We start from the raw sequence: 237168 nt of genomic DNA, 5'->3' as shown, positions 1-237168 counted from the left end.
TATTACAAATTGCTTTTCTATCTGACAACATATTTTATAGGTATCATGCTTTCTCCTCAAGTTATTTATGGGCATTCTGCAAACTGGGGGTGAAAATGCAATGCATGCCATCTAGCTGCTATGCTACTTGTAACACCAGGGTTGACAGTATCTGAATTTCAGTGAATTGGTTAGCATATTTCCTGTCATAGACAAAAAGTTATTTACAGGAAAGCAAGAACAAGACAGTAACAGTAATTACCCATATTGTTCATTGGCAGGAGAAACTTCAATGATAAATTACTGGAGCAAACTATTTGACTAGAAAAAAGAACTTTGCTAGCTTCTGAACTTTAAATATGAGTCCTGCACACCCACATGAGATTGTTGCACAAGTGGCCATGGGGAGCTGGACATGCACTTCATCAGCAATGAAAAATTGGATTGGGTATTGAGAATCATTTGGTGAACTGAATGGGCTTTGCTTTGTGAAAATTCCAGAATGAATATAGCTTTCTGGTTCTAAGTGTAGTCTAATTTTTATTTGCTTGTGTGATGGCACGTTGGGGTCCCCCGACCCTGCACCCCCATTCTCAGCAAGATGTGACCCCACCAGCCAGTAGAATATGGAGGGTTTATTGCTTCTCCAGGATATAGCACAGCATAGGCCCAATGTGGACATAGGAGTCAGGGCCAGGCAGCCTTAGACCCCTTGGGGCAGGGGTACACAGGCCCCTGAACCCCCAGTACTCCGCTTAGTCTGTTCTCTTCATGTTTGCCCAGCCAAGACTGCCTTTCTCAAAACCACAGAACACACATCCCTCCCCCAGGTAGCCACAACCCTTCCTTTGTTTAAACTCCTCCTGGCCAGGTGAGAAGTTGGTAGGCCATTGCTATGTGTTTGTCTGCAGGGACACCCCACTCCCGGCCCCGCTGGGCAGTGCTTACAGACAGAGGCCAGTAGGGGTCACCCACAGCCCACACAGCAACCAGTGAATGCCCAGAGTGAGCCCAGGGCTATAAGAGTAGACAGCTCCTCACTATGTCACAGCTTGTATTATGATTACTTCATGGTTCCAAGGGGCCTTTCATTCTAAAAATCTCAAAGTGATGGACTCATTGTGGCTCTCACTCAGTTACTGACCCTTACGGAACTTTTAGTATCATATACCTTATGGAATCACAACATATGGCTTTAGCTGCAGAATGTTGGGTATACACGTGTTCCGCAGATCATTATATTTTTCATGAATCTGGGATTAAATTTAACACTTTGGGAATAATAATAATAATGCAGGAGACAGAGACCATTTTTCCATACTTACACCTAAAACTTCCAGAAAAGAAAAACCAAAATTAGTCATTTCACCCAGATGTGATTTCTCCCCTCCCTGCAAAGTAAGTTATTCCTGATTATGGGTGTGTCTATACTGCAGGGCTTAACTCAAAATAAGCTACACAAATTGAACTACAAATTGAGCTACATCAATTGCATAGCTTATTTCGAAACTGGGAGCATCTACGCAGCACTTATTTTGAAACAGAGCACTGTTCCTCTGACTTCCCTTACTCCTTGTAACATGAGGATTACAGGGGTCAGAGTAAGAAGTCCTCCAGCTTGACAATATTTCAACAGTATTTCGAAATAACTGCCTGCTGAGTAGATGTGGAGTAAGTTATTTCGAAATAACACTAATTATTTTGAAATAATGTTGCTGTGTAGATGTATACTTTATGACCTGAAAAGCATCTGTTGAGACTGTGGCCAGGCAAAGCATTGATTCATCTGCTTTCAGCAACGGAGAAGGAAGAAAGACCATAAACCACGGCCACAAAAAGAATAAAGAGCCGCACAATAGTAAAAACAGGTCAACAAAAGAAATCCCTCTTGCACGGTCACAGAATGAAATATAAATAACATATCTTACACAGAAGGAGTTTGCTGAAAACCAGACACCAGCAGAAGAGGCAAAATAGAATTATTTCACGGTATCTGGAAACATTTTAAAGGTCTGTCTCTGCTAGGAAAATGACCTGTTGCTGATAGCCATTGTCAGCAGCAGACTTCCCCCCTTCCTCTATGCACTATTTTACTTTCAATTGGTGTTAAAAATGATATAGTTGCTCAGTGTTAGTGGGGAAAAAAATCATTTTCAACACCCTTAAAGAAAAGCTGCCTGGTACAAGAGATGTCCAGCATGCTTTCCAGAACAGTGCTAAAAATGTTTTAGCCCTTCTAACACTAGCTTTATAAATCTCTTCAACACCATTTGAGGGAGAACAAGGAGACCTGAGTCATTGCAAGGCCACTGACAGCAATTTAGGACCCCAGGGCTGAAAGCAATGAGACCTCTGCCCCCGCTCCCTCAACTGGGGCAACAGGACCCCTCACCCCATCCAGAAAAACCTCAAGCGCCCCTCACCCAGTCCTGTCTTTTCCAGATCCATCCTGCCTGTTCTGGGGAAAGCTGCATCAGCATCTCCTGACTGAAAGATGTTTTGATATGCCCCGGGAAGGCTCTGGAGTCAAGTATCCCCACCCTGGGGCATATCAAAACATCTTTCAATCAAGAGATGCTTTTGTCAGAATTACTGATGAAGTGACTGGGGTTCCTGAGCCCTTTTAAATGACCAGACCCCTGGGCAATTGTCCCCTTGTCTTCCCTCCTCCCATGGGCCTGCCCATTTCTGGCAACATCTGGTAGCAGCAAATAATTTTCATCAGTCAGATGGACTCTTGAGATTTGTCTACACTTTTGCTATCACGGGTTCAGCTCTGAGGGTCCTAGGAGACCATAGTGTAGACAGGTTCTTGGCTGCCACCAGCATTTGAAGCACCACCTCCTCCCACCCTGCAGAGCACAGGTCTAAACTGACAGTGGTTGAAACTGAGAGAAGGTAGCATGTCTGCTACAAACATCTCAGCTTTAGTACCACCCAGGGAGCTGCACATGTGTTAGCAACCATGGATATTTTTGGGGAAAAATTCCTTAATGTAGACAAGGCCCTGAGCTGCTGGGCAGCTGTGGCACTTAGAAGCTGTGTACACTAAGCTTACAAAGGTGAAAACACGTCCTGAAGCTGAAGATGATGCTGTCATTACATCCATCCTCTCACTGCTACGACACTCCTCCTGGCCCCTCTGGCAATTAGACTCTTTCCACTTCCGGTGCTCTCTTCTGCTGCTCATTGTGCACTGTACCACCTCTCTCTAGCTCTTTCTGACTCCAAGTGCTCCCCTTTCATGGCCTGGCCCTCTGGCCATGTGTCAGGGCTGTTCCCCACTCTGGCACTCTGAGCGCAGAAGGTGAGGCCCCGCAAGAGAGCTTCAAAACCTTGCCTCTATAGGCACTGGTTACAAAAGAACTTTCCCCGGGAATCATAATCCACAGATGTTGGGGAATCACTGCCACCCTCATGTGCTTTCTTGTCCCTAAAAACCAGGGGTGGACACTGGAAATCAGCCCCAGGGATACACCGAGGTCTTTTGCCCCAGAAGAATTTGTAAAAAGGAGAGAGAAAAACAAGCTGCAGTCCCTGGTTGCTGACCCCTCAGTCAGAGGCACACAGATACACACAGACAGACTTTCCAGGACACAAGAATCAAATCATTTTTAAAAAGGGATTTTATCATATATATAGTAGCCCAGTGTCTGAGTCTGTAACGCTGAAATGCTGGCTGTTTCCTCTGGGCAGTCCATGCTGCATGGGGAGTGTGGGGCCGAAATGGCTGCTTGCTCCACTTGATCCCCTGCGGTGGCCCAGCTGAGCAGCGCAGAAGTCAGCTGAGTGCCACGTTGGGAGGCAAAGGGGAGTGGGGCGGTGACGTGTGGCATGACAGCGGCTCCAGGCTCCGTCCCCTCGCTTTGAACGTCACCGCCCTGCCCCCTTTAGCCTCCCACTGTGGCGCTCGGCTGACTTCTGCACAGCTCAGCCAGGCTGCCGCGGGGGAGCAAGTGGCGCAAGTGACCGTTTGGGCTCCGCGCTCCCCATGCAGCACGGGGAGTGCGGAGCCCAAACAACTGTTTGGGCTCCGCAGTCCCCTGAGTGAGAGGCAGGAGGGGGAGCAGAAGAGAAAGAGAGAGGCAGGAGGTGGAGGAGAGCTGAGAGAGAGAGGGGGGGAGGCAATAGGAGAAGAAGAGAGAGAGAGATGGAGAGAGAGACGGGAGGCTCAGGAGAGAAGACCGACGTGGAGGAGAGACCTGAAAATCCCATCTTATGGCTAATTGGCTAATTACAAAATAAAAGATAAGCTTGAGAAAGCATATTTGATTGCTAGATGTGAGAGCAACTAAGGAAAACAAATTAAAAAGACAGAGAAAAAAGTCTCTGGGCATGATGCAAGGTAGTAAATGGGGAGCGGAAGCAGATTCACACAGAGCAGTTCAAACCAAATCACAAAGTAAAGAAAAATTACCCTGAATGTGACTGGATTCACTTTTCCCTTTTACTTACTTCTAATTTTCTCTTGTTCAGTTCACTCTGTACTCTGAATTGTTGGGGACATGGTAGTTCTACCTGGGTTTAAATCATTCTGTGTCTCCCAACTCCTGGTTTATCTCTCTCACACAAAGAAAGCAGGCAAGGAACCTATAACCATTTGAATTTCAACCCACTAGCTTGATTGGTTCCCCTGACCCCCTTGCCAACACCTTTGCTAGCTACCTGAGCTTAACCCCTTAGTCACCAGGTGCTGGTCAGCACTTCTTCTGCCCATTACACCAGGTCACCAGAGTCCTACCTTTTCAAGGTATCAAAGTCTTTCCATACAAACTGTTTCAGGCAGGGGCGGATATAGGGCAGGGCGAATGGGGCGGCCGCCCCGGGCCCCGCGCTTCAGAAAGCCCCACGCATGCGCCGTGGCAAAGGGGGGGCCCCGTGGAATTATGCTGCCCGGGGCCCCGCAAAACGGTCATCTGCCCCTGGTTTCAGGCAGCCTTCCCATTCACCACCCAGATAGTGCCATTTCCCCAGAGGCTGGTGGGGGAAGCCAGGCCTGCCCACTACTCTAGGTTCCAGTTCAGGGACCCTTTAATCAGCAGCCAAGTTCTCCACTATCTTAAACCTTGCTGTCCCTTCCTGCACACTCACTACTGGGTTGTTTGTTTCCCACCTAATATCCAGAGAGGAACTACAAATTCCTTCACTGTAGCTCCAGTCCTGGCTTTATACTAGCCCTACATATTCCGTCTCAGCAATCTAATTCCTCTGAGCTGTGGTTTATTATGTTAATTAGCCCCTGCTCAGCCTCCTTGTAGGTGGTGAATACTCCCTCAAAGGCCCTCACAAAAAAAATCCTCAATTCAGGGTCATGCAACCCCCCTTCATTATTACTGCTGTGTCCTCAGGGCTGCAGTGCTGTCAGCAGCTCCCTAGACACCCTTACATGTAGGATTAGGCAGAGTCCCCCTCTGTGGACTTCCTGGAGAGGCTAGTATGGAGCCCCACCTCTCTGCATGCAAAGGCTGCAGAAGCCATTTTATCCTCCCAAATTTCCTACTCAACAGAACCAAACTATGTGCCCTGCAGGCCATGAATTATATCCTGGGCAGACAATGATTAGACTGTTAATCAGAGAGGCTTTATTCTAGTTTCAAGACAAGTCACTCAAGTGGCTACATAAAAATGATTAGGAGAGCAACAACAGGGGAAGGGAAGGAATAAGGAAATGAAAATGGTTTCATTCATTAGATTTTTTTTCCTCCAATATAGGCCTGTATTCCCCGCTTAAGGGTCAGTGACTTGAATTTCACTCTTCTGGCTTTCAATTTCATTGAGCTCTGTTTATGGATTTATAACCCCTACAAGTAAATGCTAAGCACATATAGGTTGTGTCTACACTGCACCCTTACCTCAAAATAAGCACAAATTGTGTAGCTTATTTTGAGGTAATTTCACAGCGCCAAATTTTGAAATAAACCGCTATTGGACAAACTCCCTTAATCTTTGTGTAACGAGGGTTCCAGGGACACCGGAATAGCATGCCTGTTATATTTTGAAATAATGGGCTGGTTTCAAAGACGTGAAATAGCTATTTTGGGATACCAGAAGTATCTTGAAATAGTGCCACAGTGTAGATGTACCCATACAGAGCTTTGCCTCTTCAAAGCAGCATACAAAAACTAACTCAGTAACCATCTTGACACCCTTATGAGGTAGGAAAACAGCATTGACCCTGTTACGTTGATGGAGAAACATATGGAGGGCCATATTTTCAGGGCCAACTGTGCCTGGTATAGCTGTGCTGAGATCGTAAGGCTACTAGTTACTGGGTTTGGTCCCAAAGAACAACTCAGAGCAGCCCCAGGATTATTCTAAACTGTGCTAGCTTACATCAGCCTTTCTGGCTGAGGATTGCTGGAATGCAGCTGCATTCTGACCTTGCATTTTGTCCCTAGAGAAGGAAAAGTAGTATAAGGCCAACTTGAGAGCTGCTTTGAGTCATCAATGCAGCACAGAGCAGCCTTACCAAGGGCTAAGAAATATCCCAAGCACTTGGCAAACTAAAGGGAATTTAAATGTCCATTCAAGTAGCAGCTCAAGATTGCCCTCTCATAGAAGCCACATGCCACCCATCTTCCCACTCCCAGGAGTTCGGGCCAGAGCACAATGCAATTGTGAGATTTTTGCCCAGTGAAGCAGCTCCTAGGAAGATGCTATCTGCCTGCAAAAGTTGAAGCAATCTGAAACTAGGAGCCAACAGGTTCCACGGGCCTCCAGCAAGGCAGCTGGAGGGGGCAGCTCTGCACCTCAAGAGGGGCAGGTCCTCAGGTGGAAGGGGTGCTGCCCCCGCAGCAGCGCAGCACTCTGGCAGCAATTTAAAGGGCCTGAGACTACAGCAACCATCACTGCTACAGTAGCAGTGGTAGCAGGGGGACCTCTGGGCCCCTCTTAATCACTGAGCTCCATGGCAACTGCTCCCTTTGCCCCCTTTCTCCTCTTTGTAGCGGGCCCGCCTGAAACAGACAACCTGCATTGGGAGCACTCAGAAGCTGCCCCCTCACTGTGATTGGAAGCTGAAATGTAGCCACTTCTACACTTCCTCCAGGTGCACTCAGTGTTCCTCTGGCACACCTGGGAGCTCAGATTTATCATGACAATGTCAAAGGTCACACAGCAAGTCTGTCTAAGAACCAGGATGACACAGATCAGAGCCATGATTGCAGCTCAAAAGATTCTGATTCTCGTACCCATGTTCCAAGAACCAAGTCATGATACGTAGTCTGCAATGGCTATGAAATTGTTTCTGGAAAGATGCCTTTTGGTCACCTCCATACTCCTTATGTGATGTGAAGGCACAGCTTCTCCTTTTACAGTTAAATATGGCAGCCTTGTGTTCTTTCCACTAGATGGCATCTCAGCTCATCAAAACATGCCTCAATTCTACAGCATTTTCTTAATGCTGCTAGACTTACATTGCTCATACACCGTAATTCCATTGTTTCACAATTAAAGATGGGCAAATATTTTATTAACCCCTATCTACTTCTATTCCTGGATACTCAAAAAAGCCTGTTGAGGTGCAGCTTAACACTGTATTTCCTGTGAACTTCCCTACCAATCAGCAACAAAGCCAGAAATGACCTTCCAGTGGTATTGAATCAGTCTTTCCAGTAGTGGTTGATGAAGTCATTTCCAGGTGCACAGCCAGATTTTCAGCACTGACGAAGAGGGTGGTATATAAATCCATCAATTCTAGCAGTAGCAAAACAAAGATATGGTTACCGCAAAATTCCATCTATGTATTACACCACAGCATGTTCAAGCTATATTGCTTATGCTATGACTAGTAGCAAGAACATAATAAGTGTGCCACAAATTTCTTCTCTCATAAATGCCACGTCCCAATATCTTCTCAGCACTTGAAACTTTTGAATAGTTGCCCAGGTTGACTTGTGAATATAAAACTAAAGTGCCCCATTGGTACTGGATCTACAATCCAATTTCTGATTAAAATGTCTGCCTTTAATGAACATGATTTATTAATGTGCCTTCATGCCCACAAAGACAACTTGTCTGAATCACAGTGCCATGAAGATGCATAACGGAGATGGCATTTAATTTTGCTCTGGTCTGACACATAATGGAACCAATTCCCCACTTCACGTCACCACATTTGACTCAGTGAAATCAGTGATGTAGCACTGGGGAGAATCAGGCCTCAAAAACATCCAAGGAAACTTAACCTAACAGCTTCACTAAAGGAGGTAGATATGAAGGTCTGGATCAGCAGCAGCCCTATCAGAGATGCCTCTTGCAATAGTAATCCCTGTACTTGTAGAGAGAATGAACGCCTGATCGAATGCTCACTGAATTCAGAGGACAGATACTCATTACATGGAATAGATTTTGGGTTAGCCCTTAATGCTCAATCCTGCTCTTTCCCCCAGACATCCATGGGAGCAGGAAACCGAAAGGGGGAGCAGATAGAACTCTGAGCTGTTGTCTCATCAATTCACATTAGCCCATGGAGTGGGGCCAGCATGCCAGAGGGAACATTCAACACCAGCCTAATGGATGGTGCAAAATGTGAGCTAGTTCCATGAAAGGAAAAACATGGGGAGAGATTTGTACCTCAGGGGCCTGTACAATTTTTCTGTATCCTAGTCAGACTGCTTAATCACAGAGTCTGACTGCTTATAATGGCTTGAGAAATAATACTGCTGTGAATGCAGCATATGCTAATAGAGGAGGGAAATGAAGAACCTTTTCCTAGTCCATTTGCTCTGAGTAAGTTAAGGCTTTGTGACTCAGAGCATCCACTAGTCAACATGCGGAGTGTAAGGAATACTGCAAATGTCTTGGCAACATCAATCAAACAAAAAGTAAATCTATAAGATTTTCATGGTAACTACCATGTATACTACTTAATTACATGGATAGAAGTGCAAAAAAACCCCATAAAAACAAAGCAAAATCCAGGCTGGATGTTACTTATCACATTATTATCTTCCAGATGTTTGCAAACCGATTCTTTAATTATTTGATCCTTTATCTTTCCTGGTACAGTGACTGACCAGTAATTCCCTTGGTTGTCCTTATTTCCCTTTTTACAGATGAGAAATATGTGCCTTTTTCCAGTCTGCTGGAATCTTCCATGACTTTTCAAAGATAATAGTTGATGGCTCAGATATCTCCTCAGTCAGCCTCTTGAGTATTCTAGGATGCATTTCATCAGGCCCTGGTGACTTGAAGACACTTAACTTCTCTATGTAAGACATCTAATTTATCTAAGTATCGCCAACTATGTTAGTAAGCAATATAGCTGCAATGCAGCTAGAACTTTTTCCTTAAAAAAAAAACAAAAAACAAGAGCATTCTTTTACAAGAAGTTTCATTGTCATGACACTATTGACACAATTAAAAATATAACCACCTCTTCATTCATATGCATATTTCTTCTATAATAAAAGAGCCATTGAGAAATTTCAGGTTAAGTTCCCCTATGATAAAAGTCTACGCCCAAAACCCACTGTAATTGATGTGACTTTTTTTCCTGAGTATTTAATTCCTAGGAAACATTAGGAGTATAATGAAGGGAAATGTCACCATCTGGTCTCAAACTGGCTTGGAGAGTGAAATGAAAAAAAAAAGAATTTTATTACTAAATATAATTTATCATTTTGACACAAAGATAAAGAACTATTCATTAAAAGGAAACAAATATTATAACCATCAGTAAATCTTTATAATGTCTTGTAACCTTTTATCAGCACTTGTCTTTCATTTTTTAATTTGGTCATCTCTTCTGTGAAACTGAAAGTATTGCAGGTACAGTGAGAAACAGATGGCTTGAACAGTGGAGTAAATCAAGCTAGCATACAAAAATCTGGAACCCCTAAGACTACTTGCTGAATTACCTAGTGCTAGCTGATGCCTGGAACACCTGTCCTATAGAGCTATGGTTTTCACAGAGCCTTTTAGCTCTGTAAGGAATGATTTGTTGTGGACTGCTGCTAATAATCAAGTCATAAAACCAAGATTATATTTTGAAGCAAATCAGTGAACTGCATTAAAGGCAATAATTAAACTCTAGCATACTAGATAATATGACAGATCATTACATTCCCAGCCCTTTGTGGTGATTAACATTTTTAGTGTATCAATAGTCCTCTATAGAAGACCAGAGTGACAGGGTGTGGTCACAGAAGACCCCTTGGGGGTGCTTCCCAGGGTGCTGACAAAGCCACTGCCATTCACCTTCCTGATCTCTGTGGCTTCTCACTGCTCGGCCTGGTCTCCCCCAGCCAAGGCACGGAACTGAGATCACTTCCCTCCGCACCCCAAGTAGCAGTACAGACACTGAATCTCTTCAAGTCCAAGGAAAATGCAGTTTTGGGCCCAGCTTCCTGGGATACCATTCCCCAAATGGGATCTGAATACCAAATGAATTATTTAGGTAAGCCCCCTTTAACAATGAAAGGGGGAATGTACACACTGATTGCTCCCCCAGGTAACAATTATTTACACTGGGCTTGATAGTAAGTAAAAGTGATTTTATTAAGTACAAGCAGTAGGATTTAAGTGGTTATAAGTGAGAACAGGCAGAGCAAAGCAGATTACAAATTAAAAATAACAGAAAACGCTTACCTAATTCTAACACTGAAACCTCAGTATAAACTTATGAGAAACTCATTGCAAATTCTCCCTAAAACTGTTTTTTTTTTCCTGCTAACCCTTCTAACCAGGGAAGAATCCTTTTCCTTGGGGTCTTTGGTTCATTTCCTTGGGTGTGCCACGCCAGCCAGCCCAAAGATAAAGACATGCTAAGCTTCCCATAGTTTTAAGGATTCTGTTTTTGCATGGGACATTACCTGGACAGTCCCTACCAGTTACGGAGGTCATGTGACTTCCTAAAACCAACTGCTAAGACTCAAGGACAAAAGCTATTTACATATGATTGCCCAAACATCCCCTTGATGGCTTTCATTCACACATTTAAAACCACCATACTCCGTATGTCTAATTTTATACACAAGAATGATACATACACCAAAATAAGATCACTAGATCCATCGCATTAAGACATTAAGACTGATAGGTTACATGAGGCAATTTGTCCAAAGCATCTTTGAGTTATGCATATTTGTGTCCATAAGGCCATTTCATAAAGCATGAGGGTGGGTGTCCATCACAACCTGTCTTTATTTTCCAGCTGCACTTCCATGACAGGGATGAAAAACACTGAGGCTATGTCTAGATTGCAAGCCTCTTTCGAAAGAGGCTTTTTCAAAAGTATCTGGGGGTCAGATTGGCACAACTACCTCAGTCAAAAGTATCTTTCAAAAAAGCCTCTTTCGAAAAAGAGCGTCTAGACTGCAAGCAGTACTTTCAAAAAAGCAAGCCGCTTTTTCGAAAGAAAGCAGCGAGTGAGTCTGGATGCTCTCTTTCTAAAAAGCCCTGTTGGCATTCAAGAACGCCTTTTTTTGAAAGAGCACTTTCGAAAAAAGGCGTTCTTCCTCGTGAAATGAGGTTTACCGTCGTCGAAAGAAAAGCCGCGTTCTTTCGATTTAATTTCGAAAGAACGCAGCTGCAGTCTAGATGCAGGTGAAGTTTTTTCAAAAAAACCCCTGAGTCTGGACACAGCCTGTGTGAAATCCTGGCTGCACTGAAGTCAATGCGGTCAGGAGTCACATCGTGGGGATCAGTGAAACTTACTTCAGGGATCACTATTGCAGCTACAATGGTTATAGTCAAAGGACCGTTCTGTTTAAAAGCTTGCTCCCTAAGGATATTCCCCATTGCTGATGCAAGGATACAGCTGGAATTGATTATAGCCCCTAAAAGATGACTGCTTTTATTTCTTTTTTAAAAAGTGTGTATGTTACAAGTGGCCCTTTGGTGTTACCATCCCCTTAAACTCCAATGAGGCCAAAAAGACTGACAGCTCCTTGGAAGGGTTTGATCTTGTGGGTGTTTTCTCTTGAATTTCATCCCTCTGTTTATCCATATTCTGAAATATTCTTTTAAAATCAAAACTATATGAGTCTCATGATGATGAGAAAAAGTTAAGGTTTTTTAAATACCTAGCTCACATACAGCCCTTTTCAGCCATAAATTACAAAGCACTTTGACAAAGGAGACAAGCATCTTTCGCCCCATTTTACAGATAGAAAAACTAAGAAATGGAAGTGAAGTGACTTGCCCAAGATCACACTAACCTGTAGTGTAAACATAGCCTACTATGATGGAAGGGGTTTCCCAGCAGAGTAGAAAACACTCTGTCCCCAAGTGAGGGCAGCTAGGTCAACATAAGCATTCTGCCATCAACATAGCTGCCTCTAACTGGGGGGTCAGATTGGCACAACTACCTCAGTCAAGGAGATGGATTTTTTACACCCAGGACTGATGTAGCTACATCAACCTGGCTTTTAATGAGGACCAGGTCAGAGACTGCTGTCATCCTCCCAGAGCACTCTGCACTGGTCCTGCCCAGGAGCAATGACTTATAATTGCTGCCAAGGCAGTGACTAGGAGTTCTGGAATTTTCTATATACTTTTCCTGTTAAATGGCTAAAGTATTGGGGCTAGAGGAGAGCTTGGTATCAGAGAAAGACAGGGCAGAGGAAGACAATTTTTACAATCCCCTTAGTCTTGTCTCTAAGGAGGAGAAGTCTGCAGCTTGAGAGAAGAATCCAAAATAAGTATTGATTTTAATGTCAAAATTAGTTTAAAATGTTTGTGATTATGACTCAATTCTACTACTAGGGGAGGGAAAGAGGGCAGACATCTGGTCTTTTCTGTTACATTTCATGAGCCAACTCCTCACCTGGGGTAAATAGCACAGCTTTATTGACTTGTGTGTCAATTTGCATCAGCCATGGAGAATCTGGCTGACATTGGCATGCTGGGTATTAAAAGTGGTTTGTTGAGAAGAGGCTGTCACTGAAGGGGCAAACAAAAAACAGGATAATATTTTTTTAGCTCTGTTATTTTAAAAGTGCCTCTTCCTGAGCAGGGCCTCAAGGCAGAGTTGAAGCCTGAACAGATATATGTTAAAGCAACAGTAATTAAGCCTTCTGTGGATTTCAGCCGGGGAGGTGTAAAGAAACCTTGCTCACCAGGCAGGTTGTTTCAAGCATTCACAGTCATAACGCTGTTTGTTCATCAATATCCAACCTGCACATAGTACCCTCCCCCTCTTTCTAGTGCCTTTGAGAAAGCAGCCCTCTTCCACAGGGGCTCTATACATTCCAGGCAAGTTTGTTTAAACCTAGCAGTGCTGAAAGTTACCCTATTATTTCTCTGCTCTCCTGCAGCTGATCTATAACATCCTTCACAAAGCAGGTAGCAGTCTTCTTCTAAACTGAGAGTTCAGCTGCGCATCATCATTACAATTCATTTGACATTTTGTTGCCCAATCATTTAATTTTGTGAAATCTTTTTGAAGCTCTTCACAGTCTGCTTTGGTCTTAACTATCTTGAACAGTTTGGTATCATCTGCAAATTTTGCCACCTCACTGTTTACTCCTTTCTCTTGATCAATTATAAATAAGTTGAATAGGATGGGTCCCAAGACAGACCCTTAGGGGACCCCACTAGTTACCTCTCTCCATTTGGAAAATGTACCATTTATTCCTACCCTTTGTTCCTGTCTTTTAACCAGTAATCAGTCTATGAGAGGACCTTCTCTTTTATCCCATGACAACTTACTTTACTTAAGAGCCTTTGGTGAGGGACCATGTCAAAAACATTCTGGAAATCTAAATTCACAATATCCACTGGATTCCACTTGTCCATGTGTGTGTTGACCCCCTCAAAGAACTCTAGCAGATTAGAAAGGCGTGATTTCCCTTAACAGAAACCGTGTTGACTTTCCCCAAAAAAATTATATTCAACCATGTGTCTGAAATTTTACTCTTTTCTATAATTTCAACTAATTAGCCCAGTACTGATGTTAGACTTACTCCAGTCATCTGAAGAATGAGCTGTGCCCACGAAAGCTCGTGATACCATCTATATGTTTTATTAGTCTATAACGTGCAACCAGACCAGTTTTTGTTTTTTATGTTAATCCTGTATAGACTAACTCAGCTACCCCCTGAAGCTAGTTAGATTATATTAGATCCTGTAATTATCAGGATCACCTCTGGAGCCCTTTTTAAATATTGGTGTCATGTTAGCTATCTTCCAAACATTAGGTATGAAGTTGATTTAAAGGCTAGGTTAGAAACCACAGTTAATAGTTCCGCACTTTCCCATTTGAGTTCTTTCATAACTCTTGGATGAATGCTATCTGGTCCCGGTGACTTGTTACTTCCAATTAATTCCAAAATCTCCTTGAATAACATCTCAATCTGAGACAATTCCTCAGATTTGTCACCTAAAAAGGGTGGCTCAGGTTTGCGAATCTCCTCAATATCCTCAGCCATGAAGACTGAAGCAAAGAATTCATTTAGCTTCTTCGCTATGACTTTATCATCTTTGAGTGCTCCTTTAGCATCTCGATTGTCCAAGGGCCCCACTGGTTGTTTAGCCAGCTTCCTGCTTCTGATGTACTTAAAAAACATTTTACTGTTACTTTTTGAGTTTTTGGCTAGCTGTTCTAACTTCTTTTTGGCTTTTCTTATTATATTTTTACATTTAATTTGACAAAGTTTATGCACCTTTCTATTTTCCTCACTAGGATTAGTCTTCCACTTTTTAAAAGATATCTTTTTATCTGTCACTGCTTCTTTTACCTGGTTGTTAAGCCACGGTGGCACTTTTTTGGTTCTCATACTGTGTTTTTTAATTTGGGGTATACATTTAAGTTGGGCCTCTATTATGGTGTCTTTGAAAAGTTTCCATGCAGTTTGCAGAGATTTTACTTTTGTCATTGTACCTTTTAATTTCTGTTTAACTAACTTCCTCATTTTTTGTGTAGTTCCCCTTTTTGAAATTAAATGCCAGAGTGATGGACTACTGAGGTGTTCTTCCCACCACAGGAATGTTAAATGTTATTATGTTATGGTCACTATTTCTAAGCAGTCCAGTTATATTTACCTCTTGAACCAGATCCTTCACTCCACTTAGGACTAAATAAAGAATAGTCTTTCCCCTTGTGGGTTCCAGAACCAGCTGCTCCAAGAAGCACTCATTTAAGGTATCAAGGAATTTTATCTCTGCGTCCCATCTTGAGGTGATGTGTACCCAGTCAATACAGGGATAGTTGAAATCCCCCACTATTATCGAGTTTTTAAATTTGATAGTCTCTCTAATCTCTCTTAGCATTTCATAGTCACTATCACTATCCTGATCAGGGGGTTGATAATATATCCCTTCTGCTATATGCCTATTATTGGAGCATGGAATTACTATCCATAGAGATTCTATAGAACATTCTGGCTCATTTAAGATTTTTATTTCATTTGATTCTGCATTTTTTTTCACGTATAGTGCCACTCCCACACCAGCATGACCAGGGCCAGGCTGTGGACTCTTTGTATATCACCCACGCTGAAGCGGGACCTGGGCATCTGACTATTTGCTGAACTGGGCTGACCATTGGCCTGGGGCTCAGGATGAAAGGGGCTCCATGGACATTGGTGGAGTAGCCACCCACTGACCTGGAAGGGGATGAGCCCCTTTGTGAGCCTCAATGTGCTACAAGGGTGCAATCCATCTCATCATTAGATTATTAATGAAGATGCCCCTGACCCCGGGGCATTCTGGCTGCCAACTAGACATCAAGCTGTTGATCCCTAGCTGTTGAATCAGGCAATCTAGCCAGCTAGCTTTCTGTCCACCTTACAGTCCATTTACCCAATCCATACTTCTTTTGGCTGTCAAGAATACTATGGGAGATCATATCAAAAGCTTTGCTAATGTCAAGGTATATCGTGTTCACTGCTTTCCCCATATCCACAGAGCCAGTTACATCATTCTAGAAGGCAGTTAGGTTGGTCAGGAACAACTTGCCCTTGATTAATCAATCCTGATCACCTTCCTCTCCTCCAAGTATTTTAAAATGGATTCCTTGAGGATTGATCCATGATTTTTCCAGGGACTGAGGTGAAGCTGATCAGTCTGTAGTTCCCTGGATGATGTTGGCAGAAAAACAAATGGATATTCATTGGCCATGAACAAATTCAGATTGAAAATTAGAAAGGGATTACTAACCCTCAGAGGAGTGAGGTTGTGGAACAGCCTCCCAGTAGTAGATGCAGGGGTAAACTTAATTAGTTTAAGAGAGACTGGACTAAGTTGAGTGCCGTTGTGTGACAGAATGGTTTGTGAGGAGGGAGGAGGCAGGGATCAACAGCTCTGGGACTTACTTCTAGTTTGTCTTACATTGCTAAAGCTCATACTTACAGATTTCTGGCCACTGTCAGGAATCAGGAAGGGTCCCTCCCTCCAGTCTCCTTCCTCTGAAGCATCAGGGGTATCCTTGTCTGGACATGAGACACGGGACAACATTGGACTAGGGCTGTGAGGAGGTGCTGAACATTTTCTCTCTGGTACTTGGTTAGCTAGTTCTTGCTCACTTGCTCAGGGTCTAACTGATCACTGTATATGGAGTCAAGAAGGAATTTTCACCCACATTTATTTAGCAGTGATAGTGGGGATGCGGGGTTGTCCTCCTCTGCAGCATGTGCCACGATTATCTGGGTAGATTTAATTTCATCATTGCCCTGCCATTGCAAGGGCCTCAAGTACTGGTGCATCTCGGACCCTCTTATTCTCTTCCTGTGGCACTTAATAGTCTGGTCTCCTGTGAGCTATAATGCATTGTTCTAATTTCAGTTGGCAGGATTAGCATGCAGGTGCTGGGTGGGATTTGGTGGCCTGCAGTATACAGAAGGTCAGCCTAGATAATATAGTGGCCCCTGCTGGTCTTAAAATCTAAAACATTATGACTCAAATAAACCTGAGCATGAATTTCTTTGATAGGCTTCCAGGATGTACAAATATTTTCTAAAATAGTTTGTTTCTTCCAGGATTGCAGAAGATTGTGGAATGGAAACAAAAATTGAAAACAACCTCCAGAGGGGAATTCTTTGGTTGCACACACATGATTTTTCTGCAAGTGCAATTGATTTGCTCTGTTAAAAATCAGATTTGATCCTTCAGTGAATGCAATTAGAAAAACTCAACAAAACTTCACAGACACTGCTCCAGAGCAATGCAATTATAATGGGCTAAGAAGGGAAGAGGTGTGAGAGATTAATTTCCTTTACTGCTATGCTGATTATCAGAGCTTTGTCAAGTGGGGATTACAGACTGTGCATACTTTGGAGGGAAAAAAATCACAATACAGTAAATGGAAGAGGAAGAGAAGGTTAGTCCAGACTCAGTTTGCACAAGTATGTTGAAAAAAGAATTTAAAATAACCTGCTAAAAATACTTGTAAATACTGCTTTTTTCACATTGGAGGAGATCAGCTACAGTTGAGCAACTTCACAGTAAGCTCAGATAGATTTACTAGTCAGACAGTAACTCTGCCTTTATTGTCATATTTTCCTAGAGCACATAGACTTTGTAATCTCTGTATAAAGACCCCCTATCTCAGACTCAATCCCCAGTTCTGTTTGAAAGATATTACATTTTAGCTGTGATTCTCCTTACCTCTCTAGTCCTGCCCAATGCCAGACGGGTGCACAGTGCCCTCCCCCACAGAGATAAGAAATAAATAGGGCAGTTGAACACAGGCATGATTAAAAACAAACAAACCCACACTTCTTATAGCTTTTTTTCTGTTCAAGAAAGCCAACAATTTTTTTTTAAAACTTATAGGTCAGAGCCTCATTAAGATATGTGCATGAGGACAGGGATATTGCCAGTGATGCATATGGGGCTGGGAATCTCACTGGAAACCTGGCAACCATCAACTACACCAGCAGTCGTTGCCACTGGCATAGCAAATTCCCTAACAGCAGTCTGAAGAATGCAAGTGGGGCCAAACCAGAAGAAAAAGGAAAATGATTGATTTTCCAAGGAGTCAGCCTATTGCATAGTTGATCGAGTTCTCAGATTTTTTTTTAAGGAGACTATTTGATAATTTATCAGATTCATAACTTTTTATTTTGAGTAACAGGAAGATGAGGACGTTATTTTGTTTTAATTTCAATAAAGCATATGACTTTTCCACAACATTATTCGATGTTGGGTAGCTCTAAAACAATTCTTGCATCAAAATTCTGACATCAGACCAGAAGCCTGTCCATTTCAAACATTCCAAGACTATAGAAAGCTGGTTCCTTACACCACAACTATGGTCTCAAAAGACTCTGAAGTTGGTAGGGTTGTTTTGTTTGCATTACTGGGAAATTTCAAGAAATGGCAGAAACTGGATTTGTATAAAAAATAATAACTTCTGAATACTATTTAAAGAACTTCTGTTTAAGTGTCATTAGAGTCACTTGAAAAGCAACACAATTAAGTGGTAGAGTGGGCTTCCAAGGTTATCATTTCTCATGAGCTCTAGATCAAGTTTGCTGTGTATCTGAAAGTTAAATTGGGTTCCTTCCTTTTGGCACTGCCACTTTGTATAAAAGTAAAAATTTTGCAACTAGAACTAAGGCAGATGTTTTTGAAAGTGAGTACCCACTTAGGTACTGTGGTCACAGTAACCTATGGTCACAGTAAAATTAGCCTGATTTTCCACAGGCACTGAGCACTGACAGCACCCATTATTTTTTAAAATGGTGGGTGCCCAGACTTTCTAAGTAAAATCATCATCATCATCATCAGGCTGCTTAATTTAAACATTTTAGCCACAGTTAACCTTTTTTTTTCTATAACAGACAAGGTACTTCAAAATCCAACCCACTTCTGTATTGACTCTGCAGAGCAAAAGTTATTCAGATTTGCTTTTCTCTTTTTGTAGGCAAAATTCCCCAAGTTCAAATGTGTGTTGCCATTCTGTACAGAAAATACTTGAGGCCTTGCTTCTGTGTATTTTACAAACAGTGTTCTAGAATGGCAGATTTAATTCTATGCATAAGCCTATGGGTTTCACAGTGAATTACAATAGCATTCATAACCTATGTATTTTCAAATTCCTTGGCCTAAGCTCATCAGTCCTGGTTTTGATGGCAAACTAAACTTCCCAGTGCATTTGAAAATTAACTTGAAAATGTTTACACAACTCTTGCAATCTAACATCCAAGCCCCAATTCTTTGGTCAAGGCAATCTGCACATAGAAGACTTGGTGTTAAGGAGCAGGCAAAGGAGTCTTGAATCCACATTTATACTCCCAAATAATAGGTCTCACTGAGAGACTGAGCTGTTTTCCAAAACTGTAATGGCTCTATACCATACAAGAAGTCCCTTGACTAGGGGAAACAGTGCAGGATCTGGCTCAGAATTTCTAAAGGAAGTGGCCCCAAGAGGATAGAGCATTCCAGAGGCCCTGCTTCTGTGGATTCCTACATTTACATGACACAGGTTAAGTGTCCTCAAAGGAAGATGGGATGAAGAGCAGATGTACACTGCAAACTTATATTGACAACAGAGAAGTTTTTCCTGACAGCATAGCTACCACCTCTTGCAGAGGTGGATTTACTACTCTATGGGAGAAGCTCTTCCTGCAGCACAGTAGCATCTTCATGGCAGCACTATAGTGACATAGCTGCAACATTTCAAGTATAGGGCTGCCCTAAAACTCTCAAGTCTCAGCTTCTGTTAATAGGGTTTCTGTGAGACACAAACTACCTTTAAAACTATACATCATGAACTCAGAGTTGCTTTGCATCATGTCTTTTTCCCTTTTAGAATTAGAATCAAGGGAAGATATAATTAGAACGAGACAACAGCTTAAATGCATGCTGAAGATCACAGAGAAACTCCCCATTGATGTAGGATGTGTCAAGACACTAACGGTACGTCTACACAGCGCAGCTATTTTGGAATACTGAAAGTATCCCAAAATAGCTACCCTGCGTTTTAACGAGCTGCCCGTTATTTCAAAATATTTTTCAAAATAATGGGCATGCCATTCTGGCATCCCTGTAATTCTCGTTCCACAAGGGTTAAGGGATGTCTCAAAATAGCACGTTATTTTGAAATTTGGCACTGTGTAGACATGCTACATTTCAAAATAAGCTATTTCAAAATTAAATTGAAATAAGATACACAATTTGAGTAGCATAAATTGCGTATCTTATTTTGAGTTTAGGGTGCTGTGTAGATGCACCCTGAAGGAAGTGTACTCAAAATACAAATTTTACTGAATGGCTAAAACATTTTCTTTTGCAAACATAGTTTTACTTGTACATATAGATTAAATACAATTAATGGAAAATCACTTGATCCCAGCTCTAAATTGATTTTCTCCCACTCTCCCCATTATGTATATAACTACAGTATTAGCATTATGTATTTCTACAATGCAGAAAAAAGATTGGCTTGAGATTTAACAGCAGCCAACAGTGCTGCAATACATTTGTTAAGTTAGCACCACAATTTTCTCTATAAATCCTTATCTTCATTGGTTCAATACTCACTGATAAATTTACTCCACACTGAAACCTAGAATAAAGGTTTTTGACATGAAGCGATTCTAGAAAGACAAGGTAGATGAAGTTATATCTTTTAAATAGACCACGTTAGGGCCAAAAATTAAACAGTGTTTTTAGTTTGTCTTATGGGTCTTCACCTTACCTTGCTCACCCCCAATGCATGTGACAGTTACAATAGTGGCAACTGTCCTCAATTTATAGTACGGTAATTTTGCTGCCTACCTCTAGAGCTCTGACTGGAAGTCCCAAGTGACTCTGAGGTTAAATGACACCAACTTATACAAAGCGCTGTCTCTGTGTGCACAGCTTTCAGCTTCTCCTGAACCCCTCCCCCAAACCAATTAATGAATTCTGTCACCCACCTTCTTTCACTGACCCAGCCGTACAACAGTTATGTATCCTCCAATCTCACATCAATGCTGTGCTCCTTTACTGCATGTTAATTACTTCTGTGCCCTTCCCCCAGACCCAGATCTGTCTCTTGCTCCCCTGCACCTCTCTCTGACCCTTCCACAATGATAGAGATTCTTTCTCTGTCTCCTCCTCCTCCTCCTCCTTTTGGCAATTCCAAAGAGGATCCTCTACTTACTCTTCATAGCCTGCTACTGCAGGGTCAGAAGGGAAGACGCATCACGAGCTTTCAAACTTTCTACTCTCCCCCCTCCACGTGTGAAAATGACATCAGCTGCTAACCCTGATATGGTAAAATGTGTCAGCGCTTATAGGGAGAGGGAGCACTCCCTGCCAACCTCAGCAGCTCTGATTGGCTGTTCTTCCCCAAAATGTAGCTAATGACTGAGGCTGACAGCTAATCAGAGAAGAGATTTTTTATGAGGTCTGAAACATGACATGATGGCCAGGGCTTCTTTCAGCACATCTTTCCCTACAGCAGGGGTCAACATCTCATTTATTTCAACTTAAAAAAATCTTAAGAGTTAGCAGTGTTGCAGTCCTTTTCATCCTTTTGCGCCAGGAGCATGAACCTTGAGCTAATGCTTGACACTACACAGACAGAGATCGAACAGGATAAATACAGTGAATCAGCATCTCTCCCAGCTTGCTTCCTTGTTTTCCACAGTCTCTGCTTTCTATTTTTAAAAAGGTTTGATTGGTTGCAAAGAAAATACCTCTAATATATGTTAACCCCTGCAGCAACAGCAGCCTGAGTTTGCAGAGAGCCTGAAAGAATAAGTGTAAATTGTCCCATTTACTTCAGGTCAGGTTAACTCAGAGGATACTGATGACACTTTAAAATGTCCCCATTGTAAACTATTTCATGGCACAAACATGGAGGAGAGGATAACTGAAGAAGCTTGCAATGACCATTTGTTATGGTACTACCAATGGGTAAATTTGGGAGCTAACACCACTTATTTCCCATCCTAACTAAGAAGAAGCAAAGCTCAGCAGGGCATTTGAATCCCAGAGAGGGGAATCCAAGCCTGATAAAATCAGAATACTTGGAACATCTGCACAATCTACTGAGACTGGTGTCCCATCTGGGCATCTTAAGTGAGTGGCGCTTGGGTAGGCACAACTTGGAAAAGTACAACTGATTCTTTCCCCTTTCCAATTTGAGCTGTGAACAAGGGAAGCAAGAAAGAGAAGTCTTCTGGCACTCCATCCCTTTTCCTTTGTACCAATGCAAAGGGACAGACAGAATCAAGCATTCTGTGTTTTTACAGTATGAAAAGCTAGAGGAAAAGATGAAGTGGGATTTTTGCATTCTTACCACTGAAAAATGCTTATGGGTTTTGAAAGCTGTTTCTGTAGACAATATGGCCAAAACTGGCATTTAATAAATTAACGGAAATCAAGCAGGTACACACTCAATTTTCAAGTAGTTTAACACTGGAAATTGATGGGAGAACTGAACATCAAGAAATAGTTTAATGAAAGAAGCGTGAAATTCAGCCTTCGGCAGATGGTTAACACCCAATCTCTGCCACACTGAGACCATCAAAACAGGGAGTAAGTAGGACTTACACTCTACATAAGTCTCATGCTGTACGTCTGCACAGTGGTGAATTTTCCCCAGAGTGGTTTGGAAAGAGTAGAAGAAAGTGTCCTGGGTAAGGAAAAAATTCTAATTTTTGCTGGTGGTCAACATTCTTACATGTTTACAATTATGAATATTGGTGATCTTTAAAACCAGAATAGGAAATGTGTATTTCCTATACCGAGAGTCAGCTTGATATGACACTCCAATGTGGACTCCCTTAACTTACACATATATTCCACAGAGATTTCAACAACCTACACCCCACCATCACCCTCAGCCTGGACCATTCTACATGAGAGGTCCACTTCCTGGACACCAGAGTACAAATCAACAATGGAAAATTAGACACCACTCTCTACAGAAAACCCACTGACTCATACAGTTACCTACATGCTTCCAGCTCCTATCCAGAACACACCATACGATCCATCGTCTATAGCCAAGCCCTTCCATACAACTGTATCTGCTCTAATCCCACTGACAGAGACCAGAAGCTTCAGGATCTCTACCAAGCATTTATAAATCTCAACTACCCACCCGGAGAAATAAAAAAAGCAAACTGAAAGAGCCAGACAAATACCTAGAAGCCATCTACTTCAAGACAGACCCAAGAAAACCAACAATAGAACACCACTTGTCATCACCTACAACCCCCAACTTAAACCTGTCCAAAACATTATCAATAAACTACAGCCTATACTGGAACAGGATACCATACTCCAAGAGGCTCTGGGAGACAGATCCATAGTCTCCTATAGACAACCACCTAACCTCAAGATGATTCTTAACAACAACCACAGGACATACCACACTAATACCAACCCTGGTACCTTCCCTTGCAACAAACCCCGTTGCCAGCTTTGTCCACATATTCATTCTGCTGATACCATTATTGGACCTAACCAAGTGAGTTATAAGATCAAGAACACATATTCCTGCGCATCCAGAAATATAATTTATGCTATCATGTGCAGAAAGTGTCCGTCTGCTATGTACATTGGACAAACGTCTCAGACACTTTGCCAAAGGATTAATGCCCACAAAACAGATATCAGACAAGATCACAAAGAAAAAACAATTTTTGCCATTTCAACCAGAAAGGACACTGTCTCAATGACTTAACTACCTGCATTCTGCTACAAAGACCTTTTACATCTGCACTTGAAAGGGAATCCTCTGAATTCATGCTAAAATTCGACACTCTCTGGGGGGGATTGAACAAAGACCCCCAACTACCTTACCCATTACAAAGATAGCTTCCCCAATTATCACCTCTAATACCATTAGCTCACAGACATCTACCTTTCCCCACCTCTAATATTATTAACTCACAGACACTTACCTTCCTTCACCCCCCTCCCCTCCGCATCCCTTTTCTGTTCTGAAATGTGATTTGTCCTTTTCATATGTGTTCATTTTTTTAATTGTATCCTTTGGTATATATGGTTGTGACTATTTTCTTCCACTATTTGATCTGAGGAAGTGGGTCTGGCCCACGAAAGCTCATCATCTAATAAACCATCTTGTTAGTCTTTAAAGTGCTACATAGTTCTGCATTTTCCTTTAACTTACACACAGTTTCTGTACCACTTTCTATCAGTCTAGAAACAGTACAGGTTACAGTTGTTTAAAGTTGTACTATTGGCAATTATACAACAATAAGGGTACCAATACCTGTACAGCCTGTGAAATTAGCTGTAGTGATAGAACTGTGTCCACACCAGGTTTTACTAGTTTAGTATAAAAATAACACCCTCTACAGAAGATAGTTAAATGGTGCAAATAAATAAATACATAAATAAAGTGTTAGGCCAGGGCTAAGACATAGCTGGCTGAATTGTAAGTTGAGTACAAGCCTAAGGTACACATCTCTAGCTTTTATCCTCATTTCTTTCTCTCACATCTCTTCTCCTGCACTTCTTCTTGCCTATCATCTTTGCTTGTGGTTCTCTCTTCTTCCTTCTCTTATGCTCATCGTCCTAGAATGTCTTTCAATGAGCCCCCATTCTTTATGACTGGCACAGAACTACAGAAAGTCTTGCAAAGTGCTACATTGAATTGAGGCAGAGGAGTGGACTGGTTCCCTCTCAAATCCACAGCTAAACAATGGGGCTACATCTACACTGCAGGCTTCTTGCGTAAGAACTGTTTTGCACAAGAGTTCTTGCACAAAAATTCTTGCGTAAAAGTGCATCCACACTGCCATATGCTTGAGTGTCCATGGCAGTGTGGACGCTCTCTTGCATAAGAAAGCTCTGATGGCCATTTTAGCCATATGGGCTACTTGAGCAAGAAACCCCTGTTGCCCGTCCACACTGCCTTCTTCCTCAAGAGCTCTTGCGCAAGAGGGCTTATTCCTCATGGGGAGAGGAATAACTCTTGTGCAAAAAGCTCTCTGTTCAGATGCTTTACTGTAAATTTACTTGCGCAAGAACACGCGTGCAGTGTAGATGCTCTGCAAGTTTTCGCACAAGAATGGCCATTCTTGCACAAAAAGCCTGCAGTGTAGATGTAGCCTAGGTGAGAAACAAAGCCAGAAAAACAAAGCAGGGAGAACCCAGGAAGCCACCATCCTTATGGCAGCAGCAGCTTTTCCTCTGCACTGCTTGTAGCAGACGGGCTGATGTCACATACACCTTCAATTATAAAAACAGAGCTCTATTTTGATGTATGACTTTTACATAGTTTACTCTGGAAATGCTGTTCATCTAATGTAAATAATAACATGTTCCTGCCAGTTACTACAGTAGTAAAACCGGGCTTCCTCCTGCTTTTTACTGGTACTGTGACATTAAATGTGCACTTTATACCAAAGCATTTAATTTCCTGTATATGACACACATTTAACTACTTACGAATACCCCTCTAGCCTCCTTGGTCCACTGCTCCTTTCACAGAAGTGTTTAAACTCTTCCTGAATGCCTGTTGGTGTCCCTGAATGTTATAATAATGCAGCTTCATATTATACTGTGCTATGCCACACCGCCCTTTATTTCAAGGTAAATATTGCCATTGATGCTGCCATTTGGGGTATGTCTACACTACCCCGCTAGTTCGAACTAGCGGGGTAATGTAGGCATACCGCACTTGCAAACGAAGCCTGGGATTTGAATTTCCCGGGCTTCATTTGCATAAGCGGGGAGCCGCCATTTTTAAATGCCGGCTTGTTCGAACCCCGTGCCGTGCGGCTACACGCGGCACGGGCTAGATAGTTCGAACTAGCAAGCCATTCCGAACTATCTGTACACCTCGTTCCACGAGGCATACAGATAGTTCGGAATGGCTTGCTAGTTCGAACTATCTAGCCCGTGCCGCGTGTAGCCGCACGGCACGGGGTTCGAACAAGCCGGCATTTAAAAATGGCGCCGGCCGGCTTATGCAAATGAAGCCTGGGAAATTCAAATCCCGGGCTTCATTTGCAAGTGCGGTATGCCTACATTACCACCCTAGTTCGAACTAGGGTGGTAGTGTAGACATACCCTTGGATACCAACAACCCCTTCACAGTCACTCATTAAGTCAAGACCTGGCAGGAACATTAACATATGCAAGCAACTATATCTTTGGTGACACTACTGTTTCTAATATTCTGCTAGACTGGTGGGAACCAGATGGGTGGCTAGTGTTTCCTTTGAGGCTGCTTCAGTCGGGCAAATTGCCATATTATTGCGTGATTAAGAAGTACAGTCCTGAGAGTTATAAAATGTGCATCATTAAGACCAACAGTTCTGCAAGCCTTAACTGAAGTCAATGGAAACTTTGCTGGATAAAAGATGACAGAGTTTGGATCCCTGTTGGGCCCGGTAGAGGAAACTAGGTAGCTTCAAAAAATTAAGTGCTATGGAAAAGCCAAATATCGTTTGTTGAAAAAATAGACACCTCAGCTTCACAGTGTGCAAATTGTTAATATATTTTTCAATTTGAAAGCTACCTGAGTTTTAATTTCTGGTTTAACCCTATTAAATAAGGCACCAGGCGAAATACAATGCTGTATAACACAGTTATACCATGAGACAAAACACAATACTGTGGGGAAAACGGGGATCAGTGAGAGTTTTTCTATCTGCACAACACTAACACTCATATTCAAATTTCTGTTTCAGCCATTCACACAGTAGATGCTCCAAATAAAAGAGGTGCATAGCCTACAAAACCTCTAACAACTTTAAAATCTGGGAAGACATGTTCCCAGAGTAGACACTGCTTTATTCCTGAGGCAGTTCTATGCTGCACTTTTCATTATGGTTTCCAAACAACTAGCTAAGCAGAGGCCAAATGTCGCCTTGAGATTTATGGGAAGGAATGAAGGAGAAAGGTAGCCAACTATGCTTATAAGGAAGAGAAATATATAGCAGCTGTCCCATTCAATATGTGGCATCATACCAATGGCAATAGAGCCAGGAACAGGAAATCCACAACAGTGATCGAGGTACGATCAAAAGAGGAGGAGAGGAAAATAAATTCTTGAGAAACCTTTGGAATCACACCCTATCAAACTCAAAACCCTGTCCAAATGTTTGAATGAGCACAGCTCTAAGTTAAGGCAAATTCACTCCATGGAAACTCCTCAGAAGAAAGTGTGGTCCATCTCAGCACCAAATGAAAGCCATCATTATACCTCAGGCCAGGCACAGAATACATGCCAACACCAGTAAGGCACTTATGGTGGAAGGGATCACATCAGCAGAGACAGGTTACATAGGTCCCATTGTCCTTGCTGTGAGTAACAATTGTACTAGCTGCCACAGACTGAACTGGAGAACATAAATGGCACTGTTTCTACCATGGTGAATTCACATTCCAGATTTGCTCCTCTTCATAGCTACATCCTTTTGATATGGACAAATATAGCATCAATAATATGCTGATGGAGCCAGATGGTCAGCTTCATGAAGCATGTATGCTATTATACATCCATAAAAGCCACCACTGACCCCTACAGTCAAGAAAGGGGAAGAAACTGGCTTTGGGATACAGTACCAATCTCCTTAGCCAGCTCCTTCTCCATTGTCCAATTGTTTAAAGCCATACATTCTACAGCATCTGGGAAACTGAGCAACATGTAGTGAGTGACCACAATATTGTTACTGCTCAGCAGATGTCATCAGGCACAGACCTGGGACAAGTGCATAAGCATCAGTAGGAGGACAGATACTCTTGACACCACTGAAGCATGTCTATGCAGGAGGCACTGAAAACATCCATCACAAATTGCTTAGAGACTACGACATGTAAACACATACATTCACACAGGCTAAGATATTATAGAATCATAGAACACTAGAACTGTAAGGGACCATGAGGGGTCAGCAAGTCTAGTCCCCTGCGCTCCTGGCAGGACCAGGCACAGTCTAGATCATCCCTGATAGATGTCTATCCAACCTGCTCTTAAATATCTCCAGTGATGGAGATTCCACAGCCTACCTAGCCTATTTATTTCAGTGTTTAACCACCCTGACTGTTAGGAAGTTTTTTCTAATGTCCAACCTAAACCTTCCTTGCTGCAATTTAAGACCATTGCTTCTTGTCCTATCATCAGAGGCCAAGGAGAACAATTCTTCACCCTCCTTCTTATAACGCTCTTTTAGATACTTGAAAACTGCTATCATGTCGTCTCTCAGTCTTCTCTTTTCTAAACTAAACAAACCCAATTGTTTTAGCCTTCCCCCATAGCTCATGTTTTCTAGACTTTAATAATTTTTGTTGCTCTTCTCTGGACCTTCTCCAATTTCTCCACATCTTTCTTGAAGTCTGGTGCCCAGAACTGGATGCAAAACTCCAAATGAGGCCTAATCAACGCAGAATAGAGCAGAAGAATGACTTCTCGTGTCTTGCTCACAATACTCCTGTTAGGGAATCCCAAAATTATGGGTTTTTTTTGCAACAGTGTCACACAGTTGAATCATAATTATCTTGCAGTCCACTATGACCCTAAATCCATTTCAGTAGTACTCCTTCCTAGACAGTCACTTCCCATTCTGTAGGTGTGAAACTGATTGTTCCTTTCTAAGTGGAGTACTTTGCATTTGTCCTTATTAAACTTTATCCTATTTATCTCAGACCATTTCTCCAGTTTACCCAGATCATTTTGAATTATGACCTTACCCTCCAAAGTAATTGCAACCCCTCTCAGGTTGGTATCATCTGCAAACTTAATAACTGTACTCTCTGTGCCATCAAATAAATCATTGATGAAGATATCGAACAGAAGTGGTCCCAAACAGACCCCTACGGAACCCCACCTGTTATCCTCGTCTAGCATGACTGTGAACCATTAATAATTACTCTCTGAGAACTGGTATTCAGCCTGTTATGTACCCACCTTATAGTAGCCCGGTCTAGGTTGCATTTCCCTAATTTATTGATAAGTAGGTCATGAGAGACCGTATCAAATGCTTTACTAAAGTCTAGGTATAGCACATCCATTGATTCTCCCTTATCCACAAGACTCGTTATCCTAACAACAAAAGCTATCAGATTGGTTTGACATGATTTATTCTTTTACAAATCCATTCTGACTATCACCTTATTAGCTTCCAGATGTTTGCAGATGAGTTCCTTAATTACCTGCTCCATTATCTTTCCTGGCACAAAAGTTAAGTTGACTTGTCCTGGGTTGTTCTTATTTCCCTTTTTATAGATGGGCACTATATTTGTCCTTTTCCAATCTTCTGGAATCTCTCTGGACTTCCATGACTTTTCAAAGATGTTAGCTAAGGGCTAAGATATATCCTTTATCAGCTCCTTGAGTATTTTAGGGTGCATTTCATTAGGCCCTGGTGATTTGAAGAAATCTTATTTCTCCACGACCATCCAGCTCTAAGCCCTAGCCAGTTAGTACCATGGCCATCCAGCTCCATCCAGGGATTGTATGCCCCACACTTCTGGACCCTTCACACAGATGTCTGTTTGGAGATGCTAGAGCCATGCCGAATATTGACAATCATGATAAAAGTAATGTCTCTGGTTGTACCAGAACACACACTCTATTGAAATAGTATTTGCATGTAGCTTCAGATACTGATTAAGTATGTATAAAATAAACTCTTTTGCTTTTCCTTCTCCATGTTCTATGTGTAGACAGACTACTGGAAATTAGTTTAAAATACGCAAATACCTGTCAGTCAAAAATATTTAACAGCAAGTCAGAAATCAAAGATTATTTCTAGTTGAGGGCAAAATGCCCCCTAAATATTTGATGAAAGTGTGCACAGAATGGTGGATGGACAAAAGAGACATTTTGCAAACAGCATATCAAAATCCTGAAATTAAGCACCACAGGCAGGAAGACCTTTTTCAAGGCATATATGTCTATTTTCTAGTAATTTTTGTCAGGATATTTTGGAAAATAAGGGTTAGTAAAACAGTGCATTTCTCTTTCCTACAAATTAGCTTACTGAGCAATCAGCATCATAAATGCTTCGGGAGACCACACAAGTATTAGCTAACTATTAGACAAATTGTTTTAAAATAAAATTTATCCTTTTTTGTTTTAGTTTGTACGTTCTAGAGCAATAAAACTACAACAAAGGGAGAATCAGCATGAAAATAACTATGTTAACAGAGGATCAGCATGAAAAAATACAATGCTATAGCACAATATGTATCTCAATTTGATTAAAAAAGGAGAAACATATCAAAGAAAATATGGTCACATCAATTTAACTGCTTAATGGTTCATCCCCATACTTAATCCATACAGTATTAATTTTCTCTTCATTTATATATATAGTAATTGAGGAAAACCTGCCAATTTCTGAAAAGTGTCTTTAAAAAAAAGAAAGGGAAAAAACAGCACAGATAATAGCTTCTTTACTAAAAGATGGGCTGTAGTCTACTTCTGAAAATCCTAGACAGACCTAACCACTCCCAAATCATTAACAATTCTCATTATTTCTGAAGATATTAGTGTCAGGTATTCAAGCAGATAATTTAAGAATGAAATTGTATTCCTCAGCTCAGCTAGGTCTGTATTGTAATCAAGGGTAGCAGAACAGCATGAGCTATGCAAAATCTTTTTGCCGTTATTGAACACAACACCATCTTTAATAAAACAGGAAACACATTTTTCATGTTCAGGTTTTGTACTGAGGCCTCATTTTTCAACCTTGGGTGCCTAAATTTTCAAATCTGGCAGCCCACTCCTACCTGTACACTTATCCATATAATATCTTTGAAAAATCTTTTATTTGGGTGCCTAAATTTTGGCACACAGGGTTGAAAATTTTGCTTCTAGGTTTTAAACATAATTTGATTATTTTAGGAGAAAACATTAAAGTCCCATTGCGTTATACACCAGAAAACACCAGACACTTCTAAAAAGGACTAATACGTGAGTAGAGATTAATGCATTGACTACATGAAAAGGTCTTTTAGTTATAAAGACAATAGCTTTGAAAACATCACCATTTCTGTTCACCTCACACAAAATATTGATACATTTTTATATCTCAGGGTACTTTAATGCAATTTTTATTAAGCCAGTATAGCCTTAATGTTATTAACCTCATCATTTCCTTCTTTCTATTCAAACTACCTAGCTGACGGTTCAAACCCCTGTGTGTGGGAAAATGTATGAAATCTATAATAATCATGTCTACAAAGTGATACAATAAATAGCATGTTTATGGAGGAGTAAAAGAATAGTTTGAAGAGACATGCTTATGTAAAGAGTGGGGGTGGAGGATCAGGTTCAGATTCGATTCTTGTGAGGTTATAACTATGTATTTGTTTTTATTTTTAAAGAGCCAAGGATATTACTGCCGAGTAAACTGAATTAACTCCTGTAATCACTTTATTGATAGAAAATGTTGAACAAGTTTGCAGAAATGTTGATCACTGGAAGAGAACTAGCATCATAATGGGTCATCAGTCTGTCATTTAAAATTAACAAAGCAATTGAATGTCAATACTAAAGTGAAGCCAAAGCTTTTATCTCCTTTCCCATAGACTAGCTAATGCAGGGTCAGGCAATAATTTTTGCAAGGGGACCACTTCATGAATTTTGGTATATGGTCACAGGTTGGCTCCGGGCCCTTCTGGAAGGGGCAGGGTCTCAGACAGAAGGTATGAGGTTGGGGGTTACAGAGAGAGAGAGAGAGAGAGAGAGAGAGTAAGAGAGGTATTCTGTGTGTGAAAGACAGACTTTGTGGTACAGATTGAGTGTGTGTGTGGCACAGAGTGCATTTGCTGGCTGCTGCTGGATAAGTTTAAGACAGGGAAAGCTGTCCTGCTCTGTTGTCTGTTCCCTCCCTGCTCTGTGGAGAAGAAGTATGGGAGAGAAGTGAGTGTGAAATCTTAGAAACACTGCACTGCCTCTTAAGACAGGTACTCCTCTGAGTCTCTTACCATCCATGCTTCAGATTGGAGCAGCTCTGATGTGTGTGTCTCTCTCCCCAAGCTCTGCTCTACAGAGATGGGGTACAGGGGAAGGGGGACACCCTGACTTCAGTATTCCCCTCTTTTCTCCTTACTCTGAGCAGCTAGCAGGAGAATCCTGGGAGCAGTGTGACTGCAGAACAAAGCAAGGTGGAGTGAGGTGCAGCTGCACACACACTGCCAGCTGTAATGCATCTCTACTAATCAGCTGGGCAAGCCACGAGAAATACCCAGAGGGCCAGATCCAGCCCACAGCCCTGAGTTAGCCCACGTCTGAGCTAATGTCTACTCGCTAATATCTTAGGGTACGTCTACACTACAGCGCTAGTTCGAACTAACTTAGTTCGAATTAGTTAATTCGAACTAAGCTAGTTCGAACTAGCGCATCTAGAACTAAAAACTAGTTCGAACTAGCGTTTTGCTAGTTCGAACTAGCGCGTCCACACTGATTGGACGCAGGGGGGCATTTAAGGGCAGCTGAAACCGGTTCTGGCAGGGCATCAGGTCAGCAGTTGCTTTGTGTGGCTGCTGTCTGAGGCTATCTGAGGCTCGTGCTTAAAGGGACCCCCCCTGGACAGCCGGTTCTCAGCTTTTCCTGCTTGCTTGCCAACCTCGCCGAGGGACAGCAAAGCGTCGGTCTCTGTGCCCGTCTGTGTCGGTGCTTCCCTTCGGGGGGGCCGCCGCAGGTGGCAACATGGAGCCACGGCTCGCCCTGCACCTTCTGGTGCACGTTCTGGACTTGCTGCTGCAAGCCTGCCAGCAATGGCTCGAGGCTGCCTGGCACCACCTGGGGAACGTCAGCCCCCTGCCTCTCCGCCTGGCCGCCCTGGGGGCCGTGGAGGAGCCGCGGCGGCGCCCCGGCACCGGCGTGCCCCGCCGCATCTGGCGTCTGGACACCAGCAGCGACTGGTGGGACCGCATCGTCCTGGAGCGCTGGGACGACCGACAGTGGACCCAGAACTTTAGGATGAGGAGGGACACCTTCCTGGAGCTCTGCGAGTGGCTCGCCCCTGCCCTGCAAAGAAGGGACACTCGCATGAGGCCCGCCATCCCCCTCCAGAAGCGGGTGGCCATCGCCCTCTGGAAGCTCTCCACGCCGGACAGCTACCGATCCGTCGGGAACCAGTTCGGCGTGGGGAGATCCACTGTCGGAGCAGTGCTCATGCAGGTACGGCGCTCGTCGGCCACCGAGCCGGGGGGGAGGGGGGCTGCGAGGAGGGGATGGGCCGCCCCAGGGACAAAGGGGGGGGCGGGAGGAGGCGAAAGCGCCCCGCACCGGAGGGGTCGGGCTGTCCCGGCCGTACTACACGCCGCCAGGGGGGTTGCTTCCGGGAGTGGGGCGCGGGGCACTGCCAGGGCACGCACGCTCCCAGCCACCCGGGCGCCCCACTGATTGACGCTTTGCTGTGTCTCTCTCCGCAGGTGGTCAAGGCCATCAACCGGGTGCTGCTCCGCAGGGTGGTCCGCCTCGCCAACCCGGATGCCGTCATCCGGGGATTCGGCGCCCTCGGCTTCCCCAACTGCGGGGGGGCCATCGACGGGACGCACATCCCCATCCGTGCCCCGGAACACCAGGCGTCCCGGTACGTGAACCGCAAGGGGTACTTCTCCGTCATCCTGCAGGCCGTATGTGACCACCGGGGACAGTTGACGGACATAAATGTGGGCTGGTCCGGCAAAGCACACGACGCCCGGGTGTACCGGAACTCCTCCGTGTGCCAGCGGCTGCAGGACGGGACCTTCTTCCCCGACCGCCACATCAGGGTCGGGGACGTGGACATGCCCGTCTGCCTGGTGGGGGATGCCGCCTACCCACTGCAGCCCTGGCTCATGAAGCCCTACACGGGACACCTCAATCCCTCCCGCCAGGCCTTCAATAACAGGCTGAGCAGGGCCCGCATCGTGGTGGAGGGGGCCTTCGGGCGACTGAAAGCCCGCTTTCGATGCCTCCTCACCCGTCTGGACCTGGCCGAGCACAACATCCCTCCCGTGGTGGCGGCATGTTGTGTGCTCCACAATTTGTGTGAGCGGAAGGGGGAGGCTTTCTTGCCAGCCTGGATGGCTGAGGCTGACCGCATGGCTGGACACTACGGTCAGCCCCGCACCGCCGCCGTCCGGGAAGCCCAGCGGGGGGCCATCCGGATCCGGGAAGCCCTGCGGGAGAGCTTCCAGGTGGAGGAGGAGGAGGACTGACCTCTCCCTGCATGCCCCACCGGGGCCTTCTTCCACCCTACCCCCCCCTTCCCCTTTCCCCTCCCTACCTACTGTCAAATAAAGACACCTGTTTTTCCAACAAAAACGTCTGTTTATTTCAGAGAACTGGGGTGGGGGAGGGAGGAATGAAGGTGGGAGAAGGGAGGGGGAAACCTGGGACGAGGGAGCTGGAAGGGGAGGGGAGGGAAGGGAGGAAGGGAAAGGAAAGCTCAGGGGTGGGAGTCTGGGTGCCTCTCCCGTCTCGCCACACTGCGGGTCCGGGGGCGTCGGTGGGGAATGGTTGTGGAGGGGGGGGCAGAGAGGACAGGGGGTGTGGAGGAAGCAGGAGCGGAAGCAGGAGGAGCAGGAGGAGCAGGGGGAGCAAGAGGGGGAGCAAGAGGGGGAGCAGGGGGAGCAAGAGGGGGAGCAAGAGGGGGAGCAGGGGGAGGAGGAAATGGAAAGCGGTCTAGCAGGCTCTGGAGGTGGCCTCGCAGGGCACGGCCCTGCTCCTCCAGGGCCTCCAGACTCCTCTGGCGCAGCCTGAGGTCCTCCTGGACCCAGTGGTCCTGGAGACGGAGCTGTCGGTCCAGGAACCGGAGATGCCGCCTCTGGTAGTCCTCCTGGTTCCTGGCTGTCCTGCTTGCCCGGGCGCGGGCGGCTGCTGCAGGCGGGGTGGTGCGCCCTGCAGTCCCCGGTGCTGCAGCTGTGGTGCAAGAAGACCAGCGGTCAATTACCCCAGGGGCCCAGGTGTGTGAAACCCAGCTCCCCTCTGCAAGGCCAGGGCCCCTGCAGGATCCCCAGCTGCTGCTCCGTAGTGGGCAAGGCCCAGGCGCACGGTCCCGGGGCTCCCTCTCGCCCCAGCCCCCCGTACACATAAGGGGAACACGAGGGTACTCACAGGTGGATGCCTCCCCGGCCTCTGATGATGCAGGCGAGCGGCTCTGTGGGGTGCCTCGGGGGTCCCGGGTCCTGGGAAGGCTGGCAGCAGGCTCCTGGCTCTCAGAGCCCTCTTCCTCCTCCTCGGTGTCCAGGAGCGGTCCCTCTGCCCCGGGGTCAATCACGTCCCGGGGGGCAGGGACGGCATGAGGCCCCAGGATGCGGTCCAGGGCATGGAAGTGGGGGCAGGCCTCCGGGTCAGCCCCTGGCAGGCAGGCCCGGGAGTAGGACTGCCGCAAGTCTTTAATCTTGCAGCGCACCTGCTCCCGGCTGCGCTGGTGGCCCCTGGCGGCCAGGCTGGCAGCCATGCGGCCATAGACGGCCGCGTTCCGGTGGCTAGTGCGGAGATCGTGGACATTTGAGGCTTCCCCCCAAACCTCGATGAGGTCCACGATCTCCGCACTTGACCAGGCGGGCGCCCGCCTTTTGCGCCCCCGGGCAGGCTCCCGGGAGCCGCCAGGCTGGTCGTGGGGAGCAGTGGAGGGCTGGGAGCCCTCGGATGGCTGGCTCATAGTGTGGCAGGTGCAGGCTGTGCAGGCACGGGTGCTTGCAGCCTTGCAACTGGCACAAAGTGAGTAGCCAGCCCGTGGCCCTTTAAGGGCTCCGGGGCCGGGAGGGGGGCAATAGAGTTTCCCTGGTGTTGGCCAGAGTGGCCACCAGGGAAACCTGGGAAGCCTTAGCCTCCCACTAGTTCGAACTAAAGGGCTACACAGCCCTTAGTTCGAACTAGCTAGTTCGAACTAGGCGTTAGTCCTCGTAAAATGAGGTTTACCTAGTTCGAACTAAGCGCTCCGTTAGTTCGAATTAAGTTCGAACTAACGGAGCGCTAGTGTAGCGCATAGGAAAGTTAGTTCGAACTAACGTCCGTTAGTTCGAACTAACTTTCTAGTGTAGACATACCCTTAGTGAGATAAATTACAAATGTATTCCACTGCATATCTCAGCTACTCAGCAGATTGATCAAGGCACAAACATTTTTCCATGTGGCAATGTGATAAACAATAATCTGCCAAAAATTGTATAAAATATACAACTGTTTTGATATCTTATGGGAACTGAACCGAAATGGTCATTTTCTTTCAAAGCTCAGAAGAAGGCTGATTAAAAGCACAATCAAGTAAAATGGGATCCTGCTTTATAACAAAACCGCAACTTGGTTTATGCCAAAATACTGGACTATTGTGTATGAAAAGCATTCAGAATAAAAAGAAACCTTGACTACCTTCCATCTCTTAACCCCATCTCTGGTTAACACAATCTGGGGTGCCCATTTGAACAAGTTCTACAGTATTGGATGCATGTAATTATTTTCTAAAGCAGAGAAGTTCATCCCTATGACATTGCTAGAGCCACAGCATTCTCATACGTTAGAGAATCTATTAGTTGCATCCCATCTAATTATATGGGTCCCAAATGATTAGGATCCCAAACCTATTTTCTGATTATCAAGCAAAGTCCATTCAATATTTGCAGATGGGTATATTCTTAAAATGTAAGTAATCTATTGCTTTTTTCATTAAAATTCTTCCAAATCCTTCCAAATGCCTTGGTTCCAAATCTTTTCCCCCAGATAGCTCCCTTCCTTGAACATATCCTCTCATGCCTGATCAAGAGCAGCTTACAGGTTGAAACTCTCTAGTCCAGCACGCCTTGGTTTAGCAATGTCCATGGTCTGCCATGATTTTAGTTAGCAGTCTGTCCGCTAATCATGGGTGTGGCCAAGTTTCCTGCAGTCCCATAAGTTTCTTTACAGTCAACAGTACAGGCTCCCTGTGCTGTTGTTTAGCTCTAATTTACTCTTATATGTCTTCTAAGAGCCCAGTAAGCAGCAGAAGTGTTGGTAATGCTGTTAGATAATATTGGCTTCCCGTGGTTCAGCAAATTCTCTGGTTTGGCACTGGCCAGGTCCCAAGGGTGCCAGACTAGAGAGGTTCAACCTGTACAATTTTGCTAAGCTCTTTTTGCTACTTATTGTTTTCTCCTCTCCATCCTTCTCACTGCATCCTGTTACCCAGTTTTCTATTTTTTGTTCATTTTTGCACTTTTCCTGTGATATTTTCACTTTCCCCGCTCATTCTCTTCTTTGCCTGAAGGCTGCATGCTGCTTGAGGTGAGTCTAGGGATGGCTCCAAGGCCAGAACATGTGGTCTTGCATATAAGTGGAATATTTTTGAGACCATATGAGACACCAAGTCCAGACAGGCATGCAGCTTTGTTAACCATCTATATGTGAACTGCTTCTGTGGTCAGCTTTGTTGGGTACTGCAACAGGAGAAGGCGAGGAAGGAGATAGCCACCTTTTTACCCACATACCATATTTGCAGTAAGTAAGCAGAGCTGATCTGAAGAACTGGCCCAGAATGAGAAAAAAACACTAGTAATTATTTTCAAATAGTTGCAGTAATTTTAAAGAAGCTGACCAATAATTAGTTTCTGATTGTTTTCAACAGATTAGTTTAGCATTAGGCAAAGCATTCAAAACCCTACAAATCCTAAAGCAATTGCTCAGACACTTCACCCCATTGCAAACACTTTGGAGAACAGGAGTAGAATTCAAAAGGACCTTGATAAAGTACAGAATTCATCTGAACCCAATGAGATGAAATACGATAAAATGCAAAGTACTACACTTAGGAAGGAAAAATACAAAACATGAATGGGTAGGCAGTTAGTAATACTGCAGAAATTGACCTAATATTCTGGGGTGTATTAACAGGAGTATCGCATGTTAGATATGAGAGGTAAATGTCCTACTCTACTCTGCACTACTGAATCTCGGCTGGAGTACTGTGTCTAGTTTTGGGCACCATAAAAGATGTGAACAAACTAGAGAGTCCAGAAGAAAGAAACAAAAATGATAACAGGTTAAGAAAACATGTTTTATTAAGACATTTTTTAAAAAAAACTGGGCATATTTAGCCTAAAGAAAAGAAGACTAAAGGGGGATCAGAAAACAATTTTCAAGGCCATTATAAAGAGGTTGGTGGTCTCCATGTCCACCAAAGAACAAGATGTAATGGGCTTAATCTGCAGCAAGGCAGATTTAGGTTGTATATAGTTAAAAAGTTTTTCTTAACCAGGACAGTTACATATCGGAATTCTTTATCAAGGGAGGTCACAGAATCACCATCACTGAAGGTTTAAGAACTGGTTAGACAAACACCTGATATGAATAGTCTATACTTGGTCCTACTTTAGGGCAGAGGATGTATTCTAGATAATCTCTCTCAAGATGTCCATTCCAGCCCTAAATTACTGTGATTTCTACGCTGCAATGCTCTGTCTTGGCCAATCAAGGGTGGCTAAGGGCTTTTCAAAACATAAGCACTGATTTGGAGCTCTTCAGAAATGTTAATAACATCAAATGGACTAGTAACATTAGTTTAAGAAGTTAAATTCATAAATTCGATATTGATTAATAAAGGGACAGATTGCTGTACCCGTAGTCATGTTGAAAGTGCAAGTACTCAGTATTGCTTCAGTGGAGTAAGGTACTATTTAACATAATCTGTCCCTTAAACTTTTTGTCTAATTCAAACTACCACAGGAATGCATATAAAGAAAGTGCTGCTAGTGTCTTAAAAGGAATGCTTCTAACCCTGGGGCTTTCAATAGCAACACAGCTAAACTAGAAAGGAATCAAAGTGGGAGGTTCATGGTAAAAGAGGTTCCTTGTTGTTGTTTGTTAAAATGCAGATTGATCTGTTCCTGCCTCTCTTAGCTTTCAAAGAATGGCCAATTCACCAGTGGTCTCCAATCATCTTTGGTGACTCTCACCTAGAAGCATCAACTTGTTCTTTGTCTTTGAGGAAAAGATTTATTCCTCCCCAGATTTGTCTGGTAACCACATTTCAGTCATAATTTCAGCTCACGTTCATAACGTTATACCTAATATTAGCATATATATTTCATCATGATATTACTGACCAGCAGGTTATTAGTTTTTAAAAGGCACATCACAAGATATATTTTGTAAAAAGAATTGTGTTACAATGATGTGTAGGGTATGAATACTGGGATGTGTTCAGTCACAGAGATTATTTGTCCTTAGGACAAGGACATACACAGATAGTGTGCTTTTGAAATGTAAAAATTAAGTGGGCATAAAATAACTTTAAAATGGAGACCAAATGACACCTAAATTTCAGTTACTAGGAGATAAAGGCCATTGTACATTTAACGTCAGAGACTTAGAATAATGGCACAAGCAGTCTATTTTGTAGCACTGGTGGGGAAAACAACTCAACCGTAAAACAAATCTACATAGGGTGCCAATTTTTTATTTGATTGCAAAACAAACAAGTACAGATGAAGGCCTTGATCCTGAAACATTCAAGTGTGAGAGTAACTTTACAGATATGAGGAGATAACTGAACTCAGAGTTTTCTTGTGCATAAAGATGCTCACACACATGAATACATGCAATCTCAAGGCCATAACTTTTTGATTTTTAATCTCTTCCAGAACAAACTAACACCTATCTTTGGGGAAATTCAGTCAGAATGTCTCCCCATGACTACAAAAGGTAAGCCAGATTGTTGTCAGTTGTTGGCTGTGTATTTTCTCCGCATTCCGCACTGGCTCTGCCCAGCTAGCACATACTATAGAGTATATATCAAACTGTCCAAGAAAACCACTTACTAGGTTGAGTGGTGAAGGTGCTTTGCCAAGTTTATAGTTAGCAAAACACAGTCCTAGTACCTAGTAGATGAGTGGTGGGCAATAATTTTTGATGGGGGACCACTCCAAGAATTTGGTAAATGGTCAAGGGCTGCACTCTTGATGTTAATGGAGGAGATGCGGGGTCTGGGAGGAGGCTGGGTGCAGGAGGGAGTTCAGGTTAAGTTATTGGGGTGCAGGAAGGGGTGTGGCATCTGGGAGAGAGTTTGTGTGAAAAGGAGTCATGTGGATGGCAAAGAATCAGCATCGGCCAGTACTGGGGGAAAGTCCAGGTAGCCACTTACAATAGCTTCATTGTCCCTTTGAGCTACCAACCAATGTAGAGAGGCTGCAGAAGGATCCAGGATCTGGTTCAATTATTAGTATGAATAAACAATCTATTTTTAGGTCAAAGGAAGCACAGTTTGCATGATACTCCTATTTTTCTCGTTTCGGTCTTCTTGTTGGGGGAGTTGAGCAAGATGAGGACTGTGGTCAGGAAGTTTAAAAAAAATCAGTAGGTGGAAAGCTGATAAAATGATTCCTGATTCCAAATAACTGGTATGTATAGGTCAGGATGAAATAGTCATGTACCAATAATTTTGTAAGATTTTCATTTTCCACAAGTTAAGAATATTGGATGGAATCTTTACCTTATTCCATGTACATTTGAACAAGATTTCTGAAATGGGCCTCAAGAAAAAGCAAGGAAAAGTTAGCTACTGCACTACTGGAAATTTGTTTTTGTTAGTTTTTTGGTGTGGGGATTAAGGGGAGTGGGAAGGGTGCCACAGTTGGGATTTAAAAAAAAAATCTAAAAGTTTATTAGAAGAAATTGTGAGAAGATTATTTTCAGGTAGTTATAGTAGCCACCAACATCTTGGTTAAAAATAATATTTAAGATTTTGCATCTTATCAAGGCTTTTTAGGCACCCCACCAAAACAAACATTAAATAAATAGTAATCTGACAGTCTTGCTGCATCACTATGATTAAACTTATTTCAGCAGAGCCACTAACAACCTCAGTACAAGAAAAGGAGGAATCAATTTTGATATTTGTTTACAATTTTTTTTTTATTTTCTGTTACATCCATTCAACTTAAATGGCAAATCATTTTGGAGAAAGAAACCTTTTTTTAAAAAGAATATCATTTTCCCTCCTTCAAGTAAGATGTTAGGAACCCACAATAAACATCCCCCAGCCACCCCCAAAATGGTTCTCAAAAGAGGCAGGGAAAATCGTTGTTAACATTAATTACATTTCTAAGGATTAAAAAAAACCAACAACCCAGAAAAAAACTTTAAACCCATTCAGGACTTCTTTAACTATTATAAAGAAACAAAAATACACAATCCTCATTTTTCAAAAATCCATTCATTGCAGGTTACCCTTAATATTATTTTGCTCCTATGTAAGGATTCACAAGTGAGTAATATTCTCAGAGTGGTAATTAAGACTTTGTACATATAGGCTACCTATTTCTCAATTTCCAAGGTGAACAAACATTTGTGATACATCTAATTTTGCTCCTGGATAGTTTAATGGTTTTCATCTCTGGGACTGTTTCAGGTTAATCTGAGGGCCTGTACAAATTCAGATGAACATTGTGTATAAGGTGACTAGCTTCTTTGACAGCACTAGCATATGAAAAATGAACATGGCTGGTACATTGGTCATTAGAATCTAGTCCAAACTGGCCAGAAGATGAAACACGGAAATGGATTTTAACCTATAATGAAAGCTATACATTCCAAGTATTGACTGTCAAGTGTACTCAACAGCATGGCAACAGAACTGTTCACACAAGTGTACCATAACTAAGGTTCTGTTAGTACTTCCTTTATTAGCACAAATTTAATTTCAGTGATAAAAATTCATTTGGAGCATCAGCAGGCCATGAGAGCAACTTTTCAGATCAGTTCATGGAGATTAAGTCATATGATTTGAACTTTCCTTAAGTAGGTGCGCTGCTATAAGTTTCCTCCACCAGCACAGTGCCCCATACATCCTCTTTAGGGCCTTGTTTCTCTACTGACTCTGAAAAAAGTGACAGAATGGTGCCACCTAGTGACTCATTCATGCTGATTCCTGCAGTACCTGTGCTATTCCCTAGACCAGTGCTCACCAACTAGTAGATTGGGATCTACCAGTAGATCTTGGAGCCTCTGACAGGTGATCATGACTGGTTTGGCCGAGAAGCTATCAAGCACTGGCACTTCAGTTGCCCCTCCACCCACTCTCATGCTGCTCCTGCCTTCTGCCTTGGAGCTGCCCCTCCAGGAGCCACCTGCTTGCTGTGCAGGGTGTGGTAGAGAGAAGGGGGGGTTCTGATGTTACAGTGTCCCTCCATCTCCCCCTTCTGTACCCAATATCCACACAAAGAGAAGGGGATGGAGGAAGCTTGGCAATGCAAATCTCTGTGGGTATGTCTACACTACCACCCTAGTTCGAACTAGCGGGGTAATGTAGGCATACCGCACTTGCAAATGAAGCCCGGGATTTGAATTTCCCGGGCTTCATTTGCATAAGCCGGCCGGCGCCATTTTTAAATGCCAGCTTGTTCGAACCCCGTGCCGCGCGGCTACACGCGGCACGGGCTAGATAGTTCGGACTAGCAAGCCATTCCGCACTATCTGTACACCCCGCTACACGTGGCACGGGGTTCGAACAAGCCAGCATTTAAAAATGGCGCCGGCCGGCTTATGCAAATGAAGCCCAGGAAAGTCAAATCCCGGGCTTCATTTGCAAGTGCGTTATGCCTACATTACCCCGCTAGTTCGAACTAGCGGGGTAGTGTAGACATACCCTGTCACACACACACAGTGTGGTTTATTAGATGATGAGCTTTCGTGGGCCAGACCCACTTCCTCAGATCAAATAGTGGAAGAAAATAGTCACAAGCATATATACCTAAGGATACAATTTAAAAAAATGAACACATATGAAAAGGACAAATCACATTTCAGAACAGAACATCCCCCTTCTGTTCTGAAATGTGATTTGTCCTTTTCATATGTGTTCATTTTTTTTAATTGTATCCTTTGGTATATATGGCTGTGACTATTTTCTTCCACTATTTGATCTGAGGAAGTGGGTCTGGCCCACGAAAGCTCATCATCTAATAAACCATCTTGTTAGTCTTTAAAGTGCTACATAGTCCTGCATTTTGCTTCAGCTACACCAGACTAACACGGCTACATTTCTATTACTATCCTACACACAGTGTGTGTCTCTGTCCTTCTCACAAACACGCACTGTCCTTCACTCTCATCTCCCGAGACAACACACATGTGGGTTGTTGTTGTTACTTCTATTACGGCTTGCAAAGTGTGTTATTTCTGGTTTTTAACTGGTCTGTGCATTTCATAATTTGCATTTCTCTCTTATGCTTAAATTTAATTATTTGATTAGTGAGCTCTAAAATGCTTAAGCTGATATCAGACAGATCTCAAACAAGATCACAAAGAAAAAACAGTTTCTTGCCATTTTAACCAGAAAGGACACTCTCTCAATGACTTAACCACCTGCATTCTTCTACAAAGACCTTTTACATCTGCACTTGAAAGGGAATCCTCTGAACTGTCATTCATGTTAAAATTCGACACTCTCCGGGAAGGAATGAACAAACACTCAAACTATCTTACCCATTACCAAGATAGCTTCCCCAATTATCACCTCTAATACCATTAGCTCACAGACATCCCACTCTCCCCACCTCTAATATCATCAATTCACAGACACTTACCTTCCTTCCTTTCCACCCCTCCCCCACATCCCCCTCCTGTTCTGAAATGTGATTTGTCCTTTTCATATGTGTTCATTTTTTTTAATTGTATCCTTTGGTATATATGGTTGTGACTATTTTCTTCCACTATTTGATCTGAGCAAGTGGGTCTGGCCCACGAAAGCTCATCATCTAATAAACCATCTTGTTAGTCTTTAAAGTGCTACATTGTCCTGCATTTTGCTTAAGCTGGTGTGTCTGGAGTCATTAACCCTGTGGTAATTGCTGGAAGTGGCTGGCATGTTCCTGCAGCCTTGAGAAAGGCAGAGCAGGGACTCTCCACATGCTGTCCTTGCCTGCAGCCACCACTCCTGCAGCTCCCATTGATCAATAATGGGGAATTGTGGCCAGTAGAAGCTGTGGGTTTAGTGCCTGTAGATGAGGAGCAGCACATAGTGCCATAGAGCCATAGCTAATCATGCCAGCTGCTTTGAGGAGTGGTGCAGGGCCAGGGAAGGAGTAAGCCCAGAAGTAAATCTAAGGGGGGGAGGGATAGCTCTGTGGCTTGAGCATTGGCCTGCTAAAACCAGGGTTGTAAGTTCAAGCCTTGCAGAGGCTGCTTTTAGGGATTTGGGACAAAAATTTGTTAAGGATGGTGCTTGGTCCTGCTGTGAAGGCAGGGGACTGGACTCGATGACCTTTCAAGGTCCCTTCCAGTTCTTGGAGATAGGTAATCTCCATTAATACAAAAACAGCCTGCCTTAACCCCACTGCTCCACCACCCGAAAGCTGTCTCAGTTAAGCAGTGCCCAGTCAGAGCCTGCTTCCTGGCCCTGAACCTCCTCCTGCCCCTCATGTGAATCACCCTGAAACCCTTCCTAGACCCCAGTCCCTCACCCTGGGTTAAGCCCGGAGCCCCTCCCACACTCCAAACTCCTTGGCCTAAGACCAGATCCTGCACCCCAAGCCCCTATCCCAGTCTGGTGAAAGTGAGTGAGGAAGGGGAAGGAAGGGGGATAGAGTGAGCAGAGTGAGGCCTCGGAGAAGTTGTGGAGCAGGGGCAGAGCTTGTGGTTAAAAAATTTGGAAACTACTGCCCTAGAAGTCTCCTGGCAAGTATCATCCCATGCCACCCTCTTTTCAAAGGTCATAGTTGAAAGCTAACAGCTACGGCACAACAGCATTAAAATCGACTCACTAATCTCTTACTATGCAATTGAAATATGAGAGAAGAGAGAGGATGTGTCTAGACTACAGGGTTTTGTTGACAAAAGTGGACTTTTGTTGACAAAACTATACCTGCGTCTATACTACCGCCGAGTTCTGTCAACATAACATCGAGGAATAATGTACGAGGAATAATGCCTTTTGTCGACAGAGTTTGAATTTAGTCTAGATGCTCTTTGTCGACAGAAGCTTTGTTGACAGTATGGGTATGTCTAGACTGCATCCCTCTGTTGGCAGAGGGATGCAGATTAGGCAGGTCGACATTGTAAATGAGGCAGGAATTTAAATACCCCGTGCCTAATTTGCATAAAAATGGCCACCGCACTTTGCCGACTCAGCACTTTGTCGGCAAAAAGTGGCAGTCTAGAGGGGGATCTGTTGAGAAAGAAAGCCTTTTTTGACGGATCCCTTATGGCTCCTGCAAGGAGGTTTACAGGATCTGTCTAAAAAGGCTTTCTTTCTTGACAGATCCCCCTCTAGACTACCACTTTATGCTGACAAAGTACTGAGTTGGCAAAGTGCAATGGCCATTTTTATGCAAATTAGGTGCAGGATACTTAAACCTTGCCTCATTTGCAATGTTGACCTGCCTAATCTGCATCCTTCTGCAGTCTAGACATACCCTATTTGTCAACAAAACCTCTGTCGACAAAAGCCTGTAGTCTAGACGTACCCAGAGAGGCTCAGAAAAAGGAAAAAGAGAATGACAATTTCACATAGCATGTCTGTAAATAGGAATAAAGAAAGGTGAATGTAATAACTAAAAATGCTGGTATGTAACTTAGTAAATTCAATTTGCAAGGAAGAGGGAACAACACTGATTTTGGCTCTTTTTATGCTTCTGGCATGCCACAAAAATGTTTTCCAGCTGAAGACTTGCGTTGCTTATTGGAATGAGATTTAGCAGGAAAATAGCAAATGTAGCCTCAAAGCTGGAGTTGCATGAGAGTTTATATGTTTAATTTTTTTCCCAAATAAAAGTACTAAACCAGCTAAGACATTTTATCTAGCCCCTGATAATTAACTTAGAGCATCAATGACCCATTAAAAATCAGCAAGGCAAAAGTCAGCAAAAGACTTTTTAAGGTAACTCACAGTGTGCTCTTACGGTTGCCGTGACAACCAGCTGTCTTTGCTCTTTGGCAATTGCTGCGGGTGGAACAACTTTTAGATTCCTCATTATAATGTTGTTATTGTTACAAGACAAAAAAGCTGAAAGTAAAATCATGTCAAATATAGCTGGTGCACCCAGCCAAGGAACACTTAGCAAGTCTGATTTTTAAATAGGTGTAATGACGGGGGCACAGTCTAATCTCACAGCACTGTCAATCAATATGTATTGTCTGGAGGCACTCTGATTTTTATATGGTGGGAGCCCTACAAGTACGTAGGTAGATAGATTCGGTAAATGTAAATTCCCAGTTGTGCTGCTGAGTTTGGGCCTTATCTCTCCCACCAAAGCCAATGGACAAATTCCCATCACTCTTGGCAAACATGCCTACTTTGGATAGGATGAAATTCACTCCAATGTAGAGGGCCAGCACGAGTTCTATGTACCATTTAGATCCCACTTGTTTCAGGGTTAAACCCATAAGCTTCAGGTCAGAATACTTTGGACATATTGTTTGAAATTCTGTCCTTCTGTCCCTCTAATCAGCTACTCTAGTAAAAAAATATTAAACTTGTTCTTCATGTGCAAGCAGACTAGCACTGCACCATGAATCTAGGAGCAAAGTTTTTTAAAATCTGTCAGATTAGACTCAGAACTAAGCCCTCGCTTTATTCTAGGTATTAATGAATTTAAAGCCAATCCACCTCCCCGTGCCTTTTCCCGTTAATTTTGGAGTAGTGCCACTGTCATCTCCCAGGTGACGAGGAGAGTGGAGTTATTTTAAGGAAACATTCCATGTGGAAATATATTTAAAGATATTCATGTTAATCTAAATATAAACTGAGAACAGCCCGATGAAATGTTTGTATTTCTTTGACTGACACCCAACCCCCACTTGCATGTTGCTGTTAACTCCCCCATCCAAAGTAAAAGAGCGAGCCAATAATAGGGAAGCTTCTGGGACACATCATGCTCTCAGTTCCTCTTGTATAAATCTGGAGCTGATCCATTAGTTTCATGGGGCTTATTTTGTATTTACACCAAAGCAACAGAGCAGAGTTTGTGGTTACATCAGCTTGTATCTAAATATATTTGTGAGAATAGGCCCCATCATCAGTCTAGCACATTAGCAACTACAGATTTATAATCCGCACTACAGATTGCTGGCCAAAAAAAAAAAGATACAAATCATCTGACAGCCTGTCCTCAGCTGGCACTCTAAGCTCCACAGGCCATTATCAGGTCAATGTTTCACTGAGTTGCTGCCATTTATATCTTCGCAGCTTCAACATTAACGAGGCATTTGGTTTCAGAAAACTGAATTCTCCCCTTCGTACTCGATCTCCAAAATAACCCAGTTACTCACACAATCCGTGTTCATTAGCATGCAAGCAAATATACCATGCTGTCATTTTCCTAGCTCCTATTTATAGTCATTATATTATTAACAGTTGTACTGTTTATCAAATAGTGGCTGTCATGGATCATGAATTGAACAGACAGTTAAACTGATCTTTTAATTATAACTTTTAAGCTAAATTGTTACATACGTGATTTAGAACTTAACATGCTTATAAATAATCCACTCCAGAACAAACAAGCAAAACCAAAATCTTTTCATTTCAAAGAAAACCTAACAAAGACCACTCTTTGTACTATGTGTACCAACGTTTATTTATCAATCAAAACACTATAATATTAGAAGATTCTCAACCATCAAATGCAGCGGATGGTAAATGAACCTTCTGGCATGTTTTATTAATGCAGCAATTCTAACTGGCATTAGTAGGCTTAAAAGCTTAATGTGAAATTTACCCGTGTCTCCAAAAATTGGAGGAATCAGATTTTCTGAAGGGTTCTAAGAAGTGTTTGGGGGAAGGCATCCATACCCTCAATCCCAGGACAGGACTTTGGGCTGCAGTACAGTCCCTCCACAGTCATTGTACTGGTACATAGACTGAAACTGGCTACTCTTCAGGGCTGGCTTTAGCATGAGGCAAACTGAGGCAGCCGGCTCAGGTGCCAGACTGTGGGGGAGGGGCGCCGCTAGGACTCAGAATGTAGAGAATTGTGTCTGCTGCTGGTGCATGTGTATTCTCTCTGCACTACCATGAGAGGAGTAGAACAGGAAGAAGGCAAAATTGAGACCTTTCAAAATTTTGGCCCAAGCAAAGGGGCACGAGGGTGTCATTTGAGCTCCCCACCTCAGGTGCCAAAATTTTGTGGGCCAGCCCTGCTACTTTTATTCTGTCAGCCTTACGCAAGGGTTTTGTTCCCCGGAATCCACAGGGGCACAGGTCCCATGGTTGCACTCAAGCTTTTGGAATCTTCCCTCTCCCCTGGGGAGCCCATTGCAATAATATGACCTCAAAGTGACAAATGTGAGGAGGCTAGTAGCAAAAATTAGAACCAGAAAAAAACAGGCCCCACGTAATTGCCATCCACAGATGAAAAAGACCACTGCGCTCCCTGATGAGATGTGATTGTCTAACAGCAGCTATCAGTCCAACAATACCCTTAGACTGAAATTTCTAGCAATACCGGATAGAGACTTGCTCTCAGTTAAAGAGGCGGGCAACATTGTTGCTTCCCCCATCCAATCATCAATTTTGTCGTATCCAGACTTATCTATCTTATCCATAGCCCAATCTCTACCAAACACTGCATAAGAATTTGACACCATTGGCAGGGTCAGATAAAATACTGATATATAGCTGGATGCCATGAACATGCCGTACATGCCTCTTTATTAACCCTTCTACTAATGTTCCCATTAAGTAAGATGCAACCCTGCAAAACCCCCAGGAAAAACCTTCAGGCCTGATGAGCAATTGGCCCAAATCACTGTCTGGGATTTCTCTGAGAGACAGAAATGAAGTCAATGAAGGGCAGCCTGGCCCTTCTGCTTCTGCTTGAGTTCTCAAGCAAGTCGCAGTACATCATGATCAATGGTATCAAAGGCAAGTGGTAGATCTAACAGCATCAGTACAAATCCCTGCCTACTTGCCATTCCCAGCAGAAGACTATTGGCCAAAGTAACCAATGCAGTCCCTGCAAATACCCAACTTTGCATCCTGTCTAACACGGAGCAAAGAGATATTATCTGGCTGCTCAGAAAACTGCCTCATCACCCTCATCTCAGGATCCAAACTCAGAAAATTTGATCCTGGACAACAGTTGCCCCAATTCTCAGTATCAGGTATCTTTTTAAAACTAAATGCTGAATGATGTTGCCTGGGCTGTAAAATAGACTGTTGAAATTATCTATGTTGGCAATACATTTTTTGACTTGGTACAATAAAAAAGCTGAATACATTAAACCACCTTAAAATGCTTAATTCCCTGGTGAATCATAAAATGAAAGAGGATACTATTACCAGATGATATTTGTGCTGACTACTTCAATGAAATATTATTGAGGGGAACTTTGCAACTTTCAAAGAGAAAGACATTGTATGGCGAGGAATTTGGATCCCCACTGCTCTGTTCTCAAAGGACGTCTTTACTCCACTCTAAAATCAGAATGGGGGGACTCACGAGGAACATCCCAAATTACAGGGTGGTGTACTGCACCCATCCCTGCCACTATGGCTGTATCACACAACATTTGTGCATCTTCAGCAGCCTTTGAGTTAACAAAACTCAAGCAATAAAGTCTCAGTGTTTTAGACTACATCTACACTTACACGTTTTCTTGGATATTTATCCGCGTGCGTATATAACCACAGCCCCCTTTGGTAAGGCACCATTTCATATGCCATGGAGTGTCACAGGAGACAATCTAGGAATTGCCTTGCTGTGTATTGCCGGTACTATATGACACCTTCACACATTTGGTGATGGCAGCTCCCAATCACATTTCCCTCCAATCTATACAGGAGACATAGAGCAAGCATATGACAATGTGTTTCTGCTCTATCTGCTGCTTGCTAGAAATGTTCACATAGTGCAACACCAGATACTGGATGAAACTGCACCAGAAACATTTGAATGGCAAAAAAAGCTAATCCAGAGGGGGAATGAAAATCCACTGTGGTCACAAGGAGCAGATGTGTTGAGTGCTGGAATTGCAAAGGTATGCCTATTGGTGGACCACTATTTCTTGTCCCAAAGACCTAGCACAGTGTGTTGGGACTACATTCGCTTGGAAACCTGGGCTGATGACCAGAGACTGTATCACATCAGCATGAGGAAGTAGGCTTTCATTGCATTTGCAAGGAGCTTTCTCCAGCACCAAACCGTTTGATTTCAGAAACCCAGATGAGTGCAGAAGCAGCAGCCTATCACAATTTGGAAACTGGAAATATGTGACAACTATTGGTCAGCTGCAAACCAGCTCAGGGTTTGGAAGTCAGCTGTCAAAGTGGTGGTTGTACAGCTTTGTCAGGCTGTTAGTAGTGAGATCTACCCAATGATTGTGGCCATAACTCAAGTACCTTAAATTATTACAGGATTTTAGAGGATGTGGTTTCCTAATTGTACAGGGGTCATTGATGGAATACACCCCTTAAACTCTGCTCACTGAGAGGGATTGGTGAATACACGAACTGCAAAGATTACTATTTACTGGTTCTCCAAGGCTTTGTGGACCATTGCGGTTCATTCATGAATACATGGGAGAGTTCTGTGATGCCAGGGTTTTCAGGAAGTTTGGAGCCGTATTTTTGGGGGATGAGGAGATAATAGGGTGCCTTCCCCACACTGGCTCTCTGAGGGTATGTCTACACTGCCACCCTAGTTCAAATTAGGGTGGCTAATGTAGGCATTTGAACTTGCAAATGAAGCCCGGGATTTAAATATCCCGGGCTTCATTTGCATGTTCCCGGGTGGGTGCCATTTTTAAATGCCCGTAGTTCGAACTACCTGCCCGTGGCTACACGCGGCACGGACTAGGTAGTTCAAATTAAAGCTCCTAATTCGAACTACCATTATTCCTCCTGCAAGGAGGTTTAACAGTTGTTCGAATTAGGAGCTTTAATTCAAACTACCTAGTCCGTGCTGCGTGTAGCCGTGGGCAGGTAGTTCGAACTACGGTCATTTAAAAATTGCACCCGCCCGGGAACATGCAAATGAAGCCTGGGATATTTAAATCCTGGGCTTCATTTGCAAGTTCGAATGCCTACATTAGCCACCCTAGTTCGAACTAGGGTGGCAGTGTAGACATACCCTGAAAGTGCTAAATGCAGCTCCAGAGAGTCTGCACCACAGACAACCAATAGGTGGGAGGATCAGAAGACAGACAATTGAAGAACAGCCAGTCAGAGCAGAGCAAGTTCTATATAAAAGAGTGAGGGATGGAAGAGTTCAGTTCCTTCCAGGGAGAAGGAGCTGGGTCCCAGTGCAGGAAGGGAACCATTAGCACCATGGAAAGAGAAAAGTGCTGTGCAGTTAGGGGACTATCAGACAAAAGCCCTGAGGCAAGGACAGGGAAGGTTCTGTAGGCTATGACAAGGAAATGGCTCAGGGAAGCAGGAAGGAGGGGAAAGTTAGAGGGGGGCTGCTAGTAGCGGGTTCCTTGGTTGGGGAACAGGTTAGCAGGAAGACCTGGGCTACACCCTTTCTTCTCATACTTGCCAAGGATGAGGTGGCCAAGTGAGACTGCAGTTTTCCCTTTGAGCAAGGGGCTAGACAGATGACTGCAGTGGGCCACTGATGCAAGTGCTAGGAGAGTGAACTGCTAGTCCCACATTAGAGAGAGAGAACACAGAACATAGCACAGACAGAGGGGCAGCGCCAGAAAAGGGACACCATGGTCCAGGGAGAGACGCGGGCTCAGAAGTGAAGTGATGATGGTGAGACACTAACAGAGGAGGGCATCCAATATGAGGATGGAGCTAATTCCCAGTGTGTCCAGTGGGAGGCACTACAGGGGGGTGAGTCCTCCATGTCATGGGGGAGGGTCATTTTCCCCCTGTAATGATAAGATTATGTATAGTGTTCCTGTGCTAAAATTTATTTTGGGGGGTTCCTGTTTACTACCCCTATTCTGGATCATGAAGCCATACCCCAACATCACAGACCAAGAAAAGGGGATTTCAGAAACAATGTGAGTCACTGAAGAATGGTGAGGAAGTGGGCCTTTGGGTGGCTACAGGCCCATTGGTGATGCCTCCAGATCCCTCTGGATGCCACTACGGTCAATGCAGTTCAGAGCGCTGTGGTGTGTCATACCTTGCACAAAATATGCGAGGCTACAGAGAACTACTTCCATGTTTAGTGGATATAGGAGAGATCTGTTTCCCAGAGCCTGTGCCAACATGTGCACCCAGTTTCTCTTTCCCAGTGGGCCAAGGATTTGTGATTCTGTATGCTCATATGTCATGGAACAGCAGGGAGCCAGAAGGTGATCTGGGACTGTACTGAGGGACGCTACTGTGATATTATGGTGAGGCTAAAAAGCCCAAGAGAGCATTGCCACACACTTCTCTGTAGGTTGCTTTATAGGACAAACATATGTGTTAAAGTAATTTTTTAAAAAATTCTGTAAGATTTTAGGAGAGACTTCAACACATTCCTTCCTCATAGTGCTAGTGCTCATACTACTTATCAGGTGTTATGCTTCATTACTCCTATGATTTTCACTGATGACTGTTTGCAGGAGGAGATAGAGAAGGAGGAGGGAGAGAGAGCTATAAAAGTCCCTCTCCAGGACAGACTTTGAGAAATAGATCTGTCCCATGTCCACTCAGCATGGAAGCATTTCAATTTAATATGAATTTAGTTTTGTTTCCCTTGTCTGTATTATTGCTTAAATCATTAAGAAAGCCATAAAGATGTTTCGTTTGTCTTGTCTTATATTTTTTCATTCTGATGCTTTGGAAAAGCAACACTTACCTGACATCTCATGTTATTGTTATTAACGCCCCCTTCTATCATGTAGGAAAAGGGAGGGAAAGGGATTCTTATTAACTAACCAACACTTCAAAGACATATATTATAGTGTCCCAACCCAACACGACCCCAGCTGCACAGAAGTGACTTACTCACTGCTGCTTTCTTGTGGCTGGCTCCAGGATTGCTGGGCCTTCCCCTTGAGTCATGCCTTCTCTTAGACTAATTAACCAGAAACGAAGGCATGTACTGGGTAACTCTCTCATATTGCACATTTCAATGTCTTTAACATTAAAGAAATTCTGTTATTCCAAGTTCTAGGTGTAAATGGCATTTTTCACATTTGCCAGATTTTTGCTGAAAACAGCAACAACAAAAAAGATTGTGGCATTACATGAAAGCTCAGTTCTGAGATCTACAATGCAGGCAAATAATTCTCATTACTGTCTATAGTGCAGAGAAGCATGGAAAAGGATATAATATTACCAACCCATGCTACATGTGCTTCACAGACATAAATTAATCCTCAAAACATCTCTGTGAGGTAAGCAATTGTAAATATTATTAGCCTGAAAAACAAGAGAAGTTGCCAGTTGATGGAGCAGCATATTTCAGGTGTCCAAAATTTCAGAACAACTCAGACACAGTAAAGAGCTGAAGTAAAAGTTCTGTAAGGATTTTCTAATTCATCTTTGAAGACTGGGCAACCTCCCTCTCTAGAGAACAGATTTTGATATCTTTATTCACTCTGCGGGAAACCCTGGATCTGCTGAAGTCAATGGGAGTCAGCAGGGCCATGATTTCACTCCTCCAAGAGTAGCTTATTCATTGAGTAGTCCCATTTAATCCAGTGATGCTGTTTGTAGAATAAAGGTATCTCTTAAGGTCCATATGGCAGGTAGAAGTAACTGTTATTCAGAGTTGTCAGAACCCCCAACAGGGGCAACTTAATTATTTTACTCCAAGTGGTGTAAGGAATAAATCAACAGGAAATCAGCAATTCTGTCTGATTAAGTAGTAATGCAAGAAAGCATTTTCTTGTCTGGCACTGCAGTTTATTAAATTCAAGCACACACGGACATAAGCAATAGGCTTAGAACATCCCCAATATTTACCTATATTCTGAGATGTAATCAAGGATTCAACAAAAGCAGTGCTGGCCAAACATCTCCCTGCTGGGGAGTAAAGATGTCAGGAAAACATCTCTCCCTGAATGGCTTCAGAGAGCTGCTCATAAATACACTCTATTATCTGAACTTTTTATAATTCACTTCTACAAAACACATAGGTCACAATGGGCCCTACTAAATCATCGCTTTTCTAACTTGCAATAAACTTTTACTATCAGGCGTCTAGACTCAAGGCTGGCTAACCACATATCTTCCTCCATTCTCAGTTGTTTACTTTTTCCTTTCCACCTCCAATAATGATTAGCAAGACTGCCAGTAGTTATGACCTTGCTTCTGAACGCCTGTCTCCAAATTAACCCTTCACTACGTGGTGTTCTATTTCCTTCATTCATAGTGGCTGAGTGCTCATAATATGATGCAATTACCTTGCTCACATTATATGCTTTATACACTCCTCAAATACAGAGCAACATCATCATATTGCCCATCTGAGGAAGTGGGTTTTACCCACAAAAGCTCATGATACTATATATTTTTGTTAGTCTCTAAGGTGCTACAGGACTGCACATTATAGCAGTCAGCTCTGATAGTTGTAACATTAACTATCTGGTGATTTTGAGCACATCTTTTTCCTCTTCTTTCCTCACTTTCGACTTTTCTATCAAAAAGTCTTTTTAAGAGGTATCTGCTTATGTATGCCATGCTGTAATATTACACGACAGTGCTTGCTTAACCTTTGTACTTCATAATCATACTAAATGGAAGCAGCACAATGTCATAAAATAAATTCATTCAAGGCCCATTCAGCCCCTACCTGAGGTTAGATTTTCAGTTTGTGAGGCAGCCCAAAATAAGAACAACATTTTGTTGTGCTGCCCATGCAGCAGCCATAGAGGGAGACTAGACGAAAAATCCCAGGGTGCAAAAACAGAGGAACCCAGCCATTGGGTGTCTTCTAGGGATTCTTTTGCAAAGCCTGGCATAGGGGGCAGGCAAAGTTCAGAGCTTTGAGCGGAAGGGGTGGAGCAGCAGCATGTAGCACTGAGAGGCTCTAGAATCTAGGCAGTCAAAGGCAGACTGCTGCAACTAAGGCACCTGTCCCAGGCTGTGTACATTGTTCTGGGTCCTTCCCCGGCCCCTAGAACAGTTTGGGTATGTCTACACTACAAAGTTAATTTGAACTAACGTCTGTTAGTTCGAATTAACTTTGATAGGCGCTACACTAGCGCTCCCCTAGTTCGAACTTAATTCAAACTAGCGGAGCGCTTAGTTCGAACTAGGTAAACCTCATTGTACGAGGACTAAGCCTAGTTCGAACTTACTAGTTCGAATTAAGGGCTGTGTAGCCCCTTAATTCGAACTAGTGGGAGGCTAGCCCTCCCCAGCTTTCCCTGGTGGCCACTCTGGCTAACACCAAGGAAACTCTATTGCCCCCCTCCCGGCCCCGGAGCCCTTAAAGGGGCATGGGCTGGCTACGATGCCCGTGCCAGGTGCAAGCCTGCCAGCACCCAGCTAGCAGACCCTGCACCTGGCACGGCTCGAGCCAGCCACCCGATGCCCCCCAGCCCTCCCCCTCTTCCCAGGACCAGGCTGGCGGCTCCCGGGAGCTTGCCCTGGACCGCAAGAGGCGGGCACCCGCCTGGTCCAGTGCAGACATCGTGGACCTCGTCCACGACCTCCGCACTAGGCACAGGAAAGCGGCCGTCTAGGGCAGGAGAGCTGCCAGCCTGGCCACCCAGGAGCAGGTTTGCATGAAAATCAAGGTGGTCCACTGAGACACCCGACCCTGAGCACTGAGCTTAGAATGGCCGTACTGGGTCAGACCAAAGGTCCATCTAGCCCAGTAGCCTGTCTGCCGACAGTGGCCAACCCTAGGGACCCTGGAGGGGATGGACCAAAGACAGTGACCAAGCCATTTGTCTCGTGCCATCCCTCTCCAGCCTTCCACAAACTTTGGGCAGGGACACCACTCCTACCCCCTGGCTAATACCACTCCATGGACCCAACCTCCATGAATTGATGTCACTTCTCTTTAAACTCTGTTCTAGTTCTAGCCTTCACAGCCTCCTGCAGCAAGGAGTTCCACAGGTTGACTCTTTGCTTTTTTTTTTTTTTTGAAGAAGAACTTTCTGTTATTAGTTTGAAGCCTGCTACCCATTCCTTTCCTTTGGTGTCCTCTAGTCCTTCTATTATGGGAATTAATGAAGAACTTTTCTGTATGCACCCTCTCCACCCCACTCGTGCTTTTATAGACCTCCATCTCCTCTTTTCTAAGCTGAAAAGTCCCAGTCTCTTTAGCCTCTCTTCATATGGGACCTGTTCCAAACCCCTCATCGTTGTAGTTGCCCTCCCCTCTCCCACCCTCTCTCTTCCCCTCTCCCACCTCCTTTTTCTAGTCTCCCCCGGTTTTGTTTAATAAAGAGAGATTCTATTTTTGAACACAATTGTCCTTTATTTTGTACATCAGGAAGGGGGGCTAGGGAGGGGTAAGTGGAAGGAGGTGAGGGAGGAATGGGGTACAAGCCCCCGATGGGGAGGACTGGGCTGGCTCTGCGGGCTTCTGGGGGTGGAACCTCTCCTGCAGCCCCCCAATTGCCCCCTCTCCCCAGATGGCAGCCTGTGGCAAGTGCAGCCGGTCTGATGGCCGAGTGCTGTGATGTGCCCAGTGTGGGTACTCGGGGCACTCCAAGCCAGGACTGCTTTGCAAGCGGGGCACCCCTGAGAACTGTCTGTCCGGGGTGGGGGTCGGGTCCCTTTAAGTACAGCCCTCGGCTAGCCTGAGACAGCAGCTCCACGCTCTAAGTCCTCATCTGATGTCCTGCCGGCACTGCTTCCGGCCATCCTTAAGCCTGGTTCAGGGTCCACTCTGTGTGGACATGCTAGTTCGAATTAGTAAAACGCTAATTCGAACTAGTTTTTTAGTCTGGATTCGTTAGTTCGAATTAGCTTAGTTCGAATTAGCGCTGTAGTGTAGACATACGCTTTAGAATTGGGAGGGTGCAAAGGCAGCTTTTAAAGGGGTCAGAGAGAATCTCACTCATTTTAACTCAAAAAGGTTACCTAAAGTGCTCATTGCTGGCCTACTCTGTCTTCTCTGTGTACAAACATTAGCTCCTGGGAGAGCAGACTAAGGCCAATGCTGAGTACTTTTGTAAAGGCCACATTTTAGCTTTTACATTTGGGTCCCAACTGTTCTTTACTCTCATGTTCCATTTTAGAGTCCACCCCCATTCACTCGCTTCCTCCCCCACCTTGCTACCAATGGAGAGGAACTTTATCAGTCCTTCCCACAACAAACCATCTCTCCACAAAAGGCTGTGTAATTCTTTTGCACTTTGACACTGGTGAAAATACAGGCCAACCTGCCTTGCTGTACAAAAGATTAGTTCTTTTACACTGTCAGCAATGCTAAGGCTTATGAAATCTGAGATCTCCATCAATAGCCACTACCTGGACAAGAGCATTCCTTATACCTCAACTCACTGCCAATTCCTCCTCTTAGAAGGGGTGATCATTAGCACAGGAGCATTAAAGCAACAACCTGACTCTATAAAAAAGACAATTCTGACTTTCCTTAGATAAAAGTCTCAGAGGGGTAGCCATATTATTCTGTAACTTAAAAAACCATGAGTAGTCCTGTAGCACCTTAGAGACCAACAAAAATATGTGCCTCTGCTCATCTGAGGAAGTGAGTTTTGCCCATGAAAGCTCATGATACTACATATATACGTGAATTCTTTTCCCTTAGCATAGTATGTTCTGAGGGATTAACGGAGAAATTCAGACTGGCAGCCCTGACAATGTAATTCTCAGTGATGGAATTTTCTTAACATTCCCAGACCATTGGCTACCCAATGTACATGTCACCAGGTGGAACCTTTTAAACTTGAGCAATGGGTTTAGTTTCTTCTCTGCAATCTCTGAATTAAATTCTGCCCTGTGTAAAACTCCATTTGTCTGTTGTGTTCAATGTGGCCACCACTTCTATCTTTACAGGCTCAAAGTCTGATGATGCACGTAGGAAGCTCTCATAGACTTCAGTAACAGACTCACACAAGCTTCCAGTGAATGAATTTGCCTCATTGAGGGGAGGCTTGTTTACATAGAGACTTAGGGTGCATCTATACCTCAGGGCTTAACTTGAAATAAGCTACGCAAATTGAGCGACATCAATTGTGTAGCTTATTTCGAAATTGGGAGCATCTACACAGCATTTATTTTGAAATAAAGAACTCTTCCTCCGACTTTCCTTATTCCTCATACAATGAGGGTTAAAGGAGTCGGAGTAAGAAGTCTTCCAGCTTGACAGTATTTTGACACTATTTTGAAATAACTGCCTGCTGGGTAGACACGGACTAAGTTATTTCGAAATAACGCTAGTTATTTCAAACTAATGTTGCTGTGTAGATGTACCCTTGGAGTATAGTGAACTGAGCATGGATATAAATCTATAATACTCTATCCAAGCACTAGCTGGCCAGATGGATCCTATTGCTGCACTCTGAATTTTCCACAGTGAACTTTAATGTATTCCAAATAGGAGTATGCTGAAGTGCACTCAGGAACTTCTAAATGCATAGCAGAAGAGTCCATATAGCCAGTCAGTGCACAGCTGGCTGTACATTGGCTGTTCATTGACTATATACCTTGGCTTGCTGTGCACTAATTCCCCTTGCAGACAAGCCTTGAGTGTGTGACTATCTATTCAAAGTAACCTATGCAATAAACTACATAATTTGTCAGGCAAGCACCCGTATGGAAATTCTTAGGCTTTGAGACATGTTGACACCTGTTTTTTTGTTTGTTTGTTTTGTTTTTGCATATGCTTATTTTTCTTTAATGTTACGTGTTTGTTATTATTAATTCCATTTTCCACTTAGTCGGGATTTACCCACTCCTGCAGTGCCACTGCAACCAACAATATGTATTCCAGTTCAGCTATGTCCCAGAATGGACTTTTCAACGTTTGTCCTGTGAAAGGCGCTCCTTCAATTCCATTTTGGGTAGATGCAATGTGGTAATAAGGATTTAATGGATGGCTAAATACAGATGAGTCATGGGGAAAATGTATTTACTGGGATTTATCATATCAGCAGCATGATAACAGTTGTGATGATGTGGGAAATGTGGTTAGAGTCCCACAAAGAGAAAATGATTCCTCCACTTAACTCACTCTTCGACTTAGGGGGTTGATTTAACATTCTTGACAATGGGTTGAAGGGAAATGTAAAGGATATTTGAAGAAGAGGCTTTAATTTCTGTAAGCTTGCTGAAAAAGGGGCTGTGTTTTACAGTTTTATCTTGTTTAGGAAGAAGGATTTCAGCACTCTTTTATTTTTGTTTGTTTTTTTCTATTGTATGGCATTTTATTTTAGATTGAAATGAGTAAGAGTTAGGAAAAGAAAAGATGGAAGGTTAATGACTATCAGCCACTCCAGCATATACATTGCATCCTTTGGTGCCCATAAATAGGGGGAAAGGGCTCTACAGCATAGATCTATTTTTTTAAGTCATGCAAACAATGTTCATTTATTAACCATTTATTTTAGAAAGGCTTCATGCATTTCACAGCTCAAAAACAGGTCATTACACTTTCCCCCCTTTTTTGTATCTTTTATTCTTTACTTCATGGACCAAATTCTGCCATCCTTACACCAAATAGCACTTTACTCCATGACTGATCCCTTTTAGCTATTAGAGGAGCAATGTGCTACCCACCCACCACAAGGAAAGATATCACAAGAGGCCCTATCTTAGCAGATTTATTGTTGACTCAAAGATTCTGTTACTATGTTTACAGCACTGCTCCGCTTGACTCAGTAACCCCGGGCTAGATTGTAACCTAACATTGAAGCCTCTGCATACCCCTGTTCCAGCAGTTGTAAATGCTACACTCTGCACCTTGAGCCACAGTATGTGCTACAAGTGTAAGGACAAGGTAGAGCAACCCTAGGGCCACATTCGGCTTTGTGAGCAGCCAATCCCTGTGCTCCGCCACACTGCTGACCATGCTGCCAGTGAGAACAGTATCATGGCCTGCACTCAGCTGCTGTCATTGCCACCACAAAGAGCCCGGAGAGGAAACCACTGCAAGCCCCAAAACTGCACTTGGTGGGTCATGGAGATCCAGACTGTGAGCCATCAGCAACAGCATGTGGATTGAACTATTCATTGAGGCCACAGCAGAATCCCAGAAAGTGCCCATACCAGCAAATGCCTGGCAGACAGATGGTGTCATCCAGGCTACGTCTAGACTGCAAGTCTCTTTCAAAAGAGGCTTTTTCGAAAGATTCTTTTGAAAAATCCTCTTTTGAAAAAGAGCATCTAGACTACAAGCAGTACTTTCGAAAAAGCAAGCCGCTTTTTCAAAAGAGAGCACCCAGGCAGTCTGGATGCTCTCTTTCAAAAAAGCACAGTTTGCATTACATAGCGCCTTTTTTCAAAAGAGCACTTTCGAAAAAAGGCGTTCTTCCTCGGAAAACGAGGTTTACTGCAGTCGAGAAAACTGCCGCGTTCCTTAAATTTACTTTCGAAAGAATGAGGCAGCAGTCTAGACACAGGTACATTTTTTTTTTAAAAAAAAACCTGTATTGTAGACACACCCTGAGGAACCATAACAGGCGTATTCAAGCAATGTTTCTGGCCAAGAGTGAAAGGGCATTCGCTGCAACCTCTCACTTTCCCCTGATAAATAAAAGAGCTGATAAATATCAGAATAGTACATGAGTATCATAATTGCGGCAAGGATGTGTCACCCAAGGATCACAAAAGCAAAACCACAGCTAGAGGGGGCAGGGGTAAGCAGGAGAGTGACGGAGCACACTAACATGGCAGGGGAAGGAAGGAGGCATCATTTCACATAAGATCCCATAGCCAGTCGTCTCAAAGGAAAGCAGAACCACCATAACACAAGACAGGCTCAGCACATACGCCACCAGGCATCTGCATGATCTGTAGCTCATGTCAATGTGAGAAGAAGCAGAACAACCACTGCGCCACCAGTTCATTTTTCTCAGGGCAGAACATTGTCAAAGGATTCCTGTTGCCACCTGTTCTGTAATTACTGTGTGGGCAGCATGACTCAGAGTTCAGCCCAGGGGCACCCATTTATGGTTCTCAGCAATGCTGATTACAAAGGGACACTTAGAGCAAACTGACCAATGCGTCACTCTCTGGAAACCATGTTCCCAGTGCATTTTGCACTTGCAGATTTAGGGCCTGATCCAAAGTCCATTGACATCAACAGATGCCTTTCCACTTGACTTCAGTGAGCTCTGAATCAGATACTTACACCCCAGCCATCCTCCGTGGGACTAATATCTGTCACTAGGACATTACCTTCATTCAGACATTTTCTAACTCTTGAATGTCCTACATACCATGTTAATACCGGACTAACATAATTGTATTTATTATGTAATTAATCTTACTCCATTTTGTAGAATGAAAGACTTTCACATGACTTTCATCAACCAGAGGCTGCAGCTTGTTTGTCTCTCTCCTTTTTACAAGCTCTTCTGGGGCAAAAGACCTCGGGGTATCTCCGGGGGTGATTTCCAGTGTCCACCCCTGGATGGATGTCATGACAGCATCATCTCCAGCTTCAGGACGTGTTTTCACCTTTGTAAGCTTAGTGTACACAGCGTCTAAGTGCCACAGCTGCCCAGCAGCTCAAGGCCTTGTCTATATTAAGGAATTTTTCCCAAAAAAATGTCCATGGTTGCTAACACGTGTGCAGCTCCCTGGGTGGTACTAAAGCTGAGATCTTTGTGGCAGACATGCTACCTTCTCTCAATGTCAACCACTGTCAGTTTAGACCTGTGCTCTGCAGGGTGGGAGGAGGTGGTGCTTCAAATGTGGGTGGCAGCCAAGAACCTGTCTACACTATGGTCTCCTAGGATCCTCAGAGCTGAACCGGTGATAGCAAAAGTGTAGACAAATCTCAAGAGTCCATCTGAATGATGAAAATTATCTGCTGCAGACAGTGTCTGCAGGGATGACTGACCACCTGTCCCTTTTGTGTGTTCTCCACAGTCAGACCAGCTGGGACTGAGGGCCGAGCCACACCATTGCAGCCACCCGCCAGAGCCCAGAGAACCCAAAGGCGCATCACAGTGCACGAGGACCTGATGTGGCAGCACATCAGTGTCCTCCGTGACATCCCCCCAGATCCTGACGCACAAGGTGCGCGCTGACCTGGAGTGGCGGGACTCCGCCTGATGCAGCAGTGTGATACCATGTGTGCCGTCATGTCACGGATGATGGAACACGCGCCTGATGCCGATGCTCCTGGCTTCTACCCTCCTGTCCCCACTGCTGTGCCCATACCCCCTCTGCTAGCCCCCCCGCTATGCCTCTGCTCCCTCCCCAAGTGATGCCTAAGGCCCCACCCCCTGCCAATGCTGACCCCTCTCCAGCCCCCTTCTTGCCCACCCCTCTGTGCTCCCCGAACCCTCACAGCCTCGATGAGGTCCCTGCACCCGAGGTGGCACATCAAGCCGTCTCCCCCCCATCCTCCCAGTCTTGAGCCCTGTTGCCCCTGCCCAACTTTTCTGAATAATCAACACAGACCACATTTTTTAAAAAGCCAAACAGGTGTGTTTATTGAGAGGTCAGGGAAAAGGCAAAGGCAAAGGGGGTGGTGAAGAGGAAGGGATAGAGCTGCAAAACATAGGCCTCTAGGGAGAAGGCCCTGGGGAGAGTTACTGGGGTCCTTGAGAGAACCTCTCCTTCAGGGTCTCCTGGATGTGCACCCTGGCCTCATGGGCCTGGTGGATGGCAGCTGTCCAGGGCTGCTGGAAGGCTCACCCCTCATGTCTGGCCTCTGCCCCTCACCTAAGCTGGAAGGTCTCCCCCTTCCTCTCCACAATGTTGTGGAGGACACAACATGCCACCACCACCTCGGGAATGTTGTGTTTCCCCATGTCCAGGCAGCTGAGGAGGCACCGGAAATGTGCCTTGAGGCGGCTGAATGTGTACTCCACCTGCATCCGGGCGTGGTTCTGGTGGGCATTGAATTGGTCCCTGCTAGAATCCAGGTGGCTGGTGTACGACTTCATAAGCGACTTCATAAGCCAGAGGGCAAGCCGCGTCCCCCATGATGCATAGTGGCATCTACATGTCCCCAATGGCAAGTTCATGGTGGGAGGGAAATGTGCCATCTCCACCTTGCGGTACAGGCAACAGTTTCTGAAAATGCGGGCATCGTGCGCACTGCCCGACCACCCGACAAATATGTCTGTAAAGTGTCCCCGGTGGTCAACCAGGGCCTGCAGCACCATGGAGAAGTAGCCCTTTTGATTAATATAATGGGCTGCTCGACGGTGCAGTGCACGGATCAGGAGCCCATCGATCACTCCCCCGCAGTTCTGGAACCCAGGGCAGCAAAGCCGGCCAGGGTCACATCCAGGTCTCTCAGATGGATGACTTTCCACAGTAGGATGGAATTGATGGCCCTCACAACCTGCAGAAGGAGACAAAGAAACACACAGGGCTTCTCCTCCCACCCCGATTCCACCCGCCCTAGCTCCCCTTTCCCGAGGGTCCCTCTTATGCAACACTCTCCTCCCCCCAGCAGGGACTGCAGCCCGAGAGCTCCTTACCTCCATGAGGAGGGCCCTGACAGTGGACTTCCCCATGCCTAACTGTTTGCCCACTGAATTGTAGCTGTCGGGGGTGGCGAGCTTCCAGAGGGCTATTGCGACCCACTTCTCCAGGGGAGTGGCAGGCCACAGGTGGGTGTCATGTCTCTGGAGGGCAGGGGCGAGCCAGGCACAGAGCTCCAAAAAGGTGGCCTTTTTCATGCAGAAGCTTTGGAGCCATTGCTGGTCATCCCACCACGCCATGACCAGCCAGTCCCACCAGTCGGAACTGATGTTGAGCCTCCAGAAATGCCTCTCCACTGTGGGAAGTGGTAGCCAGAGTGGGTCCCCAGAATAAGCTTGGGGTCCAGGTCGTGCAAAACCAGGAAGGTAGCTGGCAGAACATGCTGCAAAACCTGCAGCATGGCTGTGTGGGGCCATCGCTTGCCCAGAGGCAGCTCCGGCTCCATGGCACAAAAGAAAAGGTTGTGGCATCCAAAAAAGCTCAGGGCAACCACAGCAGGCACTGCGAGAGCTTTGCTGTCCATCGAAGAGGTAGACAAGAACGCAGCAGAAGCAGAGAAACAGGCTGTCCGGGGGGTCCCTTTAAGGAGGTCTCTGCAAGCCTCCGGTACCAACACCCAGAAGCAATTGGTGACCTGAAGCCCAGCCTGAAGTGTTTCTGGGTGGCTTTTTATGCAAGAGAGCATCTAATCAGTTTGGACACTCTCTTTTGCAAAAGCGCATCACTTTTTTGATGCGCTTTTGTGCGTGGACATGCTCTTTCGCAAGAAGTTTTCTTGAAAGATCTCTTCTGAAAAAAGCTTCTTGCAAAAGAAGCCTGTAGTCTAGACATAGCCTCAGAGTCCAGTTTAATGTCTAATAGACTAATTCAATTTTAGTGTGATTTTAGTCAATGTTCATGCTCTTATCCTGTTTGTTAAAACTCTGAAATCTGATCAGCTGTCGTTCCTTGACCAACAGCATTGAGCAAAAATCACTGTTCATGTTTTGCAAAAGTTTTGCTCAAAGTATAAAATTGTACAGAGCTTTGGATTACCTGAGACTCTGTAACTCTGACTCACAGCTCTCGTTGACTCACAACCTCAATACAGCATCTATCCTTGTTCAGCAAAGCATTTACGCACATGCTCGGCTTTAAGAACGATTGACTTCATGTGGTTATGTGCTTAGCTGAGCAGGAATGAAGATAAACACATGCTTAGATGTTTTGCTGAATTGGGATCCCAGAGAGAAGGAGGGTTATATTTGATTTTCATTGCTCTGGTATGATTTTAAATTGTTGTAGGTTATACTTATCTTTCTTGTAACAGATCACAGAGAGCACTATGAAGAACAGTATTTGTTTTATTTCAGTGCATGTGATATGTATTTGGTTTAGCTAGCATTTCAAACCTGAGCCCTCACATTTGCTTGACTCAGTTTTCTCACACCATGGTTTTGGCAGATTTTCTATTGCTTCCAAGGTAAATCAACTGCAAACTTACAACCTGGAGTGAAATGTTATATGGGAAACCTTCATAGGCTTTAACTGTGCCAATGTTTCCAAATGTCCCTTGCCATATGACAAGTAACAAATTCATAACCCAACAAACACTATTATCTAAAGTATTTTGAGGCTATAGAAATAAGAAAAATTATAATGGTTAAAATGCCAATTTAGCCATTCTTTATGGGCAATGTAAATTGCAAAACTTATATTAACATCTTAGCAATGTGTGATTCTGTACCCAGTAGTGTTTATTTGCAGTTTGAACAGTTTGTTTCTGGGAGAAAAAAAAAGCTTGCTGGCTATTTCATTTAAATTATTCCACCAGCTGTCACCTTATTAAAAAGTCTGCAATTATTAATAGAGAAATTCAAAATATATGAATAAGTTCCCCTCCCCCAAGATATACTTGGAAAGGCTCTCAAATTCACTGACAACCTCATATATTTACCTTTTAATCCTGCCAATATTCCTCCAGTATAGCCGAATCCACAACAGCAGCATACCTGAAAATCTGTTTTAATGTAAAGGGTTTACAGTAGTATTTGGGATCCATTCTTTGGCAAGACACTACGGAGATTTTGATGAAATTAGGCTGAAAATATATATAAACATTTGCTTCTTTGTGTTTTTATGAACAAATAGCCTAAATTAAGAAACAAATGATAATTTTAAGAAAGGCAGCAAATGATTTATTAAACTGATTTGAAAAGGGAAAAGGACATTTAAAGATGAAAATATGTTAGTAAACACAATGGAAAAACATAAGCAGTGAAAAACCTCCCCCTTTTCAAAAAGGAATTAGGAAGGTTACCAAGTCAACATCTCTAGCTAATCCCTCCAAAATAAAAGGCACACACCTCTGTCAGGGTTACTAGCGGAGTTTCTCTAGAATACTGGGTTGTTAACTAGGGCTCACTCAACTGGAACTTACCTCATTTGTGTCTATTTGTCCGGAGTGGGAAAGAAAAATTAAACTATTGCTAAATAAGTCCCATGGATCTCTTATGTGTATGGCAAGCAAGGTACGAGCCAAGCAAGGTACGAGCCAAACTGAGCCTAGGATATCAATTCTAAAAAGAACATGAGCGTGAAGGGCATACATTTCTGTGGCTATAGGAAAGTGAAAAATCAGTAGGTTAAGAACATAAGAACAGCCATATTGGGTCACACCAGAGGTCCATCTAGTCCAGTAGCCTGTCTGCTGACAGTGGCTAATACCAGATGCCCCAGAGGGAGGGATCAAGACAGGTACTCTTAACATAAGAACATAACATAAGAACGGCCGTACTGGGTCAGACCAAAGGTCCATCTAGCCCAGTATCCTGTCTACCGACAGTGGCCAACACCAGGTGCCCCAGAGAAGGTGGACCGAAGACAATGATCAAGCGATTTGTCTCCTGCCATCCCTCTCCAGCCTCTAACAGACAGAGGCCAAGGACACCATTTTATCCCCTGGCTAATAGCCTTTTATGGACCTAACCTCCATGAAATTATCTAGCTTCTCTTTAAACTCTGTTATAGTCCTAGCCTTCACAGCCTCCTCTGGCAAGGAGTTCTACAGGTTGACTACACGCTGTGTGAAGAAGAACTTTCTTTTATTAGTTTTAAACCTGCTACCCATTAATTTCATTTGGTGTCCTCTAGTTCTTCTATTTAGGGAACTAATAAATAACTTTTCTTTATCGGCCCTCTCCACACCACTCATGATTTTATATACCTCTATCATATCCCCCCACAGATTTTCCTCATTCCACCAGGTTTCAGAGATGCCTATTATGTCAATCTCCTCATTTAATACGAGGTACTCTAGTTCACCCATCTTATTAGTCAGACTCCTAGCATTTGTGTACAAGCACTTTAAAAATTTGCCACTGCTTATTTGTCTGCCCTTCCCTGGTGCATTGGATTCCTTTGTATGCGGTTGTGTGTTTGCTCTGGCCCATGGTTTGTCCTCTCCTCTCCTCTCTTTCTGACTACAGGTTAGAGAATCTCTATCAATGGATTCTCCTCTAAGAGAAGTCTCCATCCGATTTATGTGCATCTCCGCACCAATCGGCATTCCCCCATCTCTTAGTTTAAAAACTTCTCTACAGCCTTTTTAATGTTTAGTGCCAGCAGTCTGGTTCCACCCTGGTTTAGGTGGAGCCCATCCTTCCTGTATAGGCTCCCCCTCTCCCAAAAGTGTCCCCAGTTCCTAATAAATCCAGACCCCTCTTCCCTACACCATTGTCTCATCCACACATTGAGACTCTGAAGCTCTGCCTGCCTACCTGGCCCTGCGCGTGGAACTGGAAGCATTTCCGAGAATGCCACCATAGAGGTCCTGGATTTCAGTCTCTTTCCTAGCAGCCTAAATTTGGCCTCCAGGACATCTCTCCTACTCTTCCCTACGTCATTGGTACCTACATGTACCACGACCACCGGCTCCTCCCCAGCACTACACATAAGTCTGTCTAGATGCCTTGAGAAATCCGCAACCTTCGCACCAGGCAGGCAAGTGACCATACGGTTCTCCCGGTCATCACAAACCCAACTATCTTTGTTTCTAACGATCGAATCACCCGGGGGGACGCCAGTCCAGGGGGTGGCAGGGCGGGCGATTCAAAAGGGCGAGATCCCCAGCCAAGGGGGGAGCTCCAAGAGGTGGGAGAAGGCCAGACCCCTGCCAGGAGAGCGGAGCACGGGAGAACCCCTGCGCACGGACCCCCGCCAGAGGAAGGGACTCAGGGTGAGTCTATCCCCCTGCTGGGGAGCCCACTGGGATTGAGCCGGGAAGAAGAGACCCAGGGCGGGGTCGCGGACCCCGCGAGTGGAGGGTTTGGGGAACTCGACCCCCTCCACTGACAAGGGACAGGCGTCCCCGTCTTAGGGCCCTGGGTCGGGGCTCGGAGTGTGGGAGGGCCCGAGCCCCCTTCCCGGCCCCTCGGATCCGTGTGGGTCCGGAAGGCACCGGAGCTATAAGCCTCAGACCGCGGTCGGGCGGTCAGTCACAAGGCAAGTACTCCCCTTGTGGGACGATGGCTCACCCGAACTCGGGGTGACCCCAGGGAACAGGGTAACAGGGACCCATTCCAAACCCTAATTATTAAATATCTGCTCCCCATGTAGGTACTTTTAGACTGTAATCACATTACCCCTTCATCTTTTCTATGTGAAGCTGAATAGATGACATAAAAGTATTAATACCACTACAAGTTGGGTATTATATTGGAGTTTTATAAAATTGCTATAGGCAAACAAAATAATAGCAATTAAGACCCTGATCCTACCTTCCTTGAAGTTAATAGAATAGGTGCTGACTTTGTGGGTGCTCTGGGGCTGGAGCACACATGGAAAAAAATAATGGGTGCTCAACACCCACCAATTACCTACCAATCAGCTTTTTGTAGGCCCTGCCAACCAGCTGCTCAACAGTGGGCAGGAGGTGCCAGGGAAAGGCGGCAGAAAGAGGCACAGAGAGAGTGGGGCCTTCCGGAGGGGGTGTGGTGAGAAAAAGACAAGCCAGAGTGGCATTTTTGAGGGAAATGGTGGAGTGAGCTGGGGCCTCAGAGTGGAACAGGGGTAAAGCACGCACCCAAAAAGAAGAAAGTGCCTGTGATTGCATGTGCGTGCATGTATGATTGTTTGTAGCTTTCCATATTTTTATGAATAACATTTCTCTTAGCAGAATGGAACCCTTATCACGTCAAAACAAAATTGCTTCTGGGTTACTGAAAAATTTCATAGACTTTCAATCAGGCCCACTGAGAGAGAAGGCAAAGGGAGCAAGTGCCCTGGGGACTGGTCCCTAAAGGACTTAGGGGTCCCAGCTACCTCTGCCACAACTGCAGTGGAGGCTGGAGCACCGGACCCTTTACATTGCTGCCAGAATTCCATGCAGCACAGTCTGGGCAGCACTGAGAGCTAGCTGCCTCAGCCTTGCCCCTTCCACCTGAGGCGTGAGCCGCCCTCACACATACATTGCCCTGAAGGCTGGCAAGTCTGTCAGCCCCCCTGTTTTCAACAAATTAACAAAGTGATTTTAATACACACAGGCCACAATTGTCTAAAACTGGACCCTAAAGTTAGGCTTCAAAACCCATATTTAGCAACTATGGCTGTGATTTTCAAAAGCATCTAACTCCCATTGAGTTCAAATATCAAACCCTGATGGAGGAGTACAGATCAGTCAAAGCATTTCAGCTTTCTTGACTTGTGAAAGTTCAATTATCTGAAAATGACTCTGGTTTCAAATATGGCCTGGTGCATTTGATTATCAGTTTTGTGCTTATGTTTGTGTTGTTCTCACTGAAAGAACATGAGTGTGGTCCTTGGCTTATCTTTTTACACAGATGGACATTTTTAAGTGTGAAATTTATCACTAGAAAATGATTTATAAAAATTAAAGTTCTACTAACTGTTCAGTAAGGCTGTGTCTAGACTACACCTCTCTGTCGACAGATGTAGATCAGGCATGTCAAAATTGCTAATGAAGCAGGGACTTAAATATCCCACACTTCATTAGCATAAACAAGGCCACCGCTTTTTTTCGAAATGGAGCTTTTTCAGAAAAAAAACCAGCAGTCTAGACGCAGATCTGTTGAAAAATAAATCCTTTTTTGAAAGATCCTATATTCCTCAAAAAATGAGGTTTACAGGATCTTTCAAAAAAGGGTTTATTTTTCGATAGATCCGCATCTAGACTGCCAGTTTTTTTCATAAAAGCTCCATTTCGAAAAAAAAGTGGAGGCCATGTTATGCTAATGAAGCATGGGATATTTAAATCCCTGCTTCATTAGCAATTTTGACGTGCCTAATCCACATCTTTCTGTTGACAGAGAGGTGTAGTCTAGATGTACCCTACCTAATTAAAGAAAGGAGTACAAAATGTCAACCTTTGCCATTTGATATTACAAAATGAAGTAAAATACTTTCAATGGGCATATATACATTTGATTTCAATTTTTAAAAGAATTATTTAAATTTTAAACACTGAATTTTAAAAAAATCACAATTTTTACCCATTTTATTTAAGAGGAGGTTTTACTTCATCTCTGACACATAGACAATGGAAGGAAAAGCTAATGAAAATATTTTGTTCACTTTTTTAAATGTTGTACAATGAAATTAGAGCAAAACAATTTTCCATTAGTCAAGCAAACTTCAGTGCAGAGAACTGTAAGAAACATACAGACACATTACAGACACACTATTATTTCTGTTAATTGCAAGTGATGAACCATAACCAAACAGCTCAGCAGATGATCTGACTTAGATGCTATTCACATCATGGTTGTTCAGTGCTGTGGGCCTCAGTCATTTATATTTGTTCAAAAAATCTTATTCTCTATGCATGGATGTTGATATAGTAGATATAAGTCTATACAGATACAAATCCCGCTTAACACTGAAGAGCAGAGTAAGTGCTAGATCCATGCTGGGACCACCCAGATGGGATTCAGTTATTTCATGACTCATCCAGTCTGTGCTGATAGGAGAGATTATTCTAATTTAAGATACTTAAACAGCAAGGAGACTGGGGGGGGGGGGGGGGGGGGAGCTGTTGATAGGAAATGGCATCTTGAAGAAGCATTTTTCTGATCGTTTTTAAAGGCTTTCATAATGAAGATAACTCCAAGTAAGCTAGAACAAAACCCAGTACCCTTTACATACACACACAAGCTTATCACAACAGAAACTTTCACAGCATTATATGAGACAACAACTAGCTGCACTGGTTCCTGGGATTGATGGGTTGAACCACAGTTGTCAATAAAAAGCTAGTCCAATTGAAGAAATATGCCTGAAAGGCAACAACTTTTTTTTTCCTCATTTGCACATTGGATGCAAACTTCAATGAGTTTCATTATCTCTCCATCTCATCCCATTTTCTCAGATCTATAAAACTGACTTTTTCTGCTCTTCAGTAGCATATAAAAAGTGCTTCTTTCAGAATCAAGTGGATTCTCTCTCAGGCCTGGTCTACACTAAGGGGAAAGTTGACTTAAGATACACAACTCCAGCTACATTAATTACGTAGCTGGAGTCAAAGTATCTTAAATTGTGTTTTGGCGCGATCCTGACTTCCCTTACTCCTTGTGAGGAGCAAGACTACCAGCCCTGCCCTCTCACTTTGAATTCGCATGCCTTTGTTGGGATTCTGTGGTTCCCAGAGAGTCAGCTGCTGGGCAGAATCAAGGGTCTTCGATACTTCAATTCAATTCAACAAGACTTTATTCAATGTGCACAAAGGGAGAGCCTCTGGTACTAAAATCAGCCAGAGCCCCTCGAGCAAGGAGCCCCTCCCCTTGCTGTTTTATAGCCCATGGCAGTTATATAACATGTTACATAACAAGTTATAGAACACAAACTTCTAAACCAATCCATATATGGCTTTGTTTGTCACATGCTTGTACTTCTCCACTCCACATGTTGAGTTCACCCCCCCCCCCCCCCCCCCCCTTGGCCTTTTCTAGGCTGTTGCTAGGTTGGTGAGCCACAGCATGCTTCTTTATGCATATCTACTTTCCAAACCACATTTTGTTTAAAATGAACACATGCATACCCTTCACCTTCATTAGATCCGCTAAATTGAACCCCAGAAGATCGACTGTGGCAGTTTCGATCTTCTCTGTAGTGTAGATGAGCCCTAAGAGACTGGCCAAACTGGTTAATCTCTGAGGTGTATTCACCTTTGATAACTGTATGTAACATTCAGCATGTCATTCTAAACAACATGTACTTTTAAAATATTTCCCCATTGGAATAATCTTTTAAAAAGAAATTGACAGAGGTTTACTGTGCATTCTTTGGCAATACAGCCCTTATTTTATATCATCTTCTTTTTATATCCACTATTCCATGCTTTGTTGAATCAAATTCTGCTAACTAGATTCCATTAGATCTGCTTGTATAAAGAAACCTAGAATACAAAAACTTGATTTGTGTGAACACTGAAATGTATTTTCTTTCTAAACATAAGAAAAAAAACCACCACCACCAGAAAGCAGAAGCAACATAGCAATCCAACTTCAGGCCAGTGCATTAAACACTGCTTTTATGAATATTTGTGGACTAGAGGATAACATTAGATGTTTTGTTTAAATTGCCATACACGGACAACTTTTTTCTAACATGGCTGTTTTTACAGCAGTCAATATTCTATAGCTGAACTGCTTTTTTCTAATGTGGCTATTTTGTGTAGTATGTGCAATATCTATCACTACCTATCTCTATCATATAAAACATGATAGAGATAGGTAGTGATATATATTGTGTGACTGTACATTCTATTGACATCTATTTTACATACCTCTTAGCACTGCAAAGATGAAAGCAGGAGACGTGATTTTTTTTTAAAGGAGACAGCAACATCAATATTCTGGCCCACAGCATAGCTGACAGCATGCATACAAACTCTACAATCCATTCCTCAAGGTTTTCTCCTCAGTCCACACCTCTCCTACACACTCTCTTAGCCACCTCATCAGTCCCATCAATTCAGCCCCCTCTTTATGTGGAGAATACTCAAATCTGTCTCACTGGTCTCCTCTTTCATTCTGTGTTGCAACTCTGGCATCCCTTGGATGTCTTGCCACCATCATTATTAGTTTTTGTTTATATTATTGTATCACTTGGAGGTCTCAGCTTTGATCCATTTCCTATTATGCAAGGTGCTAAGAAACAGTAACTGCCTAGGAGAGCTTAATATAAATAAATAAAGAGACAAGAAGTAGAGGAAAGGAGTTGAATGCAAATCTCAGTCCTAGTCATCATACATTTTCCCTGAGATAGTAAGGTTTCTTAGCAAATTATCAAGGCAGGGCACATTGTTTTATTAGCACAACTCCCCCAGCAGTCTGCACCTTACTTTCAGAGTTTTAGCATCAGACTTCCATCAGTGATGAGGTAGTAAGGTTACAGTAACTCCTAGCCCCCTCTATCTCTGGATACAGCAACCTATATTTATGTTCCAGGCAAAAATCAAACTGGGACAGACTCTTTAACAAAAACTTATTTTGAGAAAATCTTAGCAATTGGAAGACTTAATTAAGTTGGCTGGGAAAATAATTGAAAATGTCAAAAGAAAAAGACAAAATCTAATGAAATTTACAGATAAGAATATATTTTATATGGACATTCTTAATTTAGTACATTAACATAATATTTTAGCCTAATAGTCCTTGTTCATGGCTTGTAAATCAATCAATATGTTCTAAACATACCACCTGATTTCCTGTTGTGCATTAATTTCTGTCAGAGATGCACTGGTTTAAAATGTGGTTAATCTAATTCCATGTTTATTTCTTGGTGACACTTAACTTAAATTTAGGACCTTGGCTTTGCCTTTGAGAGCTTAATCTAGTTGTTAAACAAATCACACATGATGCTGGAGCCAGATATTTGTTAAAGGAGACAATAAGCTTCTCTTTCTCCAGAAACAATCTTTCCATGGCCTCAAAAAACTTGGTGAAAATTAATAGGTTGTAGTTTCCTTGTAGTGAACACTCTGCACATCAATGTAAGACAGTAAGGTAAAGTTAGACCCAGTCTCAATTTATTGCTGGAATAATTGAGGGTAAAGTGCACAGAGACTGATAATCACTCATGTTGAGTACCCTCATATTCCATTCCTGTCGTCTATTTTTACATCTAATATGATTTTAATCATGTCACTCCTCCTGCTATTGTCATAGACTTCTTCCATGCCCCAAAAGAACTGAGACAAATGCATCTGCTACAAAAATACAATATAGTTGTATGCCTAAAAATGGGAGCATGTTGGGAATTACTGAATGTGAGAGTGTATAGTAAATGGGGATCTTTCCAATTACTTCAATGAGAAATGATTACCCCCATCATAATTAGGCATTTTTTAATAACGTTTGGCCAGGCTTATCTTCATACTGTGCTCTGCAGCACTGCAAAATACACTATAATCACATTGACTAAATTAATCTTGGCCAGGCATAAAGTTTAGTGAATACAAAAAGAATGGATCATGAGAACAAATAAATTCCATGTAAAGCATTTTAAAGTATAAGGGCCCTTGGAATAATGTTCACTTCACTTAAATAATTCAATGGCCAGTTACCTTCAGGTAATAGTGAAATTAATGAATTAAAATTAAAGTCAATCTCCTATGAAGCCTGTGTCAGAAGTTTTGAGGCCAAGTAACAATACAGTAAGACTCTGAAAAACAATGCAGAGTCACCCGCTGAAAAGTTATATTAAATTTTCAACGCCGTATGAGGTGATTTAGAGAGGCAACTACAATAAATGTCAGTGGGAAATCATGTAACTAAGTCACCCACACAAAGCTTCAAATGATTAGTGGACAACATTATCTGAATATAATTTGAGGTGATTTAGTTTCGCTTATAGCATGAAAAAGTTATATGGAAAAAATAAGGTATTTTCAGTACATGGCATAAGTATTTCATTTTATAGCATCTTCATTGCTAGGCTCTCAAAGCACTTTATAAACATTAAGCTTTCTGCAGATGTATCATCCTCCTTCTTACCAGTAGTGAAACTGAAACTCAGAACTTCCCACTGCAGGAGCGGTTGCTCCCAACAGAAGCCAGGAATGCTTTGTGTGTTCACATTATAGACTTCCATGGCCCAAGGAAAGAGAGGGAATAGTACTTGTACAAATGTTTTTGTTGGGGGGGGGGTGGCTCATTTATTTTTGGGGAGTTGGGGCAATACTTGGGAGGGAAGTGGGTATGCAACATAATCTGATTGACATGTTGATTACTGAATCTGGTGGGGACAAGGCACAATGACTATACAGATGGAATGTATTGTAATGTGGATTCTTTTACCTAGCTAGACAGAGGAATAGTGTTAGCTTACTAATGATTAGTCGCTCCTGACCATGTTTTTAGCTGTGTTGTCTCAAATTGTGATTGCACAATGTAATAATCTTTCTTGAAAACATAGCACACCTTATGTATAAACATGTCTTAAAAGAGTAAGGCACTCACACAGCCTTGGGAAGGCTAGCGGCCACAACACCACCGCCACCACCCAAAAAAGGGCAGGAAATAATTAATACCTAACACATTCCTCCTTTCGCTGCATGTTCTCTGGCCCTACATCCTCCTTTCTCTTCTTTACACATTTTCCCCTCACTTGGTAGTTGAGGGGTAGGATAGAGGTTTCCGCTGGAAAGGGGTGGAAGAAAGAAGACTGCAGAGTGTTGTATCTATCCTTCCCAGATGTTCATGAGTCCTGCATGCATGGGCCACCCTGACATGGAACTGTCCACGCCACTGCTGGACTGAGGGGACACTGCAGGGTGATGATGCTATGGTGTGGCAGAGCCAGTGCTCTTTCATCCACCATAGGCAGTGCTGTTGAACCAGTTCTTTGTGCTGACCTCTGTCCTCCTCCCTTAGCTGCTGTTCCTGTTACAGGAACTGCTTTGCAAGTGCCTGCTCTATCACTGAAACACTGTCCTCCACCTGGGTGGTAAGCCTGAGTTTGTCCTCCTTCCAGTTAGCAAGCCCTTGTCCCAGTACTTCATTCCTCTTTTGGTATTGACCCTGCTGGGTGGCCCTCTTGAGAACATCAACCAAAATGTCATTATGGGAACACTTCCATTTGGAATTGTCTGTGAAGGTGTGTTGTTGGGCCAGGGATTGAGTTCTTGAATAACAGCAGGCAGTATAGGTTTAGAGTCCAGAAACAGGACAAGAAACAGTGGTTTAATGTGATAAGTAGCTCTGTGGAGGAGCACAGAATTAACTGCTGTGGAATCTCCAGGTCAAAAAACGTAATGGTTCTAAAGTGGAGACACACAGTCCTTATGCTGCCTCTGGACACAGCCTTATTAATCACTGTTACAGTCATGCAGAGACAATGGTAAGTTAAAATAATTTAAAATGAGAATTAATTTTTTCCTATTTCATAAACCTTTCAAAACGAATGTCCATGTTGCAGGAGGAAGGAGGGACAGGTATAGTATCCTTGCTGCAAATGACTTTTCTCTCATTTCAGGCTTTTCCTATTTTGGAAGACATAATGTTCCTGTGGGCAGGGGAGATGTTATTCCAAGCGTCTGGAAGAAAAATAGCAATATCTGCAGCTGAAATATTCCAACAAAGAGCAACCGAAGAGCTTCTTTGTAAGTGTAGTGGACTAGTCAGCTATACAGGGTAGCTATAAAATATGCTCTTCCCTGCAACGTGACTATCAGGTCTTCCTACTTCAGGAAAAGTTTGCAGCTATTAGCAACCAGAATTGGGTCAGAATCCATGAGGGAATTAATATGATGATGTGTTAGCTCACACATGGCATAACCTGTTATCACTGCATGCAAACACACTGAAATCTGCCACTTTCTTCCACCTCCACATAAGTCTGAAGAACAACTGACAACCGGCTTATACAGGAGGAGATTATTTTGTGACTTGCAGACTGCATGGAAACCTCTAACTGAAATGGACTAGATCTGGAAATAGAATACTGTTTCCCACACACACTCGGTTCGCTGTTTACAGGCAGCTGCATAGACCCAGGAGAAGTGATTACACAGTGGCAAATTTCTAATTACCAAAAGGAGAAAAAGAGGGATCATACTAAACCTGTGACTAAACAGATCAAATAACCTTTACATATGTTTACAAATGTTTGAAATTGCAAATTGCTTCCCTAGGTCATTGTTAGAAGTCAAAGAAGAATTAAAGAGCGTGGAAGCAATGGGGAGTTGTTTCTCCAGAAACAAGAACCTGCTGTTTGCTGTGAAGGGACAATTGTAGTGCCAAAGCCCATCAGCAAAATCTGGATCTGAGTAAACCTTATGCTACTTTAGAAAACCATGTGCCGAGAAATGCAAATGCTTCCCATGGGTGACCAAACATTAGCTCAGTACCAGTGGCCCAAGGGCTCTCAAAATTAGATGCTATGGTAGACTTCTGGCAAATGCCCCTTGCTAACGTATGTAAACCTTTACCTCCTTCACTTCCCTCTGAAGGTCCTGTTTTAATCAGCTTCCATTTAGCATATCTTCAGCATCAGAGCATATCCAAAAGAGAATCTCTCAGCTTGTGTCAAGTTTGCCTGTTGTCCTTTCCCATGCAGACGATGTGTTGGTATATGTCAGAGATAAAAATAAACACGATGAGTGACTACACACAATTTTGAGGCACTTCCAACAAGCTGGCTTCACTCTACATGAGAAATGTGAATTTGGAAAGAAGCAGATAAAATTTGTATGACACAAAATTAGCATACAGGGAATGTGGCCAGATTCACACAAACTGAAAGTACGATTTGCCTTACCTGACCCCCAAAATGTTTCTGCTGTAAGGAAATTCCTTACAGGCATGACAAATCATTTTGGAAAAATCTTACCAAATTTAGCTTATCTACCAAAATCTTTAAGAAAACCTCTTCATGGTCACAACCTGTGGATCTGGGGAGGAGGACACACAACAAAAACCACTTAATTAGCTAAGAGATCTACTGACACCTCTATCTGTTTTGACAAAATACTCAGCAGCAGACACTGCCTCAAATGGTTTAGGAGCAGTGTTCACACAAAAGCAACCAAAAGGACACCAGAAATCTGTTGCATTCATATCAAGAAGCCTCACAAAAAGTGAGCCACATATGCTTAGGTAGAAAAGGAAGCTCTAGCAGTCATTTGTGTCTGTGCATATTTGTTTGGCTTGGATTTTAACACTGAAACAGACCACAGGCCCTTAGATGTGAATTATTGGATTCACACCTACTTATTGACCTTCCACGTAGGATTCAAAGATTGAGCCTACAATTGGTGTGATTCTCTTTCAACACTGAACACATACTGGGGAAAACATGCATAGCAGCACATGCCCTGATTAAAGCAGCCACCAATGGAAGGAGAAAAGACTTTACAGAAAGATGTCAAAGTCTATACTGACCTTCTCCTGGCAGCAATTTCAGCCTCTGCCAGCCAACATGAGCACATTAGAGATGAGCAACTAAAGGAAGAGACTCACCAGAAACTTACTCACCTATGTCAAAGAATGTAGGGTCGAAGGTGTTATCTTCCAATAGAATTACGATTGGAGTAACCCCGTGCTTAATTTCATGCGTCCCACAGCAAGTCATCATGCTGCAAACAGGATGCCCTGAGCCTTAAAACCCTCTGCTGGACTGGAGCTGCAAATTCTGTCTCACTGTGATTGGGGAAGCTCCATATGCTGCCCCCACAGCTCCCATTAACTGGGAACTGCAGCCAATGGGAGCTGCTAGGGTAGTGCCTGCAGGCCTGGACAGCACACAGAGCCACCTGCCTCCCCCAGGAGCCACAGAGACATACCAAAACATGAAGTGACATGAAGCCAGGACAGACAGAGAGCCTGCCTTAGCCTGACTGTGCCTCCAACTGGGAGCATCCTGAGGTAGCTTCCTACAACCCAACCCTCCGCCCCAGCCCTAAGCCCCATCCTGCAGCCAATGCCCTCATCCCCTGTCCCAAACCAGGAGACCAAACACCCTCCTACACCCATCCCAGTGCCCCATCCCTGAGCCCCCTCATGATCCCCAAACTCCCTCCTAGAGCCTGCACTGCCTCCTATACCCCAACTCCCTAGCCTGAGCCCACTTCTGCACTCCAAACCCCTAAGTACAAGCCTGGAGTCCCATCCTGCATCTTAAACTCCTCATTTTTGCCCCATGCTGGAGCCCAGGGAAGCCCCAAGTTTCTGTACCCCCACCAGGCTATGTGTTGTCCATGACTGAGGCTATGTCTAAATCACAGAGTTTTTTTTTTTCAGAAAAACAGTCATTTTTCTGAAAAAACTTCACTTACATCCACACTGCAATCGTGTTCTTTTGAAAAAAAAAATCGAAAGAACAGAGGGGTTTTTTCAACATTGGTAAACCTCTTTCTACAAGGAAGAAGCCTTTTTCTGAAAGAAGCCTGCAGTCTAGATGTAGCCTAATTTTTTTTCCTGGGGTCATTGGCCCTGACAGGAAAAACATTCCCCACCCCTGACATAGCTAGTGGCCTGCTTCCAAAAGGATGGCACTTTCTTATCCCTACAGTGTTTCAGAAAGAGATGATCTTCAAACTCCGTGAAGGTCAACAATGTATCAACAAGTGCAGCGCACAAGCATAGCAATCAACCCAATCTGAGTTGGCAATTCAAATTTTCATAGTAAGCTGCAAAACATGTAACCAGAAATAAAGGAGCCAGAATCATTACCCTCCACAGAGCTACTTGATAGATCTTGGCAATGCAGATATTAATATCTGATTTTCTAGAAAGGACACATATAATCATTATAGTAAATTAATTCTCCAGTGATATTTGTTTGCTTATACTTACACAGACTTCATCAGCATAGCTATCCAGACACTAAAGATAGTATTTCCTAGAGGTGGAGTTCCTGACATCATCATATTAGATAACGGAACTCAGTTTGCACCTGAAACATTTCTGGCATTTGCACAGAATTTTGATTTTGGATATCCCGGGAGCAAGGAGGTGGTAAATAGTTAAGGAAAGAGAGAACACAGTTTTGAAGATTGATCATCCACTCTCAAAAACTTGACCTTTATAATGCTGATCAAGACTATTTAAATTTAATTGATAAGAAAACAGAGTTTTAAGGAGTGTGAAGTTCATTGTGAGATGTGTGTGTTTATAATCTAAATATAGCACTTTTATTGTACAGAGAGGGAGATGTGACGAAGTTCCTGATACTCTATGGTTACCAGAGAGGACTAGGATTAAGTGGGAGCTTAAGAAAGAGATGGGACTTCCAATTACAAAAATTCTCCAGTTACCAATTAAGGCATTGCTCTTTGTGTTTGTAGCTGCAGACTACAGAAGCCCAAATATATAATTGCAGTTGCAGTTCTGTTCAGCCATGGAATGGTGCCTGCCCACTCAGTGTGTATGGAATCTTTGAACAATTAGCTGTTAAAATCTAAGTCTCTGCTGAGCATGTGCTTTTTCACAGGCCCCATCCATTGGCCACATTTGAGCCGATCTGAGGGTGTCCTTTGCATCATGTTCGTGCCTTTTGCCATCCCTGTGAAAATCTGCCCAAATGTGGCCAGTTTCCAGGCCTGTGAAAAATCAGCCCAACCGTTAAAATTTAATAAAGTTATAAACAAATGAAAACAGAATCTCATAATGGGAAATATCAAACAACAATAATATTCCGTGCTGTTTTTAGTGATATGAAGTCATATAACTTTGTGTCAATCTCATAGTCTGTATTTTTCTGTATGAAGAAATACCTGAAAATCGATAGTAAATGGGTTTTTTTTCCATAGAGGAAAGAGAAATAAAAAGAGAAGAGAGAGAGAATCAGTGTATGTAAATTACCTCCCAGAAACAGATATGTTCCCTACACTTGAATACATTAGTGAATTTTATTATAGATACACTTGGAGTGGCACATCTATAGGTGCTTTACTTGCACCTAAGACATTAATTATATGGCACTATTCAAACTATCTAAAAATAAAAGGAAAATCTCCTGTCAGTGCACATGTGTTGTTAACATCTGTGTGTTAAGGTACCTTCTGATAAAGCTCTGTAAGTACTGACAGAACATTGAAAATGCTCTTGAAATTAAAAAACCCATTGCAGACTCAATGAGGTTAAACGGGTATACAAATTAGCTAATAAAACACATAATTAGGAGTTTCTTCAACCCAAACAGCACCTAATAGAAAATAAAATGAAGAAAAGAAACAGCTTTATAACTCTTGCGTGGCAAAAATCAACAATTATGCAAATGAATACAAGAAAAAAAACCACAAAAATGTTCCAGACAAGCCAAGAGACATTGTTGCAATATGCTTAAATCACAAAGTACATCAACTGGACATTCACAGTTACTTAAATAGCTTAATAAAAGGGAAACAATGCCAATATATTAAGCCTAAAGCATCATGTGCATATAAAAGAACAAATATTTGCAGACCTGTAGACATATAATTATATTTTCTAAATAGTTCATATTCTAAGTGACCTCAGCACCCAATCATGGTTTATTTTTCAAAACATTGCTAGAGGTAAACATCTTTCCAGATTTCTGGTCCCCTTTTTGGAATTCTGAGAGTTCCTTCTTGGACTTTGTAATGTTTCTTTTGATTTTTCTGTTTAGCACTTTATGTTTCTTTTTAATTAATGGTATGCTCTCAAACAGACTTACTCATTGCTTCTGACATATTTAGCAGGATAGAAAAAGTCTTTTAGTTCTGTGTTTATACAATGCACAGTACAGTAGGGTCCTGAGGTTCAAAGGTGTCATGGTAATCTAAATATGATGATGATGACAATGATAACTATGGAAGTAATACGTATGCTTCCCATAGTTAAGCTTTGCACTTTCAGCAGGGATTCAAACAATTTGTTGTGTATCCTCCCCAAAATTAAAGCACTTATTCTTTCAGTACAACATGGATTTTTCAATAATTTAAAAGTTCATTGATTCATTAGTTAGAGCTAACTATACAATGAAATCTAGCACTCAATATCATCCTGGGTTTTTTTCTCCTAAATATCTTGATAATGAAATAATGTAGATGATTCAAACCTCTTTTATAGCTAATACACATTGAAATCTTATGCACCAGCTACATTTAAAGATTTTTCCAGGGCTGGCCTTACCATGAGATGAACTGAGGCGGCTGCCTCAGGTGCCAGACTGTGGTGGGGCGCCACTAGGACTCAGAGAATTGAGACCTTTCAAAGTTTTGACCCAAGTGAGGGGGTATGGGGGTGTCACTTGAGCTCCCCACCTCAAATGCCAAAATGTTGTGGGCCAACCCTGTTCATAACTGCCACACTATAGAGAACTAGCTGGAGTTACCCAGCGTTGCTTGGAAAACCGGAGGAATAAAATGTAGAAAAACAGTAGTCCATTATCTTTTTTTGAATGGTAGAAAAGTTGCACTGATTTCTATAGGTATTAAAATATAGGTCCGTGTCATCCCTGGGGGGGAGGGTGCAACCCCGGGTGAAAGGGAGGTTACATGCAGGAGAAGCGCCCCAGATTGTGCCCGGGGCTGCAGGTGCCGTGGAGGGGTGGGCAGGTGCCCGAGCCATTGTGCGTGTGGGGGTCAGGGCACTGCATGTTGGTGGGGGGGGGGAAGGGTTGCTAATGTAACCTTGAGGGCGGGAGGGGGCAAGTCCCGGATGGTGCTGGGGGCCGCATGCAGTGGGCACAGGACCAAGGGTGTGCGGTGCGGCCCCTGCTGCGCAGCACGGTGGGTTACTTTTTGATTTTTACAGCTTGAGCTCGGGCCCGATCAGGTCCAAAAGTATCTTAAAACCTTCTCCTGGAGGAAAGGTTATCCCATGCAAAGTTTGGTTGTGGTAGCTCTTATAGTGTCCAAGTTACTAGTGCACAAACTTACAAACATTCTCCTTTATATATTAGATTCTACTCTTTCAAAATGGCTGCATGCCTCCATTCCTCTCAGTGGGGTGGAGACAGGAGACTGAACTTAGCAAAGATGGCTGCTGGCTTCATTTTCACAGGAAACAATAGGAAGCAATGGCAATTTTGAAACAGCGGGTCCTTTGTGCATTTCTCTAAAGGGGAATATTTTTATGCACTAGCTTGTGCTAGTAATGGTAGGAAGGGCAAACTGGTGTGCATATATAGAAGGATGTGAGGTGGAAGAGGACAAGGAAACTATCACATGTGGAGGGAAATGTGTGGTACAGGAGTGATAAGTTCAGGTGGGTTGAAAGCAGGGAACATAGGGAGATGCAAGAAATGAGGAATTCAGAGAACTGGAGGGAAGCGGATACATATGTGTGTTCTCAGCCTTAACTTTGTCTTTCCATAGCTTTTGTATTGGATTATATTCGTATAGTATCAATATTTATTGCCTCTCTTTTGATTTTCCTTTTTTTGTTGTTGTTTTTGCATTTCCTTTTTCTCTGGGAGATCTGAATGTCATTAAGTTTTTATTGTTCCTATATAAATTTCAAGCATATTTATGTTTAAAGCAAATTTATTCCAGAGCTACAGAAAAAGGAATGATGGTCATTCAGGACTTGTCCCCACTGAGGGTATGTCTACAATGCAGAGTTTTTTAGAAAAACGGCTGTTTCTCTGAAAAAAACTTCAATTACATCCACACTGCATTTGCGTTCTTCGGGGGGTGGGAAGGGAGAAAGAACAGAGGGGTTTTTCCGACATTGATAAACCTCTTTCTACGAGGAAGAAGCCTTTTTCCAAAAGAGCTCCTTCAGAAAAAGGTGTGTGTGGACGGGGAAGAGAGAGTTCTTTTGAAAAAAGAGGAAAGAGGAAAAAGCACAGGTGCCCTGGTGGCCATACTGTCCACAGTAATCAGAGCTTAAATGCAAGATAGCATCCATTCAGTGTGGACACTATCTTTCAAAAAAGCAGATCGCTTTTTCGATGCGCTTTTGCTGTGTAGACACTCGTGTGGAAGAATTTTTTTTGGAAGATCTCTTCCAGAAAAACTTCTTCCGAAAGAAGCCTGCTGTCTAGACATAGCCTAGTTTATTTGGAGTTTTGCCATTTACCTCAGAGGAACCAGGATCAGGCCTCTTTTGAAAGAAGTAAGCAAAGAGTTTTAATGTAGTCAAAGATATCTCATTTGCCCCTCTTCTCTCTGTCCTACTGTCCTTTTCTCTCACACAGACACACACAAACTTCAACTAAAAACAATGCTTAATACAAAGTCAGCTGAAAGAAATTTTTTATCTCACCAATACACCTTTGTGGGTTTCAGTAAGTCACTTTATACATAAAACATATACATTGTAATATATATTTGCCTGTCAGAGGGAAGGAGAAAAGGCTCAAAGGAGTGCTTTGGCCTTCATCCCAGTCAGTATAAAAACACATGACACTGCAGAAAAGCCAGTCAATTCTAATAGATTTTAGATGAGCCTTTCAGTCCCATTCCAAAGCTTATTATAAAAGGCTACAGTATATAAAAGCAAATTAACTCATAAGACTTTTTCTAATATAAACCTTCTACATCTTCACTCCTGAGTATGGATTCAGTCTTATTACACTCAAAATGCCCCATATTCTTCCATGAGGTATACCGTGTTGAGCAAGGTAGAAAAGCAAAAGCTGTGACAAAAGCATGATGCCAAATAAAAAATACTAGCTCAGTGACATATTGCCGTACAAAGATGTAAGTTATCCAAACAGTTCCCCCAGAAGGGTATGATCCAAAGTCCATTGATTTCCAGTAGATCAGGCTCAAAATCCTTACTAAAGTTGAAAGGAAAAAAGTGAGGGTAGGGAGAGAAGTTCAGCATTATTTCCCCACCACTCAACACATGTGCAGGGCTGGCCTTACCATGAGGCGAACTGAAGCAGCCACCTCAGATGCCAGACAATTTTCTAGGATCCAGAGTGCAGAAAATTGTGTCTGCTGCTGGTGCAGCGAAGTGGAATGGGGACATCATTTGAGCCCCCCGCCTCAGGTGCCAAAATGTTATCGGCCAGCCCTGCACATGTTCAGCTAGCACTGCACATTATTGCTAGCGTGAGCAGCAATAATGTTCATTCACCGGGTTTGCACTTTCTTTCCAAAGAGCTTACAGGTTTGGCCAGTTCTCAAACATACAAGAAACAGTTCTGTCCTCAACATTTCATATCCCATTTTCTCTGACCTGCAAGTTTCTTGTAAATGACTTTCATTCTCCACCCATCTTCTACATACCATCTTGGTACCAAAGGCATGTGGAGTTTTCTATAGTTTTTAGCCATGCTAACCATCTTCAATACAAATCGGTTGCAAGCACATTCAATGAGATTATACGTTTTGTCTCCTTCTTGCCTCTTTCCTTGTGCATCTTTTTTGAATATGTTCTCTCTGGGTGTGTCTACACAGCAGTATAAATCAAAATAAAATATGCAATTTGAGCTACACAAATTGCGTATCTTATTTCTATGCTATATCAACATAGCTTATTTCAGCAGTTGGCATTGTCTACACGGTGCCAAATTTCAAAATAAATTGCTATTTCAAAACATCCCTTACTCCTTGTAGAATGAGGTTTACATGGACATTGGAATAGAGAGCCTGAAATAACGGGCTCGCGGTGAAGACGTGGGATAGCTATTTTGCAGTATTCTAGTATCCCAAAATAGCGTTGCAGTATAGACATAGGCTATGTCTACACAGCACCCTAAATTCAAAAAAAGATAGCAATTTGAGCTACACAAAATGCGTATCTTATCTCAAATCTATTTTGAAATAGCTCATTTTGAAATTTGGCGCATCTACACAGCACCAAATTTCAAAATAATGTGTTATTTCAAGCCATCCCTTATCTCTCGTGCAACAAGGTTTACCGGGATGGCAAAACAGCGCACCCATTATTTAAAAAAATATTTTGAAATAATGTGAGGCTTGTGTAGACACGAGGTAGCTATTTTAGGATACCTCTGGTATCTCGAAATACTGTAATTTAGTGAATATAACCCGGAGGTTATATTAGTTTTTACAAACCCCGCACTCCCTCCCCTCCCCTTCCCCCCACGGGGTATACTTGGGTGCAGGGTATACAGAATTTTTTTTTACTCAGCAGGTGGTGAGCTCTCTGTCGCCTCTTCCTGTGGCTGCGCAGCCGCCAGCCTCCAGCCTCCGGGCAGGGGAGCGCTCACTCCCCGATTACTGTGCAGCCGCAGGAAGGGGCAGGGGAGTGCTCATCCCCCTTCCCCTTCCTGCAGCTGTGCAGGAACCAGGCGATGAGTGCTCCCCCGCCTGGAGGCTGGTGGGTCCTTCTCCCCCGCCCCTTCCTGCAGCTGCGTAGGAACCAGGCGGTGAGCACTTCCCTGCCCGGAGGCTGGAGGCTGCACTGAAACCTGGGGTGGTGAGTGGCTTATCTCCCCCACACACACCATAAATATACCCCCAGTAAATATACCCCCGGCACAGAAAAGTTTTGTATACCCCGTGTGTTATATTCGTGTGTGGGGTATACAAGATTTTTTTTACTCAAATAGAAAAAAACACGGGGTATATTTGGGTGCGGGGTATATTCGGGTGTGGGGTATATTCGTTAAATTATGGTAGTCATGCAGTGTAGATGTACCTGGAGCCTCTGTGTGCTTTTACGGTAAGACATAACCATATGGCTCAAAAATACATTCCATTTGTAGATTACTACTGAACTATATGCAGAGTCATGATGCTGTTTCCAAGATACAGTGTCAATAGGAAATGCAAGGAAAACATTATTTAGAAGGATTACTTTGGGGTTGGATTTTTAAATGCAAGGACAATATGATGAAGCTGTTCCCAAGCTTGAAGTAAACCAGACATTTCTAACACAAAGCAAAACAAAACTTAAACAACACTTAATAAAAGCTAACTTACAAGTTATATATTCGTAGATCGGTCAATCTTTCTGTTACAGAAATACTGATATAGATCTATTTGAGTATTAAGATGCTAAATGATGGGGGGAGTCGATATATATATATAGCCATCATCATAATCTATGTGGGGCTATAGAAAGGATAATTAAAATAAAGCTGAACCCTAAAGTAAGAAGAGAATCAGCCACCCTATCAAAAAAAAAGACAATTATTACAAGATCTTTAAAAGGAAGAACATTTAAAAAACATTTAAGATTCTTAAAGGCCTGGACTATTTTAGGGCAGAGAGGAAATCCAGTTGTGGCAAAGGAGAATAAACGACGTTAAGGAGAATTTAGAGTTCTGTAGGAGATTATGTTCATTTATACCTCAGAGGAATTTCTTTATTACACAGCTATAAAGTAGCAATGATCAGTAGAAAATTGGAAACTGTTTACAGACTCATTTGATTTAAGCTGAGCTCAGAAAAGGAAAAAAATCACTTCAGCTTACCTGTGATGGGAAAAGCTTGAGGAAGAAGAGAAAACTAGAAAACAGAAAAACATTGTCATTAAAGTTGTAAACCTAACTCACAACATCTCATTTATCTTGATAGTGAGTTAAAGGAGATAAAGGAGTATACCAGATATGTACTTCCAAATTTAATTTATACATGTTTGTGACAGAAATGGCAATTTCCTGAGGAGACCTTATTGAATTAAGTTTAAATATCTGTAAGGTCTGTTGCCTGACCCTTTTATTTTCTTTGGCTAGTTGCCGCACAAAACTGGCCATCTCCATCCCAGGGCATCCTCACCATCAGTTTTTCATTTGGTCAGCCTGGCAAGGCACAATGATGATGAATGATTCTGCAGCTCCTCTCCCTGTAGTGAGCACAGGACAGTATCCATCTCAAATACATCACATTGACAAAAGTACTGAGGCCCTTTTTCAGAGTAATAGGCCACCTGTGGAATTTTCCGTGTTTGGGTCAGTGTGTGATTGACTAGCAAGGGAAGCATGTTGGTGCATTCCTTGTAGATGCCATCTTCAAGGTGACCTGTGGAATGGGCAGCTGCTAACTGACTAGACACATCCCTGTCTGGATCGAACTTTACCAAAGACACCATGAGCAGTAACCATACAAGCATCGCTCCATTGCACAGTTTTTAGCAAAATAACAGATGTCACAACTGGGGTAGGATGGGATGGACAAGAGGCTGCCAGCAGGCCAGATCCAGCCCACTAAACACTGGATTGGCCTGCAGCCGCCTTGCAGGAATCCTCAGGCAGAGAACAGCCTACACTTTAAAAAGCCAGCTGTTCTCCGTTCTGGATGGCTGGGGAGGGAGGAGGGAGACTTCTCATGCTGATCCCACCTTCCAAAAAAAATGTTTTAGCTTCCATTGGCCAATCTCTCAGTTTCTGGCCAATAGGAGCTGAGAATTGTTGCTGGGAGCCGGGGCAGCGTAGGAAGCCTTCTCCCTTCTTCCTTGATCCCCTCATCCTTCCTCTCATGCCCAGAGCAGAGCCACACAGAGCAATGAGCAGCCCGCAGCAGACAGTCTGCCTCAGTTTCTGCTGGTAAGCACCTCCCAGCCGAAGCCTGCCTCTGGCACCCCACTGCCTCTCTTCCCCAACTCTCTGCCCCCTTCTGCACCCATACCCCCTTCCAGATCTAACACCCCAATCCCCTGCCCCAGATCACAAATCCGCTCCTACCCTATGTCACATCCCAAAATCCTGCACCCCAGTCCCTTCCCCCAAGTTCCCTTCTGTACCCAATCTTCATCCCAGACCGCGGAATACCTCCATTAATATCCTGGAAGAATGCGGCCCTCGAACACTTTCCAAAACCTTGCAGTGACCCCCCGTCAAAAATATTGCCCGCTCCTGGGGTAGGGTGTGACAGATTCCATCTGTCACAATGCTCCTAGTGATGGCACAAGTCTAAAACATGTGGATCCTTCCTCTTCATGCTTTTGAAAATATTTGGGATACCAATTTAGCAACTGCTCATCTTTGATAAATATATGCATATTTGGTTAGATGAGTGTGTGTGGTTCTTTTGATTTTTTCATAAAGCACTGAAGATAAACATCCTTAAAATTGACCCTCCAGCACTTTCAGAATACAGTCTTTTTTCTATAATTAACACTCTTTTCCTCTTTCCCAAGGTTTGAGTAATCTTCCACATGGATTACAATAATACCGTTTATTAGCCTCTTCATTATGCCTAATATGTCAAACAGTCTGTCATAAACACAGCTTAACTGCAATAATCAGACGAAGAAAATCACTGGATTTATCTAACAATAACTCTGTAGTCAGAGCCTGATCAGAACATGCATTACTTTTGTCACATGACACAAGACAGCAAACTGAACTAGTAAAATGGAAGTATCAGGCGGTTGTGAAATATATTGCAGAAACAGGAAACATTATCTCAACATAAAAAAATATAACACCAGAAAACACTACTGAGGTGACTATTAAAATCTTACCAAATTAATAAATAAGATTATTTCAATATATGCATTTTATCTTTCTACTTCACTATACTTACTCAATAAAATACCTTGAATACTGCAAATATTGAAGTTAACTAGCAGAAAACATTAAGCGTACAAACACATGAATAAATTTAGGCACACGAGTAGCCCCATTGACTTTAATGAAACTACTCATAGACCGTAAATTAGTGATGATACTAAGTGTGTGCAGGACCAGAGTCACAATTATCAGTAGCAATTTGCAAATTGCAAGACTTACCACATTATTTACAATAAGTAGTACGTTGGTGCATGGGTGTATAATACACAACCAGAGCTGGTCCTTTGTTTAAATACAGTTTTTCTGACCACAAAAGGCTTTCATTAAAAAAATAAATTTTAGTGAAAAAAATATAATTTTCAAAAAGTTCATTTTACGCTCATATTTCTGCCTCATTTTATCAATGTTTTATAACTAAAATATTTATTACAATTGTGTTCAGGTATGAAACAAAAACATGGGTTTTGGTAAACATAAGGGGTGCGTCTAGACTGGTAAGATTTTGCGCAAAAGCAACTGCTTTTGCACAAAAACTTGCCGCCTGTCTACACTGGCCACGAGCATTTGCGCAAGAACACTGACGTTCTACTGTACAAAATCAGTGCTTCTTGTGCAAATACTCTGACACTCCCGTTCAGGAAAAAGCCCACTTGCACAAATGTTTTTGCACAAGAGGGCCGGTGTAGACAGGCAGCTAAGATCTTTTGCGCAAAAGCAGGCTAAACGGAAAAAAGCCCTAGTGGCCGTTTGGAGGCTCCGTAGCTGCAAGCAGCTCCCGGACTTCCTGGTAACCCGAGACCCCTTAAAGGCAGACGCAGCCTGCTAAGCGCACGAGGCAGAAGCCCTTCTGGGACCTCTGGCCAGAGCTCTGCCACAAGGTCCCTGCCGTCCCCAACGCCACCCAGAGCAGGATGGCAGCTCAAGGTGGAAAGCAACCACCTGCACCCTCAGCACAGGAGGCCCCAAGGGGCCGAAAAAGAAGGGCCCCATCCTGGTCCTCGGGGGAGCTGGAGGCACTGCTGGACCTGTGGCAGGAGGAGGAGGCCCTGCATGACACCTGCTCCCGTCGCCACAATGAGGACATTTTTGCCCGCATGGCCCAGGTGCTCGCACACCAGGGTCATCCAGCCCAGACCCTGGCACAAGTCCGGGCAAAAGTAAAAGAGCTGCGCCTGGGCTATGTGCGGGCCAGCGGGCAGGAGCTGACATCTGCCCCCGCTACCGACAGCTCTACCGCATCCTGGACCAACCAGCACTGCAGGGACCGGACGTCCCTGTGGACACCAGCGTTCGTCCCCCCATCACCAGGACCACCAAGGCGGGGGAAGGAGACACCCGCAGTGGGTCGGAGGACGAGGCCAGCACTGCCACCCTGCAGGCCCCCTCCAGCAGCCCCGACGTTTCCCATGCGTCCTCGGAGGCTGGGGAAGGATCCACCGGTGAGTGTTGCACTTTTCACTCACAAGGGCGGGGGGGAGCCAGGCGCCCGGAGAGGGGAGAGGGGGAGCAAGTCACTCAGGCCATGTGAGCTGCACGGGCTGTGTGGCATTAGGCAGTATGCAGCATGTGCAACCATGTGGCCGCAGCAGGCAGCTCCAGAGCACGCCTGTTACCATGTTGCTCACACACATCCAGCAGGACCGGGGGAAAGGGTGGATGCCAGCTGGAACCAGCCAGGGCCCCAGGGACTCAGGCCAGAGCCCGCACCTCCGCAAGAGTGCAGCACACAGAATGGCACACTGTCCCATGCCTGGCTGTGAGGCACAGCCAGCTGCTCCTGGTAAAACCGCAGTGTCACAGCCCATGAGCGTGGCCCCCACTGAGCCCCTCGCCTGCTCCCAGTGCCTTGGCTGGTCCCCTGAGAGAAGTCCCCACTGCGGCCACACATGTCCCTGGGCTACATGTGTGAGGGCTAGAGGAAGGGGGAGAGGGGAAGCACTCAGGCTGGTCCTAGGGCCACCTGAGTTTTGCTGCGAGGATGGGACACTCCCCAGTCACCCCCTTGGTTCCGTCCAGGAGACATCTCACGTGATGAGGATCTGAGAGCCCAGACCACGTCTGCCAGATGTGCTCCCAGGCATGGTGTGGGGATTCATCTCACTCCCTGTCAAACACCATTGATTAGCCCAAAGCCTCACAGCCTCCACCAGCAGGGAGTTCCACAGGTTAACACAACACAAGCACCCTCCCACCCTCCAAGGGGCCAGGATACAGACTGGTGGTTAAAATACATGGAGGAGGACCCTACTCCGGGGGTGTATGCAAACATACAACACGGGGGGGAGGGGAGTAACCGAGTGGGCCCAAGCCACACTACTGTGGTGTCACCTGGGCTCAGGGGTGGAGGGCATGAGGTGTGGGGACAGTGGCTGAGCTTCCTGACTGACCCATCCTTTCTTCTGCTCCCTGCAGCGGGACAAAGCACAAGCAAGCCGGTGACCCTCCAGCCCTGTGGCAGCGGCAGTGGCAACAGCAGCACCCCCAGCCGCCCAACCACCAAGGCGGCGGGTCCGCCACCGGGACCAGCTCCTTCGGCACTACATGCAGGCTGTCGAGCACATCGAGGCAGCCATCACTCAGCACGTGGAGGTGGACCTGCAGTGGCGCCAAGAGGCCTGGAGCTCCTTCCAGGCCCAGTGCGTCCGCATGATGGATTCAATAGCCATCTTCACTGCACACATTGGCCATGCCATTCACTATGGCATGGCCTTGCCCCATGCCCCCCCCATCCCTCCCCTAGCACTGCCCCTGCCCCCTCCTGCAATGGCCCCTCCTGCCCCTGGTCGTGCCCCTCCTGCCCACCTCCCCGTGCTGCCTGCCCCAATGCGGCCTGCCCCCATGTGCAGGTCCGCCCCCACAGAAGCAGTTGCAGAGGCCACCTCTTGCAGGAGTAGCTCCTCCCCTTCCCAGTTGAAGGTCTCCTTCTCCTCCCATCCTAGATCTCCCGTCTCCCCATTGTAAATAAAAAGTTACAAGTTTTTGTTAAAAAAAAAAACTGTGTTTGTTGTTTATTGGGAGGTAAGAGGAGGGGAGGGGGAAGGAGAATTGGGAGAGATTTGTAAAGGGAGACCGAGGCAACCCTATTATGGGGCCTGGGAGAACATGTCCATCAGGCCCTCCCAGATGCGCACCCCCTCCTGGTGCACCTGGTGGATGGCAGCTGTGCAAAGCTGTTCGTAGGCCTGGCCCTCACCTGCCATCCATGCCGGGAGGAAGGCCTCCCCCCTCCGCTCCACAAGATTGTGGAGCACGCAGCACGCAGCCACTACCGCCGGGACATTCCGCTCACGCATCTCGAGATGGGTGAGCAAACAACGGAACTGGGCTTTCAAGCAGCCGAAGGCGCACTCTACTTGGTTGTGGGCCTGGTTGAGGCGGTTGTTGAACCGGGCCCAGTTCTGGTCTGGCCACCTCATGTAGGGCCGCATTAGCCATGGCAGCAGGGGGTAGGCCATGTGCCCCACGACACAGATGGGCATAGGCACGTCCCCGACAGTAAACTCCCGCTGTGGGAACTAAGTGCCCGCCTCCAGCCTGCAAAACAGGCAAGAATTGCGTAGGATTCAGGAGTCGTGTGCCCTGCTGGACCAGCTCGCATAAACGTTCATAAAATGGGCCGCTCGATGCTCCGGGGCACGGATGGGGATGTGGGTTGCATCCAGGGCTCCCCTGCAGTTGGGGAACCCGAGGGCAGCGAAGCCGGCTACCGTAGCGTCCACGTCATGCAGGCGGATGACTCTCGGGAGCAGGACGTCATTGATGGCATGAACGACCTGCAGAAAGGTGCAGAGAAACACGGGAACACATCACATAAGTCAGAGTGAGTCTGCACTCCCTTGGTCCCCCCATCCCTGTGATGCCCTCTGTGCTCAGGCCCACACACACACACCAGGACCTCCTCACCCCCCCCCACCCCCACCCCCCGCACCAGCAGGCCTGTGCAAGGGAGGGACAGCCCAAACCCCTGGGTGACCCAGCCTGGAGTCTTGGCTGCCCCTGGGCATGGAGTGCAGCACCCTCCCCCAACCCCACTCCCCACTCCTCCTGGGACTTACCTCCATCACGACGACACCGACGGTCAATCTGCCCACCCCAAACTGGTGTGCCACTGATCGGTAGCTGTCCGGGGTGGCCAGCTTCCAGACTGTGATGGTGACCCTCTTATTGACGGGGATGGGTGCCCACAGCCGGAGTGCAAGGGCGAGCCAGGCACAAAGCTCCAGGAACATCCGCTTTCGCATGCGAAAGTTCAGGAGCCATTGCTGGTCGCCCCATTGGCCTGGGACCAGCCGGTCCCACCAGTCCGTACTGGTGTCCAGTCTCCACAGTGGCCTCTCCAAGCTGGGTGTGGATGGCACAGGGACGCCATGGCCTCCCTGGTGAGGGAGTCCAGAGCAATCTGCACTTCCAGGTCCTGGAAGAGGAGGGCAGTAGCCTGGAACACCAGCTGCAGGCACTCCAAAATGGCCAGAAGGGGCCAGAGCAGGCACATGGCACAAAAAACAAGGCAGATGAAAAAAAAACAGGCAAAGGCACTAAAAGGAAAAAAGGCAGTGGTGTCCAAAAAGGCAGAAGGCAACCACAAAAACTGCAAGAGATCCTATAGCACGCAGCAGGAGAAAAACGGTTGTCCGGGGAGATCCCTTTAAGCACGTGTCTCAAAGGAGCTCCAGCCCCCAAACCCCGAAAAGGGCTGGTGCCCTTTTGCCCTCTTCAAAATGGTTCCGGGCTTCTGCTTTTGCGCCAAAGCGTCTCGCGAATGTAGACGCGCTTTTGTGCAAAAGCACATTGTTGTAACGATAACTCCGGGACCGATCTAGATGCGCTTTTGCGCAAATACATTTAACAGAAAAACTTCTCCATTAAAAGTTTTTGCGCAAAATCATGCCAGTCTAGATGCAGCCAAGGTGTGTTCAGTAGTGATCTTGAACACTATTTGGACAAATGTTTTAACAAATGATAGAAATGTCATGGAAACGTAAAAAAAATCCCACGTAACTGGGTATATTTCATGCCTTGTGAAACAGACACAACTTCAAACTTTTAAAATTTCCGGTGAATGAATCTGATTTTCTACCACCTGTATACATATTCAAAGCCTAATTTGAGAAGAATTGTACCATTATGAAATGGGCACGTTTCTGAATTAGAATGGACACAAACAACTAATCCTTTTATGGACATAAATATGGACCTTGTTGAATTCAATTTGCTAATTTTAGAAACAGCATGTATACAATGTTTGAGGAGACCTACAAGGCTATGTCAACACTTAGAGCTATAGATGTGATCCTCATTTCCAGTAGACATACTGGTATTAGCTCTCATTGAGTTAGTCTAGTAGGGTATGTCTACACTACCACCCTAGTTCGAACTAGGGTGGTTAATGTAGGTAACCGAAGTTGCAAATGAAGCCCGGGATTTGAATTTCCCGGGCTTCATTTGCATCTTGCCGGGCGCTGCCATTTTTAAATGTCCGCTAGTTCGGACTCCGTGCCCGCGGCTACACGCGGCACGGACTATGTAGTTCGGAATAGGCTTCCTATTCCAAACTACCGTTACTCCTCGTGGAATGAAGTGTACCAGTAGTTCGGAATAGGAAGCCTAATCCAAACTACCTAGTCCGTGCCGCGTGTAGCCGCGGGCACAGAGTCTGAACTAGCGGACATTTAAAAATGGCGGCGCCCGGCAAGATGCAAATGAAGCCCGGGAAATTCAAATCCCGGGCTTCAATTGCAACTTCGGTTGCCTACATTAACCACCCTAGTTCGAACTAGGGTGGTAGTGTAGACATACCCCTACAGACAATAGTTAGTGCGGGTCCAGTGGTGCAGGCAGTGGTGAGCAGCAGAGTGAGAGAGCAGCATCAATTATGTGCCACAGTATCCGAGCACATTTGTCTTTGGTGTAGCAAGCCCATGCTACTTGCTACTGCCCCTGCTACCATCGGGCATGCCAATGGGGAGCAAGGGGATGGGGAAAAGAGGCCATTGCTTGAAGCTCTCTGCCGCAGTTGCTGCTACTGCTGCATTGACAGCACCTGGAACCCCGGGCCCTTTTGAATTGCCAGAGGAGCGCCGGAGAGCTGAATGAGTCCAAAACTATCTATAATTTATTTCCAAGTGCATAACGACCACTGCCTTTTTCAATCACTAAACTATTAGCATTTAACTTCTTATTTTGTAAAGTAGCTTAAAGGACTTTTAAGTATGAAAGACATTAAATAAAACCAAATCTATCATATCCACACAGAACACGAGGAAGAGGAAGAGGAAGAGGAAGAGGAAGAGGAAGAGGAAGAGGAAGAAGAGAAAAACAGAACATGCACCAAGGGCCATTTTCCCAAAAAAGCTCTGTAGCGTAGACGTACCCTCAGTTGGTGTCTACCTCCATTCACCTCAAATGCAACTATTCCAGTTTGTACCAGCTGAGGACTTAATTACACTGAATAACAAATGAGAGTGGGTTTTATCTGGCCGTCAAACAGCCTAAACTTTGGATCAGTTTGGTCAAATTTTAGGGTATACATTGGGTTGTTACAACAAGAAGGAAGAAAAATGGTTCTTCTTAACCTCTGAGGAAAGGACAAAACAATGTGCACGGAACGTCAGACATGTACCACTCTAATTATTTGATGGCATTGGTGCCATTAATTCTCCATGACGTTTTGAAGGAAAATCACTACCTTGTCAATCTTCTGAAAAATGAATTTGTGACAACAAATAAACATTCCTCTAAATTTCAAAATTAAGTAAACAAATTTTAGACACATGGGAACAGATTTGCCAAAGTACTGAGCATGCAAAGCTGCAACTGAAGTTGATTGGAGCTGTGCTTTGGGTATAGAAAGTGCTCTAAACATATTATGTTCTGGAAAACCCATTCCAGGATGTCTCCTGTTGGTGCACTGAGGATTATTAGACACTTTTTTATAATTTTGTCTTTAATCTCTCTCTGTCTCAGTTCCCCTTCTGTGAAGGAAGATAACAATAAACCCCCCTCCCAGGGGTGTTGTAAAGATACATTAATTAATGTTTGTGAGATACTCAGTTACTATGGTGATAACTGCCATAAAAAATCTATGAAGGAAGTGCTAATTCAGAATTTAGTTCAGAGTTTGAATGGAATGTTGTAACGCTGAATGATGAGGCTAGAAAGAAATTGAAGCTACCCATTTAGTGATTGCCAACAATCTTATTTACTAAATGGGGCAAAAATAGTTCGTGATCATGTAATTAGAATGTGTCAAAATGTATGTGCACAAAGGAGCAGAATTAAGGTAGCACAGATCACCTTAATTTGGGCATTTTCTAACTTTTCACTGCTTTGGGCTGTGTGACTTAATGGCTGAGTCTAGACTGGCAAGCTTTTCCGCAAAAGCAACTGCTTTTGCGGAAAAACTTGCCAGCTGTCTACACTGGCCACTTGAATTTCCGCAAGAACACTGACGATCTCATGTAAGATTATCAGTGTTCTTGCGGAAATACTATGCTGCTCCCATTCAGGCAAAAACCCTCTTGCGCAAATTCTTTTGCGCAAGAGGGCCAGTGTAGACAATGCAGTATTGTTTTGCGCCAAAAAGCCCTGAACACGAAAATGGCGATCGGGGCTTTCTTGCGCAAAACCATGTCTAGATTGGCACGGACGCTTTTCCGCAAAAAGTGCTTTTGCGGAAAAGCGTCCGTGCCAATCTAGATGCTCTTTTCCGCAAATGCTTTTAATGGAAAAACTTTTCCGTTAAAAGCATTTGTGGAATATCATGCCAGTCTAGACGTAGCCAATATGAAGAATAGGAGCCTGCAAAGGTGAAATGCAACAAGATATTTACTAGTTGAATGAGCAGCAAACAAAGGTAGATTACTAACTGGGTAGGTAGAGGTCTGGTTTTCGACTGGGAGGCCTTGTAGAAAAGGGACCCTAACGACTTCTGCCAACCAAGCCATTAAAATTCCAGTTAGTGACACAGTAGGGCCCAGGGCTCAGGCAGGGTCCCTACCTGCCCTAGTTCCGTTCAGCTCCCAGAAACAGCTTCCAGGTGCCTGTGCTCCCTAGGCACAGGGAAGCTCCATGCACTGATGCCACTCCAGGTGCCAGCTCCATAGCCTACAATGACCAGGAACCATGACCAATGGGAGCTGTGGGAATGGTGTCTGCAGGTGTAAGGGCACCAAAGAATCATAGAACACAAGAACTGGAAGGGACCTCAAGAGGTCATTATATCCAGTCCCCTGCCCTCACCTCAGGACCGAGCACCCTCTGGATCATCCCTAACAAGTGTTTGTCTAACCTGCTCTTAAATATCTCCAGAGATGGAGATTCCACAACCTCTCTAGTCAACTTTTTCCAGTGTTTGACTACCCTGACAGTTAGGAACTTTTTCCTAACGTCCAACCTAAACTTCCCTTGCTGCAATTTAAGCCCATTGCTTCTTGTTCTATCCTCAGAGGTTAAAGAGAATAATTTTTCTCTCTCCTCCATGGAGGAGACAGCATGTGGATCCCCCATGTCTAGGGGCCACAGGCACCTGGTGGTTGCTTCCTGGGAGCCAAAGTAAGCACCACTGGGACCCCACAGTCCCTCTGACTTGCCAAACTCCTGCCTAGAGTCCCCTCCTGCACTCAAACTCCCTCCTAGAACCTGCACATCACACACCCCAACCCTCTGCCCCAGCCTGGAGCCTTCTCCCACACCCTGAAACCCTCATTTCTGGCCCCAACCAAAGCCCTCACCTCCACACCACAACCCCCTGATCCAACCTGGAGTCCTCCCCAGCAAACCCAAGCACCTCATCTCCAGCCCTACCCCAGAGTCAACACCTCCAGCTGGAGCCCTCATCCCTCCTCCTGTATCCTAATCCCCTAGCTCTGCCCAGTGAAAGTGCGTGAGAGTGGGGGGGAGCTAGTGATAGAGCAAGAGAGGATGGAGCAAGCGAGTTGGGCCTTGGGGAAGGAAAGAGGCAAAGGTACTTGGTTTTGTGTGATTAGAAAGTTGCCAACCCTGCTTTAGAAAGAGAGATTGAGAAAATGACAAGGTATAGCCGATAGTAAATATTCCTACCAGAAAGTGACAAAAACCAGCAACAAACCTAGAAGTCAAAACAGACAACAACCTTGGGGAGATCAGAGGGATTAAGAAAATGTCAGCTGTCTGGATTCAAAATAGTACTGATAAAGATTTCCCTGCACTAGCAATTTAGGCTTTCTACAGTGAAGAGGGAATTATTTAATATATTGGAAAAGTGAATAAAAACTTTAAAAACATCAATGGTCCAGTAGCACCTTAGAAACTAACAAAAATATATAAATGGTATCATGAGTTTTGTGGGCACAATCCACTTCTTCAGATGACACATATGGAGCAAGAGGCACAGAGGTTGAATTATAAAGCAGAAAAAGAGAGGGGGGGGGCTATGTCTAGACTGCAGGCTTCTTTTGGAAGAAGCTTTTCAGGAAGAGATCTTCCAAAAAAAAAATCTTCTGAAGAGAGCGTCCACACAGCAAAAGAGCACCGAAAAAGCAATCTGCTTTTTTGAAAGATAGTGTCCACACTGAAAGGACGCTATCTCACATTTAAGATATGATTACTATGGATAGAGTGGCCACCAGGGCACCTGTGCTTTTTCCTCTTTCCTCTTTTTTCGACAGAACTCCCTCTTCCCCATCCACACACACCTTTTTCTGAAAGAGCTCTTTCAGAAAAAGGCTTCTTCCTCACAGAAAGAGATTTACCACTGTCAGAAAAACCCCTCTGTTCTTTCCTTCCCCCCCCCCCCCTTGAAAGAGCACAATTGCAGTGTGGACATAACCAGAGATTTTCAGAAAAAAAGGCCGTTTTTCTGAAAAAAACTGTAATGTAGACATAAGGGAGGAGAAAGAAAAGGAAAAAACTGTCAATTAAAGTGTGTGTGCTAAATGAGGCTAATAGAGTAGGCTGTAAGTGCATGATACTTAGCTTTTGATGTCATTTGGGTGTTGAATATGATGGTCCATCCAGTTCATATCTTTGTTCAAACCTTGTGAGCTAGTATCAAATTTGCATATGAAAGCTAGTTCCGCAGATTCCCTTTCTAGCTGATTCCTGAAATTGTTTTGAAAGAGAATAACCACCTTTAAATCCATTAATAAGTGCCCCCACAAGTAAATCTGTTCTCTAATAGATTTCTGTGATACCAGTTCGAATATCGGATTTGTGTCTATTAATCCTTTGTCGTAGAGACTGTCCAGTCTGACCAATATACATGGCAGAGGGTCATTGCTGGGACTTGATGGCATATATCACATTAGAGGCAGTTGTCTGAGCCTCTGATGTGGTGACTTATGTGGTTAGTTCCTGTGTGTAGATGTGTGGACAGAGTTGGCACCGGGGCTTATTGTAGGGTTGGGATCCTGGGTGAGTATGTTTGAGGTGTGATGTGTGGTTTCTGGAAAAAATTTGTTTCAGGTTAGGCAGTTGTCTGTAGGCAAGGATTGGCCTGTTCCCCAAAGCCTGTATAGTGAGGGGTCATTTTCCAGGATAGGTTGTAGACTATCAATGATGCGCTGGAGGAGTTTAAACTGAGAGCTGTACGTGATGACCAGTGGTGTTCTGTTATTTTGTTTGCTGGACCTGTGAGGGGTAAATTGAGGCTGTCCATGGTATCTTGCTGAGAACTGACAAACTCAGATCTGACAGTATTAGTCCAAGCCTGAGAAACATACAGTGCAACAGTTACTGTGACCCTGGTTCCCCTGGAAACCACATTCCAAAATGGCCTCATTTTGATAAGGCCGGTACCAAACAACCAAACAACCGCGCGGGATTGTTTTTCATTGTCTGCTTTGTTCCTAGAAAATAAGCTTGGATCCCAAAGATTGCGCCAAAGCAATACTACCCCCACAGGAAACGCATTTTATTTCCAGCTGACAAAATGACCATCAATATGCCTTTGTTTATGTTGGCTTATTTAGCTTGTTAGGAATAACTATCTGTATTAGCGATAATATGTTTAATTGGCAATGGGCGGAGATACTGTATAACTATTGTAGACCATTGGCTTATGCGCATATCTCACTTCTGCTGCTAGACCTATCAAATCACTTCTCTTCCGTCCATCTGATACCTATATAATCTAATGTATGTTTTGATTAAGTTAGTGCTCACCAGGTTAACCTCTAATGAATACTTCACCAGCTCTGTGAACCAATAAATCCTCTGCTTGTTTTCACCTGCACCCAGTGAGCCCAGAAATTATTCCCTACAACCTGTCTTGAAGAAGCTGATGCCTGGGTACTTGTCTGGCTCTGTCAGTCTGTTTATTCACTTCCCCGGGTGAGTATTTCAGCTTTGAGAATGAGAGAATTTTCTGGACGATGGGAGGTCAATATTGTCTAGCAGTATTACCAATATTTCCACTGCTTACTGGGCTGTTCGAGGACATTTAGGGGTAACTTAGAGCTAAATAACAGCACAGAACACTGAGAGCTAGGACTGGTGACTGTAAACAAACTTTATGGAACCGTTGGAAACTTGGCCACACCCATGAAAAGTGGGCAGCCAGCTAACTAAAATCATTCTGGACGATGGATGTTTCTGAATGAAAGAGTTGTGGATTAGAGAGGTTCAACCTGTGCTGTAGTGTCAAGGAAGTGAATCTTTTTAGTGGACTGGTCCAGACTAAGGTTGATGGTAGGGTGGAAGTTGTTGAAATCTCTGTGGAATTCTTTAAGGGTGTCCTTTCCTTGGGTCCATATGATGAAAATGTCATCAATGTAGCATAACTAAAGTAAGGGTACTAGGAGGCTAGAGCTGGGGAAATGTTACTCAAGGTCAGCCATAAAGATATTGGCATATTGCGGGGCCATGCAGGTAACTCTGGTGCCTGATCTGGTACCCTTTTACCCTTTGCTGATCTTAACCCCAATAAATTCACTACAATTGGGTTTTGATCAGACCTCTGCTGAGCAGATTTTTCTACTTAGTACACATTTCATTTCATTGATTAAAAATTCCAGCAAATGCTACTAATTTTTAATTCTACAGAATCTTCAATTTGCAGGAAGCAGTCTCTTAGTTTAGAGCTTCACCTTTCACAAACAAATTTGTCATGTAATGCTTCATTGCCATTTTTAAAATATTTGTTAGGTACTCTGAAACTATTTCCCCTTCTAACTGATTTTACAAGTGTAGCTTGTAATATTTTCAACCATTTCTTTTCTGGAGACCTCATCTCTCTTTAAAAATCAATGAATTTGACCACTTACACTATGTGATGATGATAAATCTGTCAGCGCTCCATACCTTTTTTTTCCTTACTGCAATTCAAAATACTTCACAACATTTTTCCTCAGTTACAATTTCCTGAGCTATAAAATACTGGTTTAAAAGAGTAAATATTAGCGCTGAAGTCTTTCCTTTTTATTGAAATAAAGCCCTCCTCTACTCCAAATACCGCCATTGAAATTTTTTTGGAAAGCTGGGGCCCTAATATTTTTTTTTCTTGTGGATCTATTCCACAATGATTTTTCTAGGATCTTTCAACAAGTCCAAATCAATCCTCACTAAATTTCACAACATTATTTCCAAATTCTGTATCCTCAGGTAGATACTGAAGAATTAGAAACACACACTTTTTGTAATTCATACTGGCTTTTTAAATATAGCAGATTTCACCAAAGAATTAGAGAAATAGTGTGGCTGTTTCTGTTCAACTACCAGACAACTGTACAGCAGCCCCCTTTTCCACAGGTAAAACTGTTTTTAAGATACAAATGTACTTTAATACAAGTTGGAGTCTCTATGGCTATTGTCTAGACTATGGAGTTTTTCTGGGATACCAAAAGTATCCCGGAAAAACTCGGCCATGTCCAGGGAACGCATCTGCTGTTCTGACATTTTTTGTGGAACAGCAGACGCACTCTTTCAGAAGCCAGGTATTCCTCATGTTATAAGGAATAAGGGCTTTTCCGAAAGAGAGTTTTTTCCCAAAATTTGGCCCAGTGTGGATGGGCCAAATTTCGGAAAAGCCTCTTCCAAAAAAAAATTGGAAAAAGGTATGTAAATTGCAGAGCGCAGTTTGCGTATCTTTTTCCGAAAAAAAGTAGCCCATCCCTCCTAAGCTGGTCTAGCCAATAGGCATGCAGGAGGTTTACATATTATATCTAACACCCATGCATGCATTCTAAATCAATAAACAAACCCTTCTGTTTATGAGCCAAGATTCACCTGAATAGTTTGGCTGCTCAGAGGAACTGACCACCACACTGGGACCCTAGACGAGGTGTGTGGGTGAGGGGAGCTCTGTGTGCCAGGAAAGGGCAGGGCCTCTGATGGAAGGGGAAGAGCCAGGGCAGCCAGCTCTAAGCATTGCTTGGCCCACGGCATACACATGCCCCCCCCCCCCCCAGTACTCAGAGCTGCCAAGGGTGTGCCATGCAGTGCTCTGGCGGTGATTTGAGGGATCTGGGGCTCCAGACGCTGCCACTGCCACAATAGCACTACCCTGGAGTAGTGTATAGCAGCTGAAATGCACCAGTGAATCTGGCCCCGTGCATTTAGAAGAGCAGATTTCAACCTGTTATTCGCAGACACCTGGGGTCTGCAGAGTAGGGCGAAGGGGTCTACAAAATCATGTACTTACCATAGAACAGTGGCTGTCAATCTGTGGTCTGCAGTAGGAATGTTAGGAAGCATTTAATTCCATAATTGTGTAGCCGACAACATTTTTGTCAGATACACAATTAACTGGTAAATGGCTCTGCATTTAAGGAGCTTGAGAGCAGGCACACAAGCATGCTTGCTCGGTCCTGGCTCGTACTGGGTCCAATAGCTACCCTTGCTGCAGAACTGCACCAGGGATAGCTGTTGAACCCACCAGGAGCTGGGACTGAGCCAGCATGCTTGCACACCAGCTCTCAAATGCAGAGCTGTAGGGAGGGGCCAGGGGTTTGCGTGTACCCAACAATGTTAACCAGTAAGCACCTGGTTAATTGGTTAATCAGTTAACCAGGTACAGTATTACATCCCTAATATGTGGACCTGAGCAGGTCCAATGACTCTGTCTTTTTAGGGGTCTGCAAATGAAAAAAGGAAACTCAGAGACCTCCCCATCTAGTGTCCGATAACGAGCTATTTGAGATATTTGCTGCTAGCAGATCGGCTACATGCTATTGTAGGCAGTCTCATCACATGATTCTCTCAATAAACTTATCATGCTCAGTCTCAGGTGAGATTTTTGCCCTTACTGCTCCCCTTGCAAGGCTGTTTCAGAACTTCACTACTGTGTTGATTAGAAACCTTCATCTAATTTCTAGCCTAAACTTGTCTATGGCCAGTTTATATCCATTTGTTCCGGTGCTCAACTTAAATACCTCTTCTCTCCCTCTCTGGTGCTTATCCCTTTGATATACTCATAGGATGTGTCTACACAGCTAAGTTATTTCGGAATAGTAGCTATTATTCCAAAATAACTATGTGAATGTCTACACAGCAATCCCAGTATTTTGAAATAATTTTAAAATAACGGATGGCTTATTCCGACTTCTGTAAACCTCATTCTATGAAGAATAACGCCTATTCCGAAATACCGGCGAGAAGTCCTGTGGCACCTTGTAGACTAACTGAAGTGTAGAAGCATAAGCTTTCGTGGGCAAAGACCCACTTCGTCAGATGAATGGTCACCACATGCATCTGACGAAGTGGGTCTTTGCCCACGAAAGCTTATGCTCCTACACTTCAGTTAGACTATAAGTTGCCACAGGACTCCTCGCCGCTTTTGCAGATTCAGACTAACACGGCTACCCCTCTGATATTCCGAAATAGCTATTTCAAAATAAGGCACGTGTAAATGCTCCACTTCTGCTATTTCAAAATATTCCCTCACCAGAGCCATTCTAAGTTATTCCTCCTGGGGCTCTAAATCGAGATAGCACATCTAAATTAGGGAAGCCTGCCTCAGACTAATTTTGAGGCTTCACTGCAGTGTAGACATGCTATTTTGAAATAAGCTATTTCAGAATAACTATTCCAGAATAGCTTATTCCATAATAACTCTGAAGTGTAGACATAGTCATAGAGAGCAATCATTTCTCTCCTCACCCTTATTTTGATGGTCTAAACAAACCAACCTCGTTGAGTCTCCTCTCTTAAGGTAGGTTTTCCATTCCTTGGATCACCCTAGTAGCCATTCTCTACATCTGTTCCAGTCTGAATTCATCTTTTTTAAACATGGGAGACTAGAACTGCACAAAATATTCCAGATGCAATCACACTAGTGCCTTGTATAATACTAATAACATTTCCCTCTATACTGGAAATACTTCATCTCATCCATCCTAGGACTACACTAGCCTTTTTCACTAGTGCATCACACTTATGGATCATAATTATCCTGTGATCAATTGATACACCCAAGTCTTTCAGTTCCCTTGTAATCTCCAACACACATGTTCTCAGCTTATAGCAAAAAATCATGTTGTTAGTCTTTAAAGGTGACACTATATGACTATTTTGGGATACCGGAGGTATCCCGAAATAGCTACCCCACATCTACACAAGACACGTGTTATTTTGAAATATTATTTGAAATAATGTGCGCACTATTTCACCATCCTAATAAACCGTGTTGCACAAGGCATAAGGGAAGGCCTGAAATAGCATGTTATTTTGAAATTTGGTGCTGTGGAGACATGCCAAATTTCAAATTTCAAAATAGTTTTGAAATAAGATACACAATTTGCGTAGTGCAAATGGCATATCTTATTTCAAGTTTAGGGTACTGTGTAGACACACCCTAAATGGATGACTGATGCCTTTTGTTTTGTTGTTGATATTGCACTTCTTTCAAAACAGCTCTATACTGGCATGTGCTTCAAAGTCCAGTTTTTTATCTGACATTTCATAGATTGTAAATTTTCACCTGTTTCTGGGGACAAACTGGAGACCAACTGATTTGGTACATTGTTTCAATAATACCCATTTATTCAATACTTTATTACTGTTTGATATCAGAAATAAGCATCTTGAACTGATTTTTTTTCTTGAAAACAAATAAATAAATCCTTAATTTAAAAGATGTTTTAAAATGAATTTTGGAGAAAGTGGGAAAAAGTGTCCTATCTAATGCCATCTTATCAGAAATAAAAATAAAGGGCAGATAAAATATAGGTGAAATGTAAATTATAAGGACAATTTCTTTGCTGAATCAGGCAAGTGTCCAATTCATTATTTCCATGCAAGCATGGTGCTGTGTTCACTTGTCACATACAATTTGTAAATTCTAGCAGGTCTCCTACCCTGTCCTAACACACTTGAGCAGACTCTACATATTTGCTTTTTTTTCTATTGCACATTTTATTAGTACAGATTGCAGGCTGGCAGGTGAAAACCATTCCTGCGATCTGCAAGTTTGTAAACTCTTCTGTGCGAACAGTTTAATTTGTTTTTACCACTTTGAAGGATACTTTAGCTAACACTTATTCAAGTGAACATCTGTTCTGGAAAAGTTTTTCAATAAACAAGATGAGAGGAAATAAGAAATCATTTAATTATGACAAAGGTCCAACAGTTCACCCTATAAAATTGTGATAGAAAATTTCAGAAAAGCTTCTTCAAAAAAAAAAAATTGGAAAAAGCTGTAGTGTAGACCTAGCTTCTAGTTCCACCTACCTCTTTTGCAGAAGATGACTGATGCCTTTTGTTGTGAATTTAATCTGGGAGCAGTGCTGGATTAGCAAAACTGAGGACTGAACCACACAATACATGCAACAAAGTGAGCCAGTACAAATGTCTCATCACAACCTGCTTCTTTACTGACCTGGATTAACCACCACTGGAATAAGAAGATAGTTAAGACGCTGCCAACAGGGAACCTACTAATGAGATGGTTGCCCCATATTTCAGTTACAAACATGGATCACATTTTGCTTTTAGAGTTCTCTTTTTGTAGTTAGGCTACACTGCAACACTGTGACTATGTTCCCCAACATATTTCTATTAGTAGCATAGACTTATGCTATCTACTAAGTTCTAGGCAATCAATATAGGATGCCTGTAAGGTTGTCAGTCGGTGCTTACTGTGATGTGGATAACTGTTTACTAGGAACTTAAACTGAAACCATCAAACTAATTTCCCACAAATCATTGAAAATATGATACAGTGCTTTGGTGATCATGCCAGTTCCTCCTTTTGTCAGACTAATGGATATAAAAACTAACAATCATTGGTAAAACCTGTTTCCTCCTCAGAATCCTATAATTGCAGCTACTTAATCTAATGTAGCCTTTCTAATTTAGAGTATTTCTATGATCCCTATTCACAATCTACTCAATCTACATATGAAAATAGCAATAGCTAATATTCCACTGTGGCCACAGGCATGGAAGTCTTTAGCAGAATTTATTCTGTAGTTCAGCGGATGTGGAAAATCTCCTGCCACAGCACTCCTTTTTGGAATTTGTGGTAGTTTCAGCAGCTAGTTGATACTTAGAGTCAGTCAGCAAGCAAAGGGGATTTTAGCAAATTATAAACTATCAGGGTTCAAAGTTTGTTTCCTAGCTATGTGGTGTCGGAATGTTACTGCAATGCAAGCAACATTGCAATTCTAGCATGAGTAACAAAGAAGAAGTGAAGGCATGGTAGCCTGGGTTTTGGCACAGGACAGCTGTCCCAGTGCAAGCTTACTAGGATCCCTGGGTACACACTTGCATTGCTACCCCAAGCTGAAGCCTATGCCATTGCACTTTCATTAGTATTGTTACACATGCTAGCTAGATTCAAACTAAGATGTGTATGCCTATCAATGCCACAAATCACACCCTCGCTTGCAGTCTACAAGAGTCAAAGAGAAAGCTATACGGTGGAGAGCCACCATGTTAGAAGTCTATTTTTTTTTAAACAAAAATCCTGTTTATATAGTTTTTCCTTTAACTTCCTATTGAAAATGTTTCTCTTTAATACTTTATGTTTTACTTGAAATTTTAGTTTTCTAAGCTATACCAATGTATAGTTTACTGGCATATAAACATGTTCACTTCCCCCATCTGGCTATAAACTGTATATTCTCTCCCTGGGGATACACACTCATTTCCCATGGTTTTGCCTGCCTTTGTTCACACCTGGTGTATGGACTGCAAAAATCTAACATTGCCCTGTCACGTTCCAGGAATAAGCAAACAAAGGAAGCATTTTGCAATCTGCATGCCTGTACTGGGAGGTGGCAGTGGGAGCTCTCTGTAGGCCATCCATACCGAGTGGTATTTCTTTGCTGCAATGCCAGTAATAAAAGGGTTTGTGAAACAGTTCTTGTATTTTGATCAAAAAGCAAGTGTTTCAAAGTTTTCTACTTGGAATTTGACACTGTGCTGCATGGCTCGATACATTTAATTAAAATAATATTTTCTGCAATGAGTCTGTGCTGTGTTAATATTGCCACACAATTTCCAGTTGTCTCGGAGTTTATTAGTGCAGCTTCACTGAAACCAAGAAATTCATGGAAACCTATACAGTGCTTTGGGATGCCCCAAGTATCAAAGATGCTATAGAAAAAATATTCCATATTAAAAACACAAACAAATGAACCCTGCAATAATCATCCCAAATAATGCAGTTTCATTGCTGTAAATTATAACAGTCAGTCCATGGAAAAATCATGGAGGGGATTGTGAAGGGGCTCACCCTTTGGTGAGAGCCCCTTTGTGGTCAAGGGCATGTCTGCAATTACTCTGCCTGGCTGTTCTCTGGGGATGGGGTCCCAGAAGGCATTCCGGTCCATTGCCTGGGACCAGGCTTCTTCTTACCCCCGTTGCGGCTGCTGGGTGTTGGGAGGGCTCAGGCGTGCTCACTCCTCTGGGTCCTAGCCCTGAGACCCTACAAGTAGCAGTTGCCCGCTGAATATCAATGGAGTCTGTTGCAGTCACATTTCATGGACTACTTCCCTGAAAAGCTGCTCTGTCCAGCCCTTTCTCTCAGGCTTTGCTGTCAAGTTCTCCCTGGACCCAACTCCCACTCAAAGCTGTCCACAGTGCTGTTGTCTTCCTAGTCAGCCCTTAGGTCTGCCTGGGTCAAGCTCCAGCAAGGAACTGCCAGGCCCTGGCTCAACAGCTTATTTTATATCCACTTGCTGGGCCCTGATTGGCTGCAGGAGAAGCAGACACTCTAGTCTACGTGGAGGACCTCTTTTCTGTTCTTCTCCCTGGAGCACAGTACAGCAAGGCTTCCAGCAAGAGGGCATCAGGCCTAGTCCACCCCTCTACAGGGATCCTCAAGGAATCCATTTTGAAGCACTTGGGAGAGAGGAAAGTGAACAGAAACAATCAACATGGATTCATCAAGGGCAAGTCATGCCTGACCAATCTGATTGCCTTCTATGATGCAGTAACTGGCTCTGTGGATATGGGAAGGATGGTGGGTGTGATATACCTTGACTTTTGCAAAGCTTTTGATATGGTCTCCCACAATATTCTTGCCAGCAAGTTAAGAAGGTATAGATTGGATAAATGGACTATAAGGTGGATAGAAAGCTGGCTAGATTGTTGGGCTCAATGGTCCAATGGCTGATTGGCAGTTGGTATCAAGCACAGTGTCCCAAGGGTCAGTTCTAGGGCCAGTTTTATTCAACATCTTTATTAATGACTTGGATGAGGGGATGGATTGCACCCTTAGCAAGTTCGCAGATGACACTAATCTAGGGAGAGAGATAGATACATTGGAGGGTAGAAATAGGATCCAGAGTGACCTACACAATTTGGAGGAGTGGGCCAAAAGAAATCTGATGAGGTTCAACAAGGACAAGTGCAGAGTCCTGCACTTGTGACAGAAGTATTCCAAGCACTGCTACAGACTGGGGACCGACTGGCTACGCATCAGCTCAGCATAAAAGGACCTGGGGATTATAGTGGATGAGAAGCTGGATATGAGTCAACAGTGTGCCCTTGCAGCCAAGAAGGTTAACGGCATATTAGGGTGCATTAGGAGAAGCATTGCAGTGATTATTCCCCTTTATTTGGCACTGGTGAGACCACATCTGGAGTACTGCATCCAATTCTGTCCCCCATCCCCCGCCATTATAGAAAGGATATGGAAACATTGGAGAGAGTTCCAGCAGAGGGCAACAAAAATTATCAGGGGGGTGGAGCACATGACCTATGAGGAGAGGCTGAGGGATTTGAGGGAAGAGAAGACTTAGGAGGGCATTTGGTAGCAGCCTTTAACTACCTGAGGGGGGTTCCAAAGAGGATGGAGAGAGGCTGTTCTCAATTGTGACAGATGACAGAACAAGGAGCAATGGTCTCAAACTGCAGTAGGGGAAGTCTAGGTTGTATATTAGGAAAAACTATTTTATTAAGTGAAACACTGGAATGGGTTACTTAGAGAGGTGGTGGACTCTCCAGCTATATATGGCTTGAAAAAGCCCAGGCTGGGATGATTTTGTTGGGGTTGGTCCTTCTTTGGGCAGGGGGTTGGACTTGATGACCTCCTGGAGGTCTCTTCCAACCCTATGATTCTGGGTATACTGAAGTCAATACAACTACTCACACGCATGAAGTTTGGTACATACATAAGTGGATACAGGACTGGGGACTTAGATGGTCTTTCATAAAACATTTAAAAAAAAACAGAATAAAAATGTGAAGAGACTTACTACCAATTTGCTCTTGACCTGTAAGCAGAAGGAGTACAACACACACTAACCTTTGACCTTCTAAAATCCATTTGTGGTCAACAGTGGCATGAGTCAGAAACTTCCTTCAGAAATGAAACTTGTATAACTGTCCCACAAGAAGGGTTGCATTAGGGCTGCAAATATTACACTAATTAGAGCCTTTTCTCTGCAATCATGCATAGTCCTCAGCAGTCTTTCTTTCTATCCATTGCAGGAGTAAGCTGCACGGAATGGAGCTGTCTGGGAGATGGTATGATTGAAAATGAACGGAAAGTATGGACCATGCTCCCTTAAGTTCTAAGGGATTTGGAGAGTAGCTTCTCTTTGGATATTAACATTGCAGAGATTGTTTATAAACAACCCCTAAAAAGGGAGCCACTATAGAATTCCACCCACTCGTGCCTACGAGGTGAGTGATGAGGGTAGGAATATAAGAAAAGCTAGGGGGATGTGACATGGGGAGGAGAAATGGGAGGTCAGTAAGGGTGAGGAAGAAGTTTCACTTCACAGCCAGGCTCTTTACTAGAAAGGATTTAAAGGTTAAAAATTGTACAAGTCTAAATCAAAAATATCTTTGTTCCTCAGGGAAATTAATTTTGCATCTTACCATGGGCACTCTTTAACTAAGCCTGCACTTCAACCTTCTGCAAGTGCAGTCTTGTACAGTAACCGCCGGAGAATCTGGCAGAACACTACTCACGCGCAGGCTGTGATTTTTTTGCTTCACTGAATGTGTGGGAAGCTGCAAGTGTGAGCACAAGAAGACTAGAGGCCCATATGTGAGGGGTTCCTTTTGGCAGTCTGTGCTCTTCTTTGGGAAGGGATCCAAAGCAAATTCTTGATGCACTCTTATAGATTAATAAAACAGAGCAGAATGAGAAATTGTTAGATGGAATTTAGAGATACTGGAATGTTGGGAGTGATGAATTGCTGATTACCCTTGAAACTTGGCAAGAATCTGTGGTATGCGCTAGTAAATAAGTTTACAGGTTACAATCTGTCATAAAATTACAGTACTCCAACCTCAGCTGTAGAGTTTGCTGAAAACAATACCAGAAGATAATGCAAGTGAGGTTGGAGGATAATATTAACTTATTGCTCGAGTTTCTATCTGAGAGTTAAATGAGTGACAAATAGTCCATCACTCAGCGAGCATAGATGCAAAGTGCTTTAGAAATACTGCTGCCAAAGCTCTCTTTTTGCTTCACTGCGGTAGTTCTACAGGCTTTGGAGCTGAGGACATGACACTTGAACTCGATGCAGTGGGAAAAAAAGGAGACTCAGGAAAGGAACAAGAAAGAGGATGGTGATATAGTCATAATGATAGACAAGAAATGTTTTAGAGGGTGCATTCTGAATAGATTGGTGTTGGGGAGCAGTATAGGATTTGGGTATTGGAGAGTTTGGAGAAGTAGAGTTTATGATTATCAAGAAAACAGATGAAGACCTATGTGTGAGTTTTGGCTCACTGGACAAAAAGACAAATCTTGGAAATGTCATGGCAAAAGAAGCTTTTGCACACGATCTAGATATGCAAGAGAAGAGGGAGAAAGGGGCTTGATTGAAAGGGAAGATGGTGTGGAAGTCAAAAGAGATGGAGAATTGTTTGAATGGAGAGATTTTTGGAGGAAACATCACTAGTTCACTTTTGGTGATAAGTTTAGGCTGATGTTGACACATCTAGGAAATCAGAGAAGCAGGCAGAGATGTGGGAATGGAGAGAGAGTTCTGTGAGGGAGATCAGGGCATAATAATCTTTTAATAGAAACTGGAACGATCATGGAAACAGGACTGGAGGAAGAGATTATTTTGAGCAAGGCTGGAGATTGGTGAGAGAGATTTTGTGATTGAAGGAAGGGAGGAAAATATCAAAGTTGAACCTTACAGACTGCAGACAGGGGAGTTGAAGAGGGAGTTGAGCAGAGGGAGTGACTGATGGTGATGAGGACCCGAAGCGCTTGTGCCAGTACTTCTCCTGTCTCCTTCACCTGTGCCTGTATCCAGACAGAGAACCTGAGCATGGATGCCTCTACCCAGGTCCTGCTGTGGTGTTGCAGTATTTGTGGCTTGCAATTCCCACTGACTGATATTTAGGCTGGGGGAGACAACCATTGTGAAAGGTGCCTGCTGGTGGAATCTCTCAGGCAGCAGGTGGGAGAGCTACAGGAGGAGATGGCCAGGCTGAGGAGCATTCAAGGCCATAAGGAATTTCTGGACAGTATTCCTGTGGAGTCCACTGAGGTCACTGTCCTAGGATGTGGGACTGCTGACCCGCCACTTATGGAGGAGAAGGTGGTGCAGGGTGAGCACTGGCAGCTGGTTACTTCTGGCAGTGGGCAGTGTTCCACCCTTGCTCCTAACCCTCCCACTCTGTTGTTACATAACCGGTACACTATACTTTCTGCAGGAGACAAGGAGTCACCCCCCAGAGTGGAGGAGACCAAGCCTTGCACCACCGAGGTTGAGCAGTCTCCTGCCACCACTGCGAGGAAGAAACGTAGGGTAGTGGTGGTTAGAGACTCTCTTCTGAGGGGAACGGAGGCACCCATCTGTTGCCCTGACAGTTCATCTCGAGAGGTATGCTGTCTGCCAGAGGCCCGTATCTGAGATGTTACGGAGGCATTGTCGAGGATTATCTGACCCTCTGACTACTACCCTATGCTACTCATTCATGTGGGCACAAATGATACTGCCAGGTGTGACACTGAGCGGATCAAGCATGACTACAGGGCTTTGGGGCGCAGGTGGTATTCTCTTTGATCCTTCCTGTCAAAGGTAGGGGCCTGGGCAGAAAGAGGTGCATCCTGGAGGTGAATGCCTGGCTGCGAGGATGGTGTCGCCAGGAGGGCTTCGGCTTCCTTGACCACGGGGTGCTCTTCCAGGAAGGACTGCTTGGCAGAGATGGAGTTCACCTTTCCAGGAGCGGGAAGGCCTTGTTTGGACACAGACTGGCTAACCTTGTGAGGAGAGCTTTAAACTAGGTTTGACGGGGACAGGTGAGCAAAGCCCACAGGTAAGCGCTGAATGTGCGGGACTGGGAGATGGGTTGGAAATGGGGGGGACTATGGGCTATAATGTCAAGGAGAAAGGAGGGTCAGGGCACAACAGGGAGGCAAGATCAAATCAGTATCTTAGATGCCTATATACAAATGCGAGAAGTATGGGTAATAAGCAGGAAGAACTGGAATTGCTAACAAATGAATACAACTATGATATCATTGGTATTACAGAAACCTGGTGGGATGGGACGCATGATTGGAATGTTGGTATGGAAGGGTACGGCTTGCTCAGGAAGGACAGACAGGGAAAAAAGGGAGGAGGGGTTGCCTTGTATATTAAAAATGTACACACTTGGACTGAAGTGGAGATGAACGTAGGAGATAGCTGTGTCGAGAGTCTCTGGGTTAAGCTAAAAGGGGTAAAAAATGAGGGTGATGTCATGGTAGGAGTCTTGCATGATCTCAGAGTAAAAAAGGAGTCATTAAGGGAGAAGCGGTGGATGTCATACACCTAGACTTTAGTAAGGCATTTGATACGGTCTCGCATGATATTCTTATTGATAAACTAGGCAAATATAACTTAGATAGGGCCACAATAAGGTGGGTGCATAATTGGCTGGATAACCGTAGTCAGAGAGTTGTTGTTAACGGTGCTAAATCCTGCTGGAAAGGGATAACAAGTAGAGTTCCGCAAGGGTCTGTTTTGGGACCCGTACTGTTCAATATCTTCATCAATGATGTAGATATTGGGATAGAGAGTACGCTTATTAAGTTTGCAGATGATACCAAACTGGGTGGGGTTGCAACTTTTTTGGAGGATAGGGACATAATTCAAAATTACCTTAGCAAGTTAGAGAAATGGTCAGAGGTAAACAGGATGAAGTTTAATAAAGAGAAATGCAAAGTGCTCCACTTAGGAAGGAACAATCAGTTCCATACATACAAGATGGGAAGCAACTGTCTAGGAAGGAGCATGGCGGAAAGGGATCTAGGGGTCATAGTGGACCACAAGTTGAATATGAGTCAACAGTGTGATGCTGTTGCAAAAAAAGCAAATATGATTCTAGGTTGTATCAACAGGTGTGTTGTAAGCAAAACTCGTGAAGTCATTCTGCCGCTCTACTCTGCATTAGTTAAGCCTCAGCTGGAGTACTGTGTCCAGTTCTGGGCGCCACATTTCAAGAAAGAAGTGGAGAAATTGGAAAGGGTACAGAGAAGAGCTACAAGAATGATTAAAGGTCTGGAGAACATGACCTATGAAGCCAGGCTTCATGTACTGGGCTTGTTTAGTTTGGAAAAAAGAAGATTAAGGGGGGACATGATAGCGGTTTTCAAATATCTTAAAGGGTGTCACAAGGAGGAAGGAGAAAATTTGTTCCTCTTGGTTTCTGAGGACAGGACAAGGAGTAATGGGCTTAAAGTGCAGCAAGGGAGGTTTAGATTGGACATTAGGAAAAAATTCCTAACTGTCAGGGTGGTCAAATATTGGAATAAATTGCCAAGGGAGGTGGTGGAATCTCCCTTTCTGGAGATATTTAAGAACAGGTTAGATAGACATCTGTCAGGGATGGTGTAGACGGAGCTTGGTCCTGCCTTGAGGGCGGGGGGCTGGACTCGATGACCTCTCGAGGTCCTTCCAGTCCTATGATTCTATGATACTATGATTCTCTTTTTTCTTTTCTGTCCTTCTCAGCCAGCCAGCCTGTCAGAATGATACATCTCTTGTTTCAGGTGTCTTAAGTCTTCCCTCTATCTGGTATTCCAATCGGTGATAATTTTTATATTAACAATGTGACAGAGTTCATTATCAGAACATCATCATCATGTAAATAAAGGCTACACAAGCATTTCAACAATGCAATATTTGGGGTTTCTTTTGCAGGAAATTGAATAGTCTGTCTGTTCTACACTGACTACTATGCTCCCTATGTCTTTTTGCATCCCCCCTACCTAGCTTGGAAATTCTAAACCTGGAATTTCAAATTACTTCATATGGTAATCTAGGGTACGTCTACACTGCATCCCTTGTTCGGACTAGGGATGCAAATGGAGACGACCGAAGTAGTTAAGGAAGCGGGGATTTAAATATCCCGTGCTTCATTAACATGATCTCACCGGCGCGCTAGTTCGAATCACAGCTGATTCGAACCAGGAAGTGCGCGCCGGGATGTTTTAGTTCGGACTAAAGCCCTTACTCCGAACTAACGTTACTCCTCAAAAAAAATGAGGAGTAACATTAAATAAAAAACAAAATCAATATCTAAGGGTATGTCTACACTACCCCCCTAGTTCGAACTAGGGGGGTAATGTATGCATACCGAACTTGCTAATGAAGCCCGGGATTTGAATTTCCTGGGCTTCATTAGCATAAAGCCGGCGCCGCCATTTTTAAAAGCCGGCTAGTGCGAACCCCGTGCCGCGCGGCTACACGCGGCACGGGCTAGATAGTTCGGACTAGCAAGCTACAGATAGTTCGGAATGGCTTGTTAGTCCGAACTATCTAGCCCGTGCCGCGTGTAGCCGCGCGGCACGGGGTTCGCACTAGCCGGCTTTTAAAAATGGCGGCGCCGGCTTTATGCTAATGAAGCCCGGGAAATTCAAATCCCGGGCTTCATTAGCAAGTTCAGTATGCATACATTACCCCCCAAGTTCGAACTAGTGGGGTAGTGTAGACATACCCTTAGATGCCTGTATAGAAATGCAAGGAGAATGAGAAATAAGCAGGAAGAACTTGAAGTTCTAATAAATCAACATGACTATGACATACCTGGCATCACAGAGACTTGGTGGGATAATACACATGATTGGAATATTTGTATAGAAGGGTACAGCTTGATCAGGAAGGATAGGAAGCGGGGAAAGGGAGGAGATAAGAACATAACATAAGAACAGCCGTAGTGGGTCAGACCAAAGGTCCATCTAGCCCAGTAGCCTGTCTGCCGACAGTGGCCAGGACCAGATGCCCCAGAGAGGGTGGACCGAAGACAATTATCAAGCAATTTGTCTCCTGCCATCCTTCTCCAGCCTCTGACAATTAGAGGCCAGGGACACCATTTCTATCCCCTGTCTAACAGCCTTTTATGGAACTAATCTCCATGAAATTATCTAGCTTCTCTTTAAACTCTGTTATAGTTCTAGCCTTCACAGCCTCCTCTGGCAAGGAGTTCCACAGGTTGACTATACGCTGTGTGAAGAACTTTCTTTTCTTAGTTTTAAACCTGCTACCCATTAACTTCATTTGGTGTCCTCTAATTCTTCTATTATGGGAACTAATAAATAACTTTTCTTTATTCACCCTCTCCACACCACTCATGATTTTATATACCTCTATCATATCCCCCCTCTGTCTCCTCTTTTCTAAACTGAAAAGTCACAGTTGCTTTAACCTCTCTTCATATGGGACCCATTCCAAACCCCTAATCATTTTAGTTGCCCTTTTCTGAACCCTTTCCAAGGCCAAAATATCTTTTTTGAGGTGAAGAAAACACATCTGTACACAGTATTCAGGATGTGGGCGTATCATAGTTTTAAACAGGGGGGCTACGTCTAGACTGGCCCCTTCTCCGGAAGAGGCATGCAAAGCAGGCAAGTCAGAATAGGGAAATCCGTGGGGGATTTAAATATCCCCCGCGGGATTTAAATAAACATGGCCGCCGCTTTTTTTCCGGCTTGGGGAAAAGAACTTGAAAGTTTGCAACATGAAAGTAGGAATAAGAGATCCTCCGGAAAAGGGCTTTATTCCGGAGGATCACGCCAGTCTAGACGCTCTTTTCTGGCTTTTCCCCAAGCCGGAAAAAAAGCAGCAGCCATATTTATTTAAATCCCGCGGGGGATATTTAAATCCCCCGCGGATTTCCCTATTCTGACTTGCGTGTTTTGCATGCTTCTTCTGGAGAAGGGGCCAGTCTAGATGTAGCCGAGCAGTAAGATATTCTGGGTCTTATTTTCTGTCCCTTTCTTAATAATTCCTAGCATCCTATTTGCCTTTTTGACCGCCGCTGCACACTGTGTGGAAGTTTTCAGAGAACTGTCCACGATATCTCCAAGAACTTTCCTGATTTGTCATAGCCAAATTAGCCCCCATCATACTATACGTATAGTTGGGATTATTTTTTCCAATGTACTTTACTTTACACTTATCCGCATTAAATTTCATTTGCCATTTTGTTGCCCAATCACTCAGTTTGGTGAGATTTTTTTGGAGTCCCTCACAGTCTGCTTCTGTCTTGACTATCCTAAACAGTTTGGTATAATCCGCAAACTTTACCACCTCACTGCTTATCCCTTTCTCCAGATCATTTATGAATAAATTGAACAGGATTGGTCCCAGGACTGACCCCTGGGGGACACCACTAGTTTCCCCTGTCCATTCTGAAAATTTACCATTTATTCCTACCCTTTATTTCCTGTCTTTTAACCAGTTTTCAATCCATGAAAGGACCTTTCCTCCTATCCCATGGCAATATAATTTACATAAGAGCCTTTGGTGAGGCTTGTCAAAGGCTTTCTAAAAATCTAAGTATACTATATCTACTGGATCCCCCTTGTCCGCATGTTTGTTAACCCCTTCAAAGAACTCTAAGGGTATGTCTACACTACCCTCCTAACTCGAACTAGGAGGGTACTATAGGAATACCGCACTTGCAAATGAAGCCCGGGATTTGAATTTGCATGAAGCTGGCTGGCGCCATTTTTAAATGCCGGCAGTTCGAACCCCGTGCTGCGTGGCTACACGCAGCACGGAGTAACTAGTTCAGATTAGGCTTCCTAATCCGAACTAGCTGTACTCCTCATTCCACGAGGAGTACAGCTAGTTCAGATTAGGAAGCCTAATCCGAACTAGCTACTCCGTGCCGCATGTAGCCGCGCGGCACGGGGTTCGAACTGCCGGCATTTAAAAATGGCGCCGGCCGGCTTCATGCAAATGAAGCCCGGGAAATTCAAATCCCGGGCTTCATTTGCAAGTGCAGTATGCCTACATTACCCTCCTAGTTCGAATTAGGAGGGTAGTGTAGACATACCCTAATAGATTAGTAAAACATGATTTCCCTTTACAGAAATCATGTTGACTTTTGTCCAACAAATTATGTTCTTCTACGTGCCTCACAATTTTATTCTTTACTATTGTTTCGGCTAATTTGCCCGGTACTGAAGTTAGACTTACCGGTCTGTAATTGCCAGGATCGCCTCTAGAGCCCTTTTTAAATATTGGTGTCACGTTGGCTACCTTCCAGTCATTAGGTACGGAAGCCGATTTAAAGGATAGGTTACAAACCGCAGATAATAGCTCAGCAATTTCCCATTTGAGTTCTTTTAGAACCCTTGGATAAATGCCATCCGGTCCCGGAGATTTGTTAACATTACGTTTTTCTATTTGTACCAAAACCTCCTCTAATGACACTTCAATCCGGGACAGTTCCTCAGATTCATCACCCACAAAGGACGGTGCAGATTCAGGAATCTCCCCAACGTCCTCAGCCGTGAAGACTGAAGCAAAGAAATCATTTCATTTCTCCACAATGGCTTTATCATCCTTGATTGTTCCTTTTATAGTTCGATCATCTAGGGGACCCACAGGTTTTTTAGCAGGCTTCCTGCTTCTAATGTACTTAAAAAACATTTTGTTATTTCTTTTTGAGTTTTGGCTAGCTGTTCCTCAAAATCTTTTTTTGCTTTTCTTATTACATTTTTACACTTGATTTGACAGTGTTTATGTTCCTTTCTATTTATCTCACTATGATTGGACTTCCACTTCTTAAAAGATACCTTTTTGTCCCTCATTGCTTCTTTTACGTGGTGGTTAAGCCACGGTGACTCTTTTTTAGGTCTCTTGCTATGTTTTTTAATTTGGGGTATACATTTAAGTTGGGCCTCTATTATGGTGTCTTTAAAAAGTTTCCAAGCAGCTTGCAGGGATTTTGCTCTAGTCATTGTGCCTTTTAATTTCTGTTTAACTAACCTCCTCATTTTTGTGTAATTCCCCTTTTTGAAATTAAATGCCAGGGTGCTGGACTGCTGAGGTTTTCTTCCCACCACAGGAATGTTAAATGTTATTATATTATGGTCACTGTTCCCAAGCGGTCCTGTAACAGTTATCTCCTGGACCTGATCCTGCACTCCACTCAGGACTAAATCGAGAATTGCCTCTCCCCTTGTGGGTTCCTGCACCAACTGCTCCAAGAAGCAGTCATTTAAGCCATTGAGAAATTTTATCTCTGCTTCTCCTCCTGAGGTGACATGTATCCAATCAATATGGGGATAATTAAAATCCCCCATTATTATAGAGTTATTTATTTTTGTAGCCTTTCTAACCTCCCTCAGCATTTCAATGTCAGTATCGCTGTCCCGGTCAGATGGTCAGTAATATATCCCTACTGCTAATGTCTTCTTATTGGAGCATGGAATTACTATCCATAGTTATTCTATGGAACATGTTGATTCATTTAATATTTTTATTTCATTTGATTCTACATTATCTTTCACATACAGTGCCACTCCGCCACCCACCTGTCCTGCTCTATCCTTTAGATATATTTTATATCCTGGTATGATTGTGTCCCATAGATTTTCCTCATTCCACCAGGTTTCAGTGATGCCTATTATGTCAATCTCCTCTTTTAATACGAGGTACTCTAGTTCACCCATCTTATTAGTCAGACTCCTAGCATTTGTGTAGAAGCACTTTAAAAATTTGCCACTGCTTATTTATAGACTCATAGACTTTAAAGTCAGAAGGGACCATTATGATCATCTAGTCTGACCCCCTGCACAGTGCAGGCCACAAAATCACACCCACCCCTCCTAGAATAATCCTCTCACCTATATCTTAGATATTGAAGCCTTCAAATACTTTGAAGACCCCAAGATGCAGAGAATCCTCCAGCTGTGATCTGTACCCCATGCTACAGGGGAAGGCAAAAAACCTCCAGGGCCTCTGCCAATCTATCCTGAAGGAAAATTCCTTCCCGACCCCAAATATGGCGATCAGCTAAACCCTGAGCATGTGGGCAAGACTCATCAGCCAGACACCCAGAAAGTTCTATAGTAACTCCTATCATCCCTCCATTGACCTATTTCCCACTGATAATGAATGGTCAATTAGTTACCAAGATCATGTTATCTCATCAAACCATCCCCTTCATAAACTCATCTAGTTTAATCTTGAAACCAGATAGATTTTTTGCCCCCACTATTTCCCTTGGAAGGCTGTTCTAGAACCTCACTCCTCTAATGGTTAGAAACCTTCATCTAATCTCAAGTCTAAACTTCCTACTAGCCAGCTTATATCCATTTGTTCTTGTGTCCACATTGGTATTAAACTTCAATAATTTCTCTCTCTCCCTGGTATTTATCCCTCTAATATATTTAAAAAGTGCAATCATGTCTCCCCCTCAGCCTTCTTTTGGTTAAAGTAAACAACCCAAGCTTCTTGAGTCTCCTTTCATAAGACAGGTTTTCCATTCCTCGGATCATCCTAGTGGCCCTTCTTTGTACCTGTTCCAGTTTGAATTCATTCTTCTTAAACATGGGAGACCAGAACTGCACACAGTATTCCAAATGGGGTCTCACCAAATGGGGTCTCACCATTGTATAATGGCACTAACACCTCCTTATCCCTACTGGAAATACCTCGCCTAATACATCCCAAGATCGTATTAGCCTTTTTCACGGCCATGTCACAATGGCGGCTCATTGTCATTCTATAATCAACCAGGACTCCGAGGTCCTTCTCCTCCTCCGTTACTTCCAACTGATGTGTCCCCAGCTTATAACTAAAATTCTTGTTATTAATCCCTAAATGCATAACCTTACCCTTCTCACTATTAAATTTCAGCCTATTGCTATCACTCCAATTTACAAGGTCATCCAGATCTTCCTGTATGATATCCCGATCCTTTTCTGAATTGGCAATAGCTCCCAACTTTGTGTCATCTGCAAATTTTATTAGGACACTTCCACTTTTGGTGCCAAGATCAGCAATAAAAAGATTAAATAAAATTGGCCCTAAAACTGATACCTGAGGAACTCCACTATTAACCTTCCTCCAACCTGACAGTTCACCTTTCAATATGACCCACTGTAGTCTCCCCTTTAACCAGTTGCTTATCCACCTCTCAACTTTCATATTAATCCCTATCTTTTCCAATTTAACCAATAATTCCCCATGTGGTACTGTATCAAATGCCTTACTAAAGTCGAGGTAGATTAGGTCCACTGCATTTCCTTTATCTAAAAAATCTGTTACTTTCTCATAAAAGGAGATCAGGTTTGTTTGGCACGATCTACCTTTTGTAAAACCATGTTGTAATTTGTCCCAATTGCCATTAGCCTCAATGTCTCTAACTACTTTCTCCTTCAAAATTTTTTCCAGGATCTTTATTTGTCTGCTCTTCCCTGATGCATTGGATTTCTTTATATGCGGTTGTTTGTCTGCTCTGGCCCATGGTTTGTCCTCTCCCCTCCTCTCTTTCTGACTACAGTTTAGAGAATCTCTATCAATGGATTCTCCTCTAAGAGAAGTCTCCCTCCGATTTACGTTCGTCTCCACACCAATCGGCTTTCCCCCATCTCTTAGTTTAAAAACTGCTCTACGGCCTTTTTAATGTTTAGTACCGGCAGTCTGGTTCCACCCTGGTTTAGGTGGAGCCCATTCTTCCTGTATAGGCTCCCTCTCTCCCAAAAGTGTCCCCAGTTCCTAATAAATCCAAACCCTTCCTCCCTACACCATTGTCTCATCCACGCATTGAGACTCTGAAGCTCTGCCTGCCTACCTAGCCCTGCACGTGGAACTGGAAGCATTTCCGAGAATGCCACCATAGAGGTCCTGGATTTCAGTCTCTTTCCTAGCAGCCTAAATTTGGCCTCCAGGACATTTCTCCTACCCTTCCCTACGTCATTGGTACCTACATGTACCACGACCACCGGCTCCTCCCCAGCACTACATATAAGTCTATCTAGATGCCTCGAGAGATCCGCAATCTTCACACCAGGCAGGCAAGTGACCATACGGTTCTCCCAGTCATCACAAACCCAACTGTCTATGTTTCTAACGATCGAATCACCCACTACTAACACCTGCCTCTTCCTAACAACTGGTATTCCCTCCCCCTCAGAGGTATCCTCAGTGCGAGATGATACCGCAACACCCTCTGAAAGGAGGGTCCCAACTACGGGATGGTTTCCCTCTGCTCCCATTGAATGCTCTGTTCCCTTGAGACTTGCATCCTCCTTAAGAGCACTGGGGCTCTCAGAGTGGAGGTGGGACAGTACAACAGTGTCCCGGAAAGTCTCATCAACATATTTCTCTACCTCCCTTAGCTTCTCCAGTTCAGCCACCCTGGCCTCCAAAGCCTGAACTCAGTCTCTGAGGGTCAGGTGCTCCTTGCAACGGGTGCACACATATGCCACCTGCCCACAGGGCAGGTAATCATACATGTTACACTCAACGCAATAAACAGGATCGCCCCCCACTCTGCTGCTGGGCTTCTGTCTCCATTTTTCTTATGAATAAGTTTAAGTATAAACTGGACTTATTTTTAAATCTCTGGAATATAGATTATTAAGAAATTATGTTTAAAGAAGGTCAGAAGTCACTAATGCCCTCTAACCTCCCTCTCCAAACTCCCTGTTAGCTGCTGCTGGTCGCAAGCTCCCTGGTCGCTGACTCACAGGCTTATAAAGCTTTGGTAGCCCCTCCCCCTGGCTGAGGCTCAGCCAATTAACAGAGGCTTCTAGATTTCAAACCTTTTAGAAGCTCCTTCAAACCAACCAACCAACCAACCAACCAACCAGACAAACACAGGCTCAGCACACAGCAAATAACCCCCCCCACACACACACACACACAAACACACACTACAGACAACCATTTACCACAAGAGTCCCGTATTTACTCCTCTTTTACCTGGAGAACTCCCTCTCCAAACTCCCTGTTAGCTGCTCCTGTAGTGCCAGTAGTCTTGTTCCACCCTGGTTTAGGTAGAGCACATGCTTCCTGTATAGGCTCCCCCTCTCCCAAAAGTGTCCCCAGTTCCTAATAAATCCAAACCCCTCTTCCCTACACCATCGTCTCATCCACTCATTGAGGGTATGTCTACACTACCCTCCTAGTTCGAACTAGGAGGGTAATGTAGGCATACCACACTTGCAAATGAAGCCTGGGATTTGAATTTCCCGGGCTTCATTTGCATAAGCGGGGCTCCGCCATTTTTAAATCCCCGCTCGTTCGAACCCTGTGCCGCACGGCTACACGCGGCATGAACTAGGTAGTTCGAACTAGGCTTCCTAGTTTGAACTACCGTTACTCCTCATTCCACATTACGAGGAGTTACTCGTACCGTTACAAGGAGTAACGATAGTTCGAACTAGGAAGCCTAGTTCGAACTACCTAGTTCGTGCCGCGTGTAGCCGCGCGGCACAGGGTTCGAACGAGCAGGGATTTAAAAATGGTGGAGCCCCGCTTATGCAAATGAAGCCCGGGAAATTCAAATCTCGGGCTTCATTTGCAAGTGCGGTATGCCTACATTACCCCGCTAGTTCGAACTAGCAGGGTAGTGTAGACATACCCTGAGACTCTGAAGCTCTGCCTGCCTACCCGGCCCTGCGTGTGGAACTGGAAGCATTTACGAGAATGCCACCATAGAGGTCCTGGATTTCAGTCTCTTTCCTAGCAACCTAAATTTGGCCTCCAAGACATGTGTCCTACCCTTATATATCAAGATGTTGCCTTATATATAAAAATGTATATACTTGGACTGAGGTGGAGATGGACGTAGGACACAGACTTGATCAAAGTCTCAGGGTTAGATTAAAAGGGGTAAAAAACAAAGGTGATGTCATGCTAGGTGTCTACTTCAGACCACCTACCCAGGCAGAAGAGGTGGATGAGGCTTTTTTTAAACAACTAACAAAATCATCCAGAGCACAGGATTTGGTGGTGAAGGGGGACTTCAACTATTCAGATATCTGTTGGGAAACTAATAAAGCAGGGCACAGATTATCCAGTAAGTTGTTGGACTACATTAGAGACAATTTTTTATTTCAGAAGGTTGTGAAAGCTACTGGGGGGAAGCTGTTCTAGATTTGAATTTAAAAAACAGGGAGAAACTGGTTGAGAATTTGAAAGTGGAAGGCAGCTTAGGTAGAAGTGATAATGCAATCATAGAGTTCATGATTCTAAGGAATAGTAGAAGGAAGAACAGCAAAATAGAGATAATGGATTTCAGGAAGGCTGATTTTAGTATAGTCAGAGAAATGGTAGGTAAAGTGCCATGGGAAGCAAGACTAAGAGAAAAAACAAATTCCACTATGTAGAAAAGATAGAAAGTATGGTAGGAGACCATTTTGGCTTAACCAGAAGATCTTACATGATCTAAAAATCAAAAAGGAGTTGCAAGGATGCAGGGACAAGATTAGAAAGGTGAAGGCACAAAATGAGCTCAATCTAGCTAGAGATTTAAAGGGTACAAGAAAACATTCTATATTTGCTATACTAGAAGCAAGAGGATGACCAAGGATTGGGAAGGCCCATTGCTCAGTGAAGAGGCAGAAACAATAACAGGAAACTTGGAAATGGCAGAGGTGATTAACGACTTCTTTGTTTCAGCTTTTGTCAAGAAAATTGATGGTGACAGGATGCCTAAAATAGTGAATGCTAGTGGAAACCAGGAAGGTTTAGAAGTTAAAATAAAAAAGAACAAGTTAAAAATTACTTAGAAAAGTTAGATGTCTTCAAGTCACCAAGACCCAATGAAATGCATTCTAGAATACTCAGGGAGCTGACAGAGGAGGCATCTGAGCCTTTAACAATCATCTTTGAAAAGTCATGGAAGTTGAGAGAGATTCCAGAGGACTAGAAAAGGGCAAATATAGTGCCATCTATAAAAAGGGAAATAAGAACAATCCGGGAAACTATAGACCAATCAATTTAACTTCTATGCCAAAAAAGATAATGGAGCATATATTTAAGGCATTCATCTGCCATCAACTGGAAGATAATAAGGTGATAGGTAATAATTGAAACACTGTCAAATCTGTGTTGCTGGTATCAAAGTTGTCTGGTTTGATTAGAAAGGAAAACATTGAGCTAGAACGTTGGAAATCTTGAAATCTGACAGAAAATTCTGGTGCAAGTTCTTGCATGTATATTCTAATCTCAGCCACACTGACATTACGATGTTTCTACAGTTCTTTAAGATGTTGAAAATAGCGGGACATTGACACCTTGACCTTCCAAGAAAAAAAGGCAAGTTTTGCAACAGTGTCTTCCATGTCACTTGGCCTCTGATGATAGGACAAGAAGCAATGGGTTTAAATTGCAGCAAAGGAGATTTAGATTGGACATTAGGGAAAACGTCTTAACTATCAGAGTGGTTAAGCACTGGAATAAATTGCTGGGAGTTTGTGGAATCTCCATCACTAGAGATACTTCTTAGAAGTTTGGCTAGACATCTATCAGGCATGATCTAGATGGTGCTTAGTCCTGTAATGAAGGCAGGGGACTGGACTTGATGAACTCTCATGGTCCCTTCTAGTTCTAGTATTCTATAATTCTATTCTATGTGTATTTCACATGTTCATCATGTATGAATTATCAGCACATTAAAACCAATATCTCACTTTGATCTGGAGATAGATTCCTGTAACATTGAAATCTTGACTGTCCTCACTGGGAAGCATCTTAGTCCCAAGTCTTGGCCTGTCGTCCTGAACAGCATGCTATTCCGTACTAACTGCTTTCCAATCTACCTGGCATGCTTGCCACACTAATTCCATGCTGAGAGTAGGGCTGCGGTGTGTGGTGTTTTACACAGCAATATTTCAGTATGGTTACATTCCTCATAGCATTTTGATGCAAATGTTTGCCAAATGGAAAAAAGCAATGGTCAGCTTTGGTTAGGCAAATGCAAACCATGGACAGGCCATTTCAGATGTTTCCATACAAACAATTTTCCTAACCATAGTTGTATTCAGTATCCTATCTGGAGAATGCTGTGGAACTGATTTTCCACTGCCTTACACTTTGTATTGTCATTTATATCTATGCAAAGTGGGGCTAAATGCTATCATTTTGATCATGTTAGTATTGTAAACCCTCTTTTATTGACTTATGAACCAGATTTTTATAAAGTCTATAGCTTTCCTATGAGTCAGGTTTTCCATAATACTTTGGGAATCGTGCTAAAAAGAGAACTTGCTGGGCTGCTAGAACTTATCAGCTTAAGAGGTGCATTTTGGCAAAGTATTATACTAACAACAATTACAAAAGCTTTTATTAGTGACATTTACGTACTGAAAAGGTATAAGTCAATAATAGATGTCTGATTGTGTAGAAATTTACTGGAAAATATGCTAAAAATATGTCTGTCTGTGAAAAGGAGGAAATACTAGGTATTAACTTGTACATAGCTCCTCTATAAAAACATTAAGCCCTCAGCCAAATTTAGAACTAAAGAGTACAAGCTACCTGTCACTGACTGCAGGATTGGTTCTCACAGACTGCAGTAATTATACTCTTTCTGTTATGTGCTAATTAACTAATTAATTATTAAATTCAATCAAGCTGACCGAGTCTGAGGTCTCTTTAATATCTGACTAGATATGACCATTACTAAAACCCTAGTTGGTAATAAATAGCTAACACTGTGCACAAATGTACATGGCAATACAAAGTATAAAAGATATTAGATAAGCAGGCCCCATATACCAGCCTGGTATGTGCACACAATCACACAGCGACAAAAGGTGAAACGGGCAAGAAAGGGCTAAGATTTGTTGTGTTAATTTAGACGGAATATACAAGCCAAAGGTCTCCAATACATGATCTTAAACAAAGTTCAGAGTTTGGTTTATGGAGACCTCAGCCTCCTTTGTACTATGGCAAACATCCCATTTAGTATCTTCTGAGCCTTTGATTAAAGATACAGGAAAGAAGTATTTTTTTTTTATTTACAGTAAAATACGAAGTATTAAATCAGGGTTTTTTTAATTTTATTTTATTAACCTTTCCTGTTCCCTTTCCTTTTAGCTGGAGAGCATTTGAGAAGGAACTTCTTCCCCCTATTTTAGATGGCATTAAAGATGTGATAACTGTACCCAAAAGGACAAGAAAAGAAGTTAAATGAGATGGGCTGGAACTGTCAATGCTGTTGCGGTTCAAGTCAGTTTTAAAAGGAAAAGCCCCCCCTAGTTTGACAAGATCTTAGATGCTATTAAAAATGGTAAGCTGGGTCAAATGGGCTAGTGTTTTTTTGTTTTTTTTAAGTCCTGTCCTGAAGAAAGCAAGACAAAACAACACAAATATGTACCTCTCCAGCTACAAACTCAATCCAGCAGAGAGTCTGTCTTGTCCCGGGGTCTCTCTTTCTGCCCCACGTCACCCACAAACTGGATACAATTTTGTGGTGACCTTGAGGCTTTTTTTTTGCCACCTCTGCCTCCGAGAATATTTCCAAACCACCAATGAACATCAATCCGACCTACCAGATCCCCCCTATCAACACCAAAGGAATAATAATTCTATATGGACTCCCCCTGTCGGTCGGAATTACAATCTGGAAGACAGACATGTACACAAAGGGAGAGTAAAGAATATGGAAAATAGAAAATGTTCTACTTTTGTCTCTGGAGCAAACTAACATTTGCAACCTCACTCCTGGAAAAATATAGGCCCAGCATGCAGTCTTGTAACTTCTCTCAGACCTGACAAACTCATACCAGCAGCAGGCTACTTAGGGCATTACACCTAGCTGCCTTTTTTTTGGTCATAGGCTCACAGCAGCATTGCAGAATATACTATTGCAGCTGGCTAAGAAACTCCTGTTAGAAAGAAGGGAAAAGACGAGAAAGAAAAGAAATAAAGTGGGGAAGAAAAAGAACACAAAGGCAAAAAGAACACAAAGAGGAAAAGAGAGAGCAGCTATACCTCACATCCCAGGTGGTGTGTGGGATTCAGCTAATGCCACCAGCGATGGTGATGTCATTTGAGTCCCTCTCTCTGTATTGGTCGAGTCAGGACACCTCTCAGGACCACGATAATAAAGTCTCAGTGTCCCAGGGAACAGCAGGAGTGTCAGGCATGATGATGAAGCTCACTCCAATAGCGTCCATCTGTTCTTACGTCTGGAGGTTGGGGAAGATGAGATCAGCTAAGCTGCAGTGCAATGCGGAGCTGAATGCAAAGAACTGAACTGGGGTGTGAAGCCGACAGGCCAGCTGCCATGTTTTTTCACAGTCTCCTTTTTAAGGACCCCCAAATGAGGAGGCAGGGGTAAATAGGCAGTATAGGTCATCCCTTCATTCTCCTCCCTCCCATTAGGACTAATATCCAACTCACCAATTTTAACATTGATTTCTGTCTCCACAGCTTCTGTTTTTACCAAATATGATTTTAACATAATCCTGGAATTACATCAATGTAGCTTTTTTGATTGGACTAATTTAGTCTTTCTCTTCTTTCCTGTCTGCTTCCCTTGCACCAGTTTATAACATTCTTTAATAAAAATAACTTAACCTACTTTCCATGATAAATTCCTAAGCAAGCAAAATGTATAAACAATTGTCAGAACAGAGCAGCCTGTTTGTCACATGACTCAGTGGGGGATATGAGAAATGGGTGTGTCTTCTAATGGGGCTGACAGAGGCAAGGGCAAAGAGCTCTGAAGAGTACAGCCTGCTCTGGGTAGAGGAATCGCTTTGTGTTACTTCATGAATGATTGAATAAGTTGTGCCCGTAGGCAACGGTCTGAAACAGCTTGAGGTATGATACTAGTTCTTTCCCGGGGGCTGCTGACATTGCACATTAATTTACACATACACATGATGAATTCTGTTTGTCCAAACATAAGGCCCATGTCTGGTCATTAAGAACTGCATATGACCTTTTCTGGTTTGTCTTTTGTATTGCAGATCTGGGATAATTGCGATATAAAAATTAGTGTGTGTGAAATAATGGAAAAATAGTCACATACAATTTATCTCATGCTCAATGGAAAAATAATTCAGAAATATTCATCTTATTCCACTAGCTATAAGAGTAACCCACATTTTGCTATGTTTTTGTCTTCAATGCACAAAATAGGTCACTTTCTTTGCAATCTGTTGGGCTTTCTGTTCCATTGCTTGTTTAACAAATGGATAAATTAAACAGTAATAAGTCATCATGACCAGATGGTATTCCCTCCAAGAGTTCTAAAAGACCTCAAATATGAAATTAAAGACCTACTAAGTGGAATGTGTAACCTATCACTTAAATTATACTCTGTACAAAATGTCTAGGTAGCTAATGCAATGCCAATTTTTTAAATAAGGGCTCCAGAGGTGATCATGAAAATTACACACTGGTGAGTCTAACTTCAATACCAGACAAATTAGTTGAAAATAGAGTAAAGAACAGTATTATCAGACACATAAATGAACCCAACATGTTGGGGAAAAATCAATGAGTTTTGTAAAGGGAAGTCATACCTCACCAATCTATTAGAATTTTTTGTAAGAGCCAAAATATGTGTAGACAACAGTGATCCAGTGGATACAGTGTACTTAGATTTTCAGAACATCTTTGATTAGGTGCCACAACAAAGGCTCTTAAGCAAAGTAAGCTGTCATGGGATAAGGGGGGAAGATCCTCTCATGGATTAGTTACTGGTAAAAAGATAGGAAACAAAAGGTAGAAATAAATTGTCAGTTTTTCACAGTGGAGAGAAGTAACTACATAAGGGTTGCAACCTACAAGCATTAACTAACATCACAAAAATGCCAAAAATGGGAGAATGTTTCTCACAATCTTCTATATTTTCTTTTTGTCTTAAAGCACAAACACTGTAGTCCTAGGCTACGTCTACCCTATGAGTTTTTGTGGCAGAAAATATGCCAATGAAGAACTCATTAGCATTAAATCACAATATCATTAGCATATTTTCTGCCTTTTATTTTTGCGCAAGAGGTTTTTGTGCAAAAAGGAGGAGTGTAGCCGCTTCCGTTTTCTGCAAATGCCTTGTTTTGCGCAAGATCTCTCCTCCGGAAGAGGCATAAAGAGCTTGCGCAAAACAGGGTTTTTTTGTGCAAAATGGAAGTGGCTACACTGCTTCTTTTTATGCAAAAATCCCTTGCACAAAAAGAAGCAGCAGAAAATATGCTAAAGGTATCACAACTTATGCTAATGAGTCCATGATTAGCATATTTTCTGCCGCAAAAACTCACAGTGTGGACGTAGCCCTAGAGGCTATAAATAGCAATAGGTAAATAGCATAAGAGCCTCTTCCTCAAAATAATCTGATCCTTTTCTCACTGCCACCACAGCATGAATTATAAAAATAAGCACCGTGAGGTGATACAACCTTTTGGGGATGTTCTTTCCAAACTGAAATCACTATGATTTCCTCTTGCCACTTTAAAGTTAGCACAGTTCTAGAACAGACCTAATGAAAGAGATCTGAAAATGTATCAAGTGCCAAAATCCATGCAATTGTTGGAAGCTTTGTGCTAATTATAAGTAGTTGAATAGATTCCTTTTGTCCATTTAAGAATCATTATCGTAATCTGTTGCATGATATTATAAATGTGTGCAGGAGGAAAAGCTTTAACCACAAAGGAAACAAAATATAACTCAGGTTACAATTGAGGTCTGAGTTCAGTAACTCCCCTATCAGAAAAATAAATTACTGGATTGATTTCAGTGGCAAGTGGATGGTGTGTGGTAAGATAAATAAATTTCAAAAGAAAATTATTCTTTAGCCAGGATGACAAAGATTGTGTGGTGAATAAGTTGGTTTGGAAATGTGAGAGCTTTAAATAAGGTTTGAAAACCACTTTTGATTTACAATTAGGGAGATAAAGGTAGATAAAGCAGTATCAATTAATGGACCAACTTCTGTTGATGAAAGAGCAAGCTTTTGAGTTTCACGGAGCTTGTCTTCTGGTTTAGAAAATGCAATGCAAGCGTCACAGCTAAATACAGGGTGGGAGGGGGTGCAGATTGTTAAGCATGGGGGTTAACAACACATGTTGCAAGAAACCACTTAACATTGGCAATGAACACCTCTATATTTATAGGATAAAGACGGATTAGTAGATTTCAAATTTCTGCAATGAACCATAAAACCAGTCTCTGTTGAGACCATAATTTTTAGTGTCTAGCAGAGTTATGAATGCACGTTCTCAGCCTCGTCTTTTGAAGATGTTATGCAGGTTTCCTTTGAGGATGAGGACTGATGGGTCAGATCTGAAGTGCTCACTTTGTGAAAAGTTTTCATTCTGAGTGATAAGGTGTTGTTTCTTTGATCATTTTTTTCTATGCGGGTATGTCTACACTGCCACCCTAGTTCAAACTAGGGTGGCTAATATAGGCATTCGAACTTGCAAATGAAGCCCAGGATTTAACTATCCTGGGCTTCATTTGCATGTTCCCGGGTGGGTGACATTTTTAAATGCCCGGTAGCTCGAACTACCTGCCCGTGGCTACACGTGGAATGGACTAGGTAGTTCGAATTAAAGCTCCTAATTCGAATTACCGTTAAACCTCCTTGCAGGAGGAATAACGGTAGTTCAAATTAGGAGCTTTAATTCGAACTACCTAGTCCGTGCTGCGTGTAGCCGCAGGCAGGTAGTTCGAACTACGGGCATTTAAAAATGGCGCCCACCCGGGAACATGCAAATGAAGCCCAGGATATTTAAATCCTGGGCTTCATTTGCAAGTTTGAATGCCTACATTAGCCACCCTAGTTTGAACTAGGGTGGCAGTGTAGACATACCCTGTGAGTTCATTCAAGAGTGTAATGAGTGTCTGGTTTCACTCACATAGCTGTTATTGGGGCATTTGATGCACTAGATGAGGTGCACCATATGTTGTGATAGGCATGTGTAGCACTGATAGATCTTGAAAGGTATATGGTTGGGAGAGGAGTTGTTCAGCGTGGAGCTGGAGATATGTCTGTAAGGTTTGTGTCTGACATTTTGGAGAGGTTTGGTGCCACTTGGAGTTGATGAGCCCTGATCTGTGTGGTGCTTGTTTCTGATAGTGAATTTGACAAGGTTGGGACATTGTGTGAAGACCAGAGGAAGGGATTTGGAAAAGATTTCTTTCATGATATGGGCCCCTTTGAGTATGGGTTGTAACTGTGTAATGACACTCTGTGAGTTATAGCGTGGGTTGGTATGTGACAACTAGACAGGCAAGGTCAGTAGTGGGGAGGGAGTTCTGTGTTGACGCAAGTTCTCTCAGGGTATTTGGATGACTTATTCCATAATGCAATCTACTTTTCTGATGGTATGTCCTTGTCTGGTGAAGGCAGTTTTAGGTGTGCTGAAGTATGTATCAGACTTTCTCCTTGGAGCATATTCTTGGTATCTGAGTGCCTGGTATCTGTAGATAACAGATTTCTTGATGCTTTAGGGCAGTTACTGGGTCTGTGGAGGTAAGTGTGGTGATCCAAAGGTTCTTTGCATGGTTGTCTGTAGGGTTCCATTGTGGAAGCTGATTGTAGCATTCAAAAAGTGAATGCTGAAGTGGTATTGTTCTAGAGATAGAGATTAATGGATGAATGGTGGATGTTGCCAGGAAGGGTAGTACTGGAGTCCCTTGCACATCCTCTGTCCGGCAGGCTCCCATGCACGGGTTCGGTGTCCTCTGCCTCACTGCGCTTGACTGGGTGCAGATGCTGCCTGAGAGTGCAGGCATGAGCCTATGTAGTGTGCGACACTGCTGTGTATTTCCATGACCCCAGCCTCCTTAGTGGTGGCTTGTCATGAGAAGGTGTCCCACCATGGAGTCGGGAATAAGGCAAACCTGTCCTGGAACCTTGTGAGAAGGAGCGACGGGTTCCTGTATAACAGCCTCATGGGGCTGGGTGCTCCAGACTGGCACTCCACATGCACCCACATGCACGAGCCTCAGCTGAGAAGGCCGAGCAAGGAGCACACCGCCCCTTGCAACTCTCCCCTCCCCTCCCCGGAATGGAGATTCCACTGCCCACCCCCTGGCAACCCATTTGAGTTGTTCAACACCCCCCTAGAATAATAGTAAGAGAGTCAAATCTGCATGAGCACGGTCCCAACAGTTGCTCTCTCCATGCTGAACTGGTTCCCAATGGGTCCGGTGTGGTGAGCTTCCAGAGGGTGATGGAAACATGCTTCTGAAGGGGAATGGTGGGTCACTTGCAAGTGTCCTGTTGCTGGAGGGTGGGGTGAGCCACTCGCAGAGCTCCAAGTTGTCCTCCTGCATGCAGAAGTTCTGGAGCCACTGCTGGTCATCCCACCACTCCATGATGATGTGGCCCCACCAGTCAGAACTGGTGTGCTGGTGTCAAAAGTGGCAGTGCACGGTGTGCAGGGGAGAATGGAAGGGGTGTGGGGCATGAGGAGCACCCGGGCTGGGGTAAGGAGGTGCCCCATTATGAGCTGGTCAGCCTGCATAAACTATGCCAGGAGTTGCAGCAGGAGATCTAAGCGCCTGACACTGCTTTGCAGCAGGCCCAGCTCCGTAGTGGAAGTGCTGTAGCATCCACAAGGGCAACCAGAGCACACAGTGTGAGTTTTCTGTCCCTCAAGGAGGTAGGCAATGGCGAAGGGTCTGTAACACGGTGGTAGACAGGAGCCCCTTTAAACGCAAGCCTCAGATAGCCTCAGGCAGCAGCTACAGGAAGTGACTGCTGTCCTGATGCCCTGCCCAGAGTGCTTCCCGGTGGGGCTTTAAATGCAATTCAAGCTCCAATCAGTGTGAACACGCTATTTCGATAGAAATCTGCACTATTTCACTGGAGATATTCAGTGTGGATACACTATTTTGAAATAATTATTTTGGGGATTATTATTTTGAAATAAGCACATAGTGTAGACATAGCCCATGTGTTTAAGCAGTATTCTGGATTGAAGCTATAGAGCAGGGCTGGGGAACCTAAGGCCTGGGGGCCAGATGCAGCTGCCTGCTTGCCTGGATCCAGCCCTCGAGGCTCAGGCCTCCTCCCCCCCCCCCCCCAGCACTGGGGAGCCCTCTCTAGCACTCCAGCCCCCCTGCTGTCCCCTTGCGGGGCTGGAGCAGACAAAATCTACTAAACTGGCTACCCCTAGGCTCTGGTGTGTGAGGGGAATGTGAGAAGTGTCTTTTCTCCTTCTTAGTCAGGGGCCATGCCAGTGAGGGTTTGGTTGGGGTTTTTCTGTTTTTTTGCTTTTCACTTGTGTGTAGCCCCTGACTGATTTTTCTGTGGATAAGAGACCACCAACCCAAAACAGGTTCTGTACCCCTGCTATAGAGCTTAATCCAAAAGCCTATTAGTCAGTAATTATTAGCAGCACAAGGCCCTATTTTGATTACTTAACTGGCCTTCTGAACAGGGGTGAATTTAACACTATGGGTGCATCTACACAGCACCCTCACCTTGAAATAAGATACGCAACTTGCATATCTTACTTCAAAACTATTTTGAAATAGTGTATTTTGACATTTGGTGCATCTACACAGCGCCAAATTTCAAAACAATGCGTTATTTCGAGCCATCCCTTATCCCTCGTGCAACGAGGTTTACCAGGCTGGCAAAATAACGCACTGTGTAGACGCAGGGCAGCTATTTCAGGATACATCCAATCAATATTCTACCTTACTCACACTTATATTGTATGTTCATGCATTAGCCACCAGGAGATACTTCAAGCAGTGGAGAAAGGGTAGATGTTAGCACACAATGTTTCACGAGAAGTAGAAAAGCATTTATACTTCTTTGATAAGAGCATAAAACCTGGCCTTTTTATATTCAGGTCCAAAAGTTAACCACTGAGAGCCCCAGTACGAACACATTATTGAGGACAGTTTGTTTTTATAGAACTTGCTTTTGAAATTTAAAAGGACACATTGTATATCCACAGAAGTCCTTGTATGTAAACAAAGTCCAGTATATTTTTGTACTCAGAATGCAAAACTCTCTTTAAAGTAATCATCTATATTTAAAAAGGCATACGTAGATTTATTCTTTACATATATTTTGACTGGCTTACCATTGGTTGATATATAGGATGTAACCGAGTCCCAAAAATGATTAAATCATTGTTGCTAATCCAGTGCAACTCACATTTGGTACCTGCACCTTAGCCACCTACACACTGAGATGCGTGCAATGCAATGAGAACAGGGATGAGAGTCCTGAGTTGTAAGCCCGTTAGTGCCACTGATTCACTGAGTGGCCATGGGCAATTCTCTTCATCTCTCAGTTGGCTTCTTCCTCTGAAAAACAGGGATAATAGGAGTTAAAGAAGACTGAAATAGGAGGTAGAATCCCCACTGCAACAATGAATGAGGAAGGGAAGTGGGGAGGGAGCAGTGCTTATACAAACTAGAGAGGGAGTTCCCCATGCCTTTTATCCAAAGAGCTGGAGCTTTGCTTTCCTTCCCTCCAACTCTCCCTTACTTTAACCCCTTGGTGTTAATACATTCCAACTCACCTCCCCCAGGGTTGTGAGGATTAATTAGCTGATATGTGGATATTATTCTGAACATGTGAAACACCATATGAGTGTTATCATTATGGCTACAGCTACACTGCCATTTTTTTGCGGAAGAGGATATGCAAATTGTGCTCGCATTTGCTTATTTTCTTCTGATTTTTCTTGCGGAAGACGTTTTGCCGATCAAAAGCCCCATGTAGACGGGGCCATTTGTCAGGAAAAAAAACCCTCTTTCGAAAGATCCCTTATTCCTCAAAAATCGAGGTTTACAGGATCTTGCAAAAGAGGGAGTTTTTTTCTGACAAATGGCCCCATCTACACAGGGCTTTTTTTCAGCAAAACCTCTTCCACAAAAAGAATCGGAAGAAGATATGCAAATGTGAGCACGATTTGCATATCTTCTTCTGCAAAAAAAGGTAGTGTAGCCATAGCCTATATGAAAAGCTTTCTGAAGATGTTATCCAGAACAACAGGACTAGCCAAACTATTCAAGGTGGAATATGACCCGTATGCCTATAATCATAGCCTTGTACAGTCTGCTGCTTTCAAATATGAACATCAGATCAAGATTAATTATTGTAGTCTTGTTTGGTGGAAGAAAGATACACAGAGTGACTCATGTATGTATATAACTCATGCAGTTACGAATGGGGCTTTTCTCGCCCCGGAGAACGGGAGTGGCGGGATGCCCAGATGCGCCGCGGTCCCGCCGCCCAAGTCCTCCGGGGCGAGAAAAGCTGCTCCGTGTCTCCCTGGTCTGCTGGGGGGAGTCCCCCAGCAGACCAGGGAGACGCGGAGCAAAGCCGCGGAGCAAAGCCGCGGAGCACGCGGGCAGCGGGACAGCCCAGATGCACCACAGCTGTCCTGCGGCTGGCGTCCTGCAAGGCTTTGCTCCCCATCTCCCTGGTCTGCTGGGGGGAGTCCCCCCCCAGCCTGCTGGGGGGAGTCCCCCCCCAGCAGACCAGGGAGACGCGGAGCAGCTTTTCTCGCCCCGGAGAACGCGGGCAGCGGGACAGCCGCGGCGCATCTGGACTGTCCCGCTGCCTGCAAGCTCCGCAGCTTTGCTCCGCATCTCCCTGGCATGCTGGGGGGAGTTCCCCCCAGCAGACCAGGGAGACGCGGAGCAAAGCCGCGGAGGATGCGGGCGGGACCACGGCGCGTCTCAGCGGTCCCGCCACCCGCGTCTCCCTGGTCTGCTGGGGGGGGGGCGCGCAGCCTGGGGTAGAGCAGCTGAGGCGCTGCCGGGTTGGTCCCGCAGCGCCACTCCTCGGTGCTACTGGACCAACCCGGCAGCACCCCAGCTGCTCTGCCCCAGGCGCCCCCAAGTCAGCCGCTGCTGAAACTGACCAGCGGCTGATTCCAGGAAACTCAGGGCAGAGCAACTCTGCCTCGGGCTTCCTGTAGTCAGCCGCTGGTCAGTTTCAGCAGCGGCTGAATCTGGACGCCAGTTCCGACTTACATACAAATTCAATTTAAGAACAAACCTACAGTCCCTATCTTGTATGTAACCCGGGGACTGCCTGTACACAAGGGAATTTATGGTCACTGCTATCATAGACTCCTTAGAAATAGTCCAAAAATAGTTAAGGCTTTGCCATCTCTTTCAACTAACGTTAAACAATACTTAGAATTAGAACAAAAACTGAAGATGTCATCTTTTTAAAGGTATTATGCAACAATAGGTTGTTCATAAACATTTATCTCATACAGATCACTGGATGAGAATACACAATTTATCCCCTATTTACACATGAGAAGTAGATTTTTTTTACTTGATTTTCAAAAGCGCATTGAACTCACTAAGGACTACAAATGTTCAGCACATTTTAGAACAGGTTAATTTGGGCCTTCTGAAAATAAAAAGAAAGAAAGAAAGAAATGACAGCTGGGCCGACAGGGAGGGCGACAGTCAGTAGGTGTATGAAGTTACAAGTAGAGATTCTTCTGGTTCACTCTCTTTTGTTCTTGTGTTCTCATTATATAAAATATTACATGCATGAATAAATATAATCTACATCCAGTTGACACTAGCAAGAGAAGAATCTGCTAGTGTCTCCTACTCACTGCAGGGCAGAGCAATCATTGGACACCTTTTGCTCATTCATCTTCATAAGAACTGTAGAGATCAAATATAAAAATGGTTGCTTGCTATATAGTTATAGCATGCAAAGGGAAACATCAGTGGTAGTAGCAGAGCAATATATATACTAACGCTGATCAGCCTGCAAACATTCACATGCCAGTTTCCTTATTTAAGATGGAGGATCTATAAGAGAACAAATTCACTGTGCTTTAGCTCAGATAATGATGTATGTGCTGTAAATATATGACAGCTAGACTATATATACAGATACTTTGCTACACTGCTCTTTACATACTGCCTAAACATGTTTATCAATAATAACACTGATGATGACTAAAATAGCAAAGATATATTTGAAGTTTGCACAAGCCTTCTGCACAATGTTGACATACTGTAGATCAAAGTCCCTTTTAACAGAGTTAGATGTAACAGCTTACCAAAACTCTTAACTTTTCTCTCCAAAACAACCACAGAAGGAAAAATATCTTCTCTGTGCTATCTTCTTCTATTTCTGTAAAGGGCGGGAAGTGATTCTTCTTCACTCTATAGCAATGTTGGTAAGTGCTGATGGAAAAATACTTGGTCTGAACAGAGCTTGCTGTTTTTCAGATCATATATTCATCTATAAAACATCCAGTGTATTGGATGGACTGTATCATGTAGTCCATGTTTACTTAGTTATTGTGTATCTATCGGACATACCCAGGGATATCTGGGCTGATTTGCTGCTACTAACAATTGAGACTTGCCTGGATTAAGCTTAAGTACCTTTTCCTGTGAAGGAATCTGGTGACCTACTTCCAAAATTACTGCAATGTGATGGTTTGGGATCCTATATGAAAAGGGTTTTCTTTCTGCTTTAATGACAAACTAGAACACAAAACTCCTTACTTACCCAGACAAATAAGTGTCATCATATTCAGGTTAGACTGGATGGAAGCTAGACCTGTATTTGGGATATGGTGTGTCTGAGAATTCTGTGTAGACCTACCCTTTGGTGAAAGTATCAGGTATGTGCTTAAATAGAAATGTCTGTTATTACTACAACCAGAATGCACTTAAGCCTATTGATTCCTGGCAAGAAAGTAAAAATGAATGCAGTCCTAAAGGATATTTGCTGGTGTGGGTCCCTGGATAATGAAAATTCAAGTAATTTTAGGGAAACAATACTATCACTAACATATTATTTACTGTCTTGGTAGCAAAATCAGGATCTGACAAAGGCCTGTGGAAGATGCTGGCCAGATTTGGCAGCATTCCAAAATTAATTAAGATCCAAACACCTCTACATGATCAGAAGACTGCCACCATTCTCTGTATTGTCCTGGAGATTAACCCTTTTGTCATCAAAACTATGGTTAAACAAGGATACATTATCGCCCCAGCCATGATCTCCATCTATTTAGCAGTCATTTGGTTCCTTGTTAAAGACCGCCTTCCCAGTGGACATTCACTGCAAAATGGATTTGCAGCTTTTGAATCTTCTATGTCTCCACTCAAAGACTAAAGTCCATAGGGCAATCAGTACTGATCTTCAATATGCAGATGACTGTGCCATCCTCATGCCTCCTGAGAATGACCTTCAGTCCTCACTAGAGTTTTTTGCACAAGTTTATCAAAGCCTGGGACCCTCACTCCATATTTAGAAGACTAAAGTGCTCCATCAGCCTGTTTTAGGCCTTGCACATGACTCACCACAAACCACCATCATGGGACAGACTTTGGAGATGGTCAGGCACTTCTGCTACCTCAGTAGCCAACTTTCTCAACATGCAAAAATTGACAGTGAGATCCAGCACAGGATCCAGTGTACAAGTGCTTCCTTTGGGAAATTGCTTTGACATGTTTTCAGGACTGTGACCTATGATAAGACACACAGATTCAGGTCCAGAAGACAATTGTTATTTCTACCCTCCTTTATGGATGTAAAACCTGAATGACCTATTGACAGCACCTCAAGAGTCTGGAGAGGTACCATCGATGATACCTCCTAAAGACCCTTCACATCAAGTGGAAAGATTGCTGCACTAACACCAGCACTGTCATTGTAGTTAATGTCACCAGCTCTGAAGCAATGATTCTCATGCACCAATTTCACTGGGTTGGACATCAGTGTTCCCTCTAAGATTTTCCATCGATGACCAGAGTTTGTTTTGTTTTGTGCACCAATATTGAGGTCATGTGCACTTGTATGGATGTGTGCACCCGTTGCACCCAACAGGTACACCAGATACAAACAAATATCATATTTAAGTTATATATATATTAGTTATAGTTATAGTATTCTTACATATATAATACAATTTAAATGTTATGGAAGAAAAAATACTAAAACAACTCTTTCCCAGCCACAAAGAATAAAAAGAGCTGTTAAATCCGAACTTTCACCCAACCATCCTCATTATTATAGCTGACCCTAAGTGCCAATGTACTGTATCATATCATCAATTACAGATAAGGTAAAAAGACATCAACACCCTCCCTATACACACACACACACACACACACACACACACACACACACCCCTGCAAAGTTTGAACAATAAGCTGTTTTTCTTTAAAGACTTGTGCTGCACTGCTACACAACACATTTGCTTGCTTCGAGTGTTATAACCTATGACTGTAGGCAAAACACTGGGCATAGCCTCTGGTGAGAGCACTGACTTTTTCATTTGGGGATATCACACTAACCAAGGAGATAGGAAGCCTTAATATTCCAGTCAGCAGTGGGAGAGATGTAGATATCTGCCCAAAAGAGGTGACAGCTGAAAGACAGGAGCCTAAACTGGGTGCTCTTTTAAGACCTTCAAAAGGCAAATGTCCTGATCTGTGGCATGCTCCCGTTTCTAGCCGTCACATAAGTTACAAAATTCAAGTTAATGATGATCTTAGCACACTTTAGTTTTAACTGTATTTTCCTTTTATTTGGAACTGAGATTACTTTTACATTTTACTTGACAATGACAATGTGGAATCAATCATGTAGCTATATTTTCGTAACTGCCACCACTTGGAAGGCAAGCTCTGGTCTGGCATTGCAGGGTTTTTCTTGCGTACTCCCTGACTGCATTTTATTTAGTTCAGCATAATAATAAAACAGTCAGCTACAATTCTGAAGATTTATAGCAAAAATAGGGATTTGGGGACAAACCAAACCAGAGCAACTGCTGCCCACCATGCAGCTCCAGCGATGTAGACAGAGAACAGTCCCAGCCTCGGGGAGCACACGGGATAAGAAGCAAACAGGGGTGTACAAGGAAACAATCAGAGGGCACCAATCAGCTCCATGAGTAGCAGTGTCTCGTCCAGCACTCACTGATGTATGTTGTAAAGAGTCTAAAAGAGTTGCAAGAAGCAGGGGAGAGCACCCTGGGGTAGAAAGTAGAAGCAGCAATATCTATAGCTTGAAGATCTATGACTTGGCCCCAGCCAGAAGGGTCTAGATGAGGCATGCGCACCCCCTTGTGATAGGCAAGCTCCGGTCTGGCATTGCAGGGTTTTTCTTGAATGCTCCCTGACTGCATTTTATTTAGTAAGCCTGGACAATCCAATCATAGGGTCCTACAATCCCTCATCTGAGATGGGTCTAGGTGGAGACTGTTACTGGGAAAGCTCTAAGAAGTTTGGAAGCTATTGATCAATGCAGTTTACCTATTCCAAGGATGGCAGGGAGAGGCATTAACACCCAGACCAGAGCCGTTCTCCCTGGGGGAGCTTGGCTGAACAGCCCTGGCTAAGGGATCCTTTCCCTCTGCAGACCTAGTCCTGCCTCATGGTGGCTTTAGCAAGGTGACTTGCTTATCACCCACAACCCTGTGCTTAGGGCAGGATTGGGTCCAGGCAATGAGAGAGCTGGAGCCAGGCACCCCCTTAACTCCCCAGGAAAGGGGAAGTCTAGATCATGCCCTGCCCTGTGTCGGCCTTGGCTCCAACCTATGGGGTGGTGACAGCGCCATGCTCCAGCCCCACCTCACCTTGCCAGTTCCCCAAAGGCAATGTGGGGTAACTGGGGCCAGCTGCCACTGATGGGGAGGGCAGCATCTGCAGGGCCCCCCACCCCAGCAGGCAGAGAGCAGTGAGCGCCCCCCTCTCCCACCACTGCAGCTGGGATGGGTGTCCCAGGCATGGGTGGGGGGAGCCTGGCCAGGTGCCATTCCCCCAAGGTCCAGTCACAGGGAGAGGACTGAGGGGTGCCATGGGTGGAGGGAAACTGGCAGCAGGGTAGGAGGGAATCAGGCTGGGTGCCACAGGTGGGGGGTGGACTGGTGGCTGCAAAGTACCTGGCAGTGGCAGGAGCAGCCCAGAGAGGAGGCAGCAGGTGGTGGCAAGGCAGAGCAGGGTGTGGCTGGGCCCCCTATGCTGGGCTGGGGCTGCAGATCCCCGAGTGGAGGCGAGGAGCTGTCACCTCTCGGTACCCAGCACAGAGTCAGTGCAGCCGCTGCCTGCCATGCAGCTCTGGCTAGGGCCTCCAGAGCAGCTGATGCCCGCCATGCAGCCCGCACAACACCAGGGCCACAGCTCCAGCCCTGAGGAAGGGTTGAATGTCCCTCTCTCCACACTGGAGTGTGAAGGACCACCATGCTCCCTTGCAGGGGGAGAGGAGCCAAGCCCACCCCACCTTCCTCACTTGAAATGCCAGGGCAGGCAGGAAATAGAAGAAGAGAGCCCTCAAGCTCAGTTGCTGCTGAACCACAAGGGAAACCAGACACCTCTTCTGGGTAGCACATGCCTCTGCAAGAGCCCTGCCCAGCCTCAGAGAGAGCCGATGCCACCTTGCTGTCAGAGAAGGCAGATAAGGACCCTCCAGGAGCTAGCTGCCAGAGTTACCGGTGGCTGAGTATTCCAAGCAGAGAGGGGAATCTTTGGACCACAGGACCTTACACCCAGACTGTGGTAGGAAGGAGCCCTGGAGACCAGACTATAGACTCATGAATACAAGAACTGGAAGGGACCTTGACAGATCAAGTCCAATCCCCTGCCCTCACGGCAGGACCAAGCACTGTCTAGATCATCCCTGATAAGTGTCTATCTAACATGCTCTTAAATATCTCCAGAGTTGGAGATTCCACAACCTCCCTAGGCAGCTTATTCCAGTGTTTAACCACCCTGAGAGGAAGTTTTTCCTACTGTCCAACTTAAACCTCTCTTGCTGCAATTTAATCCCATTGTTTCATGTCCTATCCTCAGAGGCCAAGGAGAACAATGTTTTCTCCCTCCTCCTTGTAACACCCTTTTAGGTACTTAAAAACTGCTATTATGAAGAGAAGTGCTGCACCACAGCCTGCATTGGCTGGGAATTACACCCAAACCAACTGTTTGGAAAACAGCCCAGCTAACCACTACACCACCAATGCTGCAGTCTGGTCCCACTGCCAGAGTGTGAATCAGTGTGTTGTGACTGGACTCCTCACTGACAGATCATCCTGCCACTGTTCGATTAAAGGAGATGGAGGGGTGACATTCTCAAGGGGGAACCTGATATTTGAAATCTGGTTTCTTTCATTGTTGGACTCCAGAGATAGTAAAGCTCACAGGGTTTTGGAGACATGCCAGGAGATATTATGGCTTACAATATCCATTGCAGAAATGAGGATACCTCTCAGTGCAAAGTTCCCGAAGTGTTTTACAATGGTATGCCTATGGTAAAATTGAAATTCATGGATAGAGGGGAACTACAATCTGGTGTGTGGTACATTACACAACAATGCAAGGAGAGGAAATCTCAGCTCTTGTTCTGGAATTTAAAATCCATTTACTAACTGCTGCAGGGACTAGAAGCTTGAGGCCACTGTTCATAGTCTTTGTATTTTTTAATCACCTATCAATGAGTTTGGATCAATGAGTTCCAACTGATATCAAATAATCCTTTTGACTCTAGCTGGCACCCGCACCAGAGGAGACTTGGTTGCTATATTTACCTTTTCTCTCCTCCTCAGCACTTTCTGGAAATTCAGCAGGCCCTGTGAAAGGAACAAAATTAATACCTACAAGTGAAGCCTGGAGTTCTGAACCTGCAAAAGCTTTCTGCAATAGGAGAAAGCAGCTCATCCAGATCAAAGTGATTTTTCACCCTAAAGTAGCATGACAACTCCTCACAGCAAGAAAGACTCTCTCTACTCTGTAATCAAGTGCAAGTAACCCAGCTGTTTCCATGCAGAGCAGTTCCACCCTGAGAGTTTGTGAAGTTCTGAGCAGAATGGTTATGATTAAAGTTTTCATGTAAACTCGATTACGCTGAATGCTGGCATGGTGCCTGCTACCCAATACATACTGAACTATATGTCAGCTTTACCACGTAAGGCTTTTAGAGCTTTTTGTTTATAGTGTGACGTGAGCCGTATGATACAAATACAGGGTATTAGAAGATGATGACAGAAAGGGATTTGTTCTTTTAAGCCTCAATTGAGCACTTAAACATGGGTTTATAAAGTTAATGGAACTAGTCTCATACTGGCCCACACTAGGGAGTTATTTCAAAATAATTCCCCTTATTTTGAAATAACAAGCAGAGTGTCCACACTACCAAACCTGTTATTTCAAAATAACAGGCTGGTTATTGTGAGGTAATAACTCCTGCTTTCCATGAGGAATAACATTTATTTTGAAATAGTTATTTCGAAATAGCATGAGTGTGGATGCTCAGCTGCTGCTATTTTGAAATAATTGGCCTCCAGAGGCCTCTCACAGCTGCATTTGTGGCCTCTCGGGACATACCCCTGACAACTCCAATGCTCCCATTTCCCTGCAGAGCTTAAAGCTGCAGACAGAAGGGAAAAGGCTTGTGGCACCAGGACAGCCTTGCCAGCCCTGTGCCACACAGCATGCTTTGTAGGAGCCATTGCCTACCCCAGCATTCCCTCTGTGCCCCTCACAGCTGCCAGCACTCCTGCAGCACCTCCTGATGCCTCTGGCCAGGAACGAAAGAGGGCTCCTGCTTGGACTGGTGCAGAGATCCTGGACTCATCAAGATATGAGGGGAGAAGACCAACCTCCAGGATCTCCACACCAAGAGGCAGATGTGTATGGCTGCCAGCCTGGTGGAGAAAGGACACATGCCGGCCCAAATTCTGGGAATTATTATTTTGAAATAAGTTATTTTGAAATAATTTCCTAGTGTAAACATGCCCTTACAGCTAATCATGTGTTTCAGTGCTTTGCTGAATCCGGGCCTTAATTTATTCTGTCATTTGCTGTTAGTGTCAGCGGATGGTACAGTGGTGAATGAAGAGAAGAGTATAGCTTCCAAAAGGGGAAGGAATATCAGTATCCATGCTGTAGTAAAGTGTCCTCTGCTTGCCAAAATTTACTACAGGACTGGGAAATCAGACAGAAAATGTGTGAACTATCAATCATGCAACCATGCTGCAAATGGAAATAGGTGATGATTTGATTCATGAGTGGTCGGTGAAAGTAGGGCTGGGGAAGGTAAGCCTCCAGCCCCACCCCCAACCCCACCCCTTCTGCTGAGGCCATGCCTCCCACAGAAGACAAGCTGCCTTCCCACCATTGCCACGGGAAGGCAGGGCAGTGTGCCACACACCCCTAGTTTCTGCACCAAAGAGCATGGGGAAGGTGGACAGCATGCAGCCTCAACCTCCCCTGTCTTGGACCCCGCCTAGTATACCAGTTGCCCATGATTTGACTTATGAGGAGAGGCTGAGGGATTTGGCCTTATTTAGTCTACAGAAGAGAAAAGCAAGGGGGGATATGATAGCAGCCTTTAAATACCCAAAGGGAGGTTCCAAAGAGGATGGAGAGAGGCTATTCTCAGTGGTGACAGATGACAGAACAAGGAGCAATGGAAAAACTATTTCACTAGGAGAGTGGTGAAGTACTGGAATGGGTTACCTAGATAAGTGGTGGAATCTCCATCCCTAGAGGTTTTTAAATCTCAGCTTGTCAAAGCCCTGGCTGGGATGATTTAGTTGGGATTGGTCCTGCTTTTAGCAGGGGGTTGAATTCAATGACATCCTGAGGTCTCTTCCAACCCTAGGATTTTATCTAAACCAATGAATATAGACAGGCATTAGTTGATATTAGGCATGTATTCATTCTTGTCATCCACACAGCTGGCCTTAAACATACACAGTGCACATGACTGCTCAGAGCCGTGTATTTTTGTAGATGTATATACACTTGACAAGTCAAGTGTGTACACTGTGGCTATGGCTACACTGTAGCCTTCTTGCGGAAAAGCTTATGCAAATGAAGCTCGGCATGGAATATCACCACGCTTCATTTGCATAATTAATGAGCAGCCGCTTTTGCGCAAGAGGCTTTTGCGCAAAAAGGAGCTGTGTAGACGGCTCCTTTTTGTGCAAAAACCTCCTCTTGTGCAAGAGCTGTTCTCAAGGAATGAGAAAGAATGTCTCTTGTGCAAGAGGGGGGTTTTGCACAAAAAGGAGCTGTCTACACAGCTCCTTTTTGCACAAAAGCGGCTGCTCATTAATTATGCAAATGAAGTACGGTCATATTCCACGCCATGCTTCATTTGCACAAGCTTTTCTGCAAGAAGGCTACAGTGTAGCCGTAGCCTGTGACTGGGCCAGAGAAGGAGAAAATCCACATTCTTTTAAAATCCCTCCCTTCCTTGATAACAGGGACTGGAAAGTGGAGAAATGTACTACTTAAACATTGTTGCTCAAAACGTGGAGGCAACTCGCAGCCACAGTTTCTCTTTAAGCATCACAAATCATAAGGCTAGTCCTAGTTTCATGAGTATTTTTAAAGTATATCCAAAATACAGAGAGCATCCTTAAGTTTTACTTTCATCTTGAGGTTCTAATGACATGCAAAGACCTCAATTTTATCATCATTACAAATACAGGCAGTCCCCGACTTACGTGGATCCGACTTATGTCGGATCCCTAGATACGAACGGGGTGAGGCAACTCCCGCACATGCGCAGCAGCATTCCCAGGGCTCGCTCACCTGGGTCCTAGGATCCTCCTCCTCCTCCTCGGGCCGGCTCCGACTGGGGTCCCGCAGAGCTGCCGGGCAGAGGAAAAGTGCCTCCCCACGCCCGCTGCCCCCCCCACCCTCCTGCCAGCAACAGGCTGCCCCCTCCCCTGAGCAACAGGCTGCCGAACAGACAAAAGCAGCCTCTCTGCCCCTCCTCCCCTCTATACATGCCGGGCTCCCGGAGCGCAGCAGCGTCCCCGGGGCTCGCTCACCTGGGTCCTAGAATCCACCTCCTCCTCCTCTTCCACCAGCTCCAACTGGCCTCTGCCTGCAGCAGCTGGCCACAGGGACAGGGATCCCGCAGAGCTGCTGGGCAGAGGAAAATTCCCCCCCCCACGCCCGCTGCCCCCTCCCCGCGGCCTCGCATCCTGCACGCCTCCCCCCTCCCCTCCTGCCAGCAACAGGCTGCCCCCTCCCCTGAGCAACAGGCTGCCCAACAGCAGACAAAAGCAGCCTCTCCGCCCCTCCTCCCCCTATACATGCTGGGCTCCCTGGGCAAACAAAGACTCCACCAAAACAAACAAAGTGCTGGCCTCATTGTGTTAGCAAAAAAAGGACCCTCCTCCTAGAACCCTGGGTGGTGTGTGGAAATAAAGCTATTAGCTCAAAGCATGGTGCAGAGCTGTTTGGTATTTGATGAGTTACTCCTTTAGTCCTGAGTTTGTCACAGGGACAGAAATAGATGTGAAATCTTCTGAACAGGGGAACAGACAGCAAAACAAACATTAGAGGGGAGTTAACCTTTCCCTATGCTATCCAAAACTAAAAAAAATGTTTGGCTAGAGTTTCCCCTACAATATGTACCAGTTCCGACTTACATACAAATTCAACTTAAGAACAAACCTACAGTCCCTATCTTGTACGTAACCCGGGGACTGCCTGTAGCAACAAATACAGTTATATATCCTACGACTGAACATACATTGCCTATTTACTAGTGCAGTAAACAAACATAAGACATGCAGTAGAACCTTACTAATTCACACTACTGGCTGACAGATGAACTATGAATTACTATCATTTGCAAGTTAATAAATAAGTGAACAAAGACAAGAAATAAGCAGACATAATGCATCACATAATATTCTTTGTTCATTTATTTTTATATCAGTCATTTAGTTTGCCAATTTATATTAATAATTCAGAAGACTGTACTGGAATATTGAGTGTAGTAAATACTATTTTTAAAAAATCACAAAATCTTAACAGTAAGACCACACTACAACATACTGCCATTACATCTTTGTTGAGAAGTAGGCAAAAACTGCATATTAATGGGTACACAGCATAATATGCAGATTAGCAAGGTTCTACTCCACTTACATTTTAATACATTATCTTTTTTCTGTACAAGATAAATTAAACCCCTTTGTCCAGAATCCTCTTCTGAATAGACTTTCCTCTGAAGTCTGGCTGTATGAAGCCTGCTGGTAAACCTGGTAAAATTGTACATGTTAAAAGCATGTCAAAAACAAATCCCAGTTTTAGCTCCTAAAGGTCAACCAGCTTATGTTAGCTATTGACACGTACTTATGATGGAGTGTTTTGAAATAAAGTTCAGTTTATCTGTTTTTATGATCCAGAGATGTCTTTCAACAATATGCTAAAATGTCACTTGGATTGATCTGAGGTTTCCACATCATCAGACTGCATCAAATTAGTTGTCTCTCTCTGCTGACTTTCTTAAATATCCATTTTTAATCTCCCCAAATATCATTTAATAAATTGCTGTGCTTTGCCTCCTACTAGCCAGGCCTGTTCTTCAGCATTATTAAAAATACTAGAAATTTACATTGAATCCTTGGAAGACACAGGGTTTTGAGCTCATGTTCATAAAATGGGTCTTCTACCTTTGACCAAAATACCCATTCCAGTCTTTGCAATCTCATAATTAAAGCAAACACCAGTCATGTTTTGATATTTTCAGCAGTTATACAGTGTTGTAAATGCCTGTGTTTAGACATCCTGATAAGGCACATAATTAGTTGGAGTACACTAATGTGTCACTACAAAGCACATCCCCCAGACAGTTGATAGAAACAAAATGAAAAATGCTATTAAGGGGGCAAATGCTGTCCCTGTTAAAGTTATATTTGATTAAAAGAGTTTTTCTCTCTTGTATTTCATTAGGCCAGAGCTTCAGCTCAATGAATATTTTAGGCTGTTTAACCTGTGCTGCTTTTTATTATTACATTTTTCTTATTCAATATTAATTATGAGAAGACATCAGGAATTACAACAGAGATTATTCTTTCCCCTTGTTCTTTCTCCTTTCCCCTTCCACTGACATTGTCTAAAAGATATAGGGGACACTGGTAACAGGAACCTATCTAAGAAAGCAGCTGGTTTTTACTAACCTACCCATCATTTTATCATTCCTCTTGCCCCTTATAGTATCTGACTCCTTTCCCAGCATACTAAGCACACTTTTATAGGAAAGAGACTAAGACCTTGCTAATATAGAAAAGAGAATTGCAGAGTTGCTCCTGAACTGTGCTACCCAAAGTGAAGTCAAATGAAAATTCCCTGGGCTAGCCCAGAGCCCCACCACTATCCATAAGATTTCACTTACGGCATTTGTTGTCCATACTGTTTTCTGTGTATGCCATTCTCTGTGAAATCTAATGTAGAAGGGACATTCTGATCATGGAGTGTACCAGTTCTAGGCAGGGCACTCTGACTGTGTGAGCATGAGCTCATAGGCAGAGGGAGAAGAAAGGGAAGAGCAAGGGTGAGCTATATGCATCTTTCTCCTTGACAGCCCATTGGCTGTGGGGCCAGTAGTGGGTAATGGTAATCAAGGACTCTAGTATATTAATGGGATCCATGGTTTATGGAGGCCAGACCAAGGAAAAGTGTGAGGCATACCCCATTTCTCAACAGAACAATCTGGGGATGTGGGAGAGGACTCTCCTCACCCACACCAATGTTTTATCTGGGGGAAGACTGTCTGCTCCTATGTTCTCTTTGAGCCATGCAGTGCATCTGTAACCAGCATTAAACCTGGACAGAACATGCACAAATGTATTTTTACATTCTTTTGAACCAACTCTCCATAGTTGCAAGGTGAAAAAAAAACCCTAGTGCTATCCACCATGAATGTTAAACAGATATTTGTGTTTGCAACCTCATTTATTTCGTTCCCTTTCTCTTTGCCTTTTCCATGTTCCAGCTGATACAAATTGCTGTGATGTATTGTACTTCCCATTGAGTGAACAGTATAGAAGTTCTCAAGACCTTATTATTAGAGTTCCCTCTGCCTGAGACTACCTGTTTAATATCCTCATTAAAGCAATGAAAGTGGTAAATAATAATTAAGGCCACCTAAATTACCAATTTGTAAAAAGTACTTTTAGACAGTGAATAGCAGGTGATTGAAAGAAAGAAAAAGGTGAGATATTTTAAAAGAAAAAATTAAGATAAAAAATATTCAAGGAGAAATTATGAGACTGGGAAAATGAATATCATTCATAAATTTTAAGGTCAGATATCTTAGGAAATGTTAGAGAGAGAGCCCTTTTATCACCAAAATTTCCTCAGGACTACAGAACTGAAGCACATATGGTCCTCACCTGCAGTTCTGAGGCTGCATCTTTGTCTACCTATACCCCTTCTCAGTCTCTCGCATGCCTCCCAAGAACCTATGGTAAGCCTCTTTCCTCCTTTTCTCCGCATCCAGGTCCCACTTCTGCTCCCAGCATTCTGATTGTGCTCCCAGGACTTTTCTTTTTTCTTTCATGCTCGTCTTCTTTCACTATCTGCAAACTCATCAATACTGCCATTTTGATTGCACTACTTTACCACAGTGTAGATCATCTTCCATCAGTCAGTGCTTGTCTTATACCTCAGTGGACCAATGATAGCTGAACTGTCAAATCAAGCTTTTCATGATCTCTAACGAACTTGAAGGGCATTTAAAAGAAACTGCACCTTAAAGAGATTTGTACCATTCAGAATGTTTGACCCTAGGGCATCCGAATTGATTAATATTTTCCAGAATCGATTTGAACTACCCTTTGTAAATAGTACTTGGTGCTAGGAATACTTTGAAGCTTTCCGAATTTTAAAACTATTCAGAGGTCACAGTATGACAAATAGTGATTTTTAAATAACTAATGTTTATATGTCAATTAGATGGTTTCACTCCCAGCTCTAACTCTGTTGGGCAATTGCATAAATATCGTGTAACTGCAGACAATAAAATGGAAACATCTAACTAAAATCTGAGGGAAAAATCCTCAGTATCCAATATTTTTGCTGCTCAAATTCCTACAAACATCATACTCTACTGAAACAGAGGGGTCTGTTTCTTTTTTCAGACTGTAGAGCAAACTGCAGTCATTTTGAACAGCTCCTCTTAGTCAGCTCTAAAACATATTTTCAAAATATCTCAGATGTTCCATAAACAACAATGTACACTATGCTTGAAACTAAGTGTTCTCTGAAACTGTGCCATGGTAAATGCATTGCCTTACCTTTGGCCTTGGTACTTGTGGGCTCTAAACTTTTAAATACAAAGTCGTTGAAATCCCTGGCTGGCAGAAACAGGAATCTTTTCATGTCAACTCTGATGTAAATATTAGACTCTTGCTAATGCCAATTAGCCTAAACCCTGAATCAGCTATCAAAATTCCACAGCTAGAAAGGGATCAGTCTATGCTTAACATCTCAACATTCATATCCAACTCAAATTATAGATCATATTAAATAAACTTATTATTAGCCCTGCCCATCTAATTAAGAGACACAGAAGAAATCAATAATACATATCTCAACAGTAATGGGATAAGCTTTGTTAATTTCCATGTCTATTTGCCGTTGCTAACTTGCTGAAGGATTGACACCTTATCAAAATTCAAAGCAAAATGTCTGCCTGCAAAATACAATTCCTGGAGGACTGGATGACCTAGAGTAGTGTTGCTGGGATATATAATCTTTTGCATCTGGGCCAGCAGTGTTGAGACCAACAGAGACTGAAAGTTGTTGCTACTGGTTGGTTATTGGATGGGCTACATAAAATAAATTGATGGTCTCAGTCCAAGTGTGAGAAAAAAGGTTCATATCATCCAAATTACCACCATAAATGGAATCAATTAGCAAACTTATTGGTAGTTGCAGCAGAGAGGTGAAGGAATAAGTGACTATAGAAAATGGCTTACCATCTCAACTGTCAAATCAGTGAGAGCTCTCCAAGTGAGAGTTGAGACACATTGACAGTGTAAGAAAGCTTGCACTACCACTCTCCATGCTTTAAATGCTCCATGGCTAAATAAAGGATTTAAGTCTCTGGGGATGGCCACCCTGAAACTTTCACAATCACTAAATTCCCATGCAACATTTAAAAAAAATCCGGTTTCCATTTAAATTGTTTGTTTCCATGTTTTATTCATCTTCACAAACATTGCCCACTTGAATAAGAGAACAGACAGAGGACCTGTGTGTTTTACATGCTAAAAGAATATGTCCTAATTTGCCACAAGTTATGAAAAAATAACTAGCATACCTTCAATTGTCTTGCAGGCAACACAAGTAGACATAAAAGTTATGTTACAACAGCCCATCTGTATACATTTGCATGGTCCACAATATTAACAGCAATGAAGTTTCTTTTACAGAATTAATACATACTGTAAATCGCTCCCTCATATTCTACTGAAAATTCTCATTCTCGTCTTCTCTCCTAGTTCCTAATTTTCTGATAATTACATATCCACTCATTCCTTTCCAAATCATCAAATTGCCACTCTGAAGCAGCGAGGACAAAAGCAGAACACATAGACTCAGACTGCTCTGCAGAACTAATCACTTCACATACTATGTCCTCTTGCTTCTGAAAACAAAGGTCCTTTTTTCTTCTTTATTTAATACAAATGCTTTTGCTCTCATTAGATAACAAGAACAGAGGAAAACTTACCCATAAGCCACGTAAATGCTAACTAAAAAGTGTAAACTGACCTGCACTCTCCCAGTCTCTCCTGGTGGAAATCTATTTTCTCACTAAAAAGAATGCTGAAAGGGAGGTTAACAGATATGTCATAACTTGCTCTGCTAAATATATAGAGCTGTTATTTATCACTGCACAGAATCTCCACATACTGAAGGCCTAATTTATAAAACTATGGCTTTTCTGTACTTCCCATTGGCTTTATAAAATATGTATATGTAAACTGGAGAGGCACATTATTTCTCATTTATAGCAAGGTGTAATTTGTAGAGCAAGCGTGAATAAATGATGAGGGGAGAAATTTCAGGCCTTTCCTACAACACCTGAAGGTGTATGTCTCCCACACTGCAAGTTAGCTTATGCAAACATACTTGTGCGTTAATGGAGAACACTGAGAAAACTTGCTAATGCTTTTCGGAATCTATCCCCTGTGTTAAATTTAGGATCATAAATATCTGTGCATACTTATCCCTGTATGCGTTTTTGTTCAAATTAGAGGACTACAGGAGAAAATACATAGATTTCTCATTTCTTGGTCTGATATTTCATCAGAACTATTGCACATTAGCATAACCTACACATCAAAAAACTCTCTCGCACACACAGTGCAACCAGAATGTTTCTGAAAAAAGTTACCTGGATTGAACATGCCAGACAATAGGTGATATAAACTTACTAATCATTAATTTGCATACAAGGGCTAGAACCTACAATTCCCTGTATGCATAATTCAGTGGAGTTTTTGCATGAATGGGATGGCAAGATCAGGACCATAGTATTTATTTATAGTATTTCAGGCTATAACATTGTTTTCTGTTCTAAATCTACACAGCAAGACGGCACAGGACAACTAGTAGGTTGAATTTGAAATAACAACTTAGTGGCAAAAGGTTCTGTAGTACATTAGCAATCTTCTGGTCCATGTAGCCCAACAAGTTTGATTTTAACAAAACTGATAAAATTTTATGGAAATTTAGCTTTTTGTTAAGGGATTATTTTACTGCCCTGTGGCCTCTTTTTATAAATGCTTTTGCTCTCATTGGATAACAAGAACATATATAATTATTGTTTCTATAGAAGTTTGGAGAGGGGCTTACTATCTAATTGCCTCTCAATGATTTCTTGGATCCTTATGTATAGAGTGCAGTCTGGATCTGACATCCATTTGAACTCCACGACGTACATTTTCTCAAGATGAACAGCTATGCATCAACAAAGAATTATTGAGCTGCCTTTTGTTTGTTAATCCACCCTAAAATTCGGAAATATAAAATTTAGGATGTATTAAAACTGGCACAATATCCTTCAAAATAGTATTACTCTTCTCTAAAATCTTGATCCCAAATAGCATATATCTACCAATTGCTAAAAAGCATGGTAACTCATAAGATTTTCATGTTTTCATCACAGATTTTTCATTGTCAATGTCAGTTTCTACATATATTTAATGTCATTAAATATAATGTATGCATTATTTAAAGAGTAACATGCTTTTTGTTTCTGATATGATAACTATATCTGAGGCTAGGCAAATTCCTAGACCAATGGAGCAAGGAGTTTATTAGTTCAGCATAATCATTACAGCATAAAGAAGGTATAGCAGTAGAATACCATTATTATAATAAAATATGCTCTGCAGGTTCTTCACATTGATCCTAACAAGCTACTGTAAATACCTCTGCTCTAATAAGCTAACAGTTTCTTTCATTTGTTGATGACACTCATGTTTACTCTTAATACTCCAGCTTTACTCCCTCTGCACTGTCACCCATGTAACTTCTGCCATCTTGATTTCTCCTTTATGCCAATAGAATAAGGCAAAGAAAATTCTTCCCAAGAAAATTAATTCGTTTTTTAAAATTGTATGTTATATCTATTGCTGTGGAGTGAGTAGGTGGGAAGAGGCTCCACAGCTGAGGCTACCAATGCGTGTGGTAGGTATGGATACGGTACCCTGCTGAGAAAAGCCAATTATAACTCCACTGATAATGCTACTGAAAATAGCCATTGTGCTTTGATACTTGGAGCTATTATTGGCCAAACAGACCATAGGCATTTCCATATTATTGAGAAATAACTACATAGCTGTCATGCATCTCCGAACTCGTCCCCAAGTCAGAGTACAGGGAATCACATACAAAAGGGAATAGACATACAGATATCAGTTCATAGCTGTCCAGAATGCATGAGCTCTGACTGGCTGATGCTAATCCTTTAAAAACTATGGGTTCCCACACCTCCATCAGGAGTATAATAACTATATCTGTTTCTTAATAACAAGGATAAAAACCTTGTGGGGGCTATTTTAAAATATCAATTTTGAGATGACAAATATGTAGGAAACCTACAGTGCACAGCATGAGTATTAGTGTACATTGATGCTTTGATTACTGAGGAATACAAAGCAGAATACAATTTCTTACATTAAATGACTCACCAGCCATATATTATCATGAATGACTATGCAACTGAAGAGCATGCCCATTATTGGTGCCACTATTTTTCAGAAATTCACATTCACTCTGTCAATGCAGATAGTCTATTTTTCCATTAGCTTCTTGCTCCTTGTGCAGCTGGAGCTTTGATGGCATCTGTGGATATTAGAAACAATCATTTTTACAGGAAATACACATCCTAATGATCTTCAAGACAAATTTTGAAACTGCAAGGTGGCCTCCAAAGTGGGCACACACTTACTCTGCAGAAGCACACCCTGAAAATACAAATCCCCATGCAGATTCTTTAAACTACATGTTCATGGGGATATGGGTAAAAAGTCAAGGCCAAGGCCATATCGTCACTAAAGGGATGATTGATGCTCCATGATCAATCTTCCAGAGTTCAATTTAGTGGGTCTAGTTAAGACTCTAAATCAAACTCAGAGGATGCCTCCTGCTCTGCGAGAAATAAGGAAGCCAATGGGATAATTTGTTCTTATTGTGGAGACAAAGGGAAAATTTGAAACAAGGTACATTGACTCCAGCTATTTAATTAACTACAGCTAGAGTTGCATATCTTGATTCAACTTTTCCTTTTAGTTTAGACCTGACCTGAATTAGAGGGGTCAGGACCTGCATAGACATATAGACCATTCATGCTGACTTCTAGGTTTCATTCCAGAATGCCTATAAATATATTCTATAAATACACTAGAAGGGAGAGAAAGGATGCAGGAAAGTGTAGTCCACTACTTATTAAGGAGAGAGCTAAGGATAGAAGACATCAGGATACCTGATGTGTTTAATGCCTATTTTGTATCAATCTTTAATACAAAATTAATAGTGACCAGATGCTTAACACAATTAATATTAACAAGGGAAAAGGAACATAACACAGACTAGAGAAAGAATGTGTTAAAATATTTACATAAATTAAATGTATTCAGTCAGCAGGACCTGACAGAAATCACCATAAGGTACTTTAAAAACTAGCTGAATCAATCTTGGTACCATTAATGATTATCTAAAAGAGCTCATGAAGGATAGATGAGGTCCCAGAAGACTGAAAGAGAGCAATCATAGTATGTATCTTTAAGAAGGAGAACAAAGAGGACTTGATGAATTATAGGCCAGTCATCCTGACTTTGATATCTTAAAAAAAAACCTGGAACAAATTACAAAACAATTCATTTGTAAGCACCTAGAGGATAACAGAGTGATAAATAACAAGGATGGATTTGTCAAAAGCAAATCATTCCAAACCAATCTAATTTCATTCATGGGGTTACTGTCTTAGTGGTTGGGACTAGTACTAGTTCTGACATATCTTGATTTTAGTAAAGCTGAAGTTCTACATGACTTTCTCAAAAACAAACTAGGGAAATGTGGTCTACATTGTTACTATAAAGTGTGTACAATGGGTTGAAAGATCACATTGATCATTTAAGAATAGTTATTAATGTTTTGTTGTCAAACTGGAAGGATGCATCTATTGATGTTCTACAGGAGTCTGTCATGAGTCCAGTACTATTTAATATTTTCATTACAGGTTTGGATAACGGAGTTGAGAGTATGCTTATAAAATTTGGAAATGGTACGAAAGATGGGAGGTTTTGCAAACACTTTACAGAACAGGGTTAGAATTCAAAACAACTTTGACAAATTGATTAATTGACATAAAATCAGCAAGATGATATTCAATAAAGCACAAAGTATTGCACTTAGAACAGAAAAAATCAAACACATAATTACAAAATGGGAAAGGACTGGCTAGGCAGCAGTTGGGTAGAAAACTATCTGGTGGATACAGTGGCTCACAGACTGTATATGAGACACTGTAACATGGTGTGACTCACCTGAAGTCTCCTCCTTGTCACTCTGTGAATTAGCTCCACTCAGCGTCAGAGCACCCTTTTCCAGCTGGTGTCTCCCCTGCTATTCCCGGTTTTCTATTAATGGCTCTGCCACCTTTCATTAGAACCCACATCCCTCCCAGATCACATTCTGGGGGCCTTCCCCTCAGGGAACCCCCTATATCCAACTTGCCTCAGTGACCCTACTGCCAGTCATCATCTAGCCCCTTACCTCAGGGGCAAAGTGCAGTCTGACATGGCCACTCATCATAGGCCAAGGGGTGTGGACCTGCTGCCTTTTTGGCTGCCCTAGCTGCCTCTCTTCAGCCCTAATGCCCCTCAGGCCTCTGTTGATGGATCTCAGCCTGGGATTATTCAGGCTGGAGCTCCCCTGGTTCACCTTGCCTTTCCTCAGTAGTGCTCTGTATATAGTTCCTCAGCTAGAAGGCAGCTAGGTCCTTCTCCCTCCAGGGCTGGAGTGAGAATGCGCTCACCCTGGCCAACTCTCTCTTAGGGTGTGCCTACACCGCAGGACTTAACTCAAAATACAATAAAATTGCTTATTTCGAAATTGGGAGCGTCTACACAGCACTTATTTTAAGATAAAGCGCTCTTCATCCAATTTCCCTTACTCCTCATACAATGAGGGTTTCAGGAGTCAGAGTAAGACATCCATAATGTCGCCGTGTAGATGTACCCTTAAAGACAAATGTCATTCTGGAGTGCATTAACAGTTACGTCATGTGGAAGTGACGGAAGGTAATTGTTCCACACAGTTCAGTTGGTAAAGCCTCCATGGGCATATATTATTCAGTTTTGGATGCCACACTTTGAGAAAGATAAAGGCAAGCTGGAGAAAGTTCAAAAGAGAGCAACAAAAATGCTAAAAAGTTAGCAAGCATGTCCTGTGGGGAAAGATTAAAAATAACTGAGCATATGTACTCTTGAGAAAAGAAAACCGATGGTGATCCTGATAACAGTTTTCAAATATATGAAGGGCTGTTATAAAAGGATAGAGATCAATTCTTCTCCAGGACCACTGAAAGTAGGACAAGAAGTAATTGACTAACTCTGCAGCAAAGATGATTTGAGCTAGATATTAGGAAATATTTTCTAACTATAAGGATAGTTCAGAACTGAAATATGTTACCAGGGGAGACTGTAGAATTCATATCACTGGATGTTCGAAACATGTTAGAAAAATACCTCTCTGGGTTGATCTAGGTATTACTTAGCCCTTCCTCAAAGCAGTAAAGGGAGGAGTAGACTACATTACCTCTCAAGGCACCTTCCAGTTCTGCACATTTCTGTGGTGCAATGCTCCTATCTTGACAGTACTATCTGGAGCAGCTTTGCTGTGGGTTTCGTGGGTAAGCAGACTAGAATGCTAAATTCAGTCCTATGCTACTGCAATTTGATAATGGGTTTCCTTATGGCACCTACATATGACATCTAACAAATCATGGACCATCTAGCGCAGGCATGTCCAACGTCCGGCCCGCGGGCCAATTGCAGCCTGTGTTCCGATTTAATACGGCCCCCGCTTCCTCTCCTGGCTCCCCGGCGCTCTTTTGAACTGGCGCGCCCAGCGCGCCACTTCCGGCCGCGCTGCCGCCGCCGCCGCCCATGGCCTCCGTGGTCCTAGAGCCTGCCCTGTAGGGCACGTCTGCAGCCCCGCTCCCCCGCTCGGCTGCGGGTTCGCCCTGCCCCCGGGCCGCCGTGAGGCCGGCGTGCCCTGCACTCTCCGCCTGCCTCCGACCCTGCGGGCCCTCCGCCTTGGGGCTGAGAGTGCGGGGACGGCCCTCACGCATGTTCACTTCTTCAAATCTGGCCCTCTTTGAAAAAAGTTTGGACACCCCTGATCTAGCGCATATCTTCTGCTTGCAGCAAGATTCTGTAGGTTTCATTATACATGTAGTATGAATTGATACTCCACTATGGATTTAAAATATACAGTTGTAAGTGATCTTTTTTTATAGAATTAACTAAAACTTAAAGAAAAAAAGACAAAGTTAAGAATGCCATCGAAAAGGCTGTATGCTTTGGTCAGTCTTTTATGACACTAAAGTACATTGTTCTGACAAGACATAGATGGTAAAATATCTAGGTGCATTTTCATATGCAAAATAAAAAATATATAGTTTATACACAAATCTCCACTTAGGATCTATTCAGTAACAAAAACGACTGTGTTTTCATATCATAATTGTATTGCATATAATTCACCCTTGCTGTTTCCTCACCATATGGTGCACTGCTGAAATTTAGCAGATAATAAGCAGTGGATTTGGACTAACTTAAATTGGCTTTCTGCTTGTAGAATGTAATGTACGTCTCATTAGTGCATTCTGGACAAAACTCTGAATTGCAAAAGCTGGGAAACTAGCAGAAGGAAATAGCGAATGAGTATTTAGATAACTATACAAATGAATCATTGCACATCTTGCTCTGTGAAAACTACTTTCTGCATGATCAGCTCTCATTGATGCCAGTGGGAGTGGAAGAAATATAAAATATTGTGCATAAAATGTGTGGGTTACACAAATATTGGCAAAGTGGTAAATAATGAAGACAAAGGCAGATACTACAGAGTGACCAGGATTACTTTTTATGCTGGGCCCTTTAAAACAAAATGCATTTTAATACAGACAAGTACAAGGTCATTTGTCTAGGAACAAAAGCACAAGCCACACCTACTGGATGGAAGTCGTTATAGATGGCAGAGACTCTGAAAAAAGATAGTAGTCAGAACAAACAAGCAATTCAATATGAGGCCCCAGCTCAGTGTTATTGCAAAAAGGGCTAATGAAACCCTTAAATAAAAGCAGAGAGGCGATTTTGTATGTTACTTGCAAGCCTGCCTATGGGGGAGGAGGGGACAGGGAGAGGAGAGGGACCAACCAGCCCAAGCAATTCAAAAGGGCCCATGGCTTCCAGCTATAATGGTAGCAGCTGCACCTGTAGCCCCTGCCCTTTAAATCAATGCTGGAGCACTGCCTAGTGCTCCAGCAGTGTGGAGGACTGGGGGAGGGAGGGGAGGAAAGGCGCTGTGGTCCAGGCTGTGCTGAGGGCTGGCTAACCAGCCCCACCCTTTCCAGGAGTGCAGAGTCCCCCCACACACACGCCACCCACCTTGCTATGGGGCCTGGCAAGTCTGCTCCAGAAGCTTACTGGTAATTGTATGCAGTGCTGGTGAGGCCAATACTGAAATACTTTACCCAATTCTGGTGTCCACATTTTTATAAAATGCTGAAAAAAATTGACAGAATACAGAGAAGAGCCAAAAAAGCATTCAAAGGCTGCAATGCCTTACAACGAGGGATTTACAGACTTCTATCTGTTTAGCTAATTTCTCTCTCTCCCTCGCCTGCACACATACACACACAAGATTGAGAGGTGACTTGATTACAGTGTGTAAGTATCTGCATGGGGAGAAAATACCAGGTGCCAAAGGGCTCTTATCTAGCTAAGACATAACAAAAAGCACTGATGGGAACTTAAAGACAATTTTACATTTTAAATAAGCTCTTTAACAGTGAGGGTGAGTAGCCATCGGAAGAATCTATTAAGGGAATAGATGGATTCTCCATCTATTGACATTTTCAAATCAAGACCTAGTGCCTTTCTGGCAATTGTGCTTTAGTCAAACATAAATTATTGGTTCGGTAGAGAAGAATCTGGGTGAAACTCTATGGCCCGAATTATAAAGGAATTCAGGTTAGATGATATTTTGGTCCCTTCTGGGCTTAAAAATCGAAGAGTAATAAATATATGGACTAATGGCAGCTATCATCATGTTCATATTGAGACAAGGAGATACAACTAAGCAAAATAAATAGCATTTTGTTTTAGCCATGTCTGACAGTGTCCAAAACACTACAAGGGCAACAAATTTCTGTCTTCTGTCAAGTTTTCTCTTATGCTTTTAAAGGCCTATCTTTCAGAGAAAAGATAATGAAGGTCAAGCCCCACAGCTTTTACTCCCATAAATACTCATCATGAGTCACATGAGTATTCCCAATTATAACCACTAGTTCTTAATTACTACAATTACCATTAACATTTATGGCCAGGATTGTCAAAGGAGCAAAAAGAAGTTAGGTGTCAGTCCCTCCTGAGGCTATGTTTACACCTCCAGTATCCCAGAAAAACTGTGCCACGTCTAGGGAACGTGTCTGTTCTTCTGCTTTTTTTGCAGAAGAACAGACGCGCTCTTTCTGAAGCGCAGTCTTCCTTCTCCCATGAGGAACAAGGGCTCTTCCGAAAGAGGAGGCTTTTCCAAAATTTGGTCCAGTGTAGACAGGCAAAATTTCAGAAAAGCCTCTTCCAAAAAAACACAATTTGCATACCTTTTTCCAATATATCAGACATAACCTGAGCCTGACTGGGAATTGGGAAAGAAAGTCTATTATCTCCTTTGACAATCCAAGCCTACGAATGCAAAGGTTGGTGCTTGGCCCTGCCATGAATGTAGGGACCCTGGGCTTGATGACCTCTCAAAAGATCCCTTCAGTTCTATGATTATTCTATGATTGAGTTGTTATTTCTTGAAGAAAGAAAATTGTGAGACATGATGACTTATTGTGCCAAATTTTGCTACCCACGAGGTACATGAAGCCTCATTATGCCGTTTCACTTGAAATAACATTATGTGGGTTTCATACATGTAAATGAGAGCAGAATCTCAGCCAATATTTTTACCTTCTTCTAACCCAAAAAATACATAATCCCAAGAGTATCTGTGCTGCATATGGGATCCAAACAAATCCAAATGCTGACTTCATGGTGGGAAAAATTTTAACATATATCATATGTAATGATAAGCTCATTTCCCTTCCATTTATTAATTTTCCAAAGTGACCAGTGTGACTTCAGTGGACACTAAAGTAGCAGAGCTTGCTGTACTGTGAAGGAGAACACTGCTTACGATAAGTTTCAATATTAGCATCAAGGATATAGTGTGGGAAAGGAAGAGGAAATTGCTTTTTTTATAAACATTCTCTCTTTTACTGATTTTCAGTGTGAAAATCCCTCTGCCTAAATATTAAGGTTCAAGAAGAATGCAACTCAGATAACACACATCATCTCTAATTATAATTTTAAATCCAAACTGGAGCAAGTGATATTACAAAAATATCATTCATAAAGATTTTGACAAAAGCGAAACGGGTAAAATCTCTTTTCCAATGTAAAAACTCTCACTGCAGTATTTCAGCTATTCACAGTACAGAATGCAGAGGCTTTTCAGCACAACAGGAGCTTGGGGACTACCAGAAAGCTTTGCCTACACGATAAGGGGAATTTAAGACTAGGGGAGGAAAAAAGGAAAAAATATAGTAGCACTGCGCACCGCTTTAATTGCTAGAGCTCTGTTTATATGAAACAGAACACTGTGAGCAATCACTGCTCAATCAAGCTGATTCATGAGTGTTTCTCAAGTTATATTCCAAAGGCAATTAGTAGAAAAAATGAGTTATAGATTAATGCTTTCCATGGATTCAAGATGTTAAAATATCAAGCCAAACACTGAACAGAATTAACTGATTTCATTCTGTCCATTACAATCCTTTTCTGGAAAAAAACATATTCTGAGCAGCCAATTCTGGAAAATTATTTCTTTTGCTATAGCTGTAATAATGGGTATAATAATACATTGCAATCATCAATTGAAAAATGCCTTGAATGGGCTGTGATGCTTGAATACACACACATATGCACCCAACAAATATCTTTATTTCCCTGCATCTATATACAGGATAGATAATATACATATGATAATATACTTGTGGGTGTAAAAATTCAAATGTATCATTTGAGCTCTGTTTTCATGAATTCATGGTCTGAACACACAACAGTCACGAAGAATGAACTAAAAATAGTATCCTAGCTGACTTGTTCCAGAGCTGCTGCCTAATTATTATTAACCTTTGAAAAGACAAAATTCTGCCCTTAGATATGCATGTAGAGCTCTCTCTGAAATCATCAGGAGTTACTGAGGGTAGAACTTGGCCCTAAGTCATTAGTAGTAGTTAAATTCCAAGATGAAATATTGCCAGGAATAAACCACTCATATATCTCTCCATATGTGTTTTATGAAGCTGGGGAAAATCTCTTATTTAATGCTTCTAAATAAAGATGCCAAATAATTGATTTCAAATAGTTGCACCTGACACAAAAACCCATAGAGTTAGGGGACTGCTTGCAAATCTATTCAGAGAAGGTGGAAAATAATAATTTGGTTTTCCTTAATCTTATGTGTCAGTAGTGAATCACAAATTTTTGCATTTTATAATTTTAAATACCTTATTTCTATAGATAGATAGATAGATAGATAGATAGATAGAAAATTAAATTACACAGTAACTCCAAATAGGTTGACAAATTCCCTGTTAGTACCAGTCTTTCTATTGACATCAGTGGCTTTTAAACCCTAAGCAACAAATTAGATATTTCATTCACTCTGAAATATACAGGCAGTCCCCGGGTTACATACAAGATAGGGACTATAGGTTTGTTCTTAAGTTGAATTTGTATGTAAGTCAGAACTGGCTCCAGATTCAGCTGCTGCCACTGAAACTGACCAGGGGCTGATTACAGGAAGCCTGAGGCAGAGTTGCTCTGCCCCCAGCTTCCTGGAATCAGCCTGATCAGTTTCAACAGCTGCTGAGTCTGGAGCCTGGGACAGAACAGATGGGGCGCTGCCGGGTAGGTTCCCACAGGACCAACCCAGCAGCACCTCAGCTGCTCTACCCGAGGCGTCCCGCAACAAAAGCCTGGTCTGCTGGGGGGGGCACTAGCTGGCCCCCCCCCCCAGCAGACCAGGGAGACCCAAGCAAAGCCGCACAGGCGGAGGGACCCCGCTGCCCGTGCAGCTTTGCTCCTGTCTCCCTGGGGTGCTGGGGGGAGTCCCCCCCAGCACACCAGGGAGACCCGAGCAAAGCCGCACAGGCAAAGCCGCTGGATCCCCCCAGAAGACCAGGGACACCCGAGCAAAGCCGCCACCTGGGCGGCTTTGCTCCTGTCCCCCTGGTCTGCTGGGGGGGTCCAGCAAAGCCGCTGGACCCCCCCACCCAGCAGACCAGGGACACCCAAGCAAAGCCACCCGTGAGCTCCGGGGCGAGAAAAGCCCCGTTCGTAAGTGCGGATCTGACATAAGTCGGATCCGCGTAAGTCGGGGACTGCCTGTAGTGTAAATTATATGAATATTTCCAGGAAAGGATCTTCATATTATGTTAACATGGAGAATTGTCCATATTCTAGTCAAACAGTGAGCTAATTCAAGTGATCCTAGTACCGTATGCCTGGCATACTAACATGTTGGATGCACTGTACTCTGCTGCACATTAAAGTTATTAAATATTCTGTTAGATAAAAGGGAGCACAGAAGAACAGTCAAAGCATTAGCTCCTTAATGTCATACATACTTGTGAATGAACTGTTTGCATATTGGCTGAGCTGCATTGAACAGCATGGAATATAGATCCTGACAAATCAGGAAGAATCCATCATGTTACTGACAACTTAAAGCCAACTAAAGAAGGCTTCAGAATGGTTCAGGCCACCAACAGCACAGTCATGTGACTGCTGAATCATTACACAGGCTGTCAGCTAATGTATTATTTTTTTCAAAAAGATATTCATATGGATCTGCTATTCAAAGGTGGCACTCTATTTGATCTCTAAAAATGGGCTCTTCTGCTGAAACAACAGTGGTCTCTCCTTCAGAAGAGAGACAGGGCCACCAAGACACAAAAGTCAACTAACCAAAAATAGGCAGGGAGAGGGGTGGGTCCAGAGGAACATTAACTGGGAGCCAGAGAGGAACTCAGTGCAAAGCACTTTGGATAATGCCCATAAATCTGAGAAAGTGCTGAAGGAATCAGCGGGTACTAGCCAGAGGAATTCTCTTCAAATGTGTGTATGTATATGCCCCCAGAAAACAGCCCTGAAGGCAGAAAGGCTGCAGTCAAGTTTCCTCATCCTGGACTGAGACAGTCATGATGACCAGTACAGGAAAGGGGCTGACAAAGGTTCTTAGAATAGGGACTGTTCAAGACAAGCTCCAGCAATGCAAGCTGTTTCACAAAATCTGTCTCAAACCAGTACCAGAAGATGAGGGGATATTTAGCACCTACCTATTCCAGTCTTTGGCCTCTTTCCTGAGATTATCAGAAAGGTTGCCAAGAAATAACATGTATAGTGATATTTTTATTATGTAAATACATGTCCATTGGATGTCAAGAATCAAACCAATTTCACACAGGTTACCAAACCACAATCAGATAGTAACAACTCTTGATCATTACCAACCTGACCTGGATTTGAACCAGTGATTACAGGTGAAAATCTTTATAGCCCATCCCTGAAGTGATCTTTTTCCTCCCACTAATAGCATTATACATTATGTATTACATTAGCAGGGAAGGACATTTAAAAATATCTTGTTGCTTAGTAGTAATAAATAACTCAATAAAGCTGACAAACTCTCGACGCAGACTGTTTATATTTTACAGCAAAAGGGCAATTTCACACTGCCTACTACTGATAATGCATCATTTCTGTAAACACCTTTTTTATTTACTGTGCTAGAATTTAGGTGGGAAACCCCATAAAAATCTCATGTTGGTTTCACTATATGAAACTTGAGCCAGACCAGGCCTAGTGTACTTTTTAATGCTAGCCCACTTAGAGGCCCAGACCAATTCTAGGACTTCTTCTGCCCTAAGCAAACCAGCAAGTATTTACCCTTCATTGGCCCTCAGTTGCCCCACAAAAGCCACTTAAAGACTCTTTTGCCGCCTTAGGTGACCAATTGTTATGCCTCACTTGTAGAACTGGCCCTACCTATTTACCCACCATTTTCAACAGAATTTGAGACTCAGGATTTCTCTGTCCATATAATTCTCTAGCCTGCAGCTGGCTGCACACCTTTTTCAATACACAGCAAGTGAATGTGAAAAACTAAAAGCAAACTGAAACTTAAAAAAATCATACAGGTGGATTTTTAGCTGCTTACGTTCAGCAGTATTAGAGCAGGCATGTTGCAGCAATGTGTGGGAGACTATCTGGCTGCCTGCCTGCCTGCCTGCTTTCCTTCCTTCCTTCCTTCACACATTGGCTGTACAATTCAACAGTTCTAATGTAAGGTAGTCATGTTGAGTGACAGATTGTCACACTCTTCAGGAAACGTGCACAGGCCTACAGGGGTGGTGGAGCTTGTATCTGGTCATTTGGGCTGCATGTTAGTTTACCTCTATTTATGAGTTTTCTGTCTTTTAAGAAAAGCTGTACTCAGGAAAAGAGATTAGCTTTTCAATTTCTGAAACATCATTACTTGGATGGATATTAAATTATAAATCCTGTTCACCATTAAGGCAGAAGGAGGAGGTGGAATCTTTCTAGCTTAAGTCCTATGCATACATATGGATTATGGATGAAATCCTGGTCCCACTGAAGTCCAAGACAAGACTTTGATAGAGCCAAGATTTCACTTCCTCTATGTATGACATATGTATGTATCACCCTTGCATCCAAAGACTACTATTAAAACTGTCCACAGTATTGCAAAGCTTGTGGTAATATAGCAAAGGTTTCTCAGGCATTTGAATCTGGCTGTCTGGATGAAATCAGCTGCTCCTCAGCAGAGTATGTGTTTTAATGTAGACACAAAGTAACTTAAATTTCTTACTGGTACTGTTCTATTGCCCCTTCTCCTCCTCCCCTTTCCCCCCGCCCCGCCCTGGGGGCTGAATATCAGGACAGGAGGTTAGGGGGTGCAATATGACAGTACCTGTAAGAAATTTATGTGTGGGGTGGAATGCAAAGGGCTCAGGGCAGGGGATTGGGGTAGGTGGGGGCTCAGGCAGGGGTGGTGATGTGGCTGGGTGCAGGGTGAGGAAGGGCTCAGGGTAGGTGGCTGGGCAGGGTGCAGGAATCCAGACTGCGGGGCTCATGGCAGAGGATTGGGGGTGGGGTGTAGGAATCAGGACAAAGAGTTGAGGCATGGAGGCCTCGTGGCAAAGGGTTGGAGTGGGGGTGTGGGGAAGTACAAGTGGGCAAGGGTGCCCTTTAGGGAGGGCAGAGGAGTCTGAAGCCTCCCCAGTTCCTACCAATGCTGTTTTTTGCGTGCTCTTCCCTTTCATTCATTGGGAGGGAGCCAGAGGAAAGCTTACAGTGTGGGTCACTCACTCCTCCTCTGCCCTTTCCTCACACCAACCAGGAGAGAAAGAAATGCAGACAAGCTGTGAGCTGTCCTCTCACTCCCTGATAGAGATGGAAGGGGAACAGCAAGCAACAAGCAGCATGAGCAGGAATGGGGGGTCAGCCCCCTGCCCTCCCTTAAGGGCACCTGGGGGAGGCAAGGGCTGGGGCAGTCCTGGACCTGTGTGGGGGCATGCCTCCAGCCAGTCCCTTTCACCCGCCCTCTGCTTAGAGCAGCAGCCTGCGGGGGAGGTTGTCTGGGAGAATGCCACACCTCTTCCCGCAGCAGACAGCTCCAGCTGGCTCTTACCAGAGTGACACACCAGGGCACATCACCTTACTTTCACCTCTGGGACAGACACTTTAATTTTAAAATTGCACATACTTGAGCCACTAAGTGCCTTTTTTTAAAAAAGTGTTTTGAACCCTTTCCAGGATTATCCACTGGAAAAAGATGAAAGCAGGAGTGCATTGTGATCTCTGTTATTAAATCTTATCAGTTACTAGGCTCAAACTAGCCCTCGCAGAAGAAATTAAACCTTACACCATTAATCAGGAGGTTTCCATTATAGGCATCCTGGAAAAACAAACTGCATTGAGAGTGAAGTTTAAGTGTGGGCTTTTGGTTTTGGTTTTGGGGGCGGTACCTTTATCTGAGAGGTGGATGGTTTGTATCTAAGGTATGTCTACACTAGCTCGTTAGCTCATGGAATGAGGAGTAACGGTAGTTCGAATTAGGATCTTTAATTCAAATTACCTACTCCGTGCCATGTTTAGCTGCGGGCACGGAGTTCAGTCTGAGGGGGATTTAAAAATGGCGGCACCCGGGAACATGCAAATGAAGCCTGGGATATTTAAATCCTGGGCTTCATTTGCAACTCCACTTGCCCTAATTATCCTACCTAGCTCGAACTAACAAGCTAGTGTAGACATACCTGAAGATTCTGACTTTTCTATGGATCTATTTCTAGGGGAAATTTTCCAGTATGAAAATTGATGGGATTTTGGTTCTGTGTGGTAGGGGTTTTGTGTTTTGATTGGCTTTTTTTTTTCTTTTCTTTTTTTTTTTCCTGTAAAACAAAACCACCACTTAGTACGTATGTTTTGTGATGTGTACTTTCCTAACGCATCCATTTCCTTACCCTGACATCTCTATGGCATTATGCCCATGAATTCTATTAAATTCAAGTGGCTGTTGCTTTTTGCCTGTGTACAATCTGGCAGGGGCAGGTTCTCAGAAAATATAAACCATTATAGCTCCACTAACAATTATGACAATTTATATCATCTGAGATTCTCATCCTGGGTATATGATATTGCTATTTTTACATTTGATTTATATCCTAATGGTCAGTATCACTTATGGCTGAGAACTAGAGGCAGAATCAATTCAATGATAATGATGATATTTTTCTATTTTAGGCTCTGAACAATAGAATTTTTACCTCTCACTCATCTGTTTTTGTATTTAGCATAGGAATTCTGATATTCATTGTCATAAAAACTCTTCATTGGCTCCACTTGTCTCTCCAGGTATAACCTCTGTCTCCCACCTCCACTTTGCCTACAGAATCATTGTGTGTGCAATTTATTCCCACCCTTGCATTTCCTCTAATTTTCTCATATAACCTGCCATTCAGTTTTGCCCTTTCCAAACCACTGAAACTGTTCTTAACAAGTTTAACAACTGACATCATTTTGGCCTAAAAAGGGCCTAATCTTGTCCACTTAGGTTCTTCTGCTACTTTCAACATGAATTATTACCCTGTCATCTTTTGGCTTTTTCAATCTAGTCATTTTCTGATTTTCTTCTTACCTCTCCTATTTCTTCCTCAGATACCTTTCCTGTCTGTGCTCGCTATCAGTGGTTCTTTGTTTATCATTTTCCCTCCCCTGCATATCATCTTTGGGTAGCTCCATTATCTTCTTACTTTCTTTTTACTTTAAGAATTTCAACATTCATTTTAAAAAACAAAACTGAGTTTCTAATATTACATTTGTGAATAAAAAAACCTCCAAATATCAGCCAATCGAGTGTTGTCCTTCTGAGTCACAAAAGGCCTGCAAAATATTAGAGAGCTGTGAACTGTCCCCTATGCAGATCAGTCAGATGCTGACTCTGCAGCCTACATGCTATAATTTACATGTTGACATTATTCTTATATATTGCACAAAAGCAGCCAAGGCCATAATCCAGGATGAGCAATCCACTGTTCAAGGCACTGTACAAACATCCAGTAAAGATGCAGTTCTAGCTCAGACTCCAAGACTTACAGTCTTGGTTCGAGACAGGACAAACACAGGTGGCTTCAACAGGCAAATGCAGTGATGGCAATTGGACAAAGTAACAGTAAAGCAGTAGAATTTTCACATGCTAAGTGGAAGAGAAGGAGGAGGAAAAGCCAGGCTGTTATTGCTAAGGAAGTGTTGGTTGGTTGACTGGGCTGGTGGTGAAGACAATGTATTTACATGTATGTCTAGTTATGGCCTTCAAGAAATTGGTCCAACATGATAGAGGATCTGTCTGTGTGATGTCCACTGAAACGAGCCGGTTAACCCATGAGGTGACAAACTGCTCCTGCACATGGTAGTGGACTAGACCTCCTGGAGCATATCACAAAGGTGGTGGAGTGTGTCCAGGTCCAGCCCGTGTCTCTGGAGATATGCATGTTTGGGAAGCCCCCGTGACATTCCATCATTCAGCCTTGGGCATTTTGGCCCTCCTTCCTCCTCCGGCTGCTGATACTGCCACAGCAGGTATTGCAGCACAAATATGCTTCTATTTATCATGTTTGACCATGCTATCCTTCCCCAGTAGCTACCCTAAGACTTTTCCCAGCCCTCTTTCTCCTTCCTAGAATGCCCTCTCCCTGCCCTAACTGTTTGTGGCTCCCCCACCCCAGCTAGTAATCCCAAGCTTTCCCTGAGCTTTAATATGCACTTCTCTAGATGCCCCACTAGCTACCCTTCTGCTGTACTAACCTTCTCCCCATCCTTGTCCAGCTACCCTACCAAGTACACCAAGTGTTATCCAATCGCTGTGTCCCTGAGCAGATCCCCTCACTTCTCCCTGGATTCTACACGAAAACTCCACACATGCATGCACGCACACACACCATGGCTCAAATGAGCATTATATGCCTGGAGTGTGGAGCCCTGCAACTATCAGTGCCACACACTGCTGGGCAGGTGGTAGGCAGCCTGTGAGTGTGCCTACCAGATTATGCCCAGTGTTTGGGATGGGTGTTCCTCCATCTATCTGCCCCTAGTTCATGGATCACTCGGGGGCTGTAAGCAGAACATAGGCATTTATACACCACACCCTGGTTTACACTAGGGAGTTATTTCGAAACACCTTCTTCTCCCTTGTTTTGAAATAATAAGTGGAGTGTCCACACCACTAAGCCCCTTATTTTGAAATAACAGGCTGGTTACTTTGAAATTGGTACTCCTGCTTTCCTCGGGGAATAATGCTAATTTTGAAATAGTTATTGCAAAATAGCATTAGCGTGGATGCTCCGCTGCTGCTGTTTCAAAATAACTACCCTACAAAGTCAAAGTAATTACTCCTCAGTGGTTCCTGGGGATCTATCCACATTAAGGGAGCCTGCCTTGGACTAAATTCGAGGTTCCCCCATAGCAGGGACATACTATCTCGATTTTGTTATTTTGGGAGTTAGTATTTCAAAAGTAGTTATTTTGAAATAATTTCCTAGTGTAAATATGCCCCTAGTGTGCAACAGTAGTACACATGCCCCAGGATCTGAGACCTAGGGGCCTACGGACATTTGTCAGCAAATAGTTAAGGTATCCAGAGAATTTAAATGCCTACAGGGTTAGGCAACAGCCAAGTGGGAGTTTAGTGGATCGAAGTCGTGCTACAGAAGGGACTCGGGAGCTTAAAAATGGCCTAAGGTATTGTATCCTTGGCTTATTCTTTTCATTTACAACAGTGACAAACAGTATAAATCCTAGAAAATCTCACTCCTTGTTCTCGTTACAACATAGCCTGCTGAGATAATTTCACTTAAAGCCCCCACACTCCATCAAATTCCCTGGGTGAGATTAGAGGCCTGGCACAGAATTCACAGCCCAGCAGGATGGCAGAACTATGATGGCTTTAAGCCACCTCTCAACCTACCCAATCCTGAGCTGTTCCAGAAGTTGTAGAGGCTCCTGGCCTAAGTTAGACAGCCCTTGAGTCCTCTGCAAGATGTCTCCAGGGTCCTCCCTACTATGCCCTCTTGACTGCAATACTAACCAGAAACACTGCCCTGACAGCCAGTATGCAAGTCTAGTCAAAAAGGGAACCTGATAGTGTCTGGTCAACCTTGCTGCCAGGTGAGCAGTAAAAGCAGCTGTTGGTACTGCCGGAGCCTGGATCATACAGGACTGGGGCTGACAAAGAGTAATACTGGCAGCTCCCCCATCCTGCCCAAAGCATGCCTCTCACTCTCAACCCCTGCTTTATCTGAACCAGGCACCTTTCCCCCCTGAGAGTGCAGCTCTCCCCCTCCCCCACCTCTGCCCCATCATTCTTCTACCTCCGGAGAAAAGCTTTCTCTATCCTGCCCTGCCCCAGGCACCCTACACATGCCCCTCGTTCCCTGCTCAGCTGCCAGGAGGCAGAGAGAGAAGAGAAGGATGGTGGGGGTGGGGGAGGCAGAGGGCGGGCCTCAAGGGAAAGAGGTGGAAAGGTAGTAGGGGCAGGTCCCAACACTCAGTGTCCAGTTTTCACAAATTAGAAAGTTGGTCGCCCTGTCTGTCATGCCCTCCCACTTCCAGTGGACTTGAGAGAGTAGGGGTTCATCAGAGGGCTAACTTTTGACATCACCTCAGTAAGTGAGTCAGGAGAATCCATCTCCATCCAGAACCAATTTCTTCAAGGCCTCTTTGGACCTACCTAAGAGATCCAGAATCTCACTCTGACTTTTGCTATTAGAAATTCTACAGCATATATGCATTTTTATTGCATTAGATTTCTTTGTGAGTCAGGAGAGGGAAAAACAGTACAGCTGGCACATCACTGATCTTGTATATTGGGTCCAAGAAACTCAGTGGCTAATTTAATTCTTGTATGTGCCTGTGCTGAGTTCATTTTACTTTAGTCAGAATATATGAGGAAAAAATCCAAGTGTATTTATAATTATGGGAAGAATGCCATCTATGTGTAAAGTGTCAGGATTTAGAATTACTAGCACAAAATTATGCAATACTGCTTTAAGACTAACACAAAACAATAAGTACCTCTTGCATTAGCTTTATTTGCCCACTTTTAATTAAACAGAAATGTATTCATGTTTGTGTTCATGTCTTACTGGAACTATTTGCTTTCATTAAAACTCCTTTTGGAGCTTTGGGTAAGATTCTTCACTTCACTCATACGTCTATTGATTTGCCACACTCGATGTATGTATGTGTGTTTACATGCTTAGAAAAGAGTCATACGCTTATGTCTAATACATAGCATTTCTTCTAATACATTCATCATTCCTTTTAAAAATTGTCTGTGAATCTGAGTTGCTGCTAACAATAGCCTGGTTACATCTTTCTTCTCTTTTGCCATTGGCCGAAACATCACCTACCCAGGCTGTTATTATATAAGGGTATGTCTACACTACCCCCCTAGTTCGAACTAGGGGGGTAGTGTAGACATACCCTAAGAGACTAGAAAGTTGTTTGTGGTCAGAGGATTTGTTAGATCATTCTTCTGGGAAAAGTTTCACTCACCTGAGAAATAGCAGAGTGGTCACCCTCTCAAAACCCACCTATCTTAGAAGATGAGACTGAATCCTATAACTACCCAATACTCCTGGACTTCCTTGGGTACACATGGAAAAAGGACCCTGTTTGACTGGGGTTGAGCCAAAATCAATCAAAGTCAATGAAGAGACTCCTGTTTACTTTAGGGGAGCTGCTCTTCAGCACTTTCTAAAATCAGGCCACTTATTTAGCTGTTTAAATATGGATTTAGGTACCTAGCTTTAGGCTCCCACTCTTGAAAATCTTGACTTGTAGTTCTAAATGGATTGTCAGGATGCACAACTGTTTTTTATATACCTAGATGAAAATTAAAAGACAATCTTTTCTTTCCATTAGCAGTGTCATTTTAGCTATGTTGGTCTCAGGATATGAGAGAGATAATGTGGGTGAGGTAATGTCTTTTATTGGACCAACGTCTGTTGCAGGAAGGAACAAGCTTTAGAGTTTCACATAGCTCTTCTTTAGGTTTGGAGAAGGGAACCAGAATGTCACAGCTAAACAGAAGCTGGGACAGATTGTTAAACATAAGGAGTTCACACATGTTATAAGAGATCTGTTGAAATGAGGTAGTTTTATGGTCCATTACAACTAGTGACACACACTGCTACCTACTTACCCTCCATTGTCCTACAACTGCAGAGATTTTAATTGCCCTCCTCATTTTACGGGGCTGTACAATATACAAACCCCTTAACAGACAAGTTTTCCGTTAAAAGCATTTTCGGAACAGAGCGTCTAGATTGGCATGGATGCTTTTCCGCAAAAGCACTTTTTGCGGAAAAGAGTCCATGCCAATCTAAACACGCTTTTCTGCAAAAAAGCTCCAATCACCATTTTCGTGATCGGGGCTTTTCTAGGGAAAACAAATCTGAGCTGTCTACACTGGCCCTTTTGCGCAAAAGCTTTGCACAAAAGAGACTTTTGCCCGTACAGGAGCAGAATAGTATTTCTGCAAGAAGCACTGATTTCTTACATGAGATCGTCAGTGTTCTTGCGGAAATTCAAGCAGCCAGTGTAGACAGCTGGCAAGTTTTTCCAGAAAAGCGGCTGATTTTCCGGAAAAACTGGCCAGTCTGACACAGCCCTTGTGTTTAACAAACTTGTATTTTGCTTCAACAGGATGGTTACCCTATCCAGACTTGAAGAAAAGCTCTGGGAAGCTCAGAAGCTTGCTCCTTCCCCACAACAGATATTGGTCCAACATAAGATTCTCTCATCTACTCAGTCTTTCATGTCAAATAGCAAAAAATGTATTCATATTTATGGGCAATTTTCTTATATCTAATATCACACTGGCTTTAAAATGGTCACACTGGCTTCTTTCTTTCCCCACTCATAGAATTCCTTTTATAGGATCACATTCTGATTCCCTTACACTCAGTAGCATCTTATGTGGGGCTACGTCTAGACTGGCGACGGGGGGGTTCAGAAAAAGGTATGCAAATCGCAATCTGCATATCTTTTTCCCATTGTTTTGTCAGAAGAGGCTTTTCTGAAATTTGGCCCGTCTACACTGGGCCAAATTTTGGAAAAACCTTCTCTTTCGGAAGAGTCCTTATTCCTCATGAAATGAGGAATACAGGGCTTCCAAAAGAGTGCGTCTACTCTTCCACAAAAAATGTCGGAAGAGCAGATGCATTCCCTGGATGTGACGGAGTTTTTCTGGGATAGCTCCAGTATCACAGAAAAACTCCTTAGTCTAGACATAGCCTGGGTTCATTGGAGTCACATGTGGAGAGAGACACTGTTCAGCACAATTAAGGGTATCAGAATCTAGCCCAAATCGAACCTTATGCCTATGAAAGAAGCCAGAATCACTCACCACACTGGCATCCATGCCTAGAACAGGCACCACACAGCTAATGGTAATATAAACTTCACAGTCCAGCCCAACCCAATTCACCAATGTTCCTTTTAGTGTCAGAAGGTGGGTCACTCCACTTGCTGATACAGCTCAATTATAAAATCTATTTCAAAAGTGTATTTCTTCATGCAAACTAATGGCTCAAGGGACTTGTTACACATTTGGAGCCTTGCCAATAACAATATAATTCAATATTCAAAAATGTCTGTTTTCCAAAACAGAGGTAGGGTGAAAGGTAGCTTCTTTAAAAGCTTATTTATGTATTGTGATTAATTTGTAACTGCTGCATTTAAATTGTTAGCAGCCATTCATTGATTGATTTCATTACCTGATGTCTCCAGGCAGTATCTGACAACTATCTCTTTGTGAACTAAATTGGCCATTTTACACTTATCATTTTGAAAATCAAATTTTGTACTCGCCTCCTAATTAACCATGTTTGTTGGGCCTTTTTTTATTTTTATTTTTTTGTGGGGGGGTCTTGGCTCTCAGTTTCAACTCTCTGCATAAACACAACATCTGGGGAGGAGCATCGTATAACAGCCATTGCATTGCAATCACAACATTCTAACGGTGATTTTCTACCCTACATAGAACTTCTACTGAGGCCTGTAGGAATTGCATGCACACTGATTGGATGGTTTGTCCAATTACATACTCATTGGAAATACTGGCCCAGTCCTGTAATATGATCTAAAAAGGATAATCCTTGCAACTATGTAGAGGTCCATTGATTTCAAAGGAACTTCACATGAACACAGGAGTCTATCCGCTGGATCTGATGGCACAACTACAGACAATAACACAAAAATCAATCATTTTGATATAGCTTTTGTCACCAGAGCAAGGTATAATCTCATTAATACCTTAACATTATTTTCTGAAATATAATGTGCATCTGGTGTTTTTGTCTCTTCACTTATTGGAATTCTGATTAACTAGATATTTTCCTTTTCCCATATAGGTAAATAAGCTTGTAAATTAGAGAGAACAGGATGAGACACACAATCATATTATCATATATTGCAAAACAGAATAGCATAACAAAGCAGAGTCTCTTGCTGCTTTTACCAACTAACAACAAAATACCAGGAAAACTGGGAGGTGGGGGTGTGGGGAGCCAATTGTATGCAAAAAAAGAGAAGCCGTGTTGGACTTCTCTGTGTTATAAATGAGCGAGACCACAAATCAACCATGAAAGCCATCTCCCAGAACAATAACTTACAAGCTGCTAATTAAAATTCATTATTGATTAAGAAATCCAAGCCAAACAGCTGAAAGAAGTCACTTGTGATTTAAAAAGAGCCGTCATAATTACACAGAAAAGGAATACAAGGGGATTGAAATAAAACAAGTCTGGACTAATTAAAGTGGCAAGTGGAAATGTTTTTGCATATGATTAGTGCATGTGCTTGAGTTTACAAAAAAGAAAGTGAAGTCCAGAAGATACCCGCTGTCCAGGTAACCAAGTACAGTAGCAAATGAGATGTTTGTTAGTAGATCTATTGGGGAAATGTGGAAAAACATGTCAGGAGTTTGCCTCACTTTATGTATATAAATTGCAAGTGTGATGCCACACCCTTGCTAAAGGATGCAGAACAGCTTGGCACAATAAATTTGTATAATATTCTACACAGGCCAATAGTTAAACTGTTCCACATTTATAATCATCATGTTTATTACAGAACTGGCTTGGGGCTAACAGGGAATAGGGCACAGTGATGCTAAGCACTGCACAGCTACAATGAAAGACACGCCCTCTGCCCAAAACGCTTACAATCTATCTAGAGGTGACAGACAAAAGTTGCGGGGAGGGATATGATATAAGGATCCATAGAGAAATCCTGCCAATTGTGAAATATAATTCCAGATCTGTGGTGGTTATCTATTCTTGAGCTTTGCAAAAAGAAAGAATAATGAATGGAATGCAACCTTTTGCTACATGAAGCAATCTAAAATATCATGCAGATTTCCAGTTAGCTATACTGGGTTAAAAAACTCTAATTCTGCATTCTGGAAAAGTTAGCTTTTTCTGTTGAAGCATTGATAGTGGCTAATAAAGAGGGGGAAAGGGAATTTCCCTGTGGTATGATTCCAGCAACAAAATTAAATCAGATAGCTTTCACCCACTGCTCTCTTTTTTCTTTCCTCTGTTTTATTTTCTAATGGCTCGATTTTGCAAAATTTCCCAGTTTACTCAGACCAGGTAAATAATAGGGCTCCCATTATTGCACCCTTTTTGAACTTCATTGGAAATTTTTAAAAAAAAGTTCTAATAGAAAGTTAATTGAACAAAATCTAAAAAGACACTCTTGATTCACCTTCAAACAGAGAATTAACTGCAACTCTCCATACCACAGACAATTGCTATGGTATGCTACAAAGCCATAATAATCAGGACTTCCTGGATTACTGAAGAGAAGTTATGGAGAACAAGGGAGTGGTGAATTTAAACTCCAGAGATCCCCAGGACAGCTGGGATAGAATCATAGAACACTAGAACTGGAAGGGACCTCGAGAGGTCATCGAGTCCAGTCCCCTGCCTTCATGGCAGCACCCAGTACCATCTAGACCTGCCCTGATAGATGTCTGTCTAACCTGTTCTTAAATATCTCCACAGATGGAGAGTCCACAACCTCACTAGGCAATTTATTCCTGTGTTTAATCACCTTGATAGTTAGGAAGTTTTCCTAATATCCAACCTAAACCTCCCTTGTTGCAGTTTAAGCCCATTGCTTCTTATTCTATCCTCAGAAGCCAAGGAGAACAATTTTTCTCCTTCGTCCTTGTGACACCGTTTTAGATACCTGAAAACTACTATCATATCCCTTCTCAGTCTTCTCCTTCCCAAACTAAACAAGCGCAGTTCTTTCAGTCTTCCTTCATAGGTCATGTTTTCTAGATCTTTATTCATTCTTGTTGCTCTTCTCTGGACCTTCTGCAATTTCTCCACATATTTTTTGAAATGTGGTGCCCAGAACTGGACACAATACTCCAATCGAGGCCTAATCAGCACAGATATGGTTTAGCCATCAGTTCAACTTAGCACAGTCTCAGGGCTAGTCTAAATGATTTTGGCTTTCAATAGCACTTAAGGGCTATTACACAGGTCAAGAATCACCAGAGCATAGTACTATCTGGTCACACACTTCCTGCACATGGGAAAGACAGTATGGATAACACAGAGAGAGTTGCTGTCAGCTTTTCACAAACCAAGAATTCCTCCCACTGGAATTGTCTTAAAATGTCCCTCAGGACCTCAGTAACCAAGGTATCTTGAGTTCCCCAGCCCTACAATGACTTAGACCTGGTCTACACTATATGGTAGTATTCACTTAACTACATCCGTTAGGGCCATGAAACTTTTTGAATACCTTGTGCAATGTAATTAAGCCAGCCTAAGTCCTGGGCTGTCTCTAGACTGCATCCCATTTCCGTAAAAGGGATGCAGATTAGACACATCACAAATGCAAATGAAGCAGGGATTTAAATCCCCCCCCCCTCGCTTCATTTGCATAAAAATGGCTGCCGCTTTTTTCCGGCTCAGAGCTTTGCCGGAAAAAAGCGCCAGTCTAGACGCGGATCTTTCGGAAAACAAAGCCTTTTCCGAAAGATCCTTTATTCCTTATTTTAAGAGGAATAAGGGATCTTTCAGAAAAGGCTTTATTTTCCGAAAAATCCACATCTAGACTGGCGCTTTTTTCCGGCAAAGCTCCGAGCCGGAAAAAAGCAGCAGCCATTTTTATGCAAATGAAGTGGGGGGGATTTATATCCCTGCTTCATTTGCAATTGCGATGTGTCTAATTTGCATCCCTTTTACGGAAAAGGGATGCAGTCTAGACACAGCACTGGTGTAGATAGTGCCAGGTCAATGGAAGAATTCTTCTACTGATCTACGCCTCTCAGAGATGTAGATTTACTACAACAGGAGCAGAACCTCTCCCATCTCTGTAGCAAGCGTCTACATGACAGGACTGCTGCAACTATTCTGCCGGAACATTGCTAGAGTAGACACACTCTGAGGCTCAGCACAAGGAATGTGAATGGTAATACCTCTGAGAATATACTCTCAAAACTTGGATGATTTCCTTCTCAAATCCAGAAAACATTCCACAAAAAAAAGGTACGTTATGAGGAAGACAAACATCCTGAGATTATCCACCAAAGAAATATTGGATTTCCTACTTGATGATATTCATAGGAACCAAAACTCTTAGGGTATGTCTACATTACAAAGTTAATTCGAACTAACAGCCGTTAGTTCGAATTAACTTTCATAGGGGCTACACATACAAACAGATAGTTCAAATTAAATTCGAACTAGCGAAGTGCTTAATTCGAACTAGGTAAACCTCATTCTATGAGGACTAACGCCTAGTTCGAATTAAGTAGTTCGAATTAAGGGCTGTGTAGCCACTTAATTCGAACTAGTTGGAGGCTAGCCCTTCCCAGGTTGCCCTGGTGGCCACTCTGGGCCAAACCAGGGAAACTTTTCTGCCCCCCTCCCGGCCCCGGAGCCCTTAAAGTGCCACGGTCTGGCTACAGTGCTTGTGCCAGTTGCAAGCCTGCCAGCACCCAGCCAGCAGACCCTGCACCTGGCACAAGATGAGCCAGCCACCCCCGGCCACCGAGCCCTCCGCCTCTTCCCAGGAAAAGGCTGGCGGCTCCCAGGAGCCTGCCCGGGGCTGCAAGAGGCGGACGCCCACCTGGTCTAGTGCGGAGATCGTGGATCTCATCCAGGTTTGGAGGGAGGCCTCCAACGTCCACAATCTCTGCACTAGCCACAGGAATGTGTCCGTCTACAGCCACATGGCTGCCAGCCTGGCCACCAGAGGCCACATGCGAACCCAGGAGCAGATTTGCATGAAAATCAAGTTGGTCCAGTGAGACACCCGACCCTGAGCCCTGAGCTTAGAACATAAGAACATAAGAATGGCCATACTGAGTCAGACCAAATGTCCATCTAGCCCAGTAGCCTGTCTGCTGACAGTGGCCAGCACCAGATACCACATAGGGGATGGACCGAAGACAATGACCAAGCGATTTGTCTTGTGCCATCCATCTCCTGCCTTCCACAAACAGAGGCCAGGGACACCACTCCTACCCCCTGGCTAATAGCACTCCATGGACCCAACCTCCATGAATTTATCTAACTTCTCTTTAAACTCTGTTATAGTTCTAGCCTTCACAGCCTCCTGTGGCAAGGAGTTCCACGGGTTGACTATGTTCTGTGTGAAGAAGAAATTTCGCTTATTAGTTTTAAACCTGCTGCTCATTAATTTCATTTGATGTCCTCTAGTCCTTATATTATGGGAACTAATAAATAACTTTTCTTTATTCACCCTCACCACACCACTCATGCTTTTATACACCTCTATCATATCCCCCCTCAGTCTCCTCTTTTCTAAGCTGAAAAGTCCCAGTCTCTTTAGCCTCTCTTCATATGGGACCTGTTCCAAACCCCTAATCATTTTAGTTGCCCTTTTCTGAACCCTTTCCACGGCCAAAATATCTTTTTTGAGGTTAGGAGACCACCTCTGTACACAGTACTAGAGATATGGTGTACCATAGCTTTATACTTCCCCTCCTCCTTCTTCCCCTGGCTTCCCCCTTCCAGCTCCCTCCTCCCAGGTTTCCCCCTCCCCTCTCCCACCCTCTCTCTTCCCCTCTCCCACCTCCTTTTCCCATTCTCCCCAGAGGTTAATCTCCTCCCCCCCCCCCCCAGTTTTGTTAAGTAAAGAGAGTTTCTATTTTTGAACACACAAGTCCTTTATTTTTTACATCAGGAAGGGGGGCTAGGGAAGGGTAAGTGGAAGGAGGTGAGGAAGGAATGGAGTACGAGCCCCCGATGGGGAGGACTGGGGTAACTCTGCGGACTCCTCGGGCTGGAAGCTCTTCTGCAGGGCCTCCTGTATCCTGACAGCCCCCCGGTTGACCTCCCGAATGGCAGCCTGCGGCAAGTGCATCCGGGCTGATGGCCGAGTGCTATGATGTGCCGAGTGTGGGCACTGAGGGCACTCCAAGACAGGACTGCTTTGCTGTCCCTCATCGAGTTAGACAAGCAAGCGGGGAACCCTGAGAACTATCTGTCCAGGGTGGGGGTCAGGTCCCTTTAAGCACAGCCCTTGGCTATCCTGGGGCAGCAGCTCCACACTCTAAGTCCTAACCTGATGCCCTGCCGGCACTGGTTCTGGCCAGCCTTAACTTCAGTTCAGGGTCCACTCAATGTGGACATGCTATTTTGAATTAGCAAAATGCTATTTCGAATTAGTTTTTAGGTCTAGATGCACTAATTTGAATTAGCTTAGTTTGAATTAAGTTAGTTCGAATTAGTGCTGTAGTGTAGACATACCCTTAGTTTCTTCAAAAATGTGTAAATCCTAGTGCTTTGAATCATATCCTTTTCAGTTTTAGCTTACTGTTTTTCCTCCACAGCTCCAGTTTCTGAACCCGGAATAATTTCAGAGATTGGGATCTGATGGTCAGTGGAGCAAAGGAGCCTCAGTCTAGTATTATAAATAGATCGAGGAGATTTTTTTTTAACTGAATAGTCAATTTGCCAAAAATGTTAGCACATGAAAAGTATTAAAGAAATTGGGTTACATTTGGCAAATCATTTCAGCTGAAAAAAATGAAAACAAAAAGTTTGAAAATTTCCAAATTGTTAATTTATAAAAATCAAAATGAATTGATTCAAAATGGAATGCCAATTTGATTTCACATTTTGTAAATGAGATGACACTCAAAAATTTTCATTCAACTCAAATGATTTTGTCTGGCTGTGTTAATCCTTGAGAAAGAAGAACAACACAAAACACAGTTTCATTTAAAAACAATTTTCCAAATGTTTTGGTTTAGCCACCAAATTAAGAAAAGAATCAACTATTCCCTCAGTTCTAATTATAAATGCTTACTAAATCAAATTTTGAGCTACTTAGGTAATTGTAATAATCATATTTTCTGACTTTAAAGTTTGACTTTCTTTTGGCCATTATGTTAACTCAGAGGCAATTTGCAAACGTTGGGCTCTCTATATCAATCAGCCTCTATTGCAGTCATTTTTCTCCAGACAAGGTGGTTCTAACACTAGGTCACACTTCAGTCTGCAAAGAAATTTACCCTATCACTTAAAGCAGTGAATTTCTCTCTCTTTTTTCTTAATCCTCTCATGTCCTAGAAAAATTATTAGACTCTTTGGATGTGTCCAGGGCAGTGAAGTTTTACTTGTATAGAACTCATAGACTCATAGACTCATAGACTTTAAGGTCAGAAGGGACCATTATGATCATCTAGTCTGACCCCCTGCACAGTGCAGGCCACAGAATCTCACCCACCCCTCTTAGAATAATCCTCTCACCTATGTCTCAGATATTGAAGCCTTCCAATACTTTGAAGGCCCCAACATGCAGAGAGTCCTTCAGCTGTGATCTGTGCCCAATGCTACAGAGGAAGGCGAAAAACCTTCAGGGCCTCTGCCAATCTACCCTGGAGGAAAATTCCTTCCTGACCCCAAATATGGCGATCAGCTAAACCCTGAGCATGTGGGCAAGACTCACCAGCCAGACACCCAGAAAGTTCCCTATAGCAACTCCTATCATCCCTCCATTGACCTATTTCCAACTGGAAATGAATGGTCAATTAGTTACCAAGATCATGTTATTTCATCCAACCATCCCCTTATCATAGAATCAGAACTGGAAGAGACCTCAGAAGGTCGTCAAGTCCAGCCCTCCGCTCTAGGCAGGACCAATCCCATCTAAATCAACCCGGCCAGGGCTTTGTCAAGCCGAGACTTAAACACCTCTAGGGATGGAGACTCCACTACTTCCCTAGGTAACCCATTCCAATGCTTCACTACCCTCCTAGTAAAATAGTTTTTCCTAATATCCAATCTGGACCTCTCCCACCACAACTTGAGACCATTGCTCCTTGTTCTGCCATCTGTCACTACTGAGAACAGCCTCTCTCCATCCTCTTTGGAACCTCCCTTCAGGAAGTTGAAGGCTGCTATCAAGTCCCCCCTCACTCTTCGCTTCTGCAGACTAAACAGACCCAAGTCCCTCAGCCTCTCCTCGTAGGTCATATGCTCCAGACCCCTAATCATTTTGGTTGCCCTCCGCTGGACCCTCTCCAATGCGTCCGCATCCTTTTTGTAGTGGGGGGCCCAGAACTGTACACAGTACTCCAGATGTGGCCTCACCAAAGCCGAATAAAGGGGAATAATGACATCTCTGGATCTGCTGGCAATGCTCCTCTTAATGCATCCTAATATGCCATTAGCCTTCTTGGCTACAAGGGCACACTGTTGACTCATATCTAGCTTCTCATCCACTGTAACCCCCAGGTCCTTTTCTGCAGAACTACTACTTAACTGGTTGGTCCCCAGCCTGTAACTATGCTTGGGATTCTTCCGTCCCAAGTGCAGGACTCTACACTTGTCTTTGTTGAATCTCATGAGATTTCTAGTGGCCCAATCCTCCAATTTGTCTAAGTCACTCTGGACCCTATCTCTGCCCTTAAGCGTATCTACCTCTCCCCCTAGCTTAGTGTCATCTGCAAACTTGCTGAGGGTGCAATCTATCCCCTCATCCAGGTCATTAATAAAGATATTGAACAAAACCGGTCCTAGAACCGAACCTTGGGGCACTCCACTAGAAACCGACCGCCATCCTGACATCGAACCGTTGATCACTACCCGCTGGGCCCGGCCTTCTAGCCATCTTTCTATCCATCTTACCGTCCATTTATCCAATCCGCATTCCCTTAACTTGCTGGCAAGAATATTGTGGGAGACCGTATCAAAAGCCTTGCTAAAGTCAAGGTATATAACATCCACTGACTTTCCCATGTCCACTGAGCCAGTTACCTCATCATAGAAGCTAATCAGATTGGTCAAGCACGACTTGCCCTTTGTGAATCCATGCTGACTATTCCTGATCACTTTCCTCTCATTCAAGTGTCTCAAAATGGATTCCTTTAGGATCCCTTCCATGATTTTTCCAGGAACCGAGGTAAGACTGACCGGCCTATACTTCCCTGGATCGTCCTTCTTCCCTTTTTTGAAGATGGGCACTACATTTGCCTTTTTCCAATCATCCGGGATTTCTCCCGATCTCCACGACTTTTCAAAGATAATGGCCAAAGGCTCCTCAATGACATTTGCCAACTCCTTCAGTACCCTTGGGTGCATTAAGTCTGGACCCATGGATTTGTGTACGTTTAGTTTTTCTAAATAGTTCCTAACCTGTTCTTTACCCACCAAGGGCTGTCCATCTTCTTCCCATCTTGCGTCGCTTAGCACAGGAGTCCAGGAGCCGACCTTGTCCGTGAATACAGAGGCAAAGAAAGCATTGAGTACTTCAGCTTTCCCCACATCCTCTGTCACTAGGTTACCTCCTTCATCCATTAGGGACTGCACACCCTCTCTGATCACCTTCTTTTTGTTGACATGCCTGTAGAAACCTTTTTTGTTATCCTTCACATCCTTAGCCAGTCGCAACTCCATTTGCGCTTTCGCCTTCCTGATAACCCCCCGGCATTCTCGAACTATACATTTAAGCTCCTCCCTAGTCATTTGTCCAAGTTTCCACTAAATGGTAGCTGCCCAATGTTCAATTGTTGTATATTGGATACCTAAACAGAGATTCAAAGCACTGAAATTCTTTATCTCTTGGTGGATTAAGTCAACAATCAGCCAAGGATTCAAGGCACCTATTCAAAATGCTCCTGGATGTACAGTTGATCATTCCACCAGTTACTTTGCGGATGGAAAGACACTGAGTCCCTTTGTGGTTTGTTGGTCAGCAACTTGGTCATCCATACACATGGATGGGGGAAAACAGCTGAGGAGAGTTGGCTGTTTTTCAAAGGGACATTGTTAAGGGCCCAAAAGCAAGCTATTCCGCTGAGTCAGAAAGATAGAAAATATAGCAAAAGACCTCCTTGGCTTAACCATGAGATCTTGCATGATCTAAAAATAAAAAAGGAGTCCTATAAAAATGGAAACTAGGACAAATTACAAAGGAGGAATATAGGCAAACAACACAGGAATGCAGGGGCAAGATTAGAAAGGCAAAGGCACAAAATGAGCTCAAACTAGCTACGGGAATAAAGGGAAACAAGAAGACTTTTTATAAATACATTAAAAGCAAGAGGAAGACCAAGGACAGGGTAGGCCCACTGGTCAGTGAGGAGGGAGAAACAGTAACAGGAAACTTGGAAATGGCAGAGATGCTTAATGACTTTTTTGTTTCAGTCTTCACCAAAAAGTCTGCAGGAATGCCCAACATAGGGAATGCTAGTGGGAAGGTGGTAGGTTTAGAAGATAAAATAAAAGAAGATCAAGTTAAAAATCACCTAGAAAAGTTAGATGCCTGCAAGTCACCAGGGCCTGATGAAATGCATCCTAGAATACTCAAGGAGCTGATAGAGGAGGTATCTGAGCCTCTAGCTATCATCTTTGGAAAATCATGGGAGACCGGAGAGATTCCAGAGGACTGGAAAAGGGCAAATATAGTGCCCATCTATAAAAAGGGAAATAAGAACAACCCAGGAAACTACAGACCAGTTAGTTTAACTTCTGTGCTAGGGAAGATAATGGAGCAGGTAAATTAAGGAAATCATCTGTAAACACCTGGAAGGTGGCAAGGTGATAGGGAACAGCTAGCATGGATTTGTAAAGAACAAATCATTTCAAACCAATCTGATAGCTTTCTTTGATAGGATAACGAGTCTTGTGGACAAGGGAAAAAACGGTGGATGTGGTATACCTAGACTTTAGTGAGGCATTTGATACGGTCTCGCATGATATTCTTATCAATAAACTTTGCAAATACAACTTAGATGGGGCTACTATAAGGTGGGTGCATAACTGGCTGGATAACCATACTCAGGGAGTAGTTATTAATGGTTCACAATCCTGCTGGAAAGGTATAACAAGTGGGGTTCCGCAAGGGTCTGTTTTGGGACTGGCTCTCCAATATCTTCATCAACAATTTAGATATTGGCATAGAAAGTACACTTATTAAATTTGCAGATGATACCAAGCTGGGAGGGGTTGCGACTAATCTGGAGGATAGGGTCATAATTCAAAATGATCTGGACAAATTGGAGAAATGGTCTGAGGTAAACAGGATGAAGTTTAATAAAGTCAAATGCAAAGTGCTCCACTTAGGAAGGAACAATCAGTTTCACACATACAGAATGGGAAGCGACTGTCTAGGAAGGAGTACGGCAGAAAGGGATCTAGGGGTTATAGTGGACCACAAGCTGAATATGAGTCAGCAGTGTGATGCTGTTGCAAAAAAAGCAAACATGATTCTGGGATGTATTAACAGGTGTTTTGTGAGCAATACACGAGAAGTCATTCTTCTGCTCTACTCTGTGCTAGTTAGGTCTCAGTTGGAGCATTGTGTCCAGTTCTGGGCACCGCATTTCAAGAAAGATGTGGAGAAATTGGAGTGGGTCCAGAGAAGAGCAACAAGAATGATTAAAGGTCTAAAGGACATGACCTATGAAGGAAGGCTGAAAGAATTGGGTTTGTTTAGTTTAGAAGAGAAGATTGAGGGGGGGCATGATAGCAGTTTTCAGGTATCTAAAAGGGTGTCATAAGGAAGAGGGAGAAAACTTGTTCATCTTGGCCTCTGAGGATAGAAGAAGAAGCAATGCACTAAAATTGCAACAAGGGAGGTTTAGGCTGGACATTAGGAAAAAGTTCCTAACTGTTAAGGTAGTCAAACACTGGAATAAATTGCCCAGGGAGGTTGTGGAATTTCCATATCTTGAGATACTTCAGAATAGGTTAGATAAATTTCTATCAGGTATGGTCTAGACAGTATTTGGTCCTGCCATGAGGGCAGCGGACTGGACTCGATGACCTCTTGTGGTCCCTTCCAGTCCTAGTATTCTATGATTCTATAATACACTTATTCACAGAACATTCCAAAACCAATGTGCTTTCTTTCTCTTGTACAATATTGCCTTTGAATATAGAGTTATTCAATCTTCCCATGAGGTTTTCCTGTGACGATCCAATCTGTAAAAAAGTAAATTCTCTGTAATAGGTTCGCTCATCAAGCAGTGCCTCCTGCTGGCTGTCTCAGGGATTAGTTCTGCTAGCCAGTGTGCCCATCTCTGGTAGTTCTTTCCTGACATACTTCTGTTCCTGGACCCATGGCATTCCAAAGACCATAGCATCCTCTTCAGGACACAGCCCTGAATGTGGCTAGGTAAATGTAATTTATTATTATCATCATCAACACATATACAATAGGATGAATTCTTTATTTAGAAGCATCTCAAGGTTAAAATAACTTATCTGCATTCTTTTTAAAAAAAAACGTATTGTGACAGCTTTAGACAGTTTAAAGACTAAATGGGACAACGTTGTTCACTTGCGATACACCTAAAAACTAACCTTTTATTTAGATTCAGGAAAGGAATCTTTCTGACCCTTGAGATGCATGTACAATGCAATTTTAAAAATAAAAAGTGCAGATTCATTCAGAGTCATAATAGACCTATCAGAAGAGTCAACCTACAAGTATTCCCGCTCCTATACATCTTAGCTTCATCCACTCAATGTAAGAAAAAAAACTTAGACAAATAGGTATCACTTACATGATACTTTCTGGTTCATCCAGGCCAGTAAGGGATTAGATCAACACCAGCCATGCAACTCTGAGTGCCTTAAATGCTATGTTGCAGAGACTCACAGTTTTGAGTCAGCATAGAAGCAAGAAGGTTTCCCTCTGTATTCTAATGTCCAGTTACTCTTTGTAGAAGGACCTTAACAACCTTTCCAGATCCAAGTTCTCCACAAAAACATTTATCTGCAGTGGTCAGCCCCTTTCACTGATACACTCACAAAATCATATCAAGTTCACTGCCCCCTTGCACTCAACATAGAGCAGTGTTTCTCAACTAGTGGTATAAGTATCCTTGGGGGTATTCGAGAGAAGTCTGGGGGGTACATCAATACAACTGAAATTTGGAGAAAACTGAATTTTTGTTTTAAGTTTTACAGCACTTTATTATTTTTGTACTTCTTACACCCACAAATTTCATCGCCCACCAAGCTACGATTAAGTTGTTTAAACAAATGTGTTGTAATGGTAGAAAAAAAATGGTGTATCTTTTTTTTGTGTAGTACTGGGGGTAATTATAATTTTTTAAAAGGGGGTACTTTATAGAAAAAGGTTGAGAAACACTGATATAGAGTACCGAGTTGGTTTATAGTGAAAGTAAAACAACTTTGTTGCCAAAAGAACATCAGTTGAAATGTTACCAAGAGGAAAGAATAGGGATAGAAATGGTTACAAGCAAACATAAAAATATGTTTCTAAGACTCAAGTCTACCTTAACAAAGCAGAGTCTTCTGTTCAAAGTAGTTTTCTCAGCACAGTCATTCTTCCAGCATGGCTGGCCAACCTTTGGCTAGGATCCAGCACAGAACCCCGAAGCCCCTTCTCTTCAGGGTAAGGATACTGAAATGGTTCTCTGTTTCTACCTCTCAAAGTTTAATGAGCCAGTTATAAGAGGTAGGAGGGCTTGCTACTACCCTTTCTTTCTTGTTCCCAAACTTCCCAAACCACTGCTGATTTGTATGCAAATGGGACTTTTGTTGTTTTGATTCCACTATACTTAATTTACACTGTAGATATGGAATCATAGAATCATAGAACCATAGAGCTGGAAGAGACCTCAGAAGATCATCAAGTCCAGCCCCCTGCTCTAGGCAGGACCAATCACAACTAAATCAACCCAGCCAGGGCTTTGTCAAGCTGAGACTTAAACACCTCTAGGGATGGAGACTCCACTACTTCCCTAGGTAACCAATTCCAGTGCTTCACTAGCCTACTAGTGAAATAGTTTTTCCAAATATCCAACCTGGACCTCTCCCACCACAACTTGAGACCATCGCTCCTTGTTCTGCCATCTGTCACTACTGAGAACAGCCTTTCTCCATCCTCTTTGGAACCTCCCTTCAGGAAGTTGAAGGCTGCTATCAAATCCCTCCCCTCACTCTTCACTTCCGCAGACTAAGCAGACCCAACTCCCTTAGCCTCTCCTCGTAGGTCATATGTTCCAGCCCTCTAATCATTTTGGTTGCCCTGCGCTGGACCCTCTCCAATGCGTCCACATCCTTTTTGTAGTGGAGGGCCTAGAACTGGACACAATACTTCAGATGTGGCCTCACCAGAGCCGAATAAAAGGGGAATAATGACATCTCTGCATAGATACCTTCCCTCCTATTTGGGAGAAAACCTTTTTCTCCTTTTGATTTATCTCAGACTTTTAAACATATTTATCAGTAAATATTCCTAATGCCTCATACAGTGTGAACACATACATTGCACACTGGTATTAGTCTCCAATGTGTCACCAGCTTGCATAAAAACCTAACTTGGTGCACTTGATTGTATACAATAAGTTGATTTAGTTGTTTATTCTTGGGATTCAGACCCTGTGGTTTTTCCCTGCAAAGTCTGCACCCTGATCTGTTTTGAAGGTAAATGAACACTGGCTCAGGTATGCAGACTTTAAACATGTAAAGCTGTCTTCCAGGCATTGAACTGTACTTTCAGGGATTTTCTAGGGTTCAAGCAAGTCCATTTATACCATATTGCATAACCAGTTGCACAGTAGACTGTAAAAAGAGAGTGGAAGGCACTAACTAGTTAGGGGTGTGACCCTGCAAATACTTAGGTACAGTAGAGTCCCGATTATCCAACCTAAATGGGACCGATAGATGGTCGGATTAACGAAAATGTTGGATACTACAGAGTACAGAATTACCTGTAGTTGATTCGGGTGGCCTGGCCCCTTCCCTCCCTGCAGCCCCTGGGCACGGGCCGGGGGAATGGCCCTGCTTGCTGCCCCGTCACTCTGGGCACTGCTGCTCCTGCCAATGCCGCTCGGTCCCCATTCTTGCCTGGCCCCTTCCCTCCCTGCAGTGCCCAGAGCAACGTGGCAGCAAGCGGGGCCATTCTCCTGGCCTCTGCCCAGGAGCTGCAAGGAGGGAAGGGGCCAGGCAGGAATGGGGACTGAGCGGCGCTGGCAGGAGTCTCCGACCCATGGGTTGGACTCTCAATTGCCCACCGTGTGCTGCAATTCAAGGGACGTCAGCAGCTGGGGAAGGAGAAATGGGCCAGGTCACATGGCAGGTGGCCGGGGGCAGTGCAGGGTTTTAGTTTTGCTTTCAGGGGCTGCTGCAGGAGCCTTTTCAGCCAGGGAGGCTGCATGCGGCATGGCACCCCAAGGTTTATCCGGCTATGTCGGATAACGTGGAATGTCGGATTAGTGAAGGTCGGATAATCTGGACTCTGCTGAATATGTGAGAGTAACTTTATGTATGTAAGTAATCTTTCTGAGATCAATCAAGTTGCTCCCATGCAGTTGCAGGATCAGGGGGTGAGAGGGAAGTTTTGGCCTCACCTCCCTTCTAGCTATATAATTTGAAAAATCAAAATGTATTTTGCTTGGCTTCAGTAATGGATCAGAATCATTTTGGACCATGCTTCAGAAGGATTGGTCCCTGTTTTCCCACAGGAACAATCTGCACCTACATTTTACATAAACAAATGCAGTTCTTCCCTGGGTGCCTATCTGCATAGGTGGATCTCTTGCTACCTGATTGCAAAGACAAATCAGACAGTTATAGGCTCAAATATATGACTAAGATTTGTTTTTGAAGGTAAAAAATGTGTCTACAAATAATGCCCGCGAAAAGAAAAGAAGGCCTGTAGAATGAATCCCCTATTTTTCCCACCCCATTTGTAAAAATAAACTAGCAATCACCAGTCACACATATGAAAAAAAAATCAAAACTATGTATGTAATTCAATGTATGGACACATCAACTAATAGTAATAAACTTTCCAACCAGAAAGAAATCTCAAAACTTCCCATAACTTATACCATCAGAAAAAGCTTATGTCTAACCTTGTACGGCAAGCAAATTGAGGTGCTGTAGCCAAAGGAAAAGTGAGTCCCAGAGTTGAGTCCACCTGCTCCAACCACTACAAAGTCACAGACTGCCAGCTTAGATGTCCCATCTCTGCTATGTTGTATTACAAAGGGAGAACCATCTCAGCAGCATTTTAGTCAGGGATTAGCCTGTGATCTTTAGAATACATAGTTCTAAAAACTAACTTCTGTGTGTGCTAGCACTGGCATTAACAGGCTCTGCAAGTTGCTGCAGCTAGATTCACATCACCGGCTTCATAAAATAGATGAATGAAGTAAGGCAGGCTAAGCATAAAATGATTACTGTACACCTGTTAAAGAACCATTTTAGCTTAGTTGCCTCAAGAGAGAAAACACCATTTTGAAAGAACAAAGGATCCTTCCATTTATCACTAGCTGTATTGCTTGGCTTTATTGTGGTTCCAAGTGATTTAATGCAGCCATCCATATGCTGCTACTCATAAAATATTAACAATTAACAAACATTAAAGGTCTTCTCATGCAACACTTTGTGTGTCCAGCAAGAGAGGCTGAACCCTAACACATCCTGTCTCAAATATGAACTATGATCAGTTTTCCTGTGGTTCTTGTAGATAAAGCCATAGGACTGGAAGGGACCCTCATGAGGTTATCTAATCCAATCTCCAGCACTCAAGTCAGGACTAAGTAATAACTAGACCTGACAAGTGTTTGTCTAACCTGCTCTTAAAATCTCCACTAATGCAAAATTCCGCAGCTTCCCTTTATTCCAGTATTTAACCACCCTGACAGGACATTTTTCCTAATGTCCAACTTAAATTTCCCTTTCTGAAATTTAAGCCCTTTGCTTATCCTATCATCAGAGGTTAAGGAGAACAATTTTCTCCCTCCTCTTTGTATCAACCTTTTAGGTTCCTGGAAATGGTTATTGTGTCTTCTCTTCTCCAGACTAAACAAATCCAGTTTTTTCAATCTTCCCTCATAGGTCATGTATTCCAGATCTTAAATCTCTTTGTTGATCTTCTTTGAACATTCTCCCATTTATCCACATCTTTCCTGAAATGTGGTGCTCAGAATTGGATGCAAGACTGCTGTTGAGGTCTAATCAGTGTGGTATAGAGCAGACAAATTATTTCTCTTGTCTTGCTTACAACACTGCTGCTAATACATCCCTGTATAATGTTTGGGTTTTTTTTTCCAACAATCCCATGCCATTGACTCAAAATTAGTTTGTGATCTAATGACCTCCAGATCTCTTCCATGGCACTCCTTCCTAGGCAGTCATTTACCATATTGTATGTGTGCAAGTGATTGTTCCTTCCTAAGTGAAATATTTTGCATTTGTCTTTATTGAATTTCATCCTATTTACTTCAAACCATTTCTCCAGTTGGTTCAGATCACTGTGAATTTTAATCCTGGCCTCCAAAGCACTTTACAACCAACCTCTCCTCACTTGATGGTCTCCACAAACTTCTAAGTGTATTCTCTTTGCCAGCGATTCCCAATCATTGAGCCAAGGCCTGCTGCTGGGCCACAGAACTATGGCTGTTGGGCTGCAGGGGCTCTCGGGGCTGGGACTAGGGGTGCACTGCTCCCGCTGTGGCTGTTGGGAGAGTTGTGTCCTGCCCCACCTCTCAGACAACCAGCACCAGGCAGGGGTGGGGTCTGTTCCCAGACATGGAAAAGTGCTTTGCTGCACAGCAGGAGGGCTGCATGGAGCCCAGCATGGCATCCTTAGAGCAGCTGCGACCCAGGCAGCAGTGCCCAGTTGGTGCCTGGGAGGCAGCACAGAGCTAGGTGAGGGGGGGTGAGGCAGGCAATGGAGGGCCCTAGGGGTGGGGCTAGTGCTGGGGAGCTCTGGAGGTGGGGGATCTAAGAGGCAGGGGACTGTTACTAGGGGATTCTGGGGTGAAGCTAATATTGAGGGTTCTGGGGGCAGGCCTAGTACTAGGGCGCTCTAATCGGGGCTGACAATGCAGGGCTTTGAGGCATCCGGGGTGGGAAGCTGGCACTGGGGGGGGCACTAGGGCATGGCTAATATTGGGTCCTGGGGGCTGGCACTGGGGAGAGCTTGGGGGATTGGGTGCAGTGGGGCTCTGGAAACAGGAAAATGGCACTGGAGGGCCTGGTGGGAGCCCTAAGAGGCAGGTGGCTGGCACTGAGGCATGAGTAGTGGGAAGTGGCATGGACTGGGACACTGATTCTCATTGCTCTCATTGGCCATCTGTGGCCAATGGGAGCTGTGATTGCCAGTACCTGTGGCTGTGCAGGTAAATACAGCAATGTGGGGCTGCCAGGAGCTAACCCTCATGGAATGTATCTGGCCTGCAAGCCATTATTTGCTCTCCCTTGGGTTAGAGGGGGGTTGCAGATGAAGAGACTGAGATTTTCCAAGATAAAGTGATTCAGTTTTAAAGGTTCCTGTCATTTTAAAGGATAAAAAGGAAGGGTAATTGCTGAGCTAGTTACTAAGCAGGTGTGAACTCTGGAACTCATGGTGGGGATCTGAAACTAACCTTAGAAGAACACACTGGAAAAGTGATCAAAACTTTCAAAAACGCAGACAGCAACCTCTAGAAATGATCCTCCTCTTGAATTATTGTGTCAGGGATTGTTATCTATACTATAGTAGCACCTAGGGGCCCCAGTCAGCTTGGCAGTCAGACATTGACCAGACAGAGTAAGAGACAATCCCTATCCCTGTCTACATAGACAAGGCAGATGAAAGATGGAGAAGAAAGGATGAGCCATACAAGCAGAGTGGTCAGAGTTATGATAGGCAAATATTGTGTGGGTTCCACTTTGTTTGATTTCTTTATCAATAATCTGTTGTTGTGGGTTCCCCCCCCCCCCTTTCATGGTAGCATGGGAAAGGGTTAGTTTACTGCAACAGCAAAAGCGTGCTGAGGTAATTATTGAGGAGGGGAGATAAGGAGATGAAAAGTAGTAGGAACAGAAAGAGAGGGGGTTAGGAGGCATGTGAGGGCAGGAAAGTAAGGATGCTGTGGAGAGACTGAGTGAGCAGGGCTGAGGTGAAGAGAGGGGGAGCAAGCCAGTCACAACTGAGGAAAACAGACGCTGATGAGAATAGTGTTGAAAGCCTGATGATGCCACTGCAGGGTCTTGCTCCTGCCTCACTTCTGCCCCTGCCTTAGCTCCTAAGCTTGCTGAGAGCCATGGAAATCCCTTTTAGCTCACCAGGGCTCATTCCCAAGCCTTCAGGGCTGATGGATGCTATTTCCTCCATCTGCCTTCCTTTTTCTGTAGTTTGTATATTTCCATTTCCTACAGCCAAAATACAGCAATACAGATTATCCCTCCCTCCCCACCTTCTCATTCCTTCTGAAGTTCAGCTGCAAATGCATATAGTCCCAGGCCAGTCTGCCCTGTCCATGATGAACACTGGTTTTCTTCTCTCCCAATGAGAAATACTGCAGGAGAGGAGCCAGGCTGCTGGCTTTACAACGCTCTGTACAGATAATAAACTTCCCGTTAGTCTCCCTGCTGTCAGAAGGTACGAAAGAAAGCAACCCCCAACCCACCCCTCTGCCTCCCCCCCCCCCCCCCGCCCCTTTGTGCCGCAGCATTGCTCCAGCAGATGGCACTGCGTACAATTTTATTTCCTCTGCCTTGTTTGTTACAGCTCTGACTGGCGAGCACAGCACCACTCGCCTGGAATTGAGTCGAATTCATTGAATCTGCGGATTTCATGACGTTTCCTTGCGTGGTCCATCACTTTGCTCCCTGCCTGTGGTTTTCTATTCCGCCTGGATCTTCTTCCCCACCCCTAACCCCCCCGCCGGTCTGATCTCCAGATCTCACTTAACTCTGTCCTAGCAACCCAGAGCGAACTGGACTTGAATGCTGCACCTGGCTGTGTGTATGTGGAGAAGCCAAGCTGGATCAAGAGGTGGGCGAGCAGCGGGGAGGATGGAGGCTCCAGAGAGCAGCTTAAGGTCGAGGTAAAACTGAGCATCGTTTTATTTGTTGTTAATCCATCCTTGCGCGAACAATCAGCCGGCCACATCCTGCTCCATTCCCAAAAGAAAATCATGATGGAATGAACACAACGTGCCACAAGCAGGTAAGACGGCGGAGTTGCTCAAGGGGAACAAGCTGTTGTCCATTCCCAGGAGAACCCCAATTCTTGCCTTTCTATTTTCTTTTGTCCCTGAATTCCCTACTCTGAGAAATGTCACCCCCAAGTAAAGCCAGACCGGGGAGAAGGCAGTTACATAACAGAAGGGAGATCAATTTCCCATGCCTTTCATTAGCAACTGGAAACTCGTGGGGAGGGGCGGGAAAAACCACTCACTGGATTCAGAAAGATCCAGCAATTTTTTGAGGGGGGGAGGATCAGTCTCTGAGGCGGGAGGCGCCCGTTGCCAAACACTGCGCGCAATGTTTTCCTTTGGCAATTACGGAAATCAATGGTCCTGATCACAGGAAGCTCGGGCTTCTGCCTTGCGAAGAGAGCAGCCCCCTGGGGAGTGGCGTGTGCGAGCCCCAGCCGGGGCGGGGGTGCTAACCAAGCAGCACGCACTATGGAGCCAGGGGAGCCCTGGAAGTTGGTAGCGTTGCAGCCGGAGACTTTGGCGTGCCGATGAGTCCCGTGTGTGGCTCGTACTTTCGCGGCTGCCTGGGCTGGGACCCAGCGCTTCTGCTCTGGCGGGGACGGTGCCTGGGATTATTGAACCAATTCCTTGGCGGGCCAGGGCTTCGGGGTGCCCTGTCCCCAGCTGGCCGCTGGCGCGGGGGAGGGGGGGATGTCCCGCCCTGCTGGCCAGGCGCAGCAGCCGCGGCGGGAGGCGTGTGCCCGGGGTGCTCGGCTCTCGTGGTGCGCGGGCTGCGTGGGGAGAAAGTGAGGGGGGCTGTAGGGACGCGTGGCCCGGTGACGTGGGGTCACACTCAGGCTATGGGCAGAGGGACCCGGGCTGAGGGAGAGGACCAGCTGGCCGCGGGGCTCTCTCGGCTGAGGCAGGGGCGCCCCTGTTGGTTCGATGTCTGGGGTGAGGTGGGGGGGCAGAAATCAGCTTCAACGCTCCTACAAAACGCGGGACAAAACTTTGCTGGCACCGGGGGAGGATCCCGCAGGGGCCTGTCCTGCGTGGCACAGCGGGGCGCTGCCCCCCTCGCTCGCTGCTGGGGCTGGAGGCAAAGCTCAGACAACACAGGTGTTCGCCGCCGCGGCCCGAGAGGAGAGATCCTGGGGAGTAGGAAACGTGTTTCGGAGGCGGGGCAGGCTTCAGCTGTGGCGATCCTCTCTCGTCAGCTCTGGGAACCGATGCCCAAGCTCAGGGTAAAGTGCGGAGGGGGGGGGGGTGCACTGGGGCCTGGGGTGCCTCCGAGTAGCTGTGGGAATGGGGAGCAGAACTGAACTGAACCCTGCTAGAACCCAGCTAGAAAACGTCCCGGGCCGGGCATGGAAGCGAGACTTTCCCGGCTTCAATCTGCTTGCCAATCAGTCCCGCCTTGGGGTCTTCCTCCAACTTTGCAGCACCCAGAACAGCAGCCGAGAGGGTGTTTCAGCACCTAGGTCAGGGCTATCAATACAAGGGCTCTGTGCCGGGTCCAGGGAACAAGATAAGTGGCAGAGAGACCGCTTTAATGCCAGCCATTCTCGCCGTTACTGCTTGGAAATAAAGGTGGCACTTAGCCAATCAGCCCGAAAGAGAGACACGGGCGGCGGTCAGTCGGTGCATTGGCTACTGACAAGTGAACAGAGGTTAAAAAGTCTAAAATAAAATTACACTGAGCGTGCTAAAACTTTCTTACCTGGTCACAAAGATGGGAAGAAAGCAATTGAATTCTGACCTAGGTCAATGCAAAGACTGCTAAGGACTTTGGATCAGGTCCTTGTATTGTTAGAAACAAACACAAAAATGATTCACTGAACTACACCTGCGATTACAATACATTGTCCATTCCAAGTTTGCTGGTCTCTGATAATTGTAGTTTTGCAAATACGATACTACAACGAGGTGGGGTTAGAAGTCCCATACGTATTTTGTCGAGTGTCAGTAAACACCTATTAAAAGCCTGAATATTCCAGATGAGCAAATGCTGTAAAAATATTGCAAATTCAACTGTCTTAAATTAATTTGCCTCAGCTGTGTTCCTATGACCCTTTTGCAGTCACTTCCTAGGAATGTTCTAGCAGTGCTAATTGCAGTCACAGAAACAGCATATTTTAAGTGAACATTGAAAAGAATTTGCAGAAAAGTGAATTTTAAATTTGCTTCCATAAACATTCACTTAGGAATAATTTCCCAAAGAGCTACCACCTCTAATGGGCAGCCGAAGTACCCCATGTGACCTAGATGCCAATGACAGAGCTTGAATTTGGACTATCAAATCATTAAAATGAAGTGGTTGCACATCAGCTACTGATCAATAATTATTCTCAGTATCTGGCAAATAATTTCAAATAATATATAAACATCAGTTATTCAATATGCTTATAGCCTGTTCACCAACAGCAAACTGGGTATTTACTTAAAATATACTAATCAGTTGTATGTTATTTGCACAGTTATCTTGGACAAGTTATTAAAAAGCTTACCAAACTACTAATACATTTATTGTTTAGCATTACGAAAGAAATATGTTGTAGGAAACATTACAGCAAAATGAATACTGTGAGTTGAGGGAGGAGGTAGTTGGATTAATCACCTTTGTGCTGTTCACTATGTCCATATGTTATTTTTTCCATTAGGCAAACATGGTTTGTTTAATCTTTCCATAGTCCTATGAAGCAATAAACTGCAGGTACTATTGTTTTATATGCAGAGTCACAGGTTTAGCATTTAGCTACCTGCACTCCTAAGGTTGTAACTTAATCTATGTCATCGAACATTTCATTCACACAGCTCACTTTGCAATACATTACCTGTTTCAAACTGATAATCTTCCCCTGTTCTTGCAAAGACAATTGTATGGATGAACCCCTATATTCCTATGGAACCCCACTTACATGGACTCTGGCAAGGGTCCACCAATGTAGTTGCTTATGAAAGATTGCAGCCTTGAAGTCTAGATATAATCTCTTTAAGTGTGTGATTTAAATTCACTAAAACATCAGTTCTTGACAGATAGAGCCAGCTAGTGATCTAACTCCAGAAGAGACAGAGTACTTTCAATTCCAATACAGGACAGAAAGCATGAAAATTAAAGAAACATAAAAAAGCTGAAAATATTCTTGGAAGGAGTAGATTTTTTTAATCAATAAGGGTACGTCTACAGAGCACAGTTATTTCGAAATAATGGCTGTTATTTCGAAATAACAATGCAAGCATCTACACAGCAATTCCATTATACTGAAATAACTTTGAAATAACAGACAGCTTAATTAGAAATCAGTACCTCATTCTGTGAGGAATAATGCTGATTCCGAAATAGCTATTTTGGAATAGCAATTGTGTGGACACTCCATTGCTTCTATAGCTCCCAGGGCTATTCAAAGTAATGAGCCTCCCGGGGCTCTAAATCAAGGTAGCAAGTCCGCATTAGAAAAGCCTGCCTTGGACTAATTTTGAGGCTTCCCTGTAGTGTAGACGTGCTATTTCAAAATAAGCTATTTCGGAAAAAAATCCAAAATAGCTTATTTTGAAATAAGCATGCCATGTAGATGTACCCTAAAATGTTAAGAAAATAAGCAGCATCATACTGGGTCACACCAATGGTTTTTTCTAGCCCGTTATCTTTTCTTCTGACAGTGATCAATGCCAGCTGCCCCAGAGGGAATGAACAGAACAGGTATCACCAAGTGATCCATGCCCCGTCACCCATTCCCAGCTTCTGGAAAACAGAGACTATAGGCACACCATTCCTATCCATCCTGGCTAAAAGCCATTGACGGACCTAACCTCCATGGATTTATCTAGTTTTTTAGTGAACCCAGTTATAACTTAGTCTCACAATATCCTCTAACAAAGTGTCACAGACTGATGGCGTACTGCATGAAGAAATACTTCCTTTAGTTTGTTTTAAATCTGCTGCCTATTAATTTCATTTGGAAACCTCCTAATTCTTGTGTTCTGAGAAGGAGTAAATGACACTTCCTTATTTACTTTATCCATCTTAATCATGATTTTATAGACTTTATCATATTCCCCACCCCCATAATAATCTCTTTTGCAAATTAAAAAGTCCCAGTCTTATTAATCTATCCTCAGATAAAAGTTGTTCATTTTTTGGCCTTCTTTGCATCTTTTCCAAAAAACAATTTATATTTCTTTGAGATGGGGTGACCAGAGCTGCATGTACTACTGAAGATGTGGGCATGTCATGAATTTCTATACAGGCAATATGATATTTTCTGTCATATTGGGAGGGAGACTGACAGTCTTGCCAGATCCCTGGGAAAGGGGGGTGGGCAGCTCTGAGCTCCCAGAAGGGATGTGGCTAAGGCAGACAGCCCTCAATACCACTCAAAGTGCACCATGTTCCTCCCTCCCCTCTTCCCCACTGACAGCCCTTAGTGCTGCTGGGAATGCACTACGCATCAGCAATTTAACGCACAAATCCGTCAGCAATTTAAAGGGCCTGGGGCTCTGGCTGCTGCCATTGGAATAACAGTGGCAGCAGAAGCCAGGAGCCCTGGGCCCTTTTTAAAGCACCAGGTTTAGGGCAACTGCCCACTTTGTCTTCCTCCCTCCCCCCCATCAGTGGGCCTGCTTATTAGTTACCCCTTTCCTCATGATTCTCAACATTCTGTTCAGCTATTTTGATTGCAGCTGCAGAGTGGATGTATTTGGAGACCAAGTCACAATGAATCCAAGATCCCTTTCTAGGCTCCATTATTTTATATGTACAGTTGGATTATGTTTTCCAGTCTGCATTACTTTGCATTTAGCAACACTGAATGTCATCTGCCATTTTGTTGCCCAATCATCCAGTTTGAGGAGTTTCCATTGTAACTCTTCAAAGTCTTCTTTGGACTTAGCTAACTTGAGTAGATCTGTATTGTCTGCAGTTTTTGCCACCTCATTGTTTAATCCTTTTTTCCAGATAATTAATTAATATATTGAATAGCACTGCCCCCAGTACAGACCCCTAGAAGTCACTGCTCTTTACCTCCCTCCATTCTGAAAACTGACCACTTATTCCTGCTGTTAAACATCAATTTTGCTTTATAGACAAACCAAAATACCTTCATCAATAATTAAGAAAAATTAAAGCTAAGCAAACTAAGAAAAATATTGCTTGAGAACTTATTAGCATTTGGTGTAAGGCAATTTTATATATTGCAACTAGAAGACTTACCTGCCATTGCCTGGATCCTGCCTGCCTGGTGCTGTCAGGAGCAGGAGCTTGGGGCGGAAGAGCCAGAGATCAGGGAGCAGGCCCGTACAGGCCTCCTCCACTGGTGCACCCTGAGCCTAGCCCAGGGACAGGGGGAGGGGGCCATGTAGGCCTCTCCTTATGGTGCTCCCCCTGGCCTGCCTCTCCCATCCGCACTCACTTGGAGAAAGGAGGATGGGGGGGTGGGCTAGCCTCCCCTGCCAGCATTCCCCAGGCCTGGCCCAGGAGCAGAGGGAAAGAGGAATCCACCTGTAGGTCCTGCGCAGAAAGTGGGACTCCCTTCCATCGCCCACCCCCACCCCGTCTGGTGCTGGGGCTGAGGGTTGGAGGGTAGGGGTTTAGGACGGGAGGGGAGGGGCACTTACCTGTGCTGGTGGCAGGCAAGATAGCGAGCCCTGTCCCCAGATGTGTCTTGGTGGTGTGGCTGCCACCAGTGGTTTCTTTGCAGGATAAATGTCTCCTGCTCTCATTTTCCTCACTAGTGACTGAGTATCCATTCCTCCTCTCTCTGCCCCCTCCTTTTTCATGTTAGGGAAAATAATTGAATTCCAGGCACATCCCACTTTCCTGTACAACCCAATACAGACTTTGCTTTAAGATAGTATAAGAAGAAGCTGCATTCCGAATCTGGTGGCCCTAGCTTTTACTGTTTAGGAGGATTTCTTGAACAAATTGACTCGCAGACAGATATGCAAATCTTTAAGATAGATAGATAGATAGTTGACAATTTGTGTTTTAGCAGTTGCAAAGTTAACTTTTTGAAATTGAATATCTACAGTTATTAAATAATTATCTGAATCCCCTTCCCAATTGACTTTTTTATAATTTTCTAAAACTATAAAAACTTTAAAATGTGATTAAAAATTAAAAATGAACAACCTATACACTTGTGTACCTGTGTAATCTTAAATCAAAAACAATCAAAATGCTTTAAAATAAAACTCTATATTTTTATAATTACATTGGATAATATCAATTTGAATTCTGTCAATCCTACATATTTTGATACTTTCATGTAGATTTATAAAAAGCACTTTTAAGATAAAGGTATGTAGAAGACAGCTAATAAAATCACATAAGATTTTATATTATTGATTCCATTACACAAGTCAACATTCTAACGTTAATTTTACCACATATAAAGATATATAAGAAAATAAAGATCATTGTAATAAAGATATCAACAGTGAAGCCTACAATTCTACTTTTTAATCAGAAGAGGAATTCCCTGTATACTTTCTGTAAGTATATTTTCAGTGACATCAACATAAACTTACCAAGATACATATACTTTTATTCCAGCAAATACTTCTTTGGTAATCAAATGCATTATTAGTTCACTATGTTTTGTATTCACTTTAAGAAAACATTTTGAAGGTAAGACAGTCTTTCTCTTAAAAAAAAAGTTAGAAAATTAAGAAAGACTAGTATTGAATAAGCATACAAGGCTCAACTTGAAATTTGTGTCTAGTTCAATATTTATAAATGAGAGAGTGAATCAATCCAATATTCTAGAAAAAAATAAATTCCCGATTCTAACAGTAAATATCAACATTTAAATGTACACAATCAGACAGTTAATAACAGTAGACACTGAGTTTCAAAAAGTTAAAGCTTTGTAACTGTTAAAACATCATATTAAAATATACAAATATCTTTATATCAAATGCTAATAAGTTCTCAAGCAATATTTTTCTTAGTTTGCTTAGCTGTGCACATTTGGTTTGTATATTTCTGAACAATCAACAATGAAATATTTGCTTAGTATATTAGAATCAGTCATTTTTTTTTAGTCTATTAAACATAGGGATTTAGATTTTTTTAGCTACCTTCAAGTATTTCTTAGTCAGCACATTTTTAATACTACCTTCAGATACACACTTTCCATTCTCACTACAGTAGGACCATAATCAAGTTCATACATTTGACCTGTAGTTTGAAAACTTATTATTTGATTTAAATGAACCTGAAATTTGAAAGCTGCTTATTTGATTTAAATATTGATCAATTTTTAAATAGATCAGGTTTCCTCAAGAGGAAATACTAAATCCTGTGGCAATTAAACCCAAGGAAAGAGAATAACTCTTGTTCTTCTATAATGATGAAGTCTGGACTGTATTATTAGGAAAGTTTGAGCTGTTGTAGTACTAGAATGCTATTGATAGTTGAAAGAATAGATGAGATGAAGGGTTGAACAATGAGCTACAGGTAATTGTTTGCTCCTACTCCAGAACAACTTTTAGTTATGATCTTATCAGCTATGCAAAAAGGGTAAAAGTCTCTGAAACACAAAGTCCTCTGCATTATCTGAGTGTGCGCGTCCCCAGTGCACTCTCAATGGTATCTCAGAAAACAACAATGTACAGAGGGAATTGTCAGGAAGTGGTTGAAGTAGTGAGGGATGAGAGAGACTGTGGCTGTTACAGTCTATAAACTAGATTGGCCTCTGTGGTGGCGCTGTGCTATTGCTATCCTGCCTGCAGGTGAGAAGACTTGTGAATGTAATTGCCACCTACGTATATTGAACTCCCCGCAGAGAGTCTGTTTATTTGGGCTTTATGTGATGAGTAGGGACTTTCACAACCAAGGAATTAAATTTTCTTTGTTTGGGGTTTAAAGGTCACTGTAAAATACATTGTTGTTAACCAGGAATATGCTGCACTTTATTTGCGGGCTTTTAGATTTCAGATGTTGAGCTGCTACAGGTATTTTGCCCTCAGATGCATAAGCACTCTCCCAGTGAAGTGAATTTAAAGAGTCTTAATGGGCCTATTGCTGTCAGCAGTAGTATGTTGCACTGCATCAATTAAAAAACAATCAATGATATAGATTCCTAATGTAGGCACGGACTCTACAATCAGATCCATATAGATGACCCCTGGCGGCCACACTGGGTCTCAGTGAAATCAATGAGACTTCTGCATGGCTGCAGAGATCTGCACACAGAGATACACTGCAGCATAAGGTCCGTGGTGTCAGTGACAGAATAAAAAATTGCTCTGAAGTGAAAACCAGTAGTTTTAAAATAATTTGCAGCTGAAGAGTCAGCCTGCTAATGGTTCGCCTCACCTAATATCGCTTTTTTTTTCTGTGATATTTGAATACTGGACACACTTTCTAGTATCCGCATCAAAGAAAAACAAGAGTCATACTATGTGTTTAAGCTTTACTACCCCTAGAATTATAAATTCTCATAGAATAAATGTTCTATTTCTGAATGATCAGCAATGAACTGCCAGCTTAGGAAATTAGAATCAGTCATTTCAGTTTTAGTCTACTAAACATAGGGATTTTAGACTTTTAGGCTGCCTTCTAGTATTCTTTATTCTGCACATTTTTAATCCTACCCTCAGGCACACATTCCATTCTCTAGGAGCATACCCAAGTTAATGCATTTGACCTGCAATTTGGAAGCCTATTATTTACAGATGCAGAACCTCAGAGTTATGAACACTAGAGTTACAAACGGAGCCATCAACCACAACCTCCTATCCAATCAGGCAGCAGTAGACAAAAATAAAAGCAAATACAGCACAGCATTGTGTTAAACACAAGCTACTAAAATTAAAGAGAAAGCTGCATTTTTCTTCTGCAGAGTTAAGTTTCAAAACTGTATTGTCAATCTTCAGCTGTCAACTTTGAAAGACCAACCCCAACGTTTTGTTCAGAGTTACCAGCATTCAAAGTTGTGAATAACCTTCATTCCTGGATGTTCGGAATGCTGAGGTTCTACTGTAGCAATCTACAATTTACACTGTGTGGCTCTGTCCCCCCCTAGTGTCTGCACTGTGGAAGCATGAGCCTGTAAAGCCTTTGAGATAACAGAGCTGGGTCTTTTGGCTCAAACAATAAGTGCTTATAGAGTCAGAGCTTCTGAACTCAACTGCAAATGCCAACAACCCACCCATAGTGTCACAAGGTGGTTCATTCAGGGATTTGAGTTGCTGAGAAGCTCAGGCTCAGTTTCTCCAGCCAGGGAAATGTGTCCCTCTATGAGTAGCTCATCCCAGTAAATGAAGTAGGTCCAGTGTCCCTATGCTAGAACAGGTGCTCCCATGTGTCCACATACAAGAGATGAGCAGCACCTGGGGGCTATAAAGAATCAGGGTGAGAGAGCAGAAGGAGAGGGAGCAGTGACAAAGCAGACTAGTTCCAGCAGGAATGGTGTATGAGAGTTGCCAAAGACATGGGAACTGTAGCTGTCCTGGAAGGGAGCAGAAGGTGTTTCTTGGGAGAAAACTGAAGGCCAGAGAGCAATGGGGGTAATTGCCAGAGAGTTGGAGCAACAGGCTGGTGAGCAGGTTGTAATGGAGGAACTAACCTACTGACAGGTCCAGAGCTGGAGAGCTGTGAGAGGACAAAGGAGAAGGAGGGACTCTTGCCTGGTAAGGATGCTCCCACCAAAGAGGCTGTGGGACTTTCCGATGTGAAGAATAGGGTTGCACTTCAACTGGAAGGGCTGGAGTGGCTGACCAGGGACAGAAGTGGACTGGCAAAGAGGACAGGTGTGCTTGAAGGCACAGGTATGTGGGCATCAAGGGATGAGATGTCTTGAGTTTCAAAGACCACTTGCACTTTGGTGAGAAAGGGACTACATATTTGATACTTTTGTTCCGCACTATATTGCATTTTTAAAAGAATAAACCAACTACCAAAGAGGGTATTATTGAGTGACGAGAGTCTCAAATGAAGCTAATGAGGACTCTGGAGAGAAACGGAGGTAGCACACTTGGTGTGCCATGACCTGCCAAAGGTTGGCCCTACAACAATATGCTAGCACAAAAAGTTGTGATCTATCCCTTTCTAGTGGCTGGCTCATGTAGAGGTTTATGAGGTGATACAGCTTTTTCACTGTCAGTAGATGCCCGTGTTTACATCCAGAGGTCTCAGGTTTGATCCAAGCTATGATGACTTAGCTAGGGCAATATATAGATTGCAATATTTTTAGTCTTACTTCGTAAGTAGTCCCACTGAATTACATTTATTCTTTTTACTATAAGAGTATCCATACATGGCCCTAAGAATTAATTCAGTGCTCATAGCACATAGGAATGCATTGGAGCAGAACTCTGATGCTTGTTTTCCAGTAGAAGCTGAGACTCAGTGTCAGAAATGCCAGAAAAGTTTTTTACTTGCTCTCTTCAATGAGAAAACAAACATGTACAGATTGAGATACTGAAACAGGAAGCTGAAGGGAAGGCCAATATGGCAAGAAAAAGAGCAGTTAATTGAGTGGCTTAATTAACTCTGTGGAACGGTACTTTATAATAAAACATCCCTACATTCAGGTCACTGGTGCAGATCTTTGCTGCAGCAGTGCAGGAAATCCTCTGTCTTTTTCTTCCCACTATAAGCACTATTTAAAAAAAAAACCTAATGTCTTGTCAATGTAGATTTTTTGGCAGCATAAGCCAAGGAGAAGTCATGCATGAGTTAAATACTGAAAGTTTGGGAGGGCAATCAAAACAAAGGGCAATTGCCAGATTATTCTTCAAAGTATTAATCTGAAGAGTGAGAAAATTACATCTCATAATTGCCTGCATTAGTTCTTCCCCACTCCTCTTGCTTCCCAGGCTACAGCTTCCATCAGTTTGTTAAACTGATGTATCCCACTTATTAATAAAACAGTTATTAATGCCCAAGTAAAATTTTTCCTCTTTTTCCAGTTCACTAGTTCCTCTGAGAAGAAGAGTGAAATCTTGGCTCCAATTAAGTCAATGGCAAAACTTCAGTGGAACCAGGATTTCCCCCTAAATGATCACAAAGGAGATTTTGGAGAAGACAGTAATTAAACCCAGATAGTCAGAGGGACAGGCCAGAATCTTCAGCAAAGCATTTCAGCATCAGCCAACTCCAAGGGCATGCTACAGTATTTTGCTGAATTGGGATGGGCTGGTGAATCAGAGCCTGAAAAATCAGAGATTTTGTTCAGCCTTTACCTTGGGGAACTACTGTTTCCTCAAAAGCAGGCATCTCACCAGGTATCCTTGAATGATAAGAGAGTATCAATTGTAGTGCAAGATTATTAACACTTCAGGCAAGAATTGGGTTAAATAAACTGAATACATGCTTATCTCAGCAAACCAACAGGCAGAGATACGAGGAATGATAAGTACAGTGTTGCATTAAAGATGTAGAAAATGTTTTTAAAATTAAAATATGAATAGAAATCTGTCAGAATTAAAAATAAAATCATATTAGTTGCTTCATGACTGACTGTCATTAAAACTAGCCCTTCTCAACAGATCATACAGTAATATCTGCAATATTATGGTGAATTCCTATTCAAAGCTTCTGGTAAACGTTCGTTTTGTAATGGTGACTTCTGTACAGGAGATGGCTTGTTTATTTCATGGCACAGTGGACTGAAGCTTTGTAGTAATGAGCACAAATTCCTTCAGCACATTCTAGGGCCAAATATTGCATCAAACTGAATTCTCCACTAGTGCTAAATGATTGCAACTCTAACCCAAAACAGGAGTTGGACTAAAGCTGAACAATTCAGATCTGGATTTTAAACATCTAAGTCCAGAGTATTCAGTTTTCCAGGGTTGGCCTGTTATAAAGATAAGGCTGTTTGCAAAATCTGCATGTAGGCCTGCATGCCCATTCCAGGTTAAGTGGTATACTATTTAATGACAAAAATTTCCCCTGGACAGAATCCTGGCATACAAAATCTCAGCCTAGAAAAAGATTGGGAAGGGGGTCCCTCCTTTTCATAAAATTTGCACACAAAATATATTATAGCATTCTTTATTTGAGGAAAGCAGAACATTTATTGGGTGAATGAGACTTTATTTTATGAGGAGAGGAGAGGTTTTGGGAGGGGCATTAATGTATCTGTAAAAATTAACCTTTGTTTTGCTGTGTTTAAACTCCCATTTTGTGCTCACTCACACATGCAAGAAACTTGACACACTTGAATTCAATGGGACTACTCAGGTGCATAAAGTTACAGGTATGAGTATTTGAAGGATTTGGGTCTGAATTTGGTAGGTGTTGAGGATTTATTATATAATCTGCTTTTTCCTGATATTTCTATGTTGGCTTTCTGATATAGCAAAGACAGTAAAATTTAGAAGAGAGCAACTGCTTACAGGCAGCAATTAATCATATAGAAGGCCCTATCTAGTTCCCTAGAACAGGAAGGGGAGTTGAGCATTAATTTCAGTGAGAGAAGAATCAATCCCTTAATAACATTTTGTCATCTCCACTCATCTCAGCGGAGGAACCTTTGCACAGTAACATTTCTCTCCTAGACACTTTCTGACATGACAACAGTTGAAAATAAGAATCAGTTGCATCAGCTGTCATGTAGTGAGGGGTTATTATAGTGCAGTAGAGTTTCTGATTGACTCACACTGATACAGTAGGGGCTCCAAAGAATCTATTATCATTTCAATATAAATCATCATAGAGCAAAAGCCCTTCCTAGGCATTCAGCAGCTAGTGTGTATCAGCTCTGCTTTGTCTTGACCAGCCAGTTTTCTACAACTCCCTTCTCAACTTCATTACTATAAGAGCCCTAGGCTGATGCCCTCTCTACAGTGTGTGTCTCCTCCCCCCCCCTCCCGTTTTTCCCCCCATATATTCATGAGAAAACTTTCACCTTCCTCATGAAATTAAATAATTTGTCTCCAAAGATATCCTAGGGCAAAGAAGTGTTTATATACACATCACAGCATTACATAAATCACACAGTGGTAACTTTAAAAACATTTAGAAAGAGTTTTCAAATTCTTGAGACAAAAAGCAGTTAAATTAGGAGCACTTTTACAGGCAATGAGACAAAATGACAGAACAATGAAGTCCTGTGGCTCAAAGCTAGAGAAACAAAGTTGAATTAGGAATCTCAAAATGATACAACAGTCAGAAACATGACAGTGAAAAATGACATTGTGAGGGTCCATATTTATTCTCTCTCAATGCCCTCTCTAGCCCATGTGCTCAGTTACAAGTCAAGCAATGGTTTCCCTAACTACCATTGCTGTGACTTCTAAGTGGATTCTGAAAGTCAAGCTGTGCTATGCCTGGTTCAGCACTGCCCCTAATAAAGAGTCAATATTTGGAATTTAGCAGGCAATTTTCCTGCTGCTGTGTGAGGAAGGCTAGGACTCAGTTTGCTTTTCTGTAACAGTGCCCTAAAAGAAGATATGACTAGAAGAGATAAAGGGCTACATTTAGCCCTGTATAATCATATAGATTTATTGGGATTGCATGAGATAGGCAGCACAACAGAGGAGAAATCAGATCAGAGAAAGCAGGTATGCTGAGAAGAAATAGACACTTTCATAACCACAGTCATACTTTGAAGTAATTTATTACCATATAGTATATAGAAGTTCAACATGGGCAGGGCACACCTGAGTGGTTGGGGCCCAAAAAGGAGCCAGTCCCCATGCTACTTATACCTATCTTATAGAGCAGGAAAAGACCTTGAGACATCATTAAGTCCAGTCCTCTGCCCTCCCAGCAGGACCAAGTACCATCCCTGACAGGTTTGCCCCAGATCCCTAAATGGCCCCTTCAAAGATTGAACTCACAACTGTGGTTTTAGAAGGCTAATGCTCAAACCACCAAGCTATCCTTTCCCCCATTATCTATGCTCATTCAATTTATAGCATACTTTAGAGTAGCCAGGCTGGCCAGTGATCAGCCCAAGAGACTGGTGCACCAGCTGGAGCCCACCAGAGCAGAACACATTCCTGCCACACTCCTTACATAGTGGTGTGGTCACACAGGAGTGGTGCTCACCTCCTTGGTATTCCTGCATCTCATGTTAAGCCAACTGCCCATCCCATATATGGTGCTGGAGCAGCACAAAGGGGCTACAGCAGGATCAAGAATCTGGCCCTTAATAGGTGGTTCTAAGTGTTTTCCATTGGCCATAAATGTTTAATTAAGTAATTGATTTATTACCTATTCAGAGAGCCATGTTTTACCCTGTACAACATGCTTGTCATGTAAGTGATCACTGGCTCAGAACGTCTCTTTCAATCCAGCTTGTCACAACTGAGATTGTTCACTATTCAGACCGAGTGCACTGCTCCATTCCACTGCTGCCCTCCTCCTGTTCCTCAGTTAATTCTTGCCTCCCCATGCTGGGCTGCTGCAATATTATATAACCAGTCATCTGCAAGCGCTGCATGTGCAGGCTTAAAAGCCAATCTTAGCTTGTCACTTCAGTGTGGTAAACAGGGCAGCAAACTTCTCTTGTCCACTTTAGTGGGAAGGGTAGGAAGCTTCAGGTGACCCATTCCTACTCAAAAGTAATTATATTAAAATACTGTGGGCCTGATTTTCCTCTGCTTTGACCCTTGGGTGATCATTTATAGAGTGGCTATAAAGCAACTACCAAAAGAGCACGGGAATGTTTGACCTCGGTTTAAGTGACCACACAACATGCATGGCAGTAAAGAATCAAATGTTGTATCAGTAAAATAAAGTGGGAAATTCTTCTTAAAATACATAGTGAGTTAAAGATAATGCTCCAGCATCAGGGTTTCAGGCACACCTGGAAGCCATACCCTTCTAAACCTTGCAATGTCCAAATGATAGAGTTTGAGCTTTCCCTCTGCACAAGAATGAATTTCACCTGATGAGCGTGAATAAAGATTAAAAGATGAGATAAAGCTAATGTGTTCTATCAATATTTAGTATTTGCTTCACACCAAGAGCACAGTTGGCATTGTATAAAATGCAGGTAAAGACACAGTCCCTGCCTGAGAAGTTTAAATCAAAGTTATTCTATTTGTATTCATTTTAATACAGTATTTATGTTTAACCCTTTCTCAACCAAATGACCTATTAAGTCTTAAGACTTAAGACCTAAGGCAGGGGCTCAGTATTTCATAGGGCTGAGTCCTTCATTGGGATACCTGCTGAATCAAGCTGTTCATGAGGGGTAACATCATGGAAGTATGTCAGAAACACCCACCCTTTTAGAAGGTGTTCATTCCACTTGGGAAGGGTTAAGAGGATTCTGGTGATTGATGGAGACAAGTAGCTCATTATCCCTCCCAGATAAAGGGGGGGTGGCGCAGCTCTTTAAAGCAATGGAGGATCTGGGATGAGAGCTGAGCAGTCCTGAGGCAGGAATTCTATGATCAGCTATACCTGGAGAGGAAGCTTGAGCTAAACTTTCTGTAGTGTTGTTAATAAAAATCAAATGCCAAGAATTGTGTAGGATATGTATGAAAGCAAGTTCAAAACAGCACCTGTTCACACAAGGTTATTTCAATGCTCAGAAAATCTGAGTTCCTTTCACTAATGCTTATTAGAACAACACATTGGCCCTTCCTCATTTTTTGGTGGAAAACAATATACAGATGTGAAGGCAATATTTTTTGCCTGTGGTATCTGCTCCCTTGGCAAGATCCAAGATAATATGTTGGCATTTCTACAGTTGCAGTAAGTTAGGCCACAAAATTGTTTCCTTTATTTATACAACACCATTTTCCTTTGAATAATCTTGCTGCTTTCTAATCCATATTTTGTCAAATCCCTCAGTTCTATTCCCCTACTATAAATGTGCTTATTCATGTTGAAAACTGTTGTTTGCCTTAGAGACTGCCGGGCTGCGTCTAGACTGGCATGATTTTGCAGAAATACTTTTAACGGAAAAGGTTTTCTGTTAAAAGTATTTCCGCAAAAGAGCGTTTAGATTGGCAAGTGTCTTTGTGCAAAAGATTTGCTTTTGCACAAAAGCATCTGTGCCCAGTATAGACGCGCTTTTGCGCAAGAAAGCGCCGATGCATTTTAGCCATCGGGCTTTCCTGCACAAAAAATTAAGGTGCCTGTCTACACCGGCCCTCTTGCACAAGCATTCTTGCGCAAGAGGACTTATCCCTGAGTGGGAGTGTCAAAGTATTTGCGCAAGAAGCACTGATTATGTACATTACAAAGTCAGTGCTCTTGCGCAAATTCAAGCGGCCAGTGTAGACAGCTGGCAAGTTTTTGCACAAAAGTGGCCACTTTTGCGCAAAATCTTGCCAGTCTAGATGCTCCCCCAGTGTCTAGTATGTATCTCAGTCACACAATAAGTTTTCATGATGAATAGGTCATAAAATCCACAGCATCTCTGCTATGCACTCAAAAAGTACTTTTCAGTCTGTGTACAGGTGGACAGAGCTTTACTTCTACTGTAAAAATATCAGCAATCAATAAACAAGCATTTTCAGATATTTTCCAGTTTATTATTAGTGTTAAATGAAAACAGGAGAAAGGCTTTGATGCCATGTTATATATTTCACTTTGATGTCTAATGCAAATATGTAATTTTAGCTAAAATACAGAAACATGTGTCACTTAGATATGTGATTTTAAAGTAAAATGTCAGTAGTCTGGCAAGAAATCTTTTGAAATATGAGTGATATGAATTTCAGCCTTGAAAACTGGAATTTGAAAAATAATTTCTAGATGGCAGTCATTCTGATGGGGTTTAAACACAGTCTATTTTAAAAATGCAAAGCATAACATCAAAGACCCAAAGATCGAAACTGAAAAACATGCAATTGATCCAATGTAAGGAAGCTGATCCTGCAAAGCAGTGTTCTTGGCAGGACATCAGAAATAACTTGCACTGTATTAACCAATCATAATCTTCACTTAAACTTTACCATTTTATAGCTCTGTACAGACATTTACTCATTCACTCTTACATAACATCTGTGAGACTAGGAAAGTGTTTTGCAAATGAGAAAGCAGATAGAGAAAAATCAGCCTGGTATAAGTGAGTACAGTTTTATTGAAATGAAAGGGACATGGCCCACAGAAGTGGTGTAGAGAATAGCCAAAGGGCACACAGCAAATTGGTTTCAGAAATCTGAGATTTCTAGATCATACCATATGTTCAGAACAATAGACCACATCAATCGAGGCTAAGAGTGGCTTTTTCATGGGTGAACAGAGTGGTAAAAGAGAAAAAATGAAGAATTTATCCTTTACATCTTCTTTAATCATCTGTGAAATATCTAAATATGATATCCCTAGTTATTCCAATAAAAGTTACAGAAAGAGTTAGAAACAGGATTTGTCTTGATTTGGGACTGCATTGTAATGGAACACATACACAGTAGCACTGTTAAAGGATCTGGGGGTTACAGAGGATCATACATCAACCATGTCATCCAGTGGCAAAACAAAGCTAATGTTATTCTCGGGTGCATTGACAGGAGCATCGTATGTAAGACACTGGAAAAATGCAATTGATCCATTTGAGTCTTGAGTCTATTCATGTTTAGACTCAAGAAACAAGACTGAGGATGGACATGACAATCTTCAAAATATGTTAAGGGCTGCTATGAAGAGGATGGAGATCAATTGTTCTCTATGTTTACTGAAGGTAGGACATGGTGTAATCAGCTTGCCCTTCAGTAGGGGAGCTTGTTAAATATTAAGAAAATTTTTCCAACTACAAGGATAGCTAAAGCACTGGACTAAGTTTCCTGGGAGGCTGTGGAATTCCCACCATTGGAGATTTTTAAAACCGTTTGGACAAACTCCTGTCAGGGATAATCTAGGTGTACTTGGTCCTGCCTCAATGTACGAGGATGGTCTTAATGGCCTCTTAAGGTCCCTCCCAACACTAAGTTTAAATTATTTTCAGATTTCATTGGTCTTAAGTAGGATGAAGGAGGAGCGATAACCACAAAAGGAAAGAGACAAAAACTAGCCCTCTTTTCTGTGACCCTTTCTGCAACAGCACATTTGTTGTGCAGTGTATCGGTGTGTAAAGTGTATGCTTCTATGTGAATCCTGGGTAGAATTCTAGTAGTCATCTATACATGACTGCATGTTTTCATGTGACTTGAATCTAAATTTAATCCAAAAGGAAAAGGGAGACAACAAACTTTTAATTGATCTTAGAATGCCAAGAGCTTGAGACTGCAATAAGTGGTTCAATACTAAAAAAATAAAGCAGCCCTACTTGAGGGGTAGAAATGTACAAATATATCTTGACTTAACTAAAGAGGTGATTAACTAGCTGAACAACAATAGAAAGTGTCAAGCCGGGACAACAGAAAGGTCTGTGCTCTAATAAAGACAGAGCTGTCATTGTATTAAATGTTCATTATACTTATACATTGCAGAAGTCCTCATTAACAGCATGTGATTCAAAATTAATTTAAATAATTCATATAGATTTTTCCCCCTCTGCTGAATGTAGTTCTAGTGAAAGATGGTTAACTGAAAACATTATAAACTGAAGTCCACATCATCAGTGCAGCTCAGGCTCCGTGATATCCCACCAACTTGCCTCAACCCTCACCTGAAGGGATTGCTCCTAGGATACAATGGTTTGGTTTTTTGTCCATTCATCCCTCAATTACTACTATTTTATTCTGCTCTACTGAGCCTGCCAACAAGGGAGCCAATTCATTCATAGGTTTTAAGGCCAGAAAGGGCCATTAGATCACTTAATCTGAACTTCTATACCACACAGGTCATATACATTCACTTGTTTTGTGCCCAATAATTTGTGTTTAACTAAGCACATTTTCCAGAAAGGCATTCAATCTTGATTACAAGACATAGTGAAATGGAGAATCTATCCCTTTCTTTGGTAGTTTGGACACAGCCAACATGTTTTGTTAGTCTATAAAGTGCTACCAGACCATTTGTTGTTTTTTTCTGTAACAGACTAACTCTGTTACAGAAGCTCCTAATAGAAGGAGCATAACTTGGGTCAACCTACAGCTGTAGTGTAGATCAGCCCTATGTGTGGCATTGAGGATGCTCATTGATAAATGTCTGAGAAGAAGATGGGTGAAGAAAGAGCAGTTTAGAATGGTAGTAGTGGAAGCTGTAGCCCTGGAAGCGATGTGGCAAACACCAAAAAGGCAGTCGCAGCCTAGGAAAGTGATGAGAAATTGCAAGGAGAAAGCTGTAGGTGGCTAATATGGGGCCCAGTTCTAGAACCAAGTGGAGAAGACTCGCCAGGGTTTCCCTAAATCTTCCACAGCAAAGGAAACAGTATGAGCCTCAGGATAGGGAAATACATAACTGACAAAGTATCAGATGTCATTGAGAGCTTGTTGTAAAGGCCCAGAGCCTTTGGGACTTGGTCTGTTTGGACTATTTTTTTTACCTCAGAAGAGAACTAGATTTGTTTGAAAGGTGACTTGCCTGGGGTGGACACAGGAGCCATAGATCGTGATAAGACTAGACAGGGCTAGCCGTAGGTATGGGCAATCAGAATGGTTACTCTGGACACTCGCCAACTTCCAAGATTGTCAAATTAGCATCTAGGGAGGTGTAATAATAGGGCAAGGTGGTTTTGTTTTGCTTTTGTGGTTTGCTTGGTAGATGCTGAGAACATTTTCTGCCATGAATGACAAAACACATTGGTCTTGCCCTAAGCTGAGAATGACAAACATCAATGTATTGTATCCTTTATTGAAAAAAGTATACCCCAATTGGTAAATTCCAGCAATCATCTAAAACCATGGTGTCCAACATGGTGTTTGCTACTGCTATAACGAACTAGCCACATTCAACTGGCCAAAGAGCTACATGTGGCTAGTGTGTTGGACACCATGGCTCTGGAAAAAATTAGATATCTTGCTAGATATATTTTCAAAGCAGTTTGCTGGCATTTGCAAAAATGCATTTCGTGGTGTTTGCAGTATAGATTAGAGACCAATTTTCAAAGAATTGGTGATGAGCATTAATAGGAACTGTCGTGCAAACTTTGCATCTTTGGGCCATTTTCTCATTTCCTGGAAGGGATAACAGAGATACAGTATAGTTCAATTCTGTACAGAACACGTGTCTGATGACAAGACTTAGTGGTAGCACTAGAAGTGCATTGCTATGCTAAAAACAACTAGATTTTTAAACAGTATTTAGCAGCCTAAAAGTGAAGATGTCACCCTTGTGGAATTTTCAAAAGATAAGCAAAGAGATAGGCATCTAGGCACTTCTGAAAGTCCCTGCTTGTTGGAGTTTTCCTTTTTAGACACCTAAAAATATAGCCCTTCATTTTTCCAAACTGGTAGGGTTGAGAGAGCTTTGAAAATAGTATTATCGATAATAAAATCTGTGACTTGAACCATATTGTAGGATTAAACGATTCAGGAAATACATCTTGAACAGCAATATTAGTTTTAGCAGAATATGCTTTTACCTTTTACCTTCATAATTTCAACAGGCAATACTGATGTTTTAAAGCATTTTATTTGCATCCTTTTAAATTTTCACAATCATGGAGAATTATGAAGGGTTAGACAATAGGAAGAGTCAGACTATAGTTATTTAGTGACAGAAGATGTTGAGATTCAAAAAGCTAAGTTTTATAACTATGAATACACAAATCTGAGCATTTTTCTTATTTTGCTTATCTGTAAATTTCAATGATGATTGATCCAAGTGTTTTTTCCTTGGTTGTGGGTGTACTATCAAATCAATGTTCAACGACGTTTACTGATTAAAGAAATCTAATTGTGAAGCCCAGTTATAGTGTATGAGAAGTTTCATTCAGGGCTCAGTCTGGCAGGCCTACTCTTATGTGGCCTCTGAGAAGGTCTACTGGGATAAGGCCCTGGAAAGTGATGGAGGGACACATAGTTAGAGGTTCTAGGTGCTGAGCCTCTTGGCAGTGTCAAAACTTAGGTGGTTCTGCACATGCCCACCAACAGCAAGTTAGACATCTAGTAAGTTTAGGTGCCTACAGAGGCAGGCAGCAGTTGAGCAGGGTTTTTGAGGGATTCAATTTTGGATTTATACTCCTAAAGTGGCACTTTGATTTGTAATTTCCTTTGTGGAGCTAATCCCCAAATCAATTTAAAATAATGAGACATAGGCTTCTAAGTCAGTTAGGTGTTACAACTCTGAACAAAACAATGCCTAAGTACCTTTAAAAAATCTAGGCCCTAGATGTAATTGAAAAGTCTATCCACATAGCTCAACTTAATCAGGAATGCAATAGCTACTGAAAATGAAAATAAATATAACTTGGTAACTATAGGTGCTCATTTTAATTATATTTTATTGAAATTTGTGAATGTTTTCTTTTGGTTTTTCTGAGATTCCCAGATAGTCACTGGGACCAGATTGTGATATCCTTACTTATGGAGAGTTGTTTCTTACTCCACAAATATTCCCATTGATTTTAATAGGACTATTCAGGCTGTATACTGTAAACAAGGGTATCTCACTCTGGACTATTATGTACATAAAGAGAAGGGGGGGAATTACAAATAGCTTTCATCCTTAAAGAGATAATTATGCCATCTTTATAACTGGAAAACTCCTAATATTTTCCTCCTTGGGAGCTGAATATGTAAGATCTGCAAGACATTCAGGAGGGCTATAAATATGTCCTTTGGGATGGAAGGGAGATATTCTCTGCTTTTCCAAATCCACAGGCATTGTGCGATTTGAGTTGCAAGATCAAAAATAAATCCATCTGATTTGTCAGTTGGGGTAATTGTATTTCCAATGTCACTTTTTAGAAGAGTGATGATAACACTCCAGTCCTGGCAAAACCCCAATATTTGTAGTCCGATTTTGTATTCTTAACATTCTCTCTGTAGTGTCAACTAGAGAAGTCACTCCTAATTTTCTTCCTCCTTACAACTATTCTGTAGTGTTGCTGTTATAAAACAACTTCTGGATGTCACCCTAGAGGTAGCTTCATTTTAGGGATGAGTGAATGACCCATTTTGTATCTAAAAAACTCTTACACTGTAAGTGCTGCATGAATTTGGGTTATGTATAATTCAAAGTAATGCTTGTACAAAAAAATATCTTCTGATACATATGCTATGCACATAGAAACACACTTATGGATAAAGAGAATAATTTTCATTATTTCTGGTGTATTTTCATGAAGCACAAATGATTTGGTTCTGCATTTACCACCGTTTACATAAGCTGATTTCACTGTGATTCAATATCCATCACTAGCCTTCACTGAACAATAAATTATTCATTTTCAGCTAACAATTGATACTACTTCATGAAGAGTTAGTTTCCTGGTTTTCTCCCCATCACATAAGCCCACCAGTTAAGATTCTGTTAGGAAGGAATAATTCCTCTTTATATTGTGTGTTAAACTTTAACTATATATAGCCAGGTCTGCTGCCTTTATTCATGTGATATAAAACCTTACTTTACTGGAAAAAATGTAACTGCTTTCAGAGTAAGGGTACGTCTAGACTACCGCGTTTTGTCGACGGAAGTTTTGTCGACAGATACTGTCGACAAAACTTCCGTCGACAAAGAGCGTCCAGACACATTGAGTTCTGTCGACAAAGCAAGCTGCTTTGTCGACAGAACTCCGTAGTCTGGACGCAACATTACAGGCAGTAACACCTTCTGTCGACAGAGTTCTGTCGACAGAAGGTGTTATGCCTCGTAAAATGAGGTTACCAGGGTCGACAAAACTGCTGAGTTCTGTCGACGTTATGTTGACAGAACTCAGCGGTAGTGTAGACGCTGGTATAGTTTTGTCGACAAAAGTCCACTTTTGTTGACAAAACTAGGTAGTCTAGACACACCCTAAGACACTTCATCAGGGAGAACTTGAGCCTTGATAATCAGCAGACCAACCAGCTCTCCTGGCAAACTGTGTTAACAAATGGAAGAATCCTATACAGACTTTGGTGGTCTTAGCAGAAACCTGATGAGAACCATAGCAAGTGGATCATCTTTCGGTGTGCCCTCTGTGACCTGCCATAGGCTACATCTAGACTGCAAGCCTCTTTCAAAGGTGGTGCTACCTACTTCAGTGGTGCTACCTACTTCAGTGGTGCTACCTACTTCATAACCATTGAAGGTGCTAACAGCTTTGCGAGTGGTATCCTTCCTGTCTTAGCATCTATCTATTTACTTTCATGTACTTAGGTTTAAGTACCCATTCTCCAGATACTTAATGATGCTCTGTCTCACACACCCCTTCCTTTTTTCTTTTTCTCCCCCCTCTCCTTCCCCTCTCCTATTTATTTCAAGTTTTCATATCCCCTACTCATAACTCCGGTCATCTGAAGAAGTGGGCTGTGCCCATGAGCTTTCGACCATCTACATGTTTTGTTAGTCTATAAGTGCTACCAGACCATTTGTTGTTTTTTTCCTTCTATTAGGTAAGTTATGTAAATGAAGGTGACATAACTTAGGCCGACTTACTATTTTGCTGGGGGTTGCTGTCCCTCCAACTTACCTTCACCTCTAAGAGAGATAGAGTACAAAAATCAACAGGAGAGAGCTCTACCATCGACTTAGTAGGTCTTCACAAGACCTGCTAAATCAACAGTGCTGCATCGAATGCAGCAGTACCAACTTAGCCATAAATATAGACAGGGCCTCAGCCTCTCTAACAGAACCCAGGTTGCACTTTAACAGCCAGTCTCTATCTCCTGAAGACAGAAGCCCCTCAATTGTCCTTATGAAGTTGGAACTATGGTTAAGGCACTCTGTATCTCCCTCCATGAAACATGACTCTCCACATCTCTCCTCTGGTGTAACCATAGGGCTTTCTCCTCTCCTCCTGACTGAGTTAGTTCTCTAGCCTGGAGAGTTCAACCAGACTAGCCTTCTCCTTCTTGCATCTCCACTGCTCTGAGGAAAGAGGCATCAGATATGCTGGTCTACTTTTTAATGTGGGAAGGAAGGGATCCTCTCTCTTTCAACTCTGCTGCTCCACCTAAACAAACAGTAACAGGATTTCCTCCTAAACACTGCTTACTTCCAGTATCATTTCCTTTCTTTATATCTCCTATTTCTTTTGTATGTATCAGACCTGCCAAAATTTTAGAGAGCTCTGCTATGCAATGGAGATGCATATCACACCATCACAAATGTCTTCAGAATATTATTTGCTTTTATGATTTGGACTATATCAGTTAAATGATTTCCTTAATTGTAAATTTCAATTATCAATTACATATGTTGGTATTGCCCATAATTAATTTTTTTTTTACATAATGAGAAATGATTGGGCTAATAACTTCATTCTCAGGTTAGAGAAATTAAAGTTTAATAGTAGAAAATGTCAGCAGTGGCAACCATTAACCACAGATTTCAGGAGCAAAATCAATTTCTAAACTGTCCTTTTAAATTTTTAGCCCATAATTAATCTGTTTAGGCTCTGGGTCAAATATCTAAACTGGCAAAACCACAAACCAATCTCTAAAGCAGGGATAGTCAATCAGAGCCCCTAAACATTCAACCGTGGCTAAAATAAAAGAACTTACTAGGATTAGAGACCAATGATCTAATCTGGATAAAATAAGAAGACTCCACTTTCCAAATCTTTAACTGCATTACATTTCTGTGGTGGATACTCTCATTTAGAACTAAAGTAGCCTTAATTCATTTTTGTTTAATTTGCTTCCAAAGTGAATTAAACTAAACCACATTAAGGTTACTTAAAATGATGAATGAGTGTCCATCAAAGGAATTTAATGCAATTTAACTAATTTACTTAAGGCACACCTTTAGTTAATTCAGATTAATTTTCTTGTGTGTCCCCATGTAATCAAGCCCTAAGTGAATTTGATAGAACCAGAAGCAGCAGGACTGAAAATTGCCCCAGAGAGAGTCAGTCCAGTTTTTATAGATGGCTTGGATAAGTATCTGAACTGAACCCTGACAACTACTCAGGTATAGTTAACTCTGATTGTGGATGGAAAACAAAGCTTTTCATAAAAATCAAAATTAAACTATTTGCAACTCTTTAAAAGAGCTAATGAAAATACTTTCACAAGAACTTTGCTTGTCCAAGGAAAAGACTTCAGCGCGATTTTAAAACTATTTATTACAAATGTTGTATGTATCTACATTCACATTCGGTGTCATAAAAGCTTCATAAATCCAGTCTTCTGAGTCCTCTCCTGTTGGGGATCTCTAGATTTGACCCAATACTGAAGTTACCAAAGTTATTGTATCTCTTTTTCTCCCTTAAAGGCACTCTCTTAGTCACTGTTTTAAAGTGGGGTTTTTTTTTCTCCAAGAGAAAGGTTCTGAACTGACCTTGCTGGAGTTTAAATAGATCTATCTATTCACAGCACAGATGTAAGTCTGTAAAGTCTACACCAGAATTTCCAAAACTGTGGATCACAAGCTCCAGAGAGGGAGAATAGCAAGAGTACTGTGAAGGGTGGATAGAGAAATATCAGGAGTGGTGGCAGATATTTTTATCCCCCCTCGTCCTAATGTTTTCCATTTTGAAACATCTTGCAAAAATATAAGCAGATGAGGGGGGCAAAAACCCTTGTCATGGATCCAATCAAGCCAGCTACCACAGAGAAGCTAGGAAACCCCTAATAGAGACACCCCAACAAGAAGAAGGGCAGAAGTAGGATCAGGTGCACCAAACCACTATGTTAGGATTGGGTAGAGGAAAAGGCACCAGTACCTTGGTGGGGAGCACAGGGTCATCAGTGCATAGGTAACATAGACCACCAGGTCCCAGTAGTGACCTTGCTCCCCTTCCCATATTTTAATGGTCACAAAAAAAAATCATCCTTTTAATTTTCAAACTGCCCCCACTCCACTGCTCAGACCATGGAGGGTCACTAACAGAGCTGAGCCAAAAGGTGGTCACAATATGAAAAAATTATGGAACCACTGGTCTACATTACCTATCCTCTGAACGAGTACAACCCAGGCAATATTACTGTATGCTTCTCCCCAGTGCACAGCCAAAGGGTAACTTGCAGTGTCCATAGTTAGGGTGTGATACCTGCTAATTTACATCTGCTTGCTTCAGCTCAGGAGCTAGCATGAGTATAAATAGTAGTATAGTTGCAGTGGAAGCAGAGGCACAGCAGAGTTATGCTATCTGCGTACCCACTCATCAAGCTAGAGCAAGTAGGTATACATGAGCTGGGCAATCACTCCTTTGGCTTGCATTATAGACATGGACTGTGTAATATAACAACTGCCCACCAATAGCAATACTGACATTTCACACAGGCAACCGAAGACCTATGACCTTTTAATTCTCTGTTGATTTGTGTGGATTCAAACTGGCCACATCCAGGCAAGAGTTATTAGTATAGTAAAACTCCAATAGTCCAGCATCAACATGGCAAGAGCTTAGTGAGTGAGCATCGGCAAAAAACGAATCACAAGGCAGCAGCGGAAGCAGCTGAACCGATGGGCAGCACCTAGGTCCCAAAGGTTCCGGATTATTGGAAGTCTACTGTACTGAGTGAATAGCTCATTTTTTCATGAAGCAGCTAAATCAAAAAATCCAAGGGAAAAACTGTATCATATAAAAACAAGAACGTTTTTTCAGTTTTTCCTCACTGAAACGAATTTAAAAACAACATTCAGGCCAAACAAAATATTTTGAATGACATTTCAAAATGACATTTCAATTGAAAACAAGAACAATTATTTAGCTTAACAAAGAGAAGGTTAAGTGATCACAGTCTATACTGAGAATAAATATTTGATTATAGGCTCTTCAATCTAGCCGACTAAAGTATAAACATGATCCAATGACTAGAAGTTGAAACTGGACAAATTCAGACTGGAAATAAGATGTAAATGTAAACAATTTACTAAGTGTTCTGCATTTTCTATTTTTTCAAATGAAACTGCTCACTGAATTTTACCTGATTTTACAAATTCTTTCAGTTGCAAAAAAAAGCACATTTTTTTATGGTGAATTTGCTATTCATTGAAAAAAAATCATCCAGCTAAATATAGTGAACTCCTTGAGTCTATCAATATTTAAATATGTTTTCTATCACTCTAATGATTGTCGTGGCTCTTCTCTGAACCCTTTCCAAAGTATCAGTGCCACATGCAGAGGTAAAAATAATTGCTATACGCCTACTTAAGAGTCCCCTGTTTATGCATCCTAGGATTGCATTATTTCTTTTAGTTGCAGCATTGCACTGGGAGCTCATGTTCAGTTGATTTTCCCTCATAACCCCAATAGTTTTCTGAATCATTTTTTTCTAAGACAGAGTCTCCCATCTTGTAAGTAATGCCAACATTATTTTTCCTACTTGTATACATTTAGCCATATTAAAACAGATTGTTTGCTTGCACACAGCTTATCAAGTGATCCAGATCACTCTGTATCAGTGACCCATCCTCGTCATTATTTACAGCTTTCCCAATCTTTGTAGTATCTGCCACCTTTATCAGCACTGAATTTGTTTTTACCCAAGTCATTGCTAAAAACATTAAATGGCAGAGGACCAAGAATTGACCTTGTGGGACACACTCACCCATTGATTTGCAATTATGTTTTAGCCCGTTTTAAACCCATTTAATGTGTGCCATGTTAATTTTGGGGGGAGTTAATCAAAGTGCCATGCAGTACCAAGTCAAATACTTTACAGTGTATTATATCAATGATATTATTTTTATCAACCAAATTTGTAATCACATAAAAAAAGATCAAGTTAGTTTGACAGGATATGTTTTTTAGAAACCTATGTGTGACATTATCCAGGGTATAATCTGGGACTACTATGTCCCTTAAATCCTCCAACCTGGGGTGCCTTTTATATTGTTTTGCAATTAGAGCCATCACTCCTGGTCTTCTCTCAAACAGCCTCTAGCATATAAATCATTCCCAGATACATTGCCCGAGTGACGTAACCAGCCACACTTGACTTATACTGCAGAGCAACCCCTGCAAATTCTCACTTCCAAACTCTCCCCAGAAATGTGCATCCAGCCCTCTCCTGGACAATACAAGCTCACAAAAAGTCCATAGTTTACAAACAGAAAATAATATGCCAAATATTAGCCCAAAAAGAGTTTCCTAAACACTTCAATTACACTGGTTTAGATATAAACAACACAATAAATGTTTTAACTATAGAGAGATGGCAAGTGCTTACAAGTAACGAGGCATACAAGTCAGAACTGGCTACAAAGAAATAAAAGGTAAAACACAACACCTATCCTAACAAGTTAAGTGAATACAAAGCAGAAGTGTCTCTCGCCATATCTTCCAGCAGTCTTACTAGCTGTACTCGCTCAGTTAGGATCTCTCTGTGATGGGTTTGGTCACAGAGATCCCCTTGTGTCTGTCATTTGATGTGCTGAAATACCACTGAGCCAATCTTCCTACCCTCTTGGGCACCTCTCAACCCTTTGTCCTGCTGAGCCAGACCCTCCATCCTCCCTCCAGCAATGGGGTCACAGCCCTATGCAAAGTAATACAGATAGTAAGATCAGCTCAGCTCTAGTAAGACTCAATCAAATAAACTTGCATTAGCAGCCAGGTGCACAGCCCCAATGGGACCAGAACCCCAGATAAATCTGTCTTACTCTGTATAAATTTTCACATAGGGTAAGCTCATATTGTCCACCCTCTTTCTTAAATAAAGCGAGAGATGCACAGCTTCTTGCCCCTCTCCCCCTAGTAACAATGATTTACATTAAGTTTATTAATAAACAAAAGTAATTTTATTATTTATAAAAAGTAGGATTTAAATAGTTGCAAGTAATAGCGCACAGAGCAAAGTAAGGCACTAAGCAAAATAAAACAAAATGTGCCAGCTAAGCCTAATATACTAAGAAACCTGTTACATGCAAGACCTTATCCTAACAGGAGCTCTAAACATCTTCTTTTTACAGTTACAAAGCCTTCCAGATTAAAGTTTAAAGTTTTTCATACTTTCAATTGAAAAGTACAATGTGCAAGATGGGTCCCAACATCAGGTGACCTAAGCAAAGTGTCTTTGTGGAGACTCTCAGTCCCTCGGATAGACTAGTCCATAGGAAAAACAAACCCATTTACAGATGATTGACTATTAATGAGCCATCAAGTTTCTGAAATACCTTAATGGCTCTCACTTAGCAGGTCTTCATCAATAACCTGGGTTAATACTTCATATTTCTAACTGAAAATACAGGAATAATACAGCTACACAAATAGAATACACACATTCAGCAGACTATAACTTTTCAAATGTTACCTTATAAGAATAATTTTGCATAAAGCATCTGCCAATTATGCATATTCATAAGCATATTTCCATAAAGCATATGGATAACCCCATGACACTTTCCTCAAATCCAATACTGCTTCCTTTGCTCTTCAGGTGTTGATGATGCTATGGGCACAGAGAAAGGGAGAGCTATTTGGGGGCATCTGCTCTTTCCTTTTAAAGCCTTTCCTCTTGTGCAAAAATCACCTCCAATTGAAGTTTAAGGGGACAGAAAGTCTGTGTTAGCAGGAATCTCAAGCTATTTCTTTGTCAAAATGTAGATCTTTTTGCCCACACCCTCTCTCTTGCAGACGAATAGCCAATTAATCAGGGGATGCTCATGTGATCTCATTGATGCCTGATTGAGGCACTGGTGAACCTTTTGTCTCTGAGAAATCTTATAACTTCACATATAATGTTGCCACACGTTTTACCAGGACAATCATGATCAACAAATAATGAGTTTTCAAATGATGACTTACAAGCAATACTTTGTACAAAATTTATCAGTCAAGGTAAAAGGGATGTAGCCCAGAGGTTGGATAGTATCTAAAAGATTAATCTACTTAACATAAGATGACATTCCAGTTCAGAACATGACAACCTTAACTCAGGTCTTGCACACGCACAAAATTGCCCAAGTTCCTCTCTTACCCTACTTGCATTCCCAATATCAATATTCAGCAATAAATGTCCCAGCAGATTTGCTCTGGAACACATTTGTTTTGCTAACAGGAAGCCAGTGGGCTTAGTACAGTGTATTTTGGATTCAACCATGCCATGGTTGTCAGAACTGTTAGCAAACTGGTGAATTTAAAAAAAGAAAAGGAGAGAGACTGACTCAAGCCCTCCCCCGTCTTTCTTTTGCTCAGTGGAACAGTTAATTTTTCTAGATTATCACAATAGCAATCTTCGTGTTTTCTACTTTGCACACCCGGGCTTCTTTGTCACTGTTATTTTGGAACTGGAGGCTGGGATGTGCTTTTGTTTTAATTAGGACTAGAAGGTGAGTACAGTATGTCGCTTCGTTTGGCACCCAGGCTATGCCTATGATTGCAGCTTGTATGTGTGTTTCCCAGCTGGCTGAGATAGTGTGCTAGAAACGGAGCATAGTATGAGGGGATGGGCCACTCCTTTTAGAGATATAATATCTCTAATTGGCAAACAATCAGGGTGGCTAGCTCCTCTCACAGTTCTGTCTATTTTCTATTTTTAGCATGCTAGCTTGATGAGAGGTAGCACAAGTATGACTCCTCAAAGTGGGAATCACACACCCCAAGCCCCAAATGTAGACATATCCCTAGAGTACCAGCATTAGATTGCAAGTTCTTTGTGGCTCTTTGTCTTTTTCTTCTGAATTTGTACTTCCCCTAGCACAATATAGTCCTGCTCCATGACTGGGGATACTAGGCATAATCATAATTACAGATGCTTCATAGATTTGTACTCCTCCCGGCTCTACCAAGTTAACTTTCTCGTTCTTGATCAAATTTGGCAGAGTCCCTACCTTGAAGCTGATTTATTTAATAACTGTATTGGTTTGATAAATTATTTTGACAAGTTCTTATAGTCTACCTATCAATCTTGGTAGTGTGTGGAAAAAAACACATTTTATAGCTTAGAACAAATATGACAATAGAAATAAGAAAAGCACTTTTAATCTGGATAGTTTCACAGGGCCTGTTCATGCAACACTGAAGTCATTGGTTGCATTCTGCTGCTGTTGATGTAAAGATACCAAGTTAATTTTTCATAGATGTTAATATACTGCATCATGCTCCTTCTGAAACTCACTTCTGTGGCTCAAAATACCTAGTGAATAGATAAATAAAAGCCTATACAAGGCCGCATCTGTTTATTGTTAAGAAAATAAGCCTCTGATTTGACCCACTTTTTACAAGCTATAAAAACAGGAGTAACACAGTACAGAGCATTGGAAATCAAAGATATGTTTTTTTGAGTTTCTGTTTGGAGTGCAAATCTCAGCTCTAGTAACCACATACATCTCTGTGATATTCTGTGAGCCTTTATGTGACAACCCTTGAAGGTGAAAGTGAAGTCCCAGCAATAAGAAGGCTGTTGTAAGGAGCTTCTATTGAGACTTACTAGAACAGTGTGTATTCATGAAAAATTAAGTGCTCATACTACTGACAGCCAAAGTAGTTGAAGGGAAAAAATGGAGGAATACAATGCAATTAGAGAATTTTCACTCATTAGATAGCTTTCTTACCAAAACTGATATGGGCCTTAATTTGAAAGAAATGACTAAATTAATTCCATGCTCGTATGGTTTTCAGTTCTAGCAACCCAACCTATCCAATCTAACTGACCAAGGAAAGTCTCACCAGTGTTGATGTGTTCTCTATGGTTAAAGTTAAGGTTTGCATTATATGAAAGCACACATTAGCTTATATTGCTATTTATATTCTAAGCACAGAGTATGTATACACCCCAATAAAAAACCTATGGCACTGAAGCTCAGAGCTCAATGGGCAGCAGGACTACTAATAGCAGTGGTAGACATTTGGTCTTGGACTGGAACCTTATCTCTGAAACCCACAGGCCTCACAGAATTTCTATTCTATAATTTCAGCCACACAGCCTGACCTTTCACATACCCAAGTCAGCTGACCCGGGCCAGCCATGGCTGGACCACGGCTTTTATTGCAATGCAGACATACTCTTAAAATCTGGCCCAGTGCCCATTGACTTCCAGGAGAGATTTTCCATGGTCATCAATGGATCCTTGAGCAAGTCCTTCATTATCTGTACTTTCATTATTGTTCACAGGCAAGTATGTGAAGGCACACCCCTTCTTAACTGTGCATCTGAACACACTGGTCACCTGCTCCTGCAGCCTTTCAATATGCAAATATTGTACTAACTTCAGCAGGAGAGACTAGTGGAGACACTATAGGATTGAGTATTAAAACACATAGGTGCTGTTGAAAATTATATCCTAAGTGATTACAGAGCCTAAATTCCATTTTCAAATGTTTTAGGTACCTAATTGCCATGAATTCCCATTGCAAGTCAATGGAAGTTAGGCACCTAATTCAGGTGTCTAGTGGAATTTTCAGAAGTACTAAAGTGCATCTTTAAGCGCCTAAATAACTGTAAATCCAGCCCTACAAGCCTACGCACCTAAGTCACTTTTGAAATGGAACTTAGGTTCCTAAGTCACTTAGGACAAGCTATTTATCAGGTATTTAGGCCTTGTTCTGCTTAGCTCTGGAAAACTCATCTGACTAACGTTTCTAAGTCCCATTTCCAAAAGTGACATAGCCACCTAGACTCCTAGGTCTCACTAAAAGTCAGTGAGACTTAGACTCATAGGCTTAGCACTGCAAAGTGTGATTTTAGGATCCCTGCCCCCCAATGGAATCCTCATTCCTGAGGTGGGCAAGCAGGTTCTCTATCCAACACATGGGGAAAGTTAGGAAAAGTGAGCCTAAGAAATGGATTCACGATGGCCTCCATACTCAGTGTGGAGCTGCCTAAACTAACCAATAAGAAAAGACAAGGAGCAGGGTAGTGCCTAAGTGCTGCCCCCCCAAGGAGAGTTACACCTATTTCTACCAGTGAGTCACAGCTGTGACACCTCTCTTGCAGTTAAGCCAAGTCAGCCCTGTCTCACCAAAAAGTAAAAAATAAAATGAAATAAAAAACAAAACAACACAATAGTGGTAGTGCTCTTCTCTCTTACCTGCTTAAATAACTTATGTGGACCAAATTAGTATCTGGTGTAACATATCCAAAGTCAGAGTTACTCTAGGCATGAATTTGTGGTTCAACATCAAATGAGCTACTTTAAAAGCCACCTTTTCTGAGGGCACACCAGGGACAGATTTGACCCTTGGCTGTTTTGAATTCTCAGTGAGATGATTTTTTAAAAATCCCTTTATGAACTAAGTACTGAATAAAACACCTTCATTTATAATATCTGGAGCATACAAGTCTTTTGTCCATTTTTGGCATCATGGCCAAGACATGAATTCATTTACCCGGGGTGGACCTGTCTTCTTCCCCGACAGAAACTGAACAGCTTCCATTAGTTGTGCATTCACAGTGCCTTTTATTTTGCATTATCTCCACTAATACCACTACAGTCCTTGTGCAACAATCTGTTTACAATATCCTCAGTGTTTTTGGCCCTCCCATCAGGACTTGAGAACAGAATATCTTTTGTATGTGTGACTGGGCTCTTGGTGCTGGCCCTGTTTCACTTTCCCCACTGTCCAGGGCTTCCTTTGCATCATTATCAGAGTTGGGCTGATGGGCTAGTTGGCATTTTATCATGCTCAACCATTTAGCCTCCTTCTCTAATTATCTCAATCAAATTTCTCTAGGGAACTAATTGGCCTTTGAGTGATCAGAGTGCAAGATGACCTGTTTGTTCCTTATACTTGTCACATGTCAGCTGGCTACCAACTGAAGAATTTAGTCAAATACTTTTTCTAAAGCAGATTTTCTTAAAGTGTGAAGGAGATGTCATTTTAAGTTCATTAAGAGAATCTTGCCAGAGAAGGCCTATGATCCATCCATCCAACTATCCTTCTTTCACTGGGGAAAAATTTTTAACCCAAATATCAGTGGTATTTATTTGAATCTCAATGTCACCTCAGTGTTTTTGTAAAATTATTCTATTCAGCTCCCCTTATGAAAAAAGGGATTTTCTATTCTTCTATTAAGACGACAGAAACATACTGGGACAGACAATCTGAGGCTAACTGCTGGGGGCCCAAATCCATACCCTTTATTCAATCAGAGGAGTATCTAATTTCAATGGGATTAAGTATAGAAAGTCAGACTCTGATACTCTTAACCTCAAGTGTAAGGTACTACTTTATGTCAGTAAGTCTGGCAGAATTTGATCCTGCAGAAGGACCTCAAAATTGGATCCAAAAACAATGAGAGAGAGAGAATAATGGAATAAAGGCTTTATAATTCAAATAAAATATATTCCGTAGGTCAAAATAAAACCTACAAATGTGGAAAATACAATTAAAATTATATTTAACTTGTATAATTCAAATAAAATTAATTTCCTAATTTAAAATGACAACTACATATATGGAAGATCAAATAAAAAAAACAGACTTAATTTACAGTGATTTTTACTCATTTACAACTAGATTACCCAGCATTGCTTAGGTCTTTAACACACATTAAAAAGGGTTTGTTTTTCCTTCATTTAAATCATTGCTCTGGGGTGAGGATGGGGATGAGGGGTTCAGTATGCAGGCTGCCTCAGGAAGAGAGGACAACCCCAGTACTCTCTCACCACATCAGCTTGAGGCCAGGTGAGAAGCACCTCTCTATGGGCACTGCAACTCCAGTGGGCACAACCAGGGGAGGGGTGATGTCTCCCACCTGGATCAGGTCCAGATTTGTCTGCCCCTTGCGCCCCCCAGCCAGAGTGAGGAATGCAGCAAATTGTGCACTTTCTCCTCACTCTCTGATGAAGGGGAACAGGCAGCAATGTTCCCATACAAATTGGGGAGGGAGCTTTAGCTTTCCTACCCTCTCCTTTTCATCTGCTTTGTGATTCTGTCTCTTTTCAGTATAGTTTCATGAGAAGCAATCTCACACCAGGCACTTCCCATTTTTCTGGTAAACCAAACCTTTACCTTGCTTTAAGTTATGAGAAGAGGAAGCTATATACCAAATTTGATGGTCCTAACTCTTATTACTTAGAAGGAGCTCTTGAAGAAACAGACAGACACAAGGATGGACAGACACACAGGTGCACAGGCAAACTTTCTGAAATATATAATAGATATATAGAGAAAACTATTTTGGCTATATATTTATCCACAAATAGAATTCCCAGTATTAATATTATTATTGTTCCTTTATATTGTAATGATCGTGCTCATTATCTAATTTGGCTGAAATTACTTTTCTGATTTTCCACACATACTGAAGATATATTCTACTATCTGTATCAGGCAGGGAATGTCTTACAGTGCTAAGCACCCTGTCTGTGTTGAACAAATAATTCAAAATAGTAAAAATTCTGCTGAAGGTTAGCCCAGGAGTAAAGAGTATTTGGGTGTCTTTTTTAAAAAAAACTATAATACAAAAGTGGATTGTAGGTGATACATTTTTATAGAGGCTGTGCTTTGATGAGATAAATCCATTAGTTCCTAACTACTAATTGTGTTTTGTGCAATGCCAAAATGATTTTGAGACACAATTTAATACTATTTTAATAGTGCCTTTCCCTTTAGACATAACAAGTGATTTTGGAAGTCTTCATCATTTAGGGAATAAAGGTAAATGAATCCCATAAACATAAAAAAACAATGACTAAGCAAAGAACTAAAAACAGTTCTGAGGTGCTAGATGTTTCAAAGGACTGATACTGAGAGAGAAAGACTTCTCATTTGGAGACCAATGCTGAAGCAAACAAAATGTAATTACCATCTGACAGCTTATAGTATATAAGGAGTTGGTAGCTCCTAATGGGCAGGTGTCCACATTAGGAAAGCCATTAGAGTGTCACTAATTGGTATGCTTGTTGGCAGCCTCAAGCAGAGAGACATGACTAAATGAGCATGGAGTCCACAATGCCTTTTGTGGTGATAATTACACACTCGCTTTTATTCCTGTTTACAGATGTGATTTGCCATTTAGGTCTCTGCTATTGAAGGGATTCAGCTATTCTGACAAACACAACAATAATGGCTGGAACTCTGCAGAAAGTTATGGCCTAATTTTCAGAGGTCCTGAGCACTCACCACCTTAACAGAAACTGCAAATACCCAGCACCTCTGAGAGACTTACCAATATCTTCAAAAACAACAAGCAGTCCCTTTGCATGTTAGAGACTAACAAATCTATTATAGTATGAGCTTTTGCGGCTAAAACGCACGTTGTCAGTTGAGTTCATCTTCAGTGTAACCAAGAGTCACATCTTAAGAAGTAACTATAGTTGCACCACTAAATATAGTTCACAATATAATTAAATTCAACATCCTCTGGGGAAGGCTCATAGGAATAATTAGCATAGATACATTAGAAAGGATTTCTTAACAATGAGGACGCTAGGTAGTGGACTGGGAGGTAACAAATGTACCTATCATTAAAAAAAGTAGGGCTTTCAAGTGATGAAATATATATTCATCATAACTAGTCACATTCTTAAACATTACACCACCATGTATTTAAATATTTGGGGTGTTTTCTACATTTTCAAATATATTGATTTAAATTAAAACATGAGATACAAAATGTACAGTGCTCATTTGATTTTTTATTATAGTATTTGCACTGTAAAAAAAGTATTTTTCAGTTTACCTAATACCAGTACTGTAGTGCAATCTCTATCATGAAAGTTGAACTTATAAGTATACAGTTATGTACAAAAAAAAGGCATTAAAACTAACGCAATGTAAAACGTTAGCAGCTACAGTCTTACTCAGTCCTACTTCTTGTTCAGCCAATCACTCAGACAAATAAGTTTGGTTACATTTATGGGAGACAATGCTACCCATTTCTTGCTTACAGTATAATCTGAAAATGAGAACAGATGTTCACATGGCATTGCTGTGGCCAGTGTTGCAAGATATATATGTACCAGAGATGCTAAAGATTAATACATTCTTTCATGCTTCAGCTGCCATACCAAAAGACATGTATCCATGCTGGTACCGGGTTTTGCTTGTTAACAGTCCAAAGCAGGGTAGACCTATACATGTTAATTTTCATCATCTGAATCAGATGTTGAAATCAACCAGCAGAAGGTTGATTTTTTTTTTTTTGATGGTTCAGATTCTATAGTTTCCACAGTGGAGTGTTGCTCTATAAGACTTCAGAAAGCATGTTTTACAATTCATACCTCATCAGATTTTGGAAGGCATTTCAGATTCTTAAACCTTGGGTTGAATGCTGTAGCTGTTTTAGAAATCTCACATTGGTACCTTCTTTGCATTTTGTCAAATCTGCAATGAAAATATCCTTAAAATAAACAACATGTGCTTGGTCATCAAAGATTGCTATAACATTAAATGTATGTCAGACTGTGGGTAAAATAGTGCAGGAGATGTACAATTCTCTCCAGAGGGATTGAATCACAAATTTAATCAAATACATTTTTTTAATAAGTGTCATCAGCATGGATGCATGTCCTCTGAACTAATAGCTGAAGCACAATGGGATGTACAAATATTTAGCATATCTGGGACATAAATACTTTGCAAAACCAGCTATAACAATGTCATGTGAATGCCGGTTCACACTTTCAGGTGACATTGTAAATAAGAAGTAGGCAGTACTATTATTGTAAACAAACTTCTTTGAGTGATTGACTGAGCAAGAAGTAAGACTGAGTGGACTTGTAGGTGATAAAGTTTTACATTGTTTTGTTTTTGAGTGCAGTGAAGTAACAAAAAAAATTATATTTGGAAGTTGCATTTTCATGATAAAGAGATTATACTACAATACTTGTGTAAGATCAATAGAGAAATCCTATTTATTTTGTTTATAAATGATCATCAATAATATAAATGAGCACTGTACACTTTGTATTCTATATTGCTATTGAAATCAATATATTTGAAATGTAGAAAACCAACAATACTAAATTTCCATTGATATTCTATTTTAACATGGCAATTAAAACTATGATTAAGTCAAAAAATTAATTGTGATTCATTGCGTAAGTTAACTGCAATTAGTCAACAGCCCTAAAAAAGTGTTTATCCTGACTATTGTTACTTACTTCAATACCAGAAAAAGTGGTTGAATTGATACTTGAAATAAAATTATAAAAGCACCAAAAGGCTATCATGGAAAAATGTAATTCATTTATGTACAAGAATAGCTTAGGAATAAAATAATGGACTGATATGGTTTATTTGGACTGTTAAAAATACTTGTCAAGGTCCTTCACAAGAAACTGTTAAAGAAAGAAAGTAACCAGTTATGTAGTGAAAAGCAAACTATTGGAAAGGGACAAACTATCAGGAATAAATGGTAATTTTTCATAAATGGCAAATATATTTGAATCAATGTATTCATTTATTTCATGGCAAAAAACTTACTGTGGCTACCCCCGTGACTTTGCACTAGATTTACCATGGGGACTCCCATGGCTCTACACTTACCAGTGTTATTTACTAAAGATTTGGAGAGAAGGATGACCAATGAGATGACAAAATCTGCATAATGGCACAAAATTACTTACGCTTTCCAAGACTTGAGAAGATGCTAGGAATTTCAAAGAGACCTAAGAAAGCTAAATGAATAGGCACATGCTAAAATGAAGTTCACTATTAGTAAATGTAAGGTATTAGAAGGTATAATCTGAGCACATTTCTGGGTTTTCAATTTACTGTATTATACCTAGGAAAAAGACCAAATTCCCTGGTATACTCTATCCACTTTGCACTACTCTTCTGATACACAAAAAAACTTATCTGCTCAGCTACAGTAACAATTACCTATTGTCCTAACACAAAAAATATTAATAGGTTTCTCTTTGCACCATTGTTAGCAGACTTAGATTTTCCAATTAGTATTATTATTGTAGAATGTCCTTTTTAAGTCTTTTGTATGAAAACTCTGTTTCAATGATTTTTGACGACTCATATACAATTAGTTATTAGAAAGTAATAATTTAATTTACCAAAATGAAAAACATCCAGAACTGATAAGAGATGCCACATTAACAGAAGCTGCAGTAATTATCAGGGTTGCTCTCAGATACCCAACAGAAAAATGAAGACCACTTTTCAATTAGCATTTTAAAAATTATTAGAAAAATAGATACATCAATCCAATAAAATGAAGGATGAAAGTTTTGGCCCTTTCCAAAACTAAGGCATTGCTCCTAGGCAGATGACTCCTAGGCCGTGTCCAGACTCGGTTTTTTTCGGGAAAAGTAGCCTTTTCCCGAAAAAACTTCCCCTGCGTCCAGACTCAAGCCGCATTCTTTCGAAATTATTTCGAAAGAACGCGGCTTTTCTTTCGATGGCGGTAAACCTCGTTTCACGAGGAAGAACGCCTTCCTTCGAAAGTTCCTCTTTCGAAAGAAGGCGTTCTTCAATGTAAAGAGGCCATCTTCGAAAGAGAGCATCCAGACTCGCTGGGTGCTCTCTTTCGAAAAAGCGGATTTCTCTTTCGAAAGATCCGCCTGCAGTCTAGACGCGATCTTTTGAAAGAGGCTCTTTCGAAAGATGCTTTCGAAAGAGCCTCTTTCAAAAGAAGCCTGCAGTCTAGACATAGCCCTACATTCTGAGTCTGAACTGAGGGCTGTTCAGATAGATCCCTGAGCCTACATGAAGCCTCTCTGTGCTCACCACACATATAAGGGCATGACTGTGTGCAGCTAATTGCAGGATTGGGACCTCACTCGTGCATTAACATTTTCCAGATTTCCATAAATAAATCTGCTCTTGAAAAAGAAAAAAGAAATGTCCATGGAGTTCCACACAATTCTGTCCCGCAAGGCAGAAACAGCTGGCTGATTGTGCAGAGAGGAATGGAATGCCTGCAGCAGATTAAGTTTTGACTTCCTGGCAGGTAATGCTGCAGAATGAATTACAGAAAGCCAGACTTTAGACAAGCTGGAACTTCACCTCAAAGATTTAAAGAAAAGAAAATATAGATACAAACCAAATATGTTTAGCCTAAATCTCTCTCCCCTTTCCATAAAATAAGCAAGATTTAGACCTAAGTTATCTGAAATCACACTATATGGCAAGCATCTAAGTCAAACTAAGCTGAGAAACCTCAATGTGCTAATGTATCTCCTCAGTACAGCATAATACGAAAAGGATTATATTAATACAAAAGCACCAGGACTGTCATTTGCTTATTCTATGTAACATATGCTTGACTAGGCCTGACCATAATTGAATGAATATTAGACTTAGATTAGAATCTTGAGGAAGGAGGGAAATCAGGAGAACAGACAATACATACAGCCTGAGAAACAGGTCTTACACAAGACAATAGCAAATCAAATGTAGTCAAATGCTCTTTATGACCACAAATTGTTCTGGGTGATTATTTCAAAAACAAGCTACAATAATATATTTTCAAACATTAGTAATAATAAAACTTCACATTCAAATACAGGAAAATGCTGTTTGGACAGAGAGAGGGAGAGAGATAGGGAGAGGAAGAGGGACAGAGACACAGAGACCCAAACATCTTGGCCCAGATCTTTAAAGGGACTTGGATGCCTAAATCCAGGGCTTAGATACTACTGAGATCCTTTAACTGTCTGTCACCCCCAACACACACACTCACTCAGGTGTTGTCTAATTCTGTGTAAGTGTCTAAACTCACTCATCTCCTACATTTTTGCTGTGAAATGTCCCTAGGCACCTACATTTATGCCCCTGGGCACATGCAAAATGACTCACTCCACGTGCCTATGTGCTTACCTCAACACCTAAGCCCCACTGCAATCCTCAAACCAGGTAAAGAGTGACATCCCCCAGTTTTTCACATCAAATCTCAGAGCACACCTATCAAACCTGGACCTTACTCAAAATCCAGCCATAAGGAGAAGCTGCCTCCATTATAACATTCAGCAAGTAGAGGATTCACCTGGGGCTCGTCTACACTGGTCTACACTTCAAAGTAGGAATAAGATCCTCCGGAAAAGGGCACTTTTTCCGGAGGATCGGGGCCAGTGTAGACGCTCTTTTCCGGCTTTTTTAAAAGCCGGAAAAAAGCGGCGGACATTTTTATTTAAATGCCGCGGGGGATATTTAAATCCCCCGCGCATTTCCCTACTACGACTCATGAAATTTACATGCCCCTTCCGGAAAAGGGGCCAGTGTAGACGTAGCCCTGGGGCAAGAGAGACCTGGAATTAAATTTCCCTTTCCCAGATGGCGAGACAGGATTTGAACAGGGAGGTCTTCTACCTCCCTAACAGCTGGGCTGTTCTGGAGTTGGTCTCTTATCCGTTGAAGCTGTCCCATATTGGGCTGTGTCCAGACTCAGGGGTTTTTTCGAAAAAAGTAGCCTTTTTTCGAAAAAAACTTCCCCTGCGTCCAGACTCAAGCCGCGTTCTTTCGAAATTAATTCGAAAGAACGCGGCTTTTCTTTCGATGGCGGTAAACCTCATTTCACGAGGAAGAATGCCTTCTTTCGAAAGTTCCTCTTTCGAAAGAAGGCGTTCTTCAATGTAAATAGGGCTTCTTCAAAAGAGAGCATCCAAACTCACTGGATGCTTTCTTTCGAAAAAGCAAGCCACTTTTTCGAAATTTCTCTGTGCAGTCTAGACGCTCTCTTTCGAAAGAGGCTCTTTCGAAAGATGCTTTCGAAAGAGCCTCTTTCGAAAGAAGCCCGCAGTCTAGACATAGCCTTGGATAAATAATTAGACATGGAGCTGGGGCTTGAACATCCCACAAGGCATGTTGAATTAAGGTACACAATATCAGCTATGTCAATTGCATAGCTTACATCAAAATAGCTTCACTCAGCTTTAGGTGATGTCTACCCACTCTTCCTTCAACTTTCCTTACTCCTGGTACAATGAGGGTTACAGGAGTCAGAATAAGAAGTCTTCCAGCTCAACATTATTTTGAAATAAAGGTTTGCTGTGTAGACACACGCTTTGTTATTTTGGAACGTCAGTCACTCCAAAATAACACTGCTGTGTAGACGTAGCTTGAGGGAGCCACATCCCCAAGGAAGGATTTGAACAGAGGTCTCCTTTGTCCTGGCTCTGGCAGAAAGAGGAATTGAACAAATGTCTCTCACATGAAAGGCAAAGTGTATTATTTGCCCATGTGGCCTTCAAGCAGAAAAAGCTCTTACGTTTGTAGGCTCCAATAAAACAAACATGGAAGAAAGGTCAATACAAGGAATAAGGAAGAAGGAGACTCTTGGGATGTGAAGATAAATAGGATTGCCTGCCACAGAGAAGGAATCTAACAGGGGAGGCTACAGAGCCCATGAGAGAGAGCTACACTTAAGGGAATGGGGAACCCTGTAGCTAAGAAGCCCCTAAGGACTGAAGAGATGAAGGATTTACAGCAGTTTCTGAGATTAAATTAATGCTGCTTTTGTAGCATAAGTTTGATAGGCTATACATAAAATGTTAAATATCTCAGTTCCACCATACCATGTGATTGTTCCCACTTATGAGCCAATAATTATTAACATTTTATTACTGTTAACACTCAATTAGATTAGAAAAGACAGAAATGGATGGCTTTATGAACTCACCTTTTATTTCTGGCACCTAGTGTAGTATTTCAGGAAAGATTAAAGTTAGAAAAAAAATCAACATGATAAATCTGGAAGGCTCCACAATATGTTGGGAGCAGCCATGTGAACTGTATCAGGAAAGCACAAAACTAGGCATGTTATTTGCAGAGGCCTCATGTAGATCTTTTGATGTGGTTTGTACTCCACCCAGTTTCTTTTTGACACTCCAGTTCAAACACACCCAAAATCTCAAAGAAAACTGCCTTTTGCCTTACTGTAGATTGAAGCCATTGAATATTAGTTGTCTCTAGTTTTAATCTAAAACCATAAATCCCTCACTAAGCATGTGTTTACTGGAAGGCTCAAAACCCCTTTTTTCAAGTTGGCTAAAATACCATAAGAGGACCAAAATCAGTTGAGATTCACCTGCTTTGGAATTTTGCTAATATATGTTGTGCCTACCTTTGGGCTTTACAACTGCATGTACTGTACACACTATTAAACATAAGTTATTATGACTGTGCTTAAGGTCCAACCATTGTACTAGGCACTGTACAAACTCATAAGTAAACAGTCCCTGTCTCAAAGAGTGAAATCTAAATATGCAAGCATCACACAATGGGGGAAGAGTGGAAGGGTGAAGAGAACAGAGCAGGGGAGTAGTGGGTAGGAACTGCAGGTGTGGAGTGAAGCTGAAATGAAGAGGCCAGGAAACAGTTTGGAGCAAATAGTCAATCTCTACAGGGCAGAGAACATCCAGTCTAAATTGCAGAATATTCTCAGTGTCCAAAAGTCCCAGTTTTGGCTCCTATTGGCTGGAGTCTGACTGGTTTCTCTCTGCAGTGTTTCCCCCAAGGCTATATGAGGAGGATTAGGGGGATGCACATCTGAGTCCTAGTTCCTGCAGAATAATGTGGGAGAGAGACGTTTGGAAGTCTGGATCAAGAGCAGTGTGTTGGGTGGTCTCCTTTATACCCCCTCCCTCTAATTGCACCAATTCCTAATCTGGCTATTTCTGTAGGTGCTCCTATCAACTTATCCCTTACCTCTGAAAAGCTGAATATTATGGCACATAAAGGTCAAAAGAGCTTATTTAATTTGGAGCAGACTTG

At 42.8% G+C, this 237168-nt stretch overlaps 2 long non-coding RNA genes across 5 annotated transcripts; one reads left to right on the top strand and one right to left on the bottom strand.

Annotated features, from left to right (window-relative positions):
* Positions 1-62210: 62210 nt before the first annotated feature.
* On the bottom strand, positions 62211-152867 carry LOC102450964 (uncharacterized). 3 transcript variants are annotated; one of them, XR_012898098.1, is made up of 6 exons: positions 151622-152867; positions 134176-134401; positions 127115-127311; positions 86517-86550; positions 76645-76759; positions 62211-65217 (listed from the first exon to the last, which is right to left on the bottom strand). It is a non-coding gene; the product is annotated as an uncharacterized LOC102450964 (long non-coding RNA). The 3 variants fall into 3 exon arrangements; XR_012898097.1 differs by lacking the exons at positions 62211-65217; positions 76645-76759; positions 86517-86550 and adding an exon at positions 128656-128832 and having other exon boundaries at positions 126885-127311; XR_012898096.1 differs by lacking the exons at positions 62211-65217; positions 76645-76759; positions 86517-86550 and having other exon boundaries at positions 126885-127311.
* LOC142821105 (uncharacterized) lies at positions 111180-138407 on the top strand. Of its 2 annotated transcripts, XR_012898100.1 has the most exons (4): positions 111204-112205; positions 124378-124435; positions 126218-126410; positions 137908-138407. It is a non-coding gene; the product is annotated as an uncharacterized LOC142821105 (long non-coding RNA). The 2 variants fall into 2 exon arrangements; XR_012898099.1 differs by lacking the exon at positions 137908-138407 and having other exon boundaries at positions 111180-112205; positions 126218-126491.
* Positions 152868-237168: the final 84301 nt, after the last annotated feature.

Source organism: Pelodiscus sinensis, chromosome 1 (genome assembly GCF_049634645.1).
Source record: "Pelodiscus sinensis isolate JC-2024 chromosome 1, ASM4963464v1, whole genome shotgun sequence".
Lineage (NCBI taxonomy): Eukaryota > Metazoa > Chordata > Testudines > Trionychidae > Pelodiscus > Pelodiscus sinensis.
The sequence above is the reverse complement of the archived record's forward strand: the minus strand, read 5'-3'. Positions and strand labels throughout refer to the sequence as shown.